The sequence below is a fragment of the Manis pentadactyla genome, chromosome 1, assembly GCF_030020395.1.
Source record: "Manis pentadactyla isolate mManPen7 chromosome 1, mManPen7.hap1, whole genome shotgun sequence".
NCBI classification, from domain to species: domain Eukaryota; kingdom Metazoa; phylum Chordata; class Mammalia; order Pholidota; family Manidae; genus Manis; species Manis pentadactyla.
In genome coordinates this window covers 22,768,648-23,012,440 of record NC_080019.1, presented here as the reverse complement: position 1 = coordinate 23,012,440, position 243,793 = coordinate 22,768,648, and the positions used below count along the sequence as shown (strand labels likewise).

The window sequence follows — 243,793 nt, the reverse complement described above, 5'->3', positions numbered from 1 at the left end:
GGCGAGGCCCGGCCAGAACCCGCCCGATCCCCGGCTGCGGCTCCGCAGGGCGGGGCAGGGAAAGAGGAAGGGGGCCTGGAGCGGGAGAGCGGGCCGGGAGCCGGAGGCCGCGGAGCGCCGCGAGGAGGCGGGGAAGCCGGCTCGGCGCGCGCCAGGCCGCTCCCCCGCGGGCGGCAGGTGGAGTCCGCAGAGGTAGCCGTTCCCGCGGCCGCCGCCGCCTCCCCACCGGGCCCGCCTGCCAGGCCCCCAGGGCGCCGGCGTGGGAGCCCAGGTGCTCGCGGCCCCGGCGTCCGGGCCGCAGCTCGCCCGTCGCGCCCCGGCTGCGCCCCCGCGCGTCGCCCATGGCTGAGGGCCGGCGGCGGGAAGACGAGGAGGAAGAGCTGCGCGAGCGCCGAGAGCTCGCGGCCCCCCGCCGCGCCCGGGGCCGCGCGCTGTCGGGTCACTCGGCCGCAGGTGAGGGGCGCGCGCGAGGGGGCGCGGGAGCGAGGGCTGGGCGCCGGGCCCGCGCAGCTCCTGCCCACAGGTGGCGGCTCCTGCACCCGCCCCGACGGGACGGGCGCCTAACCGTCGGAGGCGAGCGGGAGGGACAGTGGCCTTTCCATCTTCACTTCACTTTCGGGCCGAACCTGAGGAGATTTGAACTGGTCAGTACCTTCCAGTGGCTCTGGAGCCGAAACTACAGATTTCCTTTCCAATTAAATCCATGAGTGATTTGGAACTCGGGGCCGGATGATTACCCATCTTTGGGTGAGTCAGAGGCCGCCAAGGTCGCTGGCTCTAGCAGTACTGTGGGGAACGACCCCTCCCAGTAGGTTTGCCGGCGCCGCCGCCCCCACGTCGAACCACGTGCTGATCGTCCAATCTGCTTTCCGCGTCTCTTGAACTTCGGACCTGTGCCTCTCCCTACCCCCCAATGCCGGAACTCACCAGTTTTCTCTAGGACTTACTTTTGGGTTATTTTGTGAGCCCCAGTCTAGAATACAGCGTGCGAAAAGGCAGTTCATTTGGACTGACAATCATTTCTGGTCCTATAATTACTTTTATGACCTTGCGTTTTGGGGTGCACAACGGAGGCACAGATCAGTAGTTTGGCGCAAAAGTGAAAGAATGGGTAAGTACAGATCCACACCCGTTCGTTCCCTCCAACCGGGAAAGCTTTTCAATCAGACATAATAGGAAATTTGGTCTTTGATTCCAACTGGATAAGCCAGTTATCTGAGAACAGGTGGGAAGACCAAATCTAGGAAAAGCACAACAAAGGGAGATAGAGAAATGAGAGGGATTCAGAGGAAAACGACTCATTTAAGCATCTTTAGTAAGTGGAACATAGTGGACATTCCATCAAGCCATGGAGAAGCTGTTCTATGTGGCTCCCCTAACCTAGAAGAAAGTTGGAGAATTCAGAGAAGATAATGTGTCTTTGGGGAACAACTGGAGGGTGGAATGGAAATGAAAGAAGTTGAGTGAAACATGAAGAAAGTTGATTTGATGCCCTTGGTAGGATCTTGGAACCTTAAAAATATTTCCTTATGTCCATAACTAGGACTTTCCATCAAAATAAGGCAAAAAAAAATTTAGAATGTTTGATTATCTTGATCTAGGTGATGGTTACATGAGCATATAAGCATTTCAAAATGCATTTAGCTCTACACTGAATTGTGCGTTTTTTTGTATGTACCCCAATAAAAAAAAAACAGCCGTTTTGAAAATAATCGATAGTTTTATTCAGTATAGACCAAACCTAATTGAAATAGTGGGTAATTGCTGGATATGAGTAAATATTTCTTTCAAGAATACAATGAAAAAACTTTACAAAGATGTACCGACATTGAATTACTGATTTAACAGTATAAGCTACTTGGATTCCAGTTACTTTCAGCAAAAAGTTTCCGTCGCCCTTATTACGGACTGTACTGTGAAGACCTCTATTGGCAGTAGAAAAGATACGATCTAGATACATATTTATCATTTAGTTGCAATATGTGTCTTTATTCCAAGGCTGGTGGAACTGGCATTTTGTAACTTGTTTTTACCAGTTCCTTAATTTCCCAAGGCTGGCAGAAGCTTTTCTAGGTTTTCTGATATTTTGAAAGACATGACATTATGTACTTTTTCACTTGAAAATTGTTCTGCTCTTGTCTCCATTAAGGGGTGAGACCCAGAGTATTAAGGAGTGGGTAGAGGGTTAAACTTGTCATTATGAATCTTCTTTCTTTTGGGTTACATTATTTAATAGTTGACATTTCTTTACAAGTTGAGCTCCTCTTTCCCCTTACTAGTTAGCATGTTTTTCAGACACCATCACATTCCATTACCAAGCTTGGGCATCTGTTAGTTATGTTTGTGCTAGATGTTCTGAGTCCAAGTGAGAGAGTATGAACTGGCCCAGAGGCTTAATGTTTCATCTGCTTAATGTCTGTCTTTCTAATCTTTCACCTTTCATGTTCTCTCTTCCTCCTTCCCCTATCACTTGGCAATCTAAAGATGTTCTTTTTCTTTGCTAAGAAGAGAAAGAAACAGCTTGGCACCATAAACTTGGGGTTTATGGACAGGAGGGAGTCTCTGAAATCCTTTTCTTCCCACTAAATTTAGGTCTACTTGTGGAAGTGCATTTATTTATTTTTGCAATGTACGTTCCGAAGAGTGTATAAAATGTATAAATTATAAAGTAAAACTCTTGTAATCTGTACTCAAGTCAAGAAGTAGAATATTGTCAGTTCCCTAGAAGCAGACTTGGATCCTTCCCAGTTCTGGCATCTTCCTTCCCCTCGAGGGAATCACTTCTTTGACTTTTGTAATTATCATGTCCTTGTTTTTCTGCACAGTTTCATGTGTGTGCAGATGTATACACCTATGCACCTGTACAATGTTACTTAGTTTTACCTGTTTTACAACTTCATAACAGGGGAATCATCCTGCACTTATTCTTTAGTGTTATGCTTTTTTAACTAGGTACTAAGTTTGTAAGATTCATCCACATTGTTACATAAAGCTATAGTTTGTTTTCATTCTATCAATATATCACACTCTTTGTCTACAATGTTGTATTGATTTGTCAGAGTTCTTTATTTACACAGGAATCTCAGCCTTTGTTGGTTGCACGTGTTGCAGATTATCTTCTTCCACTGTGGTGATTATTTTTAAAATTTTCTATGTTGTTTTCTTGATGTGGAAATTCTTAATGTAGGTGTATTTATGGATCTTTTTATAGTTGATATCCCTTCTCCCCTCACTGTCTCCCTTGGTTAAGCATGCTTTCCCTATCCCAAGTTCATGAAGATATTCTCCCATATCTCCCGTATTGTCTCCTTCAAGTTTTGTATCTTTCTTTGGGGAGAGGTGCCACAGCTTTCATCAGACTCTCAAGTCAATCTGAGAACCTGTGACTGACCTACAGCATTTTTATATTGTTTCTCCAAAGAGCAGGGAATACAAAATTCCAGGCCCTTGCCTAATCACAAGAAGAGCAGTAGGCATTTAATAGGATCTAATAATATTTAAAAATATTGCTCTGTGTTGATTTCTTGATGATAAACTCTGGGAGGACTGATACAACTTCTCTGTTGTGTTTTGAGTAAAATAACTAATATTATTAATATAAGGGCACAGAATAAAATTTGTGGTGGTCATTGAGAGCCAGGTGCTTTTTATATGTTATCCCCTGTGAAGTAGGTATTATTTTCTCCCTGTCATAGTTGAAAAGATTGGGACTCAGAATATTTAACTTGCCCAACGTCTCTCAGCTAATAAGTAGCAGAATGGGACCTTGAATCCAGGTCCTTTTGACCAGGAAGTCGATGTTTTTCCTAAGATAGCCTACTGGTTGCTAATAAAAGTCAGTTGCTATTAATACTCCACATGTGTATACCTGTATGTTGCTTGTCATATTTTAGAAATACTTTACATTTATCTGGTATTTTTCTGCCTAGGAATGGCTTTCAGAGCTTCATTTAACTTGACTCGTAAAACAACCTGAGTAGAAAGAGGGTATGTTTTATTACTCCCGTTTTAAAGACGAGTAAATTGAGACTCAGAAATGTTAGAGACTTAATCTAAAATAACACAACCAGGTATAGCTGCACCTCAATTATCTCTATTGTGTGTTTCAAGTCATAAACTATAGTTCCTTTGAGTTGATTCATATTACATGCTAGGTTATATGGCCCAGAGTTTGCAGTTCTAATGTTAATTAGTTTTGAAAACTGCGTTAGTTGTTCTGGGCCACCATCTTGTTTTTATTATTAGAATTCCAAAGTCGTCTAATTTATTTTGAGAAAGTTATTTTAAGTTCCATGGAAACTATGGATATATTTACACATTGTTTAAAGACCCTGCACTCACCAAGTTCTTTAAGAAGAGCTGTCTAGTTATCACCGGTAACATAATGTATGCCAAATGGTGTAGAAAATAAAAGGAATACAAAGAGATATGTAAAATAGGCTCTCTGCTTTTAAAGAACATGTCATGGAAATAGGGACAGTAATATTACTACCCTTTAAAGAAGATAAATAAGAATGTAAAGTAGTCCAAGGTGACTGTCAAATGGAGTTTAGCATAAGTGAACCAGACTGTCTTGGTTATTTCTCAGCTCACCTCTTACTTGAACAAGTTACTTAACCTCTCTGTACTCCCATTCTTTATTTGTAAAATGGGAGTATTAATAAAATCTACTGCATGGGGTTTGAGGATTAAATGAGTTAGTGTATGTGATACCCTCAGAACATGACTAGGCACATAGTGAATACCTATAAAGTTATTAGCATTTATTCTTTGTTATTGTTAAAATAGCTGATAGTGAGACTACATTTTTCTTCATTTGGAAATAATTAAGGGGTTTAAAGTTGGCGGAGAAAAAGGAGGTAAGCCTGTATCTTCACCATTTCATAGTCAAATGTAGTTGCTTTGCTTTGGAATTCATACATCTCTGGGAAATATATCAATCCTACAGGAACCCTTAAGACTGAAACTAGGTTTCATTTGGCATTCCTTGTGCCATACAAACTATTTTAACGTGGCTTGTAGTGATGTTTACTTTTTCTCCATCATCACACATGGAAAGCTCATTCTTTCAGCAAATCAGAGGTAAGTTGATCTTAAATCCTATTTTTAACCCGCGTGCGTCATCCGTTTTTTTTTTTTTAACTTTGACATTATTCATCCAATGTTGCTTTAACTTAATTGGCATATTGTATTCTGGATGCAACATAGTCATTCTTTCCCTCAGATCATTTCAGCTTTGCTTTCAATGGTAGAAATGAATCCTCTGAACACCTGGGTTCTAATCAAGTTTCTTTCTATTAGTTCAGCCACTAGTGATTTACAGTATCTTTCTAGGCCTTAGTTTTTGCCTTATTAATTGAAAGGATGAGGCTTCCAACTGTACATTTTCTAATTCTAGTTGCTGAAGAGAAAAATAACTTCTGACTTGTTTTACAGAAGTTTGCCAGTGTGCAAGGTCAGCTCTTGGGGGATTTCTCGGGGCTCCTTGTGAAGTGCTGTACTGATGAGGAAGAAGCCAAAGATGTTAAAGCTCAGGACATTACCTCTCACCTTGAGGGGGTGGTTATATTACCTTAGGTTGTCCTGCAGGCCCTTTGAAAGATAAGAACTCCACTGATAAAGTGATGATGTCTCACTTCATCGATGGAAAACACGGGGTGTGTCCTAGAAGGATTTATAGGACTGAACATGAGTATGATGGGAATGTTATCAATTAAGTACAAGACGAAAATAGATGTTTGGTAGCTTCAAAGCAGAGCAGAGCTACTAGAACCGGGTTAAGTTTGGGAAGGAAGTGAATATAGCCTACTGAGGGCAGGAAGGAGGCATTGCTGTCTTGTTTATAAGAAGGTAGAACATCAATTTCTGTGCTTCAGCAGCTTTAGGCCTCACCTCTAAGAGCTCTAAGCCTGCCCTTGGGGTGAAAACAGGTGCATGGGTCAGGGTGGAGGGTACAGGCAATAGACCATTCTTTTTCTTTTTTTAAATATACCTAGTGCTTTAGAATAGTTTTAGATTTACAGAAACATATGCAGATTGTACAGAGTTCCATGTACCCTGCATCCAGTTTCCCCTATTATTAGCATTGTACATTAGTGTAGTCCGTGTGTTACAGTGAATGAACCAATATTGATATGTTATTAACTGAAGTCCATACTTCATTCAGATTTCCTTAGTTTCACCTAATTCCTTCGTGCTTTGCAGGATCCCTACATTGCATATAGTTATCGTGTCTCCCAGGCTCCTCGTGGTCATGATAGTTGCTCACATTGTTCTTGTTTTGATGCCCTTGACTGTGCTGACGAGTACTGGTCAGCTATTTTATAGATTGTCACTCTTTTAGGGATTTGTCTGATGTTTTTCTCATGTTTAGACTGGGATTGTGTGTGTTTCATAGGTGTGGGTGTTTAGCAGAGGCAAAGTATCATTTTTATCATATACTAAGGGTAGGTAATATATCTATTGAAGTTGACTTTGATCACCTGAGGTAGTTTGTCAGGTTTCTCTGCTCCATGATTACCTTCCCACCTTCTCCATATTATAGGAAATGAAGGAAGTCACTGCGCATAGCCCACACTTAAGGAGTGAAGATTATGATCCACCTTGAGGGTAGAGTATCTACATAAATTTTTTGGAATTCTTCTGCATAGGAGATTTCATTCTGTTTTACTCTCTCCTTAGTTTCTTCAGGCTCTCCAAATATCTCTACTGGAACTATCTTTACACCCTGCGTATAGGAGAATGTAAATTCAATTCCTCCACCCTATTTCTGTCCTGAATATCTGATATGTGCTGATATCTGGTACATAATTTCATTTCATAATTAGAAGGGACAATGTGGATAAAGTGAAGATTCCTATGGCCAGGATTCTCATCTGGCCCTGGTCAGCTACCTCATTTACACATGTGTGGGCAATGCATTGTTATTGACTATATAAAGAGCTCTGCCCAGTGCTCTGGGCGACACAGTGGCACAGCTGCAAGGCTGCAGGAGAGCAGAAATGAGACTGGAGTGGTGGCAGCGCCAAGGACTGAGACTGAGACGGCTGCAGGGATAGAGGCCAGAGGCAAAGACCGGCTTGCTGTGTACAGACTCCCTCTGAGTGGACAGGATTCTAGTGATTGACTTGCCACCGTGGGAATAAAGTTGGTTATAAACCCTTTTATCCCAAGAACGTTTCCCTGTCATTTCTTTGGTCTCACTGAATCCATAGTGAACTTGTCCGGGTCTAAAACCCATTGGCAAGACAGAAAGGCATGAAATACATGTATCTGATTGAAGTGGTCTGTGATTAAAACTCGTTCACACTAGAGTATCAGCAGATACAAAGGACTAATATGAATTCCTTTTCAACTTTTGGGAATGGAGAAGAAGTTAGAGTAGGAGAGGAATTTGGAAAGGCACTGGACTAGGCTAATCAAATACTAATGAATTAATAATTATGCTTTCTGGGTGCCAGGTAATCTGATTGTTTAACATGTATTTTTTCTCATTTAATCCTCGTGCCAATCCTGTGAGATAAATGTGATGATTTCCTTCATTTTTCTTCATTTCCTTCATTAGGAAACAGGCCTAGAGGTCACTGTCACATAGCTCACTGTGTGACACACACAGCATAGGATTCTGTGGCGGAGACTTCTGATTGCTTCTAGAGACTTCTACCCAGTATTCATTCCCTTCTTCTTTAGTCAGGGGAACCTGTATTGTTGAATGTATTAATAATGCTCCCCCTGTGAAACTACACCCAGTCTGCTAATGGGATGCAAGTAAAAGTTGTTGAGTGGGGTTTCAGGTTCTTTAAAGGGGACTCAGCTGCACAGGATATCCTTTTGCCCTCATCCTCGTCCTTTCATCTCTTGGGAACAATCATGTGTAGCTCACAGAGGTCATCCTGGGACATAAGGTTACCTTGAGGATGGAAGCCATGCACTCAGAACAGTGGACAGGAAAAGAGTTGGAATCCGAGTTCCCAGTGATAATAGAGTCATCATATGAACTTTTGAACACTTGCCTCCTCTGTTACTTGAGAAAAAACAAAGAGTGTGGATAAAATGAAGGTTCCTATGGCCAGGGTTCTCATCTCGCCCTGGTCGGCTAGCTCACTACACATATGTGGGGAATACGTTGCTATTGACTCTATATAAAAAGCCCTGCCCAGTGCTCTGGGTGACACGGTGGCACGGCTGCAGGAGAGCAGAGATAAGACTGGAGTGTAGGCAGCTGAGGACAGTGAGTGAGATGGCTGCATGGGTAGGGAGGCCCAGAGGCAGAGACTGGCTTGCTGCATGCAGACTCATTTGGAGGAGACGGGATTCTAGTGATTGACCTGCCATTGTGGAAATAAAGTTGGGTATAACCCTTTCACCCCAACAACGTTTTACTGTCATTTCTTTGTCACATTGAATCCATAGTGAACTTGCCCAGGGCTGAGACCCCTTGGCAAGACAGACAGACTCTGGTCTAAGCCACTGTGTAACTAATGGATACAAACTCTAACTTGATCTTGTTTCTCTTTCCTTCCCACTAGGCTGTAATGCATTTTGCTGATGTGAGATCACCTTAGGATACCTAGATTCTTGTTGCTATTTTGTACTTTCTTATAATGTGACCTTGGACAAATCACTTTAAAAGCATCTTGAGCATCTTTTGAATGGGAATGATTCATTCTCTATTTTCTAAGTTAATTATGGGGAACATGCTTGTAGAATTTGAGTTCTTGTAGGTCTTGAAGGGGGTCATGGGACCTCCTTCTTGGACAAGTTCAAGCGTACTGAAAAAAAAAACCCTGCAAAATATGAAAAGTTTTTTAATTTTGCCATTTTGCTTAGGGCCAGGTCTGAATACTTTGGAGGGAATAAATGAATAGAGCTGTGAAAGGAGGTGATTTTTGTCTCTCCTTTCATGCATCTGAGCAGATTTGACAGTCGCATTGCTGATGAGCCCTGTAATGCATGCCAGGGCTGCCGCTTAGAATTCAAAGTTTGACTGTTTTCAGTATGATTGTCTCCATTGATTCCTGAAGATGCATTAATCAAGGAATTGCTATGCTGGGATGGTAGCTAAGTGCTTTTTTTCTGATAAGTGGCCAAGAACAAAAGGCACAGAAGAAAATGTGCCCACAACATGTGGAGAATTAGTTTTTCCGGCAATAAATACTGGCATTTCCAAATAGTCCTTAGACAGTACTACAGGGGTGTTCGCAAAAACCTGGAAGGCTCCCCAGCACGGGGCACCCCTGGAAACAATCTGCTTGTCACCACACCCCTTGTTTCATTATTTTTTCACAAGGACTACCCCTCAATACACATTAGCTTAGTGGAGACAACTGTAGGGGTGTGAAGATGACAAGGTAGATTTGTGTTACTCAGCTGAGGTGTAACTATTGCCACTGGAGGGTGTGGTTTGTAAGTGGAATTTATTTAGAATAAGGAGTGGTACTGCAGGTTTTAAAATGTACTGACTTGAATTTGATGTTACTTTGAATTAGATGCCTAATAACATGAAATGCCTAATATCACATTTTATCTCTTATGCATTCTATTCCTATTAATAGAAAATTTCTTGAGGTATTCAATTTTATTACATGGGGACATCTCTCACATTTCTGTAGCAGTGGGACCTCTAACAGTGCCTCAAATTTTAATATGTCTGCAGATTACTTGGAGGTCTTATAAAAAATGCAGATTTTGATTTAGTAGGTTTGGGTGGAGTTTTAAATTCTGCATTTCTAACAAGCTCCAGGTGTTTCTACTTGTCCCTGGCCCACACTTTCACTGCCAAGCCCTCAGCATCTTTACTTTAGTGCTGGGTTCTCAACGCTGGCTGGACATCAGAATCAGCTGGGGAGCTTAGAAAACAATACACTCAAGACCCCATCCTCAGGTTTCCTGATTACTTACTTCTGGAATAGTTGCTGGGAGCTGGATTTTTGAAGTTCTTTATTAGGTGAGACTCACGGGCTTAGGGTCCTATTAAAAAATGTGATGTTGAGTGGTTTCAGTGTGATTTCTTATAATTTGAACTGTTCGTTTTTCTGTCATAAGTAATTCGTATTGTGATGACTTGTAGTAAAACAATAAATAAACAGAATCCACCATGCATTTTATACATGGATTTTATTCAGTCCTCTATTATCTTCTAGCCTGAGAATGCTCCACGTAAAGATTGGTTTGAGTAGTTGTCATTGAACCAGAAAGCAATGAATGCCATAGTTACATTCTTTCAGATTGGGCCTGTTCTGCTAACCTCAGCTGATAGAGGCTTATTAAATTAAGACTATATGGTAAGTTTGAAGACACAGGAAGTACCCTCAGAAGTCATTTGGAAATAAAAGTAGCTCTGGGAAACAGACAGCAAATACTACTCTAGAGAATATTTCTTTGTTGTTACAGGACAAACTGAAGTCCCTATGGCCAGGATCCTCACCTGTCCCTAAACTTCTTGATGATGTAACTGGCCTGCTGCTAGGCTACTGCTTCCACACCTGTAGGCAATAAGCTATTGACTGAGTCACTATACAAAGAGCTCTGCCCAGTGCTCCAGGTGGGAGGCAGAGAGGAGGATTGCAGACCTGCAGTCTGTTGGATGCTGTGGATAAAACGAAAGTTCCTGTGGCCAGGATTCTCACTTGGCCCTGGTTGGCTGGTTCACTATGCACATGTGGGCAATGCATCGTTATTGATTCTATATAAAGAGCTCTGCCCAGTGCTCTGGGTGACATGGTAGCACGGCTGCAAGTCTGCAGAAGAGCAGAGCAGAGGCCCAGAGGATGGCTGTGCAGGCAGAGAGGCCCAGAGGCAGAGACTGGCTTGTTGCATGCAGACTCGCTCTGAGTGGATGGGATTTTAGCGAATGACCTGCTACCGAGAAAATAAAATCGGGTATAACCCTTTCACTCCAAGAACGTTCTACTGTCATTTCTTTGGTCACACTGAATCCATAATGAACTTGCCCGGGGTTGAAACCCATTGGCAAGACAGATGCAGATGTAATTCTAGTGTTCGACATATGGCTGGGAGTACAAGCCGGGTAATAAACCCCTTTACCCCAAGAACGTTCCATTGTTATTCCACAGTCTCAGTTAATCAATAGTGAACTTGGGCAAGGCTGAAGCCCGTTAGCAAGACAGTTGTGATGACTGTTATTCCTTATGTCAGTGACATCATCATTTTAGTGACTCAGTTTACCTCTGCTTCCATGGCTTCTGAAGGTACTGAATCATTTGCACTTTTCTTTTTTTATAGTCAGCCTCCCCGAGAAAGAGGCTCTAAGTAGGTTGTCCAGCCAGCATCCAGCACAGGGATCCCCCTTTGGGCAGAGTTCTCATGCCAGTTTACCTCAGAGGCCTATGGCAAACTTACAGATGGCTACCTTTTCAGACCCATTCTTGGTGCCTTCTGGTGGAGAACGCTAGGGTCCTGTGATGTCCACTTGGCCACTAGCATGCCAGATTTGAGAATTGTTTGCAGCTGCTTCTGGCAGGTGGGACTCTGGGTGGGTGGGAGGTAGTCTGAGTTTTTCTTAGAATGGAGAGGGGGTACAATTGGAAGATGCTATGCATAAGATGAGCACTCTGACGTTCAGTAATGAGTTCCGTGAGAGAAGACACTTGCTTTGTTCACTGTTACAGCCCCATAACTCAGAACAGTGTCAGGCATGTACCTTCAACACTTGTGTCAAATTGTGAATTTTTAAGAGGTGATTGAAAGTAGTCTCTATTGCTTTATTGCATTTTATTCTTTTGTTTACTTTTTTTATTAAGGTATCATTGACATACAATCTTATGAAGGTTTCACATGAGCAACTTTGTGGTCACTGCATTCACCCATATTACTGAGTCCCCCGACACCCCATTGTGGTCACTGTCCATCAGCATAGCAAGGTGCCAGAGAGTCACTACTTGTCTTCTCTGTGCTACACTGTCTTCCCTGTGACACCACCCCCCACACCATGTGTGCCAATTATGATACCCCTCAATCAGCTTCTCCCTCCCATCCAACCCACCCTCCCCAACCGTTTCTTTTTGGTAACTGCTAGTCCCTTCTTGGAGTCTGTGAGTCTGCTGCTGTTTTCCTTCAGTTTTTTTTTTTTTTTTTGGTATCATTAATCTACAATTACATGAGGAACATTATGTTTACTAGACTACCCCCATCACCAAGTCCCCACCACATACTCCATTACAGTCACTGTCCATCAGCATAGTAAGAGCTATAGAGTCACTACTTGTCTTTGTGCTATGCTGCCTTCCACGTGCCCCACTCATGTTATGTGTGCTAATTGTAATGCCCCTTTTTCCTCTTCTCCCTCCCTTCCCACCCACCCTCTCCAGTCTCTTTCCCTTTGGTAACTGTTAGTCCATTCTCGGGTTCTGTGAGTCTGCTGCTGTTTTGTTCTTCCAGTTTGTCCATTTCTTCTAGGTTTTCCAGCTTGTCAGCATATAGATTCTCATAGTATTCTCTAATAATTCTTTATATTTCTGTGGGGTCCATCGTTATTTTTCCTTTCCCATTTCTGATTCTCTTGATGTGTGTAGATTCTCTTTTCCTCTTAATAAGTCTGGTAAGGGCTTATCTATTTTGTTTATTTTCTCAAAGAACCAGCTCTTGGTTTCATTGATTTTTTTCTATTGTTTTATTCTTCTCAATTTTATTTATTTCTTCTCTGATCTTTATTATGTCCCTCTTTCTGCCGACTTTGGGTCTCATTTGTTCTTTTTTTCCATTTTCAATAATTGTGACTTTAGACTATTCATTTGGGATTGTTCTTCCTTCTTTAAATAGGCCTCGATTGCTACATACTTTCCTGTTAGAACTGCCTTCTCTGTGTCCCACAGAAGTTGGGGCTTTGTTCTCTTGTTGTCATTGGTCTCCATATATTAATTGATCTCTGTTTTAATTTGGTTATTGATCCATTGATTATTTAGGAGCATGTTGTTAAGCCTCCATGTGTTTGTGAGCCTTTTTGTATTCTTTGTACAATTTATTTCTAGTTTTATACCTTTGTGGTCTGAGAAATTGGTAGAATTTCAATATTTTTTAATTTACTGAGGCTCTTTTTTGGCCTAGTGTGTTGTCTATTCTGGAAAATGTTCCATGTGCACTTAAGAAGAATGTATCCTGCTGCTTTTGGGTGTAGAGTTCTGTAGATATCTGTTAGGTCCATCTGTTCTAGTGTGTTGTTTAGTGCCTCTGTGTCCTTACTTATTTTCTGTCGGGTGGACCTGTCCTTTGGAATGAGTGGTGTGTTGAAGTCTCCTAGAATGAATGCACTGCATTCTATTTCCTCCTTTAATTCTTTTAGTATTTGTTTCACATATGTTGGTGCTCCTGTATTGGGTGCATATATATTTATAATGGTTATATCCTCTTGTTGGACTGACCCCGTTATCATTATGTAATGTCCTTCTTTATCTCTTGTTACTTTCTTTGTTTTGAAGTCTATTTTGTCTGATACAAGTACTGTAACACCTGCTTTTTCTCCCTATTGTTTGCATGAAATATCTTTTTCCATCCCTTGACTTTTAGTCTGTGTATGTCTTTGGGTTCGAGGTGAGTCTCTTGTAAGCAGCATATAGATGGTCTTGCTTTTTTATCCAGTCTTTTACTCTGTGTCTTTTGATTGGTGCATTCAGTCCATTTACCTTTCTGGTGATTATTGAAAGAAATGTACTTGTTGCCATTGCAGGCTTTAGATTCGTGGTTACCAAAAGTTCAAGGGTACCTTCTTTAGTATCTAACTGTCTAGCTTAACTCACTTATTAAGCTATTATAAACACAGTCTGATGATTCTTTATTTCTCTCCTTTCTTATTCCTCCTCCTCCATTCTTTATATGTTATGTGTTTTATTCTGTACTCTTTTGTGTTTCCTTTGACTACTTTTGTGAATAGTTCATTTTATTTTTTAGTATTTAGTTGTCTGTTTTCTTTGGTGTGATTTTATTTTCTCTGGTGACATCTATTTAGCCTTAGGAGTCCTTCCATCTAGAGCTGTCCCTTTAAAATATTCTGTAGAGGTGGTTTGTGTGAGACATATTCCCTCAACTTTTGCTTGTCTGGGAATTGTTTAATCCCTCCTTCATATTTAAATGATAATCATGCTGGATACAGTATTCTTGGTTCAAGGCCCTTCTGTTTCATTGCATTAAACATATCATGCCATTCTCTTCTGGCCTGTAAGGTTTCTGTGGAGAAGTCTTATAGTAGCCTGATGGGTTTTCCTTTTTAGGTGACCTTTTTTCTCTCTCTCTGGCTGCCTTTAATACTCTCTCCTTTTCTTTGATCTTTGCCATTTTAATTATTATATGTCCTGGTGTTGTCCTCTTTGGGTCCCTTGTGTTGAGAAATATGTGGGTTCCACGGTCTGAGAGACTATTTCCTCCCCCAGTTTGGGGAAGTTTTCAGCAATTATTTGTTCAAAGACACTTTCTATCCCTTTTTCTCTCTCTTCTTCTTCTGGTACCCCTGTAATACGAATATTGTTCCGTTTGGATTGGTCACACAGTTCTCTTAATATTCTTTCATTCCTGGAGATCTTTTATCTGTCTCTGCCTCAACTTCTCTGTATTCCTGTTCTCTGATTTCTTCTCCATTAATGGCTTCTTGCACCTCATCCACTCTGCTCTTAAGTCCTTCCAGAGATTGTTTTATTTCTGTATTCTTCCTCCTGACTCAGTACCTTAGCTCTTGCATATTTCTCTGCAGGTCCATCATCATGGTTATGACCTTTATTTTGAATTTTTTTTCAGGAAGATTGGTCATATCTATCTCCCCAGGCCCTCTCTTGGGGGTTGTCTTGGTAATTCTGGACTGGACCAAATTCTTCTGCCTTTTCATGGTGATGGGGTAGTCGCAGGCAGGTAGCACCTGTATCAGGTGGGAGAACAAAGTCCCTTCCTCCTTTCTGGTCGCCGTGCCCTTCTCCGCTGCCTGTGTCGGTTACCCACACACTGGGAGCAGCTTCCAGGTTTATCCCCTGAGCTGCCACGGACATTGCAGCCGTTGAGGCAGCCCAGTGCCCTGCGGAGTGAGGTATGTGCGCCGGGTGTGCTCTCTTGTGAGAACGGTGCTCCTTTGTGCTTTGCCCGACTTCTTCTGCCTGTTGCAGGCAGTTGCTCGCCAGTGGTGGCCTCTGGCTCTGGCCCAGGCGACTGCGTGCTGGGAGGAGACTCTGGGCAGTTGCTGTGGGCGCAGCTGCTCTCTGGCTGCCCGGCCACTGTGGCTGGGCCATGCCAGCCAGGGGAACGAATGGCAGGCTGCTTATCCCTGTGAGGGGCCTCAGGGATTCATTTCCACCCAGAAGTCTGGGGTGCCTGAAGCTCCTCAGGATTCCCAGCCTGCTTAGCTGAGTGTGCCGGGACAATTCTATCCAGCTGTGATGTCCCTGTCCCTTTAAGACTTTCAAAAAGCACTTGCTTTTTTTTTTTTTTTTTGTCCCTGGGGAGCCGGCTGCAGGGACTGGCTCGCAGATTTTACTTTTCTGTTTCCCTAATATCCAGCACACTGTGCACTTGGGTCCCGCCGGGTCGCGGCTTGTATCTTACCCCCTTCATGAGATGCTGAGTTCTCACAGATGTAAATATAGCCTGGCTGTTGTACTGTATCCTCTGGTCTCTCTTTTAGGAATAGTTGTATTTGTTGTATTTTCAAAAATATATATGGTTTTGGGAGGAGATTTCTGCTGCCCTTCTCACGCCACCATCTTGGCTCCTCCTCCACCCCTTCCATTTTTTCTTTGTTCTTATACTCCACAGATGAGTGAAATCATTTGGTACCTGTCTTTCTCTGCCTGGCTTATTTCACTGAGCATAATACCCTCTAGCTCCATCCATGTTGTTGCAAATGGTAGGATTTGTTTTTTTCTTATGGCTGAGTAATATTCCATTGTGTATATGTACCACATCTTCTTTATCCAATCATCTACTGATGGACACTTAGGTTGCTTCCATTTCTTGGCCATTGTAAATAGTGCTGCAATAAGCATAGGGGTACATATGTCTTTTTTGAATCTGGGATCTTGTTTTCTTTGGGTAAATTCCTAGGAGTGGAATTCCTGGGTTAAATGGTATTTCTATTTTTTAGTTTTTTGAGGATCTTCCATATTGCTTTCCACAATGATAGAACTAATTTACATTTCCACCAACAGTGTAGGAGGGTTTCCCTTTCTCCGCATCCGTGCCAGCGTTTGTTATTCCTTGTCTTTTCTATTTTGGTCATTCTAACTGGTGTGAGGTGATATCTCATTGTGATTTTAATTTGCATTCCCCTGAGGATTAGCGATGTGGAGTATCTTTTCATGTGCCTGTTAGCCTCTGAATTTCTTCTTTGGGTAAGTGTCTGTTCAGATTCTCTGTCCATTTTTTAATAGGGTTATTTGCTTTTGGAGTGTTCAGGCGTGTGATTTCTTTATATATATATTTTGGATATTAACCCCTTGTCAGAAAAGTCATTTACAAGTATATTCTCCCATACTGTAGGATGCCTTTTTATTCTACTGATGGTGTCCTTTGCTGTACAGAGCTTTTTAGTTTGATTTAGTCCCATTTGTCATTTTTGCTTTTGTTTCCCTTGCCCGAAGAGATGTGTCCAGAAAAAACTTGGTCTTGTTTATATTGAAGAGATTTTTGCCTGTTTTCTTCTACGAGTTTTATGGTTTCATGAGTTACATTCAGGTCTTTGATCTATTTCAAGTTTATGTTTTTGTATGGGGTTAGATAATAATGCAGTTTCATTCTCTTACATGTAGCTGTTCAGTTTTGCCAACACCAGTTGTTTAAGAGGCTGTCATTTCCCCACTGTATATCTATGGCTCCTTTATCATATATTAATTGGCCATATATAAGCTTGGATTTATATCTGGGCTCTCTATTCTGTTTGATTGCGTTTTATTCTAACCTGTCCTTGCATACATACAGAATGATGGAAAGCAAATTCCTACTCTACCCATGGCTCACCCTGTTGAGAAACAATATGCACTGACCCTCAAGAACTTACACATTTTCTCGTTTCCTTTGTAGTGTTAAGAGCCTCTTGGTGTTATCAGAATAGCTGGTGCCAGCCTTTGGGCTGAAGGGAAGCAAATGTATGATAAGTCCAGGGCTTGAAGTCCCTCCTAATGGCCTCTCTTTAGGATTTTTTTTTTTTTTTCAGCAGCAACAGGGAAGCAGCTTTGCAGGGCCTGGAACTCCTAGGTTTTGGCCTGGGGCCCCAGGAGGCTTGTGGGCATCTGCTTAGTGAGGTCTTGCCTCACCCTGCTCCCTGCCAGCGAGCAGTGTCGGGTCCCTGAGGTGAGTGGCTCCTCTGGCCCCAGGGCGTGGCCATCTTGGATTCCGCTGGAATTGGATTTTAAAGTTCAAACATAAGTTTTGTTGTTTAGCCTAGAAAAGGAGGCTTATTTTCAGGTAAGGAGGGAAAGACCGTGAAGATAGAATTCATCATTACTTAGAGAAGCAGCTGCTGCTTAAAAAGTCCCAAGCCCATGTATGTGTTAAAGTTGTTTAATGTATTAAAGATATTTCTCAGGAAGGATTGACAGGGCTAGTGGCGCATGGGGTGTAGGACATCAGAGCAAGTGACAAGGCCAGCATTGCTAATGTTCTCAAATTTGAGAAAAGGAGGTTGCCATTTGACAGCCTCTCACAGAGAGGGGCAGTGATACTGAACATTTAATATTAAGCTTTAATTAGAGCACATTTGCTATTAGTGTTAAACATAATAATGAGAAATTACGCAGTACTTGGAACAAACCTTTCACTAGCTCCTCAAGTACAAGGATTTTGTAAACCTTGTAAAAAAGTGTAATTTCGTACTGATCACCTCATAGGTTTCCAATGAATGTTTAATGAAGAGAATGAGGCATTAAGCATTTTAAATTTTTTGCTCTTTTAATTGAAACCCTGATTTCTTAATCCTGTAGTAGGTTTTTAAGAAGTACTAACTTTTTAGCATATTTTGACAAAACATTGTATTTATCAATAATTTATTTAGTGCTTAATACATGTGTCAGGAGCTCATACCATTCTCCTAACAGCAGAAAGTCAGGACCTGTTTTTAAGATGAGAAAATTGGGGCAAAGAGAAGGTAAGTGGGATGGAGATTTGAACCCCTGCGGTCCTTTTTCTCCTTTAATTTTTAAATTGCATAAAGTTGACTTCTTTCTGGGACACAGTTCTGTAAGTTTTAATTAACGCATGTATAGATTAATATGACCACTGCTTTTGTCAAGATACAGAACAGTTTCATTACCTTGAAATTCCCATGCTGCCCACTGTACTCAGACCTTTCCTATACCCTAAAATCTCGAAGATTTTTCCTCAGGGTTTGTTATTACTGCTTAATATGTTGGCAACCACTGATCTGTTCTTTTTCTCTGTAGTTTTGCCTTTTCCAGAATATAAAATAAATAGAATCATATAGTACATAACTAGTGAGATTGGTTCTTTCCCCCTGCACGGTGTTGTGGAGATTTATTCATGTTGTTACATGTGTCAGTAGTTTTTCCATTTTATTGCATAGTACTATTCTATTGTATGAATGTACTTTGTTTTAATCCACTTACCTGATGAAGGATATTTAGGTTTTCAGTTTTTATAAGCTGCTCTAAACATTCGTACATAGTTTAGTGTAAACATAAGTTTTCTCTATTTAAGTACTTACTGTCTTCTTGTCCTATAGTAAATGTATGTTTAACTTTATAAGGAACTGCCATACTGTTTTACAGAGTGGTGCCATACCGTTTTGCATTACCACCAGCAAAGTAGGAGAGTTCCAGTTGCTCCACATCCTCACCAGCACTTTGTAGCACTAGTTTTTCTTGTTTTTGTTTTTGTTTTAGCTGTTCTGTTAGATATAGTGCTATTTCATTGTGGCTTTAATGTGCATTTCCTTAATGGATAATGATGTTGAGCATCTTTTTGTATGGTAAATTGCTATCCGTATATCATCTTTGGTGAAGAATGTTCACATTGTACATTTTTTAATTAGGTTGTTTTCATATGTTCTTGTTTTTGTTTTTGAAGTTCTTTATGTATTTTGCACCCAAATATTTTTCTGGGTTGAGATTTGAAAACATATATTCTAGTCTGCAGCTTTAAAAAAAATTATATTTGCAGTGTTTTTAGCTGTCTGTATATATTGAAAATAGCTGACTTAAAGTCTTCATCTAGTAAGTCCAATTTCTGGGTTTCTACAGGAACTGTTTATATTGATTGCTTTGTTTTTTTCAGTATGCAGGCCATACTTTTTTCCCTTTGCCTGCCTTACAGCTTTTTGTTGAAAATTGAAATTTTTAGATGTTACTATGTAGCAATCTCGAAGATTTTTTCTCAGGGTTTGTTATTACTGCTTAATATGTTGGTTGTTGTTTGTTTAGTGATTTTTCTGAACTAATTTCATAAAATATGTATTATTCGTGATGTGTGTCTTTGGTCTTAGTTTTATTAGCTTAGTGGTCAGCTAGTGATTGGACAGCTTTGCTTAAATGTCTGGGGACACCCCCCCTCCCCAAATCTCCCAGTCTTTGAAGGTAGGCCTTGTGTGTGTATTGCGGTACACCTTTAACATTCCAGGCAGTGTACAACCTCCTTAGCCTTCACTTCCTGTTTGTGCAGAGCCTGAGGTCAGCCAGAGGTGAGAGCATAGGGCCTTTTCCAATCTTTTCTGAGCATGCACACCCTGAGAATACATATGGCCTCCAGATTCTCAAGAGGATATGGGAGATTTTCAAAGCCCTTGTTCCCCAAAGCATCTTACTCTCTAGGCCTTCCTCCCAACTTCTTTGGTTTGTTTGTTGTTTGCCTCAACTCTTACCCATTCATGCAGCAACTAATATTTATTTTGCCTTAAATATTTTCAACAAACTTCCTTCAACTAGCCACTTTTTAGCACTTGGGAGTTCTAGTGCTGAATTAGGCAAGAAAAAAGCAAGCCTTCTGTGCTGGTCTTCCAGAGTGCCACCAGACAGAGTGCCACCAAACAAATGATTACAATTCTTGTGAATGAGGTCTATTCTGCACCTGCTGGTACTGGTACTCATACCAGGAAGGCAGGCTGTTATTTTCAAGGCTACCACAGATTTGGAGAGTCAGGGATGGGACTGAGGTAAATTAAATATCACAAAACTCACTATTCTAATCAGAGTCCAGCTAGGTTTCTTAAGTGTTTCGCTGCATTAGGTGGTTGCTGCAAACTTTTGGTTGGTTTCCAGGGTTCCAAAAGACTTGATTCTGCCAGTTTTTTAACTGCTTTAGTGGAGGATGGACCTGGGAGTTCCTTACTCTGTGGTTTCACTAATGTCACTCAAGTATGGATTTGAAAAAAATACTGAAGATAGTCAATTTTTATGAGCAAATTGGTCTGAGTTTTCCCAGTGAACTACCAAAAGAGAAGATATGGATTTGTCTTGCCAATGGGCTTCAACCCAGGGCAAGTTCACTATGGATTCACTGAGACCAAGGAATGACAGTGGAACACTTGTGGGGTGAAAGGCTTCATCACCTGGCTTGTTCTCCCAGTGATAGGTTGAGCAACAGATTTATGTCTTCAGCCGACAATCTGCAGGTCTGTAACTCTCCTTTGTCTCTGCCTTCCCCCAGAGCACTGGGCAGAGCTCTTTATATAGTGACTCAGTCAATAATAGCTTACTTCCTACAGGTGTGGAAGCATTAGCCTAGCAGCAGGCCAGTTACACCATCAAGTAGTTTAGGTTCAGGTGAGGATCCTGGCCATAGGAACATTCACTTTATCCACAATATTCTTACTCATTTTTGAAGTGTTTGTATATCCTGTGGTAGCATTTTCAGGGTTTTTCAGAAGCCTCATTCATTTGGTTACAGTGCAGGGGTCAAGACTGTCATTTTAAATCCCTCAGTACCAGCCACAGACAGCCCCCAAACTCTCTGATTTAATACATGACTTCTGAGGAATATCTGACTAGAGGAACTTCATATTCCTCTTTGTTGCTAAAAGAGTGACTCATAGCAAGTAGCTTGTTGTACTGCTCTGATATAAATCAGTCATGTATTAACACTGGGAAATGGAATTGAGGGAGGAATGGAATGTATCACTTCATATACTTCTGTATTGTCTGAGATTCCTCCAGTATTACTTTGGAAATTAAAAGAATAATAAATTAAAAATACCAAGGGAAACGTGTGTGTGGGGTCACGGGGAAGACAGTGTAGCACAGAGAAGAAAAGTAGGGACTCTGTGGCATCTTACTACAATGATGGACAGTGACTACAATGGGCTTTGGGAGGGACTCGATAATAAGGGTGAATGTAATAACTGAATTGTTTTTCTTGTGAAACCTTCATGGGAGTGTATATCAATGATACCTTAATAACAAAAAATACCAAGTGAAATAATTGCCCCTTGGTTTAGTATATTTGTTCCTCATATTATTATTAGTGTTTTTAAAAAGTTTGTTTTGCCTTGAGATGAAGTCCTGCAATGATGATAGCAAACACTGTCCTGTTGATAAAAGAAATGATTAATAATTCAAGGAAATGATAGTAGGAAGGAAGTATATAATTGTGTTTCCTCTGAACATCATTTTTCGAATACTGGCTACTTTATCATTTGTTCACCTGTACAGTCTTACGATATTCACTTGTTTTTCTGAAAGCCATAATTAATTGAAAAGCAAGTCCTCATATAAGCAAATTGTTGAGAGCTGTTTAAAATAATCAAAACTTACCCTTAGCATTTTTGCCTTATTTTACTGTGTATTTCATCTTCATCTTGTGACCCTATAGAACCTGTTCTAGAGGAATAGATTCAGGAGACCTGCATTTTAATGCTCATCTTGTCACTAGCCTATTGTGGGACCTTGATTTAAACTCTCTGGGTCTCAGATTCTTTATTGACAATATTAAGGATTTTGAGCAGAGATCTGAAAACTATAGCCCTGTGGGTCAATACTGGCTCGCTTCCTGTTTTTGTAAATAAAGTTTTATTGGAACAGAGCCATGCTAACCCATTTACATATTGCTTTTGTGCCATTTCTGCAGAGTTGAGTAGTTACAACAGAGTCCGTGTAGCCCTAGGAACCTAAAATATTTAGTCTATCCCTTTACAGAAAAAGTTTGCAGCCTCCAGACTATGACGTTTCCTTCCAGGCTAAAATTCTTTGTTTTAGTTTGGGGTACTTGGACCAACTTCCCCCGTGCCCTCCCATCAAATTGCTTCTTAGCCTATTAAAGGAAAAACATCTCCCACCATTCCCAACAGCCTTATAACTAGCCTTTCTACCCCATAATGTACTTCTCTGTAATCCATTATCTACACAAGCATGCAAAGTGATCATGATATTCCCCTGCATTAAAACCTTTCAATGTCTTATTTTTATACATTGTATCCTCCTCTTAGAGCTCAAATTTCATAACATGGCTTTGTACCTTCTTTTTCTTTGTTTTTTCCCTTGACAATTTCTAGGTCTATTTTGTTTTATATATATGATGCTTAAGCTTTCATGGCTGGAGAAATACAATCTTCTAGAAATATTTTTTCTAGAGCCTATTTTATGAACACACACAGTATTACGTAGGTTTTTTTCACTCCTAGAGACTAAAACTCTTGATGAAAAGTACAAAGCTTTGTTTTTAAATTGAAGTATGTTGATACACAATCTGATGTTGGTTTCACATGTGCAACGCAATGGTTCAACAATTACACATATTAAATCCTTACCTCATCTAGTGTGGTTACTATCTATCAACATAGAAGGATGTTACAGAGTCATTGACTATATTGTCTATGCTGTACTACCATTCCCGTGACCAATTTATATTGTGATTGTGAATTACTGTGCCCCTCTATCCCCTTCACACTCCCCACTACCCTCCCCAACCTCTCCTTCATGGTAACCACTAGTCAGTTCTCAGTGTCTATGAGTCTACTGCTGTTCCGTCTGTTTTGCTTTGTTTTATATTCCACAAATAAGTGAAATTTTATGTTATTTGTATTTCACTCCCTGGATTATTTCACTGCGTATCATACCCTCTAGATCTATCCATGTTGTTGCAAATGGGAGGATTTCTTTTCTTTTTATGGATGAATGATATTCCGTTGTGTTAATGTACCACGTCTTCTTTATCCATGCATCTATTGATGTACGCTTAGGTTGCTTCCATATTTTGGCCTCTGCAAATAGTGAAGTGGTTAACTTAGGGGTGCATGTATCTTTTTGAATCAGGGATTTTGTTTTCTTCAGGTAAATTCTAGGAGTGGAATTACTGGATCAAATGGTATTTCTGTTTTTAGTCTTTTGAGGAACCTCCATACAGCTTTCCACAGCAATTGCACCAATTTACATTCCTACCAACAGTGTGGAAGGCTTCCCATTTCTCTGCATCCTCTCCAGCATTTGTTATTTCTTGTCTTTTGGATAGTGGTCATTCTAACTGGTAAGAGGTGATATCTCTGTGGTGTTAATGTGCATTTCCCTGATGATTAGCGATGTGGAGCATCCTTTCATGTGCCTGTTGGCCACCTACATTTCTTCTTTGAAGAAGTGTCTGTTGAGGTTTTCCACCTATTTTTTAATAAGGTTATTTGTTTTTGGGGTGTTGAGGTATATGAGTTCTTTATATATTTTGGATGTTAACCCCTCATCAGATGAGTCATTTATGAATATATTCTCCCATACTGTATGTAGGATGCCTTTTTATTCTGTTCATGGTGTCTCGTTTGATGTCCCACTTGTTCATTTTTTGTTTCCCTTGCTTGATGAGGTGTGTCCAGGAAAAAATTGCTGATACATTTGTTCAAGAGGTTTTTGCCTATGTTTTTTCTAAGAGTTCTATGATGTCATGACTTCATTCAGGTCTTTGATCCATTTCAAGTTTACTTTTGTGTATGGAGTTAGACAGTAATCCAGTTTCATTCTCTTACATGTAGCTGTCCAGTTTTCCCTGAGCCAATTGTTGAAGAGGCTGTCTTTTTCCCATTGTATATTTATGGCTCCTATATCATATACTAATTGACCATGTATGCATGGGTTTATATGGGCTGTCTGTTCTGTTCATTGACCTGTGAGTCTGTTCTTGTGTCAGTACCAAACTCTTCTGATTACTATAGCTTTGTAGTAGAGCTTGAGGTTGGGGAGCATAATCCCCCCAGCTTTGTTCTTCTTTCTCAGGATTGCTTTGGCTATTCAGGGTCTTCTGTGGTTCCATATGAACTTTAGAACTATTTGTTCTAGTCCATTGAGGAGGATGCTGTTGGTATATTGATAGGGATTGCATTGAGTCTGTAAATTGCTTTAGGCAGGATGGCCATTTTGACAATATTAATTCTTCCTATCCATGAGCTTGGGATAGATTTCCATTTATTGGTGTCCTCTTTAATTTCTCTCATGAGTGTCTTTTAGTGTTCAGAATAAAGGTCTTTCACCTCCTTGGTTAGGTTTATTTCTAGGTATTTATCTTTTTTGATGCAATTGTAAATGGAGCTCTTTTCCCAATTACTCTTCCTGCTAGTTTGTTGCTAGCATATAGGAATGCAACAGATTTCTGTGTATTGATTTTGTATCCTGCAACTTTGCTGAATGCAATAACCCTAAAAGTTTTTTGGTGGGGTCTCTAGGGTTTTCTATGTATAATATAATGCCACCTGCAAATAGCGACAGTTTAACTTCTTCGTCACCAACTTGAATGCCTTTTTTCTCTGTGTGTTGTTTGATTGCTTTGGCTAGGACCTCCAGTACTATGTTGAGTAAAAGTGGTGAGAGTGGGCATCCTGGTCTTGTTCCCAGTCTTTGAGGAAAAGCTTTCAGCTTCTTGCGGTTAAGTATGATGTTGGCTGTGACTTTGTCATATATGCCCTTTAATTTTGTTGAGGTATGTACCCTCTGTACCCATTTTGTTGAGTTTTTATCATGAATGGTTGTTGAATTCTGTCAAGTGCTTTTTCAGCATCTACTGAGATGATCATGTGGGTTTTATCCTTTTTGTTAATGTGGTGTATGATATTGATTGATTTATGAATATTGTACCATCCTTGCATCCAATATTGTACCATCCTTGCATCCCTGGAATAAATCCCACTTGGTCACGATGGATGATCTTTTTGATGTATTTTAAATTTGTTTTGCTAATATTTTGTTGAGGATTTTTGTATCTATATTCATCTGGGATATTTGTAATTTTCTTTTTTGCGGTGTCTGTCTGGTTTTGGTATTGGAGTGATGCTGGCCTCTAGAATGAGTTTGGAAGTATTTCCTCCTCTTCTACTCTTTGGAGTACTTTTAGAAGGATGGATATTAATTCTCTTTAAGTGTTTGGTAGAATTCAGCTGTGAAGCCATCTGGACTGGGACTTCTGTTTTTGTGGAGTTTTTGCGGAGTTTTTGCTTGCCAATTTGATTTCATTGTTGGTAAGTGGTTTGTTCAGATTTTCTGTTTCTTTCTGAGTCAGTCATGGAAGGTTGTACTTTTCTAGGAAGTTTTCCATTTTTTCTAGGTTGTCAGTTTATTGGCATATAATTTATCATAGTATTCTCTAATAATTATTTGTATTTCTGTGGTATCTGTTGTGATTATTCCTTGTTTCAGACTTTGTTGATGTGTGAACACTTTTTTTTTCTTGATAAGTCTGGCTAAGGTTTTGTCTATATTGTTTATTTTGTCTATTTTGTTTATTTTCTCAAAGAACTAGCTCTTGGTTTCATTGATTTTTTTCCTATTGTTTTATTCTTACTAATTTCTGTTCTGATCTTTATTATGTCCCTCCTTCTACTAACTTTGGGCATCATTTTTTTTTTCTGTTTCTTTGTGATTGTAGACTGTTTATTTGGGATTTTTCTCGCTATTTGAGGTAAGCCGGTATTGCTATGTACTTCCCTCTTAGAACTGCCTTGCCACGTCCCACAGATTTTTGGACTGTTGAATTGTTGTTTTCATTTGTCTCCATAGTATTGCTTGATTTCTGTTTTAATTTGTTCATTGATCCATTGATTATTTAGAAGCATGTTGTTTAGACTCCATGTCTTTGTAGGCTTTTTTGTTTTCTTTGTGTAATTTCTAGTTTCGTACCATTGTGGTCTGAGAAGCTGCTTGGTGCAATTTCAGTCTTTTTGAATTTATTGAGGCTCTTTTTGTGCCTAGCATGTGATCTGTTCTGGAGAATGATCCATGTACACTTGAGAAGAATGTGTATCTTGCTGCTTTTGGGTGGAATGTTCTGTAGTTATCTGTTAAGTCCATCTGATACCATGTATTTTCAGTGCCTCTGATTCCTTATGATCTGTCTGGTTGATCTGTCTGTTTATGTGAGTGGTATCATCTACTAGCCCATTATCCTGAGGAGAGAGCCCCATTCCTGGTTGGTTTTATAGCTCCTCTCTGTTCCTTTATTACTCTGTTATACTCTCCTCTTGTTATTTAGTGGTTTTCTTTAGTGTTGTGACTGGATTTCTCTTTTAAAAGTCTTTTTTTGTGTGTGTATCTATTTTAGGCTTTCATTTTTTGGCTACCAAAGGTTCCTTACAGTCTGCTGGAGGTTACTCTGTTTCCAGCACAATCAAAAGGTATTTTTATTCTTCCTCCTTCCTCTGTCACACTTTTTGTGTATCCCTTGACTTATTTTGTATATAATTGATTTTGCTTCTTTTGTTTTGTTTTAATATTGTACTTCTTGGTAATTAATTGATCTATGACCTTTACTATGGGTTTATTATCTGGTGAAAGTTATTTAGTCTTAGGGACATTTCCATTTACAGGAGTTCCTTCAACCTATTCTGTAAGGCTGGCTTAGCTGTGGCAAATTCCTTCAACTTTTTTTTATCTGGAAGTTATTTAATCCCTGCTACAAATTTAAAAGATAATCTTGCCAGGTAAAGAATTCTTGGTTGAAGGTCCTTCTGTTTCAGGATGTCAAATACATCATGCCATTCCCTTCTGGCCTTTAGTTTCTGCTGAGTAGTCTGCTTAGAGCCTGATGAGGTTTCCCTTATAAGTAATCTTTTTTCTCTCTCTGGCTGCTTTCAATACTGTCTCCTTACTCATGATCTTTGCCATTTTAATTATATATCTTGGTGTTGTCTTCCTGGGGTTCCTTTTGTTAGGGGCTCTCTGTGCTTCCATGACCTGAGTGTCTATTTCCCCAGCTTTGTGAAGTTTTCAACAGGTATTTCCTCAAAGAGACTTTCCTTTGTCCCTCTCTTCTCCTTCTGTTACCCCTATTGTGTGAATATTGTTTCATTTGGATGGGTCACACAGCTCTCTTATCATTGTTTCCTGGAGATCCTTTTCTCTCTGTGTTCCTCAGCTTTGTTGTGTTCCTGTTCTCTAATTTCCACCTCATTCACTGTCTGCTCTACATACAGTCATCTACTCATAAATTTCTCCATTTTATATTTCATTTCAGATGCTGTATTTTTTAGCTCTGAGTGGCTCTTTTTCAGGTCTTCTGTCTCTTTAGTGAAGTTCTCCCTGAGATGTTGAATATTTTTCTGTAAATCAGTGAGCATGTTTATGACTTTTATTTTGAAGTCTTTATCAAGATTGATGATCTCTGTTTCATTTAGCCCTCTTTTGGTGTCCTGTCCTGTAGTTTGTTTGGAACTTATTCTTCTGCCTCCTCATTTTGTCAGAGTTTCTGTGTTTCTTTTATTAGATGGTTCTGCTTTGCTTCCTGGCCTACAGAGTAATAGCTTTATGAAGGAGGCATCTTATGATGTCCAGAAGTTCAAGATTCTTTACTCTCCAATGCCTGGTTCTACTTTGTGGGAGCCCGAGCTGTTGCTGTGCAGTGGGCTGGGCTACCTTTCTGTCTGTCTTCTGTAGTGGTTTGAGTCTGTGCTGGCATTTTGCTTCAGACCCCACCTTTGTAATCAGCACAGTAGTCTGGTGGAATTGCTGTGGGTGGGGTCACCCTCTGCTTGCCCTGCATCAGTGGCAGAGATGCAGTGTTAATGGAGTGAGTAGGCTGATGTGTGGCTCTCCTAAGGAGAGAGTCCCTTCCAACCCTCATTCTTCTGGCACCCCCCGACTGCTGGCAAGTCTTTCACACTGTTGCCTCCTGCTGTCTCACTCAGGACTGGTGGAGCATGCTGTCTTCCACAGGTGGCTGGAGTCTCAGCCTCCCAGAGTGTTCCAGCTGTCCCTGGTGTCCAGCCCCTCTAATCACCAGAACCTGTTGTAATACGGGCTTGTGCTCCTGGAGCATATTTCCAGGGCCAGGTGTGCAGTGCTCCTGGGCTCCTACCCCCTCTGCACTCCATTCTTCTGTCTTCCTCCTGTAGGCTGGGGTTGGGGGGAGGGCTTGGGTCCCACTTGATCTTGCCTCTGGCACTTTACCCCTGTTCTGTGTGGTCTTCTTTTCTTCCCCAGCTGGAGGTGGTTTGTTCTGAAGTCTTCAGGTCATTTCAGGTTTAGTTGTATTTGTTGTGTTTTTTTCTTTTGTGTGTTTTTGGGAGGAGGTTTCTGCTTTGCCTTCCAGTCTGCCATCTTTTTCTCTGCCCCACAAAGCTTTGTACAGTATTGAGCATCAACAGTAGGATGGCTCCCGTCCTGGTGCTCTGTGGATTTTTCCTTCTTGACAGGGCTTGGCCAGGCCACATGGGCTCCAAAGAAAAGTAAGTTGACATTGGTTTTATTACACTTTCTCTACAACATGTTTTTAAAAGTTTAAAATGTGCCCATTTTGAAACTGGTCATTTTAGGTTCCTTTAAGTGAGCTAATACATTTTTACCTATGATACCAACTCTGCTGCTTCTGGACAAAAAGAATGTGAAATACATGCATTTTTAAAAACACTTTCTACTTGAGGTCTTTCATGTTAACTCTTCATTTCAGAAACAAAAATAGCTTCATTGAACTCAGGGAGATAGGAGATTTCTCCTAACATCCAAATACTTGCCTTTGAAGATGCTACAGTGATTTTAATTTTTAAAGCCAAAATGTTTTCATTATTTAAAATTCATTGACACAACATTTCTTTGATCAACCATTACCCTTTTTATCTAGACTAGTTATATGGAATTTTTAATAAAATGAATCAAATTTCTTTTAACTCTTAATTAAAATAGAATTTAATTTGCAGAATACTTTATTCCTTGGAATATTTACTTAATATTCTCCAATTTTCATTTTCACTTATTGAGGAATCTTAAGATGGGATTTGCTAAGGTTTTGTAGATGTTGTAACCACTGTTTTCTGTTATCATAAGCTAATTTTAAGAAGCAGACTTAATTTTTTTTTTTTAAGTCAAGGTTAAAAAAAAGCAACTATACTTTTGTATAGTCATTTTAAAAGGTGTCAAGAGGCATTTTAAACACATCCTTAAGCATGAGGAGTGTAAAGGGAAGTTGGGATGAACACAATGGTTGCATGGGATTTGAACTTTCTATGTTAGATATTTCTGTAACATTTTGATTAGTTTTTAATAAGCAGAAATGGAAAAAGGAATTTTTTTAAAAAGATATTTTTAAAGTGAAGAATAATTTGGTTTCCTCCTCCATAGAGAGGAAGCAACTTCTTATCGGGGTTAAAACAGGCTGCCTTGTGATTACTTATAATATTCTGGAGGTTCTATGAATATAGAGATTCTTGAATATCTTGAAATTACAATGCAAGAACTTTGTGTGTGTGCATGAGTGCTCTTTTAGGATGCAGGGTTAGAGTGATGTTGGGAAGAGGCTCTATAATTCAGATTCTTTTTATTTATTTCTCTAGTCCTGCCCTCTCTGAGCTCCAGACTGCCTACTCAGCATCTTGGATATCTATAGGCATCACAAATCTAACATGTATGTATTAGTTTCCTATTGCTGCTGTAACAAGTGCCTCCAAATTTAGGGGCTTTAAGTGATATAAATTCATTGTCCTACTGTTCTAGAGGTCAAAAGTCTGAAATTCATTTCACTGCACTGAAATCAAGTTGTCAGTAGGGCTACATTCTGTCTGTAGGCTCTAGGGCATAATCATATATTTGCCTTTTTTAACTTCTGTAGGCTGGCTGCACTCCTTGGTTAGTGGCCCATTGTTCCATACTCAAATCCATCAGCATAGCATCTTCACTCCTCTCTTCTTTCTGCTTCCATCCTTGTCTTCTACATATAAGTCATACAAGCACCTCTGACTCTCTTGCATTCCTCTTGCAAAATTTGTAATTATGGTGGGCCTACCCAGATAATCCAGGATAATCTCCCTATCTCAGGATACTTAATTTATTCATATGTACAAAGCCCCTTTTACCAGTTAAGTAACATTCGCAGGTTTTGGGGATTACAACATGTACATCCTTTGGGGGCATTATTAGGTCTGTTACTGGATTTGATAGCCTAGCCAATCTGCTCTTCCTCCAGCTTTCCTCACTTCATTTTAATAGTATAACCATTCTCAGGCCAGTAATCTAGGAGTAATTCTTGATTTCTCTTCAAATCCTCCCATCCTCATTTCCACCACCCACATCCAATCCAGCAAATCACATCTAAATCAGTCAGAATGTTATCTCAGTTCTCCCCAACTATATATAGAGTTTGCCCTCTTCTCACTAATTTCCACTAAAAACAGAATACCTTTAGCATTTTGGAGCCTTTGGCCCTCATCCTATCCTATTCTTTTTACTTCTAGGTGTGCTGAGCTAATTATGGTACAAGGCTCTGTGGGCTAGGTGTCATGAGAGTGGAACAAAGTGCCACAGGGCTACATCCCAATTATCCCAAACACATGGTGATGGGATGTAAAGACTTACATAAGATGCTGTGGAGAGAATTTGGGTTGGATGAGGATAATTATCCTGAAAGGCAATTCGAATTTCCCATTAAAGAGTTCAGTCTTTTTTATTCTTATGACGGTGAACATTTCCTCTCAGTTATTCATAGTAGAGAATAAAATTAATCTAACCCCTGGTTATTTTGAATGGTTCCTTCCTCTCCTCCCCTTCCTGAAGAAGGAATATATTTAACAAATATCTTAGGTAGTGATTTCTAGTATGTAAATAAACTATACATGGTCAAGTTTGGTAGGGAGAATATTATAGCTTTAGAATGAAGTCAAGATGAAAAAAAGATAAAATACCCACTGTTGAAATAATACCAAAATATAACTTACATATTTTATTGTTCAGAGTTCTTTTTTGTAATCTTTACACATTTTGGGGAGGACTTTACAATTTAGTGAAATAAAGGAAAAAAATGAGTGATTACTTGGAAATAGTCTTATTTGTTAAATGAATAGAAGGTCTGGAAATAACTATATGTTTTTCCCCAATTTTAGGGGGAAAAAATTTCTGACTGGATTATCAACAGCTTTAGACTATAGAGTGTGTTAACTGTGACCTTAGCAAATCCCATCATAAGCTTCCTTAAGATGTGAAAATGAAAATTGGAGCATATAAAGTTATATATTCCAAGGAATGAAGTATTCTGCAAATTAAAATTTATTTTTTAAGGCATAAATGCTGTTCATCCCCTTTCTAAAACACGATGTAAAGATGTCCCCATTTATTTCCTCCCCATTTTGTCAGTTGTGGTATCACTGATTAAATTTGTTACCTTAAGTGTTTGACGTTTTAGTTTTGTGAATACAAATGCTTATTGATATTTTTTCCTCCTGTAATGTGTTACCAGGTGCTCTATCTCATGTATTGGGTTAAGTTTTACATTTCTGTTTTAGCAATAGAAACAGAAAATGTATGTAGTTAGTTTGAGGCATTAAAAAATGCAATCATAAGAATTATTTAGAAAATCTTTAGAAAGCCCTAAATACATCACAGACTAGTCATTTTTTTGTTAAAGCAGGAGAAAAGCTTCTCTGTTCATTTTAGTAAAAATGGCCTTACTGAGAAATAATTCACATACCATACAGTTCACTCATTCCCTGTTAATTTTTAAAACCATTTCCTAGGGTCCTTTCACTGCATTTTTCAGATATTCACTGCCTCCTTTTTATATACATATTTTTTTCCTTGATTATTTTTTTAATTGAAGTATAGTTGATATACAATATTTTATTGGTTTCAATATTATATTGGGTTTCCAGTATAGAGCACAGTGATTCAGCAGTTAATCTGTATTATACTCACCCCAACTACTGTAGTTAATATTGGCCAACATAAAAAGATGTCACAGAATTATGGACTATATTCTCTATGCTGTACTTTCATCCCGATGACTAATTTATAATTGAGATTTTGTGCCTCTTTATGGCCTTCACTTTTTTCACCCACCCACCCTAATCCCTCCCCTATGGTAACCACCAGTCACTTCTCAGTGTCTGTGAGTCTACTGCTATTTTGTTCATTTTGTTTTGTTTTTAGATTCTACAAATAAGTGAGATCATATGGTATTTGTGTTTCTCCGCTTGGCTTATTTCACTTAGCATACTACCTTCTAGGTCCATCCACGTTTTTGCAAATGGCTGGATTTCTTTCTTTTTTATGGTGGAATAATATTCCATTGTGTATGTGTACCACCTCTTCTTTACCCATTCATCTATTGATGGACACTTAGGTTGCTTCCATATCTTGGCTATTGTAAATAATGCAGGAGAAATGTAGAACTGTGGTATCTTTTCAAATCAGGGATTTCATTGTTTTCAGGTGTATTCCCAGAAGTGGAATTACTGGGTCATCTAATATTTCTATTTTTAGTTTTTTGAGGAACCTCAATACTGCTTTCCACAGTGGTTGCACCAACTTTCCCACCAACAGTGTAGGAGGATTCCCTTGTCTCCACATACTTGCCAGCACTTATTATTTCTTGTCTTTTGGATAATGGCCATTTTAACTGGTGTGAGGTGATATCTCATTGAGGTTTTGCTTTGTATTTCCCTGATGATTAATGATGTGGAGGATCTTTTCATGTGCTGTTGGCCATCTGTATGTCCTTGAAAAAAATGTCTATTCAGTCCTCTGCCCATTTTTTAATTGTTTTTTTGGTGTTGAAGCATATGAGTTCTTTATATACTTTGGATGTTACCCCTTATCAGATAAATCATTTATCAATATATTCTCCCATACTTTAGGATGCCTTTTTATTCTACTGATGGTGGCCTTTGCTGTACAGAAGCTTTTCAGCCTCTCGATTTATCTTTGAATTTGGTTTGCTAATATTTTGCTGAGTATTTTTGCATCTATGTTCATCAGGGATATTGGTCTGTAATTTTCTTTTTTTGTTTGGTCTTTGCCTGGTTTTGGCATTAGAGTCATGCTAGCTTCATAGAATAAGTTTAGAAGTATTCCCTCCTCTTCTATTTTTTTAAGGAGAATGGGTGTTATGTCTTCTCTAAATGTCTGATAAAATTCAGCGGTGAATCCATCTGGCTCAGGAATTTTGTTCTTGGGGAATTTTTTGATTTTCAATTCAATTTCGTTGCTGTTAATTGGTTTGTTTAGATTTTCTGTTTTTTCTTTGGTCAGTCTTGGAAGGTTGTATTTTTCTAGAAAGTTGTCCATTTCTTCTAGGTTATCCGGCTTGTTAGCGTATAGATTTTCTACCTGTGTATTCTTATAAGGGTTTTACAGTTTCATGTCTTATACTTAGGTCTTAGTATATTTTGAGTTTACTTTTGTGTATGGTTTTGGACAATAATCTTGTCTCATCTTTTTTGCATGCAGCTATCCAGTTTTCACAACACCATTTATTGAAGAGACTGTCTTTTCTCCGTTGTTATTCTTGTCCCCTTTGTCATATATTGACTGTATATGCATGGGTTTATTTCTGGGCTTTCTGTTCTGTTTTGTTGATCTATGTGTCTATTCTTATACCAGCACCATACTAATTTAACCACTGTAGCTTTGTAGTATAGCTTGAAGTCAGGGAGTGTGATATCCCAGCTTTTTTCTTCTTTCTTAAGATTTCTTTTGCCACTGTCTCCTTTTGTAATCAATGGTCAGAAATAAGTGGTTTGCAGTGTACAAGAGGCGGATATTCCATGTATAGAGGACAGATAAAATAAGGTCTTGAAGTGGAAATGGGATGAAGGAATGAAAGGAACATTGGAAAGGAAGGAAAAAACAGATACGAAGTAAGGTATATATCTTAGTGATGAATTATAAAGCAGATGGTAAGATACTTGGGCTTGTGCCTTTCTTTACCTTGGTTAATGGGGCTTTATTTTAACTGCAGGTGGGGAATAGGATAGACAAGAAACAGTGCACAGCACAAACCTTTCTCACTGATGTTCAGGGAACTGAAGGCCTCTAGTGTTCATTAGTGCATTCGTATCTGATTCTCATTTTTCTTGTCTAATTCTGCTACCATTGGAACTACCGTCTTTACCACCCTAGTTCCCTCCTGGCCTCTGCATACTCCTGTGAACAGTGGTGTGGGATTTTCTATTGTATTCTTTCACCATTCCCCTGCTCTCAGCCTTCCAGTGCTTTCTCATGTCAATGAGAATAAAATCCAGAGTCCTTACTGAGGCCCAGCAGGCTCTGCAGCATGCTCCTACCTCAGAACCTTTATACTTGCTCTTCTCTGACCTGAATGTTCTTTTTCATGTATTCTTTTTTTTTTCTACTTCATGCAGGCCTCTATAACATGTCACCTCCTTAGCTGTTGACTTTCCAGCCACTAATACATACTTCCAAGAATACAGAACCTTAAACACAAAATCATTTCTAATTATTTTAATAAAGTCACATGAGTACTCTGCTCCTGGGCTTATTCTGCATGCATTCCCTTGCTAGCCCTGTACTTGGTGAGTGGAGTAGTATGCTGCCTACTCTCCTGGTAAAACGTCTGGCCCAAAGGTACAAGAGAGTCCCAAGCAAGCCACAGAGACAGTACAGCAGGGAACAGCAGGTTGGATTAAGTCCAGATTGTTGGTGCCCAGGACCTCAGCTCTTGAGATGATGAAGCTAATCCATGTTTGGTAGTCCATCACATTGGTGTAGAGTCCAGGAGGAGATTCACCACATCCTATTCCTCAGCTCACCAATCCTATCTGGATCCATACACTATTCATGAAACATGCCAGAGGCCCTCCAGAATCACCCTAAGGAAGAAAGAAAGGTCATGAGCTTAGTGAAGAGGGACCATGAAGAGGAGGGTGGTCACACGAGGTGGAGAGTCCTTTAGAGCAGGGCAGTGGGATCTGTGCAGCTATGGAGCTCTGGAGGGAACTAGACTTCCCACTGTATTAGGGGGAGATCATGGGAATTCTGGAATTACATAATTTGAAATTGGCAGAGACCTTAACTAAGTGTATCAGTAGTTTCAGAATATTCCTGTCTGATAAAAAAGAGAAATTAATGTGATGAGTTTTTTCACTAAAGTTAAATTTATTTCAGTTGAATGAACTGTTTTTATTGTTCTATTTTTAGGTTCTTACTGCTTTTTTCTAGTATTAAAATAATCCTTATATAATGATAGTGATAATAGTTGGTGGTATGTATCTTAATCTTGGCTGTCTCTTTCTTTTTGTAATAGCTTTATTGAGTTACAATAGCACACTATACAATTAACCCACTTACAATGTACAATTTAGTGGTTTCTGGTATATTCACAATGTTACTTCACCATTACCACAGCCTGTTTTAGAAAATCACCCCCAAAAGAAACCCCATACCCATTACAAGTAACCCTCATTTCCTCTCAATCCTCCTAGCCCTAGAAAAACTGGTCATCTACTTTCTACCTCTATGGGCATGAATATAATGGACATTTTATATAAATGGAATCATGTAATATGTGACGTTTGTGTCTGGCTTTCATTTAGCATACTCTTTTGAAGGTTCATCCATGTTGTAACATTTATCAGTAATCCATTCCTTTTTAATGACTGAATAATATTTCATAATATGGATATGCCACATTTTGTTTATCTAGTCATTAGTTGATGGGTGTGTGGGTTGTTTTTACCTTTTTTTGGCTGTTTATGAATAATACTGCTATGAATATTCTCTTGGGTGTGTACCCAGGAGTGGAATTCCTGGGTCATATGGTAACTCTGTATTTCACATTTTGAAATGCTACTGAACAGTTTTCCAAAGCAGCTGTACCATTTTACATTCCTACTAGATTTATGAAGGTTGCAATTTGTTCACATCCTCAGCAACTTTTGTTATCTCCCTTGATTATAGCCATCCTGGTGGGAGTGAAGCTCATATTTGCAAACAATGAATATACTGACAGGAAATCTTGGCAGAGATATAGAAAAATGTATGTCTGTGTGTGTGTGAGAGAGAAAAATCAAATGGTTATACTAGAACTAAAAAATATCTGAAATACAAGTGTCACTAGATGAACATTAATAGTAAGATATGAATGATCTTGAATATAGTGATTTAAAAGTATGTAATTTGAAGAATTAAAAGTAAAATGGACAGAATATCAGGGACCTGTATAAAGATATCAAAAGGTCTAACATAAATTTCTGGTTTCAACCAGAAGAGGGAAGAGAGAAATGGGCAGCATAATCTTTGAAGGATCATGAATGAAAGTTTTCCAATTTTTGATGAAAGATTAAAAAAAAAAAAAACCTCAGTGGATCTCAGATAGGGTAAATACAAAGGAAAAGCACACCTAGCATGTCACATTCAAACTTCTAACAATTAAATATGAGGTAAAATAAATTGAAAGCAGCCAGAGTTCAATAAATGGAACTCATTTGAGGCAGACACAAATGATGGCTGATTTTTTCATCAGACTATTAGGATCAGGAGACATTGGAATGATACGTTTTAAGTGTAAAATGAAATGTTTTTACTTGAAAAAGTAAAACTGGCAAATCTGTCCAACTCTTAAATGTATTTATAAAAATATACAAGTCTGTGAAACCCAATGACCAATGGTTAGCATTGCTCTACATCAACAGTTGAAGAGATGAAATTCATAAAGGTTAAGTGACTTGTCCAGGGTAACAGAAGAATTGTCAGTCTGTCTCCTGATTGCCAATCCACTACTGATTACAGATAGATAAACTTAGATCCAAATTAAGATTTCATATTAAATTGGCTTTTTTGCAAGAGCAAACTCTAACCTTGCAACTGTCCTTCCTTTTGTGAATATCACCAGCACAAATCATGTCTTCCTTGATGACCGGCCCAGGCAATAAAAAACCAATTGGGTTGTAGAGTTTTTCACAAGCCTGGCAGTCAATGACTGGTATTTCTGCTTCCTGGAGTGTGGAAGGGTAATCAGTATCTGTAGAGATAGACAGGAATGAAAGAAAAAGCCATCTGGAAAGGTTTAGGGGCAACATTCAGTCATGTGCAGAAATTTCTGGATGGGAATTCCTAAAGCAGAATGCAATCACTTTCTAATCGTAATTGCTAATGGAAAAATTTTTTTGGTGCCATTAATGTAAAAAAAAATGGATAAGTCAAAACTAGTTCTATTTGAGGTGTTTTTTTTTAATGGGTCAATGTGGGGTATTCTAATGTTCTAAATAAAGAGAAATTCTGATACATTTTGATTAAGTAATGACATATTTTAAATATTCTAAAACTTCTTCCTTTCCCATTCTTCTGTTCCCAGGTCATTTTTCTGTCTTGTCTTTACTCCGTTCCTGGGAAAGAGTTAACACGGTACTTTAAAAACATAAAACAACACTAGATTCTCTCCATACTGTAAGTCAGGTTTGTTATCCTCTGTTTCAGAAAAGTATTATGTGTTTAAATTGTTAGTATCCGCTCATGCAGATGTAGCTAGACTCTAGGTAGAATATAAGGGTAAGTAAAATAAACATATAAATGTGAAAAAAAGACATTTGATTTGAAGACATTGATAGAATCAATAGGTTGATCTGGTTTTGTTGAAAAGTATTTGCCTTAGTAATAATATGCCTAGAATTGTGAATGTTCTGGAGTGGGTACAGGAGGGTAACATGTAAAACAACTCTTTACTCTAAACCCATTCTCACCTTCACTTTCCTTAACTTTCCCCCATCCAGTCACCCAGCAAGAGCCTGGAACTGACAACTGCTTTGTCGTACTGGGCAAATAGATGGGCAGGATGGAAAAAGTGAAGGTGACTCTAGAGACCAGTTTCAGCAAGGCCATGTCTGCAGTTGAACCTTGAGATTTGGGATGGATAGTGATTTGGGCTACATGATGCTTCACACCATTATTTGAATAGCCTTTCCTTGAACTTGATCCCAACCACACAGTATATAACAAAGGAATCCAGGTTCTAAGGGGAAGAGAAAGAGGATAATACAAGTGGAGCATGCTTATGTGCTGTATCTGGGTCAGAACAAGCTGCCTGTGTGCAGCACTAAGTCTCTAGGCAAGAAAGGAAAGGACTCAGAAGTAACCAGGCTGCTTTTAACTTGAACTAGGGTGGGTTTGTCTCCTTTCTCCTTCCCTTTCACCCTGACTACTCCTTTGTAGTCTGCCGTTTCTATTGTCTTCTTTTGTATTATTTTGACCAGAGTTTTGTCTTGTATTTTCTCCCTGGTTCTCTTACCTCTCATCCATGGTTTCTGCCATCACATATATATTTTAATAGTCTTTTTTTTTTTATTGCCTGTTCTGATTTCTGAGCCATGAGACCTTTTATTTAATAAAAACTTAAAGCATAGAATAACCACCAAAGTTTATTTATATATATGAAAGTTTATATATATATATATATATATATATATATATATATATATGTATGTATTACTTAAAATGTTAAGCTGTGCGATGATATACAAAATAAAAGAAGTTCTCTCCCCCTACTGTCCTCAATTTGCACTGTCCCAGGGCAGTCGCTTTCAACTTTAAGCTCTTAGTATTTTATTTTCCCTAGTATTTTCAAGTAACTTTGTGTATTGCTATTAAATCAGTTTTCTTCCCATTTTAGAATACTGTATTTCTACTGTGGAAGGTGAGGATTGAGTCAGCAATCACTGCCAATCCCTACTTCTTTCACCATCCACCTAACCTAGTATTATAACTTCTTGTTAGGTCAGTATTTGATGTGTGTGTTCTTGTGACTGTGTAAACATTATTCACTGCTGGGCCATATTGAGTACTGTGATTACAAATGTTCTTATATAATGTTTTGCTTCTCCTGTGGTTTCACTTAGTTTTCTATATACCTGTCACTAATTCAGCATTCATTCCCCAAATTCCCTGACAGAGGTGTAAATCTCTCAATATATTGAAACCAGGCAGGCATTCTATCAATACTGTCTTTTGTTGGAGCCCTCTGCCTTCTTGCTCCAACCTTGGCACTTTTCCGTATAATTTTCTTGGGGATACTCTTTTGGAGAATTCCCTTGTTTTCTGGATCCCATGCCCCCTCAAGCCCCCCATTTTTGTGAAGCACATTCTCCAACCGCTTCCTGAAAAGATGTGCATGAGAGGTAATATTTTTGCTGCTTTGTATATTTGACAATGTCTTATTTCTATCCCACACATTACAAAGTTTGTATATGGGTAGAAAGTTTCTAGGTTAGAAATAATTTCTTCTTAGCATTTTGAAGTTATTTCTGTTTTCTTTAAGCTTTCAGTGTTGTTATTGAAAAGAACTGTTGGATAACAAGTTACTACAAAGCTTAGATGAGGCTTAAAACAACACTTACTTCACTGTCTGTGGGGCAGGAACAGGTTTGACTCAGCCGGCTGCCTTTGAGGGAAAGTCTCTCTCAAGGCTGCAGTCAAGGTGGGCAGCAGCCATCTCATGACTCGACACGGGGAGGGTCTGTTTCCAAACTTGCTTACGTAGGCAGGCGTTCACATCTTCACTAACTGCCGACTAGAGACATCAGTTTTACATGGGCCTCTGTGCAGGGCTGCTCACCACCTGGCACCTTGCTGCTTTCACAGAGTAGCTCTGAGAGAGCTCAGATGGCGTTTGTGACCTAAGAAAGCTTGAGACAAAGTTCCCTGAGAGGTGTTTAGGAAGTGATATGTCACAAAGTAAGAAAAATGTCTAATATAGTGCCTATCGGCATCATTTCTTTTTCTACCTTTATGCCCTGTCCCTGGTCCAGGGTGACCCAGGGTTTCCCTTTGCCTGCACATCTTACCACTTTCATTTATCTGGTGGTTAGTTTGTGAAGTCATTCATGTGTTTATGGAGAACATATGTGTGCTAGCCAATAGCTAGAATTCTCTTGTGTATGCAGTGTGCCGCCATCAAGATCCACCTCTCACTGATAAGGGAACCTCCGCAGATGTGGTTCTGTTCGAAGTGCAGGCTGACCTGCTAAGGCCAGTGCCCTGCTTTGGCCTCCTGGCCGCCCACAACACGGCTCAAGTATACAGGTCGTCTGCACACTAGACAGAGAAGGGCAGGGGCGATGACCATCTTCAAACTCCCCTCTGTTCCTAGGACCAGAGTCCTGCAGACTCCATCCCATTCCAGTTCCAAACCTAACAGTCTTCAGCCCAAGTGGAGACTACTCACCTGATTGCAGATCTTTCTTTTTGGGAAAACAGCATGGGCAAGACCCTAAGACAGACACGTAATATCATTAGTATAAAATAACACATCTTATATCTGGACTTATTGAACAGGGGCTTTCCATGCATTTACACTTCTCAGATTGGTGTTAAAGGCCACATTTTTATAAATGTCCATTAGTGGGAATCTTGGTAATTACATATTTACCTGCTTTCTTCAGCCTACATGGAACTTAATTTACCTTTTACTTGGTAGATTGAAGGTTTTCATTAGGAATATCAAGTATTTTAGGCTGAAATACAATGATGTCTTCAGATGCTTTGGAGGGTTATAAACTGTTTACTTTTGTCCTGTTTTCTTTATCTGAAATAGCATTTTGCAGTATTTATATATCTTACTTTTTTGCCACCTGTTACCTTTTTGCTCCTTTCAGCCTACCCTGCTTTTAAGTCAGTACAGGAGAGAGAAATAAATGAACAAGCATATGCCTGAAATATTTGAGCAGTGGTTGTGCTGCCCATACCTTCTGCCTGAAATGCTCCTTCCCTAGATCCTCCTCTACCTGGAATGCACCTTTCCTAGATCCTCCTCTACCTGAAATCCTCCTTCCCTAGATCCTCCTCTGCCTGAAATGCACCTTTCCTAGATCCTTCTCTGCCTGAAATCATCCTTCCCTAGATCCTTCTTTGCCTGAAATGCACCTTTTGTAGATCCTCTTATGCCCGAAATGCACCTTTCCTAGATCCTCCTGTGCCTGAAATGCACCTTTTGTAGATCCTCTTATGCCTGAAATGCACCTTTCCTAGATCCTCCTCTGCCTGAAATCCTCCTTCCCTAGATCCTCCTCTGCCTGAAATGCACCTTCCCTAGATTCTCCTTTGTCTGAAATCCTCCCTCCCTAGTCTGCCTGAAATGCACCTTTCCTAGATCCTCCTCTGCCTGAAATCCTCCCTCCCCTCTGCCTGAAATCCTCCCTCCCTAGTCTGCCTGAAATGCACCTTTCCTAGATCCTCCTCTGCCTGAAATCCTCCCTCCCTAGTCTGCCTGAAATGCACCTTTCCTAGGTCCTCCTCTGCCTGAAATGCGCCTTTCCTAGATCCTCCTCTGCCTGAAATGCACCTTCCCTAGAACCTCCTCTGCCTGAAATCCTCCCTCCCTAGTCTGCCTGAAATGCACCTTTCCTAGATCCTTCTCTGTCTGAAATCCTCCTTCCCTAGATCCCCCTGTGCCTGAAACTCTCCTTCCCTAGATCCTCCTGTGCCTGAAATGCACCTTTCCTAGATCCTCCTCTGCCTGAAGTGCAACTTTTCTAGATCCTCCTCTGCCTGAAATCCTCCTTCCCTAGATCCTCCTCTGCCTGGAATGCACCTTTCCTAGATCCTCCTCTGCCTGAAATCCTCCCTCCCTACCTCGCTAGATCCTTCTCTGCCTGAAGTCCTCCTTCCCTGGATCCTCCTCTGCCTGAAATGCACCTTTCCTAGATCCTTCTAGCTAAATCATTCACCTCCTTCAAGTCTTTGCCCCAATGACTCTTCCTTGACTACCACATTTAAAATTACAACATACTTTCTGCTCCTGTGTCTGGATGCCCCTTTCCTTTCATAGTATTTATTACTTTCTAACATGCTGTATAATTTACAATTTAATATGTGCATTGATCACAAGCCCTACAAGGGCAGGGATCTTTGTTTCGTTTACTGGTATATCCAAGATCTGTGAAGTGGTGCCTGTCATATAGTATCCTGTCAGGACTTCTCAGGGCAAACGATTCCTAAATAACATACCATAGGTGAGGTATCATATTATTCTACATGATAATTTCTTGAGCCAAAAAACCTCTGTCTCTCCTCTCCCCACCCCATCCCAGGGGCTCACCCAGCAGAAGGGACAGTAGGAAGACAGAGCCAGCAGGGCCCATGTCTCTGTCCTCAGAATCAGCACTTCTTGCTTCCTGGACTTAGGCTTCCAGGGAGCAGCTGGGGAAGAGGGGCAGGACCAGCTTTTCCTCCTAGGCCGAGGATCCTCTGCTTCACCCCACCCCCCTCCTTTGGTTTTTCACCTGGGTCCAGACACTGAAAGGACCAGACTTGAGAAGGGCAGCTGCAGGACCCATGGGAGGCACCCCCTGCTGCCCAGGAGGGCAGGGTGTCTGGAGCTGGGGTGTGAGGTGCGCCCTGCTGTCCAGGAGGGCAGGGTGTCTGGAGCTGGGGTGTGAGGCGCCCCCTGCTGTCCAGGAGGGCAGGGTGTCTGGAGTTCCTGCCTGAATATTGGGGGAGGGCATGGGAAGGGGGTGGGTGCACTAGCTGTCTGCCCAGGGCAGGTTGGAGGACCCTGGAAGGAACAGGACCCTCCCTCTATCAAGAAAATGGAAATGGACAGTGTTCCTCAAAAGCAAGAAATGGACAAGAGGGAGTTAACCCAGAACCTGGTTAATTTTTCATAAGTTTGTTTTTTATCTTTGTTATAGTACTACCCATAGAATACACTACAAGTCAGATTTTCTGGAAAATGGACCCTAAGACAGAGATTTGTGTGCAGGTTAATTGGGAGTGGTCTCAGGATCAGTCCCTCAAGGTGTGATGGAAGCAAGAGTGGACAGAGGGAGAATTCAACTGTACTGCGTTTGTAACAGGCCACAGCCAATCCCTTAGTTGCTCAGGAGCTGGGGTGGCCCTTCAGAGATATCCTGAAGTGAGTGGGAAGGCTGGGCTTTAGGACTTTGGCATGACTGGATGCAGGCTGCCTCCAAGGAATGGGCATTACCTTGGATGAGGTGGCTGTTGGCAGTTTTTGGATAGGGCTTAGCTGTGAACTTCTGCAGCCAGCACTTGGGGCACTAGGAGAATGAATTCCTCAGTCCTGAGAGGGGATCTTGCTGGCACAGCATGGCATCTGCTGCATGATTCTTCTCTGCGCCCTTTATGTTTTCTGTACCAATTGTTTGTAGGGTTCTAGGTCTGTGGAGGCAGAATTCAGTGAATGGTTGAGGCATGTTATTACTCTCTGATAGCTTAAAATATAGAGAGGTTTGAAGAAAACACATGAATAATAGAAAAATGATAGAAGACCAGAAAATGTAGCTTAGTCAGGTTTATTCAGTTAAAACCCACAGAGGCTCACTTAAATTAATTTGAACAAAGGGAATTAGTTAAAAAATATTGTTATGGGCTAAAACGCATCACCCCAAAAACTCATACATTGAAGGCCTAGCCCCCATGTTCGGAGATAGTGTCTCTAAAGAGATAATTAAGGTAAAATGAGGTCATTAGAGTGGACCTTAATCCAGTATGACCCATGTCCTTATAAAAAGAGGAAAATTTGGGCATAGACAAATACAGAGCGAGAAGACGACTATCTACAAGCTGAAGAAGCCCGGAATAGATCCTTCCCCACGTGCTGCAGAAGGAGTCAGCGCTGCTGACACCTAATCTCCGACTTCTCACCTCTAGAACTGTGAGAAAATAAATTCTTATTGTCTTAGCTACCCCATCCGTGGTGCTTTGTTACAATAGCCCTAGCAAATGAATACAGGTATCTGTGGAACAATAAAGAGAGCAGAGTAAGAAGGACATCTGGAGCTATCCTAGAATAGACCTGAGACCAGCGTGTGAGACCAGAGCTGGAAGGGAGCTCAGAGCAGGAGGTCAGGATCTTCACTTAGGTCCCCTGCCATTAGTATGACTCAACCACAGACCGTGTCTTTTCTTTCTGTCCCACCATCAACTGCCCAAGTCTTTCCTTATCTTCAGTTCAAATTCCCAAGAATGTGAGCGGTCTTTTTTTTTTTTTTAACCAGGATATAGGTTGATGGCTATGGAGTCAATGTCTTTGGAGTAAGTGTTCTTATGCATGAAGATGAAGATGCAGAAATGTGGCCTGCTGGGCAGCAGGGCAAATGCCAGATTTGCTGTATGTTAGTACAAGTCAGATGTTTACCTCTTAATATATTTTTTATGATTTCAGAAGTAAACACTTAAAAAAATTAATTCTCCATTTTCTGTTTACTGTCACAACTATGAATATTTACCTAATTTATGTTTCTCAGATCCAGTTGTCTTCATTTGTGTCTGCTTGACAGAGATTAAAATCTACTATTTGTACATTTATGTTAGTTCCTACATACATTTTTAATGGTTCTTGTTTTGTGCATCTTTTTGTGTGTATACACTTGTTTTGGTTATGTGTCTATCATTCACTGTGCTTTTTATAATTATATAATGACCATCTTAGTATTTTTTATCTTATTTTTCCTGAAATTAATGTTCAACCTGTCATTTTATCCTGTTCACCTAATTGAAGAAAAAGATTTCTTATTTATATTACAAACATGTGGGGTATTCCAATTAATTTATGGTATTCACAGGCAATTTTAGCTATTTTGTCAACTCACTTAGGTACAGTTTTTTAAAAAGTCAGACCTCAGCTTGAGATTTGCCTTCAAGTCATGTTTGAAGTACAGGTAGTCATTTTGCAAAGACACCAAAGCTCTGGACAAGTCTTTCTGTTGATTTAGTAAAGGAGCAAAAATTTGACTAGACATTCCTTTTCCTCTGACGATCTTGTGGTTGTCCTAGATCTTTGGACTTTTATATCCCTGGATAGATCTGAAGTCACTAATTAATACTCTACATATTAGTTAGACTGCTCACAGAATCTCTTTTATGTTTAAATGTTTTAGAAATTATTTTGGTGGAGAGGTATTATGATTAGTACACATGGTGTGGGGGGGATCATGGGGAAGACAGTGTAGCACAGAGAAGACAAGTAGTGACTCTGTGGTGTCTTACTACACTGATGGACAGTGACTGCAATGGGGTATGGGAGGGACTCGATAATATGGGTGGATATAATAACCACATTGTTTTTCATGTGAAACCTTCATAAGAGTGTATATCAATAATACCTTAATAAAAATAAATTAATAAAAAATTATTTTTAGTTACAGCTTAGTTGGAAATAAGCTTATTGGAAGTAACTAAGACACTAGTTCCTTACTTTGAAAATTGGAAATGAAAGAATTAAATAGTAATTTTGCTTTTCCTGTCCAAACTGTAGTTAAGAGTAACGAAATGGACTTACTTGATGAGGGAAGAATTCTGGCTAAAAAATTTAATGAATCTTAGCTTCATTAAATATGAATAATAGAATACTGCAGACATATGCTTTCTGATAATGACATTGTATGAGGCAATGTCCAATGAAGTAGTGTTAAGAACAAGTGAAACATGAATCTCTAAAGCTACCCGGGCTAAAGGAATAAGTTAAATTGCAACACAGGAAAGTTAACAGTTAAATCCAGAATATGGCACATTTTATAAAACAGCTAATGGGGTTTCTATAGTAAGTCATGCTGTTAGGGGTAAAAAGGGAGGGAAACTTAAGAGATGTAAGTGTATGTGGTCTTGTTTGGATCCTGATTTAACAAATCATCTCTAAACATACATTTGCTATAATCAAGGATATTTGCTAATGAATTAGATATTAGATGGTATGAAGGAATTATTGTTAAATCTTGACAGGTGGGATAATAGCATTGAATCATGTAAGAAAATGTCCCGTTCCTTTCATTTTTTCTGTTTCTTTGCTGCTGTTATTTTTACTGAGGTATAATTATGATATTTTATTGATGTACAATATTAGTTTCAGGTGTACGACCTTGCAATTCAACATTTATATACATTATGAAATGGTCACTACAGTAAGTCTAGTTACCATACAAAGTTAACACAATATTATTAACTATAATCCTCATGATGTACATTGTATCCCCATGACTTATTTATTTTACAACTGGAAATTTGTACTCCTTAATTCTCTTCACTAATTTTGCCCCTCCTCCCTCAAACCCATTCCGCTCTGGCGACCACCAGTCTGTTCTATGTATCTATGAGTTTGGGTTTTGTTTTGTTTGTTTGCTTGTTTTGTTTTTTAGATTTCACATAGAAGTGAATTATTGCCTATTTCTCTTTCTCTGTTTGACCTATTTCACTTAGCCTCATAACCTCAGGGTCCATCCGTGTTGTCCCAAATGGCAAGCTATCATTCTCTCTTAGGGCTGAGTAGTATTCCATTGTATATATGTACCACATCTTTATGTGTTCATCTATCAGTGGACACTTAGGTTGCTTCCACATCTTGGCTATTGTAAATAATGCTACAATTAGATGGCAGTACATGTATCTCTTTGAATTAGTGTTTTTCATTTTTTCATATAGGTAGCCAGTAGTAGATTTGCTGGATAATATGGTGGCTTTGTTGTTTTTCCTCAAGATTGTTTTGGTTATTGCTTGATGGGTCCATACAAATATCAAAATTATTTGTTCTAGGTCTGTGAGACATGCCATTGGAATTTTAATAAGGATTTCATTGAATCTGTAGATTGCTTTGGGGCAATAGGAAAATTCTAACAATTTTAATTCTTCCAATCCTTGAGGACAGAATGCCATTTATTTGTGTCTTCAATATCTTTCATTGGTGTCTTATAGTTCTTAGTATACACGACTTTCACTTACCTGGTTGTATTTATTTTTGATGCAATTGTAAATGGGACTGTTTTCTTGATTTCTCTTTCTGATAGTTCATTATTAGTATACAGAAATGCAACAGATTTTTTGTGTATTAATTTTGTGTCCTGCAACTTTACTGAATTCAATTATTCTAACAGTTATTTTGGAGGAATCTTCAGGTTTTAATATATGTAGTATCATGTCATCTGGAAATAGTGACAATTTTACTTCTTCCTTTCTAACTCACATGCTTTCTTTTTCTTGCCTAAGTGCTGTGGCCAAGACTGTGTTGAATGAAAGCGGCAAGAGTAGACATCCTTGTCTTATTCCTGATCTTAGAAAATTTTCAGCTTTTTATCGTTGAATATGATGTTAGCTGTGGGTTGGTCATACAACCTTTATAATGTTAAGATACGTTTCCTCTATGCCCATTTTGTTGAGAGTTTGTATCACATTTGGATGTTGAATTTTGTCAAATGCTTTTTCTGCATCTATTGAGATGATCATATGATTTTTATCTTTCATTTTGTTAATGGGGCATATGACATTGATTACTTTTTGTATATTGAACCAACTGTGCATCTCTGGAATAAATCCTGCTTGATCATGGTGTATGATCCTTTTAATGTATTGTTGAATTTGATGTGCTAATATTTTGTTGAAGATTTTTGCATCTGTGCTGATCAGGGATATTGGACTTAATTTTCCTTTATTTTGTGGTGTTGTCATCTGGTTTTGGTGTCAAGAGTAATGATGGTCCTGTAAAATGGATTTGGAAGTTTTCCTGCCTCTTTAATTTTTTAGAAGAGTTTGAGAATGATAGGTATTAAATCTTTGAATGTTTTATAGAATTCACCAGTGAAGCCATCTGATATTGGGATTTTTTGCAGGGGAGGTTTTGATTGCTGATTCAGTCTCCTTAGTAGTAATCAGTCTATTCAGATTTTCTATTTCTTAATGATTCATTTTGGAAGATTGTAAATTTAGTAATTTATCCATTTCTTCTAGGTTGTCCAGTTTGTTGGTATGTAATTGTACATTGTAGTCTCTTAATGATCATTTGTATATCTTTTTCTTGCCTAAGTGCTGTCATCAAGATTTTCAATACTGTGTTGAATGAAAGTGGCAAGAGTAGACATCCTTGTTTTGAACCTTCTAATGTGTTTTTCTGTTCAATAATTGTAGTCTTCAGCTCTATGACTTCCATTTAGTACACTCTTATGTTTTCTATCTCTTTGTTGACATTCTCACAACAGAAGAAGATAGTTTCTTCTTCTCCTGAGTTTGGTGGGCATCTTTAAGACCATTACGTTGAGTTCTTTATTAGGTGGCTTACTTATGTCGGTATCATTAAGACTTTTTTTGAGGTTTTGTCTTGTTCTTCATTTGGAATACATTTGTTTCCTCATTTTTGCTCAACTGTCTCTGTTTATTTCTACATATTAGGAAAAACAGCTACTGCACTCAGTCTTGGAGTGGCTTTGTGTAGGTGATGATCCTACTCATTTGACTTTGTCCTAGTTCTTCATTGTCTCTTGAACCTTTGTGATTGTCTAAGCTGTCTCAGTTATTCTTGGTTTGATCGTGTTATTGAGGGTTTTCCAAAACCCGTCAGTGATCCAAGGGGAGAAATCTAATTTAGCACCTAATTTTAGGCTGACTGGAAGCCAGACCCTCAAGCCACAGCTTTTGAAATATGCATATATACACAGTCCTATGGGGTAGTAATTGCAATCTCTGCTGGTCTGCAGACCAGGAGATCTGGAGGTGTCTCCTAGGTGACAGTTGCAAAATAGGACCTCCAGATGAAAGTATGAACTCCTTCTGGGAAGTTTCATCAAGCTATAGTGAGGCCAAAGAGGTGTGGAAGCATGGTTGTTTCCCTGCTTATGTTCTCTGGGAGCATCTCCCTAGTTTCTAGGTATGAGGGGAACTGGAAGCCTGTCCCTCAGGCTTGCTCCAGGCCTTTTTCACAGGATGACTGGAGTTGTGTTTCATTCAGCTATCTGTGCAGTGCCCTGGGGGGGGCCTGCCAAGAAACTGTCTTTCTGATTCTAACAGTCCCACAAACCTCTGGAACACCAGACCTCTTGGTTGCCAGGACTAGGCAGTTGAGGTGTGTCCCCTGTATGGATTACTCCTGGCTTTAGCAGTGCAAGTGGAGAGTGTAGGGGTGGGAATGCTCACTGGCTTCAGAAAAGCAACAGGAAAATGTCTTGGCCATGTGACTTGCCGGCTTCTGCAGTGTAGCAGGAGTGCCTTGTTTTTGTGTTGTGCACACAGTGGCTTTAGGCTGAGAGTGGGAGAATTTCCTGACCACAAGTGGTCACGGCATTCATCTGCTGGCCAGCCTCAGCCATGCAGCAGGGAGTGGGGCAGCTGCTTGCACTCACACACTGTCTGTGTTTTTCCCTGCAGCCAGGACTGGGAAGAGTGCTGCAACTGCCTGTACTCCCTGGCCTCAGCAAGTGTCTGGCTGCTTGCCCCTGCCCCATCCCAGCAGCACGGGGGGAGGGTGGTGCATCTGAGCTCAGCTGCCTGTGCTAGTAGGATATGTGGGGAGTGTGACAGTGACATCCACCTGCTCCTCTGTCTTTGGGGGAGCATCTCAACTGTTCCACCACTACAGCTGATGTCCTCAGATCAGAAAATGAATCTCCCTCATATATATTCTAGGTGCTTTTCAAACTGCTCTTTTTTCATTGGGTCTCTAGGCAAGTGAGACTGCACATGAGCCCTCCAAAAGGGAAATCTGAGTTTTCTGTAGCACTTTGGGACTCCTGGACATCTGCCCCGTTGGCTTCCCAAGCCAGATGTTCTGGGGGCTTGTCTCTCCAGCGCAGATTCCAGGGGCTGGGACACCTAATGTGGGCCACCAACCCCTTACTCCTTTGGGAGATGTACCTGTCTCTTGAGATCCCTCCCTACTGTGTGTTGCACGCAAGGGGTAGGATTTGAGATTGTGTCTCTGCCTCTCCTACCGTCTTCATTCCTTTTATCCTTTGTTGTGCGGAGAGCAGTTCATCTAGTTTTCAGAACTTTTTCAGAGGGAAGTGATCCATTTGTAGCTGTAGATTTGGTGGGTCTGTGGGAGGAGATGAATTCAAGATGTTCCTATGCCCCTATCTCAGACGCCCTCCAGGAAATGTCCATGTTCAAAGAGATAGTTGGAACCTATGCATTCTTTCTTAATCTAATCCGAACTCTCTTTTATCATTTTGGAGAAACCTCCTCTGGTTTTCAGCACATAGTGTGCTATTCTCTTGTCTTCATGAAGATGGCTAAATGACCATCCTCATGAAAGTCACCTTTCTTCCATGGCCTGTGTTTTCCTACTGTATGTGAAGGCATTGGAATCAGTTGATGATCTCAGAGATTCTTAACATTGAATTATACATTGCTAATTTATCTATTTATTTTTATCTGTTGCCTCCATTATCTCTCTACAGCTATTTTCTTATTTTTGGTTTAGCAATCAGGAAATATGCTGGTCTGCCACTTTACTCTGCTCCCTTACTTCTTCTAAGATGAAGAATTGCCAAGGAGCTGGAAGCAAGAGAATAGGTGCTGAACGACCAGTGCAGACACTTTCCTCGAGACAGCTTTCTCAGCTTTCTGACTCTCTCATCATACTCTGTCTCCAGGTCTCAGAGTCTCTGTTCCCAGATCATTACCCTGTTATCATTAAAGTCACCTTTAAATATTTGTGCTGTACATAATAAATGCTTGTTTGCGAAGTGGTGATAATGTGGTGGTGTTAAGAGCTTTATTATTTGCCATGTGTCTGTGGCCAAGTTACAACTTCAAACTTTGCAAAATGGTAATAATAATACTTCACCAGGTTTTTGTAAGAATTAAAGGAGATAAAGGCAAGTACTTAGCTTTGGTTTGGCCTATTTAAGTATGCAATAATAGTAGCTGCTGTTCTTATTGTTGTTGATCTAATATCCCTATTTTAAGTATTAACTTAGTTCTGGGCAAACGGGTCATCTTGGTGATGGCTTAGATGGATGTTGATGGTGCCTGTAGACTGAATGTCTCAGCCTTGATGCTACTGACATTTTAGGCCAGGATATTCTTTGTTGTGGGGGGCTGTCCTGTGCAGTGTAGGATGCTAAGCTGCATCTCTGACCTTACCTACTGGATGCCAGGACTACCACTCACCCCCAGTCACGACCACTGGAATGGTCTCTGGATGTCCTCTGGGTGAAGAATCACCCTCAGTTGAGAACCACTGCAGTAGAGCAAGGATGCCACTTCAGGGATGCAGTCTTCTCTTGAGCATTCTGAGAATAAAGTAGATTTGCAGGTTTTGTAGCTTTTTGTCTGTATTTCCAGGTAGAACAAATGGATTCCATTGTCTTATCTAATTAATTGGAAAATGGATAAAACCCATTATACAAAAGTCCTTAAAGAATAATTGATTATTCTAGCACATATTTAGCAGGTCCTGGCTTTTGCCTTTTCCATTACCTTACAGCAGTAGATATGTAGGCCCTCTATTAAAAGATTTGGTCTGCTCTTAGTTCTTGAACTTCAACAAGGAATAGTTATAGTCCAGCTTTAGTCCCATTAACCAGTATGTCCTAGACTAATCCATATACTTGGCATCCATTATGTCAGGGCCAAGCCCTGGACAACGTTTTCGAGCCAGCCTTTTTCCTCTTCCCAGCTCTTGGCCTTATTGGCCAGTGTACCATTTCCTTCACATGCGCTCATTTTCTCCATGGGGCTGACCCTTCTCTGAGCTCCATCTTACTTGCCTGGGGCCCTACTGCCCTTTAACCAGTTTCCCTCTGCAGGCGTTGGTCTTGTTCTTTTCATCATTAGAAGAAAAAACATTTTCCTTTTTCTATTCATTGGTACTCATACCAGAGGAATTCTTCCTTATGGTTTTGACAGCTGGCTTTCTATATCCTATAGCTCCCATCTTGTTATTCAGAAAATAAGATTTGATACTTCCTGTTTGCAAGACACTATGTTAGTTGCCGATAGAAGGTCAAGAAGTTGAATAGGACACAGTTTGTCTTCTCAAGGCTGTTCTTATCTATTCAGAAGTAAAGCTGTGTGGACCCAAATAATTACAAATGAAGACTAGGAGTGTAATAAAAGGTACAAGTAACCATTGTACAAATAACCATTTAGAACTAAAAGGCAGGTGTTACTTTGTATTGTAAAAGGAAGAATAGTGCTTTCTAACTGAATGGAAGTGATTTGGTTTGTGGGAAGAGCCAAATCTTTTGAGTTAGGCAGTTCTGGGTAAATCTGTGTAATTGAATATTAGCTGTGTGATCGTAGGCAGGTTGTTACTTAACCTTTCTAAGCCTAAGTTGTTTTGTGTGTGTATGTGTTTTCATTTGTAAAAGTGCAATAAATAATGCCTTTTTGAGTTGCTAAGATAACAGAGACAATATTTAAAGTGGCCAGCATAGTAACCAATACAGAGTAGGCATAAAGTAAACAGAAATTCTTGCTATAATTAGAGACAAGTTAAAGATGTGTCACCTAGAGAATCCACACAGACAGGTCTTTCATAGGTAACGTGACTTGGCTGAAGTCGTCTCAGTCTAGGCTGTGGGCCCTTATCTTTTTAGCTTTTGAAATACAGGGCTAATCAGAGCACCCAGGATAGATCAAATTCAAGAGATTAACTCACTGAATTTTAAGAGATTCATGTATGAACCAGAATGTTTATTTGCAGTGAGAGCTATTCATTTCCATTATTTGGAATTTTAAAATTTTTGAACAAGAGCACATCTTGATATGGGTAGGGTGGGGGTTTGAAGAGGCTTTGGATGAGAACAAGTGCAAGTGGTTGATCTCCATGAGCATTTCGCTTTCTTGGATGAAATATCTTTATAAAAACTGGGAGAAGAACACTTGTCCATAACAGAACATGTTTTTTTAAACAAGTATGAAGTTTATAGTCATCAGACTGGGTGTCTTCTCCCTTAGCAGTCGAGGGTCTGATAAACACATGTAGTTATCTGGCTTTTGCCTTCAGTAGACTCCATGCTGACCGTTCCTCTTTCTAATAACTGTTTTTCTTCAATCAGCGCATAATAGCATTGATTAGATTTAAGCTTTCTCGAATATGATCTCATTCTTGGTATGTTACTTTGAGAGTATAATACCCAAATCTCCAAGTTTAGCTTATTCCTAAAACACATAATGCATGCATTTACTGAAATTTTTTTAGTTCTTTCTACAGATAACTGTCTGATTCCCTCTCACCCATTATGTGTATATTTGGCTTGTTAAGTTTCAGTTGTAGAGGATTCTGGTGAACAAGGGGTGGGATGCTGCTATGTAGTGAAAATAGTTCCTATTCCCTGATTCCCAGCAGTTCGTTATCTAGTGGTGCTGAATTAAGAATTGTAAGGCTCATCTGTTATGTATTAAACAAGGCAATTTATGCCTTGTGTTGAGAGTTGTATCAGATAACATGTAAGGTGCCTTCCAACTATTTTATGATTCTCAAACCTGCTTTTATCTTGTTTGGCTCTCTTGGCTCTAAAATCTAGATCCATCATCTTCTCTCACATTTTTTATCTTTTGTACTTTTTGAGAATCCCATGTTAAGTGAATTTATCTTTTCTTTTGCTGAAATGTTTTCCACAGTGTCAGTTATGACTGACTTCCTTGCAATTCTGTAGTGTTGTCTTCTAAAAAAAATCCTGAGGTCTTATTAAATGAACAGTGTCCCTTTGAGAATAAATTATAACCATTCTTTGAATCCTTCTTATATTTTGTAGAATTTTTGCATTTGGGGAATTAATTTTTTTCAAAGTTCTTAATATTTTCTTCATGTGTATGGAAAGCTTTTTAGTAGCCCACACTTAATTCACTTATTTTATGTAATTGTATCTTTGCAGTTATTAATGAAAAATGTCACTTTCAAACAATGATTTTATTGGTATTCAATGAATTTTGAGCAAAAGATGTTTACTTTGTTGTTCACTGTCTTGCCAAAACTCCTTCCAATTATTTGTTACATAATACAGAGTATCCTGTTATTATTTTAATCAGTATCTTATGAAATCCATAAATTAACTCACCATTGGCCAGTGTGAGATCCTATGTTCTTAACCACTCTTTGTATACCAGAGGCCCAGGAAAAGGATAAGAGATAAAGCAGCATGCATTTCTTATACAAGATACATTCATAGACTACTCTCTGGGCACAGGATTTTGTGAGTTGGAAATGTAATGAACAGCTCCCTTTTATGCTTCCTTTTCCACTCCACCTAAGTGCAACCATGAGGTGCTGTCAGTGGATGGGGTCAATGGGAGACTCAGAAGACAGTCTCCCCTGAATGCCTCTATTTAAACTGCCCCCACACCACTCAGTACAGTCAGTCCTAGCCTCCCAGCTTCTTAGTCCAGACCCTCCCTTACTCTGCCTCCTTTAAGGCAGCCTGTAAGATGGCCCAAATGATCCTTGCCTCCTGGCGTTTGTAGCTTGTTCACTCACTTCTAAAGAACAGAATATAACAGAAGTAATGAGATGTGAGTTTTGAGATTAGGTTATAAAAAGACTGTGGCTTCTGTCTTGGGTGCTCTCCCTTTATTGTGGCTCACTCACTCCGGGGAAAGCCAGCTGCCATGAGGCAGCCCTGCAGAGAGGTGTACGTGAGTGAGCTTAGAGCTGGGTTCTCTGAGGCCTGCCACGCACATATGAATGAGCATGGAGGCAGATCCTTTTCTAGTTGAGCTTTAAGGTGACTGCAGCTGTGGCTGACAGAGCAGGCTCCTGAAGGACCCTGAGCCTGAGCTAACTAGTTAAGCCCTCCTAGTTACTGACCCACTGAAACCGAGATAATAAGTGTTTGTTGTTTTCAGCTATTAAGTTTTGGGGTAATTTGTCACACAGCGATGGATAACAAACACACCTCCCCAGGCTCCTTTTGCCTCTTGGTTGGGCCAGGGAATTTCCAGATTCTTTTTAGCCCTAAAGTTCTGTGCTTTTGGATTTTCCCTAGGCCCTGTTTCCAGTTTTGTCAAAAGAACAAATATGAGAAATAATAGAATCAATCAAACTTCATTACTCCTGGAGAACTTGCTTTCCAGGTTGACCTGGGGGGAAAAACACAACCAGCAAATTAAGGCTTATGGGGCCTGTGCCGGTAGGAAGCAGAAGTGCGTCTCTATCTTGCTGAATCTTTGAAATCTCTTCAGAATCCTCAACTTGTAGAATTTCCCCTTTCTCCCTTACTCTAAACTGCCTTTTTAACATGGCCATACTGACCTCAACCAGTTAGGGTAGCCCCAGAAAAATGAAAGGCATAACCATAACAGGGAAGAGAAGCCTAGACAGAGGACAGCAGGAAAGACAGTATGTGACATGGCTGACTTCTCAATCCAAGGTTTGTAGAAACTGATGTTTGTATATACTCCAGGCTCTTTGCTTCAGATGCAGTTTGATCCCCAGCTCACCAGTCCTGCCAGGACCCAGAAATCCTCCCCTTTACACACCAGGGTATCTCCTCTGCTGCCCTTGGGGAGAGAGGAAAGATGGCTAGGTCATACATAGGGCAGAGGGAGAGGCTCTCCAATAGTTCAGCCAAAACTGTAAAGTTAGGGAGTTCAGGCACTCCTGCGTTCACCCAGGGGCTTTAAAGGTACAAGATGTGGAGGCAGCATATAGGGGAAGGGAAGGGCCCTGAAATGTGCTTATAGGATGGATTCTTACTGTACACTGATGTGTCGGCCCCACTGGGAGCTTGGAGCAGATCATGGCTTCACTGACGATGGGCGTGACTCCATGCAACAGGCTTTCTTTCTGATGGTAGTCATTGCATGTCTGGAGATGAGTGAGAGGCACTTTTAGTTCCTTCAGTGTGTAAGGTGGCTTCCTATCTGTGAAGACAAAAAGAAAGTTGTCCTAAAAAAACTATGAAACAGCTTTCAGCTATGGGTACAGATGCCATGCCTCTGATTATCATAGCCCTATCCTTTTCGCTTTTAAGGTCTTAGAATAACTACTAAAGAAGTGCAAAAGCAGACATAAATAGGTGCAGATGTCACAACAGAAGAAAATAACGAAGGAGGCAAAGGGAAGGTACAGGGTCAAGGAGAATTGGAAGTCTTCAGTACCTCAGACTAATTACTAGGAGAGTATAATGTATGGTGGAGTAGAGAGCAGGGGGTGAGAATATCAGTTGAGGAAATAGAGCTCAGAAAATCTACTTATCCTCACATTGGTATTTCCCAGAATAGCCCCATCCAGTCACCCAGCAGGATGTTGAGTTTTGCAGCTGAAGTGCAGATGAGGGGAGGCAGTTGGGCCACAGTGATGGTACCAGATGTGCCCCTGGGGAAGTCAGGGTAGGGAATAGCCCTCGACAGGGGTATTATCGTCGTTTTGGAGTCTGGGTGACCAAAGACCTGAAGTGACCAGTACGTTGTGTTTTCTGGCGTCTTTAGACCTGAGAAGATGAGAAACGGAACAGATGCCATGGGTTTCTTACGACTGTTAAAGAGTGTCTTAGCAGAGCTGGTAGTTCTGAAGGTTGCATTTTTCCCCTAGCTCTTCCTGAGTATTTGTTCCTCCAATAAGTGTGGAGCATTTCCTGAGGATGTAAGTGAGATGTAGACATAATCTGGCCTTATAGGGCTTTGGGTCTTAAGGATTGTGTATGTGGGAGAGACCAAGAGAAGGGGTGTGGGTTGGGGGAGGAAGACAAGCAACAAAGAAGTAAACAGTACAAAATTTTAAGTTGTGAATGAGTGTTGTAAAGGAAACAGGATATGGAGTTAGAGAGTAAAGGATGGGGGAAGGGACTTCGGATGAGGGGATCAGAGAAGGTCTGGTTGAGCTCTCAACTTTTCAGCTGAGTCCCTGGTGGGAGGGAGTCAGTCATGAGAAGAACTATAAAGAACACATTCTAGACTGTGGAAATAGAGTGTGAAAAAGCCCTGAGGGTAAGAAAGAGCTTGGTGGTTCCTAGGAATTGAAATAAACCTGGAGTAGAAATGGGATGAGGTTGGAAAAATGAGCAATCTGGCAATTCATGGCTTGTGAGCATCAGTGAGGCATCTGGGTTTTATTCTTGATGCTTGGGCAGCCACTGGAGGATTTGAAGAAGAAGGTGATGTGATCTCACCTCTGACTTATAAAAAATTCATTTTGTTGTGTGTGTGAAGGTAGCAAATCCTATTATCCTTCTGCAGTGGTCCGGGGAAGGCTATACTAGAGTCAAAGTATATTTTGGAAATAAAACTCACAGAACTGGTATATACAGTCAATGTGGAGGGTGAGGGAAAACAAGGCTTTGTATTTCTGGCTTGAGCAACTGGTTGTGTTGAGTGAGATAGAGAAGACAGAGAAATAGGTTTTGGGGTATCAGTGATGGTAGAAATTGTAGTTCTCTTTTGATCACATTACCTTTGAGGTACCAGTGAGATATCCAACTGGAAACGCATCAGAACTAGAGTTCAGCACTAGTGATGTAAACGTGGGTGTTATCAGAAAATACAAGACATTTAAACCATGGGAATGGATGAGGTCACCTAGGGAGAGTGAAAAAGGCTGAGAACTGGGCATGCAGAGCCCTATGAAGATTTAAGTGTGCTGTTAAGGGAGGAGCCCTCCCTGGGGGCTGTCTCCTTGGGTAGAGACTTAGATGCCAGAAGGGGTAGGGGGCTAAACTTCTTTAAGGCACTCGTTTCAATCAAGGTAGTTGAATAGGAAGAAGCCTGAAATCTAAGAGTACTTACACTGCACTGAGAGCCAGGGCAGGAAAACATTGGGACGCACTTCCAAGGCACCGTGTGCTGTGCTGCATCAGACAGTGCAAGATAAAACTCCTCTCCGACCTTGGCCCAGGAGTTTCAGTCACCTGAGTCCCCGAGGGGTCTGCCTGACGCAAGGCCAGCCCTCGCCGGAAGCAGCTCGCCACCGTCAGTACCCGCTGCTCTGAGATGAGGGTGGCCACACCGACGTGGAACGAGCCCTGGTGGATGTTGACCTGCCCGGACCACTGCCCCATGTTGGTCTGCCTGCCAGAGGCAGTGCCAGATGAGGCTGCAGGCTGCCCACAGACCGCCGCCGACGAGAAAGGCGTGGGAGACCTGCTCCCACAGCCTGCGCCCCAGCCCCCTCCGTCCCTGTTCATTTCCCACGCCAGGTGCTCTCTCCTCCCTGGCTCAGATTCCCTTCCCATGGCCCACCGGGCATGCCGCCCCTGGCTGGGCCACCTTACGTGTCTTTAAGAGATTCTCTGGTTCCTCCTCATCTGTGCCTGGGGAGAGAAAAGGGGGAATGCGGGAGACACCTGTGATGGATGGATTCTTGTTGCCATGGGGGGCCCACACCCCATGCCCTGTGCAGCCTCTCCTGGGGTGGAGCCCTCACCCCACCTAGGACTCTCCTCATGCCAGGGACTCACCTGAGGCCCCACTACAGTGGGCAGACAGCAGGAGGACACAGCGGGGCCCACGTCTTTGTCCTCAGAATCAGCACTTCGTGCTTGCTGGGCTCGGCTCCCAGGGAGAGGCCAGCTGGGGAAGAGGGGTGGCCAGCTTTTCCTCCTCGGCTCATTTGTCTGCTTCACCCCCCTCCTCTCTGGCTTTCACCTGGGGCCAGGCACTGAAGGGACCAGACTTGAGAGGTGCAACTGGAGATTGGGGTGTCACCAGCATCCATAGTTTTCAAAGCCAGAAGATGAGTTAAGGTCACCTAGGGAGTAAGTATAAATAAAGCCCACTGGGAGTTTTAAGGATTGAGCACACCAAAGTTTAGATGAGATCATCAGGAACCATGAGAGAGACTGAGAGGCCTGCAGTGCAGTAGGCAGAGTCCTGACAGTATTCTTGAAGCCAAGGAGAGAAGGTGTTTCAAGGAGGAAGACATGATCAGCTGTGCTGCCAAATGCTACAAAGAACTGACCATTGATTTAGCATCGTGGAATGGATTCAAGTGAGAGAGGAGAGTAATTGGAGACAGTAAATACAGGCAATTCTTAAAAGTCATTTTGATTTTAAGGGAAGTTGAGAAACAGCTAGCAGAAGAGCCTGGGTGGGGCAGTTTTTTCTTGTTTTGTTTAGATGGCAGAAATTACATCATATTTGTGTGCTAATAGAATTATCCAGTAAAGAAGGAGAAATTGATGGTGCAGGAGAGAAAGAATTGCTGATGTGTCTTGAGCAGACAGGAGGGGACTGAACCTAGCTCATGAGTTGCCGGGTGAGGATACTTAATCGGAGCAGAGACTGGTCTTTCATACAACAGGAGTAAAAGCAAATATGTGGACGTGGATGCCAGTTGGTATAAATGGTGGTAGAAGTTCTCCTATGATTGTTTCTAATTCCTCAGTAGAATAGAAATCATCCATTGAGACTGAGGATGGGCAGGGAAGTGTTGAGGAATTTTCAGGAGTGGACAAGTCATATATGAATTTGGGGAATAAAAGGGCCAGAGAAACAGTGGGACTGCTGGTCCACAGAAAGTATCCACTTGAATTTAAAGTGAAATTGGCATGGTGGTGTGTGCACAGGAGGTGTTCACCAGCATGGGTGGCAGCATAGAAGAGGGCAGAGGGTTGGCTATAATCAGGTTGAGGTTTACTGAACTGGGTGGGGCAAGGGAGTGATTGTAATGGTAAATCATGATCTTAAGCTGGAAAGGAGGGAAGTCCGGAATGAGGGGCTGTACAGAGTAAAGCAATGTAAAAATCAGCGGGTTATGACTCCTAATAGAGTTAAAAATTATTGGCATTGGCATCCTTGCTGTAAGGAGTGCAGGAAAGATAGTAAATGTGCTGAGAAGGTGGCATGCTTAAAACTGAGATCACAGAGAGGTGCAGTTACTGGTGATCACGAGGCCAGGGAAGACATGGAAGTAGCCCTGGAGGTTGGGTGAAAGGTCATTTAGCCTTGAAGGTGGGTTGTGGTGGAAGGCACTCAGTGTTGGGGAGGCTTATTGGGAGCATGCAGGGGTAACTGTCCTGTTTTTCACTTTTCCCTTAGTCCTTCAAAGGAGGCTCTGAACACTAAGACCCCAGACTGGAGGGCCACTGAACCATGAGGCTGGAATTCATCCATTAGTCAGCATTTTTGTTGACTGGTCTGCAACTGGTGATTAATCTAACCAAACCACTATTTTTTTTCAGCCACTACTTTCCACTTGGTTCACAAAACCATCGTGGGAGAGACTGTGTTAGGTCTAGTGTACATAAGACCAGAGCAGAACACCCTCTCTCTCCAGGCAGGCAGAAGGAATGAAATCTAGAGGTAATAGTTATTATTAAAATATTAATAGCTCTGGTTCTTTCTGCTGCTGCATGCAGTGTATAATATATGGTTGGTCTTTTCTTTACAGTTACTGAAAAAAATTCAAACACTAGAGAAATCTATGAAGTAAAATAGAAAGTTCCCTTCCTCTCCCCCTCTGTACTTCTAGTGCTTAATAGGTTGCTTTTAAAGCATCATTGCAGAGCTCTCCCTCTCTTTCCCTTTCTTCTTATGTATGTGTGTATGTGTATATCATTTATATATGTGTGTGTATATATATATATATATATACACACACACACACACATAATGGCAAAAAGTAGAAGCGTTCTTTATACAACTTAACTTTTTCCACTCAGAGTCCTTCTGTGCCTTCAGTATATACCGACCTGATGACTTCTTTAGAACAGCTGCCTAACATTGCACAATACAGAAGTGTAACATAACTTTAAAATTATGCCCATGTTGATGGACACATAGTTTTTCTTTTTTTCTATTACAAATTAGGCTATAGAATATGCTCAAGAATATATTATTTACCATTCTTCTGTGTACTTGTGCAGTTGCTTTGACATGGAACTACTAAAGAGAAAAATGTGTGTTTTAAAATCTGTTGCCAAATCGTCCATCACATAGATGGTGCCAATTTACAGTGATTGAGAGCAAAGTATAGTGAATAGTGAAGATTCCTTTTTCCACCTCCTCATATGTACTGGTTATTTCTCTTCCTACTCCCACCCCTGTTTTAGCCAATCTGATAGGACTATTAGGAACATTTTAACCAAACAATACTGCAACAATCTGGGGAGACTAACAAATTGGGGAATGAGAAAAACAGGAAGATATTTCCTTATTCCTTATGCAGAGGATGGAATCTTAATGCTTCTCCAGACTCTAAGCTAAAACAGAGAAGGCTTTAAATAATTCTTAAAAGAAGAAACTGATCAGAGGCAGGGCTGGAGAATAATGGAAATTCATCAAAATAGAAGACCAGACCTAATTTCTCTTTTGTTCCTGAAAATGGTTCTAAATCTTTTACAGCAAGTTTACAAATATTTGGAGTTCTCTATAAACCCTTTAAGGTATTGATTTCAGATTTTGTCTCAGTTTGTGGTGACTAAATGAAAAATAAATTTTATGTCAGTGTTCAGGTTTTCAGATCTTTAAATGTTGATTTCCTTTGGAAGGAGAGACCTGTAATAGTACATATTTAATATATAGGAGTACAGGTTTAGTTCTGTTTTTTAATTTTCTCATGCTTATTCTGTATAAATCTTTATGATCTCCCTCCAGCTGGAGGTTGTATTTATTACTGATGACTTGATAATTTTCTATACTTTTTTTCAGAGAAATATTGAAAACATGTCTTGGGCATGAAACTAGTAGGACTAAGTAAAATTCTTTTTTTTTTTTTATAGATAATTATTTTTTATTGAAGGGTAGTTGACACACGGTATTACATTACATTAGTTTCAGGTGTACAACATAGTGATTCAACATTTATATACATGACAATTCTAGGTACCAGCTATCACCATACCAAGCTGTTACAATATCTTGACTATATTCATTACATCCCGGTTACTTATTATTTTACCATTGGAAGTGTATACTTTTTTTTTTTGTGAGGGCATCTCTCATATTTATTGATCAAATGGTTGTTAACAACAATAAAATTCTGTATAGGGAGTCAATGCTCAATGCACAATCATTAATCCACCCCAAGCCTAATTTTCGTCAGTCTCCAATCTTCTGAGGCATAACAAACAAGTTCTTACATGGAGAACAAATTCTTACATAATGAATAAGTTACATAGTGAACAGTACAAGGGCAGTCATCACAGAAGCTTTCGGTTTTGCTCATGCATTATGAACTCTAAACAGTCAGTTCAAATATGAATACTCACTTGATTTTTGTACTTGATTTATATGTGGATACCACATTTCTCTCTTTATTATTATTATTTTTAATAAAATGCTGAAGTGCTAGGTAGATACAAGATAAAGGTAGAAAACAGTTCAGTGTTGTAAGAGAGCAAATGTAGATGATCGAGTGTGTGCCTGTAGACTATGTGTTAATCCAAGCTAGACAAGGGCAATAAAACATCCACGTATGCAGAAGATTTCTCTCAGAACAGGAAAATTCTTTTTCTTTTGTTTAAGAAAATATTTAAAAATTTTATGTATATTATGAGTATATACCTAGGACAAAGATTATGTACAGACTCTGAATATATGTATGAGAATATGTATGTTCTAGATACCTTTATTGTGAACTCATACTTGTCAAGCACAATAATTACAGACCCATGAGTGCTCTATAGTTGGGCTTTCATATAAGTGCACATCTGTTTAAAACTCAAAGCAATCTTGTAACTCATACTTAAGTGTTTTTGAGGCTCACTTTATGTCTTTGAGGAGATGATAGAAAAGTAACAGATGTCCAACAAGGATATTAAATTGACAAGGAAGCAAGCAACTTAATATAGTTACTTTAATTAATCAATTAACTCATCAATCAGTATAAATTCACTTTAAGAAAATCTTGGGAGTATATTTCCACCAAAGTCTGTGGTTTGTGTCTGTTTTGTTTTGTTTTGTTTTGTTTTTGCAAGGGGGCTGTGGGGCAGGGAGGAGGGAGAGACAGGGAAGAGGAAAAAGATGGTTTTGCACCCGTGATTATATATATAGTCCCAAAATCGGTGTTTCTACCTCTCCAAGAGTCTGTTTTCTGTTGACCTTTATCATTGGAAGAACTTCTTGATATTCAAAGCAGTTTTTCCTAATCTTAGATCTAAATGGGCTGCTGACTGGATTATGCATGTTTGAACATGTAAAAATATTTTCTTGTTGGGTTTAATATTTAATTATCCCTATTGTATGGGGAGAATTGTTAAGCAAGGATCAGAAATCAGATGACACTAATGCTTCCTAATGAGAAAAATCTCTGTTATGCTAACTAAAAATATAGTCAGCTGACTTCTAGTCAGCTGGGTGTGATTCTTAACACTAAATTCCTGAATATTATGGGTAAAATACATTGTCCAATTCAGAAAAGCCTAGACTTTTTCCAGAATCTCATTAGGAAAACATTTAAAAGTGAAATTAAGAGAAAGAAAATCATTTAAAACTATCTTACCATTAGAAAATAAAGTTTACGTGAAGTAAAAGAAAGATGGCAATTTTTGATGTCTGGAGGGAGGGTGGTTATTATGATCGTATTTTAGTATTTGCTTCCTGTTGCTGCCAATGGAGCTATTAAGAATGCATGTTTATGATATCAGTGATACTTTAATTAAAAAACAAAGTAAAAAAAAAAAGAATGCATGTTTATTGAAGTCTCAGTACTGAACATAGGAAAATGAGACCAATCATACTGTTTGTTTTTTAACCAGATAGCTTTAATGAGCTATAAGAAAATTATACCACTGGTGCATAGCACCACATTCATTTCTTAAAAATATGTAATTTTTAAAAATAATAATGGTCATGTTACATGCAGTGTATATGAGATTTAACTTTACTATTTTAATCCATATAACATGAATGCATCTGTTAACATGCATTAAGGTTTTAGAGTTGTACTATTAAAACAAAATGGAAGGGCTGGAGATAGCATCAGGGATTGGTTCCAGATGGACATAATGGATCCTTCTAGGAAGATGGTAATGTTGAAAATGACTGTGATGATTGTACAATTTGGTAAATTTACTAAGAATCATCGAACTGTGCACTTCAAACAGGCAAACTTTATGGCATCTAGATTAAAGATGGCAGCGTGAGAGAGTGTATATCAATGATACTTTAAGAAAAAAAAACTTTATGGCATGTAAATTATACCTCAGTAAACCTGCTAATTAAAAAAAAAAACAATATGTGACCATAGCTGACCCCAGAAGATGTAGAAAACATAAAAAATAGTGATTATCATTCATCAGTGATAATCATTGATGAAATAGAGCAAGATGTTAACCCTCCTTTCCCTCTCTTAAAGTTTACGAGGAAATTCTGCCACACCTTTAATAAACAGATCATCTCAATGCTACTGCAAACTATTTCAGAACATAGAAAATGAAGGAAAATTTCCAAATTCCTTTATATGAAGGGAAAATAACATTGTTATTGAAACAATTGTTATTTCTCCTAAGAGAAAACCAGAGTTCAGTTTGTGAATATTGAAACAATCCTTGAAAGAAAATTATAAAATAGTATATGTAGTGTCACATTTAAAAAGGAACATACAAAACAGCAGCTTAGCATTGTGTTGACTAGTTATGACCCTGGAGCTGGAGTGCTTCGGATTCCCAGTTCTGTGGCTTCCTGGTTCTGTGACCTTAGCAGAGCAACTGAATTTCTTCTGTTTCTCATCAGTTAAAATGGAGACACTAAATAAGAGAGCTTACTTCATAGGGTGCTTAAGAAGGCCAAGTGAGTAAAACACTTAGGTAAGTGCCTGATACTAACTAAATGTTGAATACAATAATAACTGCATAGTTTATAAAAAATTTAAAATGTGTCAAAATTTATTTTGTCATTCCTCTGCTGTTGACTCTTAGATCTGCTGTTGTAAAGAACAGTGCAGTAAATGTCTTCATATGGATATTTCCCTGACTTCTCTATTTCTGAAGGTAGATTTTTAGAAGCAGGATTTTAGAGAAAAAGCCATAAACATTTCAGAGACCCAAATTGCTGTTCAGAAAGATCATACCCATTCCTACCAATGGTAGATAAGAGTGTCTGTATTTACACTCCTTGGGCCAACATTGACCATCATCATTGAAAAGAAAATTGTGTGTAATTTGAAAATCAAAACTATAATGTTACAATTCAAATATTGAGAGCACAGAGCACAACGTTAATTCAGAACATTATCCCCAAATACCTGAAACTCTGAGAAATAGAGATGTTGTCAGTGCTCCTCTAGGTGGGGGTACCCCGGGAGTTGGGTTTTCCTTTTCATATTCAAATTTTACATGATATTAGGATAGTTGCCTTTTGTACCTTTGCTTTAGTTATTTAATCTAATGGAGAAATTTTCCAGAAAACATCAATTAAAAAATAACTACCAAAACAAATGCCACCAGGGAAAAACTTTATATTTTCAGTCATTGTGTGTGTGTGTTTCTTGAAGATGGTTATAAAGTCATGTATCGTTCCAGTCCTTCTCTTCATTGTTTTTTCTAGTTAACCTCTTCCCAATCTTTAAACTGTTTGGAAAGTGAGAATTCGACAAGTTTGGTCAGTGAGAATTGGTCAAATTGCTTTGAAGGACTCATAAACCCGCATTGGGCCAATGCAAATTAACCAATTAAATTTGAATTTAAATGACTTTGCAGCTAGAGCAAACCAGGAACTTTTATGCTCTTTTATGGGGATTAGGTTTGTCTGTCCTAGGAATATCTAGAAGAGCCCTGGGTTATAGTACTACTAAAAGCTGGAAGGGTGAACAGAGCCCATCTCTGTCCTGAAATGTGTTCTGTGAAGATTTGATACTGTCTCTGTCCCTGTAGGAGAGCATTCATCTGAAGTCTTGCCAACAGTGATACCTCCTTACTTTTTTCCTAAAAAATAACAGGGACTGCATCTTGTTACACTATTTAAGACTTGAACAGATTAATATTACTATAACAGTGAGTTTAAATACTTTAAGTCAGAAATGTCAGCAATGATAAAACTCCTTAGCAATTTATTATTAATATTTATTTCGATCCTATACATTAGAGACTGCTCTTGTTTATTAACCTGTCAAGTTTGCTGTGGCTGTTGTTTCAAAGACATCCACATCTGTGACACCTAGTTAACATTTAAGTTCAATGTTGGAAACGTGTTTTTTGTACAGATTAATTATTCTAAATTGGATGGTCCAAATTGAAAGACGACTATGCTTCTGCTGTGTGTCAGCATCTGAGGCTCTTCCAGAGTGTGCATTTCTCTTTATACATATGTCTATGGTCTTTGACTATGACATGGTAGGCATAGTCAGGCCCTTTAAAAATAAATTTGGGTTTATGTTTAAATCTGTCTTTTCCTTAAAGGTAATTATGAGAAAAAGTCATTCCTGTGATCTTAAATGTAGAAAGAATTTAGGATCAAGTATAAGCGTCTTCCTTTCTCGACTTTGTTGCAAATTCTGTTTTCCTTAGGTTAACTTGGATGTTGAATTTGCCTCCTATGCCCTATCAAGGTTTTGAACAATTTCTCTAATATCTAAGGGATATGTCTCACAAAGTCATATATTAAGGTGTCTTTGAACTAAAGAAAACCCTTAAGTGGTTTTTTTTGGAGATGTGGGAAGACAACGTGGCGTCACAGTAAGATGCCCATGTCTTGTTTACTATAGACGTTTAAGGGTCAAATCTGCTTTTGCCTTACAGTCATTAAATTCAGGGGCCAGTAGCTATTCCACTAAGCCACAGAAATCACTGAGACTCCCACCAATCAGTGCCTGCTAATATGTATGCAAGGTTTAGGAAATTAAAGTCCACGAGTCTTGAAAATCCATTGAGTTCTTTACTCGTTGAAGAGGATGTATTTGGAGATACACTCTCTGTCCAAAGATTTGAAAGTCTCTCTGTTTACTTTTTAGCAACAATTCTCAAACCACATTATTCAGTGTTCTCTGAGCTTACATCAAAGAACGGCAGTTTTCCCAATACTCAGGACATTAATAAAAAGAGTTTTGAATGTTTAGCTTTTCTCCAACAGTTGTCATGCATTGACTTCGGAAATTGCCTTGGAAACATATGGTATAGATCTAGTATATCTCATGCTTTGAGTCTTTCAAAATAACACTAATGATTACTGTTTGTTAATTTCTTACTCATTTATGAGAGATTAATTTCTACCAGATGGCAACATGTGAATGCCTGAAACAATGAAGAACTTCAGGTTTCCATGACATCCTTACCAGAGGCAGGAATCACTTTACCTCCATGTTTGTTTAAGGATCTATGGCATCTACTTACACAGTTTGACTCCCACATTTTAATGGTGTTTATGGAGGGATATAGAAATTAAGAGACTTTTTCCTTTTCCCATTTCTTTTTCCCTTTTACAAGAGGTTTACGTTTTTATTTGCTATTTATTATACTTGTTATTTGATGTGACGGAGTCTCTTAGACTTTGCATTGCCGTAAAAACATGGTTAATTTTGTTTAAAAAGAAAATCAGCAATGCCCAGATTTGTGTCCTAAAAATATAATAATAATTCTTTCAGGTAACTTTATTCTTTTCAAAAAATTTGATTTGGAGGGTACAGGAGTTAATACAACAACAGCATTACGGAAGAATTCAAACTTGCCTCACAATCTGTTGATTTTGTAATGAATTATCCCTATCATCGTGTACCTGTATCCATATTTTGTTGAGCCAGAAAATTTAATGTTAGTAGCATAAGATTATTGATAGCACTGTTGTGAGTTGAGTTTGTTCTCGGTTCCTGTCTCCACAGCAACAAAGAACTGAAAGAGAGAGACACAATAGGGAAGCAAAGCAAAAGTTTTATTCGAATACACTCCAAAGGAGGAGTGGACCAGAGTCAAGGTAGACAAAAGGCTTCCATCCATTAGGTGGGAGGCCTAGATACCGCATTCTGGCTTGGAGGCACCTCTTTGATTGACAAGGTGGGGTTATTTGATTGATGGGTCCATTCATAGCCATCCCTCTCAGCACACATGTCCTTTCCTATGATGAGGCGTGTTTTGGGCAGTTCTTAGTTTTGTTGGATTGCGCCCATGTTGGGATCAGGTTGGGACCAGTTTGGCCTGGTCCCAGTAGGCAAAGAAGTTATCTTTCTGCAAAGCCTTTGTTGTCATCACATGGGACCCCCTACCTGGGCAGAGTTTGGACAGTTTTTTTCTTGAACTTATCTTCTCCTTCCTCAACTGCTCACATCTATCTTTCTACCTAACAGCACTAGTGAGCGAATTGGAGCTATTCTCCCAGTTCAGAGATCTTGTCATAAGATGCCCAAACCAAATCTTCTGTATTCTTAGGAATTTGTGAGAGGGTCTTTGTATGTCTTGCAGAGCTAAGTAAAACCTCAGAGGTGGTTGGAAAGAATTTGAGGCCCTGAATTCGCTCTCTAAACTATACACCATCTGATCCTGAAATGTAAGTGTGACATGTAGGGAACAGCATTTCTGCACATTTACTTTGTGGTTCATCAAATGAATGGGACCTCTCCAGCCTTCTTATGTAGTAGAAAGAGCGGGGACCTTGGAATTCTTAGGTTCCAGGTTTGAAAATTCATACTCCCTTTTAATTCAACTAGCTTCTCTGAGACTTGGCTTTCTAATCAACAAAATGGAAAAGACTTGCATCTTGGGACTTCTGTGAAGATTAAATGAGAATGTATTAAAAATGTGTCTAACATAGTAAACATCCGACCAATAATAGCTTTCATTGTCCCTGTTCTGCTGATAGCCAATTCTCAAATTTATCTCAGCTGTTTTCTTGTGACCTGGGAAGCCATAGAAGTGAATCCCTCGTGTAGCTTCTGTGCTTTGTGATAACTGCACTCCCCCCACCAAACTGTATTTTTCATTATATGAATATAATGTTTTTACTAGTTTTGTAACTGAAGTAGCACTTCAAAATGCCTTCATTCCAAATCAAAGTTATCTGAAACCTTTGCATGATAATGCACATTCTCTTCTCTTATGAATTAATAACAATGCCCTCCCCCACACAAAGGAACACAAACAGCACAGTGACTTTCTAGCTCAGCTGATTTCCCATTTGCCAGGGGTGTTGGAGAGGGTTCATATCAGTATTCAATGATAGATATTTAATGTTGGCCTACTGTATAAGGTGCTCTGCCAGGTGTTACAGGGTATAGAAAATCCTGTCTTGAAGGAACTTACAATGGTGGAAGCCATGAGACATAAGAGAATTACAATGTGAGTTGGATATGTTAAGTTATGACAGATGCTAGGCACTCTGCATATGTTTGTTTGAGGGAGGGAAGCATTATTTATTTCTGAGGGAAATGAAGTAAGGCTTCAAAGCAGAGATGGCAGATGCCTCTCAGGTCTCTCACTCAAAGATCCTGTGTGTCTTTAGAACTGGAAAAAAATCAGACCTGAGCACTTACTTTAGAGGCACTCTTCACAGTTGAAGACTAGAATGAGGCAGTTGGCATTCTTCTTCTGTATGTTCCAGTAGCCTTTTGAAGGTTGTTATGTGGATGGAAGTTTGTTAGTAAAATGGAGAGGAAGGAGACAAGTAACCTTGCATTTGCACGAAACAATGTGTTGTTGTGCAGAGAATACATTCTCTATCCCTAGGTAAGGGATTGTGTAAGGTTTGGATGTGGCTTTACCTTTTCTTGATTAAAAGAAAAAATTTTTCATAATTCCAGATTAAAGACTGAGACTGCCCCACTGTGAATAAAAATCTGCTTGAAGGATCCGAAAAATCCTCTTCTATGTAGGAAAGGTTTCACAGCACAGCTCAGTGTCTGGGATTTGGAATAATCTTCCTTTGTTTCCTGCTTAACTGCAGATGAAGGAGTCTCTTGGTTACAGTGGTTTCCTGTATTTGCTCAATTTATAGAGTCAGCTGTACAAAGGTAAAGTTTTATACAACATCTGCAAATTAGAACTAAAGGAAGAGGAGACAGTAGGAATGGGCCTTTTGCCTTTAAAGAAAAAAATCATCTTTATTTTTACCCTAACAGCTGAAAAAGCAACCTGTGTTTAGAGATGTTCTCTATCCTTTGACATCTGAAATAACAATTTTAATCTTTGTTTTCTGGATTCTTGGAAAAGAAATCCATGCTATCCTAAAATATGGAGGCAGATTTCAGAAATCGGTAAAATATTTATATTTAATTTATTTAGTTTCTTTATTTATATCACTCATTCGTCCTACTCAGGAAATTCATTTTAGAGTCCTTGTGTCTCAGAAAATGTCTGTCAAGACTTGATACTTGCAAGGCAAACTAGGGAAGGGGAAAGACTTCAGGGAGGAGAGGGATAGCAGTCCTTGGTTGGCAGATTTTCATTCCGAAGGAACTGCCTCTGTCTGCTCTTTAGTTCTCGTCTACCCTTCTGCTGCTTACTTTCAGGGCTTATTTATCACTTCTGTCAGAGGCTGCAGTGGGAAAGTGAAAAATCAGATTTATTAATTTTTCATAGTAGCCCTTGGTTCATGAGGCAGGGAATGAAAAGAGGCTGGAAACACTGGATAAGGGAAGGTTTAAAAATTATTTATTAGTATATTCCTGCCCTTTTAGCCACTAATAAGCAAGAAAAAAATCCTGCAGAACAAAGAAACCCATATTGGACAAAAATGACTAACCTTTTAGATAATTCTACGCACAGTATTATAAACTCCATGAAGATTCTGTATCCCTGATATTATCATACTAATAAACATTTATTGAGCATTTGTCATAGTCAGCATCCATACTATCCTTTCTATGCATATCTTCATTTAATCTTCATTCAACTTGATGAGATAGTTATTACTATCATCTCCCTTCTACAGATGTGGGTGTGGAGCCTTACCAAGGTTTAATACCTTGCTAAGGTCTTTCAGGTAGTAAATAGTGAAGTAAGAACTCAAAAGCAGCCTTGTCTGACCTAAGAGTTCATGCTCTTAACCTCTATCTAGGTTGTCATACTGAAATATTGATTTCCCATCATGGTTATGACCCTATAGTAGGTACTTAAAGGCACTCATTGTGCTCACCTTCTTTGTGGAAGCTGTAATTCTAAGATGCACCAATTAACCTAAACAATGCAGAATCAAAGATAACTAAGTGGTAGGAATAAAGAAGGACAGATTTAATGTAATCTTAAAAGATCAGGTTTGACTTAGTTGGATTGAAAGGGAGATTCATTTGTCATTCCTTTCCTCCCCGTTTGTAGTTTGGATCCTGTGCCTGGCCCTACACCAGGTGGAGTTCAGTTCATTAGGGAAGTACCACCTACGTGTCAGGCATGGTGCTGGACGTGGAGATGACAAACCCCAAGCTGTGAGTAAGGCACTGTGGTTTCCTGTGGGAGTTAGAGGGTGATAATGAGATAACATTGTAAGTACCAAGGTACCAGATATCAAATCTGATTTTGTAAGAAATGTTTCATTCCCTCAACCTAGGACAGGCACAGTCGCAGGGGGCCAGCTGGTGAGAAAATGGGGATCAGCAGAGGTGAGGCTTAGAACCTCCCCCCTCATGTTCTGAGAGAAATCTTCTGCATACATGGATGTTTATTGCCCTCGTCTAGCTCGGATTAACACATAGTCTACAGGCACACACCTGATCATCTGCATTTGCTCTCTTACAACACTAAACTCTGTTTTCTACCTTTGTCTCGTATCTACCTACTACTTCAGCATTTTATTAAAAATAATAATGATAGAGAAATGTGGTATCCACATATGGATCAGGTTTGAAAATCAAATGAATATTCATATTTGAACTGACTGTGTATAGTTCATGGTGCGTGAACAAAACCGAAAGCTTCTGTGATGACTGCCCTTGCACTGTTCACCATGTAACTTGTTCACTATGTAAGAATTTGTACTCCATGTAAGAATTTGTTCGTTATGCATAAGAAGATTGGAGACTGACGAGAATTGGGCTTGGGGTGGATTAATGATTGTGCATTGAGTATTGACCCCCCTATACAGAGGTTTATTGTGGTTAACAACTATTTGATCAATAAATATGAGAGATGCCCTCACAAAATATATATATATATATATATAAACACACTTCCAATTGTAAAATAAATAAGTAACCGGGATGTAATGTATAGCATAAGGAATATAGTCAAAATATTGTAACAACTTGGTATGGTGATAGCTGGTACCTAGAATTATCATGTATATAAATGTTGAATCACTGTGTTGTACACCTGAAACTAATGTAATGTAATACTGTTGTCAACTACCCTTCAATTAAAAAAAAAAAAAAAAGAAATATTTCATTCTCATATTAGTTTGGGAAATGGCTGTGTTAAACAGTTCAACAAACATTTTTAATTGCAAGGTTTCTCAGAGCCTCTTTGGATACTAATGTGCTTTGTGACTAAGAGGTTATGACAACTTTGGAAACACTGAAAGCAAACCCTGATGGCGTCACTTTCTCAGGTTACCTTTCTCATAGCAGATCTTACTTGAGGTAAAATTTATGACTCCTTAGAAAAACTTTTGGGAGTGACCTGATATCTTGAATATGGGTCTAATATTTTTAGTTTGGCAGTTGGGGGAATAGAGATTTTTATGATGTTAAAAATTATGACTTTCCCTTGCTGAAGAAAGTGGAATGTTGTAACAAAAAGAGGTATACAGAGTAATTATTAAGAGAATCATTAGAGAGCTTGAGGTGGAAACATCAAGGAGGGTTGATGACAGCCTGTCCCTAAGTCTGCTTCCATTTTGCTCCCCTCATTATCTTGCCTCCTAGGACCTGGGTGGCACAGATGAAATGTCCGTCTTCCTAAAGTCTTTACCACATTCACTTTGGGGTGAAAAGGGGCAGTGTAGATGGTGGCTCTGATTTTTCATCTCTGAAGCTAGTAACGTAAAAAAACCCATATCATAAAAAGCCTGGTTCGTAGTGAATTGAACTCAACAATCAAAATGATTCAGTTGAACCATTTTAAAGAAGAATCGTTAAAAAGAAGTCACAGCCTTTCACCAAATAGCTGATTCTTCTTCCACTTCAAATGTGTTGTAGTTTATTTTTCTATGTGTGATTTGGTTTGGTGAGAACTATTTTAAGACAGAAGTATAGACCAAATGTGGATTGTTTCAGGGCAAAGGTGATTCTGAAATTACTACTGTGTTTATAAAAAGCAAAAAATGTGTGGTAATTCTTAGGAAGACACATTTTTCAGCAATATCAGATATGTCAGTGAACCAACTACAGCCTAAAGAGCACAGGGCAGAAAAGGGAATGATGGGAGGGCATTGGATATTACCATTATCAACAATTTTCAGTTGACTGACTGTGAAGCAGAGTCTAAGAGTCTTGACTTCATCAGAAGGAGGCAGACACATGCCTAAAAAACTTAAGTAATAACCATGATGTGCTAAGTATCAAGGGAGTGGTATAGGTAGTGTGAGAGTTCAGATAGGATGTAAACTGGGCAGAGTAATGCTGTGCCTCAAAGATGTCCATGTTCTAATCCTTGGAGCCTTTGAAGATGTTATACTGCATGGCAAAGAGGAAGTAAAGTTGCTAATCAACTGACCTTGACATAAACAGATGGTTTTGCATTGTCCTGGCTGGCCCAGTGTAATCGTAAGTTTCTTGAAAGTGGAAGTTGGAAGGCAGAAGGGGAGGTCAGAGTCAGAGAGATTCAGAGGTGCTACATTATTGGAAGAAGGGCCTGCAAGCCAAGAAATGAAGGTGCCCTTAAGGGGTCATAAAAGGCAAGGAAATAGATTCTCCCCTAGAGCCTTGAGGAAGAAAGTAGCCCCGCAAACACCTTGATTTTAGCCTTGTGAGACCTATTTTAACTTTTGGCCTCTAGAACTGTAAAATAATAAGTTTTTGTTGTTGTAAGCCACCAAGTTTGTTGGTATTTGTTAAAGCAGCAATAGGAAATTAATACAAGGATGCTGAGGAGAAAGAGGAGTCCGGGGCAGTTTCATGAAGAAGGTGGTTCTTGAGCCAGGCATTAAAGATAAGACTATTAGTAATAGAATTATAGTTGTAGAATTTATGGTCCAGGTGCTGAGCTAAGGTCTTTATACCCTTTAATTCATTGGTCCTTACAAAAACTCTGTAAAGATAGTCTTTTCCCCCCATTTTGGAGATGAGAAAACCGATTTAGAGAAGTTTGCTAACTTGTGCAACCAGTACAGTGCAGTACCAATTGCTTACGACTAGGTAATAGCTGTTCTTTTAACAACATGATGGCAGCTGGCATTTATTGAGTGCTTGTGACACAGTATCATTATCTCATGGAATCCTCTCATTCATTTGTGATTTTTCTAAGACTTTAATTTATCTGGTTAACAGTGTGGCTGATGAGAGGGGAAGAGACCAGAACCAGGCCAGTGCTGATCAGAACACAAAATGCAGTGAAGACAGTGGGCATGGGAAGAAGAGAACATTCCAGAGATAATCTGCTTCTTTGTTGAAACGTAACTCCCATATTGAAAAAATTTCCCTTCCATCTCTAATTTCTCCTACCTGGTGTGATTAGGGTGCTGCATTTTAATATGTTTGGGCAGTTTTTAATTAGAATTAATAAAAGGTGTCAGACTTTTCCATGTACCCACAAAGCATGGGCAGCAGTCATATAAACCCCTCTATAATATGCCTCATTTCTCTCCTGCAGTGATAACTCATAGAGATTGTCTTCAGCTTCCTGGTGTTTTAGACCAAGAGAGTAGTAACTTTCTTACTTAAGTTCAACAACAGCAAACGTATATTTATTGAAAACCATTTAAGAGAACAATATGCTTGTTGTGGGAATCTCAAAAGTCTGAAAATCAGTTTGGGAACACACCTGAACAAGGTGGTGAAATGAAATTAGAAAAAGGAGGTGAATTACTATTAGTTGGGGTCAGTAATTTTGTAGAATGAACACTGGCTTCTTTTCAAGTAGACATATATTCACAGTTTTCTCTGCCTAAATGTAAGAACCTTTTAAAGACTTCAGAAAAGCCTCTAACTTTGATCTGTAAAATTACATCCACCTTCTATTTTAGTGGAACCAGTTCTGCTATCTTTTAGAGTCAACAAAGTAAGATTCATAAACCCTAAGTATTGTCTGTCTTCTAATGGATGGATTCATTGTTTTATTTATGCTACTTATCATAAGAACTAATGATATTGTTCCTACAAATAATTCTTTTTCAGAGTGTATGGAGCCTTTACTAATACTGAATAGCACAAAGCATTTATGTAGGGTTGATGTTTTTTTTTTTTAATAGCATATATATATATATTCCCAAACTGAACAGTAATACTTGGGAGTATACCCATCTACTCCCTTCATAGATAATACTGATTCTCAAGAGAGATTTTAGTACTCCAATATGAGGTACAAGACAGATTCCTTTATATCACTTACTACTCTGTTGTGAGTGTGTCTCTGTGCATTCATTTGCATAGACTGAGCCTTTCCACTAATTTCAAAGACTTTTCACTGCTCACTTCAGTAGTGTAAGTCCTTACTACCCACTGGGGTTTCATTTTTCTCTCCAGTAAGTAATCAAAGCCAAATCCTCAAAGCCTGAATATCTTAGAATAGTTTCTCATTGAGTTCTGAGTTGTTCATTCTTCTTAGTTTTAATCAAAGAAGACTACATTTGCATTTTTGTCATCTTCATTTCAAAGTATTTGGTGTTTTAGTAGATTCAGAATCACCCTGAATGGTTATACATCAGTGGAATCCACTAGCCATTTCAAAAAAACTGTCCGTCAGAACAGGGGCCCATTTTTATATAAGTGGTATAACATTTAAATACGTAAACATTGAAAACGTGTATGTCCAGATTACTTAGAAGTGGAAGTCATCACGGCAGGGAAATTTGGGTAATCTGGAGTCCTCACACAGTCACCAGCCTGTGTTGGCTTCCGACCACTCCTGATTCTCAGTCCCCTTGATGTGCCTTGGGTTCCCCTGTTGCCTTCTTTATGTCTACCCACAACATTATACACAGCCAGCCTAGCCATCAACTCTCTTTGCACCAGTTCTGCCTTATTTTCTGCCTTTGTTCCGCTTGCAAGGTATTTTTCCATCTCTTCAATTAGCTTTATTAACCAGGAGATAGGGATGAGTAAGGACACAGGGAATACAGCGTGTTCTGTGTGTGTGTGAGAGAGAGAGAGAGAGAGAGAGAGTCAGAGACAGAGACAGACATACACCTAGAAAACCAGTAGACTTTCACATAGACATCCCTCCATGTTGACCTTCATATTGAGAGTGTACCGCTGATCTCTTAGTGACCAAAATCATGCTCTGCCTGGTGGGCCCCTGGAGTTAGTGCATTATCCACGGCAAATGTGCAGCATTTGGCAAGTAATTTTTTAGAGTTAGGTCATTCTTAATAACTTTTGTTTTTTCCATAGAAGTGGTGAGACTTTGGACTAGTAAGTTATTTGTATGATTTCTAAGTATGTAAAAGTTCAGGAAGCCTTTGCAAGTATATTCTCTCCTAATTATTTAAAACTCAGAAGCTCTGAAAAACAGTGGGAACGGGTGGGGGTCTGCCGAAGAGGATGTGATTTGAAATAAATAAAATCCATATGCTTAAAGCACTGTGTATGTCAACATGAAATTTCCAGGTTTGCTATAGATCTGTTCTCATTTTTCTTAAGGAGATTATATCCAAATGTTTTATTATTGTAAGATCCAGATCCCGATCTGCCTTCAGTGCTTTGTTTTGTTCAGTCTTGGCTTTTGGACCAAAATAATAGCCACTTATTATTTTGCCAGAAATTCAGCATTACCACTAATGTTTTTCTTGACAATTATACAATAGTCTTGGTTGTTATGAAAATTACTTCACTTAAGTATATAAAAATATGTGTAGACACAGATACACAAATATGCACACTACGTTTATATGTATTCAAACTAAAAGTTGGCTTATGACAAAATGTGAAATCCAAATATTTATATACTTTGAGAAAAAAAATCAAGCCAAGAACATGAGTTTTGTTTTCCATTATCAAGAGGTAGGGGATGGGGCATATTGTGAGTAATGGGTAATTTATTCTTACCCTTAAATTATCAGATTTTATGGGTTTTAGGAGTAACATAAACATTGTGTATGCGTATTTACATAGGAATGTAAAACAAAGTGAATTTGGGAGGAAATGTTTAAAAGATTAACAGATTAAATGTTTAACAGATTATCAAATTATTTTCTTAAATTTTAATTACTAGTTCAGTAGAGAAGTACTTAGGGGAAGCATTTGTATTTTCTTCTAGTTGAAAGTATAAAAGTGACTGTGGATTTCCTGTTTCAACCAAGAATGAAGGCGAGCTATGAGCCATTCACTTCCTGAGTGGCCACATTCCAGCTGTGCAGACTGGTCATAGCACATCTGCCAATCAGAACAGGCCCTGGAGGGAAGCCCTCAGATGCTGAGCCTTGTTTACATGCATGGAACTCTGTTTCTTTCTCTCCTCTTGTGTGTTGTACCACTAAGAGGATTTGTGGGGGAATTTGCTATCACAGGCCTAAATAAACTGTACAAAACTAGGATCACAGCCACATCAAATGCTATTACGGGCAGACTTTTAGCTCATCTTTAGCCACAGGTAAGACTTGTTGCTTTGTTATATGAGGATAGCTGATCTGCATCCGGTTTCTAGCTTTACTTTGAGACATTATGTTTTACATTGGTTGATGAAACTAGCAGTCTAAACGCTGAAGAGGAATGATTGAAAACAAATGATTAAAATATATGCTGTATTGCTATGAGTTTAAATTTTTAGTACTCAACAAGTGAAAAACCATGGTATTTTTATTTAAGGGTGGGGTAAAACCAAGTTAAAACAAAAGTTTTAAAAGGGGGAGCAACGTTAGTTACTGTGTAGAGAAATTGGAACCAGAAACATATTAACATTGTATATTTTGAAAAGCATTATATCTAAACAAACATGTTGTATTGTAAATCTTCCTACTTATTTAGTCTTTCAAAGAACAGTGTCTTCCTATATATTAACTCTGGTTTAAAAATTTTTTTCTTTTTTATTATGAGCCCATTCAGAATTGATATGTACATTTAACTCTGAAACTCTGATTCTTTTCTTCCATAATACTCTCTGGAAGTTTTAGGGTATGTTTTCCTTATCTTTATGCTGTTCCACCAGCAATACAATTAAGGAAGAAAAAGAACTCCTGCCTAATCTTGTTCTGCTATTAAGTTCTATCATGTTGGTATTAATTCCAAAAATATTTTAGAAAACTGTATTTTAATTACATTGCAAAGGATTTTGTTAAGTCATTGCATAGAATTTTATTGTGGCTTACCCATTGCTTTCTGTTGTTAGTGTTTCTATAACACTGAGATCTTTTTTTCCACATTTCTTTATATATTTTTAAGCATTTATTGAGAAAAATCATTACTTGGAATTAAAAAAAAAGACAACCTGTGGATTTTATGGTGCTTTCTCTTGTATGTAATAATTCAGGTTGATTAACAGCATTTTACAGCAGTCCAAACAGGCACTTTTAAGACCTCAAGCAGCCGTGCTCTAGTCCCTTACCGTACAGCAACATTGCTGACATTTGGGGTCAGATAATTCTGTGTTGCAGCATGAATTGTAGGATGTTTAGCCACATCTCTGGTCTCTGTACTAGATGCCAGTAGTTTCTTACAACCCCAGTTGTGATAACCAAAAATGGCTCCAGATATTGATTGTCACATGTCCCCTGGAAGAGGAGGAGTGAAATCACCCCTGGTTGAGAACATTATAGCTCATTAGACCTAATTATTTGTGAAACAATAAAATCCAACTTCTGGAAAGTTCTGGGTGATACAGTTAAGGATGAGGCTGTACTTGTCTTAGTGTATTTGCAGATGTTGCTATAGCTGACTGCTCATCCCAGCCCCCCCCGCCCCTTCCTGTTAGAAGCTTTTGCCAACCATGATTCATGGAATGATTTTTTTGAGCTGAGTAATTTGTGGCTTTTCAGTTTCCTTTCTTTCCTTAGCCAAATTTGTTTTGGTTTTAGCAAAGTTCTTAAAACAGCAAAGATCTTAAAAATAAAATAATATGTGTAGATGTGCTTTCCAAGTAGATGATTTTAACAAACTGTAAAAACTTTATATGCCTGTCCTTTGTATCCTTTCTACCTCCTCTCTCAGAAAAATCCTCTCAACTCTGATGAAGAGCTGTATACAGGGGAAGACACAGCAACTTTGGAACAATTCTTTGTGAATTCTAATGGTATTTATTCTTAACAACAGCTTGCAGTTAAGAACTTCTCTTCCAGGGCTTCTAAAGAGCATCTTGACATGTAACTTCTTTCTTTACAGATCGCAACGAACGAAATAAACCAGAGCAGCGTTCTTCAAGGTATGAATTCATAGTATTTAATAATTCTGTATAAAGCTTCTTGTTTGGGAAATATTATTTGGGGGCAATGCAGGTATCCCTTTTAGAGTTACTGTATATTGAATCTTATGTGGTATTCAAAGAAGCTTCACAAGCGAAATATTGTTCATTCCTCTGAACAGAAATTCTTTATAAAATTATCAGCTACCTGGAAGACATATTTATTTTGAGAATTCCTATCAGTGACAGGTAAATCTTTATAAAAATTTATCTTATTTACTTCCTTTTGTGGTTTATTTTCCTGCCCTTTCTTAACTGGCATTTTTATGAATGTGTTTGCTTTTTTCCTAATTATAAAACTAGCATGGATGGATTCATCATATAAATTTTAGAAACATTTTGTAAAATACAAAGCATTAAAAAATAAAACAGCCGGTCTTCCAACTAGAGAATGCTGGCTACTACTAAAAACTTAGTGTAATTCTTTCTAGATTTTTTTATCGATATATATATAATATATATATATTATATATTATATATATATATTGAATTAAAGAATTCAAATGGGATATATATATATATATCCCATTTGAATTCTTTAAGTTCTTGTTAGATAGTTTGGAATGGCCAACAGGTTCTATCACTGAAGCCTCTCACCCCTACTGTCTGAGACCTTCACCAGCACTGAAGAGTATTTTTTTATATGTATATATATATATTTTTGGTATCATTAATCTACAGTTACATGAGCAACATTATGTTTACTAGACTCCCCCCATTATCAAGTCCCCACCACATACCCCATTACAGTCACTGTCCATCAGTGTAGTAAGATGCTATAGAGTCACTACTTGTCTTCTCTGTGCTATGCTGCCTTCCCCGTGCCCCACTCATGTTATGTGTGCTAATCGTAATGCCCCTTTTTCCTCTTCTCCCTCCCTTCCTACCCACCCTCTCCAGTCCCTTTCCCTTTGGTAACTGTTAGTCCATTCTCGGGTTCTGTGAGTCTGCTGCTGTTTTGTTCCTTCAGTTTTTGCTTTGTTCTTATACTCCACAGATGAGTGAAATCATTTAATACTTGTCTTTCTCCGCCTGGCTTATTTCACTGAGCATAATACCCACTAGCCCCACCCATGTTGTTGCAAATGGTAGGAGTTGTTTTCTTCTTATGGCTGAGTAATATTCCATTGTGTATATGTACCACATCTTCTTTATCCATTCATCCACTGATGGACACTTAGGTTGCTTCCATTTCTTGGCTATTATAAACAGTGCTGCGATAAACATAGGGCTGCATATGTCTTTTTCAAACTGGGCTGCTGCATTCTTAGGGTAAATTCCTAGGAGTGGAATTCCTGGATCAAATGATATTTCTAATTTGAGTTTTTTTAGGAACATCCATACTGCTTTCCACAATGGTTGTACTAATTTACATTCTCACCAGCAGTGTAGGAGGGTTCCCCTTTCTCCACAACCTCACCAACATTTGTTGTTTGTCTTTTGGATGGTGGTGATCCTTACTGGTGTGAGGTGATATCTCATTGTGGTTTTAATTTGCATTTCTCTGATGACTAGCAATGTGGGGCATCTTTTCATGTGTCTGTTGGCCATCTGAACTTCTTTGGAGAAGTGTCTGTTCAACTCCTCTGCCAATGTTTTAATTGGATTATTTGCTTTTTGTTTGTTGAGGTGTGTGAGCTCTTTATATATTTCAGATGTCAACCCCTTATCGGATATGTCAGTTGTGAATATATTCTCCCATACTGTAAGATGCCTTTTTGTTCTGTTGATGGTGTCCTTTGCTGTACAGAAGCTTTTCAGCTTGATATAGTCCCACCTGTTCATTTTTGCTTTTGTTTCCCTTGCCCGGGGAGATATGTTCATGAAGAATGTCCAAGAGATTTTTGCCTATATTTTTTTCTAAGAGTTTTATGGTTTCATAACTTACATTCAGGTGTTTGGTCCATTTCGAATTTACTTTTGTGTATAGGGTTAGACAGTGATCCAGTTTCATTCTCTTACATGTAGCTGTCCAGTTTTGCCAACACCAGCTGTTGAAGAGGCTGTCATTTCCCCATTGTATGGCCATGGCTCCTTTATCATATATTAATTGACCGTATATGTTTGGGTTAATATCTGGAGTCTCTATTCTGTTCCACTGGTCTGTGGGTCTGTTCTTGTGCCAGTACCAAATTGTCTTGATTACTGTGGCTTTGTAGTAGAGCTTGAAGTTGGGGAGTGAGATCCCCCCAACTTTATTCTTCCTTCTCAGGATTGCTTTGGCTATTCGGGGTCTTTTGTGGTTCCATATGAATTTTAGAACTATTTCTTCCAGTTCATTGAAGAATGCTGTTGGTATTTTGATAGGGATTGCATTGAATCTGTAGATTGCTTTAGGCAGGGTGGCCATTTTGACAATATTAATTCTTCCTAGCCAAGAGCATGGGATGAGTTCCCATTTGTTAATGACCTCTTTAATTTCTCTTAAGAGTGTCTTATAGTTTTCAGGGTATAGGTCTTTCACTTCCTTGGTTAGGTTTATTCCTAGATATTTTATTCTTTTTGATGCAATTGTGAATGGAATTGTTTTCCTGATTTCTCTTTCTGCTAGCTCATGGTTAGTGTATAGGAATGCAACAGATTTCTGTGTATTAGTATTGTATCCTGCAACTTTACTTAATTCAGATATTCTAATCGTTTTGGAGTGGATTCTTTATGGTTTTTTATGTACAGTATCTGAAGAGTGTTTTTTCAAGTCCTTGTTAAACTTGTAGGTGGAAAATTGTCTTAACTTCCACTCATAGGCAAGAATTAAAGGCCTATAGTTGATTAACACAATTCTGTGAAGGATTGTGATATTCCAAATATTACTTTCACCTTATTCCACATTTTATCACTTTGCATTTTGCATTGTGGGAGCTGATAAATGGTAATACTGCATTCATTGGGTTGACTGGCCTGGTAAACCAAACCCTGATGCTTTTTCAAGGTAACAAACCCTAGAATGCATTGACCTCTAATGAATAAAAATGTAAAATCTATGAAAACTTAGGTAGCAGTGTATCTTACAGAGCTGTCACTCAAAATAAGTTAGTGAGAGAGAATCTGGGTGAAAAATATAGCTGAGTATTTGGAATATAGGCTAATTTTTTTTATAGGTATAGTTCACATAAATTAAAATTCACTGTTTTTGGTGTATGATTCTGTGAATCTTGACAAATACATACAGTTTTGTAACCACTACCACAATCAAGGAAGACTGAACTTTTTAATACTTTAAAAAATATAGGGAAAAAAAGACAGTGTAAGAGAGAGGACTTTAACAGCATGCTTAACTATGGGTGATGTAAAGTTGGAAGGGTAATGATAAAATCAGGATCTGTAAGACCCTTGATATACTGAAGGTTTGACTGAGCCAATCAATGAGTTTTAATTGGATCCAGTGTAAATCCTTACACTTAGGTCTGAAAGGCCAGTGGAACATAAAGGAAATGGAGGATATGAGACTTAACAGGTATGTTTGAAAAAGTCTTGATGATTTCTTCATAAATTCATCGTGAGTCAAAAATATTGTGTAATTCCATCTCCCTCAAAATGTCAGCATTGATTTAATTACATTGAAAGAATTATAATACCAAGTATAAGAAAAGTAACAACTCTAGCTCATACTTTTGATATTGCAGCCAATTCTGGGCCCAGAAGTCCTTGAAAAGTTATAATGTACAGTGGACTGGCTATACTGATATCACTTGGGGAACTTAAAAAAACAAAAACAGAGTCCCATACTCCATCCCAGAGAGTTCTCATTCAACAGTTGTGGAGTGAGTAGATCCTGGGAATTTGTGTATTAAAGAAGTCCCCCAGTGATTCTGGTGTGTAGCCAGGTCAGGAACCACTGGAATAGAACACAACAGCTGAGCTGGGACAGGGAATACGAAAGAGAAGAGTAGGGTAGAAATCAAAGTTAAATTACAGGAATACTTGTGTAAGGAATTGGGTGGATTTAGCCTTTGTAGAAGTTTGGGGAGGTGTATGGGACAGAAATAACTGGCATCAAACATCTGGAAGCCTGGCAAAAATGTCCCTCATAAATGCTATTCCTTTCTAAGAGGAAAAAGGGATCCTTGGAGGGGAGAGTACTAGATTTCCTGTTGTGACAGAAAGGTAGGAAATGCTTAACTAATGGGATCATGTTAAAACCTCCTGTGCCATAGCTTCAAGAGGCTCCCAGTCGCCAAATCTGGGACAATTTGAGTATCAAAAAAATGATTATTTTTAAATGATAATGGATTCCAACACTAGATTTTTAAAAATTCACGTAGACAAAATCATAGAATCATTTTACAGTTCTCAATGTAATAGTTGATTCAGGAAGGAGTCATCAGTGGCTCCTAAAACTTGGGGGAAAATTTGTTGGAGGAACAGATATTGACACTGCCTTAAAATGATCCTTAAGTTTTTCATTTCAAAGGGGGAGGTACACCTTTTCAGTGAAGAGATTTGGTGATCACACTCTTAATCAAGTGGTCAACTTGGGCGTCACTAGTGAGATAGCCAGACAGTATGTGCCTCAGGGCGCGTTAGCAGTACACCCAGATATCACTTAGGCATTCGATATCACTTATGTATCCTGGCAAAAAAAGATAATTTTATGAAAAATACAAAAAGGATAGAAAAAGATTACAGATTTAAAGAGACTATGAAGTTTTTTTTTTCTTTAATCTGGAAATTTTTAATCCCGATTTCAAAACTTGGAAAAATAAAAAATTCAGTATGAGTTTTACTTTAGATAATATTTTATTAATATTACTTTTTTACATGTATAATACTAATGCTGTTAATGTGGGAGAATGTCTATTCTTAGGAGATATATGCAAAGTGTTAGGGGAGACATAATCTTACATTTTCAACATACTCAAATGATTCATGAGGAAAATAAAATAGCAAATATGGAAAAATTAGTAATTGATGAACAGATGAAAAATATAGGGGTGTTAATTGAACTGTTCCTTCAACTGTCCTAGAGACTTGAAAATTTCAAAATAAAAAGTAGCAGTGGAGGGAACTGTTCTGCATGTTCTGGCAAGTCCCAGAGGGCAGAAGATGCATCCACTGAACAGGGTGGATGTCTGTACAAAGTGAGGAAGTATTTCCTGACAGAGACGCCACTCTGTGACGGAGCACTGTCAAAGGAAAGCAAGTGCTAGGAATAGAGTAGAAAAGATCCGTGCATAGCTGTATCATTATTCCTGATGGCTCCAGTCTTCTGTTCATTCAGTAGCTAATAAGTATTTGTTGAGAGGCCCTAATCTGGGCCCATGATGCAATAGGAAACAAGAAAAAGTCTCCACCTTTATGGATCATGCACTGCCTATTGTTTTGGACTTAACATTCCCATCTCCAAGAGCCTTCCTCTAAAGTCAGGATCTAAGTTTTTGTATTTCTACTTCAGGCAATTCTTGTGGTACTCGTGAGGATATTCAGAAAGTATTTTATTCTTTAGCCTCTACTTTATACTATCAGGTTCTCAAGAACTGTGCTACTAGTCTAGGTAACCCTACCAGTTAGTACAGTGTCTGGTCCACAGTAAGCGACTAATAAATAAATGTTTATTGAATAGATGCCGAATGTAGTTCAAAGACAGGGAGATGCCAGTATTTTTCCCTTGCAAATTGAAAGAACCTGACTCTCAAAAGCTTGGCCATGATTATTATTGAATATGTTTGTTACAAAAATAGTTAAGGAGTAATGCCCTATATAAGTAAGGAGAAATGTTTTACCAGGACGAGGTCATTGTTTTCTGGCCCGGGTGTCTGCTGAGACTGGCAGTGACCTATTCTTCCCTTGGCATCCTCAGCTGAGTAGGGCTGTCCCACTGGGCCAGTAGTGAAGTGAGCAGATTAATACCTGCTGAATCAACAAAGCAGAAAGAAGAAAATAGAAACAAAAATCACTTAATTTTGCTATGTTTGTTGGTTTTCCTCAGGCCACTTGGTAGCAAGAATGATGGGCTCAAGGCCCAGTAGTGATGGAGAGATGCATTTCTTTTGTTTGTGTTTTTATAAGGCCAGACACTCCTATAGCTTTAGTAGTGAGAGGTGACCAAATTTGGGATGTTTGCTTTTCATTTCAGGGCTGAAATAGGAAGGAAAGCATTAACTCTTGTTAAGTTAAAGGGAAAGTTTTATCAGGTATAGGTCAACACTAAGACCCCAAGCTAAAAAACACAACTTAATCATTTCTGAGAGGATTACTGGGTGCTTTTTGCTTAGTTTGTGTTGATGTTGGTATTTTAAAAATTTGCTTAGTGCTGAAGTCAGATATACTTGAGTTATTCTTTTCCTTATTAGTTTAAGTATACTGTTTCCCAAATTGATGTCCTAGGGAACATTCTTCAGTAGGATATTAATTAGGGTGCAAGAAATAAGTATGCATGCACAAAAAGTGAAATGGTGAGTTAAAATCAGACATATTTCTTTACTGTGATTCTAAGAGTCTCTGATATACTAAAGTGCATTGTAAAACTCCAAGTGAGAGATTTACCACACAGGACTTAAAAAATTTGTTTGAATTTGTAACTTCCTTTCTCAGACACAGCTATTCATAACATCTAGAAAAATGTACTATGGAGTGGCAGTTTGGAAAACTAATTGAGAGGGAAGTAGGAGGTAAAGATAATAAAGTAAAGCCCCATCAGTGCCAGGAATGGAAAATTAGGAGCTCTTCTTTCCACCCCACCAGCTCTGAATAATAGATTCCACTGACTTAAAGGGACTGAAAAATCCAGCTACTTTGTCTTAAATGTTCTACTACAACAAAGAAATTTCAGTAGAAATCACAAAAACTTTTTTGAATTCGACAGAGTGATTCTAAAATGTATAAGGAAGAGCAAGAATAACCAAGACAGTTTTGAAGATCAAGAAGGGGCTCTTACAAGTACTGTTAGGACAAGGCTGAATTTTGATAACAACACTTCGCTATTAATGAGACACGGGATGAGTGGGCTGCTGAACACTCGTTTAGCAATTCTGTCCACACTCGGATTCTTCCTGCAAGTAATACATTTCTGGGTTCATAGTCTAATCAGAACATCTGAAGAATGTGATAGATAACATGCTGTGCCAGTAAGGGAGGACATTTAAATTTAAAAAGTCCCATTGAACAAGGATATTTAATAGTTGGGGTAAAATCATAACCTATGGATAGATGAGATCCACAAAGATGTATATAATATTCACTCAATTAAAGGTTATTTAATATAGATTTTTGTAGAACTATATAAATAACTGCCTCTATACTGAAGAAAACTAAAGACCTAATACAAACTGTATCTAACCCAAGGGAAAGAGGAAAGAATTAAGATGAAAAAAATGTAAGGGCCAAGTTCCATGTGCTCCCTCGACTGCTGAAAAAGGGCTGGCCAAACATACCCATCTTGAGAAAAAGTAATAAATAAAGAACCAGCTACTGTTCCAGAGTTAACTGCCTGCTGATAGTTTAATTCGAAACAACTTCAGAGAAACCCCACACTAAGTACTATGGCAGCCGAAGGCCAGCTGATAAAACTTTTCAATTACCCAGCTGATAAACCATATAAATGCTTCATTTTCATTCCCATCACACTAGGGGGAAATGCTAAAGTCACAGTTCCTGAAACCACAATAAAACAATGTGATATATATATTCTCTGTAGAATGACATAAAATGTTAATAATCCCTTCACAACTCCCATTGCAAAAGGATTTTTCCCCCACAAAACCTGCATATGCTTTAATTTTTCACCTCATTTATAGCATTACAGATGCAACAGCAAAAGTAATGTTTCTCTTATAGCTTAGAAAACATAATTCCAGAAAGTAATTACACACAGGCTATAGTTTATAGAGGTACAGGAACCAAAACATATGGGCAGGCAAAGTGCTACAGAATTATAGTAGTTAAACTAAGCCTAGCAGAGCATGACATTTTAATAAGCATATTTAGAAAGGAGAAAAGCAAAGACAAGTTAAATCTTCTGCCTTTTAGCTAGTCTGTTAAACCACAGTGTTGGGATGGTAAAGTCAAAAAAATCCTCAACGTCTTTATAAGATCAACAACATGGTGCCGATTCAGAAAACCAAGACCCTTTCAGATTCTTCATGATAAAATGGTGGCTGTGAGTTTTAACATCATCAACCGTTAACTCTGAGTGTACTGAACTATATGCTACAAATATTTTGACATTTCAGTCACCTTATAGGGAGGGGCATTGAAACAGACCCTACTGAGCCTGGAGTGGCACCCAACCACCGTGAAGCCATCTGAAATTTGGGGTAGAAAATGGAAATGTAGGGTATGGAAACTTTTAAAACTTAAAATAATTTTGAATTAGAATAGTTCAGTAGAAACTTGAGAGAAAACAATCTATCTTGGAAGAAGCAATAGAGGTTTTTGTACACAACTATACACAAAGATAGGAACATAAAGACGTTTCTTGCAGCATCATTTCTGTTACACAATCAATAACAGATGCTATCAGTAAAGAACTGATTAAATATAACTACATCAGAAAATTCTTTATAGCACTTTAAAAAATAATGAAATGGAAAGTGACATAGTTATACTTTTAAAATATAAGTGAAAAGGGCAAGTTGGCATACATATATATGTGAATATATATACACATGCATACATATGTATACATACACGCCACACACACATATTCCCATTTTTTCTAAATATTATTTGAATATAATATATATGCATGGAATGCAGACTAGGATAGGCACTGAACCAGTAGACTCTTAGTAGTTGCCTATAGAATAATGGCAGACACCACATATTTCTGTACTACAAAAAAAAGGTTTCATATGTTCTTTGTATAATTCTCAAGTGACAAAATGAGATGAAAATTGACAGATTAATAAATGGTGCTTTGAGTAAAGGAAACTATACAGAAGTACTGTAAGTAGAGGTAAAATGAGAAAGAATTTAATCATGTTTTTTTCTGAACATTCTTGATTATTTCCTCTTAAATTTCCTCTTTCAGAAATAATCAAAGAAAATTTCACTCACTTTTATGAGCCTGTCTTTATTAATGCCATAGAATTCAAGTAGTTTTTGAAGGCCTTTTTAATGAATTATGAAAAAATTTTAAAGTGTACATAATATTGCAAAGCCATTATTTAGCTTAAGAAATAAAACAAGTATATCTAAAATAAATACATACACTTGAAACTCCATATTACCCTTCCCTGACCTATTTCTTTGGTAATCATTATCCAAAATTCACTATTTATTAATTCCATGCATATTTTTATACTTCTATTTTTAAAAGTGTGTATACATACATATAAAATACATATAAACATATGTATATGTAGCCATAAAAATATTCAAAAAACTACATATTGTTTGTGTTTTGCTGTGAAAAAGGGAGTCTGCAGATTTTTTCTATAAAGGGTCAGAAAGTATTTTCAGTTTTGAAGGCCAGATGGTTTCTGCTACAACTACTCAACTGCCATTGTAATGCAAAACAGCTGTAGATGGAACGCAAGCAAATACACATGGTGGAGTTCCTCTAAAACTTTATCTACAGAAACAGGTGGCAGACTAGATTTGGCCCATTTGTCGACCTCTGCTTTATATAAATAGTATCATACTGTACCTGTCCTACAACTTGGTTTTTATCATCCAAAATTATGTTTTTGAGATACAGTTGTAGTTCCCTTAGTCCAAACAGTGCGACTCCCAGCACTCTTGTTCGTGGTTCCCTTGGTACATGTAAAAAACTTCTCCAAGGAGGTAGGGTCTGGGCATCTTCAGCTTCACTAGATGTTGCTCAGTTGCACTATAAATATAATACACCAAATTATTCTCATACATACTTGTTACCATCAGTCATTGTGATTTTCCTGCCAACTTGATGCAAGTGCCGTGGTATCTCATTATGACATTGGCACACATCTTCTTAATAGCAGCAAGGTAAAAAATCTTTTCAAATATTCATTGGCTGCTTACGTTTCATCTTTTACAAGTTCCGCGCCCATACTTTACTGAGCAATTTGTCTTTTACTTTCTGATGTGTAGTTTTTTATTTATGTTGGACACTAACCTTTGTCACCCATATGCAGGACTTGTCTTTTCACATGCCTTTGCTGTCTTCACATACTTCAGTTTTCACATAGTCAGATTTATCAGTCTTTTTCTTTGTGATTTGTACTTGTTGAGTCTTATTTAAAAACTCATTCCCTACCCCAAAGTCATGAAAATGATCTCATATATTTCTTCAAAATATATGTTTTACTTTTTTACTTTTATGTCTTTAGATTCTCACATGATAAAATTAATTCCTTCTGAATTTTTAAAAATATGATCAGTTGTTCCTTTACCACTTGTTGACATGTCCACTTTCCCCACTGATCTGTAATGCCTCCTCTATCATAGCATGTGACACAAAACTGTATGTATCAACCTGTGTCTGTTGTGGACTCTCTATTCTGTTTGCTGACAAAACACTGTCTTAATTACTACATGAACTCTTCTAAAAACTGGAAATCAGGCTGGTCTCAAAAATATAATTTCAGGGTTGGGGGCTTCCTTTTTTATTAGGTACTCCTGTAGATAATTAATCAGAGCATTCAGTTCTGCCCTAGTGACATTTTTGTTACTTCTGATCCCATTCCAATTGTAGAGCAGTTTTCCAGAGATGCAGAGTGAGCCTGCCCACACTTGCACAGCACTTATAAATGCTGCAGAAATAAGGCAGGCATGCCAAAGATGGACTTATGTGTGATTCTCTTTACTTTTATAAAGGAAGATTGAGAATCAGTACCCTCTGGTTATTAAAAAATTTTTTTTAATAGAAGGCAGGTACTGATTATCCATTCTCTGAATGCTTCGGAGTAACATTGTGTCTAAGATAAAAATACACCCTCAATTTTACCTGTTCCCTAGAGAAAATATTGTTGGCACACTGCCTTGTCCAGGCAGTCCAGGGATGCTATCAAGAGAGGACAAGCAGAACTTAAAGTTTATTACCATCTATTGCCCAGTAGTTACAGATTTAGTTACAGATTCTAGAGAAGCTCCAAATAGAAAAAGTCTTTGTAAGCTGAACTACACATCAGAATTTTCCATATGGTGAATTCCTAACTTCTAACCTCATTGCCTTTTAAAAAAAAAATTTTTTTTAATGAAATTACATTCATTTGTTCTGGTTATAAAGCAGAATATATTCATTATAGAAAATTGGGGAAAAGTATATAAAAGAAAAAAATCATCTTTAGTCTCACCTCCTCATAGTTAATCACTATTACATTTTGATGTATTTCTCTTTGGGTTTTATCTTTTCAAGCACATACTATAATTTTAACATAGAAGCTCATGAATATATGCTTTATAAATTATTTTCTTTTATCATTATATCATGAACATTTTCCCATTTCAGTAAACTTACAGATCATGATTAAACTTTTTTTACTAGAAAGCAATAAATTTTTATTTTGGAAAGTATATTTAAAAAAGAGAATTAAAATTATGCTGAATTATGACTTGCTGTTGGTATATTGGTCATTCAGTCTTTTTACTGTGGGTACCGTGGTATATTTTTTAAAAACATAATTGGGATCATACTGTACACAATGTTGTATATAACTTCCTTTTATCACAAAATTTTTAAACATATTCCTATATGATTTTTATGGTATTCCATCATGTAGGTATACCAAATGTTAAACTATTTTACTGTTGTCAGACACTTACCTTATTTGCAGTTTTTTACTCTTACCAATGATGCGGTGATAAGATTCTTATACCTGTGTTTTTATGGACTATCACTGGTAACAGGCATACTTCAGAGATATGCTTGTTCCAGAACACTGCAATAAAACAAATATCACGTTAAAGTGAGTCAATGACTTTTTTGGTTTCCTAGTGCATAAAAAAGTTATTTTTGCATTGTAATGTGGTCTATTACATGCAGTAGCATTATGCCTGAAAAAGCAATGTGTATATTTTTAAAAATACTTTATTGCAAATCTGAACTTTCCAGTGAGTGTAATCACTGATCACAGATCACCGTAACAAATATAATAATAATGAAAACATTTGAAATATTGTGAGAATTACTAAAATGTGACAGACACAAAGGGAGCAAATGCTGTTGGGAAATTGGGAATGGTGCTGCAAACAGGCTTCTGGTTGTTCGTTTACCACTTGTTGACATGTCCCTGGCAAACAGGGAATGGTCACACAGGCTTCTGATTCCCAGCTTGGTCGAGTTGCTGCAAACCTTCAGTTTGTAAAAAAACACAGTACCTGTTGAGGTGTAATAAAGTGAAGCTCAATAACAAGCCTTTGTCTCCTTGTGATAAATTCCTAGCAGTGACATTAATAGATCAAAATTTATGGATAAAAAATATGTTAAGACTTTTCATATACGAGCCTATATTTGAAATCAGGACTGTGCTCACTTTTGGGGAATTTTTAGGATGATCAAATGAATGAATGAAATGAATACAGAAAATACTACCATATATGTCCAAGTTTGGAGAACTTTTTAGGGTAATCCAAAATGAACTTTAAAAATACTTTTTTAGCTGGTTAAGCTCTGCTTGTATTGGTAGAATCATTCAGAAAGGCTGTGGAATGGAAGGTAAAAAAGTGCTTGGGTTCAAACATCAGGCTGCCTGCTTTAGAATCTAACTTCCCCACTTAGGACCACTTAGGATCTGGGTTCCCATGGGCAGTTTCTTAATCTTTCTTTACCTCAGTTTCCTATAAATGGGGCTAATAATAGTGCCTGTCTCTTAGGATTATGATGATGATGATTTAGTTGCTGTATCACTTAGGGTTCAACCAGAGAAACAGAACCAAGAGGAGATGTCTATTAAGAGATTTATTCTAGGTAATAATTATTTTTTGTGATTGTGGGGACTGGCTAGGCAAGTTGGAAATCCATAGGACAGATCACCAGGAACAGCAGGCTAGTACTTAAGTACATGGACTAAAGCTACTAAGCAGGATTTTTTTTCCTTCTTCAGGCCAACCTCAGTTTTGCTTGTAAGGCCTTTACTGGTTGAGTCAGGCCTACCCAGTTTATCTAGGATAATCTCTCACACCTAAAGTCAACTGATGATGAATTTTAACTGTCTCTACACAATACTTTCACAACATGTAAATTAGTATTTGAAGAGCTGGGGACTGTAGCCTAGCCAAACTGATATATAAAATTGACCATCACAGTTGCTTTGGACCTTATTCAGGAATTGGTTTTAGTATTGTGATCTCTGCTTTCCAAGGTCAGCACACTTCAAGTGTCTGACCCAGAAATTCTTTCCGACAGATCTGCTTGATATCTGTTAGTTTTGTAGTAAATAACTGTATAGTTGCACTATTCTTGATCCTAAAGGGTTCTCTCTACTGGAGCCAGTATGTCTGGTTATGGCAGGATGTTGCCCAAGAACATAAATCGGCATATGCATAAAAATCCTGACCTGGGTGGTTGTTGCTCCTGACACATACATGTGACCCTTTGTGCTTGGATAAGCACACTGTGACACAAATCTGCTCTGTGTAAACTAGCAAAGTCTCAGATTATCAGGAACAGTGAGTGGTCACACAGGCTTCTGACATAATGACAAGATAACTAGCTTTCACTACTTGAAGAAAAGATACAGATTTGCTTCTTTTTTACTAGTGCTGACTTTTCCACATAGCAGATGGAAATTAATTGCATTCCTTTGAGCATAATAAACCCTAACCTCTCAATCTGAATACAGGATGTCTTCAATGTCCCTACACTCAAAGTAGGAGTAGACAAGCCACTCAGTAGTAAAATAGCTAATGGAAAAAGCACAGTAGACATTGTTAGGATCCTTCCTGGTGGTCTTGGGTTCCAAAGTGTTCAGCCTTCACTTGGAAACAATTCCTGTAACTGATCCTCTTACTGGCTTTTAAGGCCTATGTTTTAGTGTTTGGTTTCTTGACAGTACTGACCAGTGGGGTGATGGTGCAGAACTACTAATTCTACCTCATGGAGTCGTGCTGTTTGCAGCGAGGCCAGCCTTTGCCTGCTTTGAGAGCTTCTCCTGGCTGAAGGACACACACCTGTGACAGGGTTGCCACATGGCCTTACCCCTTTCCTCATAGTTGGTGGACTTCTGACCCATGCACTGTGATAACAAGTTCTTTCTTTCAGAAGTTTAAACTAAGACAGAGCTAAGAGCCTTGGTTTCTGTAGCTTGAAAATTATTTAGATTTGGGCTTGATGGGACATACATATTAATGAACACTGACGAACAAGCAGAGTACAACTGTAGCAAGAGATTTGAAGAGAGAAGCAGGGATGGTGTGGTGTCAGAAGAATGAGGAAGAACAGAAGGAGAGCTTGTGCAAGAAGCCACCTGGTTTTCCAGTGCTCTGTGAAATTCAGCTATACTTCAGTTTTGTGGGAATTCCTTTATAACCCTTATATTCTCATTATCAAAGCCTCTCTTATTTAATTTGAGTTGAAAGGGGTTTCAGTTGCTTTTAACCTCACAAGATAATATAATAACATAAGTAAAAAATGCTGTTGTTTAGTAATGAAAATTATATACTTAACATACATTGGCTTTAAGACTATCCCAGACTGTCAGCTTGATTCTAGGATTAGTTTCCACATAGGTTAGGGTGCCATGAATATATTGAAGAAACAGAGCAGAGTATTACTTTAAAGTATTTGTATACAAACCAAATCCCTGCCATATAATGTGTACTGTGTGAAGAGGGAAATGTATTGCTTGTTTTATGAACACTGACACTAGGTGTATGCCTTAGTAATAGAAGGCTTTATTGTTTTGTCTTCTTCCACCAACAAAAGGGACAAAAAAAACTTTAATGTGGAATCTCCTAAAACAACACAAAATACAGCCAGACCCATGAATTTCCAAACATTTATTTGCATGCACTCCTTGACATGTTATGTATTAGGAATACATCCCAGACATGATGAAAGCCTTAAACCATTTTCTAGTCCTTTTCCAGTATAAGTATGATGCAACTGTATAGTTACTTATATGCTCTTCCCTATGTCCTTCACCATTGCCTCTGGTCTAAATCTTCCAGCCAGGAGACAAATTCTCAGGTTCCTGGTAACTTAATTCACAGTTCACACTTACGTAAGTGCTTCTCATGTTGTCCTCTCAACATTTGCTTGTAGGCTGAACTTTTTGTGAGGCAGTGAAGCACACAAGCACATATGAAGTTAGGCTTTGGAGCCAGACTGTCCAAGTTCAGATCAAATCCTGGCGTCATCACTCACAAGTTGGGAGACCTTGGACATTGGAGTTACATAAGCTCTTCTCCCATCTGTAAAATTGGGATAATAATAGTACCCTCTTCTGAGGGTGGATGTGTGGATTAAAGGAGTTAAAAGATGTAAGGAATTAGAATAATGCTCAGTTCAGTTAGCTGTTACTATTATTGAAATGGATTAGTTGTCAAGTCTAACTCTACTCTGTTGGATTAAATAAGTGATTCTTTTTAAGTGGAATTTAAATGGAGGTCTTGGAGTTAAGTTTCATATTTTAAAAATTTTGGCGTAGTGGGTGGAAGAGAGATAATCTGAGATTGCATTAAGTGATGCAGTTATGCTCATGGAGTGAGTGATGGCAGAGCTGAAGTTGTATTTCACGCCTCCAAAACCCTCACACAGTTCACACTCTGACAGTTACCAGAAAGCTTCTTGGTCCTGAGGCCTGCATGCCCTTTGTCTCCAGGAATTCACTTAAAGCCTTAATGCAAACAGGTGCATTATGTACCGGGGTGGGTCATCTCTCCCCTCTTCTCTTTGGCCTTTTATGTGCATAAAGAAGAGACTTGATTTCAGTATTTAAATAAAATATTACACTTTGTGTTTTTTTAATAGTGATTATTGAGAATACAGCCTTCAAATCTCTCATAGATTTGTTCTGCTTAAGCCTGAGGCAAAACCACAACTTGCATTTCTGGTAGACCTGATGTGAGAAGGATCATAGCTTAAAAAAAATAACATTGCCGTGGAACACTGATGGATGCAGATTTGATAACAAACAGATGTACCCGAGTTTCAGTATAATGACATATTTGAAAGTGGGATTCACTTATGTCCAACAAATAGTTAACTGTGTGTGATAAACACTTCGCTGGGCGTTAAGGTAGCTTATACTACTAGGGAATTGGAACCTTAAAAAATAAATGTACAGAAATTTCATACCATCCTGATTTACTTCAAACTCTATTAAGGTTAGCAGTTATCCTGTGTCCTGAATTTTTCTTCCCTTTACTAGTACTTCTCTTCTTTGTAAAACACCACCCCAAATGTTCTGTCTTTACATGGAGCTAGTCAGGGTGGCAAGCCCTGTGAATAGGCCTACTTGACCTCACTCCTGGGTTTGGGCATGACTTCACCTTGACACAAGTATTTGAATTTGAAAATGTTTTTATTGTTCTGGGGAACAATGTTGTCACCCAATGTTTACAGTTCAATGTTACATTAATTCCTGTAGAGGATCTTTTCTAGTACCTTCTATAACCTCTTACACATAAAACATGGAAAAGTAGAGTTTACATAATTGGAGTGTTTAAAAACAGATAATTGGGACAAATATAGTATATTAATGTAAGATGTGAACTAGAATGTAAAAGAAAACTAGGTGTAAGATATATGGAATCTTCACTTTTCCACAAATCTAAAACTATCACAAAATTTAAGACTTTATTTAAAAAAAGATTCTCCCAAAAGACATATGTACAATATAACTATAACAAAATAAGTGGGAGCAATTCATTAGCATGGGGAGCAACTTTTATTCTGCTTTACCAAATAACATACAATAAAATGATCAAGACTGAATTACTTGAAGAAAGGTCATTGTTCTTATAGAAAATCCTAGTTTAAAAACAAACATTTCTAACAAAATGTTAGAGTTGAAAAGGAATGCAAGTAGTCTTTATGTTAAAACTTAAAAATGGGGCCTGAAGTTACTGTTTGAAACATTTTGATATCATAGGGACAGAAATAAAAAAGTAAAGACCTGCTTCCTAATTACTTCGGCGTAAGTCTATCTAGAGCACAAGTCACCTTATATTATAGTTTGTAATTAAATTTGTAATTATATGTTTATAGTCGTAGCCCCCGACCTGAAGGCACTTGCTCACCTTTTTATCTCTTGTTTGGTACACAACAATTGATGAAACAGAACCAGTTAATGTTTCCTGATATAAGAGGAGACAGCTTTCAAGTGAACTAGAAAATGGCTAGAAATCTGAAGACCTTAAGAAATGTATTCTTTTTTTTATGCTACTTGCAGAAGCAAATAAATGAGCTAGAGGAAACCTTTCTGATTTCTATTTGTGTGTTGGTTATCGTCACACACTGTTGTCTTCTTCAGCTGCTAAGATCACGCAGCAGCTCTGCTGCCCCACTACTCGGGACTGTCCCACATCTGGGGAAGGTGCTGGTGGTGCTGATGGGGAAGCTGTAGCTGCTGGTGGTGATTTCCCCATCACAGGAATTCCAGTGTTTCTTAGGCCCTTCGTGTCAGGCCCTTTGTGGCTGTGGGAAGAAGGGAAGAAGGTGGAATTAGGAGGAGAGCTTGGAACTACTATGTCTTAGATTCTAACCCCTCCACCAAAAATTACGTTTCTCTTCCTATTTTGTCCGAGTCTCCTTTTCTTTCTTCTTTTTTTGAAACTTTCAAGAAGAATCCCAAATACCGTGACTGGGTTCTGCTTAGCCAGAAAGACCTATGTAACTCCTCTAGGAAAATTGTGACCCCAGTTTTAACAGAGTGTCAAGAAGCAAAACGTGTAGCTTTATCACACCAGCTTTAGGTGTTCAGAAGGGCTTTCATCTCTCTGCCATTCCATTAATATAACAGGATTGATACCTGCTACCTAGACAGATGAGATGTAAAGGTAGCAGGAACTGCTAAGTGGTGTATATTCTTTTTTCAAAGTAAGGTTGTTAAGAAAAAACAATTCTGTCTGTCTTGCCTGCCTAACTACTTGTGCATATATCTATCCATCTACACATTCATTTTAGTTGCTTTCTGTTGTTGGGAATTCTTATAACAGAAAGAGCCATGGCCCCAGATACAACTAGCATATCTTACAGACTTTCTTAAAGTGACATAGCCATTGGTTGTAGGTGTGAGCAGGGTGATTTGAGTGTCACAAGAAGTTTGAATTAGGACTGGACTGTCAGACCAAGCCAGTTCTAAAAACTCCACTGGACTAGCCGGGAGTTTGAGGACTGTCTCTGGCTGTGGCCACTGCAAGGAGGTTGATGTTACTATTCATAGCTATACTGTCTTGCCACTGAGAATCTTTTTTATTCTTTTTTAAAGTTTGATTATACTTTACTCTGTCTTTCATTTGTATTTCATTTGAATTGACATTCATTACTAGTTCTATATTTTGATAGTGTTTTTTAAAGATTCCAGATATCCTTGGGTGGTTCCACATTTCCTATTAAAATTGCCTGCTTTAAAAAAAAAAAAAAAAAAAAGCTTGCCTACTTTTCTATTTTTTCCACTTAACTGTAAGCTCTTTGAATGCAGGGGGCTTGTCTTTAGTTTTGTTGTCCCCTGCACCTGGAACAGTCCCAGGCGTGTAGAATACACTAAGGAAATAATAGTTGCATTAATGATTTTTAAGTACTAAATGTTTATGTTCATTTAATTTGATTATTAGCTCTTTGGTTTTTTTTATTTTATTGCTGGAGCAGTGGGGAATTGTGAAATACAGTTGACTCTTGCAACATAGGTTTGAACTGCAAGAAAACACTTTATACACAGATTTTTTTCAATCAATATATTGGAAATTTTTTTTGAGATTTGTAGCAATTTGAAAAAACACTCTTTTCTTTAACTTAGTTTATTGAGAACAGTATATAATACATATAAAATATGTGCTAATAACTGCTGTTGGTAAGGCTGCTGGTCAACAGTATGTTGTTAGTAAAGTTTCTTTTTGAGGAGTCAAAAGTTATATGTGGATATTCAACTGCATGGGGAGTTGGTGTCCCTAACCCCCATGTTTTTCAAAGTTTAACTGTATATATAGATCGTTTCCTTTTTGTAAATTGTTTTGGATTTTGTTATTCATGCTATTATTGCTGTTATTCATGCTAGGATTTGAGGGGATTTTTTTCACCACTGTAATGGCACTTAAATTTGACCTCAGTCTGGTATTTCCAGAAGGTGATTGATTATCTGATTGTTTGAATGTAATTTTAATTCTTCAAAAGCCATGAATTTAACATGAACTGATTACTTTCTGTTTTGTTCTTTGCCATACCAAAGCTTTTATTTGATAACATAAAAATTGTAAAAGTAATCAAGTTCATTATATGAAACTTAGGAGATACAGAGAGTTAGGTAGATAAACAAATCATAATCTGTAATTCTTAGAGATGATGATTGTTAACATTTTGGGCATATGCAGTGATGTACTGGTGTTTACCAGCTCTGTGAGTTAGTTCCAGTATGAATGTTAGTTGATACTTTTATTTAATAAGTAAGATGGAAGTAAAACAACCAAAGCATATATTAAATTTCCATCCGTTTTGTCAATGACCTGAGCAAGTTCTTTGCTGATTCAGATAATAGTTTTAAAATACTAAAAGAATGTTTCCTCAGTATTTTGTGGTATTCATAATGTAACAGCTGCAGGCACAACATGCTTGTATGTCAAATTTGCATCAACATTTTCTCCATCACTTCTTAAGTCTAGACCATCAATAAAATGATAAGTTAAGCTGCGGTTTCGCAATTTTGTGATGTAAATACTCCCACTTTGGCCAGTTTATCAAAATGACACCATGATTGTGAATTGAAAAGAGTTGCACAGTTACAGTTGCATATCATTATACAGTATTTCCACCGTACAAACATAATAGACATGAATAATCTCAAGAGCATAGAAAATAGTAAAATGTAGTAAAATAATTAGGAAATGATAAATTTTTAGTATCACTTTTTTTTATTAAGGTATTATTGATATATACTCTTACGAAGGTTTCACTTGAAAAAACAATGTGGTCACGACATTCACCCATATTATCGTGTCCCCCCGACCATAACCCCTTGCAGTCACTGCTCATAAGTGTAGTAAGATGCCACAGAGTCACTATTTGCCTTCTCTGTGCTACACTATCTTCCCCATGATCCCCCCACACCATCTGTGTCAATCATAATGCCCCTGAATCCCCTTCTCCCTCTTTCACCACCCGCCTGACCCCATCCCTCCCCTTTGGTAACCACTAGTCCCTTCTTGGAGTCTGTGAGTCTGTTGCTGTTTGTTCCTTCAGTTTTGCTTCATTGTTATACTCCACAAATGAGGGAAATCATTTGGTACTTGTCTTTCTCTGCCTGGCTTATTTCACTGAGCATAATATCCTCCACCTCAATCCATGTTGTTGCAAACGGTAGGTAGGATTTGTTTCTTTCTTATGGCTGAATAGTATTCCATTGTGTGTATGTACCACATCTTCTTTATCCATTCATCTACTGATGGGCGCTTAGGTTGCTTCCATCCATATCTTGGTTATTGTAAATAGTGCTGCAATAAACATAGGGGTGCATATGTCTTTTTGAATCTGAGAAATTGTATTCTTTCTGTAAATTCCTAGGAGTGGAATTCCTGGGTCAAATGGTATTTCTATTTCTAGTTTTTTGCAGAACCTCAATATTGTTTTCCACAATGGTTGAACTGGCTTCATTCCCACCAGCAGTGTAGGAGGGTTCCCCTTTCTCCACATCCTTGCGAGTATTTGTTGTTCTTAGTTTTTTTCATGCTGGCCATCCTAACTGATGTGAGGTGATATCTCATTGTGGGTTTTTTTTTGCATTTCCCTGATAATTAGTGATGTGGAGGATCTTTTCGTGTGCCTAATGGGCCATCTGAATTTCTTCTTTGGTGAATTGTCTGTTCATATCGTCTGCCAATTTTTTAATTGGGTCATTTGCTTTTTGGTTGTTGAGGCACATGAGTTCTTTATATATTTTGGATGTTAACCGCTTGTCGGATATGTCATTTACAAATATATTCTCCCATACTGTAGGATTCCTTTTGTTCTGCTGATGGTGTCCTTTGCTCTACAGAAGCTTTTTAGCATGATGTAGTCCCGTTTGTTCATTTGTGCTTTTTTTTTCCTTGCGTGAGGAGATGCGTTCAGGAAAAAGTTGCTCGTGTTTATATTCAGGAGATTTTTGCCTATGTTGTCTTCTAAGAGTTTTATGGTTTTATGACTTACATTCAGGTCTTTGATCCATTTCGAGTTTACTTTTGTATATGGGGTTAGACAGTAATCCAGTTTCATTCTCTTGCATGTAGCTGTCCAGTTTTGCCAACACCAGTTGTTGAAGAGGGTGTTATTTCCCCTTTGTATGTCCATGGCTCCTTTATCGTATATTAATTGAGCATGTATGCTTGGGTTAATGTCTGGGCTTTCTATCCTGTTCCATTGGTCTATGGGTCTGTTCCTGTGCCAGTACCAGATTGTCTTGATTACTGTGGCTTTGTAGTAGAGTTTGAAGTCAGGGAGTGTAATCCCCCCAGCTCTATCTATTCTTCCTTCTCAGGATTGCTTTGGCTATTCAGGGTCTTTTGTCGTTCCATTTGAATTTTAGAACTATTTGCTCTAGTTCGTTGCAGAATGCTGTTGGTATTTTGATAGGGATTGCATTGAATCTGTGGATTGCTTTAAGCAGGATGGCCATTTGGACAATATTAATTCTTCCTAGCCAAGAGCATGGGATGAGTTCCCATTTGTTAGTGTCCTCTTTAATTTCTCTTAACAGTGTCTTATAGTTTTCAGGGTATAGGTCTTTCAATTTCTTGGTTAGGTTTATTCCTAGGTATTTTATTCTTTTTGATGCAATTGTGAATGGAATTGTTTTCCTGATTTCTCTTTCTGCTAGTTCATTGTTAGTGTATAGGAATGCAACAGATTTCTGTGTATTAATTTTGTATCCTGCAACTTTGCTGAATCCGGATATTAGTTCCAGTAGTTTTGGAGTGGATTCTTTAGGGTTTTTTATGTACACTATCATGTCATCTGCAAACCGGGACAGTTTGACTTCTTCCTTGCCAGTCTGGATGCCTTTTATTTCTTTGTGTTGTCTGATTGCCGTGGCTAGGACCTCCAGTACTATGTTGAATAACAGTGGGGAGAGTGGCCATCCTTGTCTTGTTCCTGATCTTAAAGGAAAAGCTTTTGGCTACTTGCTGTTAAGTATGATGTTGGCTGTAGGTTTGTCATATATGGCCTTTATTATGTTGAGGTTTTTGTCCTCTACACCCATTTTGTTGAGAGTTTTTGTCATGAATGGATGTTGAATTTTGTCAAGTGCTTTTCATCATCTATGGAGATGATCATGTTGTTTTTGTCCTTCTTTTTGTTGATGTGGTGGATGATGTTGATGGATTTTTGAATGTAGTACCATCCTTGCATCCCTGGAATAAATCTCACTTGATCATGATGGTTGATCTTTTTGATGTATTTTTTAATTCGGTTTGCTAATATCACCTTTGTTTTTTATGTGACTTATTTAATTGTAAATTTATATAATTTCTATAAGGTTATATAATTTTTAATAATACTGTGTTTAATAACTGACCTGCAAAATTTCTGGAATTTCATTTATTAGTTCTCATGACCCAGTGTGGGCTGGCTCCACCATGCCTCTGGGTAGATGTGTTCTCTTTTCTTGTATAAATATGAAATATAAATGTAAGTATACATGTATTATACATACTTGTGTCTGTGTTTATTTGTATTTATATGCATGTGTGTGCATATATATGTATACTTATGTGTTTTTTAATTAAGATTTTAAAAATAAGATTGGGGTAATACTGATAATCCGTTTGGGGATCTGTTTATCTACTTCATAGAAGTAAATCCGAGGATCAGTTGATCATACTCTGTTGCTTTGCTGCAGACTCTATACTTCAGGCCATTAAATGGTGGGTATAGCTGGTCACAAAGGGGACTTGGTGAGACTGGCTGCCTGAAGTGCCTCTCCAGTGTAAAAGTGAAGAGAAGAGAATGAATTGAGATGGGGCAGCATAAATTTCCTGTGTAGTAGGCTGGTTATTTCAAAATATGGTGCCCATGTGGACTTCTTCATTCCTCAGGCAGTCTTTACCTTGAGAGTGTATGGAAACCTGGCTCTGTGTGTCCACGACAAAGTGCTCAATCCTTTGCTCAGCTGGACCTCATACCTGCTATTCTCTCTGACATTCTCTTCTACATCTTCTTGCTTCCTTCCCTTCTGCTGCTTTCTGATGCTTGTAGGAGGCAGATTTACTGTATGAGTCTTTTTAAATATCCTGTGAATATAGGACAATTTGTTTGGGGTAGTTGTACTCAGTGTCTACAGTCTTAATGAACAGTTATACCTCCAAATGAAGGTGTCCTCAGGTAACATAATATCTACCCTAAACCCTTTTCTGTGGGCTCCTTAATATTGAAATCTACTTTATGTGTTAGGTAATTTCATATAACTGTAGCCATAATTTTAAATGATTTTAAAATCCTTTAGCTATAAAATATGTTCTTAGAAGCCAATGAAAAAGATTTCCAGTGGCTTGGCAAAAATTAGGTATTATTTTTTAGTACTAGCTGGTAGATGCACTGCACTCCTTATATAATGGAGAAATTGTTGATTATTTGATTTGCAGTAAGAGTGTTCATGCTTACTCACTGTTGAAATTTCTGTTCCAATTCCCAGAGGAGAACAAATTCATGTGTTGTTAGAATGAGCTCAGCTGTTTTCTACATTCTTGGCCCATTTTACATTCTTGGTTAAAGCCTTTGATTTTAACAGAAACTCTTTAAGAACTCTTTTTGAAGGACTTGTTTAAATGAATTTTTTTTAATGTATTTGTTTTAAATAGTAACATAAAGGCCTTTTTAAGGCCTTTAATATTTGCAATTACGTTGATTAGGTCTTGCTGTTTGTATGTTTTGCTTCATTTTAATTTCCTGAAAGATCTTGTAGTGTCTTATAACAGCCTAAATAAATTTATGTACTTTTATTAATAACATTTAAACCTGGCTTTTAAAAACTATCTGCCTCAATAGTTCAAACAAAAACTGTAGCTAACATTTTATAAGTAGTAATGTTTTTAGATTTTAAAGTCAGGGTTTCAAACCGACCTAATTTCTTTTTGACTGTAATTGGAAGTGTTAGCTAATGTTTTGATCAGTTTCAGATTCTTAAGATAGATACTTGCTTTGCAGTGAAAATAGCAAACTGTCATTACTCGTGGCACTTTTATTTTAACCCCTCCAATAGAGAATGGAGAAACATGAAATCTTATGTCTCACCTTTTTTTCTTTCCTTGTTGCCTTCCACTAAACCCACTGATTTTTCATATGTTTTTATTAATAGTAAGGTTTTGTTTTTTACAAGAGAACATTAAACTGGTTAATTGAGATAAATTTGGTCTTGTTGGAACACTACCACATCCTGAGATTAAGGCACCTTCCCAAATATATATATATATGCATGAACATACCCATTTGTTTATGACATATTTTGTTGCTAGCCCAGCTCCAAATATCACCTGCTCCTGGGACTTTTGTGTTTGGGTGCTGATTTTGATGCCACATCAGGAGACGCCAGGCACCCATGCTATGCAATTCTCTCTTCCAGGTTTCAGTACTGAGTGATTAAAAGTGAGTTAGGAATGATGTGAAAACAAAAGCCAAAAATACTCGTCCATACTTACTGTTACCTCCACTGAATGATTAATCCCCCCACTTTTACTATGATAGACTTGCAAGTTGTGTGTCAAGTCTGATTCCACTTTTCCTCCTTCCATCCTTTGCCCACTCTCTCCTCCTATGTCCTTTATATAATGTAAAATTCAAATGTTTAATTAAATACTGTCATATATGTAAATATGTTCCTTTGATTTTTGTTTCCAAAGGAATAGAATTCATCTCAGGTTATTTTTAAAGTGTTAAGTTTGTCCAGGCACTGAGGAAGCAAAAAGATAAGTAAAAGTTATAGACAGAAATGTCAGAATTAAGACCTTTTCTCTGTAACTGTGACATCAAAAGTGTTACCAGGTGTACCTCAGCAAGAATGGGTGGTGATACTATATTACCACTCTATTCCCACCATCTTTTGTTCTTTTGAGTAATACCAAGAAAAGAGAGTAGATTTCATGTTCTGTTGAGAACCAACATATTAAAATATTTATACATGTTTAGTAAAAAAGAAAATACTAATGACATAAAGCATATTTTTCCAGGTTGGTAATAAACTAGTATGTTATGAGAAACTTTTTCTTCTTTTTCCTCCCTGAGTATTTTTTTTCATCCTTGGACAGAGGGCTTTTTTTGTTTTTTAATTATGGAACGCTTCACGTTTGTGTGTCATTCTTGCGCAGAGACCATGCTAATCATCTCTATATTGTTCCAATTTTAGTGTATGTGCTGCCAAAGCGAGCACGTCAGAGGGCTTTTTTACTTCATGTTTGTTTCTTGTTATATAGACGTTACAACTCAGTATATGGTGTGGTGTAGGAAACATCTGCCTTTGATTTTTCCTTTTGTAGTGTGCATCCATGTCACTCTCTAGATTTCTAAGCTTCCGGTGTCCTAATTTCTCTTGCCAGGTGGTGTACCCTGCCAGCCTTATGTCTGTTGCAGGAGTTTATACTAGGTTTTTCTATAAGGAAATGCCCCAAGAGATGTGTCACCCTTTTCTGGGTGCATATAGTTTTTGAAACCAAGATGACGCTTTTAGAAAAGGGTGTAGGTTTTCTTTTTTTTTTTTTTTTTCCTTAGAACTTCTTTTTACATTCTTTAAAGGCATTGTTAAATAGGGTGTAATTGGATGAATCAGATGTTTTTAGGAGAGTTGTTCTTTACATATGACTTAAAATATTTTGTGGAATGGAATCTGAACATGCCGAAGGGACTTAAAAATTACCTTAATTTAAAAAAATTTGCCATACTTATCTTTTTTTAACTTAAGGCTTATATGCAACATCATTACAGTATGTGTACTTTGCCTGAGAAGTTTATGGTGTAATGGAGGAGATAATACACAAATGTACTTCTAATACAAGGTAAAAGGTACATGAAAGTCCTGATTTCAAGAAAAGCGTATGTCACTATACTTCAGTTAAAAAAATATTTCAAAAAAAAGAAAGAAAAGCAGAAATGCACACAAATAGTAAGCTATTCTCTTGTCCATAGGGTTTTCACTAGATTGTGAGAACCTTATGGGCAGGGACCATGTCCCTAGTGAATCTTGTCTGTTTGGTACCTAGCATAATGCCCAGAAGAGCATAAACATTACATTTCTTGGTTGAAAATAAACATTTGCTCTTAACAGAGTGAAAGCTTATCTTTTAGTCAAAAATACAATAATCAGCTAGTAAGACAAAATCAGAAAAATCAGTTTCTGCATGTCATGGATGCTTCAAACTGAAACTCTCATGTATTTGTCAGTATTTTATTTCTCCCTCACTTTTTCCTGGCATATAATGGACACTGTGTTAGTACTATGCTGTCCTTTTTTTTTGCCTTTAACCACAAATAACTTTAAAAATTTAATCCTACTATATTGTTATATATATCCAGAAAAGAGAGGATTATATTTTTTGCCCTTTTTGTCTTTCTGCAATTTCTTTTAACACTTTTTCTACAGCTCACTTTAAGTTGACTGTGGAGGAAAGATAAAACCCTTGAAAGAATTTATTCTGGTTATTAGCTCCTTGTTTCATTCATTTATGCATCAGACCCATAGTTTTTTCAGCCTTTTTCTGTTAACATTTGGAGAGGTTAAAAATTCCTGTTCTCACATGTTGCTGTAAATACCACCTTTCCTAGGTGGTGATTCGACATTATGCCTTGTATATATCTCAGAATAAGTTGTACCTACTCTACATCATATAACCCACTTGGGCAAGTTCTGATTAACATCAGTGTATGTTACTGTGTATTATTCATGGTTTGAAATTTAGTAGCACACCAGTGAATTGTTTGTGCAGCTTATTGGCTGGGAATTACCAAAGGCTTAATTTATAAAGAGAGAGGTTCTAAAGGTAGTGTACAATGAAAAACTTTGAATTATCCCTAAGTTCCATTAATTCACCTTTAAAATACAGTGTTTATTGCACCATCTCTTAATTAGGTAAACCTGGCCAGTTTTCCATCTATTGTTAGAAGAGAGAACTATTCTTCCTTGAGCACCAGATGCTCATCAAGGTGATATTTTGTATGAAAAATACCAATTTTTAAATGTTAGACCCAGACGTTCTGGGCAAGATGTGCATCCAAGGTGTAACTGGGAATTGAAACCAATAGAACAAAGCCAGCAGTAAAATTATTCCTGGGGATTCACTTATTAAGTAAATTATAAGTGGAATGTATAATTTTGGATTTGCTTGTTAAGTAAATTATAAGAGGAATCACCTGTACTATTCAAGTTATATTTATTTCTGTGAGTACAATTGAGTTCACATTAGTTCAGTGAGCACTTAATACGTATAGTTCCACTGACTTGCACTATAAAAAGGAAGTAGAAGACAGTCTCTCTCCTTGAGAAATTTGCAGTCTGATTAGGAAGTCAAGACATGCATGTGTGAAAATAAAGAAAAAGAGTTGGGAAGGACAGGAAAACATACTCTAATTTCAAATGTGCTGTAGTTACTAATAATAAAGTTGAAAGCTTCTTCTAGGATTTGAATACTTTTGTGGGATTACTTGTTAATAGAGCTAAAGAAACATAAATTCTTTTAGAGCTCCTGATCACCAGGTCCATTTTGTGAAAAACATCTTGGGAAGGGTGAGCGAAAGGAGCAGAGTTCTGTGTTCTCACTGAGAACAATACAGTGCTCACGAAAGCTTGTGGGTCTGTTTTGTTCTCTTGGCTTCGTGATTGCTTAAGCTTCATAAGAGATTAGGTATGTGAGAAGTATGCATTGTGAAACTCAGAATGGTTGTAAGTAGTGAATAATTGCAACTGAAATGTGAATGGTCAATTATTTGAATTTATAAGGTAGAGTTATAATCACTGCAGGGCAACTCAACAGGTATTGGCAGGATAGCTCCCACAAGTTCAGCCTCGGATAATTACAGACTACAGAAATTTGTGTATTGGGAAGTAGGGTAAGAAATATAACTAACAATTTTTGAGACACTAGTATGTGACAAGCCTTGTGCTATATATTTTACATATTGTTTTGTTTTGTTTTTATTCAGGCTCAGGACAAGCCAGAGGATAGGCATTAGAATCCTCATATTACAGATGAGGAAGCAATTCCAGCAAGTGAGTAAATTAGCTGAGCTCACACATATAGGGAAGTAGGTCTGGCTGCCTCCAAATTCTGTACTCTTCCCACTATAGGCATGATGCCCCAGTAGGCACATCATGATCCTATTTGCTTTTTCTCTACTTGTCTTTCATATACTTTATGCTCACAGGTATGAGTGTTGTTAATAGAACTCATTTTACAAATTTTGTAATAGGTAGGGTGTGTTAATGAAACTCATTTTAAATATGCATTAGCTTTTTTTTCCTGGAAGTAAATGTGTAAATAAAGGTTGCACATATGATTTCCTTGCCCTTGAAAAAAATCAAGTAGAAAAATACCTGGTGTAACTTAATGTTATATTACAGATCTTAATGATTATAATTGAGCTATCACTGGTGATAAAAAAGTGTCTCAGAATGTATATAACTTTTCCCCTAAAGCTGTCAGAGCACTGATAGAAGTATTTTGTAGTTTCATTGTAGTTTTTGACTTTAGCAGAAGCTGTTCTAGTTGGTTATCAATTATTTTTCTTTACTAATCTTGACTCTTTAATTCTTAAGAAGGAATTCACCTCCTCACCATACTCACACTTTAAACTGTAGCAGCTTGTTGGAGTTTTAAAGTTAAAAAATAATTTATTTTCATTAGTTTCTAGTAACTACACATTCTTATTCTTTTCCATTCCTCACACTTTATCAGATCTGGTCCTACATATTGGCATGATAATTTAGACACTATTAAAATGGCATCATAGCTTTATGTTTGATTCAGTGGCAAAATATTGTTTATTAACTCTCATTTCTTCTCCCATTACATAGTACTGCCTTCATCTAGAAGGTAATATAGAGTGATAAAAATTTGATGCACATACAAGATGAAAACAGGTATTTGTGTTACTCTATAACACTGTTGCTTTCTGTTTTGACAAGCAAGTCAGGGTTGTCCCAAGGCTTTGTTTATAAAATTACACATAATGATTTTTTTAATGGAGCAAGTCAAGGACTTTGGTTTTATTGTAGTCCTGAAATAAGTAGCACTTTGAAGAAGTACAGGTAACCCTTGCTATATAAACACCTGACTTAAAAACATTCTTTTTGTAGAATGACTACTTAGTGTTTCTTCACAGACTCATATTTTTCACCTGGTATAACCATAGTACTACTTTTCTAAAACTGTTACTGATGCTGGAAATTTCTTTTACTTCTTTCTTCTTTCCTCCTCACTGCTTTTGCCCCATTCCCTCACCTCTGGCACACAGTTTTATCCCACTACTGCCACCATTAACTTGGCAACCAGAAATGACAGTCATTTTCCTTCCTGTCCATATAAATCCTGTTAACTCTGTTTTGTTGCCACTAACTTAGTGGTTCTCTGGGGGTGATTTCCTCCCCAGGAGACATTTAGCAGTGTCTAGAGACACTTTGGGCTGTCACAACTGGCAGGGAGGAGGGGTAAGTAAGTATGCTTTTGGCATTTAGTAGGTAGAGGCCGGGGATGCTGCTTGTCATCCTGTAATACACAGGACAACCCCACTTCCTTACCAAATGTCAGTATAGTGGCCGGTTGAGTACCCTGCACTAGTTCTATTCAAGCATCAGCTCTATGCTTCCTTCAACTCTCCTGGGTAAATTTAGATACCCTTCTTCAAAGTTCCCATAATACCTTATATAATATTTTCTTTCACATTGTTGTTATATTTTATTTATTGAATTATCAACAAGACCACATACTTCATGGGGGAAGAGATTGTATATTATTCATATTGGTGTCCCCAGTTTGTGATATGTTGCTGAGTATATAGCGAGAGGTCCATAAATGAAGAATTGATGCATGAGTAAGACTCCAGACTTCTCCAGTGCCTTTCTGGCACTTACAGAAACCTCCTCTTGTTTCTGTCATCTCTTCTCTGCCTCCACTCATTATTTATCTCATCCATCCAATATTAGCATGTCAAATCCTATCATCTACATAATTTAGTTCCTAAAAATGTGGATCTGCCCACAATTCAAGATACAGAATACCAGCACTCATATAACTAAGCCCTTTTAAGAAGTCAGGCATGCCACAACCACGATGGCTGGTGCAAACAGACCAGGTAACTTTAGGAAGATGTCCCAGAGAAATTCTTAATTGCTTTTGAAACACTTTGCTGCCATATCTTCAACCCATGGATTCTTAGTGTCTGTCTTGGTTGGTGATGTCTGGTATCATCACTTCCCTCTATAGCATGTTTTCACTTACCCTTTGACATGGCATTTGAGTTCCAGTCACTTCTTAATCTCTTACCATGGCTTCTTCATATGCTGTGCTCCAACCATGCTTACCTGTCTCCACACCCCTGGTCTGTTACACATGTTGTCTGACACTCCGTCTTCCAAGCCTTTCTTCCCACACATTCTTCAGGGCTCAGTCAAGACACAAATCACATTTTGGAAGCCTTTCCTCAGACCCCAAGATCAAGTGGTATATATCTTCTCTGTGTCCATAGTACCTTGTGCCTATCCCTGTGTAGTACTAATAGAAAGGCAGTTGTAATGATTAGCTTTCTCCCTGATGTCAGAGTCTGCTTTCAGGGCATTCCTGGTGCATGGTACATATTATACATGTAATAAATATTGGATGTGTGACAGAATGGAGGAGACAGAATACCTCTTCCAGCCTGCAGAAGTCACACCAATGTGGTCTAACTTTACTGCGATGAAATGGAGATGAATTGATCTAAATGTTGAGAGAAGATGGTGCAAGGAGACAAATGTTTTATCACTGGTAGGTTTATCACCTTGACCAGAGGGCTGCTCCTCTACATCATATTAGCTTAACTCCTTGTTAAAAGGAGTTAAATGGCTAATGGCTTTACTGACTGGTATTCCAATGATATGCCATGCCTTTATTGATTTTTTTTTTTAACAAATAATGCATTTTAAAAAATATATTCAGTTACCTCTGCACACAGAAGGAACTCCAAAACTAGATGTGATGACAACAGTGGGCACTTGTACGCATTATTCTGATCTGTGTACCAAGCAAGCTAAACCCAGTGACTTCCATGACTGGTTTGGGAAAACAGCTTTTTCCTCACCAAAGAAGCGGTGGGGGAGGAAAGAATTTAAACCAGGAAACATGCTCTTGCTTTGAAAGTTGTATAATTAATTGTTTCAAATCTTTTATTATGATAAATAAAACATGATTCAAAATAAAAAGAGAGGTTGGATTTTCTTAGTTGAGCTTAAGAATGACCATTGAGGTTTGCTTTGCTGTTTTTCACAACATCAAAATGTCAAACCTAGCAACCCTTTGCCTTCTTCTGTTACCTGAAGAATCTGGATGAGACATTGTGATATTTTTTGGATCATCTTTTGCATTGAAGGTGCTGCCTGCATATTGAACTTTGTGGAACAAACAGAAACTTGTACCCAGCTACCCAAACCTGAATTACAGACTTTTAGACTATAGTCAGGCAATAATGGATTTCACATGTGGCTCTGGCACTTACCAGCTGTGTGACTACAGACACAGTACCTAATTTCTAAGCCTTCTTTTCTTCATTTATAAAATAGATGGTCTGTTTGGCACATATAATAAGCTGTTTCCATCATCTTCATTGTTGAAATCTTAATTAGAAAATAACTTCACTAGGTTAAGAAACACTTTTAAAATTTAATTTTCTTTCTTAAAAACACCTTAACTAATTAAGGTTTATATACAAATGCAATGGTAACAGGTAAGAGAATGATCCTACAGCACAGCCTGAGAAGTGCTTTTTGTAAAAGAGTAGGAAGAAAGGATAGACAGGGTCTCTGCACAGCTAGGAGGAACCGCCCCGAAGTCCTGGAGAAAGATCAATCATCAGAACAGACACTGGAGACAATTCTGGCTTGACCCAACTTTTATTTTGATTCTCCTCCTCAGGATCTGCAAGCCCTTTGCCCTCCTGGGGGTGTCTCTGACTATGATACCTTGAGTGGTTTTATCTGCCCAACCGAGAGCAAGGGCACCTGATGATAGGGGCCACAGTGCTTGAAGAACAGAAGGCAGAAGATCTGGGTTAGCTCTGCTGAGGGCCAGGACATAGGCTTATAAGTTCAGGACAGAAAGAGGATGGAGTTTTCGGCGCTCTGTTTTGCTGTGGGGTAGCCTGGGTTCAGGTTCCATCTGAACGACAGAAGCCAGAGGAGAGCAAAGTAAATCTCAAAGGAAAAAAAACTTTAAACCCATAAGCTGTTAGGCTTACAATCTGTATGAAATCAAACCCCAGAGTGAAAGCCTATCATGGGTTGTATGTATTGTGAGATATTTTGTGATGCCCCTAAAGATTATGAACAAACATGAATAATGATAATAGCAGCTCACTTATCTTGAACATGCACTTTGTTCTAGGCTTTGTGTAAAATGCTTTAATGAATTCTCCCTCTTACTGTTCAAAACAACCTGATGAAGGAGATGAATTATTCCTGCTTTTAAATATGAGGAAACAAGGGCCTTAGAGAAGCTAATAATTGGCACAAAGTCACACCAGCTAGCACGTGGAGGCACTGAGTGAACATGGACAGTTGGACTCTAGAACAAGCTCCCTGAAGAGTGTTCCCCCTCCTCTGATTAATCGTCACGTGACCGTGTCCGCTATCCCGCGGTGGCCACTTTTCCTGGAGTTTCTCAGATGAGACATGAGCCTGAGCTCATCTGGAGAAAGCACTCCCATTAGGCTTTTTCTTAAGACTATAGGATGGTACCTTCACTAGTAGCTTTTTTTCCTGCAGAAAGATGAAGATAAAAGGTCGTCTTCAAAACCAACAGTTTTTGCATCTATAGCTACATTTGAGATACAGAAATTATATGCCCTGCCCAGCCAAGCGGCTGCTCCAGCGCCTCCCAGAACTGCTTCCCGTGGAGATGTATTTGACCACAGTCCTCCTTTTCATTTTCCTCATTACCAAACCTGTTAATGTTTAAAGGGGAACTTTAAACTTTAGAGTTTGGAAAATGTTTTAGACAAAAGATACTGGCTGATTGGTTGGTTGGTTTGTAGATGTAGCCTAAACATAATGCTGCAAAGCTTGAGAATTATAGATCCTGGGCTGACCTGAGTCAAAATTCTGTTTTGTGCCAAGGTTTCCACTCCCAGCTTTAAAAGCTTAAGAAAAGTGCAGAAAGTGTACAGTTCACTGAATTATCACATCTACTCAGCACCCTGAAGGCCCCCTTATGTTCTTCCTAGGTTTCTACGCTGCCATAACAAAAGTACCAGAAACTTGGTGACTTAAAATGATGGGAATTATCTTGTATCTCCAAAGGCTGAAAGTCTGAAATCAAAGTGTCATCAGGGCCATGCTTCTGAAATGCACAAGAGAAGCCCTCCTTGCCTCTTCCCACTTCTGCTGGTCTGCAGGCGGTCCTGGGCTTGCAGCTGTACCTCTCCAGTCCTCAGTCTCCGTCTTCATGTGGTTTTCTTCTACGGACACCAGTCCTACTGGACTATAGGCCACCTTGCTCCAGTATGACCTCATCTTAACTAGTTACGTCTGTAATGACCCTATTTCCAAATAAGGTCACATTCCGGGGTCCTACGGGTTAAAACTTCAACATATCATTTTGGGAGGGGAGCAGTTTGACCCAACACCTACCATGTGCCACCCCAGTCAATACACCTTCCTCCTTCACAACGCTAATAAAGGATGTTCTTAAATGATAATAATAACGTTCCACCAAATCAGATGTAGCAAGCAAGGAGATGATCATGTAGACACTGAGAAACATCTCGTAGGCGTAGGCCCTGTCTGTGCACACATGAACTTTGGCTTTTTTGGCCCTACCTCTAAGTACTGACTGTGATGCTTTGAATTACTGTACATGAATCAACAGGTATAGTATTAACATGCAGATTTTCTCCACTTTTGCACCAAGAATTTTCTCCTGTGACCTCCAGTCGACCTGTTTGTGTTTTAGTGCCGTTACCTCTTCTATATTACCTTATATAATTTTTTTTCAAGATATTGTTTACAGAAAGCTTTCAAGAACTTTTTAAAAAAATCAACATTGCTGAAAATACTTACTTTTTTATATTATGGTCCTAGCTTCGTAATGTTGGAAATTTCATGGAGCTAATTTTTTAATTTTCTTGTCTAGCAGAGTATATTCTTTAGGTACTCTTCCCATAAGATAAACCGATATGTTGTTGCATCTTCCTTTAATTGTAGCTTATCTGCCTTAGAAACAGCAAGAAGATTTATACAGATTACCACAAGCATAAATTTAAGAATGTAAATTTCTTTTAAAAAGTAAAGAATTTTTTTTAAACAAGGTTTTTTTCTAAATCATAGTAAGCTTTCAAGGTTGTATATTTTTTCTAAATGATTTCAAAATCAGCCCAGTTCATTTTTATAAAGTTCAAAACCAACCAACCACCTCACAAACTAGGAGCATAAACCTTTGTAACTAGAGGTTCTTAACCAGTGAGTAAACAGCTCAGAGGTTCTGTGACTTGCCTAAGGTCACAACGCCAGAGGAGGCCAGAACCAACGGTTGAACAAAATACAAAGCAACCAAAACACTTTTAATTTTAGGTTTTTAATTCTAATCTTAGGAAGAAAATTGTGTTAGTTTGGGTTAAATTGATTATAAAAATTTATATTAAAAGAGAGAAAGGGGGTCAGAATTCTTTTGAGTACCATATAATTGCTACCTAACTTCAAGCAGTGTCCAGAATTTCATTGGAAAACATAGTATGTAGGTGGTTGTGAAAGCAATTTTAAAGCAAAATTTTACTTATACTGCATATATATTTCACCAGCCTGTGCACTTTCCATAAAACATTTCAAATTTTAAAGACAATTTTTTAAAGGTTTTAAATTTGTGTTCTGTAAAGAGGATACAGTAACTAATGTATCAGGTTTGCTGTTTGGCGCCATACTGAGTCCCAGCAATGACCTAGCATTATGAATGATTATTCTTCAAAAGGATTAATGAATATGTGATAAGTTTTCTTTCTCTTTTTCTAGCCAAGGACCCTTGTCGTCCATTAGAGCGGTAATCAAGAGATGTAAGTTTGTTTTTCCTTGCTCTGTATTTTCCTCTGTAATAATTTTAAATGATTATTTAGATTTCCAGCAAGTGATTGTAACTGATGAATTTTATGAAGGATCCAACAAGAGTAGCTTCTAAGGAGTAATAAACCATTTCAGAGAAACAGCTAGTTTTTCAGATTTCTTTGCAACTTTTGTTTATTGGTAAGCCAGTTCCTCAGGATAGTATACTTCTCTTACAGAACTAACCTGTTATAAAAAAAAAAAATCTGGGTCATATAGTCATTTTCTGTGATCTAACACAAATTTTATGTAACCATTTTCTATAGGTAACCATTTCTATAGCCCATCTAATGGGCTTAAAAAAGTACCAAACCCTGTCATTTTTTTTATTCATCTGTTTCCACAATATTTTTATTTAACTGTATAAATATCTATGGAGACTGGCTCACACTTTTATATACAAAAATGAAGTGCTGTAATAGAATTCTCTTCAAAATGGTGCATTCATACTTTCTGACTTTACTTTTTGGTTAAAGCGTTACCTCTTGGTTAAAACCTGCTCTTGGCATGGGATCTCTGTGTTGTTTTTTAATAAGAGGCTCTACAAAGGTCCCTCTTCCCAATAGAACATGGATTATCTGTTAGAAAAATAAAGAAGGGATTTTAGATGTTGTTCACATGATTTGAGCTGAGGTCACTACCTCAGAAGGTATCCTATTTTTAGAAACATAATTTGTAATGTTTACTATGAATTTAGGATATACACAGGTTGCGAAGCTCATGCATTTGAATTACTTCAGTGAAAAAATTTAAGGTGGCAATATAGAAAGATAGTCCATATTTCTCCACATTTCATTTTTGTTGGTGGTGGTGAATTACAAAGATGTGGGAATGCCACAGTGCATGTTGAAAGGAATTCAGATATGAAAATGAAGAATTCATGTTAGCTTTCCATGCCTTAGAGCCTTTGGGGTGAGGGGTTGGGGAGAAGGGGCATGGATACAATTTGAAGAGGAAATTAGGGCTGGGAATTTAGGCAAGAATTTCTTGAGATATAATTTGGGGTATTCAAGGTTATAGGCAAAACCCTAGAAATAGGTAAACATTTAGGAAGAAATTATAGAGGATAAAGATGACGACAAAGGACAGAGTCGTGAAAAATACTGATTCTGAAGCCAAGCTATCCCTTTAAGGGACTGCTGGGCAAGAGATGCATGACCCAAAAAACCCTGCTGAGGAGGAGGACCTCCTTTCAGTAAGTCCTGTCTGCTGGCTGCTGCTTTTGTTCTCTGGCTTCTTCCCTTTCCTCCCTCTTGGATTTCAGGATCTCTCTGTTGGTAATTGTAATTTGTACCTGATTTCCCATAGATCCTCCAGGATGGAACTTGCTTACTCTGATGCCCCTGTGCATGCAAGACTTGAGGAGAAGGCAGCTAAGGAGGAGTGACCCAAAGAGGCTGAAAAAGAATGATAAGAGTAATAGAAAAACTGGAAGACAGCTGTGTGTTCGAGGTCAAGAGAGGGGAGAGGTTTTAAAAAAAAAAATGAGTGAACCACAGATAGCTCTTACCTCTGTTGCAAGGCCAAATGACAGGCAGCTGAGAAGAGGTCATTGCATGTGGCACTTAGGAGGGCAGTGGTGACCTTTGAGAGAGCAGTTTACGAGAACACTGATATTGGAAGTCAAACTTCGGTTTGAACAGTGAATGGAATATGTGGAAGTTGGGAGAGCTGGGTAAGTTACTCTATTATGACATTTGGTAAACAAGGGAAGGAAGGGCTGCAGCTTGAGAAGGAAAGAGGGTTAAGCAGAGAGAAAATTTGAATGTGTTCATAGACTGTTTAGAATGAGGAAGCTGGGGACAGATATAGGCAGCAGGGAAGGAGTCCCTGGGGAGATCAGACCGGACCAGGACAGAGGAGGAAGCTGCTGAAGCAGGGTCCCAGCAGAGAGAGAAAGGAGCCGAAACAAAGGGAAAGCTCTGTCTGGCTTTGAGGCATCTTCTTAAAAAAAAAAGTTGCCTTTTAATCTTTGTAGGTCAGTTACTTTGTAAACACTAAAGAAATACTTGTTGATGACAACAACAACACAAAGCCCCAAGTACTGTGGAATACAGCAAAAGCAGTCTTAAGAGGAAAGTATATAGCAATCCAGGCATAGTCAAAGAAGGAAGAACAATCCCAAATGAATGGTCTAATGTCACAATTTTCGAAATTGGTAAAAGAATAACAAATGAGGCTTAAGATCAGCAGAAGGAGGGACATAATGAAGATCAGAGAAGAAATAAATTAAATTGAGAAGAATAAAACAATAGCAAAAATCAATGAAACCAAGAGCTGGTTCTTCGAGAAAATAAACAAAATAGATAAGCCTCTAGCCAGACTTACTAAGAGGAAAAGAGAGTCAACACAAATCAACAGAATCAGAAACGAGAAAGGAAAAATCACAACGGACCCCACAGAAATACAAAGAATAATTAGACAGTACTATGTAAACCTATATGCCAACAAGCTGGAAAACCTAGGAGAAATGGACAACTTCCTAGAAAAATACAACCTTCCAAGACTGACCCAGAAAGAAACAGAAAATCTAAACAGACCAATTACCAGCAACAAAATTGAAGTGGTAATCAAAAAACTACCAAAGAACAAAACCCCTGGGCCAGATGGATTTACCTCGGAATTTTATCAGACATACAGAGAAGACATAATACCCATTCTCCTCAAAGTTTTCCAAAAAATAGAAGAGGAGGGAATACTCCAAAACTCATTCAATGAAGCCAACATCACCCTAATACCAAAACCAGGCAAAGACCCCACCAAAAAAGAAAACTACAGACCAATATCCCTCATGAACGTAGATGCAAAAATACTCAACAAAATATTAGCGAACCGAATTCAAAAATACATAAAGAGGATCATACACCATGACCAAGTGGGATTCATCCCAGGAATGCAAGGATGGTACAACATTCGAAAATCCATCAACATCATCCACCACATCAACAAAAAGAAAGACAAAAACCACATGATCATCTCCATAGATGCTGAAAAAGCATTCGACAAAATTCAACATCCATTCATGATAAAAATTCAACAAAATGGGTATAGAGGGCAGGTACCTCAACATAATAAAGGCCATATATGATAAACCCACAGCCAACATCATACTGAACAGCGAGAAGCTGAAAGCTTTTCCTCTGTGATTGGGAACAAGACAGGGATGCCCACTCTCCCCACTGTTATTTAACATAGTACTAGAGGTCCTAGCCACAGCAATCAGACAAAACAAAGAAATACAAGGAATACAGATTGGTAAAGAAGAAGTTAAACTGTCACTATTTGCAGACAACATGATATTGTACATAAAAAACCCTAAAGACTCCACTCCAAAACTACTAGAACTGTTATCGGAATACAGCAAAGTTGCAGGATACAAAATTAACACACAGAAATCTGTGCCTTTCCTATACACTAACAATAAACTAATAGAAAGAGAAATCAGGAAGACAATTCCATTCACAATAGCATCAAAAAGAATAAAATACCTAGGAATAAACCTAACCAAGGAAGTGAAAGACCTATACCCTGAAAACTATAAGACACTCTTAAGAGAAATTAAAGAGGTCACTAACAAATGGAAACTCATCCCATGCTCGTGGCTAGGAAGAATTAATATCGTCAAAATGGCCATCCTGCCCAAAGCAATATACAGATTCGATGCAATCCCTATCAAATTACCAACAGCATTCTTCAATGAACTGGAACAAATAGTTCAAAAATTCATATGGAAACACCAAACACCCTGAATAGCTAAAGCAATCCTGAGAAGGAAGAATAAAGTGGGGGGGATCTCACTCCCCAACTTCAAGCTCTACTACAAAGCCACAGTAATCAAGACATTTTGGTACTGGCACAAGAACAGAGCCACAGACAAATGGAACAGAATAGAGACTCCAAACATTAACCCAAACATATATGGTCAACTAATATTCGATAAAGGGACCATGGACATACAATGGGGAAATGACAGTCTCTTCAACAGATGGTGCTGGCAAAACTGGACAGCTACATGTAAGAGAATGAAACTGGATCACTGTCTAACCCCCAACACAAAAGTAAATTCGAAATGGATCAAAGACTTGAATGTGAGTCATGAAACCATAAAACTCCTAGAAAAAAACATAGGCAAAAATCTCTTGGACATAAACATGAGTGACCTCTTCTTGAACATATCTCCCCCGGGCAAGGGAAACAAAAGCAAAAATGAACAAATGGGACTATATCAAGCTGAAAAGCTTCTGTACAGCAAAGGACGCCATCAATAGAATAAAAAGGTACCCTATAGTATGGGAGAATATATTCATAAATGACAGATCCGATAAAGGATTGACATACAAAATATATAAAGAGCTCACACACCTCAACAGACAAAAAGCAAATAATCCAATTAAAAAATGGGCAGAGTAGCTGAATAGACAGTTCTCTAAAGAAATTCAGATGGCCAACAAACACATGAAATGATGCTCCACATCGCTTGTCATCAGAGAAATGCAAATTAAAACCACAATGAGATATCATTTCACACCAGTAAGGATGGCTACCATCCAAAAGACAAACAACAACAAATGTTGGTGAGGTTGTGGAGAAAGGGGAACCCTCCTACACTGCTGGTGGGAATGTAAATTAGTTCAACCATTGTGGAAAGCAGTATGGAGGTTCCTCAAAATGCTCAAAATAGAAATACCATTTGACCCAGGAATTCCACTTCTAGGAATTTACCCTAAGAATGCAGCACTCCAGTTTGAAAAAGACAGATGCACCCCTATGTTTATTGCTGCACTATTTACAATAGCCAAGATATGGAAACAACCTAAATGTCCATCAGTAGATGAATGGATAAAGAAGATGTGGTACATATACACAATGGAATATTACTCAGCTATAAGAAAAAAACAAATCCTACCATTTGCAACAACATGGATGGAGCTAGAGGGTATTATGCTCAGTGAAATAAGCCAGGCGGAGAAAGACAAGTACCAAATGATTTCACTCATATGTGGAGTATAAGAACAAAAGAAAACTGAAGGAACAAAATAGCAGCAGAAGCACAGAACCCAAGAATGGACTAATAGTTACCAAAGGGAAAGGGACTGGGGAGGATGGGTGGGAAGGGAGGGATATGGGTGGGAAAAAAGAAAGGGGGCATTATGATTAACATGTATAGTGTGGGTGGGGCACGGGGAGGGCTGTGCAACACAGAGAAGACAAGTAGTGATTTTACAGCATCTTACTATGTTGATGGACAGTGACTGTGAACGGGCATGTGGGGGGGACTTAGTGAAGGGGGGAGCCTAGTAAACATAATGTCCTTCATGTAATTGTAGATTAATGATAACAAAAAAAAAAAAAAAGAAATACTTGTTGGTTGTATTTATTCCTGAGGTTTAGGCAAGAATGCCAAACAGATCCTCACATGACTCCATGTAAGTTAGAGAATGAAGAATAATTGTGTTATCCCCTTCTCTTTTTCCTGTTTTGCCTGTTGTATAAGAAAAAGTTGTCAATAATTTATGTCTTACCCAATCCATGGAAATGTTTTACTATCCTAGACTCAGTCATCTAACCCTGGCAAGGAGAAAGACTTGACCATATTTTAAAAGCAATATTCCTTAACTGGTTGTGTTTTAAATTCTTTCATAGTGATTCTGGTTCCAGTCAAGCCTTGAGGTCCTGCTTTTTGTGTTCATTCTTGTGAGCCCTAAATATTTTGGATAAAGATCATAGAAGTGTTCCAATTAGATACATCTGGAATTACATGCTTTTTCTTTCACCAGCTTCTTAAGAGAAAATTATTCTCTGAAATTCAGATTTAGCAAATATTCATTGCCTACTCTAAGTCAGAAGCTATTCACATATGTTATAAATAATGCTCTGCAGGGTAGGTATTAACACCATTTTACAGATGGTAGGGACACTGAGTCTCAGGAAGGTGGAGTGGCTTACAAGGTTGATCTGAGTTGTGAGCCTAGACGTCCTGACTGCACAGCTATTGAGCTTCCCACTCCTTAGTTCTTGTTATCAGGTGAAACACATCTAGCTTAGTCCCTGTCTTAAGCAAATGCAGTTAGTTGTTATTTTTTATTAGTTATAATTTTCATTGGTTAGGCAGTACTAAAGCAAGGATGCTTGTAATGTAATAGTCCTTCTTTGTGCTTATTTCTTCCAACCATAACTTAATCAATAATTTTGAATTATTAGAATCAGGACTAGCATCCAGCTCTCCGGTCCGGCTCCACAAGGAGGTAACCTGCTTCAAGGAACAAACTGCTCCACCCTTTCCCTAAGGAGCTGTGTGACCTGGGATAATTCATTAACCTCTTTGTATCTCAGTCTCCTCTTCTGTAAGATTGGAATAGGAGGATCATTGAGGGCCCTTCCAGGCTTATGATCCTGTTGGAATTAGGAGGATTTTTCTTTATTAGTATTAATATTGCAAATCCAGATTCAGTTGTATATAAACAGCAGAATATGAATTTGTTTTGTACTTAGAGTTTAATCACATTAACCAGATAAATTTCAAAATACTCCTGTAAAATGATAAGGTAATTTTAACCAAAAATACTGACTTTATTCTGTGGCCTTAATCCAAAATACTCAGAAGACTAGCAGCCTGTGGCAGGGGTTAAAAGGAACATGTTCTTCTGTGTGGGCTTTGGTGGCAAATTCAGTTCTAGCAACAACTACATCAAATCTGTTTAATCTGGGAAAGTGAGAAAGAGATTAAGCAGATAGTTGAGAAATATTAGGCAGAGTGTGAGACACTATATGAAAATCTGCCATAAAAATATAAAGCTTTTCTAGCTGCTGAACATGTTCAATGCTGACAGAAAGTGCCAGTCTTTCTGTAAGGATCAAGAGAAGGAAGAGATTTCAGAGTTGAGTATGAAAAAAAAAAATTCAGAGCAGGAAAAGGGAAAGCATTGATTCTCAAAGGATGTGGGTATCTATCTGTAAGTGTGGTTGGGAGGCCTTCTGTCCCCAAGTGGGAATATCACACCACTAACCAGGGCGGGGGTACCTGTTACTAACTAATGACCCAGTGTGAAGGGGCAGAATCAAGTGAAAACCTACTGAGTTAAAAGAATGTAAATTGACAACTGAATTACCCTGTACATACCTTATTCATACTTTAAAACTCATCCCCATTGATATAGCAAATTGATCTTGTAAAATAATCTTTAGATTTTTGTGGTGGTGGTGGTTAAAAACTGTAGGTATGTTTTTTACTCTGGTTATGTGTGTTTATGTCCTGGTCTGTATAGACATACCTTTACTCTCTGAAACTATGGTTCATCAACTTTTCTTTTCCATTGAAGTGTGTGGAGTGGGGAGAAACAGTGGCATGGCAAACAATCTTGTTCCCAAATTCCTTTTTGGCATATGCAACAGGGTTCACACTTTTTCCTCCCTTTCCTCTTCTATAACCCCTTCTTTTTCTCCCTTAGTACTCATGAATAGTGCACACCAAAAATGCCCCGTGGAAGAGGTATGTTTGTGACAATAACATGATGTATTTTAATAGTGCTGTGTCTGCTGATTCTGGCTTTAGTGATGGTGATGATTGTAGCACACTTGTTGAGCTTCTGACATAATGAAACTATTCTTACGAATCAGATGCACCACTCAGAGCTTCAGCCTCTCTGTCCTCATTTATTCCAGTAGACAAAATGCACCTCAGCTTGGTTTAGCTCTTGATAAAAATTAATAGTCAAACCAGTCAATGATAGGCAGATAGGACATCCTCCAACTCAAGATCCAAGAGTTTTGATTTCAGGCGTTGGGTTGGCCTTGCCAGCCCAGTATAGGTTCAGATGGCACAGTTCCACCGCAGCCTAAACTTCATTCCTTCCTCCCATCACCAACCTCGCCACCCCAGCTTTGGCAGCCTCCTTGTTCAGAGAGAATCACAAGTTAATAGGAGGAAGAAAGAAAAGATTCGTGCCTTTTAAGCTTTCCAAATGAGAAGAATTGAAAAAGTAGAGTATTGGAGAGATCTGAGGGCATCTGGTAGAAACAGTTTAACCTGAAACAAATTCCCCTTTGTGCACAAATCTTAAGTATTTGAAGGTTTTTTTTAAAGGTATCTTTAGAATGTGCTCCTTGAAAATAGGGGTAATATTCTGTATTACACATGTGTGTAATATGGATCCCATATGTGACATTTGCCAGATTGTCTGGTGAAAACTTAATTTAACTTTAAAATAAAATTTGGAAAACTTAAGCCGTCTAGCTTTTTGAATTTAAGTCTTGAGGGAAAAGTTAGTGCTGTATGTACAATTAATATGTGCTATAAACATGTTCATAAAAGTTTCAAACACTTTTTTTGTGTGTTCTCTCTTAATTTAGGTAATAAAATACCTTAAAGGTTATAAAATTCCAGAAAAGTTAGAAAATAGATGAAAATTTGACCACTTCCACTATCTTTACAGAGTTAGAGACAGTTATAAACAAATATTATAAAAATAAATGGATTAGAATAAATACTTAAATTTTTTCTGCCCATTGTTAATTTCATGTCATCATCATTTATGATTTTACCATGTAGTTTATATCTAATAGCTGTCTTCTTTTTCCGTTCATTCTTCAAATTATTTTCAGAACCAAAGAAAGTCTTTTGGGAGTTCTTGAAATCTGTATATTCTTATGCAATTCAAATTAACTTAATGCCTTATAAAAGGATCATTTTGATTTGCCTTTCTACTTATGGATGTTAAAATTCATACATTCTGTATGATGTTGAGTATAAGCTAACCTTTTCTAATAGTGTGCCTTGTAAAAACTTAAACTGTTATTGAATGCAGTGATGTGCTATACCAGTTTTTCTTTCTTCTCTAGCTTCTCGGACTTCTATTCAAAGTGAGCTTCACCGAGATAGGAGGTATGGTTATATTTATAGCAAAGGGCATAAATTCTGCTAATAATCAGTTAAGTATTTCTCTTCTGTACACAATGTATTGCAGTGTTCTGCCTCATCAGTACATTTCCTGAATTAATCTGTAAGTTTGAATGGTGAAGATTTTGCTTGAGAAAAGCAATACAAGCCTGAAAATGTTCTTTTGACAAGTTATTATTTACTGAAGTCAATTGTAAAAATGTTTATTAAGCAACCGCTACATGTAAAGCACTGTTGTAACTGCTTCAAAGAAATGCTTTGTACCTCTTAGCTACTTAGTAGATGTTGCGTAGATAAATAGTTGAATGACAGGATAGAAAAGCAAATGGAAGGATAAAGAAAGGAAAAGAGTCAGGCCAGCTGGATAGAGCTGGATGGGTACATGACTGGATGGCTGGTTTGGAGAGAGGAAAGGAGGGTAGGAGGGAGTTGCCATATAAATAGAAGGAAGGACCAATAGATAGGTGGGAGAATGGATGGATGCATGGACACGTAGATAAATAGGTGGATGGGTTTTTAAAGATACGGTCCCTGCTTTCACATTTCTTACAGTAGTATAGAGCAATAAAGAACCAGGATTTGAGTCAGACATAACCAAGTTCAAATCCTGACTCACTACTTTCTCATGTGACCTTGGGCAAGCTACCCAACCTTGCTTAGCTTCTGTAACCCCATCATTAAAGTTGTGCTAATCATACCTACCTCATAAGGTTATCATAAGGATTAATGTATGTATAGTTCTTAACATTGATTAACTAAGTTAGACAAAAGCTCCAAGCAGAGGCTCTTAGGTAATGCAATTCAAATTTAACCAATGTCAAGTTCTGCTTCACAAGCTAGCATGAGAATGCATGTATATGCACAGTTTTGATAATGGCAGTGCTTGTTTATTTGTATTTTCATTTTCCATAGAGTGCTAGAGACAGGCAGAGCAGATGCCATCATTCCTATTTGTTAGATGAGAAAACTGAGGCTCAGAGAGTGTGACTGATTTGCCCAGGGTCACACAATTGTTTGCTAGGCAGTCCGATTAAATGTAAAATTTAAACATGGAAATGTAGAATCAAGTTAAGAAAATGATGAAAGGAGCCATGCCTAAATAACTGTAGCTTCTCAAATTAATATATAAACCCGGTCAGGAGCACAGACTCATGCATCAGGATCTAAAAGTGAGCATGTAACCTCTAAACAGTTAAAGATAACTGAATTGGAGCAGAAGTGGGGCAGGACGAATAAGATACTCTTTTTATATGGAAACATTGCAAGTATGTACTTGATAATGGCAGAAAACTAAACAATTCTATTTGATCAGTGTACTTTTCTAACTACAGTAAGTATATTTATGTTTGTGCTATAGGCTAGGTTGCAGAGCTCTGGAATGAAGAGATTGTATGGGCCTTACTTAGTCCTTATCCTTATCAACCATCAACCAAGTGTGCTCAGGATACATGTCTAACTCTTGGAGGCCATCATTTGCTCCCTTGAAACCTGTCTGGGTGTACTGTTAGAGACAGCCCAGGCCAAAGAGGTCATCCCTGTGACTGTGGCCATGCTTATGTAACTTTTGTGGGTGGTAGTTGTGTTCATGAATCTTTGAACATTTGCAGATAAACAATAATACCTTGTTACCAACCTTTAAATCTCACTGAGGCTTTGTCTGTTAGGCGCCCAGAGATCACCATTGTGGCAGCTGAGCCCCTGAGGCCGGCCTCGTGGTTTCCAGGAGCCCCACCCCCAGGACTGGGATTTCCACCGTCTTCTGCCGCAGGCCCATGGAGAACCAATGAGCTAGTTCCTGCTGAGGTGAGCAAATATCACATTCTCTCTTTGCATGTTATTTTTAAAAGAAGTTTAAAGATAATTAAACTTAATAAAAGTAACACCTTGGCTATTACGCATACATATCTGAAGTTTTCATTATTTTGCAGCTTCCACCATCTTATGAACAAGTCATAAAAGAAATTAACCAAGTTCAAGTTAATGCTACAAATAATAATAATGCTGCTGCCATTTCAAGGCGCACTATTACTTCGGCAACTCAGACAGACTTTTCAGAAGAAATAGACAACCATCTGCCTCAAAGTAATGCAAGTAATTTGTCTTCCCTAATTCTGACCTAGTTCTAGGGAAGTAAGTAATCAGTAGATTTCTAGCCTTTAAAATAATTTGCAATTTTTGCATAATTCATGGAACTCTACTTCCCAGTCAGTGTAATCACTGTGTGCTTTGCTGTGATTATTATAGATCATTCTCATGAGCTGCAGCCCCAGTCTCTTGGCCTCACCCTAGTTCCTATCACCAAAACATCATCCTTTTAAGTCATGGTTATTAATGCTGTTGATGTGCATTATTCCTATTGAGAAGGATGTTATATTCTGCAACTTAAATGTGATGGGGTGCTAAAGGTAGTTGTCCTATTAGGCTATTAAAAAGTATTGTATTTGGATAACAGAGATGAGAGTAAATTATTTTGGGAAAATAAAGTAAGATGTCGGAGTTTTGACAAGATAGAAATGGTTTATGTGATAATTCTACTGAGAATCAGGAATTTAATGGTATTTTAAAATACTATATAATGAATATTTTTATATGAATAAATATAACTTGAATACTCCTGCAGGAAGAAATGAGTATAAATATTTCCCCATTGTTACTAGAATTGCTTTTTGTTAGTTAACTAAAATCTCTTGCTATTCGACATGTATATTTAAGAACTCTGTGTATCTTCTATTTTTTTTCTTTTAAATTGTAATGTTGCAACTTCTTTCTGTTTGTTTTGGTCTTGTTAGCACTACAGGCACCTCTCAAGCCTCTTCAGCCTCCCCCAGTGGTCTCAGCCTGTGATCTCCTGTCAAGTGTGGCGCCTTTAATAGTCTTTGATAATTCTGAAGCACAGAATTGTCCAGAAAACTCCAGTGCTACAAGATGTCCAGTGCCAAGACCAAGATCAAAAAGCAACCTCAGACCAGTAGCCAGAGATACTCCCATTAAAGAGCAAAATCACCAGAAAATCAGCCCAGTGGCCACAGAAGAGGAATCTTCCCCAAGCCAGTGCCAGTTTCTGTTGGACAATACCAACGGCTTGGATGGTCAGGCCGTGATGAACATCATGAATGCAGAGCGAAGCCAAAACAGTGTTGTTTCAAAGATCAAAGCATTTGAGGGTCAGACAAATACAGAAATCTCGGGTCTACCTAAGAAACCAGAAATTGCTCCCCGCACACTCCCCTCAAGGCCTGCTGTTCCCTCAGGGAAACCCGCTGTGGCTCCCAAACCAGCTGCTAACAGAGCTTCTGGACAATGGGACTCCTGGACTGAAAATAGACTCAAGCTGGCCTCCAGGGAAGGGCTCCCCCCATACTCCTCGGCACAGGAAGCAGGGAGCATCCCGGTAACCAAACCTGAATTGCCAAAGAAGCCAAGTGCTGGCCTCACACAACGTGTTAATCATGAGAGTCTGGGAGGAGGGCCTCTGGCTGAGAGCCCCGATAGTGGCAGGAAAGTCCCAACTCCTGCTCCTCGGCCTTTACTGCTAAAGAAGTCTGTTTCCTCAGAAAACCCCAGCCCTGTGACTTCCCTGAGCCCTGTCGCTGCTCCTCCCCAGCTCTTGGTGGCATCACAAGCCAAAGCATTCAGGTCACTGGGGGAAGGACCTCCACCAGCTGCCCCAGTCCCAGTTGTGCAGAGCAAGCCTCCAGGAGACATTGACCTCATTAGTTTTGACGATGATGTTTTACCCACCCCATCTGGGAACCTGGGTGAAGAGTCTGTTAGTTCAGAGATGGTTCTGGGTGAGTAAAAATCAGAAGTGGAGGGAAACCTAAACTCATCATAGGGGATCTTGAGTGGCACTTGGCTGTTTTAGTTGCCAGTACATAATTTATTGAGGTATGTGTGTGTGTGTGTGTGTGTGTATAGAGACAGGGAAAAATACAGAAAGATTAAGAAACATGGAGCTGGGTAGGAACTGGGAAGGGAAAGTATCGGGTTGGAGGAGATGGAGACAGAGAAAGCGGAAGACACACATATTGATTACTATTATTATTTATGAGCCAGGAATAAGCAGATTGGAACTGGGACTAAAATGGATGTAAGGCTGGCTTCTTACTCTGTCGAGTAGAGATGCCAGCATTCAGAGGATACAGGAGAAACTCCTCATAGACAGGGGACATTCAGTGGCCCCAGAAGGGCTCCCCAGATTGAATCACTGGGAGTGCCAGGAGAGGGACCAGCCCTGGGGAGGACTCTGGCAGCAGCAATGCCGGGAGTGAGGACCAAATCATATGTTGCCAATCTTTAATCTTCACAGGACATCTTCCTTAGGGAATGCAAAGTTCTGTAAATAAAATGCACAGTTGTAAGTTTCCTGCCAAGATCACTAGAATTAAATTTCCCAAGAGGCAGAGAGTATGTTTTCTTTCCTCATGCTGTTCAGATGGAGGGTATGATGGTAAAGCTTATCTTTGATTTGTCTAACTAAGCTGCTCTACTTGTCATTGATAAGATTCCTTTCACTACTATTTACTCATTTAGGTAGAATCTTTGAACATACAAGCTTAATAGTATTTCCAAAAGGTTAGCTGTCATCTTATAAATGTTTAACATGCATTAAGATGGTATAATCTCTGTGGTTCAAAACCAAATTCTGCACAGCGCAGGTATATTTTAAATGATAACAAACACTTATTTACTAAATATTTATGCACGCACAACATTGTAACTGGTTATAGCATGCCTGTTGTCTATAAGGGATGGAAGGAAAAACATTAGACTATGTTGAGCTGCTCAAACCTACTAGATACCCAGACATATATTATTTAATTTAATACTTAGAGTAACCCTCTGCAAGTGTCTTGTTCTCAGTTTGCAGATGAGAAAATGATGCCAAGAGAGATCAGTTGTTAACTTGCCAGGGTCATATAAAGCTAACATTTTTCCAAGGCAGGTTCAAACTTAGTCTTTTTATTCTAAGTCTAGTTTATTTTTCACTGTGTCATGTCGCTACCCAACATTTTCATGAATCCTTAAACCAGGCAACATTTTTAAAGTTTTAAAGTCTTTGTTACATCATTTTGTTATTTAAACCTTTCAGTGTTAAAAGGTTTAGGTCCAACAGCAGCAAGCTGTTACAGGGTGGAACAGTACAAACCAAAGAAGTGTCACTTTTTGTAGAACCTGCTAGATTATATAGGGATGTCAGCTTGGTTAATAATTGCTGAGGATTTATTCTATGTCATCAAGCAGGTAATTACAGTCATTTTCAAAAAGGAAGGTCAGCAATATACATTCAGCATGAAGACAGTCTCATGCTTCATACTCAGCCTTTTCTGTTTCTTGATTTCTACCACTTCATTGCACAACATTTAATTACTGAGGTAGTCTTTTAGCAAAATGTGTAATTTGCTTGCCCTGCCTGACTAACCATTGCACTAAACTGTGGAGTTACACTGAACTGAATATTTTATGTTTGTCTAAACCTGCCCTGCTTCCTTTATTATGTACCTAGTGACACCATCACATACCCATCCTTCCCTAGAGAATCCTAGAGGTCATCCTTGAGTCTCCTGACCTGTTACACAGTGGCTGGTAGTTTGGACTTGGAGTCAGGCCATCTAATTGCTATGTGACCTTGGGAAATTTATTTAACCCCACAGTGCTTGGGATTCCTCATCTATAAAACATGATAATAATACTTCTCATGGGGGAATTGCAAGGATTAGATGTGATTATGCAGGAAAACCCTATCACCTTTTATGAACATGATAAGTGCCCATTTAGTAGCAGTTATTGCCCTCACATCCAGTTAGTTACCAAGTCCTGCTGGTTTTACCTTCTGAATAGCTCTTGAATTGTCCTCTCATTTCCATCCCTCATGTACTTCCCCACTATAGGCCTCTATTCCTGGATTACTGCAGTGGCCTCCTGTATTGAACCCCTGCTTTTGCCTCAAATACATTACCCTTCATATGAAGGCTGCTCAAGGATCTTTTCTAGAGTGTTCCTTAGTTCCTGTTGCTTCCCTGCTTACTACCCCCCAGTGGCCTTCAGGATTACCTCTGAATTCCTCAATGTGTAGAGATTTTTGTTTATTGATTTGAGGCCTTGTGACTTTTTGTGGTATATCAGTAGCATTGTCTATGTAAATAAAGGATTATGGTCTCTCTGTGAAACCTTGCTTAGTCATCCTGGCATCAGTGGAAAACCAGGAGAGAAAGGAGAGCAACTCACAAATGTGTCTTCTTTTTCTCTTCCCTTAAAAACAAAGAAAATCTAATAAGATAGTTTTCATACAATGAAGTTGCTGTATTAATCTCAGGAAATAGAGATCAGAAAATTCCAAAGCTATGAAAACATTGTAAAGATTAAATATATTATTAAAGGAAAACTCATAAACCAAGCAATGTAATACTGGATTCATTTCTTGGGTAGAATGCCTTCCAGGTGAATGTAATGGAGCTGGGAGTGTTAGCAATTCCTCTTCACACCTTTACAAATCATACCCAGTTGTCAAAAAAAGAGTGCTTCTGCTGTCAGCTCCATTACACAGACCAGAATAATAGTTTCGCAGCCAATTTTTGTTATTCACAGAACTCAAGGGATGATAGAAAAACAAACCAAGGATGGTGAAACCAATTATGATGACAAGCATATTATTAGAGACAGGTAATGGGCAGAAAACTACATTATCATCAGTGTTTTTCTCAATCCAATGATGAAGACTACGCAGATAAAGTGTAAAGGGGCCTGCTTGTTTGGCAGCACTTGTAGAATATTGGTGTCGGTGTGAACGGCTAGAAGAAGGCAAGAATAAAACTACAAATAAAAGTAGAGAGAAGTGCCATTGGCTCTTCTTAGATTTGTATAGGAGATTCTTTTGGATATGCTTTGTGTTTTTCTGTAGAAGCAAGAGCAGTCTGTGATAGAATTGTGGCACTGTAGTTCTTAACCCTTTCTGGAACACAGACCTCTTAGAATCTGATTAGTAGCCTATGAATCTTTTATCTCCCTTGAGAATAATCCTTTAGCTCATATATGCATAGTTGGAGGTATAATTTCCAGAGCTTCAAGGGCAGGGCGCATTCTTGGACCCCAGATTACAGACTTCTGTTACAGAATGTTAGAAGTAACCTTCAGTGGTCTGCTTAAATAAATTACTGTACGTCCATACAATGGAGTATTGTGAGGAATTTTAAAAGATGGTATTACCTCCTCCTATGGACCAACTTCCAAGATAATAGTCAGGGAAAAATGCAAGGTACAGATAGTAGTCATACTATTTTAGCTACTGTGTTAAAACATAGAAATAGGCAGTGTCTGTGGAAAGATGTATAAAAGGTTGGTAACAAAGGTTGCCCTTTATGAGAAAGCTGGTTAGGCAGAACGGGATTGGGGAGCCTGGCTTTCAAGTCACTGCACATAAGCAGGATTAGGATGAAAGAAACTGGGAGCGTGCGTTCCTGTCGTTTTTGCCGCAGAAAGTGCTTTCTGTACTCATCCTCAGCCTTGTGATGAGTAGAAATTTTAAAAACAATAATATATGATTTTTCTAAATAGTTACATACTCCAAGCTTACAAATAAAAGCTGATTATTATGAGTAAATATATCTAAATTAAGCAAATTCAAAAACATGTATCTGCATTATTTCCTATTAAATAGAATCACTGAGGAATAATATCCCAAAAAAAGGAGTTTTTATTTTTTTATTTACATAATGAAAAATTTCATAGCCATTAATGCCTTGAAACACAGCTGAAGGGACATGAATTTTCATTTGTTTCCCCTTATTTTTAAGTGGTTTTGTTTTGGTTTGCTTGGCAGGGGTGTTATTTCAGTTTAATCTTACAGCTTGTTTTTTGTGATTGAATTTTTTTTCAGTTACAAAGTAACATATTTGCTATAACAAATCAGACAATACAAACATTTAGTAAAAGAGGAAAATTAAATCTCCCCCCAGTTCACCTAAATCCCTAGAGTAGCCAGTGTAAACAATGTTCTTTGTAGCCGTCTATGGCTTGGGACTTTCCAAACCAAAGCTTACAAACTTATACACATACATGTACTTTTCCTATTTTTTATAACAATTTTTATCATACTGTACCCCTTAGCACTTTAAAAAATTTTAACAATGAGATTTGCGGACTTCTCTTCAGGCCAGTCTAAGTCTAACTCCTTGTTTCTTTATACCTGCCTAATATTCCCTAGGATGAGTGTATCACAATTGATTGAACATTTCCTCTATTAATGGACAATGTTTTTAGTTTTTTGGATTTTTTTTGGGGTTTTTTTGGCACTCATGAAGTGCTGCAGCTAACACTCATAGACATTTTGACTTCTATGGTGCTTTTACTCTTAGGAGTAAATTTATAAAAATGTGACTGCTGCATCAAAGGTTATGAACGTTAAACATTTTGATAGCACCAATGACCCAGTTTCCTGCCTGGCAATGCCTGGAGTTTCCAAACATGAGGTTCTGTCCTTGTTTTATATGTTGCCCACTTACATTTCTGTTGGAAAAAAACAAAAACTCTCTCATGTGAAGACAACATAAAAAGAAAACTTCATACATATTTAGAGACTTGCACACCATCAACAAAAGGAAAAACCGGCCTCTGACTCCACCTTCCCATTGAAGTGATGCCGCTTGTCCTCCCTACTAATCCGCATGCCTTGTCCGGATTGCAGCCCAGGACAGCCAGCAGACAGAGGCAAAAGCCGAACTCACTGACTTAGTGAGCACAGCTGGGGCAGGTCACTGAACAGTTCCACTCCTGCCAAGCGGCCCACAGTATGGGAACAGTAAGACTTCCTCACTTCACTGTATTGAGAAAGAATTGGTTTTTCTCCAGAGACATGTATAGAGGAAGAATTACACATGATCTGTGGTGCCAATTATTAAAGAGCAGTTCATGATATTAAGAATAAAGACCAAAAGACAAAGAGTGGGTGCAACTAGAACACTTCAAATACTTTGTTAACATAAGTTGTATCTGTGCTACTTCAATTTAAATCCTTTAGGTTTAAAACAGTGACTGGACCCTTTAATGAGTAAGTGAGACCTGCACAGTGCATGTGGTTTGGGGCAGGGTTTCCTGAGGCCAAGCCTCCAACAGCAAGCACACTGTGGGTGTCTTGTGCCCTGGCCCTCAAGGGCACTGATTGGCCTATTTTCTCTTTTTCCTGCCCTTCCTGTTCATGCTTCCACTCTGGAATGTGAGAGAGTATAGGTGGTATACTGGCCCAGAATTTATAGAAGTTAGGAAACACCTGAAGTTACTCCATGCTCAAAATTTTCTTCCTGCTCTATACCCACCCAAAATAATGAACAATTATCAGCCTTAATCCTTTCCTGGAATTTTTGGTCCCTTTCCCAGCAGAAAACCAGAACCCTGAGGGAACGGGATGTGACAGCCAAGGTTGGTATAAGGGAAGACAGTCAAGTCCCTGCACAAGCTCTGTGGCAGCAGTGGGTAGGAAGATGGCTCCGTGGAGGTCAGTGGGTTCTAGCAAGGGCCAGGGACCCAGAGCAGAGGCAATGGCAGGAGGAAGATGAATAGAAAGAAAAATAGGCACAGAAGAATATTGTGTTTCTGTGTTTGAATACAATGTATGCTAAGATTACACGGAGTCTTCAGATTATTTCATTTTAGCTGGTATTGCTGAGAATAGATGAACCTTTTGGGGAGTTCAGATTTGGGTAATATCCTGTTTGCAAGAATGGGCTTTAACACAAGTGCACCTGTCCCCTTTTTATCCATTAGCACTGCTGTTTCCTAAAGACTAGATGTATACTGTTCAAGTTGAAAGAAATATGAGAATATGTAAAATCCAGTTGATAGAAAGATGGTCATGAAGGCGTCCCCTCCCTCGCCAGCTGCGTGCCTGTTTGATGCTGCGCTCACCTGAAGCTCCTTGCCTTGCTCTACTTTTTCCTTTTTCAATAGTACTTCTCATCGTCTAATACCACATGAATTACTTATCTAGAATAGTGTTTGATCTGTAGCAGGCACCCAGTCAGTATTGGATGAACAAAAGTAAAAAAGCAAATTACAAAGAAATGGGTGTAAAAAGATCCTGTTTTTGTTTTTTTCAAAGTATCTGCGATAATAATATATATAATATAGGAAAAAAATGTATAGGTAGATACCCAAATTTTAGATAATTATTATTGGAGGGATGGGATTACAGGAGCTTTTCTATCATGTATTTCTTAAGTTTCCCATGTTACAATGAATTTTACTTTTGAAGTAGAAACAAATGCTGTAACAAAATAAGGAATTAAAGAATTTGGTTAGATCTAAAAAGAGCTTTGTTTTGTGAGGATATAGATTATAGTGAAAGAAAGTTATATTATTACAAGAGCCCCTTTTTAAAGTTTGATAGTGTTCTGGAAATCTTGAGTTGTTTTTTTTTTGAAAATAGGTAAGACTTGCCTGACTTGTGAGCTAATAGATTCCCATAGAGGGCTCATCTAAGGTTTTTTCTTAGTAGTCTAATAATTATTTTACCTAGCATGCTATCTGGGGGCCCTTCTTAGATGATAGATAATACACATAAAATAGGATTCTGCCTTTCCAGTGCATCTCCCTGCCTACCACTATTACTGGCACATGCTGGACATACATAAAGAGCAAATGGCTAGGGAGCAGGATATATGATGGTAGGGTTGTCTGAGAGCTGAGTGGCAGGGGACCTGAAGGTCTTATTCCTTAGCTCAGCTCTTCACATATTGTGAAAAGAGCGGTCAGCAAGTAGTACTTATTGAACTACAGCTCATAACAGGCAGAACATGAATGCTGTTCATCACAGGAGCTATGGAGTGCATTGTTTTACAGGAGTATCTCCCTACAGGCACGGTTCACTGAACAGGTGCAGAATTACAGCATATTCATTCTGCCTCTTGTTGAATAAAGGCAGAGGCAGCCTCATGAGATCCTGGGTGCTGTATGGAGTATCCATTATACAGCGCTTTTTTTTGCTAATCTATTTTTAGATTTTTCATCCTTAAAAAAATTTATGGTAACTTTCCCAAATTAACTGAAAAGAATATTTGCATTTAAAAAAGGCTTTTTTCTTTTTTCAGTAAAAAAAGTTTGGTAGTTATACCTTTGTTTCAAGCATCTACCATCCATTTTAAATGAGTCAATTAAGGCAGAGAAATGCCAAGTCATGTGTCCTTGCCCCAAGATTAAATATTTGAAGGGAGATGTGTCATTTTATTTCCAGGATAAAATGTTTTTCATTTTCATGTTACTGAAGCATAGTTTTACTAAACCACCAAAGCCAAGACTGCAGCACACCCACCCAATGCCAGGCATGGTTGTAGGTAGGATGAAGGGCCTGTGGGGAGCTCTGTGGGTAAGTTTTCCAGCAGGTACAGAAGTGTTGGGTAGAAGAGGCCTTCCTCCCAGGAGATCTGAGAAGCTTCCCAATAGGCAGTTGAAGCTCCTTGTTTCAGTTGCCCCTTACTTTCAGGCAGACACTTATGAAATGATTTATACACCCACGAAAGAAAGCTTCTACATAATTCAAATTGTCCTGGATATCTCTCATCAGAGAGGGAACAAAGCCATATGAATTATTTACAGAGCACCAAGTTATTTCCTTTCATGAGCTCAGACTGTTTTTGTCTCTGCTAACTGAGATTTTGTTTATCCATGAATAGTTTTCCCTGGGGCATGAAAAATATGACTCTTTAATTATGAATGAGGCTTTTTGTTTGAGTCCTTGTTAACTAAAACATGCAAAATAAACTGTGTTTTTCATTAGATCCCTTTCAGCTCCCCACAAAAACAGAACCAACAAAAGAAGGAGCAGTTCTACCAGCACCCACCAGGAAGCCCACTGTGATTCGGATTCCATCCAAACCAGGAAAATGTAAGCACCTCTCACTGCCTTTATTTGCTTCTCCAAGAGCCTGGGAGAAATATATGCTAATTTATCAATGTCTGCTCTTGCAATTATGTATAATAGGACATTCATTATTTTCATAGTCCAGGACATTTAGGAACAAGTTGTTTGTTAATAATTCTTTAGGCAGTGAAGTACAGTAGTACTGTAAATACAGATTTCATTTCTCTTTAATGTTGTCTTTAAGCAGAGAGAATAGTGGGGACTGAAACTCAGAACGGTTGTATCCTATGTTAGTGCCTCTGGTAAAGACATGGTAGGAAAGTAATTGAAGTCAGTAGCAAATAAAATTATGTTTGCCTATCAGGAGTATTTTATTCCAGTCAGCATAATGTAAGTTATGTGTGAATTGTGTGAAGAGCATTAACCAAAACTCATAAAAACATGACAATGTATAAATATTTTTTAATTAGTATAATGCTACACTTTTATATTACTTACTCCCTTGATTTTTGTAATGGTACAAGTGAAATTTTCTATGAGCTTTAATAGTTACTACAAAGAAACTTGATACTTACTGTAAGAGAGAGAAGCCAAGAGGGCCAGAACTATTTATTTTAGACCCCAGAGATTTATTTTAAAGTGCGGGTATGTGCGCATATATGTGCGTGTACAGTGGGTTCCAGAGCAGTCCCTGGCATTGCTCAGTGATCACAGTTTTCTCCATGAGCCTCTACTTTCATTTCATTTCTTCCCATGCCTTTACATAGCCCAGATGCATCCTTCTCTCTGTCTAATGAGATTCTGCCACTCCATTCCTCCTGAAAGCAGAGCAAGGGTCTCTGTCCTTTACCTCTAGCATCCCAGGATCATCTTGCAGGCATACCCTGGAATGCTATGAAACCTGTTTAGTAGAGAGGTTTAGTTTCTCTATAAAATACTACCCAGAAGGATCTACTGGTTTTGGTCTTTTGGTGGTTTTGGTTATTAACTGATGGCTCCAAGCCAAGTAACAAGAAATTTGAATTGAGTTTCTGTGAGGAGAAGAATTCAAGGTACCAGATTCTGGTGGTACTTCTCTTAGGAGACTATGCGTTAGTGTTACATTAAAGAACTGGTGGTACATTTCTTTTGACAGCATTAGCTAGCCCCCAGGTGAGTGAAGTGATGGTTCATTGGGTTGTTTGCTTGCTTGCTGTTACCTTGTTAAATGTATTCTGGACTTTAGCAAGCATAGTGTGATACAGTGATAATAAATATATTCCCTGAAGCCTCATGTTGGTTTTAAGTAATACAACTTCTGCATTTAAACTTGCTCTCCTATTGTGTTGGGCTCCCCAAGACCATCAGGTAAAATGATGTGCTAGGACAACTCACATGATTTAGCATATATAGTGCACAACGTACAGGAGCACCACAGGATGTAGTTGTATTCACATTTGTGATTTATTACAGCAAAAGTGTACGAAACAAAATCAGCAAAGGAAAAAGGTGCATGGGGTGAAGTCTGGAGGAAACCTGGCACAAGCTTCTAGGAGTCCTCACCCAGTGGGTCACACAGGATGGGCTTGACTCCCCCAGGAGCCAGTTGTGACGACACATGGGAAATGTCAACAGGGAAGCTCATTAGAGACTCCATGCCCAGAGGTTTTACTGGGGTTGGTCACACAGGCACCTCTGAGAATTTTCACACATACCAAAATTCCAGATCCCAGAAAGAAAGCAGGTGTTCAGCATAAGCCATATTCTTTTCTTTTATCAGTTCTGGGAATGGTGGGAACCTTCCTGAAGTCCAAGTTTCTAGATGCTAGCAAGGACCAACCAACCTTGTAAGCAGATCTTTCTAAGATAAACAGTCTCAAATCTGCTTTGTTTAATCTTTTCTACACATTTACAAATTGGATTAATAGTCCCGAAATCCTGAAAAGGATATATTGAGGAAGCACCTTTATTTATTATCCTGACAAAGTCCAGGAACTATTAGTTGAATTCTGTACTGCTGTAAGTGAGAGAACTGAAGTGTTAGTTTCTGGAGAGTTGTCTCTTTTATATCAAAAACCAGTGCCCCAAACTTTTATTATACTTATTAAGCAATGCATAGAGACTGTGGGAGAAAAAAAATAAAAGACTATTGGTGTCTGAGGAACTTAGTTTGGACAGGGAAGAAAGGAAAAGCTTTGTAGTGCAAAACTCCTTGTTCTTTTTGAGGCTGTTAGCTTCTTCCCCTTTGAGCCTGTTTCTTCTGACTAGGTTGTCCTTTTCCCAGATATGTACATGGCTCTCCCTTCACTGTTTCTTCTAGTCTTTGCTCAAATGTCACTTTTCTCATTGAGAAAAGTGACCACATTATTTGAAGTTGGAAATCTCCACCTCTTGCCACACACCCAGCAAAAGATAATCCCTATATCCCCTCCTGCCAGTAAGCTGTCTCCTCTCCACATTCATGCAGTTACTACTTTGTACCCTTAATTGTTTGTCACAACAATATTATATCCTAAATGATTAATTATTTCCTTGTAAGAGGAAGGAAGCTACAGCACAGCGAAGGTCTTCAAGGTGGCTACTGAGTTGGAATGTTCTGTGTGTGAGTCTTAATTCCCAGAGCAGCCCTGCCTCTCTTGCTAGTGTCTAAATCATTGTTTTCCCAGTAGCTGGCCTGGATATTTTCCTCTGTTTGAGAGGGTTCTTCTGTCTGTGAATAACATAGGAACCTGACAAATCATCCTGTTCTTAAAAGGTTTTTTATGTGAAATGGAAGCAGAAAGTGTTCATTTGAAAGAATGAAAAAAAATTCCCATCTCCTTTAAATGCCTAAACCAGTATGTAAAAGGTGACTTTAGCCCCGTGCAGTGTGCTAACAAACAGCCATCTCCCTACGAGTGTTTTTGCACACAGATTTGATTAGCTGCTAGTAATTAAGTCGGTCATCTTGTTTTCTTCTTTTTAAAATAAGTTGGGGGTATAGTATCACTGAGTTAAGGATGTAGTTTGTATGTAAAGATACTGTTTTTTAAATTGAGGGCAATTAAGCTTATTAATCTGAAACTAATGAATTAGAAAAAACATTTAATTATTTGGATGGGAGAGGGTTGGATGCACCACCTATTAAGAAGCAGCATGCCTTATTACAGAGAGCAAAGGCTTTTGGGTTCAAAGCCCTGAATCTGACAATAACTACCATTAAGACCTTGGATGATACATTAATTTTTTTCTCAGCTGCAATTTCTTCATCTGTAAAATGGGTAGGATATTATCTAGCATAGTACTGCCCAAGAGGACTTTCTGCAGAGATGAAAATGTTTCATATCTGTGCTGTCCATTATGTTAGCCACTAGCCACATGTGGCTATTGAGCACTTGAAATGTGGCTAGTGCAACTGAGAAACTGAAATTTTAATTAGTTAAGATTTAAGTCTGAATTGCCACTAGTCCACTAGTTAGTGGACTTCATAGATCTAGCACATAGACAGATGTCGGTTGGAGAAAATGTATGTGAATAAAGTGCCTTAACTTACTGTCTGCCATGTAGAAGGTCCTCAAACATCCTGAGCCCTTGTTGTAATTATTTAGTATTTTTTTATTCTCTATAAAACATTTAGTAAAATTAACTGATGTCTAACTGTCTATTTTCTGAGGTTTGCTGGGAGCTCTTTCTCATTTGTTTACCTCTCCATTCTCTGCGTGCATCTTTTATGATAGCCATTTTCCTCAGGAACCAAACGGCAATCATTTCATACTTTGGAGTCACCAAAGACCAGAAATTATTGATGAATTACTGCTGTTTTTCCAGGTTTACATGAGGATCCACAAAGCCCACCTCCTCTCCCTACTGAAAAACCTATTGGAAACACTTACAGTACAGTATCTGGGAAACTCAGTAATATTGACAGAACTAGAAACTTGGTAAGTGGTCATTTATAGATCGTCCTAGGTTGAAGATTAAGCTATGTGTTAATTTTAAATATTCAGCTGATGTCTAAATTATTTTATATTGGTCAGATAATAAAAGATCACAAAGCAATTTCTAAGCCCTAATTACTTATTTAGTTTGATGTTCAGTATTTTAAAAATCACTGCAGAACAAAAAAATTAGGCTCAATCATTATACTTCATCATAAAATAATTAGTTGTATGGCAATTTAATTGCACTACTAATGAGGGATTTAATGAAATCTCTAAAAACCTTTAGTATTTGTAGAAATAGATTTAGTTCAATTATCAATTTTTATTTACATAATTACTGACATAATTTTAAGATATTGTAAGAATTTGTTCATCTTAAATTTAAGGGAAAATATTTATTTAATTAAAAAAATTATGCTTTACTCTGTACTTGTTAACTGATGGTGGTCCGAGAGTTTGCTCTCTATATTTTTTCAGACTCAATACAATTTCTCCATACTTTTTGAAATTTCCATGTGATAGAGTATCTTTAAGGTTTGTTTCAAAAGAAACCAATTCTTAAAATCTGAATCAAATTTTCAGTTCATATTTCATAATATTTTTACATTGTGCATTAACTATGCTTATTATACATGCAAACCCATCTGATTATCTAGAAGAGAAATTTCTTTGAAGGAGACATTAAATTGAATTAGCCAATATCAGGTTAATGAGATTTTCCTATAGGCCATATTAAAATTTAGTGATCACTTGTGTTTTTAAAGTATTTGGTAATAAATTTTTATTAAAACTGGGCCAAGAAAGTCCAAAAGAGGATGATAGGGCCCCTACCATACTATTTTTGAACAGGAAAATCCCACATTTCTGTGGAGGAAAAGTTACTTGAGAAAGTTACTAATCTGTACTCTAAAGGTTGTAAAAGTGAGTGAGAGGATGGTGAATAGGCATATGTATCATTCATTAAGTCGTGTAAAGCTCTATCCAAATATTAGATATCATTACATTTGGTGTTAAGCAGTCCACAAAGCACATTTTAGAAAAATGAGAAAAGGAAGTTAGAATAAATTAAACCATCTAAAGAGGTACTATATTCATAATTGTTTGTACCTCACATGAACAACATGAGGAAAGTCCTGTCCTACGCTGTTTATAAAGGAGGGTCAAAGCATTCTGTGCTGAACTGTAATAAACACAAACCGTAATAGACACATTGGGTCTGAAGAGAGAGATGAGAAATAAACCACAAGTTAAATGATTTGGCTGAAATCACACATAACAGATTTCCAGGGCCAGGAAGTCAAAATCTACAACTGAGCAATTTCTTTTGTTTGAGAATTACAATTATTGAATGAATTTTAGACCAGAGATCATAAGACTTCAGGTATGGGTAAGGAGCTCTAGAAAGAATATTTTACCAGTGCAATGACCCATTAGGATAGGCATGGTTGTTGCCACCTGTGTCGTCTTATGAGGTACAGGTAAAACCGCTCTACTGTTTGTCCTGCCTGAGGCACTGGGGAACTTTCCATCTCAGGACAAGATGGTTGTGGTTGTAAAATCTCAACTTTCTTCACTTATACAATGAGGGACTACAGGGGGAGGAACATCAGGACCCACTAGAATCAGTCTGTCTGCAGGAGCAGATGCTTCTGTGTGTCCTGCCTCCCACAGTGGGAGCCCAAGGCTCCGGAGGCCTTTGCCAGGGAGGCTGCCAGCTGTGCAGGAGGAGAGTGAGGAGATGCTGCCCAGTATGTATAAGGAACCAAAGCTGTAACACTGAAGCTGGCTAAAAAATTCAGGACATAAGAAGTATACCAGTTATTGGATAAAAAGATATGAAACATCTGCAGAGGCTGCTCAGTAATTCTAACAGACAAGAATCTGGTCTTGGAAGAACTATCTGTCTTTTAAGAATACAGAAGAAAACTGGTGAATAATTTTGAAATTAGAATATAAAAAACCTTTCCAAAGCAGATGCACAAAAAGATGGCATCTACAGGGATAATAACAAGCAGAAAAATCAATTTCAATAGAAACTAAAAGGTTTATCCAAACACATCAAAAGCCAAAGTTCAGGGTTGTGAGAACTAGAGAAAAACTACAGAAAGCAAATAGAGAGAGGCTCCAGTTGCATATGGAATATCAAAGAGAAGAAATCCCTAATCAATAATCTTCCAAAGCCTTTGGCAGAACCTATGTATAAACCTGGACTTGAGCAAACGCTAAGACAGTGGCTTCTGCAGGAACCCATCCCCAATTCAGTCAGTATTTGATGTATGTCAGATACAACAGTGCCTTTCAAATTTAACCTAACATTCCAGTAGCCTAAAAGTTTACTGCCTTTTTTTTTTCTGATTTAAAATTTGTACATTGTAGAAAATTGAGAAATTTAAAAGATATTTAAGATTCCCCATAAAAATAACACTAACCACAGAATATTAGAGTTAATATTTGGTGCAAGATTAGGATTATATGATAGGTATTTATCGATGTGCATCATCTATTGCAGAAAAAGCATTTAATAAAATTCAACATCCATTCATGATAAAAACTCTCAACAAAGTGGATATAGAGGGAATGTACCTCAACATAGTAAAGGCCATGTGTGGCAAACCTGCAGCTAATTTGCTCAACTCTGAAAAGATGAAAAGTTCTCCAAGATCAGGAACAAGGTAAAGATGCCCATTCTCAGCACTTTTATTCAGTGTAATACTGGAAGTCCTGGCCACAGCAATCAGAGAAGAAAAAATAAATAAATAAAAGGCATTCAGATTGGAAAGGAAGAAGTAAAACTCAATTATTTGCAGACAACATGATACTATGTATGGAAAACCCTAAAGACTCCACGAGAAATCTCTTAAAACTAGTCAATCAATTCAGGATACAAAATTAATATACATCAATTTGTTGCATTTCTGTACACTAATGAACTAGCAGAAAGAAAAATTAAGAAAACAATCCCAGCCAGGCAGAAAAGGACAAGTACCAAATGATTTCCCTCATTTATGGAGTATAACAACGAAGCAAAACTGAAGGAACAAAACAGCAGCAGACTCACAGACTCCAAAAAGGGACTAGCAGTTACCAAAGGGGAGGGGTGGTGGAGGAGTGGGGAGGGAAGGAGAAGGGGATTGAGGGGTATTATGATTGGTACACATGGTGTGTGTGTGTGGGGGGGTGTCATGGGGAAGACAGTGTAGCACAGAGAAGATGAGTAGTGACTCTGTGGCATTTTATTACATTGATGGACAGTGACTTCAGTGGGGTATGGGGGGGAACTTGATAATATGGGTGAATGTAGTAACCACAATGTTTTTCATGTGAAACCTTCATAAGAGTGTATATCAGTGATACCTTAAAAAGGAAAAAAAAAAAAGAAAACAACCCCATTCACAATTACATCAAAAAGAATAGAATACCTAGGAATAAATTTAACCAATGAGGTGAAAGATCTGTACTCTGAAAAACTCTAAGACACTGATGAAACTCTAAGACGCAGATGACACAAATAAGTGGAAAGATATGTAGGCATGCCTGTTTTATTACATTTTATTTTATTGTAGATTTTACAAAATAAAGTTTTGTGGCAAACGTGTGTCAAGCGAGTCTGTCGGTGCCATTTTTCCAACAGCATTTTCTCCCTTTGTGTCTCTGGGTCACATTTTGGTAATTCTTACAATATTTCAACCTTCTTCATTATTATTATATTTGTTAAAGTGATGTGTGATCAGTGATCATGACTCACTGAAAGCTCAAATGATTAGCATTTTTAGCAATATAGAATTTTAAAATTAATATATATTGTTTAGACATAATACTGTTGCACTCTTAATACAGTACAATGTAAGGTATACATAACTTTTATATGCTCTGGGAAACCAAAAATTCCATTTGACTTGTTTTATTGCAATATTCACTTTATTGCAGTGGTCTGGAACTGAGTATTTCCAATATGTCCAAGGTATGAACCTGAAATATTTCCAAGGTATCTGTGTTGTGCTCATGTATTAGAAGTATGGAACTTCAATGACCCTGAATAGCCAAAGCAATCTTGAGAAAGAAGAACAAAGGTGTAGATAGCATGCTCTCTGGTTTCAAACTGTACTACAAAGCTATAATAATTAAAACAGTATACTACTAGCACAGAAACAGACACATAGATCAATGAAACAGAATAAACAGTCCAGAAATAAACCTACACTTATATGCCAATTAACAAAATAAGCAAGAAACATACAGTGGGGAAAAGGCAGTCTCTTCAATAAATGGTGTTCAGAAAACTGGACAGCTCCATGCAAAAGAATGAACCCAGAATACTTTCTTATGCTTTATACAAAAATGGACTAAAAACATAAATATAAGACCTCAAACCATAAAACGCCTAGAAAGCAAATAAGCAATAAGCTCTTAGATATTGTTCTAAGCTTTTGCACAGTGAAGGAAACCAACAAAATGAAAAGGTCACCTACTGAATGGGAGAAGGTATGTGCAAATAATATAACTGATAAAGGATTTATATCCAAAATATATAAAGAACTCACACAACTCAATATCAAAAAAAGAAACAATTGAATTTAAAAATGGGTAGAGGTCTATTAGAAAATGTTTATTAGAGAAATAGATATACAGATAGATACCAAGCCAACGCACATGAAAAGATGCTCAACATCACCAGATATCAGGGAAATGCAAATCAAAACCATGGTGAGTTATCTACTGATACCTGTCAGAATAGCTATTATCAAAAAGACAAGGAATAACAAGGGTTGGTGAGGGTGTGAAGAAAAGGGAACCCTGTTGGTTAAAAAATAAATGAGTTTTTCAAGCATCATAGCAGTATTTGTTAGGGGGAAATATAGACAGCAGCATAGTTAAAAGGCATGGATTATAGTCTGGAATATTGCAGGGTTTATGAGCTGGTGACTTGCTTCACTACATTAACTGAACTCATTAGTGAAACCAAGTTTAAGGGCAAACAATTTGTGTTTAAAAATGGGATTTTAAAACACTGAAACATTTAAATGATCATAGTTACTGGAAATGAATCATTTGGTGTAAAGAAAAGTTGTTAAAATTCAGTTTGAATTAAAAACCATGGGAGTGAGTTTTAATTCATTTTTATATGATGAGAAGGAGGAAAATAATCTAAATTAGCCCAGAGATTCCCAAGTTATAGTTAAACCTCATTTACAAAAAAAAGGCAGTATAATTTTAAAGGGAAAGAGCTAGCATTTTTCCCTGTTGTGAGGTCTTGGAGAAGTTACTGTTTCTTGGATGTCAGTGTTGGGGGCTTGAAGGTAGAAAAAGAGACTCAATTTAGTAGAATTCAGTGAAGACTTTTTCCTAAAAAAAAAAAAAAGTTTTGGCTTTGAGATCCCTTAACTTTTTAATTCAACAGAAGGTCTGAATATATTTTCCATGTATTATACTCATTTCCTGATCCTTGGACTATACAACATGTGCAGAAAAAAACTACTTAAATAGCAGTTTGAATACCTTCCCCTAGAGAAACTTCCTATTGATCTCCACATGTCCAATTTCTCTCATCTACTGTTCGGCTAAAATATTCCAACCCTGCCTATCTTTTGTTTTTCTTATTATTCCCCTTTACTGCAAAAGTCTTCTTGGCACATCTAACCCCTTTGCGGTAGTGGTACAAGCTCTCTGCTTTCTTGGGCCTTTTCTGTTTCTTCTCATGTGCTATCCCTTAAACTTTCTTTTATGTTCCCACCTTCTTCCTTGCAGGCAGTCCGTTAAACTTCTTTCATGTTCCACCTCTTTCTAGTTCAAAACCTACCGCACAATGTGTAAACTATCCAGTGATGGGACATCTTCCTGTTCTAAGAAAAAAAAAAATGAATCACCACCTCAGTTATTACACGTTTAAACTTAGGAGCAGTGCATATCCTGTGTTGTCATGGGATAAATAAGTCTTCATGTTTTCGTAGTACCCTACAGTGCCTGCTTAAATTGCTACTTTGTAATCTATCATGATTAAACATCATCCTTAATACTTCATGATTCTGCTGGGTGTATGACAATGCCGTACAATTGGAACTTGCCCTGGTCCACAACAGCAGACCCTCTGCTTTCCTCCTCTCTCTTTTCACTTGTATTAGGACATGAATAGCATAGGTAGGAATGAGCAATTAATTAGTATTGTTTAAGACTAAAAACTCTTTTAAGCTATTCTCTATAACTCAGCTCCATTTCCACTTACAGATCCTGCTAAAAAGTTGCCCTGTTTGCTCTTGACAAGCTCTTGTTTCAGAATAACCTTAACTAAAAAGAGGTCTCTGATTCTTGCAGGCAACTGACCATGCTGGTCAAACAGGAGGCTCTGCGCGAGGACCCCCACGGTTGCCACCAAGGTAAGTAAATATGAGAAAAGTTTTAAAAGTAAATTAGAGAAAACAAATGACTCAGTGACTGGACTGTCTTTCCATCACCAAAACTGAGTGTTGTTGGTCTTAGATCTTCTTTCAGGGATATATTAAACTCAGAAATTCACCCAGGCCTCTAGTCCAGTCTGCTTTGGCAGCAGGTTGGAGGAATCTCTGCTGCTTTCTTTTAACTCCATCCAAAATCTCACAGAGCTCAAACATGGATTATTGTTACTTTTGCTCAAATGAATGAGACTCCTTTCTGAATCTAAAACAGCTCCACTTCTGGGATGAACATGCACACACACACACACTCACACTCCCCATTATGAAAAACCTACCTGATTTTTGGCATCCCCAAAGGGGAACAGCCTTTGTGAGCTCAGAAGCAGCTTGCCCTCATGAGTTTCAGGGCTGTTTGAACAAAAAGCTGTGGTGTTATCAGGAAATGTTATGATGATGGAAATTATTTTTATCATAGAGATTAAGGAAAGGCTTTCAAAGTTAATAGTTGTCCTTTCCCATTTTCTGAACTAGCTTTCTTTATACTCGTCTGAATTAGGGTTTAATAATAATTTCTATAACATGAATATCAGGAGAGTTTGATGTTCCTTTGCTGATCATGTACGAGACCCCATCACATACACCTGATTATATAATAAGCTTTTCATCTCAGACTTTGGTAGAAAGTCCTTTCGTTTCCTAAAACAGTCATAGTGTGTTTTAACAGCAAATGGGGCTTTAGAGAGCACATGAAAATAAATGCTTGTTTGTCTTGAGGTAATGAATCTCTAGTGCAAGATAAGAAGCTGGAACATCATGGCATTTCCTTTAATAATATTATGCTTAATACAGCAGTCATTAGCTCAAAAATATCATAGCCTGCATGTTTTAGTAAGTTGCATTATACTAGCAGGAAGCAGTGTGTGTATGTGTGTACTCAGTGTGTTTAAGAAAGAACAAAACAGACCCTGGTATTGATCAGATTGACTCAGCTACCACTTTGGCTTTCAGACCTGTAAATGGAAAAGTCGTACCAGCTCGACAGCCTGCTTCCAAGGGGGCCCCCGAGAGACCACCTCCCCCTAAACTTGCTGCAAGCAGAACATCAAACAAAAAGCTGCTCTTGAGTCGGTCATCTTCTGACATGGACCTTCAGAAAAAACAAGGAAACTTAGCATCTGGACTCTCAAAAGCCAAGAGTCAAGTCTTTAAAAATCAAGATCCAGTGCTGCCCCCTCGCCCCAAACCAGGACACCCTCTCTACAGGAAATACATGGTAAGTTGAACCTTTAAAAATGTGGTCAAGAGGTTTGTCCTAATGTATATAAAATCGTTATTCTTTAGAAAAGGATGAGACAAATGTGGATTGCCCCCTGCTTCTGAGAGAGCTTTAGATAAGTATGCCATAATAAACCCAGGTCTTTAAAGCAGGGTTTCTCTGTTAGGAGAAATACAGGAAAGGAAGCAACGCAGACAGGGACTGTAACCTGCTGTATCTGGCTTGGCCAAACAGATTCTGAAAAACCTGACCCAGTAGATTATGCTGATGGGAGTAACTCTGACAGATGTTGTGGTTTCCATCTTGGTATAGTTTATATCTTACAGCTACAGCTTTATTGCCCACAAAGTAAAATTTTAAATGAAGTGCAAAGAATGTTTTTATTAAGATGAATGGTTTTTCCCTCATTTTCCCCTTTTAAACCTAATTACCAGTCCATTTAACCAGTTGAAAGTTTTCATCAATAATTACGGTAGTTGAGATAATTTCATTTTCTTTGAATGTTTTTCTCATCATATGACCTTAAATCTATGTCCATTTCTCACACTTGAAAACAGAGCTGTGCCCTCTCTGCTTTGGTTGGGTTAACCTGATAAAATGAATAAGAAGAGTTGTTTGCACTCTTTGGACAACTGTATGACAGTGGCTCTTACCAGGAACAGCAACTAATAATTTTACATTGTTCTACATTTCCATCGAATCAGAAATTTTTTTTACTTTAAGCACTTAAGATTTTTTTAATTCTTCTAAGAGAAGGAAGGATATAGAAAGATAAGAGGGAGGTAGTATATTCATATATATTTATATTCATTTAAACTCATGAAATTTTAATTGCTAAAACCCAGGGGTGTTTTTGGGGATAGGTTATTTAAAAATAATAAATAAAAACCATAGGCTGATATGTTGAGTACTTTTTATCAGCCAGATATTGTTTGTGAAGTGCTTTATATAAATTAAATAACTCATTTATTCCTCACACCATTTACCTGTGAGATAAATACTGTTGTTATCACCTTTATGTAAATGAGGGAATTAAGACACAGGTTAAGTAACTTTGCCCAGGGTCACAAAGTCAATTAATGGTGGAGCCAAGATTTGAACATCAATCAACTGGCTCTGAGCCCACACTCTTAACCATTAAGCTACATTATGAAAATAGTGTTCCTGGTTGTGAAATCTTCACTTGCTTTCGCCATTCTGTGTTAAGAGCCTCATTCAGGGGGAACCAGATTTTGCTTGTGGTTCTTAGTGTAGCTGTGTAATGTCAATAAAGCATTTGAATAACTTAAAGAAATTAATAAGTTCAAAATGGTAGTACATTAGTGTAGTATGTCTCATTATGAAATAATCCCTTAAGTCCCTCATTTTTTCCATGGCTGCCCTACCATTCATTAAATGGCCTGCCAGGAACCTAGGTACACTGGGAGCCCAGGGACTCTGACAGAGCTGCTTGGAAGCAGCGCCAGCCTCACGGAGCCACAACCTTGCACTCAGCACCTTTGCCCATGAGTGACTGAAGGACACAGGCAGCCTCCCTTTCCTTGTTAGAAGTGAAGTTGTCTGATCACATTTCCTGGGCGTGCGTTTTGTATCTTACAAGGCCTCTGACCTGTACTCATCGGCTAGAACTTACCAAGGCAGGGAACAGAGTCCCCTGGCCGGGAAAGGGAATGGGAGGAAAGCCATTCTGAGATCAGACAGAGCTGAGTGGGCCAGGAAGAGACTGGAGTCAGGCAGTGAAATGGGTTTACGTCGACTTTGGGTGTCAGGCTCCAGGAGATGATGCGATTCAAGGCAATGGAAGCAGTCAGTCAAGCAGTACAGAGGAAGCACCTATCCCCTGTCAGCCTTCAGAAGACAGCCACTGAGGACCCTGAACTAAAGACATACCTTGGCAGGCTGACGTTGGGTACTGATTGCCCTTCAGACATCCAGGGGACTTGCTGGACTTTGTACTATAGAATGAGACTTCCTGGTTGTTAAAGGGAACTTTAGAGCACATTCAACCTTTGTGGTCCTGTGGACTCCGCTCCACAGCCCCAAGGACCTTCAGTGTCCGGGAGAAACGGCAGGCCCCGCCGGACCCAGGCCCCGAGGAGAACAAGGGGAGAGCTCGAGTGCTGGGGATTCTCACGTGGGTTGCACATGCCACATCCCCAGGCAGTCCGCAGTTTAGGAGCAGGTTATTTGATTGTGAATAATCCTTTTATTGGTTTATGTTTAAGCTGCCAGTGCCTCATGGAATTGCCAATGAAGACATTGTCCCCCAGAACCCTGGAGAACTCTCTTGTAAGGTAAAGTAGAGTTCTTTCTCTCCTGACTGATATAAAAAGATCACTGGCCTCTGTTACTGCCCTTCATATTATTAAGTGCTTTCGGCTCCAAAGATTAAAATATGAAAAAAGCAATAATGTTTTATTAAATAATAATTGCTTCAGAGAGTGGTATTGTACCTTACAGCTTGGGGACGTACTTGTGGTGCTGAAGTGGGTGGAAAATAATTACTTGGAATGCCAAAAGGGAGAAGAGATTGGCAGAGTTCACCTGTCTCAGATAAAGATTATCACCCCACTTGACGAACATCTTAGAAGCAGACCAAACGTAAGGAATTAATATCGTACAGCCCTCATATCACACATGGCAACCTTTTTTATAGAACTATTAATTATCTCTCCTCCTCAGATTTTTATTGGCATTTTTATTTTAACCAGAGTAAAGATTACAGCAGCATTTTATTCCATTTTAAAAATAAATTACTTCCAAGAGACATGCCACCACCATGCTAATCACTTTGATACACTAAGTAACTACCGTGTGTTTTGCCAGCTTCGTATCGTGCTGACTTAGAGCACCAGAGCACTCAATCATTAATTTTCAACTGTGAGAGCTGTTTCTTCTTGAAATAATGTAAACATGTTTACCAAAGATTAGTTTGCTAACAAAATGGTTAATTATTTTAAAGGAGGCCCTGCCCTGTAAATGCTAAGTCTGACATAATAAAGCACTTCCCTTTAAGATTTAAGCTTAGTGTAAACCTCATTTCTCTAATCATAGCTTATAAAATAATTAAATGAAATGTAATCCAATGAGCTGAGGTCACAATTGAGGCCTAACAAATTTGTGGAACCTGGGAGAATACAGTGATTATTGAAGGTCATTTGCCTAGCAAGAAAAATGCCACTGAACAATTCATAAGAGGAATATTTTTAAAAGAGTTTTGCAAATTTCCCGGTTATATTTTAACTCTGTTAATGTAGCCAAACATGTAGAATAATACCCACCAATCATTTAGCCTAAGTAAAATATTTGGCTTGCTATTCATTCTAGTTTTCATAATCTAGTCCAATTCTTCTCCTTAGAAGGCTATTTAATTTAATGTATCGTTGATATACACCCTTATGAAGGTTTTACATGAGAAACTATGTTGTTACTACATTCACCCATATTATCGAGCCCCCTCAATACCCAGCTGCAGTCACTGTCCATCAGTGTAGTAAGATGAAGGCAGTTTATCTTTTTGAAGATTGTTAAGAAACTTAAGTCTGTATCTTAGCAGAAAAGATGCTTGTTAAGCTAGTTGCAGCTAGGATACTGAAAATTCTAACTTTAGTCTGCAAGGGACAATTCTGTGGCTCCTTCATTGTCTCTTTGTTTCAACACCACATTATCCATCTGTCACAGCTGTCCTTCCTCTCTGAGAACACACTGCTGGGTAATAGTGGGAGTTGTACAGCCAGAAAGCTTTCCTTGGTGGGAAACAGAAATAACAAAATTTAGGTCATTGTTTTATAACAATCCAAAGTTTTTCTCCATTTTAAACATTACCTTTCTCATCTTGTAAGTAGATGACTTGCACACAGTTGGCCTCCAGTGGCCAACTACTACTGGTGATACTAAATAAAGTTTCCTTTAGGCTTCTGGGTTCATAGCTAGTGTTACAGTTTTTAGAAAAATAAAATTTACCTGTATGAAAGCCTGGTTTTGTGGTGAAGATGTCTAAAAACATTTAATTCTTAACCTTGCTTTAGTAAACAGAAAATATTGAACATGACCAATTGAGACTGTCAGATCAAGGGGAAAGTAGGAGATTGTTACCTATTGCCTGGAGGCGAGCACAGATTTGGGTTTCAGGAGTTTCACAGTTTCAGGGTTTCGTAATTTCCTTTCCACCATCCCTGAAACTCTGCTCATGGTCAAGGATTCAGTTAGCCTTCTGCTACCTTAGGCAGTTATTTAATCTCTCTGAACATCATTTTTTTAATGTGTGAAATAGGTATGACAAGTTCTCACAGAGTTGTTTTTAGAATCTTATGTGATTCCATTTATATAAAAGTCCTAAGAAGGTAAATCCAGAAAGTAGAATAGTGACTGCCTAGGGCTGGGAGGAGGGTGAACAGGGGATGACTGCTAGAGGGGTGGGGAGTTCTTTGGGGAGTGATAAACATTGTGAGAGATTGTGATGATGGTTGCACAATTCTGTGAATATATTACAACTCTGTATACTTTTAAGCAGGTGAATTTCATGGTATGCGAATTATGTCTCAAGAACTTTAAAAATTGAGCTAATTAATGCATGTAAGGTATTCAACATAGTAGAACATAGTGAGTGAACAGTGAATATTAACTATACTTATTAATAATTTATATTGCCAATTGTAGTCATAATTAGAGCTTGAAATATTAGGTTAACCTCCCAGATACCCCCTAATGGTATGGTCTGAATTGTGCAGCCCCCTGGTGGCCACCCTGCTGAGCCTGTCCCTCTTGCCCTTTATCTGCCCTGCCTGGTTGTGAGCCCATTGCCAGGGGTGTCCGTGATTGAAGGCAGAGAAGAGAAACTAACTGGGAGGCGCCCATTCCTGTCCCACCTCTTCTGCTCTCTCAGGCTTGGTTATGTTTAGATCGTTGGTTCATTTGGAGATTCATGTTTGTGTTTGGTGTAGCTGACATCAGTCTTTCGGAATGGATAGCCATCTAGTCCAACACAATTAATTGAATAGCCAGTCTTTTCTCCACAGATTAAAACATACATACACATGTATAATGAATATATAAATAACAATTTTTGAAAGCCTCTCCGAACATAAAATATTTCACAATTCCTTTGCGCAGTCCCTGAAATTCCCCTCATGCTCATTTATTTTATAGGGAAAAGCACTGAGCAGCCTTTAAGAAAATGTCAGTGTTACTTTGGTAAGCTAATATGGTAAGCTGCCATCACCGTTATTGTCTCAACCTTAATTAGTGTTTCGGTTTACCTAATGAGAGAATACGTCATGCCTTTGCAGGTGCATTTTGGTTGAAAGAGCAGGTGTAATTGAGCAAAGGTGCTGTGATCCACAGTGCAGTCTCATCAACCAGTACGCCATGGCCAGGGGAGGGGCCGAGGAATGGAAGTGCGAGGTTATCCCTAAGGGGACAGGAGTCGTTAGCAGAGATTCAGTGACAAGGAGGAGCACAGAAATCTGCCCTCATTTATTTCACAGGTTTGCCAGTGTTGGAGAGAGTTGCAACTCCAAATAATAGTCTTCAGTCAGATTTGGTGATGAGGTGAATAAGCTTGTCTGTTCTCATCAAGAAACCAACAGTAGCAACTGCTTGTCAGTATGACAGGTCACTCTTCAGCTTCTCCTTCTTCCCTACCCAATCTAGGCATTTGGCTAGAGAGGTAGAGAATACTGAATTCTCTTTGCTAATTTTGCCTACAATTACTGTTGAATAAACCATTCAGATGAAATAGAAAATCCAGGCCAGGCATGGGAGATAGCATTGGCTTTCAAATTAGAGAAAGCATTCAATTAAGTGGTAATAAAGGAAATGGGTTTTACTGTTTGTGAATTATACTTTCAAGGAAGCTATCACCTCTTATCATTACAAAAGGCTAGAGTGTAAATTGTGGAACTTTCTTCTTTTCCCATTTTAATGAAGACACAACTTTTAAGGCTCAGTTCTTAAGGCTTAAGTCTGATGACAGCTTAAGGAAAAAATGACCTTTGAAAGGTAAAGAGGCCAAAAACACTACTTCAGGGTAGAATAGGTACTGGGGTTTTCTTTTTTACAAAAAAAGTAATTCCCTTTTGTTTTACTCTCCTGGTTTAAAGAAATTGTTAGGGGACATAATAATTGAGAGTTATTTCTGTCCTCCTTTGGCAAGGACACATGCCTTTTCAACTTGTTAATGATTCCCTTGTTTGGCTCAACCATGTGGTTTGCATCCTGTATACTAATAATGTAATTGTGTCAAGAGATCGCTAATGAGGAGAAAAAATGGTTTCAGAGTGAGTAATAAATCCAGCATCCATCCTGCACACTTCATTCATAGCCCTGTTTTCCCCCTAAGGGCCCACGCCATGCCCAGAAGCCTGTTGACAGTAGTGCCCCTCATGCTGTCGTTCTTCACAATTTCCCAGCAGGTAAGAACGTAAGTGATAAAGTGGTAGTGGTTTAGGATCCCTGAGCAGGCATCCTCCCTGGGTTAACCTCTCAAGGATATCTTATTCATTTGCCATGCCAACAGAGTCTGGACTGGAGAGGTCACCTTATCCATCACCCTGCCTTCAGGAAGAGTTGATTGTACCCAGCCATCCCAGAAAGCTTAGCTGCATTCCCTTGCCTTTGTGGAACTCTCCCTGAGATGGAGAGGGAGACGGTGAGGGAGCCGGAGGGAGGGAGTAGATTGCTTACCAATTGCAAACTCATAAACACTTTGAAAACAGTGGGTACCAATTAACAATTACAATGAAATTAATTCTAATGTAATAAGTGAAGTTCTTTTCTCCCAAGAGTTGTAAAAGCTACACACATGCTCAATTATTTATGAGATGAAAATATAAATTTTTTGTAATCAATTTTTAAATACATTTTATATCCAAGACTAAAGTAAAATAAACTCCTGATTCATTTATAACCTCTTTTTATCCACTTAGTAGACTTTTATTTTTAGTGCCAGTCAGTTTACTTGCTGAAGAACTGTAGTACTCCCTTAGTTAATATATTGAGATTGAAATGATTTTTAAGCAGGATTGAGAATAAGAAAATTATGCCATGTCTATAAAGCTCTTTAATTGTTCAGTGTGTATTCAGCAAAGGGTTTATATTGGCTCAGTAGAAATCATTGGCCAGCACAAAGGGTTTTTTTTTTAACCATTTCCTATTAAATGCATGGTAAATACATCTAATTTTGTCTTAAGAGAGAAAGCTCACAACAGTATCCCCCAAAAAGGATATATTTTTTAAGCCAGTATGATTAGTATCATCTGTTCTCAGAATCAGTAGAACATACTGCCTCAATGGACAGAACTAAATGCTACTTTGTGCTCTGCTTTAATCAGATCAGCAACCAGGATAATTCATCAAACATAATTATAATTTTATGTTGCAGAACAAGTTGATGATTTGAACCTCACTTCTGGAGAAATTGTTTATCTTCTGGAAAAAATAGATACAGATTGGTACAGAGGAAAATGTAGAAACCAGACTGGCATATTTCCTGCCAGCTATGTCAAAGTAATTGTAAGTGGGTTGTGCTTGTTTAAATTGGCCATACAGTCAGACGGTTCTGTGTGACCTGCAGTTTGGAAAACATAACTGGGAGCCTAGATTCTTGGGCTCTGCTTCTCTCTTTTCCATTGATTAATTTGGAAAATGTTTGGAATATTCAAAAAATGTTTATTCAACTGCATAATGGTAAATTATTATAATATTATGGGGTATTAGAACTTAATGCCTAAATGCTATCTGAAATCCTAAGGTGAAAAACTGCTGCAGGTCAGCAGATAGACCACGTGTTCTTGCCGAGTTGGGAAGTACTGAAGGATGTATGTTAATTCTTTGAAACATTTAGTAAATAAGAATTAAGTGGTACTCGACTGTCCTGAAGCAATGTGCTCTGTGGTTATGGTACCACTTCTCTTTTTCTTTGGAGTGCATTTATTTTTGGTTTCTTTCATTCTTTTCATTCCCATTTATTTCTATCATTAAAAAAAATAGATTTGGAAATACTAAAGTACTTCCATTGATGGTAGTGGTCCGCTAATGGTTTTTCATACAATAATTTCAAATCTGATTGGGAAAAATTACATTAAAGTGTCAGAGTTTTATATCTACATCCTCACAATGTAGCTGCGGACCGCCGAGCCTGGGGGTCTGTGAAACATGGGGTCAAATCAGACGGCCACTTACACGTTTATATCAGTAGAAAGAGTATGACTCAGCCCTCATGTAATTTATAAATACTAGAAAATACCGATAAAGCGAACTTAAGTAGTTGAACATTAACAACTTACTTGGAGGGAAAAAAACAAATGATTTTCCATTACATCAGAAACTTAGAAAACAAGATAACAGGAAACCTGTATATTTCAAATATAAATGAGTTTGAGTCTCTTGAATCACAAAACGTGGGTCTTAAAAATTGTCCGATATATATATGTGCTGATTCTTTGGAGAAATCCCACCACATTCACTAAACTAACATTAAGAATAATAGTTTTAGCGCTTGTCCTCATTCTTCCTCTGCCCAACATAGCAACGCTTTAAAAGCACCATTTCCACATCAGAATCAGTCACACGGGATCTGCCAGATTATTCGTATAAGTGTTACTTCTAAGCCCACAAGTTTAAAAAATTGTTTTAAGACTTCGAACTTTTTGAATTCATCAAGAAGGGTACTGAATTATTTAATATAAACCTCAAAGTCTTAAGTACTTTTCAGACTTAGTGCATTATGGCCATATATTTTATTACAGCCCACCTCTACTGAGCCTTGTAAATGAGGAATTTAATATAAAGTATTTGCCACTTACTAGGTGCTTGCTGGGTATTAATTCCTTCCTTCCTTCCCGATTAAAGGGGGAGAAAATGTACCAGAGATGTAAAAATGGAGAGAATTCACAAGTTTGATTAAAATGTTTTCTTCTGGGGTCATGAAAGTAGTGCAAAATTCTCCCAGTGCTTTGAATAGGTGAGCAAGTTAGTCCTCCTCCTCTGAAGTTCCCCACTCGGAGGATATGGGATAGAGAAAACTCAATCAGGGGTAAAGGGATATTAATGTGCTTATTACAACAAATAGGAGAAGGATTGATGGGCCATGGAAGGCTATATCACAAGTCATGCATTTTTTTCAAACTCCAAATTCTGTTCCTTACCTCTTAGAACCTATGGTACCACTTAATTACTTTAACACCTAGCTAAACTGGTTAATTTTAATCATGTACTTCCTAATTACTTAGCCTTAAATTTATCTTAGTAAAAATCTGAAGAAATAGAATTACTGCCTTGCGTTTGCCTTCACTAGATTGATGTTCCAGAAGCTGGAAATGGGAAAAGAGTATCATCCGTTTCATCTCACTGTGTTAAGTAAGTTTTATTTGTGTTCTCCTGAACAAAATACAGAGGTGAACATTGATATCACAAAGAATTACCAAGCTTAAACACTTCAGATGTGCAGTTATTCAGATTCTCTGTGTGTCTTTTTTTTTAATTAAGGTATTATTGATATACACTCTTATGAAGGTTTTACATGAAAAAATAATGTGGTCACTACATTTACCCATATTATCAAGTCCTCACCCATACCCCATTGCAGTCTCTGTCCATCAGTGTTGTAAGATGCCACAGAGTCACTGTTTGCCTTCTCTGTGCTACACTGTCTTCCCCGTAACCCCACACATACCAGAAGTTTTCTTACTTGTGATATAACCTTTGCATTTATTTTCTGAGGTCCTCAGGGAATATCTCCTTATGTCTGACCTATTCAGAGACAGGTTTACAGTCTTCAGCCGGTAGTGAATTCTATTAATTTGTAACCCCCATAACCCTCCCCACACCATGTGTACTGAACATAATACCCCTCAATCCCCTTCTCCCTCCCCTCCCCTTTGGTAACCCGCTAGTTCCCTTCTTGGAGTCTGTGAGTCTGCTGCTGTTTTGTTCCTTCAGTTTTGCTTCGTTGTTATACTCCACAAATGAGGGAAATCATTTGGTATTTGTCTTTTTCTGTCTGACTTATTTCACTGAGCATAATACCCGCCAGCTCCATCCATGTTGTTGCAAATGGTAGGATTTGTTTCTTTCTTATGGCTGAATAATATTCCATTGTGTGTATGTACCACGTCTTCTTTATCCACTCATCGACTGATGGACACTTAGGTTGCTTCCATATCTTGGCTATTTGTGTGTCTTTTTAATTATGAGGAAAACTACTTGTTTTAAAAAGTCTTAGAGGATTAGGAAATTTTGATGAAAATGCAACAGGCTGATGGAAGCTGACATAAGCAGCACTCCGTTCCGATACAAGGCAGAGACATCAAGAGTTTACCCTGATCCTCTGACGGCCTAGTACCGGCTGGAGCAGAGACAGCTCTGTTATCCAGTGCATCTAGTTTTGGCCTTTGGTGTTTATCTACCAACACGTTTTTTAGAAAGCTCAAATATTTTTGTTATAGAAAATGTTTAAATCTTGTAGTAATATGAGCCCTACAAAACCTGGTAGACATTTTGTATTGTTTTGTTTTTAAGAGGGACTTGAAGAAAGTAAAGGAAGAGTTAAATTGAAGGGTCTTCTTTTATGCCTGAAGGCCTTAACATGAATGTATATACCCTTTTATGCATCATTGTAACTTCTTTTGATTTAAAACGCTGTCACACTGCAACTTTATATTCTAGTTAAATGAGCAAATTAATAGAATTCACTACTGGCTGAAGACTGTAAACCTGTCTCTGAATAGGTCAGACATAAGGAGATGTTCCCTGAGGACTTCAGAAAATAAATGCAAAGTTTATCCCAAGTAAGAAAACTTCTGATGCCACAACAGTTGAATTCTATTTTCGGTTCAATTTTTCTCCTATTTTTAAGTAGTGTTTATCGTGTCAACAGGTTAAATTTAAAGTGGGCTTTCATAGCCATTGATCCATTGACCTGACTTCAATCAGACTTTGATTGGAGCCAGAATCCCTCTTCTCTTCGGGCAATTGCATCTCCTTAGCCTATTGCTATTGAAACTTCCTTTCTAAAGCCTCAGCTTGAATGTTTGAAATTAAATCATGCCTTCTAGGGACAGAATTTTTTCTCTTTTATCTTTTTTTCAGTCAAAATTGCAGATCATTTAAGGATTGTTCTAAATTTTAGAAATAAAGACGTTTTAAAGGAGATACAAAAATCATCTTTGGAACAGTGATTGGTATAAATAAGATTAACTATTATAAGAATATGCTGAGTTCCTGTTTTTTCAAACCTTATAGTTTTGAAGGCCATTTATCTGTATGTACAACTCACTGATTCAACATATATTAAGTATCTCCTCTTGCCCAGCGGATGCCTGTGGCATCTGCCCTGGAGGTTGGATGTCTTGCCCTGGGGTTGTCAGGGTTAGCACTCCTCAACTCAGTGCATTCTGATTGAGAGGGTTCGGATTTGGCCATGGATTACCGTGGCCTGAGGATACAGACATAGAGACTAGGGAGATTCTGTAATAAAGTCGAGGTGATTGGAAGGCATGGCAATGTAAACTGACCACCTAGCTGCTTATCTGGAATTCTGCCTGTACTCTGTGACCTTGATTTTAGCTTTTCTGAGTAAATAGGTTCCTATCTAAAAGATAAGGACTATCATTTAGAAGTGTCACTCTCTTTTCATGAAAAATTTTAAATTCTGTCTAGTATACCTTGTTCCATAGCAATTACAGAATATTTATTGAAAGACTGAATGAAGGTTTTAAAGCATATTGAAAGTTAAGACTCTCTAGTTTAGTTTAACCTATAAATGACATCTTTGTTCAGAAGCCCAAGATGTGTTGCTCGATTTGAATACATTGGAGACCAGAAGGATGAGTTAAGTTTTTCGGAGGGAGAAATTATTACTCTTAAAGAGTATGTGAATGAAGAATGGGCCAGAGGAGAACTTCAAGACAGAACTGGGATTTTTCCCCTTAACTTTGTGGAACTCATTGAGGATCATCCCACTTCTGGTGCAAATGTTTTAAGTGAGTATAGAAAATATTTTTTTGTATTTTTTCATACCCTAATTCAAATAAGCAATGACAGCTTATGCAGCTTAAGATGTATAACAGTCCATATTTTCCATATTTTTTAGCTGCATAAAAAATGTTTTTTAAAATGCAATAGTCATTATTGGGATAATCTGTCAGATAGCTTGTGGTAATCTATCAGAAAGCTGGTTTTGGTGTCTTAGGTAATTAGCAATAGGTTCATACCAGAAATGGCAGACAAGGAATCATAGACTTAAATCAAAGTGGACTATAAGACATAACTAGTGTGTATTCTCTTTCACTTTATACAGTAAAGTTAACAAGCCCAGCATGGGTAGTGCTTGGTCAAAGTTATATAGCCAATATCTGAAGACTCTGGTCTGAAATCCCAGACTTTTCACTGTCTCCCTATAGTTTCTCTCCAGTACAATATAGTCTTTACATCTGAAGTTTTGACTTTTCTCTTAAACTTAGGCACAAAAGTACCACTGAAGACCAAACAAGATTCTGGTGCTAAGTCTCAGGTATGCTGCTTACATAGATGACTGTAGTGAAGACCAGCTCTCAACTCTGGGAGGAATGTTAAAACCATAATTATAAAGAGAAGATGTTATAAATCATTTTTTAATTCATATAGGAAATGTTTGAAGTAAATAATTAGATGGTTAATATCTTTATTGTATATAGAGCTCATACAAATAGATTAGAAAGATATGTAACCCTTGATAGAAAACAAGGGAAGAGACGTGATTGGAATATTCATAGAAGAGGTACTATTAAGTGGCTGATATTAAAAAATTTTTAATTTGATTACTCACCTAGTAATCAAAGAAACACCTTGTAAAGCAGTAATAAGGTACCACTTAAAGTATCCATTTAACAAAAATTTAGTACAGCTCAACACTAAACAAGTAATTAATAAGCATATGGATGTTAAAAGAGAAGTACAGATAATTATTGGTACTAATTCTCACCCTAAGAAAAGGATAAAAAATGAGACACGCTTTTAGTCACATAGATGGTCATACTGTTGTTATTATAATAGGTAAAAAATTGGGAACAACCTAAATGTAACCATTACTGGGAGAATGATCTGAGGCCATGACAAACTACATTTATAAAGTAAATGCCATGGGAGGAAAAGATGTATTATAGGAAAATGGAATATATAGCATAAAAAGACCAGAAGGAAACAGAGTTGTTAACATTCAGTTGCCTTTAGTTGGTAAAATTTATAGGTGGGTGGGTTTTTTCCCACTTCTTCCTACATATCCAAACTGCCCAAATGTTTGGGAACATTTGAATTATTTTTATAATGGGAGAGGGGAAAAGATTAAAAACTTTACACTGTGTGACATGACTTCAGAAGTATTTAGACTGAATTGGAATGTGGGCAACTCCCATTGTGGTCTGCGACATACTTCAGAAGAGTGAGCTTGATGGGATTATTGTTTGTCAAAATGTCACTGGAATTGGACAGTGTGCCTCTTAATTCTTTCATCCCCAGCCACTGATAAGGTCAAACAGGAAAGAAAGTGACTACAGTTCCCAAAAGGAAATGTTCGCATGGTTGCCTGCATTTCTTGGGAGTGCTAGTACCATTCTTTAGGATTGGTTGTTCACATGCAAGAGCAAGAGGGCTAGGGTTGGAGTTTTTTGTTTGCTCTTTTTTTTCTTTTCTTTTGTTTTATAATTTCTTGAGAACTGAACATGGTCCAGGAACTGTGCCAAGCATTCTACACACATTATCTCATTTAATCCTCACAGCATCCCTAAAATGAAGCTGAGGCTCAGAGAGGAGAAGCATCTCGCCCAGTGTCAGCTAGGAAGTGTCAAGAGCTGGGTCTGGAACCTGGCCTGCCCGGCTCCGAGCCTTTGCTCTCAGCATTATTCTCTCCTCCCTATTTGAGCACCTTGCATACAGGGCTCCTGTGCCGACTTGGTAGAGATGCCTATTTCACAGAGCAGAACTTCCCTTTGGTGTGTTTGGGGGAAAAGCATTCTTGTTGGAGCCTTCCCTCATACTGCCTACCACATTTGGGTCAGTATCCTACCAGCCTTGGAGCTGAGTAAGGCTGGCTAACTAGGCCGACTAAGCTAACTAATGAGATCCTGTGCCAAGGAATCTGATAGCCTCTGAATGAGGTGATGACCTAGGAATTAACAGACTGTTCTTTTTTTTATACTGAGGTACATATAATAAAATGCACAAATCTTAGTGTACAGTGTGATGAATTTCAGTATGTGTATACACTCAGGTAGCCATCATCCACATCAACATACTGAACATTCTCACTAAATAAATTTCCCCCCTTCACCTGTTTCACCCAACCCCCTCCCCACTGCCATTGCAGCCACCAGTGTATTCTCATGTGTCTCCGAGTCTATTTCTGTTTTGTTCATTTGTTTTGTTTTTCAGGTTCCACATGTAAGTGAGATCATATGGTACTCGTCTTTCTCTGACTTACTGCACTTATATGATTGTAAATGCCCTCTAGGTCCATCATATCTCAGATGGCAAGACTTCATTCTTTGTGGCTGAGTAATACTCCTTGTATATATCAGACTGTCCATTCTGATCCTTCCCAGTTTAGGTAAAGAAGAGCTTCACTGGAAGTTATATGCATAAATTATATGAAATTTAGGTAGGGTTTTTTCATGTATGCTTTCATAAATGGTATACATAAGTATTCTCTGGTTTTACTTAATTTTTAAAATGTAACATTGTTATAGATCATAATTAGAAAAAAGGTTTTGCTTAAGCATTGTGTGTCTCTTAAAAGCAGTAAAGCCACAAATTTATCACATCTGTCCTTCAGAATTATATTTGAAGAAAAAAGTTACTGGAAACTTTCATTTCTAAGACCAAATAGAATATAAATGCTATGTGACTTAAAGAAGCCTTCAAGCTTTGAAATTTTATGACCGCTTAGCTTTTACCACACCACTTTTTAAGTTATGTACAAATGAATTTCAAGTAAAATTTCATCTTTCTTACCAAACTCCTTATTTGTAACAGGATAATACCCTTTCTGGAGAATGGTGTGAGGCTCTTCACAGTTTCCCAGCAGAGGCCAGTGAGGACTCATCCTTTAAGAGGGGAGACCAGATCCTGATCCCCGAGCGTCTGGACGCTGCCTGGCCCAGGGACCGACTGTGCGGCAAGGAGGGGGTCTTTCCAGCAGCCTTTGTGCGACCCTGCCCAGGTGCGACAACTGCAAGAAATGACTCTTGCTCTCTAAGGGGCATCTGAGACCTTTGAGACAATATGTATTCCTTTTCCCTCTGTCCTTGCTCACTTTAAGTGGTTTGCCTATATTTGAAAGAGTTGATCCATAAAGTTTGCAAACTCTCTTCATGTACTTTGTTGGATTTATGGGGGCAAAAAGATATAAAAATGTCTTAATAATGGCTAATTTTATCTACTAAGTAAGTTCTTTACAGTTTTTTCCTACCAAGAGAACCTTCTTCATCTTTTTGCAAGTTAAACAAATTCAAAGTTAATTGAAAATATTCTGTCCTGGGAATGTCAAGGAGGTTTCTTAAAATGTTTGATTTGTGTTTTAGTCTAATGTTTTTGTATATATTTGAATTTTTTTTGGTGTCTTCACAGCAGAGGCAAAAATTGTGTCTGCTTTAGCACCGAAGGGGAGGAAGGCCAAAGCCTTATATGATTTCCACGGGGAAAATGAAGATGAACTTTCCTTCAAGGTCAGAATGTATATCTTTTTATAAGTGCATTACGCAGCTATAAATTTCAAAATGTCTTCCACTGAAGGGTAGTGTATTTGGGTGTAGTATTAATCATTAGCCAAGAATGAACAGATCTCAGACCCTAATTTTAAAGGAGGTTAGAGAAAGTGAATAGGGCAATTATCAGTAATTTATCAGTAAAGCATTTAGGTACTTAAAGAAAACTTATTTGCTTAATAGCCCTATGATCCCCAAATGAATTCCTTATTCCTGGGCCTTACAGCATCAGATCTCAGTAAAAACGGATTTTCATTGGTAGCCCTAGTAAAGGATGACTCTCTCCATGGCCCTTGCAGCCTGCTACTGTCATGCCTTTGAAGCCAGTGACAAAGGCAGGTGGTACCTACTGCAGTTGGCCCCTGCAGCAGGGCCTTGTGAGGCACTAGAGTCTTGTCCACAGAGACACTGACTAGACTTTGGGGAAATGATCCCAGAAAGTTAAGCTGCTTTGCAAAGGTTTTTAGAAGCCTGAACGTCTATCTTAATCTTACTTCACCTATGAAGTGCCTCTTGTTTATTTTAAAAGTGAAAACAGTACTCCCATGACCCTGTTTCCACTCTTGGACTGCGTTCTGAGGAAAGTGGCCAGGACAGTACTTGGGGCTGTGTTGGAGGAAGGAGAGTGGTTTTAGTTGTGGCTGCTGTCAGAAGAGCCTGCAGCAGATGGCTAAATTCTCCATCATTAGAGATCATCAGTCAGAGGCAGCAATGCCAGAGAAGGAATTAAAGCATTAAAGAGTGATTGGGCAAAACGAGACTTAAAACAGGGAGTGCCCAAACAAGGTTTTTATATGTCTGCAACGAAATGAGGAAAATAAGGAGACGCTGGGTACGTGCAGGCTTCTCGTGAGTCACGGAGTAAGGGAGGCATGCCAAGATAGGTCAGTATATGGGATGGCTGACTTTCCTATTTTGTGATGGAGTTTTGCTTTCTTCTGAGAATTTCGTCTATTTTTTATATTAAAATGTCATTTCTTTTATAAAATATTGTCAGTAAGTGATAGATATTTCTTATGCAAAATTGCAATTTGGTAAACCTATGTGAGTTCCTTTTCCTTTCTTTAAAAATTTCTTGGACCTTAAAATCCAACAGTTGGGAAACTGTTGCCTAGTCCTTTCCACTCTTGGGAGTCAGTGGCTTAAAATTCATTCCTTTTATCTTTACATAAAATGTTACTGCAAGTGGTAGACTCATAGATGCTGAGAGGTGACTGGTGGTTACCATGGGGGAGGGGTTTAATAATATGGGTAACTGTTGAACCACTGTGTTGTATACTTGAAACTAATATAAGATTGTATATCAATGATATTTCAATAAAAAATATATTAAAGAGTTTCAAAATATGAAATAATAAAAATACTATATAAAATGGTAAATAACATTAATGAAAATATGTGGGTCTTAGAAAACTATACAACTTACTAAGAAACACTAAGTATTTGACTAAATAAAGCCTCTACTGTAATGATCCTGGAAACTGCACTCTATAAAAGAAAATCTATCAGTAAATTAATATCACAATAAACAATCTGTTGTTAAAAAAAAGGTTACTGCAAGTGAACAATCTAGATTCAGACTTCTTGGATGTTATTTTGGCCTTCATTTAAGTTATGTCAATATAGATAACAGAATTCATAGCATCCTCCAAAAAATAGGTGGTCTTCATTTTACAGATGACTGACTCTAAGATAGTTCTAGAGTTTTTTAGGTAAGAGATTCTATACTTGTTGATCATTAGTAATTAATTAAATAGCTATAGAATATTAATAGGTAAAGCTTTTTCTTTAAATAGTCCTGGCTATTAGAAAACTGACATGGTATGTACGTAAGGCCCAGAGCTAAGAAAAATAGTTTTAGTCAACCACTATGTTATAATTTAGGAACCAGAGGAAACTTATGTATAAAAGAAACTTTGAATTACCAGAAATTTTACAGATTTTAGCAGAATAAAATAATTAATGACATTTGATAGTCATCATTTTTCCTTTCTATTTTCCATAAAGAAAGGCCTTAAATCAAACCATTTTTCAGAGGTCAGTGTGTGAGGACTACAAATAAGTCCATTTAGCCTGATAAAGAGATTCATAAAAGTGGCCAGGGTCATTTTGAATCATTATAGAATGTTAAACCCAGATTTCAGATATGGTTAGAAACCATAAGGGACAAAATAGTTTCAGGAGATAATTTCAAAAAGTGTGTCTTCATCTGTTGGGGAATTATAATTCAAGCGTGAATAAGACTCACAGCCTTTTTGACTAACCTGATAAGGATAAATCAGTGTTCTGGGTCAGTGAGAAGGTCTTTAAGATAGGAAAGAATGTAAATTTGCTGTCAAGGCCATGGAGGAATGGAATAAACCGAATGGTAGAGGAGATTTACCATTATGTGGAGATGTAAATGTAGATGACAAAATGCTCAGGATGCTGAGAAGAGGCAATTACAGTAAAAAGCCTAAGTAAAAAGATACACTGTAAAAATGTGATGGCAGATCCTATGTAGAGAACCAAGATGGCGGCGTGAGTAGAACAGCAGAAATCTCCCCCCAAAACCATATATATTTTTGAAAATACAACAGATACAACTATTCCTAAAAGAGAGACCAGAAGACACAGGACAACAGCCAGGCTACATCCACACCGGCAAGATCCCAGTGCCTCCCGAAGGGGGTAAGATACAAGCCACGGCCCGGCTGGACCCGAGCACTCCTCACCCCAGCTCCCAGTGGGAGGAGAGGAGTCGGAGCGGGGAGGGAGAGGAAGCCCAGGACTGCTAATCACCCAGCCCTAGCCATCCGCACCAGAGTGCAGACACACAGTGCGTGCATAGGTGCTGGAAACTAGGGAAACAGGACAGTAAGACCTGCGAGTGGGTTCCTGCAGCCGGCGCCCCTGGGACAAAGAAATGAGAGTGCTTTTTGAAAGTCTTAAAGGAACAGGGATCCCACAGCTGGACGGAAACCAGGCACCCTAACCCCCTGGGCTGCAGCGCAGCTCAGAGGCCCCTCATGGCGATAAACAGCCTCCCACCGATTCCCCCTCCAACGTGGCTCCACCATATTGGAGAAGCAGCCTGAGGCCGGCCACGCCCACAGCAACTGCGGAGCTCCACAGCAGCCGGGCAAGAATTAGAAACCCCATCTGCATGCAGCTACCCAGCACAAGCCGCTAGGGGTCACTGTTCTTCCAAGAGAGGAAGGCCACAAACCAGCAAGAAGGGATGTTCTCCCAGCCATCACACACGCCAGTTCTGCAAACTATCTCTATCACCATGAAAAGGCAGAAGAACTTGATACAGACCAAGATCACAGAGGCAAACCCTGAGGAGATAGAGCTAACCAATCTCCCTGAAAAATAATAAAAAATAAAGCTCATAACCATGCTGATGGAGCTGCAGAGAAATATGCAAGAGCTAAGGGATGATGTCCGGAAGGAGATTACAGAAATGAAACAATCTCTGGAAGGATTTATAAGCAGAATGGATAAGATGCAAGAGGCCATTGATGGAATAGAAACCAGAGAACAGGAACACATAGAAGCTGATGCAGAGAGAGATAAAAGGATCTCCAGGAATGAAACAATATTAAGAGAACTGTGTGACCAATCCAAAAGGAACAATATCTGCATTATAGGGGTACCAGAAGAAGAAGAGAGAGAAAAAGGGATAGAAAGTGTCTTTGAAGAAATAATTGCTGAAAACTTCCCCAAACTGGGGAAGGAAATAATCGATCAGACCACGGAAGTGCACAGAACTCCCAACAGAACGGCCCCAAGGAAGACAACACCAAGACACATAATAATTAAATGACAAAGATCAAGGACAAGGACAGAGTTTTAAAGGCAGCTAGAGAGAGGAAAAAGGTCACCTACAAAGGAAAACCCATCAGGCTATCATCAGACTTCTCAACAGAAACCTTACAGGCCAGAAGAGAATGGCATGATATATTTAATGCAATGAAACAGAAGGGCCTTGAACCAAGAATACTGTATCCAGCATGACTATCATTTAAATATGGAGGGATTAAACAATTCCCAGACAAGCAAAAGTTGAGGGAATTTGCCTCCCACAAACCACCTTTACAGGGTATTTTAGAGGGACTGCTCTATATGGGAGCACTCCTAAGACTAAATTGATATCACCAGAGAAAATAAAATCACAGCAAAGAAAGCAGACCAACCAAATACTAACTAAAGGCAAAAAATAAAATTAACTACTCACAAAAGCAGTTAAAGGAAACACAAAAGAGCACAGAATAAAACAATCAACATATAAAAAATGGAGGAGGAGGAATAAGAAGGGAGAAAAATAAAGAATCACCAGACAGTGTTTAAAATAGCTCAATAAGTGAGTTAAGTTAGTAAGATACTAAAGAAGATAACCTTGAACCTTTGGTAACCACGAATCTAAAGCCTGCAATAGCAATAAGTACATATCTTTCAATAATCACCCTAAATGTAAATGGACTGAATGCACCAATCAGAAGACACAGAGTAATAGAATGGATAAAAAAGCAAGACCCATCTCTATGCTGCATACAAGAGACTCACCTCAAACCCAAAGACATGCACAGACTAAAAGCCAAGGGATTGAAAAAGATATTTCATGCAAACAACAGGGAGAAAAAAGCAGGTGTTGCAGTAGTATCAGACAAAATAGAGCTCAAAACAAAGAAAGTAACAAAAGATAAAGAAGGACATTACATAATGATAAAGGGGTCAGTCCAACAAGAGGATATAACCATTATAAATATATATGCACCCAACACAGGAGCACCAGCATATGTGAAACAAATACTAACAGAACTAAAGGAGGAAAGAGAATGCAATGCATTCATTTTAGGAGACATCAACACGCCACTCACTCCAAAGGATAGATCCACTGGACAGAAAATAAGTAAGGACACAGAGGCACTGAACAACACACTAGAACAGATGGACCTAATAGACATCTATAGAGCTCTACATCCAAAAGACACTATTTACAATAGCCAAGAAATGGAAGCAACCTAAGTGTCCGTCAGTAGATGAATGGATAACGAAGATGTGGTACATATACACAATGGAATATTATTCAGCGATAAGAAGAAAACAAATCCTACCATTTGCAACAACATGGATGGAGCTAGAGGGTATAAATAAGCGAGGTGGAGAAAGACAAACACCAAATGATTTCACTCATATGTGGAGTATAGGAACAAAGAAAGACTGAAGGAACAAAACAGCAGCAGAATCAGAACCCAAGAATGGACTAACCGTTACCAAAGGGAAAGGGACTGGGGAGAATGGAAGGGAAGGGAGGGATAAGGGCAGGGAAAAAGAAAGGGGGTATTACAATCAGCATGTATAATATGGGGGGGGGGGCATGGAGAGGTACTGTGCAACACAGAGAAGACAAATAGTGATTCTACAGCATCTTACTACGCTGATGGATAGTACTGTAATGGGGTTTGTGGGGGGGACTTGATGAAGGGGGGACCCTAGTAAACATAATGTTCTTCATGTAATTGTAGATAAATGATAACAAGAACAAAAAAAAATGTGATGGCCATGTTTCTCAATGGTCAGCAGTGTAGGCTAATCACACACTTAGAAATCACATGTCGATTCCTGTCCCTACCACTGACAAGACAGGCAACACTGAACAAGTTAATCTCTCTTAGCTTCAATTTCTTTAAATAAGAAAATCTATAAATATATCTCTCTAAAATGGGAATAGTAATAGTACCCACATCTAGGAGAGCAATGTTGTTTAAATGAATCAATTCCTATAAATTTTGTAGAATAGGACAAGGCATACAGCAAGCACTTGGCTTATTCTCTTTCACTTAAATGCCACCTGCAGTGGAACCTTTCCTCGCTGCCCTAACAAGATAGCAACCCCATACTTTCTGTCCTTCTTTGCCAGCTTATTTCTTGGTCTCCCCACTCTAGCATGAGGTCATCATTCATTGCTGTATCCATAGTGCCCAGAACAGTATCTGACACATAGCTGGTGCACAGTGAATAATTACTAGATGAATATATATATATATATATATACACACACACATACACAAATGTAAAATAGCTGGTATTGTTATTAAGGGAGAATTTTAGATTAGGAGTGTGGGTTTGAGGGGCACAAAATACAAGCAGGAAAATATAAGTAGCAGCAAGGGCAACATGGCAAAGGAATGGACTTTGAGGAAAGGAGGCATATAAGCAAATGGCATCATTATCATTAGGTAGGTGTAGATAATCCTTGTAGTGTATCATTTAACCTCAGCAGATCAGGACAAAGAAGTTATATAAAGAGATTATACATGCTTCTCCAGGTGGGCTACTTGACATGCTCATATTTAAAAGAAACTAAAGAATATTTCCAATTTCTGTCTTCTTACAGGCTGGAGATATACTAACAGAGCTGGAATCTGTAGATGATGACTGGATGAGCGGAGAACTAATGGGAAAATGTGGGATATTTCCCAAAACCTACGTTCAGTTTTTATGAGTCAGCTAAAGGTGAAGCTTAACTGTGTTCCTTGGCACATGAACTCACTTGAACTATCACTTTGACTATCAGATATGTTTTTGCACTATTTTAAAAAAAATATCTATGCTGTACATGGTACACTAGAATTTTCTGAAAGCAGAAAATGTCTAGATTTTGTGGTTAGCTTTCATTTCATTCACAGTAGAAGTGTGCACATGGAACCTGTGAGAAAATGTTACCAAGGAAAACATCTAGCAGGAAAGATACATGTCCTCCAGGGAAGCACCTAGTGACCTGGCAGCCTGGGGACACTTACAAGCAGAAGTTGCACTTGGCCGTCTATTTTTATCACCACAAATAAATTAACTGTGCTTCTTCATTTTTTTTAACTTTCATTTAAAAAGAGAACATTTGAGATTCTACATACTGTAACTATCAGAATATGGGTTGGTAATCTAAATTTCATTTTTGATATTCAAATTAACCATAACAACTTAAGCACATCCTTATTAAGTAGGGCAAATTCTTGCTTCAGGAATAGGTAATTTCTTGACTAGTTGGAGCCTTGTAAGCGAGTGGTGAGTCATCTCATGCTCACGAAATGCTCCTTGTGTTACTGTCTCCACTTTGTCCAAGGATTTGAAGGGGGTTGAAATTTGATATATCGTAGTCAAGAGAACCAAAACCATCCTGAAATGTCTTGTTAATACAACTAACCCTTCCACATATATGCCGTACTTAATTATTTCCTCCATGTATACTTTATGTTAACAGGGTTATTATAAAAGCACATTTTTTTTGAATCTGCAATCATTCTTTTGACAATTACTGGTACCCAAAGAAAAATTCATTTTCTTTGCATTACCCCAGTAATATATAAAAGCTGTGTCTCTGTAATAGTGGTATATTACAAATCACATATATCTCAGAATACAGAGCAACTGTTAAGATTGAAAACAATGCCAAACCTCCACAGCTCATTTCTTCCCAGTATAATCAGAATGAAAAATAAGGTAAGAAGACTGAAGGCTGATACTTTGAGGTTTTTTTTCCCAGCTCATCCCTGCACAATTATTAGAATAAATTAAAAAACCACTTTCCTGCTATCCATTGTTATTCATTCCAGGCCTAAGGTAAAAATGGCTCTTTATATGACTGAATTAATTACAGTTTACGGGCTAAAGCCAAATAGGTCGAAGACAATCTGCCAAACAGATCAGTGGAATAGTTTCATTGGAAATGTAAAACATTTTCCCAACAATGGTTCATGACTTTCTTCCATTTTTTATAAGAGTTTCATATACTGGCCCACTTTTTAGCTTTTATTGTTGTTTCCTATTGTCCAAAAATAGGCAGCCAGTGGTCAAACTATTATGTGAACATCACATGGGGTTCTGTAAGGGAAGAGGTATTTACTTTGTCTTTGATTAAAGTTCATCTCCCAGTTATATGGTTACAAATGATTTTGGAGTATGAGAGCTGTTTTTTCTATATGTTTTGAGTAAAGAAGACTATAAAAAATGTCAAATTTCATTCAAGGGTAATTTCATGAGAAATGGAGGTATTAAAGCATTATCCTAGCTAAATTCCCATCTGCAGCAAGCTGTACAACAGAAGAAAGTGCGGGGTGGGGGGAGTACAGTACGACATGAGGTATATTACTTTGCCTATGTAATTTTAACATCTTGCATCAAAGATCATGAAAACCTAGCTTTATTGGAGAATAATATCCCTCTTAAATTTTGGCTTTCTGTCAGCAGAATGATAAGTGCAATAGTTGTAAATCTACTTGACACTGTAATAAACTGAACTGAACTTTTCAAAGTCTTTTTCTCATACTAGACTGAGTTTTTTGAAGATGGAGATGGCATCTTATCTTTGTATCTCCAGGCTTTTGACCGTGTAGGCTCAGTAAAGGTGGGTGGGTGGGATGAGTGGATGGATGGATGGATAACTTACATATAGCAATACTGTCTTGGATCCATCAAGATCCAGTCTTTCCTCTTTAATTTGTTGACAAATTCTTTATTGAAACAAAATTCACAATTTTATGTTATTTTATTCCATTGTGCAACATTTTTTGCTTGCCATTTATTACCCACTCAACTGACAAGAAGACAAAAGTATCAGTTGGTTATAGCTTTTCATGGATATTTTTTCCTCTATATTGATCAAATATAATTTTTGGACTCAGTTTCGTAGAAGAGAAATAGGAATGTATCTTTCCTTTCAGGAATTTTAGGTGAAAACCTGATACTGTTCATTCAAGCTTCCTCAAACTAGAATTTTCAAATCCTTTATCTTTGGTGTGTTAAAACTAGAGAAGTCATGTAATATATTTACCCTTTTGAACACCAAAAGACAACACATTTCTTTAAAAGGTGCTCTTGTTTACATTGCTGAGGGGGTAATGTATCTGTCATTGTGCTCATGGAAATTATAGGTTTAGAATACAGTCTGAAACATAATGAGAAAAATCAGAGCATTTGCCAGAATTTTTTAGAATGGCATTTGAAAAAAATAACATTTTTCTGTAAGGTTTGTTACACTTCAGTACTCTTAACAATAATTGTTTAGTTTTTATTTGGTTTCTTAAGCTTAGATAGTATATGGAGAAATAGTGATGGATATATGGGCTAATTATAAGGGGATATTTGGTATAATCATTAATAGTTTATTCCTTTTAATTAATGTCAAATGCACATGGGCCATATGATCCATAATTCAGTACCATTTTGAATGCCACGGAATGAAATCTTAACTGCATTTTTTCAGAGCTAACAGGAAATCATTTTCTAACCTAATGCTCTTTTTACTTCACTGTAATTAGGGGGAAAAAAATACAAACCCAGCTTAGAACAACAGCACCATCTAGGGGCCTCTCACCTAACTGCAAGCTCATCCAGTTAAACCACTGAAGAGTCTGCAGACCAGAGCTCAAATGGTAGAGGTCAAATGATTTTGCCTAAGGTCATACAGGTATTTCAGAGCCTAAAGTAAAATGTAGCGTAACTGATTCCCAATTCATTACTTTTTCAATTTTATATGGTAGAGTGATAGCATTTCTCTTTAGCACTTAAGTAGAATTGATCTGCTTTATTGGCCTATAAAATGTATGATTTCTTAGATATAATACTTATGATTAGAACTAGTAGCAGAGAATAAATCAAACTCTGAATTTATCTCTTTCAAGAAGAAAAGAAAATTCCTGCTCAGCTTCTTAGTTTTATATAGACAGATTGATGTTACTTAGAAACTCAAACACAAACTGATCCTTTTGGAGATTCCTTTTTCTATTTAATAGGAACTATTTGAATGCTTGAAACATCGGATCTTGAAAAGGTATGTCTATAGGGCTGTGCTGTTAGTAACAGCAGAACAATACTAAGCTTAGGTTTTCATACACATGTAGAGCAAAATACTGTCTCAGTATTTTGGAGTCTATTAGATTAACTCAAGCAATGTTAAGCTAATAAATTTGTATTTCAGAGTCTGGGACACAGTCTGGGTTTTCAGAAAGGAATCTCAATTATATGTATACCATGGATTGTTTATCTTCAGATACTGCAAAATAATAACTCAGTGAAATATATTTTAGAAGCAGTAATGATTCAAACTTATAATTCAGAAAGGAGAATTACCTATGAGTCATCCATCTATCCTCTTTTAACAGAAATTGACTGACAGTCTTAATACCAAGATATTGGCCCCATAGTTAGGTCTTCTTTACAATTAAAAGGACCAGCTACCTTTATTTCTCCAATCATATCCCAGTTTTTTATTAGATAGAGCCCTGATTGAAAGGATGACTGAGGCCTGTCACACTGCTCACCAGGTCCCAAAGTGGCCAACACCTGAAGGGCAGAGTTGTTAACTTCCAAAGATCCTCAGAGCATGTGGCTCTTCAGTGTAGTACTATACCTAAGATTATTCTATCCTAGGGAGACAGTGGTGTGTTGTTTTTAGACATGTGAAATGCCAAGGCTATTAAACAATAAACATGCAGTGGTGAAAACACTTGCCCAACTCGTGCATATACAGAACACTCTTAAGGGAAGATGAATGTGAAGGATCAGGCGGAAGCCTGCATCTTTGCTGGTAAGAGGGACTTGATTGGGCTATGAGTTGTCCACTGCAGTGAGGGAGTTGGCAGGTCAGAGAGCAGCAGAAAGGCAATGGTGCATCTATCAGATGACCAAGGGGATGACTGCCCCTATGCAGGTGTGCCAGGCTGTTAATGCTGGATTTGGGGTGGATGGCCTCTGTCATATTGTTTGACAGGTACAAAGAGGGACTACTTTATAAAAGAGAATAAGAATAAGGATGAGACCACACAATCTGAGTCCCTCAGGGAAAATGAAAAGCAGGATCACATTCACAAATGGGACAGATCCTGTACACTGATGGTCTGCACAAAGCCTGCAGCCAAATCACTCAAGCTGGTGCCCAGACTGAGAAAGTAAGATGTCCTTCTTTAGGAGTTGGCAGTGAGGACCGCTACTGTCAGGCTCTAGACGGCAGTGGTACTAACCATGACCCCTGGAATGTTGGACATTATGATCGGATCTGGCCACGTGATTCCTGGGAGTGATGCCCAGGTCGCCGTGCAGAACCAGATGTGGAGCCAAGGTTCTCGATACCATGATTGCCAAGAAGCCCACGAAGAAAATGAAATGTATTGAGGCTTGGTTCCCAACCGGAGTAGGTACGAAGGGGTGAGTTCATCGTGTGGAAAGCATACCCCCGAGTGGGGCAAACAGAAGTCCTTGACCTAAAGGCTAGGCCCACATTTTTAAAATTAGGATGTAATTTGCATTAAATGCATAGATCTAAGAATACAATTCACTGAGTTTTGACAATCACATACACATATATCCATCAGTAAATCTATAGAACGCCTCCGTTACCCTAAGTAGTCCGTCATACCCCTTTCCAGTCAGTCACCACATCCTCACCTCCACTCCATCCCTCTACAGAGGCAATCACTGTTCTGGTTTCTATTACATAGATTCATTTTGCCTGTTCTTGAATTTCGTAAAGTTGGAATAACATTTTTTTTTCTGGCTTCTTTTGCTCAATGTATTTTTCAGATTTATCCATGCTGTTGTATAACAGTATTTCATTCCCTTTTGTTACTCAGTAGTATTTCATCATGTGAATATACCACAATTTATCCATTCTCCTGTTGGCTTTTTCCCCCAGTTTTTAGGTATTATGAATAAAGCTGGTATGAACAGTTAAACAAGTTTTTTTGTGCACATTTTATTTGTCTTGGATAAATACCTAGAAGTAAAATTGTTAAGTGGTAAAATAAGTATGTTATGTTTGATTTTCTTTAAAAAGCTCCCTCTTTTCCAAAATAGTTGTACCATTTTGCACTCCACTAGTGATGTTTGAGAACTCGTTACTCCACATCCTCACCAACATTTGGTTTTATCATTCTATTGGTATTGTTTCAGCCACTATAGTGTTATATTTTCTTTTGACCCAAAACAATTACAGTACTGCAAACAGACTAAGTTAATGACACCTGCAATAATTTCCCAACCTTGACCTCATGGTCTTTGCAAATGGAAGGTTTCACTTTTGCATTGCCTATCACAGCATTATGTCCAACAGAATCATCTATTGGTGTGACTGGATATTTGATAGTATTAAGGAGTTACTGCAATGTAGAGGAGTTTTAGTAAGATTTGTGTTTTTCTTTTTGAGGAATTTAGAGATACATGCTGAAATATTTATATTTTATATCTGAGATTTGCTTCAAAATAATTGGGAAGGAGAAAGTGTTTGACATTTTACCCAACTTGTAAGCTAAAAAGTTAGCCTGCCACACTTATTTAGATGCTGGCAAAAAAACATGAGACCTCTGGGTCAGAAACAAAGGACCTTATTACAGCAAAGCAAAAGACAGATCTCTGTGTTCATTTGTGTCAGCTTCCTATTTCCCCCAAATCCCAGAGATGATGCTAAGGGCGTCTCACAAAGTGGGTTGCATTACAGAACAGGAACACTTAAGATTTCCACTTTTATAAGGAGAAGCAAGCCAACTTTTTCCAGGGGGAGACACTACCTCATTCCTCAAAGTTGCTCATGGTACAAACACAACCCTGAGGAATGGCCCAGGTAAAAAGCAGAGAACTGTATTCTTGGCATACCCAACAAGAACATGCAGGAGCACTTGGGCTCTACAGCAGATTGCCTCTCACCATTCACTCTTCAGCCTGACATCTTGGCCAAAGTTGAATCTTTACACAAGTATGCTCTTCTCTCAGCCACTCTGATTAATGTAACCAACAGAGGTTAGGCTCTCAAAGAACACTTAATTAGGGGTATTGTCAGTTAAGACTTAAAAGCAGTGCATGAAGCCAACCTGTGGAACTGACTCGGTCAATTCTCTCCAGGGTCCCAGCCTTGGCAAACTCTTAAGTCCAATTGGGGAGCAGTCTAAATGGGCCAACTTTGGGCAGGAATCACAACCGTGGTGAATTCCAAAGCCAGGCTATTATTCATTTTGACATGTTGCAGGTGAGAATATCTGCTAATCTTTGTTGCCATTATTGTAATTAGAGGGGCAGTAGATGGGCCAAAAAGCAACACCTGTCCCCAGCTAAGAACCATCTCATGACCCATTTTCCCCCACATACAAACTTACAACCCAAAAGGGCAGTCACTTGGGACTTACTGCTAAACCTGATTTGGATTATCATCACACTGGTTAAGTCACATGGACAGTATCACTCAATAGCTGGAACTGCAGTTGCCATTATTAGCATTACCCAAGGCCATCAGACATCAGAGACATGTGACCAGCCACTCTTGTCATGTGAGTTTGTACACATTTGGGAGCTGCTACATATGGCTAAACATCGTGCAATTCAGAGGGCAGTTCTTCACAACTATCTGGCCTAAAGTAGTAGTACGAGGCTGAGAAACTGATCTAGGAACAAATTGTGCGTTGTTCCCCTTTCCTCCACTGTCACAAAATTGGTACCTGTAATTTCATCTGTACTTTCACCTAGACCTTTTCTCCTAATTATCACCCAGAAGGCAGCCAAGATACTTTTCTGGGATTTGCTGTGTTCTGGGACCAAACTACCTCACTCAGCACTCAGATGGGTAACACAGGAGGTGAGGGTAAGAGTCAAAACTTTTAAATACTCACCACCACCAGGTTATATGTGGATGGTAGAGAACCGTGAAATGCTCATTTCTGGATGGCCTTTGTGACAAGTGCCCTGATGTAAAGTCCAAGTGTTCTGGAAAACTAGTAGGACACGTTAATCTCAAGGGCTACAAGATGTTTTTGTAGTTGATGAGACTGGAAAACATGGTAACCTAAAAATGTTATCAACAGTACCAAGGCACCACATCACCCAGAGTTGGGCAAAGGTCCAGTGGTCAGTAGTTATTTTGTGTAATATGGCCTTGTTTACCTCAAGGGAAATGGGCCAACTTTGGGCAGGAATCCTAAGAAGTCTGGCATGCATGAGACAGACTTATTTCATGTGCACATCCCACCGTGGTAGACAAGTTGCCATTTGCAAGAGGCAATCAGTGGTGCAGGGGTGATCCACACCTTGTTTTTTCTAAGTTGTATCACGGTACTACATGCGTGACCCAGCCAGTCCAATCAGCAGCCATGATTTACATCCCTAAAAAGAGGTACCTTTAATCTGTGTGGATAGTCTTTCAAGTGGTGGACCAGGTAGCTAGAGCTTGGGCAACAGCAAAGGGAATAACCATTTTTTATCAAGAAGTACTGGCCAGATGTTAAGAGCACAGCCTTGAGTTTAGCCCCACTAAGCAGTGACCACGTTCACTTCAGTTCTGCACAGCTGCTGAGGTTGGAGCCACAGCAGCACACTGGATACCATAACCTTTTAACTTAGCCAAGCTGCCGGGGATTGAGACCCAGGTATTTGGGGGAATCTCTAAAGTCAGAGCCCCACTGAACCAGCAGCTATGCATAAGGTGATGGGGTAGGAGACAGTTTTCCACGTTTGTCACCAGTTTCATGCAAAAATCAAAAATACTCCAGAATATTTTACTTAACAGAAAGGCTTGCTTACTGAGGCATACATACTGTCTACTATAGTCAAAGCATCCAAGGAGTTGGGCCTCCCGTTAGGTGGTGGCAGATCAAAGAGTTTTTCCTTGACTGCTGGAGGGATTAAGCATTAAGTCTACCCAACACAGTCCCAAGAAGCTCTACTTGGTGAGCAGGCTCCTGAATTTTACACACCCGTTGGTGGAGTTTTGATAAAATCATACAAGGCCTATGCCAGGGCACAATGAACTATTTTACAGGTACTGGCAAGACAGCATTTGGATTAAAAAAAAACAGACTAAAAGCCAATGGGCTCTTCCTTTTCAGTCTAGCACAGTTCTTGCAGCACGGTCCTTGGCCATCAGCATCCTGGGAAAACTTATTAAAATGCAAATTCCCAGGACTCAACCCAGAAGTACTGAATTAAAACTCTGGGGGCAAGGCTAAGCAATGTTTTAATAAGCCTACGGATGGCTTAAGAACCATGTAATTAGAAGACTTCCTTTTGTTAATCAGCTTTAATACTCCCAGATCACTACCCTTTCTCAGCTACTCAGTAACTAAGAGCAATAGATAAAATGGATGGTATGAATAAAATCCATACACAGGTTAGAAAAGTTCACATTATCATCAATTCAGAATATGATTTCAGCAAGGTGTCAGAGTATTTTAAAAGAATGATTAGAAATGAAACATCACAAATAAGATTTTTTATTTGATACCTAAAGTCTGAATTTTAAACAGATTCTTGGACTGGTGGCTCATATCCATCAGCTCGTTCAACTTTAGCACCTGTCTCATCTCCAGTAGCTTTTCCAGAACTACTGCCTTCACCATGAAGCTCCATGAGTTTTCCCACTGAAATAAAAAAGAAATTGTTAATTTTATCTTGAAATAATGGTCTCCAAAATTAGTATGTAGATATGAACCCCCACCCTCCCAAAAGACATCATCTGGCCTCAAAACAAAATCCCAAATCATCTATTTGGCCATACAATTTTTTCTTTCAGGAGTCCTGTGATTTTTCACTTACATTCAAACTTGGGCTTCTTCAGCATTTTTACTTTTCTAACAAAGACATCATGCAGCGGATAAATAGATTGGCAAGCCTTTTCTATGTCTTTTCCAATGCTGTCTGGAATCCTGCAAACCAGTAATGACAGAAAAGAAGCCTACACATATAATACCCATTGCATTTAATTCACATTAAATCCTCAAGTAAGACAGTCTATTACTGCCCATGTACAGGCCAAGGTTAAATAAGTTAGTTATTAGGTAGCAAAGTTAGCATTTGAGCCTTCTGAGTCCAAGCCTTATGCCCTTTCCATTACACCCGCTTTGCCAACTGCATGGGAACATCAGAAGAATGGTAACAGTGTTATCACTGGACATCATCTGGGACCGAAACATTTTGTCATCACTTATTCCCATACAAGGATTATAGATAGTTGTCTATTCAGTGTATTTTCTAGTTAAGGCAAAAGCATTTCCTGTGTTTCAGCCTCATTCTACCTTACCAAGAGATAGCTTCATCAAAAAAAGGAAAAAAATCACCATTACTGAGCACTTCACATGCTGTTCATTTCAAGGAATGTAGGTGTCACAGGATTTAAACACAAGTCAGACTCCCCACTGTCTCACATGCTTTCCCTCATCTGAGGGATTATAAGAGATTCAGGACTGTATTGTCTGAGGGAAAGAAATACTTACAATTTATTGACCACTTCTTTCAAGTCATTTGTCTGCACTTCTCGGGTCATGATTTCCATCATCTTCTTCCGGATTTGGCGGACCTGTTGATGCTGAGCATAAGAGGTCTTCCGGATCTGATTATTGCGTTTTTTAGTAAAACCAACACAGAACAGACGAAGCAAATAACCATCGGTAGTCTTGACATCAACATGAGCTTCAATCATGGTCTAAATCAAAGAAAAAAAAAAAGATAGTCTCAAACATACCGGGATTTATTATCAGTTTTTAGCCCTCATATTCCAATATGAAAATACTGGAAGATCACATACTCATTATACATTATAAAGTATAATATAAATCACACACCTGATTTACAGAATTGTTTTTCTTAAACAAACCTACCAATAGTTACCCAAATCCTTACTATCCTTAGTTAAATACCAAGTCCTTTCTAATGTCTTCCCTTTTCTTCACTGGGTAACTTAACCACAGAAACTTATCCATTACTATCCTAACAGCACCCATCCCCACACTTTGCACATATACATACTTTTTCTTACAGCCTGCCCCTCCCCAAATTAACTGTCAACTCTACAAGAGGAAAATAGGTCAGAACGCTCTACAATATGGACATCTTACACCCACTCCATCTTTTAAAAGAATGTATTCTGAATTGGCGAAATAATGTTAACACAAAATGCATATATTTTTAAATGTCCTTTATGTTCCAAACTAAAGCCATGCTGAGGACTAAATAGTCTATATCATAGCTAAAAATATAAAACATCCATAGTCATGTTACTGCCTAAATTTAAACAGCGAAAACTATCTTTAGTAACAAAAAATGAACTGCCTTAGCATTTAAATTTTATAACTTAAAAAATACAATAGTTACAGCAAAGGGATCTTAAAATATTTCCAAAAAATACAACCATAAAACCTTAGAGGAATGTCAGATACAAACATTAACTGTATAATCAGTATCTAACATTTGGACCAAGACAGTTTTTCACCATTCATTCCCATAATCTAAATCATCCCAAAACTGGATGGCTAGCCACATACATCTGAACCAATGCAGCTATTTCCTGTATTAATACTCATGTTTACTAAATGTTTTTTATGTCAAGCTGACTAAGCATATTCATGTGGATCTTTTATTTCATTTTTATAACTATGAGATTATACTCTGACCTGTTTTACAGATGAAGAAAACAAGGCTTAACAGGATTTAAGTTTCCTGCCAAAGGGAAATGGAGCCAAAATTTCAACCTTGTATCAGAGGCTCTGCACCTCCTATTATGTTCTATTGCCAGAGGTAATCAAGACTGGCCCAATCCACTCTTTCACTATAAATATAAAATTCACGAGATTTTGAGGCCCAAAGATATTCTGAAGACAGGCAAAACTGAAAACCTGAACCCAGATGTTCCTCAACCAGTCACTAATCCATGCAGCAAAAAAACTTTGATAACCCATTATTAAATCTTGAATTGAAACAGATGAGGATCATGGCTTGCTCACTGCTGCTGCTCAAGTTCAAAACTGACAATCCCAGAGCCAGTGCTCAATAATGGCAAGGAAATATCAAGGATTTAAATGAAATCTAAACCTCAACTGCAGATGTGCTCCCTGCTGTCATCACACCATGACATCCCATCATGCAAACCCACAGCACCCTGCACTCTCACGAACAGAATTCTGTTCTCACCTGCCATTTTTTGACCATGGAGCACATTTTGTCACGGGTAAGATCCATGCCATGGAAATTAGTCAAGCAGTTTTTACCCTGAACATCCTCAGTAATCAGCTTGAATTTTCTAAATGCAACTTCATCATTCTGCAGATCAGCAAGACTCACTTCAAAAACACGACCCTTGAGGCCATCAGATGCAATTTCTATAAAATAAGAAAAAACTGTCTTAACAGCAAGAACCACATAAACAATCAAGCCACCAAAGACAATGTTCATGCATAAGGTTGAGCTTAGAATATTAATGGTAAATTGTAAAGACCTTGACTTTTGTTAACCAAGTCAAGTTAGACACCAGTGACCTATGACAGTGCTCATTAGCAGCTCAAAACTACCCATGGATGTTTACTAAGTAATTCTAAAAGCACCTCCTTGCTCCTATGAAGTGTACCAAAAACAAGCATCTCGATGGCCAAAACTGCAACCATGAGCTAACATTTCCTTAAAGTCTCCCACTGCAGATGTAGACGGAGATACATAGTGTTAGTTTAGGAAAAATACAAACCAAGAATAAGATACTCACTGGTTCCTTGAGTTCTTGTGACTAGTGTTTTTCCAATATTTCTTATATTGAACATGGCTGGTGCTTTCACATCGTACCAATCTTTCTTAGAAAATGGATCAACCCTGTATTTTTAAAAAGCGTTAAGTTTTATTGCTGATCACGTAGTTTTTTTTTTTTTTTAACTTTCCTCAGTCTAATGACTTTAAAGAGCTAACTGGCATGTAGACAAAAACTATTCCTCTCACGGTGAGGCGGGGGGGGGCGCACATAAATCTAGCTGTTACCACGATGTTTCACTGTACATACCGGATACTTTGATCAAAGCTATGCCCCCCACACACTCCCCGCCCCAAAGGTTCTTCTACAGGCAGCATGCCTCTAGTAACACGCCTGTCTTTTGGACTTTACAGATACGCGAAGACAATACCGGTAACCCCGGCTCAAGGTCCCACGCGTGCCTATTAGCAGCTCCCCGGCTCAATCCGACCCAAGTGCAGGAGGAACGCGGGGTCCTGGGTGGCTAAGAACAGTGTCTGTCTCAACTCCAGCTCCTGGCGTGACATCCATTATACGTGGAATTTACGAGGCCCGCGAGCCCACGATACGGAACACGTCGGTCCTGAGTGGCGACGGAATGCATCCCAGGACCGCGCACGAGGCCCAGGGAACCAGGGCATAAGCAGTAGGCTCGCCGCGACGCGGCACCCAGATCCGCCAAGCCGCGGTTCGGAGGGTACACCCCCGGCAGGGCCCGCGCAATCCAACTGGCATCCTCGCCATCCGGCCCGCGCCGCGATCCAGAACCCGCCCGCCGGCTCCAGCAGCACCCCAAAAAGCGGGAGACCACGACAGTCGCCACTTACACTTTCTTCTTGGCTCCCTTTTTGCCGCCTTTCGTAAGGCGCTTATTCTTACCAACCGCCATGGTGCTGCTCAGAGAGCCAGAAAGGCGGAAGTACAACTCGCGCGAGAATTTAGGAGTACGGGGTAGGCGCACCCGCTACGTGACCTTCCGGCCTTCGTTCTTCCGGCCTCAAGAAAGTCGCGGCAACAGAAAGAGGCTGCAGCCACGAGGAGCGCCCTCGCGTGTGAGGAGGCCGTGCAGCACGCCGCTGGTGGCTCCTGTGGCCTGGAAGTAGGTTTCCGTGGGAGGAGGCGCCCGCTCAGCGTTGCTCCAACCTGAATTTACCACCTCACTTTCAAACCTGTCTCTTCTCGAGAGCTTGGAATCTGGACTCCGAAAAGCAGATACGGGTTCAAATACTAGTTATTCAACAGTATTTAGCCTGTGACCTTCAGTTTTCTCCTTTTTAAAATGGAGACAGTAATAAAATCTACCTCAGGAGTGTTAGAAGGATTAAATCAGTATAGTTTTGGAGATGGTAGTAGTGTTCTGCCTGATACGGCTGCTGGGCAGTGCGGTATGTTCGCCTTGTGAACGAACATCCATCAAGCTGTACACTGATTTGTATACTTTCCTGTTTTCACATTCATATAAAGTTTAAAGAAAGTAACAGGTAGAATTAACTCTGCTGATTGTTTATCCGAGGGACTATGAATCCAGTGTTTCCAGATATTTTGATTTTTCAAGAAAAGCTGGACGTTTTTTGCATGTGAAATTTCTAATTTTTTCAATTTTTACAGCTAATCCAAAAAAATTTTTTTTTAATTGTAGGGGTTTGACAAAATACATCCTGGCTGGATGTGGCCCCTTAGCGTCAAGTTGCAGCCCCTGGGAAGCTGGCCCATGCAGGTTTGGTACTCAGCCAGTGGTATGTAGAGTTCACTTTTCTAACTTCCCTTCTGGCAAAAAAAAAAAAAAAAAACACAGCAAAACTTTGACCAAGCTAGAAACTGCCTGCCACTCACAGCCTTTAAATTCTATAATCCCTTCCAGTCCTTCTAGTCTCCATCCCCTACCTCCTACTACCCGCACCTTCTAAAACAATCGTCCTAAATCTCTGAAACTATCCTGAAATATTCAAATAATTCAATTAATTCAGTTGCTTATTAGATAAACTCAGAGTCCTTATTTCACTACAATATGAAGATACTTAACACTACTGAACTGTGTGCTTAAAAATGGTTAAGATGGTAAATTTTATGTTACATATTTTTTACCACAATCTAAAAAAGAAAAAAATCCAAGTCCTTAGCCAAGCCTACAAAAACTCTTATCTGACCCTCTCACTTAATCCCTTTTCATCCTTACCACATCTTACTCTTCACCAGGTATCCCAACTCCAGCCATCTAGAACTATTTAAAACTCCCTGGACTGAACAATTTTGTCTTCATTCCTTTTCTCTTATCAGCAGGCAAATACCTGTGCATTTCCAAGACAGCTCATCATCATTGCTTCTTTGAGTAAGGGATTGATTCCCCAGACAAACACGCTTTCCCTCAGACCTGCTCCCAGAAGACCTAGCACTATTTACCTGCTTAGTAACTATTAATTAAAACGTGTCCCTTTCTCACTGTAAGCAGAAGGGCACACAGTGCACCATCTCTTAGTACATAATATTTGTTGGGTTAACACATAAGACAACATCACTGTTGTTCCCAGAATTTGGACTTTGTGGATCAATCAGGATTTTCAAAATAATTTTGGGAACTAATAGGACTATAATTTTTAAATTTCATCAAGCTATGAAGCAAAAACAAAACAACTGCCATTTACTATCACCATCATTTTCTTTTAAAATTACATTTTGACCCCCCCAAATAAAAAGAATGTACCCTCTAAAAAGTCAGCCTTTTTATGTAAATAAACCAACTTTATGAAAAACAACATAAATCTTATTTTTCGTGTTTCATTGCAGACTGACAAAAACTAGTGACCAATGGAAATCAATGAGTCCTGCTAAATATAATGCTGAGTCTAATAAACATCTTTATTATTCTATACTTAAAGTAACCTAGACTAAATTTATTTCATAAGTGGCAGTTGGCTAGCTTAAAACTTACCCATTGGAAAAATGTTATAGACCCCCAGGCTACATACTTCAGAATTAAAAACCTAACTCGCCTTCTTCGTGATCTAATTTCTCGTTCTGCCTGTGTGTAAGAGCCTCAGGGGAGGCATTAATGAACTCAGTTGCATCTGGTTTATTCTAGAAACACTAGCACCTAAGGGATTTGTCAGAGGTACATATTCCAATCCTCAACTTGTTTCATAATAATAGCATCTTTTTAAAAAAAAGTATATCGCCTGACACTGTTATAGTAAATAGTTCAATCACCAGTTTTAGTTTAATTACATTGAATAACAGCACGTTGGCAGGGGGCAGCACAGGGTGTGAAACCAGATTTCTGGGTCTCGACCATACGAGAATTTCATAATTCAGATAGAATAAAACCGAACAGAAAAATGTCAGAACACATCAAACCTAGTAAGGTGTCAATACTGTTAATTTCCTTTTCATCTCTATTAAATCCATCCAATCATTTTTGAGTTTTGATTACTGTGTTTTTATTTCTAAAATATCCATTTAACTTTTGCAGTTTATGTCCCTTTGTAGTTTGTTATTCTTTGCAGGCATCTTCAATATAGATTTAAGCCCAGAGAGCATATTTGTTTTACAGTCACTGGATGACAGTTGTAGTATCTGAAGTCTCTGCCAGTCTGTTTCTATTGTCTATTTTTGCACTCTTCCTCCATAATGCAGTCTGGTTTCCTTGAGTTCCTAGTCATCTTTGAGTACTAACATTGTGTTTGAAGACTTGTTTGTGGGAATAATTTGATGCCTAGAATGAAGGTAAGTTCCTCCACAAAGGATGTACATGTCCTTCTGTGCAGGCATTTAGCTATGCTTTTGGGTTTAGGTTTCCTGGGCAACCCAGGAGTTTCAAATGCAGCTACAATTCCTTACAGAAGCTGTCAGCCTCTGGATTCAGCTTTTATCCTGAGGGTGTAGCCATAGAGTCACAGTTTATTGAGGGGAGAATCTTCTGTTAGACTTCACACCTGTGAACCCTGGGATTGGAGTTAAGTCATTATCACCCTTAGTGGCTATCCAAATAAATTTTTGGATTTTCTGGAACCAAGGAATACCTTTAGTATACCAAAAACAGCTTGACATTTGTTTATCTTCGTTATTCCTTTTTTTTTCTCCCTCTCATGTTTTGAACCAGTATTTGTTTACTAAAAATAGCACTTTTTAAAGTTGAAGTATAGCTGATATACAATATTATATTGGTTTCAAGTATACAACAAAATGGTTCAACAGTTACCCACATTATTAAATCCTTACGCAACTAGTGCAGTTGCTATCTGTCAACATAGAAAGATGTTACAGAACCATTGAGTATATTCCTCCATGCTGTATACCATCCCCGTGACTAACTTATAATATGATTGAGATTTGTGTGCCCCTTTATTCTCCTCACCAGCCCACCAACCCATCCCTCCACACCATGTAACCACCAGTCACCTCTCAGTTTCTCTGAGTCTATTACTATTTTAATCATTTTTGTTTTACTTTGTTTTGTAGATAACACAAAAAAGTAAAGTCGTATGGTATTGATCATTCAACATCTGACTTCTTTCACTTGGCATAATACCATCTAGGTCCACCCATGTTGTGGCAAATGACAGGATTTCTTTCTTTTGTGGCTGAATATATTCCATTGTGTATATGTACCACATTTTCTGTATCCATTCATCTATTGATAGATACTTTGGTTGCTTCCATATCATGGCTATTGCAAATAATGCAGTAAACATAGAGGTACATATATCTTTTTGAATCAGGGACTTTGTTTTCTTTAGGTAAATTCCTAGACATGAATTACTGGGTCATATGGTATTTCTACACTTAGTTTTTTGAAGAACCTCCATACTGCTCCCCATGGTGGCTGCATCAATTTACATTCCCACCAAGAGTGTAGGAGGGCTCCCTTTTCTCCACATCATCATCAACACTTGTCATTTCTACTCTTTGAATAATGGCCATTCTGACTGGTGTGAGGTGATATCTCATTGTGGTTTTGATTTGCATTTCCGTGGTGATTAGTGATGTAGAGCATCTTTTCATATGCCTGTTGACCATCTGTATTTCTTCTTTACAAAAATGTATGTTCAGGTCCTCTGCCCATTTTTGAATTGGGTTATTTGTTTTTTGGGGGGTTGATTTGTATGAGTTCTTTATATATTTTAAATGGCAACCCCTAACCGGATAAATATATTCCCCCATACTGTAGATAGTCTCTTTTATTCTTGAGGGTGTTCTTTGCTATACAGAAACTTTTTAGTTTGATGTAGCCCCACTTGTTCATTTTTTATTTTGTTTCCCTTGCCTGAGGAGATGTGTCCAGGAAAAAATTGCTTATGACAACATGCAAAAAATTTTTGCCTATGTTTTCTTCTAAGAGTTTTATGGTTTTAGGTCTTATATTTAGGTCTTTAATCCATTTTGAGTTTACTTTTGTGTATGGAGTTAGACAATAATCCAGTTTCATTCTCGTACATGCAGCTTTCCAGTTTTGCCAACACCATTTGTTGAAGAGGCTTTCTTTTCCCATTGTATATCTTTGGCTCCTATATCATATATTAATTGGCCATATATGTGTGGGTTTATATCTGGGATCTGTATTCTGTTCCTTGAGTCTATGGGTCTGTTCTTGTGCCAGTACCAAATTGTTTTGATTACTGTGGCTTTGTAGTAGAGCTTAAAGTTAGGGGGCATAATCCCCCCAGCTTTATTGTTCCTTCTCAGGATTGCTTTGGCTATTTGGGGTCTTTTATAGTTCCATATGAACTTTGGAACTATTCTAGTTCATGAAGAATGCTGTTGGTATTTTGATAGGGATTGCATTGAATCTGTAGATTGCTTTAGGCAGGATGGCTAAATATGGACAATATTAATTCTTCCTATCCATGAGCATGGGATACATTTCCATTTATTGGTGTCTTCTTTAATTTCTCTCATGAGTGTCTTACAGTTTTCCAAGTGTAAGTCTTTCACCTTCTAGGTTAGGTTTATTCTTAGGCATTTTATTCTTTTTGATGTAATTGTAAATGCATTTGTTTTCCTGATTTCTCTTTCTGCTAGTTCATTGTTAGTATATAGGAATACAATAGATTTTTATGTATTAATTTTGTATCCTGCAGCTTTGCTGAATTCAGTTATTCTAGTAGTTTTTTGATAGAGTCTTTAGGGTTTTCTATGTACAATATCATGTCATCTGCAAACAGTGACAGTATAACTTCTTCCTTATCAATCTGGATGCCTTTTACCTCTTTGTGTTGTCTGATTGCCATGGCTAGGACCTCCAGTATTATGTTTAATAAAAGTGCTGAGAGTGGACATCCATGTTTTCTTCCCAATCTTAGGGGAAAAGCATTCAGCTTTTCACCATTAAGTATGATGTTGGCTGTGGTTTTGTTGTATATGGCCTTTAGTATGTTCAGGTGCTTGCCCTCAATATCCATTTTGTTGAGAGATTTTATCATGAATAGATACTGAATTTTATCGAATGCTTTTTCAGCATCTATTGAGATGATCATGTGATTTTTGTCCTTTTTGTTGGTATGGTGTATGATGTTGATTGATTTCAAATATTGTACCATACTTGCATCCCTGAAATAAATCCCATCTGGTCATGATGGATGATCTTTTTGATGTTTTTTTTAATTTGGTTAGGCTAATATTCTGATGAGTATTTTTGTGTCTATATTCATCAGGGATATTGGTCTTTAATTTTCTTTTTTTGTAGTATCTTTGTCTGGTTTTGGCATTAGAGTGACAATGGCCTCATAGAATGAGTTTGAAAGTATTCCCTCCTCTTCTATTTTTTGGAAAACTTTAAAGAGGATGGGTGTTAGCTCTCCTTTAAATGTTTGATAAAATTAAGCCATGAGACAATCTGCACCAGGGGTTTTGGTCTTAGGTAGTTTTTGATTACCAATTCAATTTCATTGCTGGTAATTGGTCTGTTCAGATTTTCTGTTTCTTCCTGGGTCAGTCTTTGAAGGTTTTATTTTTCTAGAAAGTTGTCCATTTCTTCTAGGTTATCCAATGTTTTGGCATATGATTTTTCATAGTATTCTCTAATAATTCTTTGTATTTCTGTGGTGTCCATGGTGATTTTTCCTTTTTCACTTCTGAGTCTGCTTATGTGTGTAGACTCTCTTTTCTTGATAAGTCTGGCTAGGGGTTTATCTATTTTGTTTATTTTCTCAAAGAACCAGCTCCTGGTTTCATTGAGTCTTTCTATTGTTTTATTCTTCTCAATTTTATTTATTTCTGCTTTGATCTTTACTAGGTCTCTCCTTCTACTGACTCTGGGCCTCATTTGTTCTTGTTATTTTAGTTTCACTAATTGTGAGTTTAGACTGTTCATTTGCAATTGTTTTTATTTCTTGAGGTAAGCCTGTATTCCTATATTGTTTCCTTTTAGAACTGCTTTTACCTCATCTCAGAGATTTTGGGCTGTTGAGTTGTTGTTTGCATTTGTCTCCATATATTGCTTGATCCCTGTTTTAATTTGGTCATTGATCCATTGATTATTTAAGAGCCTCCATGTGTTTATGGGCTTTTTTGTTTTCCTTGCATAATTAATTTCTAGTTTCATACCTTTGTGGTCTGAAAGTCTGGTTGCACAATTTCAATCTTTTTAATTTATTGAGGCTCTTTTTATGGCTTAGTATGTGATCTATTCAGGAAAATGTTCCATGTGTGCTTGAGAAGAATGTGTATCCTGCTGCTTTTGGGTGGAATTTTCTGTAGATGTCTGATAGGTCCATCTGTTCTAATGTGTTGTTCACTGCCTCTATCTCCTTACTTATATTCTGTCTAATGGATCTGTCTTTTGGTGTGAGTGTTGTGTTAAAGTCTCCTAAAGTGAATGTGCTGCATTCTCTTTCCCGCTTTAATTCTGTTAGTATTTGTTTCACATATTTAGGTACTCCTATGTTGGGTGTACAGATATTTATAATGTTTATATTCAAAGGTTCAAGGATAGTTTCCTTACTATCTAACAGTCTATCTTAAATCACTTATTACTCTATTTCAAACAAAATATAAAGGTTTTTTTCCCTCTGCTTCTTATTCTTCTTCCTCCTCCACTCTTTATGTATTAGATGTCATATTCTATACCCTTTGTGTATCTCTTGACTAACTTTCTGAGTAGTTGATTTAAATTTGTATTTGCTTAGTAATTAATTCACCTACTCTCTTTACTGTGGATTTATTTTTGCTGGTAACAGCTATTTAGCCTTAGGGGCATTTCCATCTAGAGCAGTCTCTTTAAGAGATCTTTTGGAAATGGTTTGGTGGTAGTGAATTCTCTCAACTTTAGCTTATCTGGAAATTGCTTAATCCTTGCTTCAAATTTAAATGATAATCTTGCTGGGTATTCTTGGGGAGAGGCCCTTCTGTTTCATTAAATGTGTCATGCCACTCCCTTCTGGCCTGTAAGGTTTCTGCTGAGAAGTCTGCGGATAGCCTGGTTGAGTTTCCTTTATAAGTGATCTTTTTTCTCTCTCTGACAGCTTTCAGTACTCTCTCCTTGTCCTTTATCTTTGCCATTTTAATTATTATATGTTGTCTTCCTAGGGTTCCTTTTGTTGGATGATCTCTGCTCTTCCATGCCCTGAGTGTCTATTTCCTTCCTCAAATTGGGGAAGTTTTCAACAATTATTTCCTCAAAGAGATTTTCTATCCCTTTGTCTCTCTCTTCTTCTCTGGTACCCCTATAATATGAATGTTGTTCCATTTGGATCGATCACACAGCTCTCTTATTATTTTTTCATTCCTACAGATCCTTTTTTCACTCTGTTCCTCAGCTTCTTTGTTTTCCTGTTCTGTAATTTCTATTTCATTTACTGTCTCCTCTACCTCATCTAATCTACTTTTAAATCCCTCCATTGTATGTTTCATTTCAGATCCTGTATTCTTCAGCTCTGAATGGCTTTTTTTGAGTATTTCTATCTCTTTGTTGAAGTCCTCCTGAGATCTTAAATACTTTTCTGTAAATCCATGAGCATGTTTATGACTTTTATTTTGAAATCTTTATCAATAAAATAGGTGATTTCAGGTTCACTAAACCCTCTTTCTGGTGTTTTTTCTTGAATTTTTGATTGGACAAAATTCCTCTGACTTCATTTTTTTTTTTAGTGTTTCTATCTGATAATAGATTTGTGTAGGAGGCGTCCTCTAGTGTCCAGAAGCTCAATTTCCTGTGCGGGATCCACAGCTGTTGACATGCAGTGGATGTGGCACCTGGCTGCTTTGCTCAGTGTTGTGATTTCAGGTGGCCTGTGTGCGTTGTCATCTGAACGGGGGAGCTGGAGAACACTCTCTGGAGTGGCTGTAGGTGGAGCCACTCTTCCTCCAGCCTGCCACCATGGCAGGGGCACATACAGCCAGACCAGCTCCTGCCAGCAGGAAAGAGCTCCTGGAACTTACTCTTGCACACAGCTTCCCAGATGACCCCAAATAGGCCTGAGTACACTGAGGGTTTTCCCCCTGCCTACCTGGGAGTAAAGTTTGATTTCACTGCTGGCCAGCAGGCCATGCTACCGTGAGAGGTCTCCAGGCTGTGTTGTCAATTAGAGGGATGGAGTGTGTGAAGTTCCTGAGGGCTCCCAACCTGGTGGGCTGATGGCAGGCTGGCGGAGCATTGTCCACCTGAACTTTCTCCTAAACAGAGAGCGCTGTGCAATACTTGACCCTCTGGCACTCCTCTCACTGCCTGGATGTATTTCTAAGTGCCTTCTCTGCTTTCTTTCTCAGGGGGACCAGTAGAGTGTGCCTGTTCTCCATAGGCAGCTGGGATCTCAGCATCCCTGACTGTTCTGCCCATCTTTCTTGCCCAGCCCCACCAAGCACCAGGGCATCGTGCAATGTGGGCTCATTGCTCCTGGAGCAGGTCTCAAGGGCCAGGTGTGCAGAGGCCCTGGGCTTCTACTCCCTCCCTGCTCAGTTCCTCTTCCTCCTGCCTGTGGGCTGGAATTGAAGAAGGGCTTGGGTCCCTCCAAATCATGGCTCTGCGTCTTTTCCCTTTTCTGTTGGGTCTTCTCTTCTTCCCCAGATGTAGGTGGTCAGTTCTGCAGTCTTCAGGTTGGTTTCAGGCCTTGTTGTACTTGCTGTATTTTCATGGCCTTCTGACACTGCTATCTTTCTTTCCTGTGTCCTGTTTTTTGTTTTTATATTCCACAAATAAGTGAAATCATATTGTACTTGTCTTTTTCCACATGGCTTATTTCACCGAGCATAATACCCTCTAGATCCATCTGTGTTGTTGCAAATGGCGGTGTGGATAAAATGAAAGTCCCTGTGGCCAGGATTCTCACATGGCCCTGGTTGGCTAGCTCACTACACATGTGTGGGCAATATATTGCTACTGAGTCTATATAAAGAGCTCTGCCCAGTGCTCTGTGTGACACGGTGGTGTGGCTGCAAGGCTGCAGGAGAGCAGAGGCTGGAGTGCTGGCAGCACTGAGGACAGAGGCCTAGAGGACGGCTGTGCAGGCAGAGAGACCCAGAGGATGGCCGTGCATTGCATGCAGAGAGGCCCAGAGGATAGCTATGTGAGCAGAATGGCCCAGAGGCAGACTGGCTTGCTGCATGCAGACTCGCTCTGAGTGAATGGGATTTTAGTTATTGACCTGCTGCCATGGAAATAAAACTGGGTATAACCCTTTCACCCCAAGAACATTTTGCTGTCATTTTCTTTGGTCACATTGAATCCATAACGAACTTGCCCAGGGCTGAAACCCTGGCAAGACAGGCAGGATTTCTCTTCTTTTTATAGCTGAATAATATTCTCTTGTATATATGTACCACATCTTCTTTATCCTTTCATCTATTGATGGACACCATCTGGCTCTTCTTGAGCTATACCCTTTTATAAGAACCTAGAAATCTAGTAAGTTAAATGTTTCTCTGAGTTCTGTGAGCTTATTTAACAAAAAAGAAAGGCACCTTTGGGACCTCAGATTTACAGCCTGTCAGAGGTACTAGTGATACAGGATTTGGGATTGGTGTCTGAAGGAGGACAGCGGTCTTGTACTACAGAGCCCTTCATCTGTGGGATTTGACTCCAAAAACTGCTTGTAGATGTGGGAAAGAGCCCCACACATGCTGGAATGGGTTCTAGAATTGTTTAACATCATTTCCTCCCAGTCTGTAAACACCTCCTGATCTTACTTCCTTTCCTTCTCAGCTGTAGCCCATGGTTGCTAATCTGAACAACATGTTTTCTCATTCAAACTATTTCCTTGCAGTTTATCCTTCTCCAACCCTGCCTGGAACACCCTAAGCCTAGTATGCAATCTACCTTCTGTGGTAGTACTTTTTTTCACTCTTCCCAGTATTTTCACTCTTCCCTGTGTCTATGACCTTGTGCAGTCCCCTCCCACACTCTCTCTTGTCTTGATCATATAACTTGCTCTAGTCAAGGGACATTAACAACTATAACTCAAGCAATAGCTTAAAACATATTGGCCCATATATGGTTTGCTCTCTTTCTGCTCTTTAGAACACTGAGTTCACTAAGAAGCCTGAGCTAGCCTGCTAGAGAATAAGAGTTCATTTGAAACAGAAATAAGCAGCCCCAGATGAGGTATCTCCAGAACAACCAGTCTACCAACAATCAGGTATTTGGGTAAAGCCATCCTAGACCATTTAGTTCAACTAAGCTGGCCCAGAACAGTACAACCACCCAGCTGACACATAGAATGATAAGAAAATAAACATGTTTATTGTGTTAAGTCACTAAGTGTTGGGAGAATTTGTTTTGCAGCAAAAGCTAACATGCATTTTCTCTGCCCTTATATTTACCCTTACTCTTCAGCATGATTAGAGAAAATCGTACATTTCAGACTGGAATTGCTAGAAATTAATAGTCCCACATATCAGTTGGGTCTTTGGGGCCCCTGTCTGTCCTTTTACCTTTCAGCTCCCTTTCCCCTGTCTCTCAATGTCTGACTATTCCAATTCCTCACCTCACTCCTCCCATTCCCAACTCAGTCCTTTCCCCTGTCATTTTTAGAATGACTTTGTTTTCTACTTCAGGTAATGTGGGGGCTTGTAGGCTACAGTAAGGACTCTGGATGTTTTTCTGTGTGGGCTGAGAAGCCATCGGAGGACTTGGGGCAGTGAAGTGACACTGGCTGCTGTGTGGAGAAGGCAGTGTAGTACAGTAAGAGTAGAATCAAGAAGAACTTAAAAGAGATGATGGTAGCTTGGTCTATGATGGAGAGGAGGAAGTAGAGAGGGAGCTTTGGAAACAGGATGCCATTCCCTGAGACTGAGAGGCAAATGAAATTCTCTGGAGTTGTTAGATTCAGTTGCCCTCGGGGAAGGATGCAATGCAAATTCTGGGTTATGTTTTGAAGATAGGAACCACAGAATTTGCTGATGAATTATTGTGGGGAGAAAAAGAATCATCACAGATAATCGCATTGTATAATTATGATTTGTTTCTTGATGCTTACCTACCACCTGCAGAGAAGGCAGACTCTGACCCAAATAATCTTTCATTGTATACTAGTCTTGAGTAAATGAGTGAATGATTCAGTCAATTAAAGGATGAATCCTGATTAGTATTTTTACTTACAGCAGATTACTCATTTTCTTTGGGAATATAGGTTTTCTCCTTGCTTTCCTATTGACAGAGTGAAAATAATACATAATAATGAGTTCTCATTGTAGAGGTATCTAGTTGGGATTGTTGAAATGCCTACCCCAGTCACCAGAATAGTTACAGGTCAACCAACAAGTATCAGGTGGCAATAAGATGAGAAGTTTTTGATAAAATGCAATCAAGTGTGTCACTAAGCACATTGTTTAGTTCAGCTGACCTTTTTTCCCCATAGTAAAACTTTGTTAAGGAAGTAGTAGGCTGATTTACACTCTGGCTTAAGCACCTTATCTTGTTGCCAGCTGGCACCTTTTACTGCACTACAGCAAAGGATCTTCTGGATTTCCTGAAAGCTGCAGAGTATTTTAGTGGGCATGCCAAAGAATTAAAAGTTTGGTAAATTTTGTAAAGTCCCAAGATAATCTTCAGAATTCTATAGAGGAGATAATGTATTTGAAAATTAGAAAATAAAGTTTTTGAAAGGACTTTAGAAAGTTTAAAGGCAGCAAGATGTAGTGGAAAGAACATGGATTTTGTAGTCAGGCCTGGTTTCAAATCACTGCTCTCTCACCACTATGTAACTTTACATTGTCTTTATTTTCTCACCAGTAAGTAGGAGTAATACCTACCTCCTGTGGTTATTGTAAGGTTCAAGTAAACACAACATATATCAGAAGCTTAGCGCAAGGTTTTGTATGTCGTAGGCACTCAGTAACTAGTAACTACCTGTTTCTCTCTCTCTCCAAAACAAAATCAGCTGCTAGTCACACCATGTCAATACCTCTCTATCCTTAACTTGTTAAATGTGAAGTGTTGTTCTTGTTGGAATAATTCCCCCTGCCTACCCCAGCCTGCATGTTTTGTTGTGGATGGTAAATACAAAGAAGAAACCTGTTCCAGGAAGCAAAGCAAGAGAATTGAGTAGGAAAGCTGAGATTAAATCTGTACACCGTGATATTAGTGTCACTACAAAAGTACAATAGCACCATCAAACTAGATTCCTTAGTACTATTGCTAGTACTAAGCAAAGCACGTGTCTAGGGGCCACTCACTTGTTTTCAATATCCACACACCCATTGTTGCTGTTTTGAGGTGGGGATCGAAATCACTTTCCTCAGCCTATGAGAGTATCATGTAGAAATTCCCCTCTGGTCAACAGCATTTCACAGAATGAAAATTGAGGGCTAGAATCTAGTATTGCCAGTGTTTGGCATCATCTAGATCTGGGTTCAGTTTTACCTTATCATTCAGTAGTTTGACTTCTGGAAAGTTTTTAATCTTTCTGAATTTTACTCCTTACACTGTTAGTTGGCAGTTCAGTTCAAGGCCACTGAGTTGCACAGCTCCAGGGGCCATCACTGACATTGATTGCACAGGGAGTTAAGCAATGACTTGTTTCAGAAGCCATAACAAAGACTTAAATAATAATGGCTTAAACAAGGTAGAAATTATTTCTTACTATGTGACTGTCCAGATAGACACAGTCCAGGGCTGATGCATAGGTTCCATAGTGTTGAGGATTTAGGTTTCAGTGGTTTCATCAGTTTTATTACTGTACCATCCATAATATGTTGCTCTTATCCACGTGATCCAAGATGAAAAGTCAAAATTTAGTCATCAGGAAGAGGAAAAGGCAAAGAGGAAGGCATGTTCCTTTCCTTACAGAATGCCATCCACAAGTTCCACACCCTTTGGCTCATATCACTTTGCTCTCCCTGCAGGAGAGGCTGGAAATGTAAACCTTAGCTATACAGACTTGTGGCTACCAGTAATTCTGTTACTTTCCAAGAATGGATATTTAGGAACAATTAGTCTCTGTCTGCCTTGCTTCTAAAGTTTTTGTGAAAATTAAAGACAAAGCATACTACCTGACACAGTTATAGGTGCTCAAAAAAGTTTTTCTTTGTTTTTTTACCATTCCCCTCACCTTTTTACCCAAAAAGGGAACTTATTTCCAGCAGCCACTCTTTAGCGATATATTTACATCAATAAGAATTTTATAGACTTCATTTTTGTTTCTTAACTAGCTAATCACAAAGTTCATCTCTGTATTAAAATGTGCAACACTGTAGTGATTGCATGGAAGGTGATGCAGAAAGTGGGAAAGGGAAGCACCAGAAAGGACATGTAATGTGCTGATTTTGAGCAGAATCTTGATTCACAGAACTGAGCAGGATAAAGGAGTGGTGATATACAAGTTTATGTAAGCAGTTCCGGAGACCCTCACATAGTCAAGGTCCAGATCTCTATGAGAATCACTTTGATCTGTTTCTTAGGGAATAAATCAGTGGTATGGAGAGTAAATCAGTGGCTTGATTTTGAATGGAATTTAGCCTGGGCTTGGGTGGAAATATTTTTGAGTAATAAGAGATACTGGTGGCCTCAAGGGTCAGAAATAGAGGAAGTTGGTTTTGACAAAATGGGAAGTAAATGAAGGATAATTTATTCATTCCTTTATGTATTTATTCATTCACTAGTGGTAGACACTATGAAATTGGGTGGGAAAATATGGTTTCTGCTCTCAAGAATCCAAGTATGTTAAAGAGATTAATGTAGGTCTATATACTTATACATTACCTAATCTATATGTGAATCCTACTCAGTGACACCTGTAAAATTGTACAGTAAAGCAACAATGTATATACTACCATAAAGTCTATGTATAGTCAAGTCAGATTACAAAGCCTTCAAAAACAATTGTCATGTTCCTTAAAGTTTTGACCAGAATAAATATTCACATACACATTTCTTACCCTCTGCTCCGGAGATCTGAATTGCAAATAGCATAAAGTCTCCTCTTAAATAGGATCTCTGCAAGGGTATTTATTGCAATAAGATTTTTATTTATAAATCAGATATTTATATATTCAATAGTATTATCTGGCTATATAGTGACCTTTATCCTTTCAGTACATTGTTGAGACCTTCTTAGAAACTGTGATACTATGTAATTTGAAATTAATTGACATAGCTTCAATCCCAGTTTCTCCACCAACTAGTCATATAATCATAGGCAAGTCAGTTAATCCCTCTTAGTATTAGGTCCCTATAAAATGGAGACGGTAATGCCTGCCCTATCTTCTCACAGGATTACTGCAATACTCTCAATAAAAGCAAAAGATACATAGAACAGTGATTTTCAGAAAACTGCTATATTTTCAGGCCTTGAGCATATACCAACATTCAGAGTGATATTTAAATTGCCACTTAACTTTTCTGAACTCCTTGGAAGTTATCTGAGACTGGATTTCTCTTTTTCTCTGCTAAACTACCACACAACCTCGTTTTCTATTTCTATTCCTGTTTATGCACTTTTCCTTCCCAATAATTGCTAAAATGAGAAGTGGTTTAAGCAATTTAAACCCCTCATAGTTATACTGAAAATACTGAGAAAACAGATAGAAGCTTTTGTATATTATATTATATATTATAATGCCCAACAATGCTGTAGGGTAGGGTTATTAAATGAGGAAACAAGAGTCAGTCATTTAGTGACTTCTCCCAAATCACACAGCTGTAAGTGTGGAACTAATATTCAAACCCAAGTTTGATCCCAGAGATTAACTTTTTTCCTCTAACAAATTTCCAGTTGATGTTGATTCTGCTGGTCTGGAGTCCATGTTTTAAAAACCACTGGGTAAGATTCTGCTGTATGTATCATCCAGTATCTATAATAATATGGTATTCAACATTAGGTTGGATGCCCAGGGTATACTGGCTAGGAAACAATTCAGTTACCTGTCTTGAAACTCCCTTTTGTGCATTAAAAATAAGAGGAACAGCAACAATGAAAAACCCACAAGATATATAGAAAACAAAAATTTTAATAGCAAGTGTAAATCCAATCCAATAACATTGCATATGAATGGATTAACCAATCAAATAAAAAAGCAGACATTGTCAGACTAGATTATTTCTAAAAAACATCCAACTGTATACTGTCTACAGGAAACACTTTAGATTCAGTTACAAATAGAAGGTAAAAGAATGGAAAAGGATGTATCATGCAAACAGCAAAAGAAAGCTAGAGTGACTGTACTAATATCAGACAAAGTAGACTTAAAGTCTATGAACAAAAAAATGTTATTAGATATAAAGAAGGATATTTCATAATGATGTCTGTCAGGAAGTTATAACAATTATAAATGTATATGCATCTAACAACAGATTATCAAAATACATCAAGCAAAAACTGAAAGAAGGGAGAAATAGTGCTATAGTAATAGCTGGAGACTTCAATCCTCCACTTTCAAAAATGGATAGAACAATTAGATAGAAGGGCAATAAGAAAACAAGACTTGAGCGATGCTATAAACCACCTAGATATAGTGGACATCTATAGAGCACTCCACTTAATAGTAAAACACACAATGTTCTCCAGTGCCTAGAGGAGATTCTACAGGATAGACTATATGCTAAGCCAAAACAAATATCAATACATTTAAGAGGAGAGAAATAATACAAAGTAAATTCTCCAACAAGAATGGAATGGAATTAGAAATCAATCACAGGAAGAATTTAGGGAAACTTGGCTAGGAAGAATTAATATCGTCAAAATGGCCATCCTGCCCAAAGCAATATACAGATTCGATGCAATCCCTATCAAATTACCAACAGCATTCTTCAATGAACTGGAACAAATAGTTCAAAAATTCATATGAAACCGCCAAAGACCCCGAATAGCCAAAGCAATCCTGAGAAGGAAGAATAAAGTGGGGGTATCTCACTCCCCAACTTCAAGCTCTACTACAAAGCCACAGTAATCAAGACAATTTGGTACTGGCACAAGAACAGACCCACAGAACAGTGGAACAGAATAGAGACTCCAGACATTAACCCAAACATATATGGCCAATTAATATACAATAAAGGAGCCATGGACATACAATGGGGAAATGACAGTCTCTTCAACAGATGGTGCTGGCAAAACTGGACAGCTACATGTAAGAGAATGATACTGGATCACTGTCTAACCCCATACACAAAAATAAACTCCAAATGGATCAAAGACCTGAATGTAAGTCATGAAACCATAAAACTCTTAGAAAAAAACATAGGCAAAAATCTCATGGACATAAATATGAGTGACTTCTTCATGAACATATCTCTCCAGGCAGGGGAAACAAAGGCAAAAATGAACAAGTGGGACTATATCAAGCTAAAAAGCTTCTGTACAGCAAAGGACACCATCAATAGAACAAAAAGGTATCCTACAGTATGAGGGAATATATTCGTAAATGACAGATCCGATAAAGGGTTGACATCCAAAATATATAAAGAGCTCACACACCTCAACAAACAAAAAGCAAATAATCCAATTAAAAAATGGGCAGAGGAGCTGAATAGACAGTTCTCTAAAGAAGACATTCAGATGGCCAACAGACACATGAAAAGATACTCCACATCGCTTGTCATCAGAGAAATGCAAATTAAAACCACAATGAGATATCATCTCACACCAGTAAGGATAGCTACCATCCAAAAGACAAACAACAACAAATGTTGGTGAGGTTGTGGAGAAAGGGGAACCCTCCTACACTGCTGGTGGGAATGTAAATTAGTTCAACCATTGTGGAAAGCAGTATGGAGGTTCCTCAAAATGCTCAAAATAGACTTACCATTTGACCCAGGAATTCCACTTCTAGGAATTTACCCTAAGAATGCAGCACTCCAGTTTGAAAAAGACAGATGCACCCCTATGTTTATCGCTGCACTATTTACAATAGCCAAGATATGGAAACAACCTAAATGTCCATCAGTAGATGAATGGATAAAGAAGATGTGGTACATATACACAATGGAATATTACTCAGCTATAAGAAAAAAAACAGATCCTACCATTTGCAACAACATGGAAGGAGCTAGAGGGGATTATGCTCAGTGAAATAAGCCAGGCGGAGAAAGACAAGTACCAAATGATTTCAATCATATGTGGAGTATAAGAACAAAGGAAAACTGAAGGAACAAAGCAGCAGCAGACTCAAAGAACCCAAGAATGGACTAACAGTTACCAAAGGGAAAGGGACTGGGGAGGATGGGTGGGAAGGGAGGGATAAGGAGGAGGGAAATAGAAAGGGGACATTATGATTAACATGTATAATGTGGGGGGTCACAGGGAAGGCTGTACAGCACAGAGAAGACAAATAGTGATTCTACAGCATCTTACTATGCTGATGGACAGTGACTGTGATGGGGTATGTGGGGTGACTTGATGATGGGGGGGAGTCTACTAAACATAATGTTCCACAAGAAATTGTAAATTAATGATACCAAAAAAAAAAATGGACCACAGACCTAAAGTTAACAGCTATATTAAAAAATGGAAGTAAATCTTAACATCAAATTTGTTAATTGATTCCTAGATGTGACACCAAAAGCATAAGCACAAAAGAAAAAAATAGATTAACAGGGCTCATCAAACTTAAAAATGTTCCTACTTCAAATGACACTCTCAATAAGGTGAAAAGACAATCCACAGAATGGGGAAAAATATTTATACATCGTATTTTTGATATGGGATTTTTATCTAGGTTATATAAAGAACTCTATCAACTCAATAATTTTTTTCCACTTTGCCTATTTCATCCATCCCTTCACCCCTGTTTCTATGGTAACCACCAGTCTGTTCTCTGTGTTTATGAGTCTTTTCTATTTTGTTCATTTGTTTTGTTTTTTAGATTCACATATAAGTAAAATCATATGGTATTTGCCTTTCTCTGTCTGACTTGCTTCACTTAGCATAATACACTCTAGACCCATCTATGTTGTTGCAGGTGACAAGATTTCATTCTTTTTTATGGCTGAGTAATAGGCCACTGTATATATGTATCACTTCTTTTTTATCCATTCATCTATAGATGGACATTTAGGTTGCTTCCTTTCCATATTTTGGCTAGCTTAAATAATGCTGTGATAAACAAAGGAGTTCATATAGTTCTTGAATTATTTATTTTGTTTTCTTTGGGTAAATTCCCAGAAGTGAAATTGCTGGGTTGAGTAGTATTTCTATTTTTAGTTTTTTGAGAAAACTACTTACTGCTTTCCACAGTGGCTGCACCAATTTACAATCCTACCAGCAGTGTGTAAGTGTTTCCTTTTCTCCACATCCTCACTAACACTTGTTATTTCTTGTCTTGTTGATATTAACCACTCTGATGGTGTTAAAGTGATCTCTCTCTGATTTTAATTTGCATTTCCCTGATGACTGGTGATGTTAAACATCTTTTCGGTATGTCTGTTGGCCATCTGTATGTTTTCTTTGGAAAAATGTCTATTCAGGTTCTATGCCCATGTTTTAATCAGATTATTTGCTTTTTTGTTGTTCAGTTTGTTAAAAAACAAAATTAATCCAAATAAATTTGAAGATCTAATTGGTTTTATTCAGTGATTCCTGAATAGGGCAGCATCCCCTCTAGCAAGCAGTGAGGTGTCCCAAGGAATTGTGCAAAATGGAAGGTTTTAAAAGACAGGCTGGTGGGGGTAAGGTGATTAGCAAAGGAAAAGAAGGTGTTTTTTCAGGCAAGGTCACTTCCCGTTATGTGGAAGAGCAGAGACTCTTATAATGAAGATTGCCTCTTCTTTTAAGAAAGATGGCCTTCTGTGGTAGATTATTTTATGGTTATGCTGACCAGAAAATTCCTGACTGACTACATTTCTGAGGCAGGTTGAAACAGTAATTAAGTTTAGGTATTAAGCCCTGGTTTGGTGACTTGGCCTAACCAAAGTCGCACCATGTTGGGCCTGTGTATTTCTTTTTAACAAGTTTTATGAGTTCTTCATATATTTTCAGTATTAGCCCCTTGTCAGATATGTCTTTTGCAAATATATTCTCCTTTTCTGCAAATATATTGCCTTTTTGTTTTGTTGATAGTTTCAAGCAGCCACATGTTGTATGATTCCATTTATTGAAATGAGCAATCTCCAAAGCCTTAATGACCGGAAACAGATTAATGATTCCCAAGGGCTGGACAGGAAGGGGAAATGAGGAGCAACTGTTTACCGCAATAATAATAATACAACAAAACCCATGTACCTACCATCCAGTTTAAAAAACAAAGCTTTTCAAATACAAAAAAAGTGAACTGATTCAACAAAAATGGATTTTTATTGATTTATTTTTTAAAGCAAGTTGAGGCTTTTACTTCATGTGGTATGCCCCATGCCAAAATATGTACCGTTCAGAGTTGTGGAGAGCCAAAGTAATTTATTGAGCAGTGAAGTGACACAATGAGAACTCGGCTTTCGGAAATCCATCTGCCATCACATGTTTGATTGGACTCTGGGCACAAGACCTCTTATAATGGCCAGAGCCTATTAAGGCCCTAAATTTGGCATGATGGGAATGGGAAGAAATATACGGAAGCCTGTATTTGCCCTTTTGTCTTCTTTTATACCCATTGCATGGACAGTCACAGTTTGTGTTGTAGCAGGAGTTAGCAGACCAGAAGAGATACAGCAGTATCCTAGAAACAGGCATTTCTAGTAGGAACTTCCCCAAGGAAAACATTAGACCAGAAGCTATCAGGCAACCTAAAACAAGTGTTTTTTAACCAAGGAGTTTACAATGTTTGTGTTCTTGTCTATCTTCAACTGACCTAAGATAAAGAGCAGCTATCATTTACTGATCTTTGCTAAGTGAATTATACATATTTTCTGATTAGCTCACTTAACCCTTTTTTATAACCCTAGGAAGTGAGTACTACTTATGTCCCTCTTCTGAGTAAACTGAGGTTCAGAGAGAATCAGGAACTTGCCCTTTAAGGTAAGGAGAGTTGAACTTTGCACCTGATACTGAAACTTGTTCTCTTAAGAAGGAAAAAAGGAAGAAAATTAAAATAGAGAGGAGTGGTGTTTTTGCTGTTCTAATCATACTTGTATTTCATCTGAACTTACCATAGTCTTCTTTCAGAAGGGCCAGGGTACACATACTCACTTTCAGGAAGTTTGAACATAGTGATTTTAATGAGTCCTTTGGGGGTTCACCAAGAGATTTCTTTATGCACATCTCCTCTAATGATGTTAAGCTGTTGCATTATAATCTGAGAAGGATGAAGCCACAGAATGAGGTTACACTGCTGAGGTTGTGACTGAGAGATTCCACCAAAGAATTGGCTTTAATTTTGCTAAGTATCAGAGGAAGAGGTGAAAAGTGAAAAAGGAACCAGATACTAGAGGGCTAGGACAGGGATCTGCAGGTATTTGGTCGGGAGTCACTCTGTTGTTCTCGAGAATTCATTTCAGGCCCCTCCTGGAAGGAAAAGAACAGATGACCTCTGTAGCGTAGAGGCAGACAGGCCTAGGCACCAAAGCTGGAGAAGGAGCCTTATCTTAACAAAAGATAACTTAGGCTCCTGTTACTCCTTTTGTCCATTTCCCTCTTGCTATTCCTCAACCTTTGATAAAATCTTACTTACATGTTTCAGCCTGATTTCACTACACTAGGCCAGAAGGTGTTAAGAGAAGAGCTCTGTCCACCTTAGACAAGAGGCTAAAAGGGGAGAGTAGGTCTCCTTGAGACCAGCTTGGTGGTGACAGCATTGTGAGCTCCCAACAGTAACGACATCAAGCTTAGAGGTTAAACAGCCTGTGCACTTTCCACCACTGTCCACAGGACAGTCTCCTTCCCTCCACTGCCTGTTAAGGAGGAGCAGGGACATTTCTATTAATCGAGCCAGGGGCTCCTTATCTTTTACCTTAGAACGATGTTTTCAAACAGCAGGTCAGACCCATTAACCATTCATGAAATCAGTTTAATGGGTGTCAATCAGCATTTATTAATTTTTTAATGAAATGGAATAGAAACTATCATGTACATAGAAAGTTTAAGTATTGTTTCATAATTTTTTGTTTCAGTTTTAAAATACAAAATTTGTGTGTGTTTGGTCACCACATAAAATGTGAAACTAAGGAAAGTCTGAAAACCACTGCTACATGAAATCAATGAGTTCTCAAGGGAACAAATTCTCAGATATTTATCTCCCCTTACATTTCATTCTATTTTTCTTTCACTTTAGAATTTGTGCACTCAGAGATTTTCCCCTTTAATAATGATCTCTCTTAACTTTTCCTGGATACTTTCATTCAGGAATTATACACTGATTTTTCACCGCTCTATCAACACCTCTGTTTGGCCTGCGAAGAATCAAGATGCAAATCTTCTGATGAATTTAGGTGTCTGGAAATAATGATCTTTTGTGCACTTGAACTTCTTTAACCTCGAGCTTAGTCCTTGTGGTCTTTTTTTTAAGCTATCATTGATATACACCCTTATGCTCAGGTTTTACATGAGGAACATTCTGGTTACTACATTCCCCCCTATTATAAAGTCCCCACCAAATATTCCATTAGGGTCACTGTCCATAAGCATAGTAAGATGCTATAGAGTCACTACTTGTCTTCTCTGTGCTATACTGCCTTCCCCATAATATCTGAGCTAATCATAATACCCCTTAATCCCCTTATCCCTCCCTTCCCACCCACCCTCCCCAGACCCTTTCCCTTTGGTAACCGTTCATCTATTCTTGGGGTCTGTGAGTCTGCTGCCATTTTGGTCCTTCAGTTTTTGCTTTGTTCTTATGCTCCACAGATGAATGAAATCATTTGGTACTTGTCTTTCTCCGCCTGGTTTATTTCACTGAGCATCCATTCATGTTGTTGCAAATCTAGGATTTGTTTTCTTCTTATGGTTGAATAACATTCCATTGTGTATATATACCACATCTTCTTTATCCATTCATACTGATGGACACTTAGGTTACTTTCATATCTTGGCTATTGTAAGTAGTGCTGCAATAAACATGCAGGTGCATATGTCTTTTTGAATCTGAGAACTTGTATTCTTTGGGTAAATTCCTAGGAGTGGAATTCCTGGGTCAAAGGGTATTTCTATTTTTAGTTTTTTGAGGAACCTCCATATTACTTTCCACAATGGTTGAACTAGCTTACATTCCCACCAGCAGTGTGGGAGGGTTCCCCTTTCTCTGCATCCTTGGCAGCATTTGTTGTTCTTAGTCTTTTCAGTGCCTGCCATCCTAACTGGTGTGAAATGATATCTCATTGTGGTTTTTATTTGCATTTCTCTGATAATTAGCGACGTGGAGCATCTTTTCACATGCCTATTGGCCATCTGAATTTCTTCTTTTGAGAAGTGTCTGTTCATATCCTCTGCCCATTTTTTAATAGGGTTATTTGCTTTTTGGGTGTTGAGGCATGTGAGTTCTTTATATATTTTTGAAGTTAACCCCTTCTCAGATATGTCATTTACAAATATATTCTCTCATTACCAATTTTTTATTACCAATTTAATTTTTTTGCAGGTAATTGGTCTGTTCAAATGTTCTGTTTCTTCCTGGGTCAGCCTTGGTAGGTTGTATTTTTCTAGAAAGTTGTCCATTTCTTCTAGGTTATCCAGTTTGTTAGCATATAATTTTTCAGAGTATTCTCTCATAATTCTTTGTATTTCTGTGGTATCTGTAGTGACTTTGCCTTTCTCATTTCTGATTCTGTTTATGTGTGTAGAGTCTCTTTTTTTCTTGATGAGTCTGGCTAGAGGTTTATCTACTTTGTTTATTTTCTCAAAGAACCAGCTCCTGCTTTCATGGATTCTTTCTATTGTTTTATTCTTCTCAATTTTATCTATTTCTGCTCTTATCTTTATTGTGACCCTCCTTGTACTGACTTTGGGCCTCACTTGTTATTCTTTTTCTAGTTTCATTAATTATGAGTTTAGACTGTTCATATGAGATTGTTCTTCTTTCCTGTGGTAGGCCTGTATTGCAATATACTTCCCTCTTAGCAAGGCTTTTGCTGCGTCCCGCAGATTTTGCAGTGTTGAGTTATTGTTGTTATTTATCTCCATATGTTGCTTGATCTCTATTTTTATTTGGTCATTGATCCATTGATTATTTAGGAGCATGTTGTTAAGCCTCCATGTGTTTGTGGGCTTTTTTTGTTTTCTTTGCATAACTTATTCTTGATTTCATACCTTTGTTGTCAGAGCAGCTGGTTGGTACAATTTCAATCCTTTTGAATTTGCTGAGGCTCATTTTGTGGCCTAGTATCTGATCTATTCTTGAAAATGTTCTACGTGCACTTGAGAAGAATGTGTATCCTTCTGCTTTTGAGTGGAGTGTTCTGTAGATGTCTGTTAGGTCCATCTGTTCTAATGTGTTGTTCTCCTGACTTATTTTCTGTCTGGTTGATCTATCCTTTGGAGTGAACAGTGTGTTGAAGTCTCCTAAAATGAATAGATTGCATTCTATTTCCCCCTTTAATTCTGCTAGTGTTTGTTACACATATTTGGGTGCTCCTATGTTGGGTGCATAGATATTTATAATGGTTATATCCACTTGTTGGACTAACAAAGGGTTCTTTTTGTTAATGGAGCTTTAGGTTCCACTTGGAACCTAAGTAATGACTATTGAAAATAATAATAATTGGAAATAACCCAATAATACATTCATGGGGTGACAGAATACCATCTAGTATTACAAGATTCCTCATTATGTGAGAAAAAGAAAGTGGGTCAAATAGTATAAATTGGATGAATAATGTGATGGCATTATTGTAAAATTATTTATATAATTTTATATAATCTGAGTTTATAGTAGGTATTCATTAAATATTCAGGCTAAGTTAGAATTAATATGTAAGTTAAAATATGCACTTAAAATCTAGAAGTTTATACAAAAAACTATCAGAGATTACTTATAGGAGGGGTTTTATTTGACTTGTCTAAATTATAATTTCTGAAATATTTGTATTTCTTATAAAGATAAGGAATTTTATAATCCATGAAACAATATATATTTTTTAAGATTAACAATTTTAGAGTAGTGAAAATCCTGTATATGATATTTTAATGATGGATATATATATATAACATTACACTTTTGTCCAGATCCATAGAATGTACAAGAATGAACCTTAAAATAAATTATGGACTTTGGGTTATTATGATGTATCAATATAGGTTCATCCTTGGTAAAAAATGTAGCATTCTGGTGAGTGATATTGATAATGGGGGAGGCCATGCTTGTGTGAGGGCAAGGAGTATACAGAAAAAAGAGTGTAAACAGTAAGAAATTCATAGAATGAGAAAGTTTGAAATCTGAAAGAAATCTTGATCCAATCACCTCCTTTTATAGACCAGTAACCAAGATATAGAGTAGTCAATGACTTGTGTCAGTAATTACACCACAGACTCAGTGCCATGTCCAGAGCCCAGGTCTCATTCTTAATGACATGGTACTTCTTGGTGAAAAGAAAAAATAATTTTGAGACCTCTTTTTCTTCCACTTATCAAAAACCTATACATATTTTTTAATTGGATTTCTGAGTCAGATCAGTGATTTCTAACTTGGAATGCACTTCCTTAAGTGTGTTTATAGTACACAACCATACTATGTGACTAAAAGCAGCCATTCAAGACATCATTTTATTTATATTTATTTTTTAGGTTCTTTTTTCTCCATAAGAGAAAAAGGAATTATTTAGAAACTGAAATAGGCAAGATTTATAACACTAAGTACATTTTTTATGTTGTTGATTTAAAAAATGCAATGAATTATGCTGTCTTTTTGGTCTAAAAATATTGATTGTAAATTTTTTTGTATATTCACTTTGTACACTAAAACTCTTGAATTAGAAAGCTAAGAAGTAGAGGATAAATCTCCAAGGGGAGACTCTAATATCCATTTTATGTCAACTAGAAAAATAAGATATTTTTGTCACAAATAACAGTAACTTTAAGTAACTAAAAGTAAACAAAGTAGAATAGACATTAACAACTATTCAGTTTCTGCAAGGTTTGCTACTGAGAGATTGAAAGGGCCCTTAGAGATCAAAGCAGATATAATCATTTATTTATGGTTATCTTCACTTTTTTTAATGAAGGATGTATATCAAGTTTTATAAGAGACCTCTAAGGCTTAATAAGGTATTAAATTTACTCATGATACTACTTTAAACCCCCTAGTCTTCAGGAGATATCATAGGAGTTAATTAAAGTAAATTGGCCAATATATGAAAGAGTATGTTTTGCAAACTCCGTATTCTCTCAATAGGGGTTTAAATGATAAGATATGGGACTTAGTTAAAAAACAAAACAATGTATTAGAGACAAATCAAATAAAATGTCAGAGATAATTCCTGCTCTTAGGTTCAAAGGATTAAATGCAAAATCAATGCCTTTGCAAAACAAATAGAAACTTTTCATGTTTTAATGGACAAGAAGCTCAATTTAAACCATTAACACAAAACCATCATTTAATCTTAGGCTGCATTTATGGAAAGGTGGTGTTCACAACTGAAGTAGGCAGCCTCTAAAATAGTCCCCAGTGCCTCCTGCCTCCTGGTATTCAATGTCTGTGTGTAATTCTGTGGGCTGGATGTAGAGAGACAATTTCAACAAATCACTAAGGCAGAAGTGATAGGCTACTCCTATAATTATAAAGAAAAACTGGCTTCTTTCTCCCTCTTTCTTCTTCCTATGATCATTTGCTCTAGAGTGAGCAAGCTGTCTTGATGCATCATGATGTGAGCAGGCCTGTGGAGAGGCCCACCCGGTGTGATGAGGAATCAAAGCTCTCAATTCAATGGCCCTGTGAGGAAGTTAAGCCTACCAACATGCACGTGTGAGTTTAAACGAGATTCTGCAGCCTGAGTTCAGTCCTGAGATCACTACAGCCCTGGTTGATAACTTTACCACAACTTCATGAGAAACCCTGAGCTAGAATCACTCAGCTAAGTTCTTTCCAAATTCCTGACCTACAGAATTGTGAGTTAATAAATGTTTGTGCTATTTTAAGCTGTTAAATTTTGGGGTTATTTGCTGCACAGTATAAATAGCTAGTACAAGGAAAATGGAGTGCTTGTAATATAGAACTCAGTACACAGACCACCTAGAACATCTATTTTCTTCAGTTCTGGGTGCAATCTTTAAGCACGTTCACAATCTGAAGTATGTCCAGGAAAGGGTGATGAGGACTGTGCAGGAGCCAGAAATGTCACAGAAGGAATCCTTGAGTGAACTCAGTACATGAGGACAGGAAAAAAAACTTAAATTTATGGGAGAATGATAGCTACTTTCAGCTATCATATGATCCTATGGAAAAGCTACTAGAATCATGGAATTTAAGAGCTAGAAGAGGTATTCACCAGTTCAACCCCCTCATTTTATAAATCAGAAAGGTGAGGCTCAGAGTGCTTATGATTCTAACATAATGTGACATGGCTAGTTACTGGCAGACATGAGAATGTAACACTGGATGTCTGAATCAAAGGCAGCTGGGCTTTTTGTAGCTCTGGGTGTATAGGAATAGAAGCTATAGTAAGGCTAAGGTTAATTAGTTGTGAGAAAGAACTTTCTAGCTATTGGAACTCTTTGAAAATGCAAGGGACTACTATGTGGTATATTGGCTTCTAGATACTGGAAGTGGTAAAAAATAAATGACCTGGGTATCTGCTTAAGTAGACATTGAATTGAGTCCGATTACTTACAAGCTTCCACCCAACTCTAACAAGTGTTTCCAAATTACTTTTAAGGGTAAAAAGATTATAAACAGACCAGTATTTACCAAGAGAGTTAAAAACAGAATTCCAGAATCTTAAAAAGAAAACAAAACTCTGTACAAATAAATGATATGTTTCCATTAAAGAATACAGAGTAAAATGTACGCCCAGTAACCATTGTTAAAATAAGAGTAAAGCTCTGAAATCAAAGAATTTTACTTTTCAAGAAACAAAAAGGGAAGAGAAGAGCATATATTTTTAAGTTTACATTATTTGTAGAAATGGAAAGAGACACTACAGTACTTCATATACCCAATGAGGAAGAGTGGAAAACGTATTCTCTTCCTGTTTGCATCATAATGAACAGGGTTAGGAGTTACCAGTGTAGGACAGTGGATAATCATTGGAGATATTCTATGCATAGTTGTCTCTAAAGATAATTAAAAATCAGAGGATGGGTAAACTAAGAGATAATTCCCACAATTAAAGTGCTATACAGACAGAAGCAGCATGTATCATCAGCACTTTATACCCACAACGAGACAAGGACTAAAGCAGCTCAATGAGAGCCAAGATTGCAGGTTACACTTAACAATTATAGAAGTGCTTTTTTAAGAACAATTTGTTTTTTTCATTTACCAGATCCTCAAAAATTAAAAAAAAACACTGATTCAAATGGCTTTTTAGTTATTAATAATTATCTCTCACAGTAAAATACTTTGACAAGTAATGAAACATTATTCGGAAATCAATTTGCATTTGTCAACCCAGAAGCTCATATTCATGTTAGAACACAGCCTTCCCCACTCAGTAATGGCAACTGAATACTTCCTGTAGCATGCTTTTCAACTATTCTCAACTTCTCTCTTTTTCATATTGCACATCGAACACCTATCAGCTCCATCTCCAAAATGTTTTCAGAATCGGACCACTTCTCACCACTTCCACCCTGGTCAAAGTTGTTGCCTGGATTTTTCTAACTGGCCTTTGTACTCTGGCTTTTGCTCTACCTTCAACCTATTCTCAATCCAGCAGATAGAACAGCTCTTTAAAAAATATATAGCAACCATGTCCATCTGCTCAAGGTCCTCCAGTGGTTTTCCATCACACTCATAAGCCATGATCTGGCCCCTTAATTTTCTCATCCCATTTACCATCTTCACTCATTCTCTATAGTCACACTGGTATAGTTTTTTCACAAACACACCAAGCCTACTCCCATCTCAAGGCTTTCGTGCATGCTGTTCCCTTTGCCTAAAATGTTCTTCTCTCAAATATCCTCAGGTCCTACATCCTTACCACCTTAACTCCTTGCTCAGATACCACTTTCTCAGTGAGGCCTTCCTTAACCACCCTATTTAAAATTGCAACAGTTGTGACATACACATTCTTTGTCTACTATATTTTCCTCCATACTTCTTATGTTCCTACATGCTATATAATGAATCTATATATTTTATATTCTGTCCCCCGATTAGCATATAAACTCTATGAGGACATGGATTTTTTTCTATTTTATACACTGATATATCAAAAACACCTAGTACAGTTCTAGGTACATAGCAGGTACTCAGTATAAGTTTTGTTTAATTAATTAGCGAAGTAGAAAGACCTTACTATTTATGGTAAGGAATTTCATATAGAAAGTACTTAGGCTATGGATAACTAGAGCAGATGACTTATTTTTAGTTTTAGATTGACAATTGGTTTGCAATTGAAGTACATAATAGAAAAAGTAGATATAATTAACATTTTCAGATATAAGGTAAATCGCAGTTTTAGTAAGTAATGAATCAGACAATCCTGGACATAGGTAAAAATAGATATTTGCCTGAGGCAATACATCCAGAGGAAAATTTAAATTCCCTTACCTATAGCTTATGTTTAGTCAAGCCAGAAATGTGTGTGTTTTATGAACCTTTGTAAAATTCTTTTGCCTGATCACAGCACTAATTCAGAGATTAAAAATAAAACACACCAAAATCCAAAACATGGACACCAGACTAGTCTCAAAAGGTAAGCAGATTCAGTTAAGACTGCTACAATTTAGGGCGAAAAAAATGGTTGAGTAGGAAGGCAAGGTGGAAATCTCCTCCCACAAATACGTAAAGGAAGTAACTACAGCAAATACAACTAAACCTGAAAACAACCTGAAGACTGCACAACAGACCACCTACACCAGGGGAAGAAGAGAAGACCACACATAATAGGGCCAAGTGGCAGAGCCATGATCAGGTGGGACCCAAACCCTTCCCCCGTCCCAGCCAACAGGTGGGTGGAAGAACAGAATGGGAGGGGATAGGTGCCCAGGAACTCTGCACACCTGCCCTGAGGATATGCTCTAGGATCACCAGTTCACATTATACTGGGTCCTGGCAATTAGGGGGGCTGGACATCAGGGACAGTTGGAACACTCTGGGAGGCTGAGACTCCAGCTGCTTGTGGAGGACAGGCATGCTCTACCACTTCCCATGGGACAAAAGCAGAGGTGGCAGTTTGAAAGATTTGCCAGCAGCAGAAGGGGTCCCAGATGGGTGAGAGTTGGACAGAGCTCTCTCATCAGGAAAAAGGGCAGGTGGGTGATAATTCCCAGGCCCTCACTTGGCCCAACAGGATAGGCACCCTTGGAAGCCCCAGAAACTGCATCCCCCTTGCAGGCAACTCAGTCCTGAGGCACCTTCCTGTGTGCACTGCCAGCAGTCCAACCCACTTGGCCCAGCAGCAGTGTGAGACTTTGCTACCAGGCACGCATAGGGAAACTCCTAGCTTTCTTGGCCCTGTTTCAGTCCAACAGGGGAGGTACCTGCAGGAGCCAGCCCAGAGAACTCCTTCTACACCACAGGTGTTGAAGCCTCGTGCCACGCATCCTGCCTTGCCCCAGAGCTGCACAACAACCTACCAACCCTGAGTTTCTGCCACTGCTGTAGGGCAGGAAAACGGTGACCTGGTTCACAAGATCCCAGCAGAGGCTGCTGCTCTGATCACAAAGGTGGCTGAGACAAACTGCCAGCATTGCAGACTGAGACCACTACCAGTAGACAGACAGAAAGGCAGCCCCAGCCTTTGCACACCAAAAGCAACTGGGGCCCCCACAGAGTAGAATCAGGCACTGGCTCCTAAAGAGTCTTGAGCTTCTGGGCACCTCAGGACACCTCCTTCATAAAGCCATTACTCTCTAGACCAGGAAGCATAACAGATCCATCTTATCCAAAGGAAGAAACACAGAAACTCTGACAAAATAAAGAAGGCAGAGGAATTTATTCCAAACAAAACTAGAAGACAAGACACCAAAAAAAAAAAGAGGGCTAAATGAAATGGAGATCACTAATATTCTTGATAAAGATTTCAAAGTAACAGTCATAAATATGCTCAGTGATTTGCAGAAGTACTGAAGATCTCAGGCAGGATTTCAACAAAGGACAGAAGAGCTGAAAAAGAGCCAATCAGAGCTGAAGAACACAGTCTCTGAAATGAAACACACAATGGAGGGAATGAATAGCAGATTGCTGCAGGTACAGGAGACAGTCTGTGAGATGCAAATTAGAGAACAGGAACACAATGAAGCTGAGTAAAAGAGAAAAAAGAGGATCTCTAGGAATGAAAGAATAATAAAAGAGCTGTGGTGGCCAATCCAGATGAAACAATATTTGCATAATAGGGATACCAGAAGAAGAAGAGAGGGACAAGGTACAGAAAATCTCTTTGAGGAAATAATTGTTGAAAAATTCCATGTCTGGGAAAGGAAATAGACACTCAGGTTATGGAAACACAGAGAGCCCCTAACAAATGAAGCCCCAAAAAGACAACACCAAGACATAATAATTAAAATGGCAAAGATTAAGGATAAGGAGAGAGTACTGAAAACAGCCAGAGAGAGAAAAAAGATTACTTTTAAAGGAAATCCCATCAGGCTCTAAACAGACTTCTCAGCAGAAACTTTACAGGCCAGAAGGAGTGGAATGAAATATTTAAAGTACCAAAACAGAAGGACCTTCAACCAAGAATCTTCTACATAGCAAGATTATCATTTAAATTTGAAGCATGGATTAAACAATTTCCAGATAAAGGCTCAGAGAATTTAAAACAACTAAACTAGTATTAAACAATATGTTAAAGGGACTGTTGTTGATGGAAATATTCCTAAGGCTAAATAACTTTAACCAGTGAAAATAAACCCATAGTAAAGGTAGTAGACTAATTAATTACTAGGCAAGTATGAAATTAAAACAAAACACAAGGAACAATATCAATTACACACAAAATCAGTAAAGGGATACACTAAAAGTGCAGATTCTGACATCTAATGTATAAAATGTGAAGGAGGAAGAAGAAGAAGAAGAAGAAGAAAGTACTTTTAGATTGTGTTTGAAATAGAGCAATCAGAAACTTTAATATTGACTATCATATAGTAAGGAAGCTATCCTTGAACCTTTGGTAACCACAAAACTAAAATATATAATAGATAAAACAATTAAAAAAGAGAAATCCAATAACAACACTAAAGAAAACCATCAAATAACAAGAGAAGAGTATAAGAGAGGAAGAAAGGAACAGAAGGGAGCTATAAAAATAGCCAGAAAGCAATAAGATGACAGTAAGTACATACTATCAATAATTATCTTAAAGGTAAATGGACTGAGTGCACCAATAAAAAGACATAGAGTGGCAGAATGGATAAAGAAACCAGACCCATCTATATATTGCTTACAACAGACTCATTTTAGACCCAAAGACATACACAGACTAAAAATGAAAGAATGGAAAGAGGTATTCCATGAAAATAATAGGGAGAAAAAAGTGGGAGTTGCAGTACTTCTATCAGACAAAATTGATTTCAAAACAAAGAAAGTAACAGGAGACAAAGAAGGATATTACATAATGGTAAAGGGGTCAGCCCAACAAGAGGATATAAACATTATAAATATCTGGGTACCCAACATAGGAGCACCTAAATATGTAAAACAGATACTAACAGAATTAAAGGGGAAATAGAATGCAACACATTCATTTTAGGAGACTTTAACACATCTCTCATGTCAATAGACAGATCAACTGAACAGAAAATAAATAAGGAAATAGAAGCATTGAACAATACATTAGATCAAATAGACTTAACAGTTATCTCAGAACATTGCACACAAAAGCAGCAGGATATACATTTTTCTTAAGTGTACATGGAATGTTCTCCAGCATAGATTATATTCTAAGCCATGAAAAGAGCCTTAATAAATTCAAAATGATTGAAAGTGTATCAAGCAGCTTCCTAGACCACAATGGTATGAAACTAGAAATAATTACACAAACAAAACAAAAAAGCCTACAAAGACATGGAAGCTAAACAACATGCTTCTAAAGAATCAATGGATCAATGAACAGATTAAAACAGCAATCAAGCAATGCGTGGATACAAATGAAAACAAAAATTCAACAGCCCAAAATCTGTGGGATGCTGCAAAGGCAGTTCTAAGAGGGAAGTCCAAAGCAACAGAGGCCTACATCAATAAATAAGAACAATCTCAAATAAACAGTCTAAACTCACAATTAAAGAAACTAGAAAAAAAAGAATAAATGAAACCCAAAGTTAGTAGAATAAAGGACATAATAAAGATTAGAGCAGAAATAAATGAAATCAAGAAGAATAAAACAATAGAAAAATAATTAATGAAAACAGGAACCGGTTCTTTGAGAAAATATACAAAATAGACAATCCCTGGCCAGACTTATCAAGAAAAAAAGAGAGTGTACACACATGAACAAAATCAGAAATGAAGAAGGAATAGTCACAATGGATACCACATAAATACAAAGTATTATTAGCAAATGCTATGAAAAATTATATGCCAATAAATTCAACAACTTAGAAGAAATGAGCAACTTCCTAGAAAAATGCCACTTTCCAAGACTGACCCAGGAAAAAACAGAAAATCTGAACAGGCCCAATTACCAGCAATGAAATTGAATTTGTAATAATAAAAAAAGCTTCCAAAAAACAAACCTTCCAGTCCAGGTCACTTCACAGCTGAATTCTACCAAACATTTAAAGAAGAGTTAACACCCGTCCTTCTTAGATATTCCAAAAAGTAGAAGAGGATGGAATTTTTCCAAAATTCATTGTATGAGGCCAGTATCACTCTAATACCAAAACCAGACATACACCACAAAAAAAGAAAATTACAGATCGATATCCCTAGTGAACATAGATGCTAAAATCCTCAATAAAATATTAGCCAAACAAATTCCAAAATACATAAAAAGATAATCCATCTTGACCAAGTGGGATTTATTCCCAGGATGAAAGAATTGTACAATATTCATAAATCCATCAATATCATACACCACACTAACAAAAAGGATAAAACCTACATGATCAACTCAATAGATGCTGAAAAAACATTGACAAAATTCAACATACATTCACGATAAAAACTCTCAACAAAATGGGTTTAGAGAGCTAGTACCTCAACATAATAAAGGCCATATATGACAATTCCACAGCCAAGATCATAATACCAAAAGGCTAAAAGACTTTCCTCTATGATCAGGAATGATACAAGGATGTCCACTCTCACCACCTTTATTCAACATACTACTGGAGGTCCTAGACACAGCAATCAGAAAAACAAAAAGATAAAAGGTATCCAAATTGGTAAAGAAGTTAAGCTCTCACTATTTGCAGATGAAATAATATTATACATATAAAACCCTAAAGATTCCACCAAAAAACTGTTAGAACTAATAATTGCATTCAGCAAAGTTGCCAGATACAAAACTAATACATAGAAATCTATTGAATTCCTATATACTAACAACAAACTAGGAAAAAGAGAAATCAGGAAAACAACTCCATTGACAACTTCATCAAAATGAATAAAATATGTAGGAATAAACCTAACCAAGGAGGTGAAAGACCTATCCTCTGAAAAGTATAAGAAACTCATGAGAGAAATTAATGAAGACACCAATAAATGGAAATCTAACCCATGCTCATGGATAGGGAGAACTAATATTTTCAAAATGGTCATCCTGCCTCAAGCAATTTACAGATTCAGAGCAATCCCTATCAAAATGCTAATAGCATTTTTCAATAAACTAAAACAGTTCTAAAATTCATATGGAACCACAAAAGACCCTAAATAGTCAAAGCAATCCTGAGAAGGAAGAATAAAGCTGGGGGGATTATGCTCCCTGACTTCAAACTCTACTACAAAGCTACAGTAATCAAAACAGTATGGTACTGGCACAAGAACAGACCCATAGATTAACCGAACAGAATAGAGAGCCCAGTCATAAACCAACACACCTATGATCAATTAATGTATGATAAAGGAGCCAGGAATATACAATGGGGAAAGACAGCCCCTATAAAAACTGGTGTTGGCAAAACTGGGACAGCTATATGTAAGAGAATGAAACTGAGTGAGTTACTGTCTAACTCCATCACAGAAATAAACTCAAAAAGTTCCAAGACCTGAATGTAAGTCATGAAACCATAAAACTCTTAGAAGAACACATAGCCAAAAATCTCTTGAATATAAACATAAGCAACTTTTTCCTGAACACATGTCCTCACATAAGGAAAACGAAAGCAAAAATGAACAAGTGGGACTACATCAAACCAAAAAGCTTCTGTACAGCAAAGGACACCATCAGCAGAACAAAAAGGCATCCTACAGTATGGGAGAATATATATGCAAATGACTCATCTGATAAGGGTTAACATCCAGAATATATAAAAAGTTCATATGCCTCGGTGCCTAAAAAACACAATTGAAATATGGGTGGTGAACCTGAACTGACATTTCTCCAAAGAAGAAATACAAATTGCCAGCAGGTACATAAAAGATGCTCCATATCACTAATCATCAGGGAAATGCAAACCAAAAGCACAATGAGATAACACCTCACATCAGTTAGAACAGCCACTCTCCAAAAGACAAGAAATAACAAATGTTGGTGAGGATGTAGAAAAGTGGAACCCTCCTACACAATTAGTGGGAATGTAAATTGGTGCAACCGCTGTTGAAAGCAGTATGGAGGTTCCTCAATTAAAAATAGAAATACCATTTGATCCAGTAATTCCACTTCTAGGAATTTGCCCTAAGAAAACAAAATCTCTGATTCAAAAAGATAATATGCTCCCCTATGTTTATCACCACAGTATTTGCAATAGCCAAGATATGGAAGCAACATAAGTGTCCATCGATAGAAGAATGGATGAAGAAGATGTGGTACATATACACAATGGAATATTATTTAGTCAAAAAAAGAAAAGAAGTCCTGCCATTTGCAACAACATGGATGGATTAGAGGGTATTATGCTCAGTGAAATAAGTCAGGTGGAGAAGGACAAATATCATATGATTTCACTTATTTGTGGAATATAAAAATCAAAGCAAAACAGAATGAACAAAACAGCAGGAGACTCATAGACACTGAGAAGTGAATAGTGGTTACCAAGGGGGAGGGGTTGGGGTGGGTGGGTAGGGAGAGTGAAGTGGATAAAAAGGCACAATAATTCACAATCACAGTATAAGGTGGTCACAGGGCAGTAGTATAGCATGGAGAATATGGTTAATAATTCTGTAACATCTTCCTATGTTGATAGTAACGTACTAGAGGGGGTAAAGATTTAATAATAAGGGTAAACATTGATACATTGTGTCGTACATTTGAAACTAATATAAAATTGTATATCAATGACACTTAATAAAAAAAGATTTCCACAATTGATTTAATAAGTGAATCTGAATATGTAATTCAGTATATACATTTTAAAAAATTAGGTAAACTGTGCTTGAGATTTTTTTAATTAGTGGCAATATTAGATCTTCTGATTTTTGTATACTTCTAATAAATTAACTTATTAATAATATTAATGTATTTTATATTTACTTGAATAGCTTGTAGATCTACTTGCAGAATTGTCATGAATGTTGAGCAAATATTCCTATTTTTTTTAATATTTATAATTTAACCAAGCATATTTTCAGGGGAAAAGAAAGCTTACATAGTGTAAAAGCATGCTTTTTTGGGGAGGAAATTGCTTTCTGTTTTCTATATAGCAGCAATGTTATATCATTTGATTTCCATGGGTATAGGAGAGATGAGGTTGTTTTATATAAATGTTTTTATTAGAAACAAATAGTTGCCAGGAGAGATGAAGCGTTATAAACACTGAATTCAACTAAAATGTGAAACGAAAGTTGGTAATAAAATAGAAACATATTTTGACAAAATGCAGTTAAATAATTTTTTTAATTCCTATTTTTTCTTTTTAAGATGTTTTATTGTGTAATGTATCATTTAAATGGAGCAGTGTATAAGCTACATATGCATAGTTTTAAATAATCATTATAAATCTGGGTACCCACCACCAAGATAAAGAAGTAGCATTATCAGTACCAGTGCTCTATGTGCCCCTCCCCATCATATCTTCCCCTTTCTCCCCAGAGGCAACTGTGTCCCCCATCCATTTCCTGTCCCTGAAACCCTATCATCTATGTATATATCCCTAAGGAATATATTATTTAATCCTGAAAACTAGAGTAGCAATCACAAATCTAGTTGCATAAGGAAAAGGTAAACTTGTCATCATTTGTTGGAAGTTATCAGGAGAAGATACACTGAACCGAGCCTCTGGGTCATATTCTGTTTTCAGCTCCTCTGAGAGCTTAAGGAGGCTTATGTCTGCAGTAACTCCTGGGAACCAAAGAGCTTATTAGAATCCACCCATCTAACATGGATGTAGTGTGGACTAGATACTGTTCACACAGCTGAAGTTTGGTCAGAGAGGGCTGCTCTACAGTTTCTAATTTTAACTCCTCTGGCCTACCTCTAGGTCTTCGGAGTAAGCCAAGACTTTTGGGGGTGAAATGACTGTTCTGAGATAAAGAAGAGAGCAGAAACTTTATCAACATATGGTCAAGATAAGCCAAACACAAATAAAAATCTGGGTCAGGCTCACCCAGGGACTCTATCCTCAGGTTAAAAGAGGGTATAATGGCAGAGAATCTTGGTGATGACAGGCTGACCATGTCTGATTCTTGAGTCATACTGTCCCACCTGGACTTGTTACTCCCATGTGTGGGGCACAGCCATCATCTGGGATTTCTTCTTCCCTGTTTTAGATCTCTTACTCCCTGTATATATTACATGTCATCCTCTTGTTTTTTGTTTTTTCTCCCATTTTAGTGAATCCTCCAGTAGCTTCTTAAGAAAAGATACATAGGAAATAAACAGACCTTGAATGTTTGAAAACATCTTTGTTTAATCCTCATTCTTGTTTGATAATTTCTGAGGAGAGTATTCTAGGTTGGGGATATTTTGTTCAGAATTTTGAATGGATTTCTGTTGCTTCTTGAAAGCCTATCTGCTTGCTTCTAGTGCTTATTTCCAGGGAAGTGTAAAGCTGTTGCATCTCTTTATCTTATGTGCATAACCAACCTGTTTATTTTTTTTCCTGAAAGCCAGTGGGATCATTTCTTTGTCCAGGTGTTCTGAAATTTCATAATGGGTACTTGTTATGAATCTATCTTTATCTGTTTTCCTTGGCCCTTGGTGAGTTCTTTTAATTTGGAACCTTGAGTCCTTAAATTCTGGTAATTTTTCTTAAATTATTTTGTTGATTTCCTTCGCTCTATTTTTTTTCTGTTCCTTCAGCTTTCTGAACTTTTTCTCCTATATCCCATCTGTTTTTTTTCTGTTCTATTTTCAGAGGTGCTTTTTTTAACTTTATCTTCGAACCCATCTTTTACGGATTTTTTTTCTTCTATTAAGGTTTTAATTTCTGAGGACTCTTTTTTGTTCTCTGAGAATTCCTGTTCTATGGCATTCTTTTCTTGTTTCATGGGTGCTATATGTTTTTTCTAATAACTCTAAAGATATTAATAACATTTTTTCCTTTTCAAAGTTTTCTTCTCCCTGAATAGTCTTTAATTCCTCCAGATTACTTTTTGTTTGTTTGTAGCTGTCTATATTTTTCACCTTAGAAAGTTTCCTCGGTGACTGGTAATTCTTGAATACATAACCCCATGGATAAGCATGAGGGACTAAAAAACACATTGGATATACTGAATAAGTGGCTAAGTAACTATACTTCACTGTAGGGTGACTTGCATTGGTAAATTTAACTCTGGGGTTAGATTCATCAGGAAAGAGACATTCAATCTATGGCCATAATGATGTAGCATTCTGGGCACTAAGTGGGTGAAGAGGGGTGGCGGTTTCTGCAATAAGCATTCAATATGCATTAAGTCAATAAATCCACTTGTTGGGATATAAGACCTATCCCTCAACTGTGCCAGGCACTTTCATAGTCTAGAGACCTTCAATTTTACTTTCTTCCGAGAAGAAATACCTGATCCATCACCTTGAGGAACAACAATTGCTTCCCAGTTGAAGGGAAGGTCAAACTGTCTTTATTCTAGACTTTCTAACTTCAAGTTCCAGAAGTTCCTCTTGCCACCACTTCCCATGTATTTATTTTGAAGATACTGTAGAATAAATTGAGCTGTTTTTCAGTTTTCCAAAACATGTCTAGGATTCACATTTCTTGGATCTAAGTCTGTTACCATTAGTCTGTTTTGTTTTCAGCTTCCAAAATTTTTGATGCTGTTTTCCCTGTACTTCTTTAGTTTTGGAAGTATTTGGGAAGGAGATTGAAATGAATGCTTCTGTTTGATCTTCCATCCTAATTCAGAAATTTAGGAAATGTTTTCTTAATTTATGTAATCTTATTTAGTTGTAAGATTATAGTATACTTTAGATTTTAACTAAATCTTTTCCTCTTGTGCTATAAATGGGAACTTTTGGAATTTGTCTTTTAGAACTATCACTTAGCAAGATATGTGCGTGAAATTTGACTGACAGTGTTTTCTAAACTTCTTTATCTCTTTCCCAACTCAAAGTCACTATTCCTTGGCATCAGAACTAGCTGTAGAGTAAGATAGTAAGCATTCATTCCTGACTCTGGAGTGTCTCTAGAAGTTTTTTTTCCATAAAAACTTACCTATTATGCTGATTGTTTCTTCGAGGTCTTTATTTCCTCTAGATGACAAGAATAGTAATGATTTTACAGATAAAATTAGCAAAGTGACTTACACAGTTAAACTATTTACATGCTAAGAAAATCTTTAATGACTAATCCCATTGTTGACAAGGTGTGGTGGGGATGGGGACATGATTTTGGAACCATTCTATCACACTACTTTATATGTAGATTCAGGATGTGTTAGGATTCAATAAAATGTACCCATTTTGTCAACATATCCCCAGATTTCACAAAGAATAACTGAAACAGTTTTTCCTTTATTACATTCTGTCCATATACTTATAAAAATTATTTTGAAATTCATTAGTAAATTTACTTATATTGCATAACATATAAATAAATAATACCCAATGCTTTTGTCACCCCTTGCCACATGAAAATGCATTGTTTTTAAAAAATGAAAGTGATTAATTTTACAAAGCTGGGGCTTTTGTGATATGTAAGAAACAGTAACTGAAATACTTACTGAAACTGCACACTTAGAGGCAAAGACAATTGCCTCTGCAAGGTGGCTTCTAAATATACATGTGGCACATAGTTATTAGTGACTATCTGAGCAAGCTCAGTTCAACTGAAGCTAATGAGGGAGAAGAGGAAGGAACTGTTAAGTAGAAATTTGTACATTTCACATTTGGATTTTGTGGGTCTATTTATGGATTAGTCAGGAAGGGAAGCACTTTGAGATAGGACACTTTTTACACTTAACACATTCAAGACGTGGGAAAAAATGTATACTTTTTCTGGCCTAATACTACAGTAAAATTTCATCCCTTTCAAAATCAAATCTTAAGCCTAAGTAATGCTACTGTTTAACACAAAGTTTTTTCTTTCTGTAATGTAAACTATTAGTCTGAAAAAATAAAGAAACTAAATATTACTATTTAACTTTATTAGAACTTAAAGAAAAATGTGATTCTATAAAAGTACACTTACCGTGTGTGCCAGTTGTATTGTTACAGAAAAACCTGAAAAACCTGGACTGGATCGCTGATGGAAGAACCAAGCAGCACTTGGAGGTCTTGAAGTGTTGAGGTTTATTTTATACCGGCGGGCTCAGAGGGGACTAATTTCCCAAGGTCTGAGCCCTGAACAAAAGCAAGGGGAGCAATATATACCTTTCTGCTTCTGAATCTGCAACATTTCTATGTGCACAGCAGTGAGTAGGCAGCAAGCAAGGGGAAAAGGGATTTGGGAAGTGAGTGCCTGGTAGAGTGGGGCATGAAGGGGAGGAGGGGAACGGGAGTTTCTGCTGTCTTTGCCAAAGAAGAGAAGCAGAAGGGAGCCACCTGGACTAGACTGCCTGCCTTGTAAATACTGTAAATATTTCCCTATCACTCCCCCCTCTGTTGCCCCTTTAAACACTTCGTTTTAGGGGGCATCATCTCCTTGGTTTATGATAGGGTCATAATGGCTCTGCATATACATGAGCTGTGTGGAGGAAATGCGTTCCTTGATAAAGTTAACAAGCCAGTTAAAGATAAAAGGTCCCACTAATAGTCCAAGGAGCAACAGAACTGCGGGCCCAGCAAGACCAGTTAAAAGAGTTGTTAGCCATGGGTTCCATTCAAACCATTCCTGGAATGAGGACTTTTTGTTTTCTAGTATCTTATTTCTATGCTAGATGTCTTCTTTTACTTTAGCTAGTGAGCTTCTGGCTATGTCAGACCGGTTTGCATAAAAACAACAATCTTCTCCAAGGGCTACACATAAGCCTCCCTGGGACATGAATAGGAGGTCAAGTGCTCTACTATTTTGCAACACCACTTCAGCCAGGGAATCAATTTTATCTTGAAGTTGATTCATGGCAGATTCAAGCTGCTCTAAATCTTGATCAACTTCTTGTATTAGGGCAGTGAGCTCTAAGTCTCCCTTTATCAGGGCCGCTGTGCCCACTGCAGCTGATCGGGCTACACTGAGCCCACCTAGAGCAGGGATCAGCAAAGGGGCAGCCCGTTTTGCTCGGGAAGTTTCACCGTGGGAAAGGAGGTAGCTCCTCTCAGGCCCACTATGAGTAAATATTTGGGGTAGCACTCAAACAAGGATGCACAGTCCAGGCTGGGCAGCATTAGAGGTGCAGCGAGTTAGTCTGGTTTTACAGGCTCACCACATGCCATTTGGGGCCAGGTAAATTTAAAAATTCATTAACAGTGATGTTATTAGCACAGATGTCAGAAAAGCCTCTTTTTTGTGGTTCAGGGGGGCTCTTAGAGGGTCAGAGACAGGTGGCATTTCCTGTTATGTCCCCCATAGTTAGTTGTGACCCTGGGAATGATTATGAACAGTAATGGGAGGCAAACTGAGCCCTACTCCAATATAGTAGAGAGGTCTGGCTCAGCCTTCCACTGATGTATTTCTTTGTCCAGATTATGGGCCTTTTTCACTCTGGAATGATGGACCCATGGAGTAATGCCTGCAACTTTGAGGGCAGTAGGAGTGGTTAGCACAACAATGTGGGGACCAGACCATGGAGGTTTGAGGGGGTTCCTTTTCCAGTCTTTGACCCAGACAGAGTCCCCAGCCTGGAAGGAATGTACTGGGGTCCCTAAGGAGATTGGGGCTCTTTCTATGGTGCATTGTTGCAGCTTATTTAGGGGGGCTCCCAAGGCTTGGAGCTGTTCTCTTGCTCCCTTACCTCCTATCTGGCGTAGGTTCCCTGGGAGGCTTCCTAGACATGGGGGAGGGCGTCCATACACTAATTCAAAAGGGGGAAAGCCTTGAGCCCCAGGTGTGAACCGAGAACACAGTAGAGCCAGGGGCAGTAGGTCCGGCCATGGAAGGCCAGTTTCTTGGCAAAACTTAGCTAGGGTCCCCTTGAGGGTACAATTCATTTGCTCTACTATCCCTGAACTTTGTGGCCTGTATGCAGTGTGGAGTTCCAAGTAATACTGAGAGATTTAGCTAAAATTTGTACTGCATCTGCTACAAATGCAGGTCCATTGTCGCTGTGAATCGTAGATGATAGGCCAAACTGGGGCATGATTTCCCTCAGGAGGACTTTGGCTACTTCTTGGCTTCGTTCTGTCCTAGTTGGGAAGGCTGTGGCCCACCCAGAGTATGTACACGCTATCACTAGGAGGTATCTGAGTCCTCTGCCTGGCTGGACATCTGTGAAGTCTATCTCAAGGTCTTCAAAGGGGGCAACTCCTGCTCTTTGGACACCGGGGGGGGGTCATGGTATGGATTGAGCATTATTTCTGGCACAAGTTACACACTGCTCACTTACTGCTTGGCCTAATGCTGGCAACTGGCTGATGTAGTATTGCTTTGAGGACGGCTTCCAGGGCAGTTTTTCCTAGGTGGGTGAGCTGATGGTATTCACTGACTAAATGCCTTCCGGTTGCAGTTGGGACAAAGATGCATCTGTCAGGCAGCATCCGCCACCCTTTTTCAGTTAGGGTGGCTCCTTCAACCATGGCCTAGTCGTTCTTTTCAGTGTGCTTGGGTGGAGGGGCCTCCACCAGGGTGTTAGGGCCATAGTGAGGGAAGCAGCTTTACCTGTCTCCTTACTGGCTGCTGCTTTAGCTGCTTCATCTGCCAGCTGATTGCCCCATGTTATAGGGTCATTTCCATTTTGGTGTCCTTTGCAATGCAGAATTGCTACTTCTTTTGGGAGCCAGACAGCCTTGAGGAGTTTTAGTATTTCTTCCTGTTCTTGACTGTTTTCCTCTTTCCTTATAGATTGCCCCATGCATGTGTATAGTGGCAAAGGCATATCGGGAATCCATGTAGATGTTGGCTTGCTTGCTCTTGCTGATCGTCAGGGCTTGGATTAAGGCATGCAGTTCAGCTCATTGTACTGACCCACCAGCCAGCAGGGCTTTTGCTTCTAAGACCTCAGTGGCAGTAGTTACTGCATAACCTGTTCTCTGGATACCCTCTTGTAGGTAACTGCTGCCATCACTGAACAGTGTGAGCTCTGGATTTTATATTGCTTGATCTCACAAATCTGGACAAATTACATATACTTCATTAGTTACTTCAGAGCAGTTATGATCTGGTTTCCTCTCTTTGGTGGGGAAGAAAGTTGCTGGATTCAGTGTCCATACTGTTTCAAGAATAACCTGTGGGTTTTCACAGAGGAGCCCTTGGTATTGTGCCAGTCGGGAGTTGGAGAGGGAGCGGTGTCCCTGTGTGTTCATGAGGGACACAACAGCTTGGGGGACCTTGACATTTAGTTCTTGTCCCAGGGTGAGTTTATCTGCTTCCTTAATGAGTAGAACTGTGGCTGCCAGCGCCCTGAGGCAGGGTGGCCATCCTGCTGCAACTGGGTCCAGTTTCTTTGACAGGCATGCGACCGGTCGCTGCCAGGGCCCAACAGGCTGTGTGAGAACTCCAAGGGTCACCTTTTCCTTTTCATGTACAAAGAGATTGAAGGGCTTTTCTATATCTGGCAGGCCTAGTGGTGCCTGTCCTAAGGCAGCCTTAATTTCCAGGAAGGCGGCTCTTGCCTCTTCTGTCCAGACAGGGGTCTCTCGGTCTGGCCCCCCCAGGAGGCTGTAGAGGGGCCTTGCCATTGCCGAGAACCCAGGAATCCAGATTCTGTAGAACCTGGCGGCCCCCAGGAACTCTCATATGCCTTTTTCATCTGGGCCGTGGTAAGGAGGTGATGACCTTATTCCTCTCTGGCCCTAGTGCCCTTTCTCCCTGGGTGAGGAGGAAGCCCAAGTACTGGACTTGCTGCTGGCAGATTTGTGCCTTTTTCCATGAGGCTCGGTATCCTGAGTCTGACAGGAATTGTGGGAGGAGGGACTTTGTGCCTTTTGCACAATTTTCCTGGGTGTAACTGGCAAGGAGGAGGTCATCACGTACTGCAGGAGGGTGCAGCATGTGGCTTCCTTTGGAAAGCTGTCAAGGTCTGCAGCCAATGCCTCTCCAAAGAGAGTGAGTGAGTTTTTGAAACCCTGTGGAAGCTGTGTCCATGTTAACTGCATCTGCTGCCCTGTATCCGGTTCAGTCCATTCAAAGGCAAACAAGAGCTGGCTTTGGGGGGCCAGCCAGAAGCAGAAAAAGGCATCTTTTAAGTCTAGGCAAGTGAACCATTTGGCAGACCCCAGGATCTGGCTGAGGAGGGTGTATGGATTTGGGACCACCGGGTGTAAAGATACAGTCACTCTGTTAATGGCTCTCAGGTCTTGAACAGGCTGGTACCCTCCTCCTGGCCTTTTGACTGGTAGAAGCCGGGTGTTCCAGGGCGACTGGCACTCGGTTAGAATGCCTGCCTCTTTGAGTCTGATCAGGTGTCCTGGATGCCTGCTCTTGCCTCTTGTGAGAGGGGGTACTGCCGCTGTCTTTGTGGCTGGGCCCCTGGAGTCAATTCTGCAATGACAGGGGCTCGGGTATGAGCAAGTCCAGGTGGGTTGTCTTCAGCCCATACTGAGGGGAAAGTGGCTTTGAATTCAGGTGGGCTACTTGAGAGGGTCTGGGCACAGAATAGCCTCCAATCCTCTTCCCTGGGTGTGGTTATTGCCAATATGAGGGACCTTGGCTCTTCTTGGTGGGGATTTAGTTTGAGGTTAGTCCATCCAGTTGGTTCAAAAGTCATCTGGGCTCCAAGCTTTGAGATATCTTGAATGAGGAGGGGAACGGGGCACTCGGGCAGGGAGAAAAACTCATGTCAGACCTTGTGGCTTCTGAGTTCACATTGGCGGGCTTGGCAAAAGTGTTGCCGGACTGCTTTTGTCCCAGTGGTTCCAAGAATAGTGGCAGTCTTTTTACTGAAAGGAGCTACAGGGAGGGTGACCACAGAGTGTTCTGCCCCTGTGTCAACCATAAAAGTCATGTTTTGGCCCCCCACTTTCATTTTGACCATGGGCTCATGGGGAACAAGAGTCAGAGAGCCTGGTCCTTGTCAGACTGAGTCTGTTCCTGCCAGGCCAGTGAGCCTTTCCCCATGGGGCTCCTGCTGGTTGTTACTGGGCTTCGGGGCTTTGCCTCGGTTGGGGCATTCATTCTTCCAATGCCCCTTCTCTTCACAGTAAGTACACTGGTGCCTGGCTAGGGGGTCCTAGGCACCCCCCCTCTTGGCAGCTGGCTTTTCTCTGCCTTTTGGTCATCTCTCTTTCTTTTAGGGCAGCTGCTAGGAGGCTGGCCCCTTTTTCTTCATTCTTCTTTCATCCTCTCTGTCGGCCTGAACTTCTCTGTTTAGATATACTTTGTTGGCAATTTCAATCAGTTCAGTGATATTCATCCCGGCAAAGCCTTCAAGTTTTTGGAGATTTCGTCTGATGTGTGGGGCAGCTTGAGCTACGTACGAGTGAGGTGTTGACCATTTGCTGGCTCCCTGGTGACTCAGGAGGGAAGGGGGTGTAGATGCGACAAGCTTCACACAGTCTTTCATAATAGTCCCCAGGAGACTCTCCTGGTTGTTGAGTGACTGAAGATACTTTGGTCATATTCATAGGCCTTTTAGACCTGGCTCTGATCCCCTGGAGGAGGGTGTCCTGATATCGGCAGATCTGGTGCTGTCCCTCAGGGGTGGTGAAGTCCCACTTGGGGCACACTTTGAGGACAGTGATTTCAGCCCATGCACCCCGATCAAGGACCCTGGCTGGTGCATGCTCTTCCAGGTATTGGCGGGCCCCTTTTATAATCCACTTCCTTCCCTCCGTGTTGAACAGGGTGCAGAGAAGCTGTGGGAAGTCTTTCCAGGTCAGCCAATGGGTTTGGAAGAGGGATTCCATTAGATCAACCAAGGCTTGTGGCTTCTCCAAGTATGAGAGGGTATTGTGTTTCCAACTGAGAAGGTCAGTTGTGGAGAAGGGTTGGTAGTAAAGCATGGACCTGCCTGGCTGGGTGGTCCCGTCCTCATTACCCATCTCAGGCTCCCGCGTCTCTTGCACCGGCATCTGAGGGGTGCCTGCTCCCAGCCAAGCACACAGTCTGGTTGCTGGTCCAGGGGAGAGTGGGTCTGCTGGTTCTGCAGGTGGCAGGGAGGCTGAATGCAGCAGGGTGTCCATGACCAGGGGACTTGGTGCTGATGGCTTTGGGGATACATAAAGTGGGGGCAATATTAGCTCTTCCTCTGGGTCACCAGCAAGAATTTGAGGAGGCTCAGGCTTCTGTTGATTCTTTGTAGGCTTCTTTGTTGAGACAAATAAGACCGTACCCTGTCCCTGCCTGTTGCATGTGAATCGCACCCAAGGGGGAAGGGTCTGGGTGATTCCTAACCAGGAGTCAATATATGGGAACTGGTCAGGATAACCTGGATCTCCTGTGATGACCTGCCAGACCTGGTGGACTGTTGGGACATCTAGGGTTCCTTCTGGAGGCCATCCTACACCAAAGGTGGCCCATTCAGATTCCCACCGTGTTTTTAACCTGCTGGGAGTTAACTTTACTCCGTAGTCTCCTGAAAATCCCCTTACTGAAATTTTTGATCATGGTGTCAAGAACTGTGGGTTTGCTGTGCCCTGACCCCGTGACATGTCCGTGTAATGGTGCCACGACAACAGACAAAGGAGAGGTGCCTCCTCTAGAGAGGAGACCAATCAGATGCCCATCCATTTGCACTCCTCTCAGAGACATTGGTCAGCCTTGACTAAGGTGCATCCTTATAAGCCCCAGGCCAGGTCAGCCAAAATCGAGTCATCGTTATGTCATGGCGGCCGACCATGAATGTGGTGAAGGGCCCACTCAGATTCCGTAGCACAGGCCATGGAATCAGAGATTCAGTGCAGACTGAATGGATTCAGCTGCACTGTACACTCACTCACATACTCAGACCAGAGTTTAAACATTTCTTCCCTGGGAATCCCTACCTGTGAGACTTCTAAGATGTCTCCAGGAGGTGATTGGGCTCCCGTTCCACCCCAATGGGTGGGAACTGGCTGGGTCAGGGGCCCCAGGGCCTTACTGTAATCTGACGTCAGAACCAGGTCCTCCCTGAGTCCGGTGGGAACAGCAGAGCCGGGCTGGCCTGGCACAACTGGGCGGGAGACTGCTCAAAGATCAGCCAGGGTGCACCTTCTCCATTGCAATTGCCCGTTCTGTCACTGCCCCGCCATTGCCCCAAACCAGTGGCAACAAGGGGCAAGCATGGTTGGGATTCCCGGTCAGGGAACCAAATATTACAGAAAAACCTGAAAAACTTGGACTGGATCACTGACAGAAGAACCAAGCAGCACTTGGAGGTCTTGGAGTGTTGAGGTTTATTTTACACTGGTGGCCTCAGAGGGGACTAATCTCCCAAGGTCTGAATACTGAACAAAGGCAAGGGGGGCAATATATACCATTCTGCTTCCATATCTGTAACATTTCTACGTGCACAGCAGCAAGTAGGCAGCAAGCAAGGGGAAAAGGGAGTTGAGAAGTGAGTGCCTGGTGGAGCAGGGAGTGAAGGGGTGGAGGAAACAGGAGTTTCTGCTGTCTTTGCTAAAGAAGAGAAGCAGAAGGGAGCTACCTGGACTAGATTGCTGACCTTGTAAATATTTCCCTATCAGTATGTGTACTGAAGATCAATAGCCAAAACAAAAAATAGATTTCCCTCCCCATATTTTATAAGTAAAAAATTCCTGCAATAATCAGGGAGACCAATGTTCAAGTTATTCCAAAGAATATAAAAGTTGAAATCTGAAAGAATTATTAATTATAAGATTGTTCTTATTTATACTTTCTACATTGTTTTGCTATTCAAAGACAATTATAGAAAACCCTTAATAAGAGAAAATGTGCGTCAAGTGTCAAAAACAGATTAGAACCCTAAGAATGCAAGAGCCCAGTTTGAAAAAGACATATGCACCCCTATGTTTATCCCAGCACTATTTACAATAGCCAAGATATGAAAGCAACCTAAGTGTACATCAGTAGATGAATGGATAAAGAAGATATGGTACATATACACAATGGAATATTATTCGGCCATAAGAAGAAAACAAATCCTATCATTTGCAACAACATGGATGGAGCTAGAGGGTATTATGCTCAGTGAAATAAGCCAGGTAGAAAAAGACAAGTATCAAATGATTTCACTCATCTGTGGAGTATAAGAACAAAGCAAAAACTGAAGGAACAATATAGCAGCAGACTCACAGAACCCAAGAATGGACTAACAGTTACCAAAGGGAAAGGGACTGGGGAGGATGGGTGGGAAGGGAGGGATAAGGAGGAAAAGGGACATTACGATTAGCACACATAATCTTGTGGGAGGCATGGGGAAGGCAGTACAACACAGAGAAGACAAGTAGTGATTCTAGAGCATCTTACTATGTTGATGGACAGTGACTGTAATGGGGTATGTGGTGGGGACTTAATAATGGGGGGAGTCTAGTAACCATAATGTTGCTCATGTAATTGTACATTAATGATACCAAGAAAAAAATCATTGTCAAAGAGGAAGCAGAGATGTCAGGTAGCTAATTCATAAAAACATTGAGTTATCTTTCTAGATTTGGTAGTAGTATTTGTCAGCTTTAAAAAATGTATGATTCGCTGTGATTTCTTTTTTCTCATTCTAAATAAAGATTCACTTTTGCCTCAAAAAAAAATGATTAGAGTTAGACAATTGGCCAATTAATAAATACTTTTACTTTTTATGAGCCAGGCACTTTTCTAGGAGCTGGAAATTCAGTGGGGCCAGCATTGAGGCCCTAACCTCCAGGAAATTCCCTTTCAGCTAGGTAAGGCAGATTTCTTAGGTTCTTTCTTTCATTCATTAACCAGAAAACCACTTACTGAGCACCTACTAATTGTCGGGCCAGTATGTGCCCTGGAGATGCCAAGGTTAAGGACATAGTTGTTGTCTTCAGGGAGCTCATTTCCTTATGGTAGAGTCAGAAACAATACAGTAGTCTAAAGAGATGGACTGAAGACTTTTCAAACTCTCCAGAACCTTTAATTTTACTCTAATTTATGATTTCATCAAATTCTTCATCTGTAAAATCGGGATAGTATGACTTTATTTATAGCTTTGTTATATGCATTAAATGACATCATGTAGAATGTGGATCTTGGGTGGTCAAGTTCCTGACTGGCTCAGCAACTCCATCTCAGCAGTAGCAATCCTATTTCATGCCTCAGCACACTGACAAATTACTACATGTCCTGGAGTTTCAGGGCCACTTGTGATATTTAAAACCAGATGTTAAATTGTGGGATGCCAGGTCCATCTAGTAGGTGTTATGTTTGGGGTAAAAACAGGTTGTCATGAGAGTATATAGAAAGGACACCTGAGTGGGGAGTGGGGGCGGGTGGGTGCAGGGAATCCTGACATGAGGTTTAAGGAATTAGTCTTAGAGTAGATAAAAGAATTGGCATTTAAAGCACAAGAGATTGGGTGAGTAGTTGGAGGTCAGAGAAGGAAGCCTGGTGCTGTACAGGAGCCACAGTTATTTCAGTAGGACTAGAGCCTGAGCAGGGATTTTCAGCCTTTTTTGTGCTGTAGCTCACTTGGTCCATCTGGGAAAGGCATTGCACCCTTCTCAGAGTAATGTTTTTAAATGTATAAAATAGAAAACTTACATTGCAGCACATTTATCATAATATTTAAAATACAAGTGTAATATATGTATTTCTTCATTAATCCATTAATAATAAGGTGGAACAGTAGGTTTAATAACTACTATAATTCCACAGAGCAACAGTGATAAACAATGTTTTATTTATAATATCTGCAATAACTGGAATGCATTTTGAAAATATCTGATTTCTATTAGTTATAAAGTCATAGACATTGTTAACAGTACTGTGTTTATTGCCTACATTCATAACTGGAGGAATTCCTAAATTTTAATTAGAGACCAGTAAAAAATAAGGATGTATTTTTTTCCCCATCCATGTTCAATCTACTATAGATCCCAGATATGAACCCCTGGTTTTTAGGCTGTAGCTTCTAAACAAGGTTCCCTGCCTTCAGGCAGATGTGCCTCTAATTCAGCATCTGGTTAGGGAATGCACAGATCTGATCAACCCATTCCTTTCCTTGAAACTCTTCTGTGGTTCTCCTGGCCTATAGGATCAAGACCAGGATGGGTCTCTCTCCACTGCCTTACTCCCGTGCTCTTTTTCAATCATACAGAACTTGAGGAGCAATCCTCTCTTGCCTTCCTGCTTACTGCTTCTTTCTGAATCTTCTTCCTTGACTCTATCCCTTCTCTGCTTGGTAAACTCCTCGGTCATCACGTCCTTCAGAAATCCGGCTTACCGTCCATATGGTTTCCGGCCTCACAGGGCTTACACACTGGGAGAGAGAGATTAAACATGTAACTATGACAGTGTGAGAACTGCTTTGTTTAATCTTTTACCTCCAGGGCTTACCACATGCCATGACCGGTAGGTGTGTGCTTAGTGCCTAAATTATATACAGTTCCGGTGGGTGCCATTCATACCACCTTCCATGCAGATGAGCCCCCTGGAATGGTGTAACTATTAGCCCTGGCCTGGCAGTATTTTATTGGTGACAACACCAGATGAATGAGTGGCTTCAGCTGGGTGAGGAAGAATGCTGCAGAGACTGGAACTTAGGCAAGAGTCATTCTTGGATTGTGTATATACTAGGTTTTTAAATTAATGACCTTAAAGTTTTTTTTAAATTTAGAATCCAGAAGAGATGAATATTTCAAGGGCTTAAAAGAACCTTTTATTGTTCTGATTATAAAGTATTACAAATTCATTTTTTGGAAAGTTGAAAAATATACAAAAATAAAATTAAATTTACCTATAAATCCCATAACTTGAAGGAACTATCATGTGGTGTTTTATATCAATGATATTTGAAACTTATTGTAAGTCATATTTAATTTATATTTGGATGTTGATTTCTTGACCGTAGAAGTATAAATTGTATAAAACATTCAGAATATAAAGTTATCATTGAGATGTGGTTTTTCCTTTGTTAATTATTTCATTAAGCAAATATTTTCTGAACATAAAACATGAGTAATGCTCTGGTATTGACACTGTGAAGAGCATAAAGATAAATTGGACACTGATCCCATGACTCAGTTCATAGATTAGATGCATTTAGAACCTTAATACAAGGCAAGAAGGGTATGTGACTTAAGAAAGCTGCTGTCAGCCAAAAAACCTTTACTCTTTAAAGGAAAATAGGATCATGTCATGTTCCTTCTTTAAACCTTCAGTGGGTCCTCACTGAATTTATTTTCATTTTAATTAAATAAAAATTGTGGGGATATAATTCAAATATCATAAAATTTACTTTTTAAACTGTACAATTCACAAAGTTGTGCAAACATCTCTCCCTGGGTTTTAAATCAAATCCAAACTCTTGACAATAGTTGATATTCTTGTGTAATTTGGTTCCCACCTGTATCCCTCCAATTTATTTAATGACCCATATACCTTTGCAATTCCTGTTTACTTAACCTAGAATCCTGGAATCTATTTTCTGCTGGCATCATCCTGAGGGGCTCAGCTGAAATGATACTTGTGCAGAGAAGTTTTTTCTGAACACAATATCCAAAATAGCCCTCCCATCTACCCAACTACTCTCCATTGTATCACCCTATTTATTTTCTTCACTTGATTTACAATCTATAAATGATTTTATATCACTTATTTGCTAGTGGTATATTGACTGGCTTTCTTATTGGCATAAAAATTTCATGGGACAGTTTTTAGTTTGTTTGTCCTGGTTTTCTGTATTTAAAAAATTTCCCGACTTTTTATTTTGAAAATTTAGAAACCTCCAGAAAAGTTAGTACAAAAACACCCATATGCCCTTTACCTGCTCTTCAATTGTAAACATTTTATCACATTTGCTTTATTTCTCTCTTTATATGTGTTTATCAAGTTTTTCTGAACCATTTAAAAGTTGCAGATACCATAATTCACCCTTAAATACTTCAGCCTGAATGTCCTAAAGCCCAAATTCATTCCTGTGTAATCCCGATACTAGTACTGCTCTAAGACATTTTCCATTGCTACAATACTATTATTTATATGTAGTCCATATTCACTTCCCCACAATTGTCCTTTATGGCTCTGTTTTCCCAATCTGAAATCCAATCAAGGATCATCGCTTGTATTTGATTAAGTCTTTTAAAGCCTCCTTTAATCTACAAGTGTGCCCCTATTTTATTAGTATTATTTTTGTCTTTCATGACATTGATATTTTTTAAGTACAGGCCCATTGTCTTGAGGAATCTTCTACAACCTATTTTTGGCAAGAATACTAACATAGAGTGTTGTCATACTTCCCATTCCACAGATCAGGACACACCTAATGTTACTTTGAGCTATTAGTGGTGATGTTATGTTTGATCACGTGGTTGAGATGGGGTCTATCGGGTTGCTTCATTTTAAAAATACCTTTTCCTCTTGATAGTTAATATTGTTTTGAGAGCATGTGAATATCTAGTTCTTCAATAATCTTTCACTCATTAGTTTTAGCATTCTTTGATAATTCTTGAAACATTTTACAGTGGTAGCTACAAAATGGTGATTTTTCTAAGGCCAACCATCTTTTCTGATCTCTTCACACCTCTTCTGACCTCTTTTGTATCCTCAGTGCCTGGCACAGTGCTTAGAATAAGGATTGCATGAAGTAAATATTTGGCAAAGAAGTGGATGAAAATCTACTTCAATAGAATAAGTCAATCACAAATCCTGTCAAAATGGCAGCACCATGGTAGATTATTTTGGTGTTAAGGATAGAACTTCAAAGTGCTTATGAGTGAACTGTCTGTCTGTCCATTGATTGCACCAGGGATTAGCAAACTATGGCCACTGGCCAAATCTGGTCTGCCACCTCTTTTTATATGGCCTACAAGCTAAAAATGGTTTTTACATTTTTAGATCTTTGGAAAAAAATCAAAAGAATAATATGAGTAGTATGACATGTGAAAATTATATGAAATTCAACTTTTAGTGTTTGTATTTAAAGTTTTATTGGAACACAACCACTACTTAGGTAGTATCTATGGCTGCTTTCCTGCTATGTGGCAGAGATTATCATTACAACAGAAACTATATGATCCACAAAGTCTAAAATATTTACTCTCTGACTGATCATGGAAAACATTTGCTGATACCTGCATTAGATCTTAAACTCTTTGAGGGCACAGTGTTTTGCACAGAGAAGGCATTCAATATATACATGTTTATTAACATAAGTCTAAATTCTCAAGTCTCTTGATACAATTTTTCTGACTTAAAATTCCTTATCTGGATCTATACAATGACTACCCATTGAGCAGGTAGAATCTTAATATGAAAAATGATTTTAGTATTTGTTAAAGTTATTTATCCTTAATGACTAATAGGGGAATCACATATTTGCCTAACTCTAATAACTAGGCTGAATGTATTAAGTGCCATAAGAGAGTTGAAGTTTACATGTTGCTGTCATCAGGGCAAACAGAACATGTTAAGTAGGAGTGACTGAGGAAAGACCTCAAAGTTTAAGTGTAGTTGCTGCTGGACTCTCAGTTCATGTGGAAAGACCATGCACAAAATCCTGGAGATGGGAAATCCCTGTGTGTAAAGGGGAGGTACTGGCTTGGATGGAGCACAGAACTGCGGAGGGAGATCATGTGTCATGTTGGACTGCAGCTCACCCCTGAAGGAACACCTTTCCCAGAAATAGGGTCTGTACAGTCTTCGAGTCTCTTGTCACCACACATTCACTTTCAAGCCATGGTAGTCTAGCTTTTCCTTATCCCTTAGCTGAGACAGTCCTCTTGAAGGTCACCCCTAACCACCAGAAAAACCAGTGGGCTTTGATTTTCCCTACCTATCTGAGTCATCCAATAATTTAATCTTTCTTGAAACCCTTAGCTCTCCAACTGCTCCTGACGGTACCTATACACCTTCCTTTGGTTCCTTTTCCATTAGCAGAGAACAGAAATGGGTTCCAGTGAGAATATAACTGTTAATAAGAAACAGTCAAGTCCTACAACAGGTTCTACATTCAATTTGGAAAATATACTATTTCCAAGACACCATGTAAGATGCCATAAGGGGGAAAAGACTCCTGGAATGTCCAGTCTTGTGGAGAAAAGAGATCGGTAAACAAGCAATTAAAACTCAAAACTGAAAAAGATAAGGGTTATTAAGCATAAGCAGCATTCTGTGGGTATGAAAAGGATGGACAACTAAAAATGACCTTGAAAATCAGAATTGTTCATCTCTGTCCAACTATGAGGATTTATTACCAATGCCCCGTTGGTTAAGGAAAACCCTAAGAAAAGTTTGCATGATTCTTAAAGAAAAAAATTGTTTTTCATCCTGTATTATTGGTTTACATTATAAATATTAAAACTTCCTTTTAAAAATGATTACTGTATCTAGTGGTAATTATTTTCTCACTTGATTCTTAGAACAATCCTATGTGGTTAGCCCTGTTCTAGAGATGAAGAAAGTGAGACTCAGTGGAATTGAATAAAAATGTAGGAAACTGACCTCAGATAGAAATAAACTCTTTTCCTCGTTATTTGAAATGAACTCTTCAGGGAACTATGGGCAGAGTGTTTATTTAAGTATACTTCCTCTTTTGGTTTTTACTAAATTGGAAAGCTAAATGCCAGCACTTAAACTGAATGGGCTCATAGGACCTCAGATTCGGTACCATTTATTTAACCCAAGAGACTCATTTTCTTCATTGTCAAAGTGACCCAGCAATTGGTTAGGTGCTTGGGGACATAAGTCTTCTAACCCAAGAGGGTACAACAGGGTCTACAATGAAGCTCTCTTAAAGCTACCAGGTCACCTGTCTACATGACATTCCTAAAATGGTTAAAAAGTGAGAAATGTGCTAGTAGTTGTTCATAGTCCTCAAATTTGATTTCAGTGTTGGGAAATCCAAATTCCAACATTATTTTGTATGTTCTATTTTTTTCTAAAACTGGGGCTATCAGTCATCTCCAGGTAGTCGAACCAGTTTGATGGGTACCCCTCCCATTTCCCCCATCAGAAACTGGCTTCAGACCTTAGTACACACAGGCTGATGGTTAGAGTTGGATCCACAGGTGTGGCAATGAAAAAAAAGAAAGAAAGAAAAAAACCTGCCAATTCCAGAGAGATTTGTAAATAGAAATGAAGGCTGTATAAACATAGTATCTACTTTCTTTAGTGTCCAGGGCACACTAGGAACTCAGTAGAAAGAGATCACAGCAGACAACCCACAATCCACAAAATAGAGGTTTTTGGGAGGTGGAAGTGGAGTGGGGAGGGTGTTTGGCCCTTCTTGCTTTTGCTCAAAAAATCTTCTGGCCAAAATTTTTGATCCCAGCAGCTTACCTTTAGGAACCCTGAGGAATTTTCAGGGATAAAAAAGTGGCCAAGACGTAAGTGAGAACTCGGTTTTCTACAAAGTAAAATTCCTTGACTCAGGAGCAAAGGGATCTGGGACTGTTGGAAACGTACTGCAGTCTGTTGTCTCTGAGCAGCGGGGGGAGGGCTAGAGGAAGGCCCAGGGTGATGGGCGTGTTGAATTAGACAGTAACTCTAGTCTTGAATGCCTGCGAGACCTTTGCTTCACTTTCTCTCCTTTCACTGCCTACAACAAAGTGACAGAGAGGAAGTAGACAACAGTGGACGCTGAGCAGGCAGACCAGGAGTTGTGCCATTTGTTATGCTCAGTCATAGATGCTTTTTAATACATTTTAACAGATTAGCACTGTTTATGTGGTCTAGGATTTCACAGTATCTGAGATTCTGATTCTGAAAAAAATGAATAATTTTGCTTCATGGATTCCTAATGGTCTGAGTGAGCAAAGAAAAACTCATTGTCAAGAGTTACCTCTTTTGCTTTAAGAAACTAATGAAATTTGTGACCAAATCAAAGATTATATGGACGTCCCAAATGCTAACCAGACTAGCTGGTAAATAGAACAGTAAATAGCTAAATTGATCAGAAAGGCTTTTATAAATTTTTTTTCAAAAAATTAAAAATACAGTCATGTAATAACATATACTTTAAGTATTATAGTAATGACTTACATTTATTTATTAAGCACTAATTTTTTTGGGGGACCATACTAAGTACTTCATCTTTAATCTTTATAATGGGTACTATTATTATAGTGATTTTTAGATGAAGAAACTGAAACCTCAATAATTTGTTTAATAATTTCTCAAGAGCACACAGCCAGTCATGGAAGTAGAACTTAAGCCAGATGTGTTAGGTGTCAAAGCCTATGTTCTTAACTAGTACACAATTGTATAATGTTTACAACAGCAAAACATTGAAAACAACTTGAATTTAAACAACAGAAGACTGGTTAAATGATGGGCTAGTCAATAATGTAATAATATACAGTTCTTAAGGTGATATTTAAAAGACTATTTACTGACATGGAAAATGTTAATGATATATTTCTAAGTGAAAAAAGCAGGCTACAAGCAGTATGTTTACCATGATCTCAATTTTGTAAAGCACATTTATTAAGTGGGAATATATACATACACCAAATGTTAGAGATGGTATCTCTGGATGTTGCAATTATGTGGTTTTTTTTAACTTTTCTACATTTTTGAAACTTTGTACAATTCATATGCATTACTTTTAAAGAATTGAAATATAATTGATATACAATATTATATTGTTTTTCAGGTGTACAACAGTGATTTGGCAATTATCTACATTACAAAATATTCACCACAATAAGTGTTCTTCCATCTGTCAAAATACAAAGATATTACAATATTGTTTACTCTATTCCCTATGCTGTATTTTCATTCCCATGACTAATTTATTTTATAATTAGAAGCTTGCCCCTCTTTATCCACTTCACCTATTTTCACCCATCCCCTACCCTCCTCCACTGTGGCAACCACCAGTCTGTTCTGTGTTTTATGAGCCTATTTCTGTTTTGTTTGTTTTTTAGATTCTACATACAAATGAAATCACATGGTATTTGCCTTTCTCTGCCTGGCTTATTTCACTTAGCATAGTGCCCTCTAAGTCCATCCATGTTGTCACAAAGGCAAGATTTCATTCTTTTTTATGGTTGAATAATATTCCATTTTGTATATATACCATCTCTCTTTATCCATTCATCTATTGATAGGCACTTAGGTTGCTTTCCTATCTTGGCTATTGTAAATACTGCAACATGGATTACTTTTTAAATTATGTAAAACCCTTTAATGTTATTTAGAGTATAAGAGAGAAATGTAGTAAGAGGAATAACAAATGCACCATCATCAATCCTGTGACAGATAGTGGAAATATTGGGGGGAAAGAAGGGTGGGAAGAACTGAATATATGAATATAACTGTGACATAAATGTGTGTTTATTCACAGGTACAGCTGCCAGTACAGATATGTTTCATAATCAGTAGAATACAACCAGGGTTATGAATAAGCACGATCACATCCTGATCATTTTCCTGCTACTTGAATTGCTTTCCTCCCTTGGCGAACACGACTCCCTATTTCCCATCTACCTAATTAGCCTCCCTTTTCTCCATCTCCTTGGTTAGTCCTCTCCTCTCTTGTCACCTCCCTTTCATTTATAAAACCCCCAAGTGACCTTGGGTTTTCCCCTCACTAATTTACCTCAGAGGAAAAAATAATTAAAATGCCCTCAGGAGCCAGGCTAGTAACAAGTAAGTGATATAAGTCCTTGATGTCACCACCATCTCCTCCCTCAGCCCAGCCCCAGTCATCAGCTCAGACAATAGTTTACCCACCAATTGCTCAGGCTGAAAATCTAGAAGCCTTCTTTCATTGTTCCCTTTTCCTTAGTTTCACCTCCTCCATCCAATACATTAGCAAATCCTGTTGGTTCTATTTTAAAACTATATCTTGAATTATTTTCTTTCCCTTCTCAGCCTCCATTTTGCTTATGCTATTTAAGTGTTATCCTAAAGGGTCTCTTTGCTTTTATTCTTGCCTGACCACCATCCATTCTTCACACATAGCCCGTTGTACTAATCTCTGGGTTTGGGATTGAAAACTCAGATGTGGCACTGATCTTTTTTTTATTCTTCCTATTCAAAATGTAAGATTTACCTAACTTGCCTGAATTATCACAATTCAAAATTAATAGTGAAAAAAGTACATTCACTTTGGTTCCCTGACAATCAGATATTTGGGAACCTAAAAAAAGAGAATAACAAAATTTGTTTGCTCAGTTGTTCTGCTCACTTTGCACACCATCACCTTGGTTAACAACAGTTGAGGGAGAATTGAAAAGAAGGAAATAATTTTCTATTCTTAATAATCATCCATCTGTAAAGAACGAAATAGAAAGGCTGAAATAAATATGTGTTATAGTCAGGGGGTGGCTTACCAAACTTGTTTCCACTTCAGGTAGACTTACCTCATTTTTCCAGGACCTCAATTCAATAGGCTTTTTTTTTTTTTTTTTTGGCCTTCTAAGCTTCTACAGCCATGACTCATGGAACTAGATCAGTACTGCTATGAGTTACTTTCTGTATTAGGTTTTTCTTGACTGGCTAACATGACATAAGCAAAATACATTTTGTTTTTCCAAAGCTTAAATACAAAGTTAAACTGTCTAACAACCTCCAATTAAAAGAAGTTGGAGTTAGCAGAGGGATAAAGACTTTCTAATTTTACTATACAACATAAAATAATTTTCCCCAGTAACTTCTCTGCATCTATACCATAGTTGCAGATCACATTTTAGTAATCTTATTTAAATTATGAAAATTAGAGTACATTTTCCTAAATGGTAATTTCTTGTTTTAGAAATAAAGCTATTTTTAAGTTGACACTATTTCTATGTTGCCTTTAACATGAAATCTAGCAAATGTCTGTTCTTTTCTTTGCACAGAACTCTCAATTTTTCTCCCTTCTGATTTAGAAGGTTGCTGCTTTTGGACTAGGAAAATATAGTCCAGAGTGTCCAGATCTAGGGACTCTTAAGCTTATTTCCAATATTCGAAATGAGTGATAACTAAAATCTTTTTACAAATTATTTTAATTAACATTAAATATATATATATACACATATATATATGTATATATATATATATGTCATCAAAGGAATATTACAAAATAAAATGAAAATAAATTAATTTTGTGGTTACAAACCCTGCCCCCACTGGACTTAGCTGGGAGACTAAAAAAGTACTGATGCCTTGGTCCTACTCAAGATCTGGTTTACTTGGCTAGGGTATTGGGATTTATAAAAGGTTCCAGATGATTCTAAAGCATGACCAAGATTAACACTCACAGAATTAGACAATTACAGCTCCAAGATGTCATTCTCTATCTTTGAGGCTCCTTGCATATATGAAATGGGTGGTGATATATTTTACTTTTTTTAAAAAAAGTGCTGTAACACAACAGACATTTATTATTTTGACAGTTCTGGAGGTCAGAAGTCCAAAATAGGTTTCACTGGGCTAAAATCAGGGTGTTGGCAGGGTGACATTTCTTCTGGAGAATAAAGGTGAGAATCTGCTTTCTTACCTTTTTCAGCTTCTAGAAGCTGCCTGAATTCCTTGGCTAGTGGCCTCATCAGCTGTCTTCAAAGACATCAGTGTAGTATCTTCAAATCTCTCACTGACTCTAACATTTCTGCCTCACTCTTTCACTTACAAGGACACTTTTGGTTACACTAGGTCCACCTGTATAATCCAGGATAGTCTCCCATCTCAGATCTTTAATTATCTGCAGAATCCTTTTTCCATGTGAGTTAATGTACTCACAAGTTCCAGGGGTTAGGGTGTGGGCATCTATAGGGGCCATTACCTGCCTACCACAAGCCCCATAATCTGTAGATGTTTTCCCTTTCTAACTCTACACACTCTCCTTGGTGATCTTTCTCATTTTAGTGGATGACACCACATTTCTATCTCCAACTCCAGCTGCGAATATTCACAGGACATCTTCCCTTGATGTCCCACAGGTCCTAGAGCCCATGCTGTCTTCTTTGGAAAAATGTCAATTTTCTTAGCTTATTTTAAAATCAGATAATTTGTTTTTTGGTTATTGAGTTATATGTGAGTTCTTTATATATTTTGGATATTAACACATTATTCAATATGTTTTGCAAATATTTTCTCCCATTCTGCAGCTTGCCCTTTCATTTTGCTTTTTTTGCTGTATGAAAGCATTTAAATTTGATGTAATTCCAGTTGATTTTTGCTTTTGTTGCTTGTGATTTTGGTGTCATATAGAAAAAAAATCATTGCCAAGATCAGTGTTAAGGAGCTTCTTTCCTATGTTGTCTTCTAGGAGCTTTATAGTATCAGGTCTTATGTTTAAGTCTTTAATCCATTTTTAGTTAATTTTTATGAGGGTTGTAAGATAGGGATCCAATGTCATTTTTCATGTGATTATCCAGTTTTCTGGTGGCAATATATTTTCCTACGTTGCACCACCTCAGGTTCCTAGGACAGTGTTCCATTCACAGGAACATCAATCTTCCAAATATGTTTTGAGTATTTGTTTAACAGCTAAATAAAATTTTTATACTTCCATAGAGCCTCACCAAAGATTGTGTATTATCTATGGAGAGATAATTAAGACATTTTTACTTTACTTTGTTTCTTTTTCTTTTTCTACTTTTATCACCCAGTATTTATTTTATTTTACTTTTTATTGAAATATAGTTGACATACATTATATTAGTTTCAGGTGTACAACATAGTGATTTGACAATTGTATACATTACATAATGCTTATCACATATCTTCAGTTTTTAACATTTTGAGGAAAGGTCTAAAACTAAGCACCTTCCCACAGGATTTTGCACCTTTATAAATGTAAATTATTGTAGAGTAATATAAACACTGCATTCTACCAATACTATACAATGGATGATTCCACCCAAGTATGTATTGGTGTTGGTAGCTGCCTGTGATTTTAACAGACTAGTGAAATCCTATCACTTTATAAGCCTGAAATCCTTTGAAGGCAGCAGGTTGCCTTCAGGGTAGTAGTCCAGTCCTTAGCCTGGTTTATCTTGGTCCACTCCACCTCTCTTGTTTCATGCCTAGTTCTTATTAACAGCCTACTTGCTGTTCAGGTTCACCATTTGCATTTAACAATTATAATTTAGGCATGGGGATCTTGTTATGTTAACATAATTTTCATTCGTAACAAAACTAAGGAAGGGTCATAATCTACTAATTCTCTCTGCTGCAACCTATTGTGTAAGTTCAAAATCACTTTCATTTCCCCTTTTGTGCAGAGATAATAGACGCTATAATGGCATTTTAAACTATCAAGTACCATTTAATGCCTGGGATGAGAGTTACCCACAATTATGTTCCTCATACATAAAGAATACCTATAACGAGGGTGTGAGCAAGGTGGTAGGATATGTTTTTCAATATATATTAATAAGCACCCTTTTTACTGCTCTATAGCTTTATCCAGAAGAAAAATCTATTTAAGAGTGACGATCAGATTCAGTTTTCTTCTAAGGTCAAAACCAATTAAAAAGGTCCAACCTTTCTGGGGTCTTTTAATATCATGGTATAACCTTCTCTGAATTTTTCATCTGGCTTGTTCTTACTTATTATTTTTAATACTCAGCTGTGGTGTCACCTTTTCATGAAAATCTTTCTTTAAGATTTTCATAGACTTAACATACTGCATTATAATGTCTGCCTCAATTACTAGACTGAATCCTAAAGGTAGGGACTGTTTTTCATTTCTAACCTAAATATCGAATGCAGTGCTTAACACACAGAAATGCTCAGTAAATGTTTTTGGAATGATTTTAATTAATGAGAGAATTTCCTCTTGCTTTAAAGATTTTTTGGTCTTATTGATACCACAGCAGAATGGTGCATGGCTGTGTTGACAATGGGTTTCAGCCCTGGGCAAGTTCACTATGGATTCAATGTGACCAAAGAAATGACAGTAGAATGCTCCTAGGGTGAA

At 38.4% G+C, this 243,793-nt stretch overlaps 3 protein-coding genes and 3 non-coding genes across 7 annotated transcripts; 1 reads left to right on the top strand and 5 right to left on the bottom strand.

Annotated features, from left to right (window-relative positions):
- The first annotated feature begins 201 nt into the window (after positions 1-201).
- SH3D19 (SH3 domain containing 19) lies at positions 202-170,713 on the top strand. Of its 2 annotated transcripts, none has more exons than XM_036887689.2 (20): positions 202-453; positions 78,979-79,018; positions 114,280-114,320; positions 123,205-123,247; positions 124,927-125,065; positions 125,191-125,353; positions 126,052-127,053; positions 135,030-135,137; positions 138,900-139,012; positions 145,322-145,383; positions 146,410-146,674; positions 148,903-148,971; positions 153,018-153,090; positions 154,059-154,189; positions 155,973-156,034; positions 158,456-158,658; positions 159,139-159,188; positions 161,684-161,870; positions 162,281-162,375; positions 168,797-170,713. In XM_036887689.2, exons 1-20 carry the CDS (start codon positions 342-344, stop codon positions 168,902-168,904), a joined length of 3,066 nt encoding a protein of 1,021 aa, XP_036743584.2. In that variant the 5' UTR covers positions 202-341; the 3' UTR covers positions 168,905-170,713. The 2 variants fall into 2 exon arrangements, with proteins under 2 accessions (XP_036743584.2, XP_036743583.2); XM_036887688.2 differs by having other exon boundaries at positions 162,278-162,375.
- Positions 33,205-40,942, bottom strand: PRSS48 (serine protease 48). The gene is given in 4 exon segments (XM_036887696.2): positions 33,205-34,936; positions 36,923-37,086; positions 37,805-38,073; positions 39,989-40,942. Coding segments are annotated over 4 exon segments (903 nt in total). The 5' UTR covers positions 40,183-40,942; the 3' UTR covers positions 33,205-34,660.
- Positions 104,365-104,469, bottom strand: LOC118913758 (U6 spliceosomal RNA). The gene has a single exon (XR_005025323.2). It is a non-coding gene; the product is annotated as a U6 spliceosomal RNA (small nuclear RNA).
- Positions 170,714-177,624: 6,911 nt separating the features above from the next.
- RPS3A (ribosomal protein S3A) lies at positions 177,625-181,905 on the bottom strand. Its single transcript, XM_036887881.2, has 6 exons — positions 181,750-181,905; positions 180,905-181,008; positions 180,340-180,527; positions 178,647-178,855; positions 177,970-178,079; positions 177,625-177,794 (listed from the first exon to the last, which is right to left on the bottom strand). The coding sequence occupies exons 1-6, from the start codon at positions 181,809-181,811 to the stop codon at positions 177,673-177,675; spliced, it is 795 nt and encodes a 264-aa protein (XP_036743776.1). The 5' UTR covers positions 181,812-181,905; the 3' UTR covers positions 177,625-177,672.
- Positions 178,291-178,362, bottom strand: LOC118913761 (small nucleolar RNA SNORD73). Its single transcript, XR_005025325.1, has one exon. It is a non-coding gene; the product is annotated as a small nucleolar RNA SNORD73 (small nucleolar RNA).
- Positions 179,577-179,649, bottom strand: LOC118913762 (small nucleolar RNA SNORD73). Its single transcript, XR_005025326.1, has one exon. It is a non-coding gene; the product is annotated as a small nucleolar RNA SNORD73 (small nucleolar RNA).
- Positions 181,906-243,793: the final 61,888 nt, after the last annotated feature.

Coding starts and splice junctions, on each gene's coding strand:
- SH3D19 (XM_036887688.2), top strand. CDS start 342: ATGGCTGAGGGCCGGCGGCGGGAAGACGAGGAGGAAGAGCTGCGCGAG. Junction 454..78,978: donor GTCGGGTCACTCGGCCGCAG/GTGAGGGGCGCG, acceptor CTTTCTTTACAG/ATCGCAACGAACGAAATAAA. Junction 127,054..135,029: donor TAGTTCAGAGATGGTTCTGG/GTGAGTAAAAAT, acceptor GTTTTTCATTAG/ATCCCTTTCAGCTCCCCACA.
- RPS3A (XM_036887881.2), bottom strand. CDS start 181,811: ATGGCGGTTGGTAAGAATAAGCGCCTTACGAAAGGCGGCAAAAAGGGA. Junction 181,009..181,749: donor AAGGGAGCCAAGAAGAAAGT/GTAAGTGGCGAC, acceptor TTAAAAATACAG/GGTTGATCCATTTTCTAAGA. Junction 178,856..180,339: donor CCATGGTCAAAAAATGGCAG/GTGAGAACAGAA, acceptor TCTTTGATTTAG/ACCATGATTGAAGCTCATGT.